This window comes from Meleagris gallopavo, chromosome 7 (genome assembly GCF_905368555.1).
Source record: "Meleagris gallopavo chromosome 7, MGAL_WU_HG_1.1, whole genome shotgun sequence".
Lineage (NCBI taxonomy): Eukaryota > Metazoa > Chordata > Aves > Galliformes > Phasianidae > Meleagris > Meleagris gallopavo.
In genome coordinates, this window is record NC_139410.1 from 25221874 (window position 1) to 25504266 (window position 282393).

The window sequence follows — 282393 nt, forward strand, 5'->3', positions numbered from 1 at the left end:
CTAGGTGCTTTATCAGTACTTATCTACCATGCCTTGAGCTATACAAGACCACATTCAGCCTCATCACTGTGCAATTATTGTTGCTGATTATTGCACATAGCATTGTAAGCAACTTCTGAGATGCCGCTCAAATACAGAGGCTGACACGGTCTTTACATCAAAGGGCTGTAAGAGAAAATTAGCCCAAATTCATTTATCTCGATGTCAAAATCCCTGCTAGCTGGGGAGGAAGCGAAGTTGGACCAACGTGGAAGGCTTTTAGGAATACTGGCCTTAACACTGCGGGATGCATTACAAACCCGGATTTGTGGGAACTCTGCCGGCAAATAATCCAAAGTCGAACCGCTCTGCGCGTATCTCTGATGTGTGTAAAAGAGGGATGGTGCCAGGAGCAGAGCAGCGAACCTGGAGATGGGGAAGTTTGCAGCCGGGGTTTCCTCGCGCGGGGAGGCGAGGACGGCTTGCTCCTGCCCCCTCCTGGTGCGGCCCTAAAAGGCAAGGGATTGCGAACATGGCACCTTCCCTCCTCAGGGCTTTGCACCTGGGCCGAATGGCAAACACTGTCCGTTTCCATGGCGCAAAGAGGTGCTGCCATTGCTTCTTTGCTTCTTGTCACTCTAAGTCCAGCTGAGCTCTGTGCAAATAAATCGAGGCTGGTCTTCTTCTATTTCTTCAAGGGAGTATGTTGTTTTAGGAAATATGCTTCTTAGTTCCTTGTAAGTTGGCCTGATGCTTTGCCAGCTGTGAAACAGGCAATGCAAATCATTTAAAGAGGTAGAGAAAGACATGCAGCCCTCTAGGAAATGTAGGGACTCCACTCTAGCAGGTAGCTGGGAAACTGAAGTTTAATTTTAAGAATAAATCTTGGCAGTTTATAATACGTCACCATCATGCCTTTGAAGAAAGGACAGCCAGTAGGGACTGCATCAGAAGGAGACCTGCAGTCCCTGGCAGGTATTTCAGACAGCTGGGTGGGCAGGAAGCTGCATTGCACACTGTGTGGTGTTTGCCCACAGAAACGATCCGAGTCGGGGCAGCTACTGTGCACGGATCTATGGTTCCAGACTTGAATCCTCCCACCTTTCGGATTTGGCACAGGTTGAATACCACTGAGCAGAAACTAAACTTCAGGTAACACCCTAAATCTGGACTATCTGTCTCTCTCAACTCTTCATTAAGCTATTCCACTTTTTAAAATGATCATCATTCAACAGAGCAGAAGAGGACCATACAGTAACTCTCTGGCCTTTTGGCTATAGTATTGGCTTAGAATAAGGCTGAAAATTCATGCCACTGGCACGACTGTAAAATCGATTCCGGTTGTGATGCAAGTTCCCTTGACACTAACATATTTCTTTAAAAAAAAGTCCCCAAAAACGTGCTGTCTCAAATTTTGTGTTTCCAAACACAGTAAAAAAGAGCTGATGAGGTATTGTTAAATATCCATTGCTATTGTTAAATATCCATTCCCATAAAATACAGTTAATGCCAAGATTCAGTCTCCCTTTTTGAACCGTTTTGTGATAATCTATCTTCTTCCAGATTTTGTACTAAGTTTCAGCCAGCATTTTCAGAGGCTGTTTGTATTTCAGGATATGGTGTTGAACTTAGCCCGAACTGGTGGGAGCACTCTTTCTGCACAGCTTTATCTCAGCCTGAGCCGAAGCGGTAGGTACTTGCTAAGGCCTTACTTTTCTTCAACATGTTTGAAAGACACACCGTGTAGCACTATATGGGCAAGCTTGATGATGTAGATTCCTCTCTGCGTAAAATAGCTTCTTTTTCCTTCATGTGTTTTGGCAGATGATAAATTTCTGTACAAAGGTTTGCAACACAGCTATGTTTGAGTACCGGGTTTTCTGACCAGTAGCTGGAAACAAAGGTGGATAGCAAACTTCATGGTCCTGGTGGATGTATAGCTGTTGGAGAAGGAGATTGAATACCAAGAAATTCCTGCTAAATGGACAATATCAAAGAGAGGAAGAAGAAAGGACTTTGCTTTCTTCTAGTTGTGTCCTGCAGTTTCAGGGAAATCTGGCTGCCCTGCCTTTTCCCCACCTGAGTAACATGTTTTTTTTTTTTCCCCAGGGAAATTTCCAGATATTAATTCTTATCATTGAACTCCTCTGGGCTTTTCCTTTGCAGGGTGGGGCTGGATGATTTGATGGTCTGTGACTCTCTGATGCATTTCGAGAATATTTGCACCCAACAGCACGGGTGAAATGCTGAAATGCACAGAAATCTCTGAACAGAGCCACAAAAATTTGAGAGGGTGAATCATTTGTTCACCACTCAAAAAATCAGTTCTGGGTTTGACATTTCAAGAAAACTTTGTGTAAACTTGTGTTTATATGCAACAGACCACAAAGACAAAACAATTTCAAATCAAAGAAACAGTTTAGTTAGCCTGATCTAAATATATTGTTCTGTTTTGTTTTGTTTTGTTTTCCCATCGTTCTTTCCATCGAGAAACACACATGCACTTCACTTCAGGGCAGTGTTTTTCTTCCTTCAAGTTCACATGGCAAGCTGAAAAATTAGTTATTTGTACAGGCCTGGTTGTGAATCATCCTGACTCTGCTGTCTCTGCTGAGGAGGACATGTTAGCCCCTACTACCTTTGCGTGGTGCTTTTGATTTTTCTGCTTTCAAGTTCACTATGATCCAGTTTGGCCTCAGATAGTCTGAAAAACACCATTTCTCAAAGAGCACTTGAACTGCTCCAGGGCAGGTAAGTACTGAGATAGGTATTAGATAACCGGAACCTCAATTTCTGATCTTTCCCAGACTTTAGCAGATCCAAACAAACAAAACAATACAAAAGAATAATAATTAAAAACAAGAAAAATAGAAAAATAGGCAGATCTACCTCACTTTCTGAATACAGGAACTGAGGTACTGAAGTTTTCTATCATTTCTATCATATATTGTTATGTTCAAATTATCATTCATTCATGACATCGTGGAGGACCTCTCCCTCCCTCCCAGGGGTTCTAGCATCATACCCCTGACTTTTACACGAAGTGTAAACCAGCAATGATAGCAGTAGATGGGGCCTTGAGGAGGACAGCCAGCCCTATCGTTGCCCTAACAGAATCTATTAGAGAAAACTAGCCTGGATGTTAAGTAAACAGAGTTTTAGCACCTTCAGTATTTAATTAGAATCACTGAAATGCTTTTAGCTCATTTCTAGGTAGATTATTTTCAAGCTTTGTTGTATTGCCTTTTTTTCCTAATGAGCTGCATTGCTGTATCACACTGTAGGTCTCTCTCTCATGGACATCCAGAACTTCTGTCCTCAGAGGGGACCATGCACTGTCACGTTTTTTTTTCCCTCTAAGTCACAGACTTTATATTTCATGCTGTTACTCAGTACTTTACATTTGAATTAAACATAGCTTGTTCTCCTTAGTTCCTTTTTTCTTTTTGGAATAAAATATATATTCTGGAAAAGTATCTAATTTTGATATGAATACATCAGGAAATGGATAATCAATCATTTCCTTTAGAAGTTTGTTCCAGTGGTTAATCGCCGTCACTGCTTGAAAAATTGTGACCGTTTTGAATTTCTGATTTCAACTTCCAGTCACCGGTTCTCATTATGCCTTTCTCTGCCAGATGTAAGAACCCTTTAGTATCCAGTATGTTCTCGTCTGGAAATAACTACGCAGTGTAATTAAGACATCACTCATTTTTTTTCTTCCAATAAACTCAGTAGATGGGTCTCTAAATCTCCCACAGTCGGGTGTCCATTTGTCAGTTCAGTCTAATGCTTTCTGTTGCCTTTTGGATTGTAATGGTGATTGGTAAAAACTGAGCTCCAAGCTTCTGTGGGGTGTTCTGCTGTGTGGAAGTAAAATCCCATTGCTGCTCACCATTCCCTAATTTGTTTGTGCGTGGATCGTGCGAACAACTTCTTCGTTTGTAGTTTGTTTGGTTTTAAGTCTTTCTGAATATGGAATTTCATTCTGTTTTATGTGCCCACCATGTTCCCTAAATCTTTCTCTAGAATCACAGCTTTCCAGGGTCCCATTGGGTTCTGTTTTCTTCTTGGCCTTACATATCACCTTTGCACTGACTGCATTAATGTCTTCTTCAGTTCAAATGGGATCCTTTTAACAAGTGACCCGAGATACTCCCTGTATGAGTATTTTCATTTCATCATTATTTACCAGGCTGCTAATATTTGTGTCAGCCATCTGTCTGTCAGTGCTGACTTTATATTCCCTTGCAGAACATCAGTGAAAATGCTGAGCAGCATGGAGTACACTTCAAAGCCCTGCAGAAAGCCACTATAGCATCCTCATTTGACGATGGTGATTGACGCAGCTGGGTTTTGAGTTATGTTAAATAGCCATGTCTTAGCCATTTAACATAAGTTTTCTTGATGTTATATGGTGTTTATCTAGTAAGTATGTCAAGCACTAAGTCTAAAGCCTTGAGAAAGTCTGCTACATCTGTGCAGTTAGCTTTTGTGCAGGCAGAACATGAAACCAGTTTTATTTGAGGAGAGCTATTTTCCATAAACCCATGTTGACTGGCAGTAATTAAAATCTTGTTCTTTCATGTTTCAGCAGTTCAGTCCTGTCTCAGCTTTTCAACTGTTTTACCTGGAATTGATGTGAGGTTAACTGCTCAATAGTTTCTCCGTAATTGCATTTGATTTTCTCTTCCTCCCTCCCTCCTTCTTTATCTCTCTCCCTCCTGCTTTCCAGGCTACTACACTGCTTCCAGTCAGCTGGGATCCCTCTGATATTAGAATTTATTAAAAATTAACATTAGCAAGCCAGAGTTCTCCTCTGTCAAATATTTTAGGACCCCTGAGTGTGATTTATCCAGTCCTGCTGATTTAAAAATGTTTATCTCTATGAGATGATGTTTAACATCCTGCTTATTTCCTAATGGGTTGGAAAGGACGTGTTCGACTTTAGTCTCACGTAAATAACATCTCGCTATTACTTCCCAAATACCAAACAAATAGTTATTGAATGACTCTGACTTTTTTGTATTATTATTATTTGAAATTTTACATTGGCAATATGTCTATGTAACGCTATTCAAGAAATCCTGCTCAGAATTGCCACGGATCAATGTTTCATAGAACCATATAATTATTTTAGTTGGAAGGACCTTTGAAAGTCATCTAGTCCAACCCTCCTGCAATGAACAAGACAGGTCTCGCCTGACCTTGAATGCCTTCAGGGATGGGGCATAGAGCACCTCTCTGGGCAGCCTGCACCAGTGCCTCACAACCCTTACCATAAAAAATTTCTTCCTTACATACCTTCCTGTGTGAGTTTCTTCTTCATTCTGTACTTCAGAGCATTGCTATATTTTTGCCATTCGTTAAGTCTTCAAAATACTTCTGATTTACCAATGAAGTAGTTGGGCCTTAGCCAGTCTGTCCTTGATGATGCTGATGGACTGACTCTGTTCTGAAAGAACTTCTGATTTTCATTCATTTTTTCCTCTCTGAATTTTTCCTCCCACTCGCTCTTCTTGTAATTTTCCTCAGCTGGAGGATATTAGCCTTTGGAAAGCACCGGCTACAATTGTCTTCATTTTGTCCACTTTTAATTACAAGCTCTTAGGATGATGTCGCTTTCCAGCTGTATGACTGATATGTTCTTTGTTAATCAGGATGAGTTACAAAATGAGTTAATTCAAGTTGGATGCAGTACTTTTTCCTTATGTGAATGAGTAAGCACGTCTTGTCATCAGATCGCTCTCTCACTCTCATCTGGGTGAACTTCATTGTACCCAGCAATAATGAGATTAAGCTTTCTTCAGAAACACAGGTGAGACTTGGGAATCTCTGTGCTTCATCCAGGCCTGAAATTCAGCTTCTCCAGGGGATAACAGGCATCAGACTTTGCTGTTCATATTTAGCCTCATCTCACATTTGGTTTATTACTCTGCCTAAGTTGCTCCATATTCTAATGACTTCCTCAGAACTCACTGCTGCAGATGGTGTATTTATATTAACTTAAAGATTGCATTCCATCTTTCAAATGAGATTAATAAATTTTCAGGCCATTGTGGTTACCCGAGCTGACCTCCTATAAACACAGCCTATAATTCTTCACCTAAATTCCAGCATCTGGCCTCATAACTCATACTTGAAACACAGTGTATCTTTTTTAGAAATATCTTTTTTAAACAAATACATCTCATGAACGTGTAAGGCCTCTGTCACTTGGAAATATTTCCATGTTTAGAAAGAAATCTTAATGTCTTGGTGATTGCACGGGTGTCACAGTACCTATCTCTGTTTCTAACTATGTGTGACAGTGGCATAGCCCTACCTGGCACTGAAGTACCTGTCTTCTCTCTACCTAAAATGCTTTTCTTAGTCTCTTTCAAGTCGATATTGTTCTAGAAATGAACATGCTGTGAAAACCACACTTAAAGATGGTTAATGAAAGATGCATGCTAAAAGCCAAAATAATCAGGTTACCTACAGCGACATCCCACAATGACACATATGCATGCATATGGTAACTTTCCATACCTTTCATTGCTATGATTTACTTTTCTGTAATTTTTCTCAAATGAGGATGGAGCATTGCTGCTGGAATAGGGATGACGTTGTTATCTGCTCTATGAAACTTTTAGTATCTGAGGTTAGCAACAGAAAGCAAGAACTAGAACTAAGCATTCAGCCTCTTACTAGTACTCCTGGGTTTTACGCTTATTTTTTTATTTAATTTCATTTCTTTTTCTATGGTGAGCTTTTACACTGAAGCCTAATATACTCTTGCAGAATGGCATTCTCCTGGGCCTATTTGAAATTCTTGATCTTTTCTGCATCTGTTTAAATCCTGCGTTCATGCACGTACAGTACAAGGTCAACCTTTTTGTTTGTTACTTTTATGGAGTTTAAATAAAGTCCAAATACCTGACCGAGATACCTGTCTGGTGCAGCCTTGTGACGGTTGCAAAATCTTCAGACTCAGAGTGCCACATGATTAACTGTTTCATGAGGAATACGAGAAACTGTAAAATCATGGATTTTACCATAGGAAGGGTATGCTTTGGAACTGAGAACTATCTAAAGGCTTGTTTACCACTAATCGGAATATGCAACGTGGTGAACCATGCTCAAAGGAAAAAAAAAACAAGCAGAATGTTGCCGACTTGTCCTCCAAACAGAGCCCTGTGGACAAGGAAGGCTGATAGCTCACAAAGAAACCACAAAGCTCAGCCTTTTCTTAGACTTGCTATCTTAAAATTTGGTCTTACCCCACAGCATGGCTAATGAACTTCAGAGATCTATGAGTATACAGGTAGAGATGATCTGCTGCCAGGGATGTCTTTGTTTATTTCTATGCAAGTTAACATATTTGAGTCCACTACTGGCACTTTCCAAACCAAGGAACCAGTTTGGCATTTAGAGGCATTACACTCTAAGGGGTTCTTGTTCATCTCAAATATAGATCTTGACTGCTTCTTGTGAAACTTACTGTCCTGCTAAAATCTCAAGAAATTGCTCATGAAAGATGTTGTTTTGGAATGTCTACACTTAGCCCTGAAATTATAATTACTTTCATTTTCTATCTTCTTCTTTTTTTTTTTTCCCGCCCAAAAGATAAACTCCCTCTAGACTTTTGAAAGGATTATTTTATATTTCTGCTACATTTTATTGGTGTGAATCTTTAGGGAGAGGCTGACGTGTAAAGGAAATTTATTATTAAGAACTAGTTATACTGTTTCCCATCAGTGAGCTTGTTACTGCCACATCTTTGTCAAAACTCCATAATTCGTAATTATGTTTGTCTGACCTACATTCTTTTGCGTAATTGTAGCAAGATATGGTATTTTTCAATTCCAAAGTAAAAATGTCCACAACAACTGTGGAGTGTTGCCGGGCAGAAGCTTTCACTCACAAAAGGTGATAGCATTTTTGTGGTGGAGGATGCATTTTTTAAAAATTTTTATAGCACTAGGATCCTGTGGGGGTAAAATGCAATGTAGAAATAAGTTAGATATAATGACATGATTTTTCAGAACCTAGGAAACTAATGGTCAATTAAATCCCATTGGAGGGTGCATATTAGCTTCCTGGTTTGTTTTGGACCCATGACTGGAATATGTATGCACATGCTATTCAGTCTGGAGCATTCATGTGAAAGATCCTTTGGGTAACTTAACAGCTACAAATAGCACTTCCATCTCAAATAGTTGTTATGCTGTTTTTCTACACCAGTTGTGTCTTCAGTAATAGATCTGATGATTAGGTTTGAAAATTCTCTTTCTCTCATTTTTAGAAAAGAAAGAAGAATCAGATTCCTTCTGAGATTCTTCAGAGGTTGGAATGTTTTCCTTTCCGTTTAACAAATCCTATTTTTATTTCCCATAAATAACCTGAGAAATATCTTCCCTATTGCTTCACCTCAGAAGTTTTCAAAGTTTTGCACCCCATGAAGCTTGGAAGATCGTTAGCATTTCCGAGTACATGGACTAGATAACACAACCACAAACCTCGGTTTCTGAGCCTTTCACTCTCTGGCTTATTGACCCAAAAGTTTTTCATCTGTTCCTTTGAGGCTACTGAGAATTCTGATATTTTCTCCATCTGTTTCTTGAAATTTCCCCTGTGAGCACTCGGCATGTTTCCCCATTCCTTCCAGATGACCCTCTCTTGCTGTTCCCACTGGGTGTCATAAACTCCATGACTACTTCCAAGAAACGTTAAGGTGAGTCGCATTTTATTTATTGTGCTGAGTAATGCCATTAACACATTCCAAATTGATCCATCAAAGAAGTCAGTGTGGAGAGGCTGCTTAGTGGCAGCTTCAGGTCAAATATTCAGGTGGGGCACTGCCGTTCACCTGAGCGTTATGTGAAGCTGTTATAGGAGAATATTGCCTAAAATACCCCTCTGGGCCCTGCTGGAGTTGCTGGCCTATTCCACGAAGTCAACCAGCTGCTCCTTTTAGAGCCCCCCTCTGAAATGTGAACACAGGACAGTGAAATTGCTGTCCTGCCAGATCATTCGTCTGGAAGAGACATTATTAATAAGGAGTGATAGGCTTCCCGTTGAATTGGGATGAAGGTATGTTTATTTTATCAGCGTTTTATTTTCTGAGTGCAGTGCTGAGCCTCTGAGCGCAGCTTGGCTGAGAGTGAATCTTGCTTTAGGGGAAGCTCACAATATTGACACTTTCAACGGCTGCAGTGAATGTTGGCAAAAGTAACCCCTTCATCTGAGGGGGAGACCGAAGTAGGCAAAAATAACAAAATCTCAGATATCTCTAATGCAGAACAGGAAATTAGAGGGATGCTGTCAGGAATTTGTCCTCCTGAAGTTGTCTGTGGGAGATAAGGGGCAGCTGTTTGTTTCCTAAGAAAAATCCAATATATATATATATATTTTTTTTTTTTAAATTAGCTTGTACTGAAACTATATTTATGTTTGCGTATTTTGCCTCATGCTTCTCTGTAACTGCGCTGTGAGTTCCTCTAGATCCTGTTGTCTCCCAGCTGTGCTTCCTCTTTGGGCTGCACGTACTGTGATGTTTCATGGCCCACAATCTGGGAGAAGGGAAAACAGCCCCTAATGGGAGTCCCAGCTACATCGGGGCTGGGCATGCTGGAAGCCTGAATCGTGGGGGAGAATGGAAGAACAGGACCACAGAATGACAGTGTCCCTGGTTACCAGGGCAACACTCTTAAATGGGAGTATTTTTTTTTTTTTCCAATCAGAATATTTGTTTTCATTTGACATATTTTGATATTTTTGATAGGTTTTGTTGTTTTCTGGGTCTTTCTCATAAGAAAATAGATTTTTAAGGAGGGGAAATCAAGTGCTTTTTCTTTTAGTGAATCTTTTTTTTTTTTCTAATCAATCTTCATAACACACCCATTTGATATGGAAAAAAAATTACATGTACTATCATCATCTTTTTATTAACCTCTAACCTTGTGCATAACTTTGTAGAAATACAATCACTGATAGAGGCCAGAAGGACTTAGAGAGGTCCTCTTGTACAGAACAGGGTCAGCTACATCTGAGTTTTACCCAATAGGTATTTATGTAATATGCTTGTAGAGAAGTTCCAATTGTGGGGATTCCTCAGTCATTTTAAGTGACCTTATAGTTTCCTTTCCTATCCCTACAGTTAGTAAGCATTCTTTTATATCAATCTAATCTTTGCCACAATTTTAAAGTGATTAAATAGAAATTTTGACTTTACTCTGTACAGTAACCTCCTGTGTATTTGCAGACAGTTGCATCTCCCCAGCTTCTTCCGAATCCTGTAATGCCAGCTTTACTTCCTTGGTCAGAGGTCTATAAACCATGACCTTCATGCTCATTCTCTTTGGATTGTCTTTTTCTTACGTGCCATGTCCATAGTTCCCATGAGTAGTCTTATCCCAGCATGCACGTGTATAACTGCAGAAAGGATCCTACTTTTTAAGCAAAGCTGCATCTTTTACTTTGAGCTGAACAGATATCTCACTGTATCCCAAACTGTGTGTTTAAACATATTTTACCCTTCATGCCTATATACCAACAATATTTTGACAATGTAATTCGTCAGTAGCGTCCTCCTGTTAAAAGCTATCATCTTTAATCTGAACAAGTGATACAAATCTTAAGTACTCATAACCTTCTTGACTTCTTCATCGAAGATGATCTTACGTAGCCTTCACACCTGCCATTTCTCTGGCATTTTCCTCCACAGTATCCATTTGATGCTCATTAGGTTTTCAAGTTATTTTCCCAGCTTTTTAACTGTGTGTGCAATCTTGTATTCTAAATAAGGTTGTTTATCCCCCATGTGTTTCAGTGAGTATTTTGGTAACAGTACACATGCAGGCGATATATTTGTCCTACACATCTTTGTCCCAGCATTCTGCAGTTCCTTCCCACTCGTGCCTGAAAATTGGAGTACACAGTTTTTTTTTCCCTTCATCTCATCATTGTTGTTGTACTTTTTTTTTACCCTCTAGCATTTTTAGAACATAACATATTTTCAAGTAAGTAGTGTTAATTATGTAACAGCAATTTATCTCAGATAAGATCTTTTATTTTTGTTGCAATTTTGCAATTAGAATCCAGAAAATTTCAGGCTTTGAACCCTACCTTTTATGTCAAGTTGTCTGCCCACAGCTGATGAGTCTAAGTATCTTATTTGCCTCAGAAAAGGAAGTGAAAAAAGTGCCATCTGCAAATTTATTGGGAATTCAAATATCTTGGAAGTATGACTGAAAGAATAGATCATGGAGAAGTTGAAATATTAGAGTCCAAGAGTTGCTCTGTAATGGTAACTGCAGAGTATTTCAACTCAACATCCTGAGAAACATTAACAAAGGACATTAAAACTGAAAGCATGTCTTTTTTTAGATACATCAAAATAAAGCAACTGCCCAGTGTCAGATGGGCAGAGAGCCGTATGGGCGTGTATATATAGGAAACTATATAAACTTTTTTTTTACTCAAGCATCAAAATCTGTTGAGGTTTTTTGAAGGGTCAGCAAGCACGCGGATAAGGGAAAGCCATTTCATATATAGTACTTGGAGATCTAAAAAGCCCTTACAATGTTTTTATGAGAACTGAGCAACAGTGGGAGAAAAGAGAAGATTTCTGCATGAATTAAAATAGTATAGGAGGCATAAAACATAAGAGTAAATGGCAGCTCTTGCAATGAACCATTACAGGAGCCTGTTCTGGGATTTGTGCTGCTCAAAATGCTGTTGATGTACCTGGAAGAAGAGAATTTTTAGGTGACAAAGATTGCTGATAAAATAGAAGTGGAATAGATTTCAAAAAGGACAGTGAGAATCATCAAATAAATTCTTCATATAGTGTGTAATTAATTCACAGAAATCCTTGCTGCAGGATGTTGTGGATGAGTTCAAGGACAGGCTAGGCAAGTTCAAGGAACTGAAATTAATTGAAGCTTATTAACAGAAACAACCTCTGGTTGAGCTTCTGTAAACTAGAAATGACTGGAGTTTACTCTTTCCTCGATGTCTTCATTTTTGTCTGTGCAGGGCACAAGGGACTTGATTAAATGCAACCTTGATCTGAAAGCCATTTTAATGCTCTAATTTAGTTAAAGGACTTGATCCAGGTCTCTGAGTGAATAGTAGGACTTCACATCTCCTAATTGCATTGCATGCACCCCAATTCCTTCTTTAAAGGGACTTTTCCTAGATTACTTTTTTTAGTGACATGAAAATAATGAGGATTAGGTACTCAATTGTTTCAAAAGAAGGGCTCAATTTCTAACCTCTGTTTCAATTACACTTCAGCATTGAACACACAGGAAAATTTAATTCTGCATTTCCTATGTCTTCCTACCAACATGGATGTTGTATATCGTTTGATGGTACTATGGCAGAGGCATAGAGCAAGAATGCTAGGCTTCTCAGTACTGCTACTATTTCCATAAGAAGAGCTGCAGGCCTCTGCTTTATACTTTCAGTCTTATGGAAATTACCTCTTTACATGTTCCTCTGTGTCTCACTCTAACCTAGGATACCTTAGTGAAACAGTTATCACAACTGCAGATCCTGATTTAGGGTTTTGTTCACCTTGGTAGAACACCATAACTGTGATTTGCTTTATGAGCTGCCACTGATGGACTATAGAGGATATTCTTTACTCCTCTGGATCTATCACTGTCAGAGTAGGCCAGTTTTCTAGGTAGGTCTAACTACTGAGCATATGCAGGAGCCAGAATAGAAGTTGCCTGCCTTTATTTAATCCTCCTCCACTGACAAAGCTAAACTGGTTGATTGTTCCCTGCCCAACAGGATCTTTCAGGCCTTTTAGCATCCTCTGTTCAAACAGCTTTTAACTCTGAAAAGGAATTGTAGTCCCTAGAAGCCTGCTGGGGTGATAGTAGAGAGGACATACCCCAGGTGGGTAGATACTTGCCACATCCACTCAAAGGACACCACATATTAATAAGATGTATATCTTCTAGACATGTTCAGATATGCACTCTCCTAACACCAGGCATTCATAGATTAGTGTTTTAGTGGCACTGTATGTCTAAAAACAAGTGTAACTTCATCAACATGAACTAATTTGGATTCTATTCTCTGCTGATCTGCGGCAGAGCTTCCAAGAGAAGAGAAAGCCCAAATGACAATAGGTCCTGCTGGTCCTTACTTGCAGACTGGCAGTAGCAGATCCATGCTCAGCATGACAAGAAGGGATAGGTTTTGTTTGGGGATCTGCACTACTCAGGGAGAGGGAGATTTCTCAGGGATGCACAGTGCCAAAGGATGTGAATGCACATTCAGCAGATACTGTAGAGCTATGGAGAAAACAGGTGCCTACCTGGGATGTGTTCCTTGTGCCATCAGCTTTAAACCTGTCACAAGATCTGGGCTGAGGGGAGAAAATTTTGACAGAAGGTAGCAGGGTTTCTCTCTGCTTCCTATGGTTTTTCCATCTTCTGCTGCATGGCACACAGTCCATTGCCCAAGGACTGCATGTCTCAAAGTTAGTGTACTGTATCCACCTATTTTAACTGGCCTAATAACACTTATCAGCATTACTTATCTCGGATCACCCACACAGTTTCACCCACAAATCTTCATGAGTCACAACTCCCCACCACCACTGGTGATAGTAATTAATGACCTGTTGCGTGGTCAGGTTGCTGAGGCTTGTGATCTTTGATGTTGAAAGTTTCAAATGGGTGGTGAGAGCTGTTTTGTGATGAGAGAGGTCTAGGCCTGGTGGGAGGAGGAGGGAAAGCAAGAGGAGAATATGTATTTCTTTCCCAGTTAAATGGTCAGATGTGGTGGTAGGGACTGCAGAGACCTGCTCCTGATGACCCAGCTAGACTGCTCCAATTCTGTTTTTCCTTCCTCTTGAAGGCCTATGGTTCTTCAACAAAAGGTAAATAACCCTGTTTTCTCTGACCCAGAAATACTTACATGAGTCATAATGTTCTAAATGTGCCTGTTGGTGTAAAACTACATGCTGATGTGAAATCCTTCCTCAGGTTTCAAGGTTGTTTCAGAACAAAGTGGATTTTAATTCTTTGCAAATGTTTTACTTTATTGTTCTTAGAAAAGGGGTGAAGGAATCTATGTGTGATTTTATTAACACAAAGCAAATATATGACTGTTTACTTATGATCTCATAATTGTTCCTTAGCAAAAAAAGAACAGAAAAAGGGAGTGCAGAGATTTAAGCAATTCTGACAGGGGCAGAAAAGAAATCTACTTCTAGTGAGTCTCTGTCTCCTAAATCTCTCTGGTAGTGTCTACTGGACCATTCACAGTCCCCACGGAGCTGGATTTTCAGAATCATTGGAGAGATCACAGAGACTCAAGACCTTTTATAATTTGTTTTCCTGGCCAAAGAGATTCCCCTCTATTACTGTAAGGTTATTCAGCATAAGGTTATTCTGACTCAGTTAAGCAAACGGAGCTCACCTTTAATGAACACAAGTGGACATGAATAAAACCATAACTAAAGCTTGCTCTTAAAATTTAAAGTTCCTTGAAACAAACTCCTTTAGGAGTGGAAGAAGTGTAGGAGAGAAGGGGGCAGAACAAACTGAAAAACTGCTGGGAAAATGAGAATTATGCAGGGCCAATAATGAGTTTATCAAAAAGAAGAGCTGGCTAAAAGCTGTAGGAGGACAGTGACAGCTTTGCCAGCTTTTCTTGTTTTTTTAATCACTACTTTGATGTTTCAAAAAGTGATCTGTTCTATAGAAATAATGCTTTGAAGTATATGGTAACCAGAAAAGACTCTTGTAACTCTAGAGGAGGAGTTCTTTCTGCCTCTAGAGAAACTGTCTCCAGTGAAATGCCTTGTAAGTTTATTTGATTGGCAGTACAAATTGTTGGTCTAACATGGACATTACTTAGATAGTTATGGCAGTCTGTATACGAACCTTGGGCAACTGTGGAAGAGAAGGGGAGTAAGGGCAGTGAATGGAACTGTCGTAGCCAGAAAGTATTTAAAATAATTTATTGGAATTCACTTTTGTAAACAAAACCTTGAAGACCTCATCCTACTACAGATATGAAGTGAAATTTTGAGTATGGGGCTGAAAAGGACAAGGCAGTTTCTGGTGCACTAAAAAATCAGGACTGAATGACCAATAGGATCATGATAGACTACAGAAATCTTGGGCAACATTGTAAGATATGTCAGGCTTAGACATCCACATAATGAGCCAAAAAACACTGTAGAAAACATAAGGTTGGGAGTAAATGGTGAGGAACTGAAACTGTAAGATATAGCAGGATAAGAAGTAAGGGAGACAGCTCTGCTTATGTCCAAAGTCCCTGCGATAGTGATTCTAGGCTTCTAGGAAGGGATTGTAATCCACGGTACAGAGAAGGAGAAAAAACAACCCACTCAACTCCAAGGTTCCCTCTAAATCCAAATCTAGTTGTCAGCTTGAAATTTGGTGTACACATGGATATCCTGACCGAGCACCAGACTGAGCAGGTGAGAAAATGGACATTCAGGCACGAGGCAGAGTGGTGAGGAGAGCACAATTCCTATCCTTTGTGCTATTTTTTTACAATGGTAAACACAAGAAAGAAACAGCAGCAAAAAGGCATTGTTCACAGAGGGCTGTGATTGTGATTACATCTGAAGGTGTCGGGGTCTGGGATTTACTATGAGGAAGCAATCATTAGCAAAGATGTTTTTTGAGCTCAGATAAGGTCAAACAGAAGGGCCGGAAGAGGTGACAGCAATGTGAAGTAATTTTTGCATTGTGGTGCTCATTTTAATTGCTGTACATTGGTGCCATCTACTGCCTGGCTTGTGGCTCTCCCTGAGTGGGTCTCTAATGCTGACACTGAGCAAAACTGCAACACGAGTTGGAAAAACTACAGTTTTCTGTTGATGCCTTGACATAAAAATAACACTCATAACACTGTGTCATAGTGATAGCAGCACTGATCTAAAGAGAAAAGGCCAGTTGATCAGCAGTGCAACTTAATGGCTTTGGAGGTAGAACAGAAACGAAGAGTGAGCACATCTTTGGTTTGGAGGACCAAGAAGGAATCAGTTGGACTCCTTAACTATGTCCTAGTGCCATGGCACAATAAGTCCCCTCTTCTGGCTGCACTAGAAAACTTTGTATGCAGGGAAGGACAAGGGTGTTGAAGATGTAAAAGAACTCCTGTCTGTATATAGAGTTATGTTATCAGGGGTCTGAATAGTGAATAGGCAACTCATAGAAGTGTCAGACGCTGGCCCCTTGAATAACAATAGAAATTGTGAAAGCTCTTTTTAATCTAGTACAGTTATTTAGATTAAACTGCACGGATGGTGAGATAACCCACAGGATCCCTTATTAAGATCTTGTATGCTACCACAAATTCATCAGTAGTGGTGATCTGAAATAGTGGAATCTGACAGAAGTCCAAAAAAAAAGATATGATGAGGATAGAGGGAAGTAAAAGAAAAGTTAAAACTCCTGAGGAGAAGCAGCATCTGACCTAAGCAAGTAAAAATTCACTGGGATATAATTTGTGTTTTGGATCTTCAGAAAAACATGAGGGACAAAATTAAAGGACAGTGCATTTAAAAAGTGAAGAGAGATGTTTGCATTATGTATTTTTGGTGTAATTCCCGTTCAAAGAAACAGCTGAGAGGGAGAGGATATGACTGAAGGCCAAATGACTGTTGCTTGGGATTGCACTGTAGCATCCAGCTCCTAAGGATTTTCTTTGGACTGCCAATGATGCTCCCTTGAGTGCGACAGATGCAGGGATCACAGAGCAACCTGGTGTTCATCCACTCTGGTACAGGTTTCCCTCAAAGTGTTCCTCTCAGTCTGTGGCATTTGTTGTTCTTCAGAGCTGTCAAAATAGACATTTTAAAGTCTTTATTACCACTGCAGTCAAGGATTTCATCACATTCAATAACTGTACTCTATTTATAAGTGTACTATCCTTATTTTACAGGTAATAGAAGCCAATATCCTCAATCCCAGGCTTCTGACCAGCCACTAAACCAGTATCCAAAGGACAGGAGTGCTCCAAGCAGCAGTAGCAAATGTCATCTCGCAGTAAACCTGCCCAGAGGAAAATGGAGAAGTACACTCAAAGATAGCATTTGCCTAACTCACAGTGTCTCAGTGACACAACTCCACATTTTTATTTTGCATTTGAGATTGCCTCAAATATTTCCAGTTGATGGTAAATGCTGCGTTTTGTAAGAAGTTCTCCTGAAGCCTTACTTGATCATCATGATTACAAGGTAAATCTCATAATCAGAGACTCTTCAAAATGCTGAAGGATTGCTGGGGTTCAGAAGGGTCTATCTCACCTTATATGTGACTCAATTTCAAATGAAGATCAATGTTCTTCATAAATATCCTAAAACTTATTCCCGTCAGTGGATAAAACTTTTCTGAAGAAGAAGGTATATTTTTGTTGTTACATAATTTAAAGAAGAACATGAGCTTAGAAGGGTTTCGGTCTCCTTTTGAGAGGGAAGTTCTTTAGAAATTATGGAAAAATAGACTTTCTTGAAAATACATTTCTATACAAAAGGAATTTCAAGTATTTCTGAATATGTGAGAATAAGGAAAGAGAACATTTTCCCAGAGCTGCAAATCACTGGGGGCTGCCTTCCAGGAGAAGAAACTTGATGTTCCCACTGGGAGCTGACCCCACATGTGACTCTCGGCAGGACCAAGCATGGCCACCAACAGATACGCAGTCAGAGCCAAACACAAGCCTGCAGGGGAATGTGATGCGACGAGCAGCTGCCACTGCTGAAATCTTTCTTTGTAGACTCTGACACCTGGCTTCCTTCACTGCAAAGCCTGACCTCCTCCTCCAGTGCGCCACAGGAGACGCATCAGTGTGGCAGGTAGGAAACCAGGAGGACAGAGATCATCATCTGACATGACTGGGAGGAAGGGGATGGGCTGGCTGGATGTAAGGCACTGATTTGTAAGTTCTTTGTGAATCCTTTTGTTTTTTACTGCTTTGCTCTTGGCTTTGCGTCTCTAGATGCATAAATTACAGTAGTGGAAGAAAGGAAAAGTGAAGGAAAGCATTGAGAAGTTTTGCACTAAAACTTTTAATCTGGGTTTGTTTATTCAGAAGCCTGGGATAATTTGATGTGGTTTCAAAGCTCCAAACCCAAGTGCCTCACTACATCTGAAAAGAATGGCACATCAATATTGAGAGCAACAGCAGGAAGAAGTGAGATGGAGCAAGTAATTGTGCATGAATGAGCACTGGACAGCGGGGATGGAAATGAAGGCTGACAGAGTGGTGGGCTGTTGAACAACCCTTGTATTGTGGATCTCGTAACTGGAGACTCACCTGGGAGGAGGGCAGGGTGAAGGGAAGTTCACGCTGTTATGCACGGTGTGTCTGCATCATCACAGTGAAATCAAGGTGTTTGTTTTCTGTGCCTTGCCAACTACTAGCTCTACAAGGAGGGAGGGAAAGACTGAGGCAACCCTTTGAAAGCAGAGTTTCTTACTTCTTCCTCTGAAATATCTGGTCCCAGAGTGGGCGGCAGGCTAGGTCACTCATTTCAGTGAGGACAGCAGTTTGTGTTGCCTCTTGGCACACTGCAAATATCTGTTGTCCAAAAAGTTTAAATGGTTCTTTGCTTTGTAATAATTTTTGCATATAATTGACTGAACCGCTTTGTTTAAAACTTGGCTCTTGCATAGACCTCAGTGAGGAGGAAAAGAAATTGCTTGAGTTTAAATGCTCCCCTGTTTATAATCCAGGCACTGCAGCGTGGAGCCATTGCGTGAGAACCGGGAAGAGAACCTGACTGCAAGCCAGCTCCGCGCAAATGTGAAACAAATGTCAGCCTTTCAATAGCCGAGGTAAAAATATAAAGCAAATAGCTACCGAGAAAATCCCCCCTTTATTCTATCTAATTGAAAGATGGAAATATTCCTATAAATGCAGAAGGATGTCTTTCTTGTAGATATTTTACCTTATGGAACTTCAGCAGAAATCTTCCTATCCTGCATATACAGTTAACTCCACTTATTACGTTAAATAGAACCTTTTAAAAGTCACCAGGAGATGGCAGAGTTGGACTTGCAACAATTACCCGTGTATGTAAACTTAGGACTGAAACTTTGTATTGTAGGTATCTCTTGGCGTCCCATAGCAAACAAACAAGATCCAGTCGTTGAACACATCTTTGCATGGCATGAAATTGCCCATCTGTTTAAAACCAACAGCAGCAAACAGGCCAACCAGCTCTGTCTAGACCAAAATCCGCATACTGAATACTATCTGGATCCTACTTATGCTTCCTTTTGATTGCCCCAGGCCATGGTGGAGGGAATTACTTGGATCAAGACATGTAGGACAATTCAGAAGTGATTTCGTAGTACTTCTGTTTTTTCAGGGTCAGACAAAGCAAGGAGCCAGGCAGCAGAAGCAAGCTGGATTCAAATCATGATGGCCCTCTGATAATAGGTACTCTACTCATTAAACTTCTGTGAATGTATTTACTGTAAAAAGAAAGCAGCATACTTCTTGGGAAGTGCTGACCCTTAGTGATAGTCTATGCTAAGCAGGTCTCTGCAAAAATAACATCTTCCCACAGCTGCTGGTTTCTCTTCCATAGTGAAGCTGCTGTCTTGAGGACTTTCCTAGCAATCAGTATTACTGAACTTCAAGATGGTCATGAAATGCTAATGACCAACACGATGTACACCAGGCCTCTGTAGCTCCAGGGACTTCTGGTTTGTTACACTTTAAACATTCATGAACACACGCACATGTAATGTTATGAGCATATGTACATGTTTGTAAATTGCTGTGCAGATACACTGCCCTCAGTGGTTAAAATGCCAGCCTGAGTTTGTTTACCAATGGAGAGCCTTGTACGTGCAAGGTATGTAGCTTTTTTCACTCCTTGCAGATTTGAGAGTAGTTTTTTTTGCACCTTTAGTGACTGGCTGAGATGTGATCTCCACTTTTCCACTAGATGGCAGCTTGCCATAGTTTTAATACTCTTTCTGGTCCCTTAATGAGCATCATCTCGCCAGATTTGCAGTTGAACCTTCATGTACAAACAAAACATTAAAAGCAGAATGAATATGGTGATGCACTGTTCACCAATTTGTTTACAATTCATTGAGCTAATTTTCTTATTTATAGCACTTACTTTGCATCAGTCTGGCATTTCACCACGTATGCAGTATGACACGTGGTTCCTAAAAGCATGAGGGATAGAGCAGTTTGCATCTTCACAGCACCTACACAAGTACTTTCTGTCTCTTCAAGGAGTGCATTGGCTAAGTCTAGGACATCCATGTGGCTCTCTGGGATTTCTGGACATGTGGCATCTCAAAAAGACCAACACTACTGCACAAAACATTTTCTTTTTTCCTCTCTGGATTCTGAAGGAACTGAACCTACTTTCTAAGAGTTAAGAGTTCTCCTGGTTGTGTGTTGCAATGTTTTCTAGTACTGCCTCCTTTCCAAATGGGATGTTCCTTCCCTAGAGCAGGCCCAGGTCTTCTGAAAGTCTCAGCAATGAACTCAGCAGTCAGGATGCTCCTGCGACTGCATTGGGTTCTGTCGGTATGCTGGATTCAAAATGCAAAGCAAACTCCAACACAGCTGCCAGAATTATCACGTTTCCTTTCAGCCCATAAATTGTTAAGGGCCCCTTGAAAGATGGCTGTGACTCACAGGGCTGTTCAGGTGGGCCCAGATTTTCTCTTCTGGAATTCGTTATTGTAACGTTAAGAAATTCTTCCAGGGACAGGCTTGTGTTTGTGTCATTCATGGAGTGTAATGAGATTTTTCCTGCTGCACTTTGGTGTAAAGAGAGATCAGAGACAGCAGTGTGGACTTCTCCCCTCTCAATCACTAAGTTTCCTACAGTACTCTCCTGCCCAGGCGGTCTGTGCTAAGAAAGTAAATCAGCTGTTTAAAAGTCAAGGTCTCTCCACCTAACACCACAGTGCAGCTGATTTCAAATGCCCAGATCAAAGTGATGGGAATTTGAGCTCTGTCAGGCGCACGGCAGCCCCTGGCACCTGAAATTCCATTTCTAGAGGGTGAGCTCCACATAGAAAGACAAATCAGCAATTACTCTTCTGGAAGTGTCAGCTTTGCCATGTGCTGTTCCCTCAGCAGTGGGGGCCTTTTAACAGCCACAGTGAGGTGTGATGTACTCACACCTCTCCCTATCTGTTTTCCTAAGTCTGATGCAAGTCTTTCCAACTTTCACTTAGGAGGATCAATGCTTCCTAATAGGCTTTCAAGGGCACAGAATGATCTCCCACTTTTCTGTGACCTTGGCGAGGATCTGGGTATCTTGCAGTGCTAATTGGAGTCGGTCACAGCTAGGCTGACCCCTCAGACAGCAGCAGGCAGGCACACAAAGGTTACCCAGCCACTGGTGTTGTGAATGATGCCCAGAGCCAGCTGCATCCTGGATTTTGCTTCTCCACACATCTGATGTCAGTGACTCCTGTCGTTATGAATTAGCACTGGCTGGACACACTAATCAGGAAAATCCCACTGCCCCATGCTGCCAGGAGCTCCCTCACCCCAGTGACAGGGGGATCTTTGCTGCAGACTGTGGAAGATGTCAGGCTTGCAAAGCAGTTCTCCTGGTTTCTTTATTTGTTCTTTCTTACCAGGATCCTTCTGGTTTGCTAATGTAAAATACGCATTTGCAGATTCATCTCTCAGGGAGGGCTTCACTCTTCAGGGATTCGTACAAGTCCAGCCAATGCAGCCGGGTGGAAATACCTCATTTTCCCCAGACATAGCCTTTCCTCCAGGCTCACAGCCTGCTTCGAGGCCATTCCCATTTGTGTCCATCTGTAATTTGCTGCACCAATCTTTTGTTGCCAAATATTGTTTTGACTACACACAAACAGAAGGTCCCTAGAAACTATCTGAATTAATCTAATGGAAATCTGAAGACCTGTGACAATGAAAAGGCCAGTCATAAGGCAGTGACAGGTTTTCTGAGCATAAAAACCTTATGACTTAAAGTCCGATCCTTTATAGACTGCTGAAGTGGGAGCTTTATATCATTTCCAGCTCACTAATAGTGTTGCCAACTCTCATGATTTTATCATGAGTCTCATGATATTCTTCTTAAAAGCTCGGTTTCTGGAGTCAAGCAATTACATGAGAATCATTTTCTCTCTCTCTCTCTCTTCTTTTTTTTTTCTTTTTTCTTTTCTTAGCAGCAAGTTCCTAGGCCTGCTCCTGCCAAAGAGGAAAAAAGTAAATCACACAAAAACCTTTAAAACATCACCAGAGTAGTCCTGAATACTCAAAACCCCCCCCAAAAACCTAACAAATGCAAACCAAAAAAGCTCCATTGACATTATTGCTCACTTTTTTTTTTTTTTTTTTTTTTTTGTCTTAAACCTTGTGGGTTTTTTAAAGCCAATCTCAAATGCACAACTCATGATTTTTGAATTCTTGGGATCGGCAACACTATTTCAACAGACCTTATACGTATGTGTAGCACTGGAAGTCTTGTTGTGGCATTTATTTTTAGAAAAGCTATTTTAGCTCATTTGGTGTATTCTTTATAGCTCCATCTACCTTATGTAGTTAGACTCATGGGGCCGGATCCTTTGCTGGTGCAAATTAGAGCAAGGCTGATGATTTAAACCATCTGGAGATCTAGCCCATGGTGCAGTCATCTGGCTTTACTGGCAAAGGGATACAAAATATAGTCCCAATAACATTTTTTAAAACTCCATAAAATGTGCCTAAAATAGACCTTCGTCTTTCAGAAGCAGATGTGGTATGTGCAGAGAACACAGCACGGAAAGCTTCAGAGGGATCCCCATAGCTCACTCCATCAGACCTGCCTCTTCTGGGTTTTGCTCTCTTTCCATGCGCTGCACCACAACTGTGTCTGTGCTGCATGCTGTAAAACAGTCTTCATGTATGTGATTTCCAACCCAGCGAGTTACCTACTGCTTCCTTTCTTCATAACCTTTATGCAGTGAAACCATGCCGCTTAGCACACATAGAAGAGCCCTGCAGATAGCAGCCTACGCTTAGCTCCTGTTGTAATGGACTCTCAAAAGTCTCCCAAGTAATAGTGACAGTATGAGAGGTGATGGCCTCAAGTTGCACCAGGGGAGGTTCAGGTTGGATATTAGGAAAGAATTCTTCTCCAAAAGAGTGTTCAGGCACTGGAATGGATTATCCAAGAAGGTGGTTGAGTCTCTGTGCCTGGAGGTGTTCAAGAACTGTGGAACTCTGTGCTGGGAAAGATCATGGAGCAGATCCTCCTGGAAGTTATGCTAATGCACATGGAAGACAGGGAGGTGATACAGAAGAACCAACAAAGCTTCACCAAGGGCAAATCCTGTTTGACCAACCTGATGGCCTTTTATGATGGTATCACTGCATCAATGGACAAGGGAAGAGCCACTGGTATCATCTATCAGGACTTCATTCAGGCCTTTGACACAGTACCCAACAACATCCTTCTCTTCAAATTGGAAAGATATGGATTTGATGGGTGAACTATTCAATGGACAAAGAACTGGCTGCAGGACTGAGTCCAGAGAGTAGTGGTCAAAAGCTCAATGTCTGTATGGAGATCAGTGACAAGTGGCGTCCTACCGAAGTCAGTTCTGGGACAGATACTCTTGAAAATCTTAATCAGTGACACTGACAGTGGGATTGAGTGCACCCTCAGCAATTTGCTTATGACACCAAACTGTGGGGTGCTGTCGACACACTAGAGGGACCATGAGATGCTATCCAGAAGGACCCAGACAGGCTTGAGCAGTGGGTCCAGGTGAACCTCATGAGATTCAACAAATCCAAATGCAAGATCTTGCACCTGGGTTGAGGCAACCCTTACTATACAAGCTGGGGGATGAAAGGACTGAGTGCAGCCCTGCCAAAAAAGACCTGGGGTACTAGTGAATGGGATGCTGGACGTAAGCCAGCAATGTGCCCTTGCAGCCCAGAAGGAAAACTTTTATCTTGGGCTGCATCAAAAGAAGTGTGGCCAGCAGGTTGAGGGAAGTGATCCTGCCCCTCTGCTCTGCGCTGGTGAGGCCTCACCTGCAGTATTGCATCCAGATGTGGAGTCCTCAGTATAGGAGAGACATAGACCTGCTGAAGTGCATCCAGAGAAGGGCCACAAAAGTGATCAAAGGGATGGAACACCTCTCCCGAGATAACAGGCTGAGAGAGATGGGGCTGTTCAGCCTGGAGAAAAGAAGGCTGTAAGGTTACCTGATAGAAGCCTTTCAATATCTAAAGGTGGGCTACAGGAAAGTGGACAGACTCTTTAGCACGGTTTGTGGTGATAGAACAAGATGAAATGGCTTCAAGCTTGAAGAGGGTAGAATTAGGTTGGATATAAGGAAAAAGTCTTTTACAGTGAGGGTGGTGAGGCACTGGTACAGGCTGCCCAGAAATGTGGTTGATGCCTTGTCCCTGGAAACTTTTAAAGCAAGACTGGATTAAGATGTGGTCCCTGTTCAGTGCAGAGGAGTTGAACTCGATGACCTCTAGGGAGGTCCCTTACAACTCTAAGGATTCTGTGATTTGATGAGATGTAGTACTTAGGGACATGGGTTAGTGGACAATATTGGTGATAGGTGGAAAGTTGGACTAGATGATCTTAGAGGTCTTTTCCTTTACGTTTCTTTGATTCTGAGGCCAGGTCTTGTCAGTGCCCCTCAGGGACCACACTGGTGGTGCTGTAGGATCAAAACTGGGAGCATCCCTTCTGGAGTCTGATGTGGTCAAAGAAACATTATTACTAATTAAAATCTAGAGCACTGTGTTTTTAAAAAAATTCTTCCCAGCTTTTCCTCCACACTTTCTGCAGTAAAAGTCCTCACCGCATCATGTGGAGGTCCTGAGCATCACCAAACCATTCCCCTTTGCTGGCTGCACTTTAGGAGGTACAGTTACACTCACTGTCCTGCTAGCAGAGCTAGTTAGATCTGTTCAGAATTGCAGCAATTGAGTTCTTCTCCTGCTATGTGGTTTATCCTTTCTACCTTCTGACTATAATGCATATGGTGTCTCACGTTGCATCATCTCTACCCTTTTTCTATATTTGTTTTGGGTTTTCTCTGAACATATCAGCAACCTGGATTTTAATCTTTGTCTTCAGCAGTTAGCTCTTCAAATAAGACAAAGTGGATGCTCACCAGAGAAATTTGGAAAGAAACACAGAGATTGGGCGGTCTGTATCACCCAGGAGGGGAAAAGCATTATTGCAGCGTACGAAAACATTTGCTAGGTTAAATATATTGATATCAGAATACTGCACATTTTTCAGCTATGTTGTAGGAGGCCTGCTGGGAGAAGCCCCAGGATGGAATAAGCTGCTGGGTTGCACCAGATGCCATGAGCTACCAGCTCTGCTCTGTGGAGGCCCTGCTGCTGCTTGGGGCACAGGGACAGAACGATGGAAGGACTTTAATGGCTTTAATTTTATTCTTTCTGATATTTAAGATTTATTAGTAAGTAAGGAGTACTTGGCCATACTTAGTGTTTGTCAGTACCTTGAGATGATCTTTGTGGAGAAGAATGTTGCTCTTTATATTGATAGCAATCTGCACAGTCAGTAAGGGGGTGTTCATGCTTACTTGCCCCAATAATCTACTTGGGTTGGGGCTGGGGGAAAACACAGTTTTCTCCAGGAGGGATTCACAGTAACAGCTGAATTTACGTGACACAGCCTATGTACAGCTCTCTCTGTATGCTGGAAACTGAGAGCAACAGTTCCCAAATGAGATGCTCAATGTGGTGCCCAAGTTCTCTGTCATTCTCACCATGCTGCAGTTAGTATGTAGGTTATGTTGTACTGGCTCTGCCAGCTGGAATTGAGGATTGTTCGGTGATACTAGAAGATTAATTAGAATATTAATAGGTCATATTACTACAGAGGCAGCTCTATCCTACAGTTTATATCAACATTTTATCACTTTTTTTGTAATTGCTGATGCTGAGGAAATCAAGGATTAACAAACTGCATATTGGTAACGTGATCATTATTCTCCTTCATGAAAGGTTATTGCTACTGTATGTTTTCTAGAGTTTGTCCAATCTGAATTTGGAAGTCCTGGGTTGAAATTTCTTCGGTCTTTGTTTATTGGTAGAAATATGATTTTTATGCTGCTAAAAATGCATTACAGTCTTTCAGTGAAAGTTTATGTGGTTCTTGCTGGTCACCTTCTACTGATGTCCTTGTTCTATAAGCACATTAACAGATTCTCTTGGGTTATTAAATAGGTACTGCACTTATGCTGAAGACACACTGTGGTTGTGCTCAGCGAGATTCTAATTTATAGAAGTTGCACGTTTATCTTGTGTAAAGGTACATAATCTAGCTGAGAACGATATCTCATCTGCTTAGCCCACGAGACATACACAGATCATCTCCCGTGTGCAAAGGGAACAATATTTAGGCCCTGCTTTGTAAATGTTTGGGATTTCTCAGGAGGAATCTCTACTTACTATCCTAAAAAGCAATACTGAATAGAAGAGAGAGAGAAATGGTTAAGTTCTGTGGAAAGGTTTGATGCTGTGGATTTTAATGGAAATAACTTCTGTCTCTGTGGAGGTGTAACTTTATATCATCCATTCCCCAAGTATACGTAAAACGTATTCTGCCAGTGCATTGTTGCTCGGGTAGTCAATATGCATATTTATTTGTAAAACACATACAAATTGTCATCTGTCAGATGTTTTACATGTCACCAAGTTTCAAATGAGTGCAATAAACTAATTCTGCACTGGGTTGCAGTATGTTGGTAAAAGTATCTGTTCTCTTATCGTAAGAAGTTCTGAACCTAAATAGTGATGGTGGTTCATAACACCAAACCCTAGCAAACAGAGTATGAAATCTTGCTGTGGTGGCAGTTTTGGTTGTGCTCCCTTCACAAGGAGCACTGAGCAGCACCTTGAGTTCAGTAGAGCATGTATAGGAAGGGATATCCAATCATTAATCATTCATTGCAATGCTTCATAAGAGAAAATCTTACTGAAAACAGGAGAAGGAAACCCAACTATTCCAAGAAGTACTTTAAAGTAGGACTAGTTTCAACTACCAGATATTTGCACTATCAATCAAATTATATTTATTTATCTGTTGCATCATATATTAAAGCTCTGGGCTATGCAGAATAAGAGACAGAAGAGAAATATTGGAGGTATACATATGAAAATACTAAAGCCTACACTTCCTGGAAATAATACATAAATGTCATTTGCTGACAGAAAAACAGATTGTTGTAAAAGGAACTCCAGAAATGACCTGACATCAGAATCACAATTTCCTGTGTCACAGGTTAGTGAGAAATTGCTTCTTTACAGCCTAACAATTCAAGGAATAATGACCTAACATTGTTCCACTGTGAATTGGGGCCAAGAGATATATTTTTGCAGGTAGCAACAAATAAGAACAAACCTTGCAAAGAAGTAGAGTGCATAAATCCTAAAGCACACTGGAGAATTCACTGGTTTTGACATAAGCAATCTATAAACAATATAACTGATTTGAAATATATTAGGCATGATTGCAAACATTACTTGTATCTTCAGCAAAAATAGTCTGGACCTCTGTGGGCAGTAGCATATGAGGGCTATTATTTAGGGATTCAAGGCCCTTCTGATTTCAAGTGTTGATATCACTCGCTTTCTCACCAAATGTAATGGAAATTCACATCAGTTTGATAGAATTTCCAGACATCTTATGCTGTTCATCAGTTTCATAGAACTGTGTCTGCATTTTTTTTGCTCATCATCATCAACATTAGTTAAGATTTACAGAGAAGGATGGGTATGTTGGTTGCCTGAGTTGAGATAACTTACAGACATCTGATTTTCGAAGACTGCAGACTATCTCTGTCTGAAGAATTGAATACAGAATAATAGGAGCCCTGTAAAAAATCTTAGCATGTACACAACTTTACCTTTTGCTCTGCAACCCTTAGAGGAGTCTGGAGAGAGGAGCCCTCAGCACACAAGAACTCTGAGATATGGATAACATGGTCACATTCTTGTGTCTAAACTTTTTATTCCTTTACAGCCTCCATTTTTTTGCTGAAACGTCTTCTAGAAGATTTGTAATTCCTCTGAAAGACTTAGAAAAAGTAAAAAAGTGACTTAGGAAAGCAGATAAGGTGAGCTATTTTCAAACACTTTATATCCTCTGAAAGTGAAGGTGAAGAGAGAACTCTGAGCTCTAACAAAACAGTTCTTCTTAAAACAGCACTATCTAGTTGCCTGAATTCTAGTCTAAGAATTAGGATTTGTTTTCCAGCTTTATCAGGGATTCTTTATCTGGCCTTGCCTGAGATAAGTGTGAGGCACTCTAATTAAATTTATGGAACTGTAAAGGTTAAATGGATAAAGATTTTTGGTGATGGGAAAGCCCAAACTAAGTTTTTTCCTTTTTCTATAATCACTGGCCACCATAGATAATGTTTTAATGGCCCTAAAATCACAGCAGGTTAATGAAAATTATCAGTGTATTTATGCTGATAGAGTGTGTACTACAATATAGGATTTTAATGTATAAATCCCAGAATCACAGAATATCCCAGGTTGGAAGGGACCCATGAGGATCACTGAGTACAACTCCTTTCTCCACACAGGACCAGACTCCCCATTTTCTGCCGATAGAGATTTCTGTTTTTCTGCAAAATTCAACAGATTTTCTCTTCCAATCTCTGAAGTGAATGAAAAAGTCATTTTCATTTCCCCAGTGAATGCAAGTACAGATTTCAAGAAGCTTAGTACTTATGAACTTCTTATAAAGTTTTGCTTTCTGTACCTTGCCTAACTCCAGCTGTTTACAGCTCTTCATGCAATGCCACATACAGGGACCAGCTACCATTTTGTACGTCCCGCTCATCTCCTGCTATGGACAGAACACACCGACTAGCCTTGGGGAAGAAACTCGTCAATCACAGCATGCCGCTGCTTGTCTACAGCTGGAAGCTCTGTGAGAGGCATAGACCCAGACCTGAACTTTTCATCTTGAACTTTCTATAGTTTGGTAGCTGGATCTTTGAGTTCCTTCTCTTAGGGAAAATCTGATTTTCTCTTTCAGATCTCAACCAGAGAAAGGACTCCTCACCCTCTGTGAGCAAGCCGGATCTGACTTTTCTTGAAAGCTGCAGGGAACACACAGGCTTTCTGCATTCTGAAGAAGCTTTTGTCCTTCAGCCAATACAGGTAGGGGATGGCATCTATGTTTCTCGTTTGTGGAGAATGCACATTCAGATGGCTTACTTCTACCATTTTACAAGCAGTACTTTCCGGGTCTGTAGTCACGTGAATCAAGTCCTGTTTTAGTAAGGCATAGCAGTTTGTTTAAGATTTAATAAGCTCTTGCACGCTCTCTGTAATGAAAGGCAGGCTTCCAGGCTGGTTTGTAGCAAATAAAAGTACTGCCTCATTTGCTGATGTAGCATGGAAGTAACCTTTCATAACCACAAAAAAACTTGACAAAAGTTTACGGCATCAGCTCTGCATTCTGATGCAGCAGAGATTAAACCCGGCAAGAATTGACCCTTCCAGTGGAAGGAAAAAGAGAGAAAAAGCTATCAGAAAATTAGCAGTGATTACTCTCTTGGATACATTTTGGAGAGAGAGAGAAAAAAATTCAGTATAGGGCTTAATCAAAAAGTACAATGCAGGAAAATGGCATCTGCCTCACGGAACTTGCCACTGAAGCTTTAAACAAGAGACAACACATACACTGAGGCAGATAGGAATCAAAGCTGCATATCATCCCGATGAGTATTGTCTCACTGCACAAAGTTACGATTTCCCCCAGGTAAGAGGGCTACTTTGAAAAAAAAAATGAAGGCAATGTGTTGTGCCAAAAAATATTCCCCATTCTCCTAGCAAATTCTGAGCCAGCATTGTACACAAAGTTCTTAATTTATTGAATATCATTCAAATTAGTTATATTCTAAAGTCATGAAGATGCATTCAGACTCTGTGCTATGTCACTGACCCCAGAGCTGATACAGCTGTTTAAATCAGGGCAGAACTGATCAAGTGCTACTTTCCACTTGGACTTAAACCAGATGCCATAAAGATATGAATTGCATGAACTGTAATTTTAGGCCTCTAGCTCCTAGTGATCATCCTATACGTAATTATTGTCTTCTTTCTAAAAAAGATATATATTTAAAGCCGTTTTTTTCTTCTTCTTCTTCTTCTTTTTTTTCTGGTAGCTTCTGTCTATGTATATCCTTTGGAATACTCATTTGGGCTTTTTAATTTATTATGAGGATCTATGAAGTTATATAGAAATAAATCTTATAGATATGAGCAGAACAGAGCAGAGCATCCCCCATTGTTTTTTTGGCTGTTTTCTTTAAATATCTTCTTTAATTAAAAAATAAAAATAAAAATTACAATCTTCCTTCATAACCAAACCAAACATTTTAAAAGCCCCATTTTTTCCCCATTTTGAGCTGGTCTCGCTTCCCCCATGGTAAATAATATTCATGCCACTGACCTAATGGAAGTGGGACAAACCCCAGATTAGCAATCGTGGAGCGGGTGGTACGTCAATCTTTTATTATTGAGAGAGCTTTTTCTTTTTCTTTCTTATTTTTAAATTATAGTTAAAAACCCATCTCCTTAGTCCAGAACTTTTCTGAATGTATCCTCTATACCCACGCACTCATGCTACAGCAAGGCATAGTAACTGTGCATTGTCACATATCTTCAAATCCCTACTTGGCTTCACCCCCATCAAGCTGTACAAGAGCAGAGAGAAGACCAGAGGGAAGAGCTGCACTTTGACCCCTTGTTCATATTTTGATTCTTTTATGTATACCAAATGTCAGTCATTCTGTCATCTATTTAATCTCAGACACCTATGGAAGATTAAGAGAGGGCAGTTCAATGAGCAGAGCAGGAGAGGGAAGGACGGATGAGCTACAGCGATCAGATAATGTAAAAGCCAACTGGAGGTTCTCAAAGAGCCCCAGCCGTCACCCGCCATCATCCTGCTACAAAAAGGAGGAGCTTCCCCCAGGCTTAAGAATCATCTTTTTCTAAAGGATTTGCACATGTGAATTCTAGAAAGAATAACAGTCTTTCTCAACTATAGAACTGCTCTGAATTAATCCATTATTTCCTTCTTTTGATTTTAAAAAAGTTATTGGCCAACAGTCTAGATGTGTATATATTCTAATAACTGCAGCAAGAATTTAAGACATATCTTATATCTCACATAGCTTTATTCTCCAGCAGTTTCTGATCGATCCAGAAACCTCTTATTCTATCCCATCCCCCTTGGCTGGTAGGTCATCCTCCCCCATGAAGTACCTGGGTGCACAAGTGTGCTTTGTTTGCTGAGATCAAAGGCTTGGTTTGTTCCTACTCCTGGTAACCAAAACCCCTCTCTCTCTGTAATGGAGTGCTCTTCAGCAATGAAACTCCTTGCAGCACAAAATCCTCCATCCACATGGGGAAAGGTTGCATTTCTGGCCCGGCACGGGCTGCATGTGTGCCATGGTGGGAAGAAGTAACTTCCGATGAGATAGTGGGTGCATGCTGGTGCTAGACTTGGATCAAAAAAGACTTGTAATGCTGGTGACTGGTGAAATAACCTGTTGCCTTGTCTCCCTGGGATATCTGCATGGTATAAATGGGTTACATGGGAAGCCAGTTGTCACTCTCAAATGTTAGCCTTCTAATGCCATACAACAAAATGATGTTCGGACTAGATGATGTGGTCTTTTCCAACCTTAATGATTCTATGAGAAAACAGGTGTGCAAGCATTCAAACCAAAGGCACTATAATTACTAGCAGGTTTTTAGAATTTAAATTGAGGTATCGAGCGCAGGGTCCAGTCAGATTATATTTTGTACAGAAAGGTTTCCAAGAGGCATAAAGCTCATTCTCTTCTTGCCCAGACCTGGGCTGTGTGCTGGGCAAATCCACTGGCAAATGTTAACAGTGCCCAAGGGACTGAAAGCGAAGCTGGGGGCTGATGTGGCATGCGGTTGCCATGGAACTGGACATAACCCTGCTGGAGTCGGATACCTCGATGGTCCAGTGAGTTTCAGCTTGCTGTAGGGTACAGCATGGCGACCCTTCCTAGCAGCATCTGGTTGTATTTTAAACTTTTGATAAATTCCATAGTCAAAGAAATCAAAACAAATCAAGTAACGAGCCCCGTCTGGCCAAGGTCCAAGTTAAAACTGCTGCATTCCTTGTTGGTATTAATGTTAATGCATTAGATCAGTGCAAAAGTGAAGATATTTGGGGTGAGAGAGGAGTAGATTTGGGTGATATTTTCCTCTCCTTATAGCCCTGCTCCCAAAAGACAAGGATTAAACGAGTAATGTGCTCTGGCCAGGTTAGTCACTGTGCTTAGGGAGCAATCTTTAACGAATGCTTCTCCCAGGGAGGATGTTCCAAGGGCCAGGCCCAGGTTACAGCCGCGGAGATGTTCGGAACACAAAGTGGAGGAGGAAAAAAGAGCTGGAGAAACGCACTCCGAGCTCCATCCTGCCCCTGCGCGGGTGCGTCCGCATGAGGCCAAAGTTTTGTTTTTTGGGGTTCTGCGTGTGTTTTTTCGGTCAGCTTTACCAGAAGAAGAGGGATTTGGGGGTTTTGCTATAGATGTCCTCCAGCTGAGCGGGGGTGGGATAATCCCGCACCGAACCGCTGCGGTTTGCCCGGGGGAGGGGGCATGAGAGGGAGGGGGGAAGCGGGAGAAAGACAGAGAGAGGATCTGGAGAGGTCCACTGCTCCCACACCGAAAGGGTGCGAAGCTTTTCATTCTCCTTTATTATTTTTAAAGGGAGGAGGGTAAAAACACCAACCCTGCAGCCGGTCCTTCCTCCCTTGAAAGCTCTCCAGCCTCTTCCCCGCAAGCCGCCGAACTTCAGCCTGCGTGTGTGTATATATATTTATTTATATACGTGCCAGTGTGCGCGCCGCGTCCCGCGATGGGCTGACGGGCAGCGGGAGCTCCGCGGGCCGCCCCCGGCCTCCCCGCACGGCTCCGCGGGGCCGCTCCGCATCAGCGCCGCGCTGCGCTCCGCCGCAGCTTTTGGCGAGGAGCAAAGAGAGGGGAGAGGCACAAAAGGGAAGGACGGAGGGAAAGTCCCTCCCACGCCCCCCTCCCCCAAGTTTATGATGGGGGTCCGGAGGAGTAGCTCTGCTCCGCAGCAACCGCTCGCCTGCTGAAAACTTGCTGCTCCGCTTTTTGGGTAAAGTTGATGCTTATTGTGTCTTTTCATTGTGCTTTTTTAGGTTTTGTTGTTGGGTTGGTGTGGGTTTTTGTTTTTTTTTTAATCTTTCTTTTTCTTTTTCTTTTCTTTCTTTTTTTTTTTTCTTCTTCTCCTTTTCCGCCTCTCCTCCCGCTTTTAGCGGAGATGCTCCGCGCCGGAGCGGACTGGGGGGGGGGGGGTGAGAATTTGGTGGAGGGCTCCTCTTTGTGTGGGGGTCGCACCCGTGCCTATTCCTCCCCCCCTCGTCCCCCCCCCCCCCCTCCCGGTGAGTGGAGCGCTGCGGCGCAGTGCGTGTCCGTCTGTCCGCTGTTCCCCCCCGAAGGATCCGCTGTCTCCGGCATCATTGTTTTTCCCGGGGGCAGCGGGGACCGTCCCCACAGCGGGGACCTCCTGGCCCGGCCCCGGAGCTCCCTGTGGCCACCTCTGAGTTCGCCTTTTCGTTATTTTAATTTTATTAACTTACCCCCCCCTTCTCCCCCTTCCCCCTCCTTGTCAACCCCCCTTCCCCCCCTCCCCCCCCCCGGGAGGAGCAATCTTTCGACAAGTATATTTGCCGAGGAATTTAAAAAATTCCCTGCTGCAACTTGATCCCTGTGTGATGAGGAGCGGCTCGGAGTAGACCCGGACTCCAATCCTATTAAGGACTTAGGGAGTTGAGAGTTTTTCCCCGGGACTCGGTGGCTTTAAAACAATCGGGGAGGAAGGGAGGGAGATGGGCTCATTTAGATGCCTTTTCTGCCTGAAGTGATTGCCATCATTTCCTGGGAAACCTGACTTGTGGAGGGTAGAGGCTCGGGATGGTTTAGCAGCGGTCCTGCCGCTCCTCTTGCGATGGGTACGGGATTTTATTTTATTTTTTTGCTCACTGCAGCCGGGCCTTAGAAACTTAATGGGAGGTTCTGCGCTGCGCTCTGCCCGCCCCGGGAGCTGCGGGCAGCCCAACACGACCCGGCTCGGCCTTTGGTACCCGGGTGTGAGTGAGCCAATGTCCCGGAGTGGCAGAACTATGGAGCTGCCCCCGAACTCGCTCCTTCCTGTAAATACCCACGTGGTCCATGCGGTTCCATCACTTGTATGCCCACCTCTGTGCTCACTGGCGCGTCGTGTTGGTTGCTTTTACAAATAAAGGGAGGTTGTTGTAAAACTTTGTCTGCCCTCCTGCCATACCCGTTATTGTTATTAATTATTTATTGCAGCTGAGTTTCTCGGGATGCACAGGGCTGTGGAAGTGGATGTGTGACCAGCATGCTCCATAAAAGAGCATTTCAACAGATATCGCATTGGCATGCACTGCCGAGTTGGTGCCAAAAAAGTAGAGTAAATAACCCGTGAAATTCGAAATACACAGAAGTGGGGTAGAGCGATTGGTTGTAAGATTGATTTGATCTTTTTGTTGTAGCTACCTGCCTTTCAAATGGAAAAAAAAAAAAAAAAAAACCCACAAAGTTTTAAGGTCTAAACCTAACTCACTTCACTAAGAAAGGAGCCTTAAGCACAATCTGTGCTGCACATTGACCTGGAAAAGAGGATCTGCTGAATAACTGCTGCTGCTGCCGGGATGTTTGCGTTGCGCTGCTTACGGTGCACAGCAGCTGCCGCTGGTGAACTGGTTTGGGTCGGCGTTCCTGAGGGGTGGATACGGTGATTTGTGTTTTGGCTGGGACTGCAGGAAATGTTGTCACCTGTCAACCTTTGAATTGCAGTAAAAACTCCATATTGAAGGTTATGGCAAAACTGACAACTTTTAAGAAGTGAGTGAAATTCATTATGGTTTTTTCATTCTGAACCACTCTTGGAAATGGGTTGTTTGACTGAAAACATGACCCATCCCGTAGTACTAAACGTGCCTGTTCCACTAAAGATGAACTGATCTCTGTGTCTGTGTACATCCTGGCCTCTGTGTATGTTTGTGGAAGAGCTAATCTGTAAAGCAAGGTGAGGTAGGATTCACTTGAGCTTAAATGTTGTTATTGCTTCAAGTATGTGGCTTTGAAGTGCCCAGAAATGCAACTGCTGTTCTTCAGAGAAAAACAGATCTCGAGGACTGTTTCCAACTTCCTTTCAATGTCTTTTTTTCAGTGTGTCAAAGGGGATGTATACAGATGGACAAATACTGTTTGTGTTAGGTCATTCATTTAGAGAAAAATTAGAGCCGTAGAGGAATTTGAGCTGGAGGCATATGCCAGTATAAATCTGGCATAATTTCAATGAAGCTACTCCAGTTTATACTTGTGTAAAAGAAAACAGAACTTGACCTCAGATATCCAATACACAGCAGCCTGCATTCCCCAGCATCACACGGAATGCTGCAATCACATTGGGATAAGAACTGTTCTTGGCGGCACGGAGGTATATAGCGATCAGGATTTGGTGTTGTTTTAAAAGCAGTTGGAACTTTTGTGGCAAAAGATCATTTTTTTCCTCTGGTTTCTGTGGTTTTAATGCCATTAAAGGCTCACACCGTGATGTACCCTACAGTCATGTATTTTCAGAGAGCTGTAGATGCTCTGGGGCAATAGGACCAGCTGTGCAGGGAAAGGGTTATGTGGTCACTTTGTTATATAAGTTCAAAATGTTTGGGTTTTTTTGACGTGTGTGTGATCCTGGTAAACTCCTGTTTAGATCAAATTTGACTTTTTAAGGGAATTTTCCAGTCTTCTGTCCCCATCTTTCTTTGTTTAAGGACACAGTAGAGCATCTGCCCAGATCTCATGAGCATTACCCTCGTTCCATGCCTGTAAGGAGGACACCCGGTCAGCTGCCTCGCTTGGGGCTGGTGGCCTACTGTACGGCAGTTGTTTGCCCTGTAGTCTGAAAGGTACACAAATACTTCATGCTTTTGTACTCTGAGAAGTGCTCTGTTCAGAGGGAAGTTTCCAGTGCAGATTAGCGGAGGCCGTGGATTCAGTGAGCAATCACCAAAATCTGTATGTATTTGTGCAGCAAACACCTATCTATTGCTTCGCCACAAAGCCTCCACTTAATAATCTGGCCAAGGATTTCAAGGCAGCCAGATTTTTTCAAAGCAGCTACTTAGAGACATTAGATGTGACTATAGCATCAAACTAATTAGTTGCCACTCCATTCCTATGAAGCTTGCAGGGCTTTATAGAAATGCAATATTTGCACTTCTCACTTGCTGCTGAGACATTGAGGTTAAGCAGCCTCTGCTTTTTGTCTGCTCTCATACTGATGGGAAAGATTCCAGCGCATTGTTCGAGTGCTGCACCAACCCCCTTGTATACCTGGGTAAATATTTTAAACAGTTGCGCATTTGGACAACTTGCCACAAAGCATGAAGTGGTATTTAGGGTTTGCTGCTGTTTGCTCCAGCGCTGTTCCCAAGGCCTTTTCAAAGAAAAGGGAAACAACAGGAGGTATTCAGGAATTAATGAAAACAACGCTAAATGAAATGATAGCAATGAACAATAAATCCTGGTATGAGGAACTGGGAGAAGGCATTGTGTTAGAGGCAAGCACTGCACGTGTGCATGTGTGTGTATATGTACACGTCTGTCAGTGCATGCAGAGTGCACAGTGCTTGACCCACGTGTACAGCTGATCCTATACAAGAACTCTTAGAGAAATTCACTGATGTTCGGTGCCTGAGTGGTGAGGATCGGATCTTGCATGGCAGCCTTGAGAGGTGGAGAGGCCACAGCTTTGCAGCTTTTCCTACTGGGATGACTGCAAACAAGTGACCACCACTAGGTCCAATTTTCTGCAAGCCAAGCTCCAGTTGGAAGCAGATACTTATGAGATAATGCACAGTGTGGGAGAGGCCACTGAACTTTTCTTCATTCATGCTCTGCTACTACTAAACCACACTCCATTCTCTTTTAAGTTTTAAAAAACCCAAATTCTCAAATGCTAAAATGTGCTACAGGAAAGTTGTTATCCTGTCATTCAAAACTTTGGAGTATTAAAAGTTACATTGGATTTCTGAATCTTCAGTAGCGCTTAAAAGAGGTCTCTGTGCCTGGAAGTGGACGACCAAATTAGAAAACATACTTGAAAATGGATTCCTCAGGGTCCCCGTTGTGCTCAGGGGAAGCATCTGCAGCACTGTCACTGGGCACGGCTGCCCAAACACACCAGCGCATCCTTTTCCATCCTTTTGCAGTTATTTGAGCTTGGCTGTCACCTCACTGTAATTATAAATATTCTAAGAGAAAACAATACAAATTAGAACTGTAGGTGCCAGGATCTTTGTACTGGATGTATTTCTTTTTACTTTCTAAGTGTTCTTTTTCATATGAAAAGAGTTTAGCAGCTTTATCCTTATTCAAGGCTTTTCTTTTTGTATCTGCTGGGGAGAAAACCATTAATTTTGTGGAATGGTGAGAGTAAGCCTTAAGCTGTCTTTGACATTTTAGTTTAACTTGAATAGGTTAATTTTTTTTTTTTTTTTTTAAAGAAAACAAGTTGGTGGGAAGTGTGTTTTAGCTGTGAGCGCCCGATTTCGACCATTAGCATGAGAAAAAAAGTTTTAGTGCATTTACTATTGTATTGAATGAAGAGTTCCAACAGTCAGGAAAAAGAAAGTAAAAGGCTGTAAAGAAATGATGGTCTATTCAGATTATTCAGCAGCCCAGAGCTCTGGTCATCTGCCTCTGAAATCTGGGATCGGGATATCACTTTTATCTTCCTGTGCCTTTCTCTCGCCTTTTTCACATGTTCACTTTTGTCAAGGTTTATTGATCACGTTTTCTTCTCCGCAAATCTGTGGAAAATTTAATGAACCAAAAACAACAGAGAAATAAAAGGAACTTTTTATTCACTTGCACTAGATTGAATGTACTTCTATAGTTGGCACCTCTCACCTCCCATGCGCATCATTGTGCCGCTCCTGCAGCGCTTACAGTACGTTACAGTGGGGATGGCCATGCTATTAATTCTGTTCGGGGAAGTTTGTTTAATGTGTGTGAGATGTTGCAGCAAATCCATCCCCTCTGTTTGTCTCTTCTCTGCCCTCCTGGTTTTCGGATTCTTGACTGCGTTGCTCCTACCGCAAAATACCTCACAGTGTCTATTCCGCAGAGCGTTTCCCTCTGCAAGAATGAAATGTATTTGCTGCCTAGCAATTAAACCCAAATTTAAATGATTGCAGATTAGTAGCAGTTATTTACAGTCCCGATTGTTTTGGTGCTATGATCCTTGTTCATTACACATCTGCTTTGCCATGGTGCTGCCCCAGAGCGCTTTGTGATGCAAATGCTTTTGTTAACTTACAAATAGTTTCAGTATCTAGATCATCTCAGGTGACATACTTCAGTCTCTTCTGTTTCTCCCAGATGGACTTAAAAAGCTGTAATTAAATGTGGCTTCCAGTATGATTAAGCATTGCTAACATTTTCCCTGGCATGATTTACTTGAACTCTGCCACTTTCTGATCCTGTCACTGGAAGAGTTTTAAATAAAGACCTTCTTAACATGAGTAAGTGTAGGGAAATGAGTTAAAACTGAGCATCTATCTGCCTGAGAGATTTTTTGGGTGTTTGGACTACTCCGAAGAACTTCACTACTACTCTAAATTAAAGTCTCAGAGGAAGATAAACCCCGGAGTTCTGCACAATAGTCCCAAACACTCTAATAGTAAGTAGTGTCATCAATGCTGATGCTTCTAAGGGATGAGCTGAAAGGTACAGAAGGCCATCTGTGTCAGAGCTTGCAATTTCAGATGTGGGGATGGCACACCTGTGACTGCATCTGCTTTTTCTATGCACAAAGTGTAAATCCCTCCTGTAGGAATGCGCACCTGCAATCTCAGACTGCCTCTAAATCCACCAAAAGGACTTTGTGCCCAGCAGGATGCGTCCTACTGGGAAAATCTGGGCTCCTGTTTGTAAAAAAGAGCAATAAAAAAGACTTTTACGCACTGTGAAATGTGGGATTTTGCTGTAGATAATTCATTCAGATGGAGCTAATGAAATCCCCTTGGAGGAACAGACCTTCTTTGGGATGTAGTGCTGCAAAGTGGAACATGGTGTGGGTTCAGTCACCCGGTAATGGGCTCTACGTGGTCACTGTCCCTCACACAGCCACATAGTGACAAACATCCGTGGTGTTGGGCTGTCTGCTGCTCCCCGTGCTCCGGAAGGGATGCTCAGCTGCACAGCTGAATGCCTGCAAGAGCAGTGGCAAAACATCCAGTGTTACAAATGCCATTCAGATGCATAGGAGATGCCATAATATCACAGCTTGGTGGCTTGTATTCATTACTGGGAACTTTAAATATTGTGTCTCTGGAAATTAAATCCTTTTTCCTTTAAACATCCAAAATATTTAATGATCGTGTTCTTTTGTAGGAGATCACCTAGAATTTGTCAAGCTCTATGTGAAGCACATTGATTCAGTTACTGAAATTAATTGAAAAAGCCTTAAAAACATCTCACCAAATTTCTTTTCAGTTTGGGAAGCAGCATCCCTATCTGAACTCAGTCTGTTGCTTCGTACTGACCTATGGAGTCCTCGTATTAGAGCCCCTTGTATCAAGCTTCCCTAAAAGCAAGGTCTGTTGATTGCTCCAGTGTTAAAAGAGCATCAGCTCCCAACGCTACGATAGCGCCTTTCAGAGCAGTCCTTAGCAGTGCTTTATTGTGCAGCGGACAATGCCATAAGTCAGACAGGACTTTCTGAGCCACCTCTGTAAGGAACTGTAAGGGCTACTGAAGTACACTTGTGTTAAGTTGAATTGATTGAAATTTAATGGCTGTTAGTAGCTATGAATGGTAATGATTTCCTAGAGTATCTTCACCATGCTTGACATTAATAACAGGAGAGTGTGTTCGTGTGATGCCAGCGTGTTACTCATTTTTAAAGATGCTTTCTCCCAGCCTTCTTTCACATAATTTAGTTGTTTTGATGCTTTAAAAAAAAAAAAAAGAGGAAAAAAAAAAAAAAGAACCACCTTGGGCTTCGAGGAGCACAGAGGAGCACGTACATCTTGTCACCGTAATTTTGTGCCCAAGATTTTTATTTTTTCCAATTCCGACATAAATCAGACCACAATACAGTGAGAGTGATGAATTTGTTTTACACACCATCATGAATTAATGCTATGCAAATTGAAGCTTTGCAGGTGCCATGATTTACTTAATAATTTCAAGTTGTAATGTTTAAGCTCATTCATTATGTTTGAGTAAAAAAATGGCGCGTTCATATTTTTGAACATGAAATGTGAGATTTGTGTGCATTTGCTCTGTGTAGTTGCTGTGTAAGCAGATTTGATGGCTAAGAAAGAATCAATCAGTGTTTGCATTCAGCATCTTATTCGTATAGATGTTACCGAGACATTTCAAAGAGAATAATCAAATATTTGTGTGTAATGGAGAGGAAGATGCTGGTAAAACATCTTTCAAGGCTTACAGAAAAGCAGAAAACTGCCAGAGCAAAGTTTTTTGGTTTTTTTTTTCTGCCTAAAAAAATATACATATGTATATAAAAGCAGATTGATATGGTTTTCCTATGCAAAGTGGCCTCTATTTGATCCCGTGGGGCTTGCTGTGAGCTGCTCCCCGATCTGCATTCTGTGCCGTGCGGTGGGGATGAGCCGGGGAGCTGGTGGGAGCTACGGGCGTCCCAGGTCAGAGGTGAACACAAATGGGATCGCAGGATTTTCAGGCTTTGATATCATTCTTAGTGCGCTTCCCAAAGGCTAAGGACAAGGGGGAGAAAGTTTGACACATAAATACATCTTGAATCTCTGAAGATAAGAATAGATTTTGACTTTATTTCTTAAAAAATTGAGGTCACTGTGGTCTGATGACAGGCTGAAAAGCCCATCACTCAATTTTTTTCCCATTTTTTTTCCTTTTTTTTTTTTTTCCAGATGAACAGAGGGAGCTGATTTTTGATACATTATATGTTTTAAGTTAGTGACAGCATATTCAGGTTTGGAAATCTGTGGCCCTGAGGTCAAGGCTCAGCATCAACTTCAGGGCCTCCCTGCCCAGGTAGTAAGAATATTATCAATTCTGCCATAAAAGAATGAAATCTCTTAAATTTCCTAATACACGTGAACCAAAAGTGCATTTTGAAAAGTGTTTGCTCTACGCAACTGGACTGTGAGTTTCCATGTCTTGTACAGCCATTAGTGATGCAAGTTGATTCACAGCAAGATTGTCCCCAGCACCACGGGCCGGGAGCAGAGGGCTACTTTTGGCTACCGGTAATTCTGAAAACTTTTCCTTTTTCCTAAGTTCTTGAAGAACTTAGAGGAGAAATAAATCCTGATGTGCCATTCCAGAGGTTGCCATTAGTTGGGTGTTAAAGGGCCTTTTAAGAAGCGGTGCGCGGTGTATGTACCGTGATCAAGTTAATTATGTTGCTTTGGCAACCATAGCTTTGGTATTTCCTGACTAGAGCTTGCTGATGGAGTCATATTCCAGTACCTGGCATCATCAGTGCTAAAATCTCTTGTAAAATCAGGTCATGTTTGTAAAAAATGGGCAGAAAAAAAGAGAGATGGATCTTTTTCTGACGGTGTTAAAGGTCACTATTTTGCACTTAAATGCAGATTTTCTGTTGAAATAAGTTTTTAGTCAGAATTTAGAAATATATATTGATTGCAAGGAATGCTGTTGCAGTACAGTTGTTTTTTCAGTAGACTCCAAGTGATTGTTTTAGAATTCCTTTTGTAGAGAATTTTAGTATTTAGAGGTTTTGCTCCAATTCACAACAAGTCAGATTGGGAAATTCAGAATTCCTTTGTAGACTGTAGTAACTATGCTCCAAGCTTTGCTATTTCTTTCTCAAAGTTGTGATGGAATATAGGGCTGAGTGCATTATGTGTGTTCCTAAACCATGAATAATTGTTTGGTCTTTGTTTTATTGTGTTTGTTATTGGGATCTTTTTCCCAGTTAAAGAAAGGAGAATTAAGGGGAAACCATTGCACAAATTGTGATTGCATTGTCTCAGTAAACCTAAGAAACTTCCTTGCTGTAGCACTCTTAGTCTCTGTTCTCTGTTCAAGAAAAAGTCCTTTCTTCTGCATTTTACTCCCAGGCCTCTGGCAGGGTTTGCTAAAATTTAAACTATGCATTGGGCTTACTCTGAGAACTTTGCTGGTGCTGGAGCTGAGTTCACCTGTCTGAGACAAAGAACATTGGGTGGTGGGCGGTGAATGGCAGGTCTGGATCTGCACCGAAGGGACGGATGGGGATGGAGCGTGCGAGGTGAGAGATCCTCCTCCTTTACTTTCCAGAGGGCATTTCCAGTGGTGCAGGTGGCAGAGGAATCTCTGCCAAGGCCCTCACTTCCTTTAATCTCTTCCCAGGGTAGAGATACTCAAAAGCAAGATGCCATCCAAGCCGTTGGGGAGGGGAGATCATAGAATCACAGAACGGCTTAGGTTGGAGAGGACCTTAAAGATCATCCAGTTCCAACCTCCTTGCTGTTGGCAGAGTTGCCAGCTACTAGATCAGGTTGCCCAGGGCCCCATCCAACATGACCCTGAGCACCTCCAGGGATGGGCAGGGCCTTTTTGGTGGAGGGACCTGCTGACAGTGAGCCAGAGCCATGCTGGGCTGCCCATTCTGGGCTGGTTCTTCTCAGGTCCCCACAGGTAAATCCACACCACAGGATGACATGCTGGGGAGGCACAACCTCAGATGTGGCTGGAAATATTTAATGCATCGGGCATGGTCAGAAGCTGACATGCTCCAGTTGTCAGGCTGAAGGACCAAGATGCAGTAATGTGGAACCGATAGCCTTGCCCATCTTGGTGTCCTTGTCTGCTGCTGAAGATTCAACTTTGCAGCCTAGGGGAGACATGCTGGCCTCAATCCCCTTCATATTGCTACATATGGAATTACAGGCAGGTTCATGGGGTTTACCAGGAGTTCCATGGAGATGAAGTGAAAAAGTGGACTGTTCAAGGTGTCCTCTTCTAGGTGACTTTTCCATCCTTTGGCTGCTGTCTCTTGGCACGGTGTGCCTGGATTTTGTGCCTCCTGTAAGGAAGGCAGGGCAGCTGGGTTTTTTTGTGTGTTATTTTTCCCCTCTTGTTATATGTCATTGCTGGGTGGGATGAGGTCTGTGCTTCCCACAAACCAGGCAGCATGTCTTCCGGGAGCACTACATCACGTGGCCCTGCAGCTTCCCCCGCAGACTGGGTCATGAATGTCAGTGCAGTGGTTCAAGCCAAGTGCTCAGGTGGTCCTTCTCTGTCTGAGTGCTGTGGATGTCACACCTCAACTCAGCATCTACTCTGTTTCAACACTTCCTGTGAGCTAATGGACTTTAGTCATCATCCATTTCTCCCTCACTCTCTGTGGGCTGCAGATTTCTGTACATCCTTAAAGTGGAGTTTTAAGGTCATTTATGGTGCTTTTAAGTCACAGAACTGCAGTGTCCCGCCTTCTCACCAGCTAATCAAATGATTAATTAGCTCTTATATTGCTGTGGTTATCTTTTGCTCTAGCTTTGGTTCAGCTCTGTGGGGTGAAGCCTGCTAAGAGAAAACACGAGAGAATTATTTGACTGGAAACTTGGAGGTGGATGTGGTCAGGAGCCTCCACCATATGGGCAATCGCTTGTGTCCATCCTCATCTGTGTACCTAATTCATCCGTGTATATTAAGGCATTCATTGTAGGAAAAAGACAGCTTTTATCATGCCCCCTCTAGCATGTTCGGAAGTGGAAACTTGGACAGCACAAATCTCTGTGTGCATCACAGCAACATTAACCCCCTTTATTTCCCACTTTTCTCAGGTGTTGGTGGCATCTGGTTGCGACAGATGCTCTATGATAAAGCCTTCAGATCAACATGCCTTTGGAGATATCAGTGCTCTGTGTTGGTACTTGCAGACTCCGTATCCAAATACTCTTCTTTAATTGTCTTATTAAGGAGGGAATTAAGCTCTGTGCTTTGACTGTTTTGGTGCCAGTGATCCTTATTGCAGGCTTTGGCACGGCACTGCATTGTGTTTTAAAGAGACAGCATCACTTAATGATGTGGGAATTGAGTTGGAGGATAAAATCCGCTGAGAACAATGGCTGACTGAGTACGGTACGTAAAATCTGATTTTATGTTCTTCCCTCCAGACTGTTAGGTGGGGGGTTCAACTCACATGCCTCTGATGATTTCAGAAATAAAAAGCAGAAATTCTCACTGCTGCCAGACCACAGGCTCCTCAGTGCCAGACTTGCAGACGATTGTCACATGTTGCTGTATGTTTTGAAAGCATACCATGTGTTATTCTTTAGCTGTCTCAGTCCTCCTCCCAGCTATATAATCTTCTCCCCAGTCAACCTCGCAGAATAACTTCTAATGAAATGAGCGTTCCTCTCTCCCTCTCCCATGCAGACTCGGACTCTGTTCTCCCTATCACCTCACATGAAGGTCTTTCCCTGCAAACTTGCAGCAGTGATTTTAACTGGACTCAGTGTAAGTGCCCCTCATGCTTTAAATCAGGCACTTTAGACACTGATATTTCAGCTTATGTTGTGTATTACGATCAGGAGCTCACCAAAGATTCAACATATGCTTAAAAATGTTATATGTGGAGTATAATGTGTTTCAGTTTTACTCAGCTGTGGGTCTAGATAACAAACACTTGCCATTAGAATTGCTGTTTCCAGAAACAATTTTTTATACTCCTGCTTTTCTACAGTCTTGGATTAATGTTTCCTCCAGCTAATGACAGGACTGGACATGCAAACTAGATTAGAGCATAGTGAATAGTACAAGCTGAAAACGCTGGCGTCTCTCATTGTGGTCTGCAAGGACGCAAGAAGCAAACTGAAAGCCGCCAGAAAAATTAACCCCAGACCCTTGGGTCCCTCTTGTTGTGAGGGTGGCTCCCACAGTTTGCCTCTGAAAGATCCTTACTGCCTGGTAAAACCAGGAGATATCGTGGCCGTGCCACCTATGAAAGTGGGACGTCTCTCTTTCTGCTGCCTTTAGCGCTGGGGTCGTGGTGGCAAAAGAGGTGAGACTGCAGCCTGGCACTGTGCTGCTGTGGGTGGCAAATGTGAGGGTGCTTGGTGCTTGCTGTGGGAGCAGCTTCTGGAGCTGCTGGCTGCAGGAGGGCTGCTCTGTCTCCGGCAGAGACAGGAGGCAGACAGTGCTTTCGCTCAACAACTCTATTAAGTTTGGCTTACACTGCCAGGAGCGGGTATTCCACAGCTCCCACATCCAGTAGTTCTCTGAGCCTCACTGCTGTAGGCGGTGTTCCTGCAGCCACCTTTGGTGCAAGCTGTGCCAACTGATGTCCCAGCCCACAGGCATGCCAGCCATGCTGTGCACTGGATAAGTTCCCATTCTTATTCTTTTAAAACCCTAGATTTCAGTCCTTGTTGAAAGGCTGGATCCCGGCCGGTGTCTTGGGTGTCAGGCTTGGAATTCTCTCCTTGGAGAAAGAAGTGATTTATTAGCTTCCTCTGAAAACTGGACGAGAATAGAAAGTTCATGTTTCATGTTTAGGTGTAATTGCGAATGCAATGGTTGAATGATGAGGTGCACAGTGTTCAGAAGGAAAGCTGACACCATTCCATCCAAGTGCGGGGTTTCCACCTGGCTGTGGCTCTGATCAATCTGGTGAGTCCCACTGTAACTGGGACCTCATTTCTCACTGCTTCTTTGGGTTTGCTGGGAGCTCAAACTGGGCACAGCAGCTAGGTGTGTTGTAGTGGCAGAAATAGTGGTGCGATGTAGCAAGGGCTAGCACTGGACGCATCAGCATAAGGGACAGCAAGCACAGTGTTCTGCCCAGCTGAGATGTTTAGCTTGTGTCTGTGGTGAAGAAGATCCTGATATCCCTTTGGGGATATTGCAGGAGAGACCACTAGAGAACAGGGAAGAGATTGGTCTGTGGTGGTGAGGGAGAGAGGGCCGTGTAGTATAGAGTTAAAGAGGCAAAAGAAAACCTTGAGAAAAGAGCCATAATCAGTGCCTCTACTTGCAAAACAAGTTGTTAATTTATAAATGACATTTTTCTGTTCAGGACTGAGCATTGTTGATTGGAGCAAGACTCTAACACTGATCGATCTTAGGCTAGTGCTGCTCACTGATACAAGATAGGTAGGGATTCATGCCATACCTGTAAATTAAAGGAATCTCAAGGTAAGTTTCTTCTCTGCTACTAACTGAATGCAGCTTTCCTCCCTTGAGAGAGTCTGTGGATCAGTGTTGTGGGTACAATTCCCAGGCGTTCAAAAAACTCAGCTGTGGTTTTAAGATGAGAAGTTGGAGCAGAAAACTGTTGTTTGTCTGGTCATCTACATCTGGTAGGGAAGTTTGGTGATGGGTCAGTGCAGCCGCGTTAGCACTAACCTGCCCTTAGCATCTCACAGAATGGGTCTGAGCTCTCTGTAGCTCTGTCTCATCTTCTGGAGAAACCCCAGAGATATAGTTTTCCAAATGCTTTAAGGTGCAGTGCTGCAGCTTGCCCTCTCCTCCCTGCTCCCCTGGGCAGCTGTGGGTACAGGTGTTGTGTGGGGTGTTTGGAGCATGTTTGCAGGCATGAAGTCCTGAATCAGCATTTAACACCTTTTTCTAGGGGCAGGAACTAGGTGACCAAGTGTTTTCACTCAATTTGTATATGCAAGAGGGTAGCTTGTCTTAGACCCTCGGAAATACAGGTAAATGTTGCAGCTTTGACACCCTCATTAAGAAGAATTGCTCTTATTAACACAGGTTCATAACAAAAGGTTCATGAGCAAGGGCTGCTTTGGGAGGTCAAGTGTGGCTGAGAGGGCTTTCTTTCAGCCCCAAGTATGTTACTGTTTCCCACCCATATGGACCACTGTGAGCTGTTTATGCTAATATGCTCAACAAAGAGTTATGCTTTAAAACCATCTAGAGCTTTTGCTAGAGAAAAGAGGCAGCTTACTCTGCAGCTATGTAAAGGCAAGTGATATGTTTGATGCAGCGTGCTTTGTTTGCATACCAGTATGTAGGGGCTGTTGAAGGCAATTGCTATAAACCAGAAATCTTTAATGGGTTTGGGACTTGCATTGCTGTGATGAACCTTACTTTTGTGATGTTGTCATAGGAGGACATGAGAAGCTACTTGAAGCACATCTCCTTGATTTATGAAAGAAGTGGTTGTGAGTTTGGTTATTTCCCAGGGGGCTTTTCAGAAAGCAGTGCTTTTCCTGCCCTTTCCTTATCTGAGAGAGCCTTTCCTGGGGTCTGCACAGCTCATCTTATCTTCTAGGGCACTTGGGGGACATAGATGTGTTACAGCTCTGGTTATTAGCAATGCCAGTGCGGATAATTGTAGAAAGCAAAACCATTGCATTGTCATATAGGGAGATCATAGATGGTTCACAATCTGTTTTGTGCCTTAAAGTCATTGATCTTCAGTGGGCCAGCCAGTGCCCTAGAGAAGAGAAGGCTGGAATGTAAAATCAGCAGCTCTCTGCTCTGCCAGACCTGCAGCGAGTGCAAAAGCGCATCGAGCTCCCAGCTATGTACTCCCTCTTGGCTCCCATAGGCTTAAGGGACATGAAGAAGACTCAGAGGAACAGCCTCACAGACAGCCCATTGGGGGCTGGGATAAATTCTGCTGGGGGAAAGAAGGGGCATCAGATACCAAACCTGTAGGAAACCAGTCTTCATTAGTTCTGCAACCTATTGGACAACTTGTGTTGTTTTATTAACTTTTTATTACAGCAAAAGTGACTAGAATAAAAATAGTCTAGGTGCCAAGGGGATAAACAGTGAATTAAAAGGATTAAGGTCTGAAAGTTTTATTGCTTTTAGAATGATGTTATTAGATTTACTAGCTTAAGTTAAATTTACATGGCTGAATTACTTCTTAACCTAGTAAGGAGTTTTGTGGAGAAAAACACATCTGATTAGGTGTTTTAGAAGGACTTCATCCAGAGTATGTCACAACTCTTTAGGCTGTTATGGAGGTGTAGAGCAGCTGTCCTTTCTGTCATAAGCTAAATGGTTGCTGACTTGCCATTTGATGCTTCTTCTGGAAGTCAGAGGGATCTGCTCATGGTAGAGGAATTGCAAGCAGCTCTGGTCGTTAAGATAGCAAGATCATAATTCACAGTGCTATTTTGGTTATATCACCAACTGCAATATTTTAGAAAATTTTAGTGTTCTTAAACTCTTGAGAAGTTTTAAGATATATATATATATATTTAACATATAAAAGCCCTCTGTATTCTGAAGACATCTCATGGCAAACTGATGACTGAAAATGACAGAGGCAATTCCGATTTGAGCTCACCCACAATAAACTTCTCTCCTGACACCTGGTGACATAGTCAAGTCAGTAAATAACCATCATGCTGCTGCCCACTGGAAGGTCTGGGGTTTGCTGGAGTATGTGTGTTGGCTTCTTCTGAACCCACAGTGCTTGTGTGTGGCTCTTTCCCCCACAGTTCCTCGCACAGTGCATTTGAATGTTGGACAGAGTCCAGATTTCCTCCCTCCTGGGGATTCCTTTGCTGCTAATTTAAGTGATGGCAAATGCAAACTTCTTGCCAGAGCTTGCTGTGTGTTTTTGGATGCTTTCTTTAGCTATTCCCTGAGGGGTCAGCTTTTGTCCTTCCTCTCTGTTCTGTTCTGCTTTAGGGAGAGAGCTGATAGGTCCCACCTGGCTTTGATAGTGCCTCTGACATGGCTTCAGAACACAAGCGCCTGTCACAGTTTTTGGAGACTTTTACTTTCTTGTTGTCTGTACAAAGCTGGGTTTATAGGCATGTGTGTATGCAATCCTTATCTTAACAGCAGACCAAATCATTCTTGCCTGTAATACTGTCTAGTTCATATTAGATGGTCTGCAGCGGAGTAACTTTGTAATTTTAAAAAAGCTATTTTGTGTAGCTATTAAAGTTACTCTTTTAAAGTCCTGTGTAGAAGATGTGGGACAGAGTGAGCATGTTGAGAAGAATCAAGTGCCCATTTGCCCAAAGGTTTACAGGTTGTCGCTTCAAAATGGAGCTAGCTTAGACCGTGGTGTCACACGCTGGCCAGCACTTAGTGGCCACAGTTCCCTTGCAGACCGACCAGCAGTAGCCATGAGCATACACAGGCTGGGAAGGTCAGGGGACCGCTCCTTTGATTGAAGCTGCCACCTCCCTCTGAGGGTCCTGCCCTCATCACTGGAGCAAGATTTGACGCCTGCCCCAGCGCCAAGCTCTGCTCCCCATGGTTATTCTCCGGAGCCTCCAGCCTGCTGCGAGGCCTGTGCTTGCACAGCCGGGAGTCGGTTCAGTTGTGGTTTTACCCCTGTCAGCTATTTTCGGCAGCGCTCCTCTTATTTGTCCAGATGACTTTTCTGGAGGAAATGTGCAGTCGGATGTGTTCACAGGATGGGGAAGAACAGCGGCGGCTTTATGAAGACGCAGGTGTTGGAGGAATGTCATCCATTTGTGCTTCGTTTGCATTGGGTTTCTGCAGGGCCCTGTGTTTTCTGTAACCATCCAAGGTGTTTTTAAAAGCAAAGAATTTGGCTTAGCACAGGAATATGCAAGCCCAGCCAGTGCGTAGGTGTGAAGGCCCTGGTGTGGTCTTCCATTTCCTGGTGGGTTGAAAGTCTCTGAGAAGGGCACCTTGTAGGCAACTGGAACAGATGGTGAGGGAGGACTCCAGTGTGGCCTCCCAGATGGAGAGAGAGACTTGTCTGAGAGTGGGAGCAGAGTGGCAGGTAGACTTGGCATTTGGTGAAGTTAGTAGATGACTTGTGGAGAGCACTCAAACAGCAGCACAGCATTTCAAAATAGGATTCAAGTAAGCAAAACACCCTAGACTGCCTGGGGGAATAAACAAGAGAAGGAGAGATCTAGGAAGAGCCTTTACCCAGGATCCCGAGGTCTTCAGAATCAATAGGTGACTGTAAGAATGCTGCAAATCTGTTGCTTTCAGTAACCTAAAAAAAGTGTGTTTGGGTGTTTCTTCTAAAGAGAATAAGCAGCGGGGACTCAAAACATATCGCTGGTAACCACAGTAAGTGTAATGCATTCAGGTCTGCTTCACCCCATTACAACAGAGATTGACAAATTGGAGAGTGTTCAAGGGAAAAAAAAAAAAAAAGTAACAAGAGAGCTTGAGGGATTGACTTATGAGAGAAGACCAAAAGAGCTGAATATGGATAACTTGGCTAAAGGATGACAAATGGGGTGGTTGAGATATAAATCTACAAATATCTGAAGGGTGTAAACACCAAGGCTATGAAGAATTATTTAGAGTGGTACAATGGGGTGTAACTAGAAGTAATGGGATGAAATTTAAGAGAAGGCAAATTTCAGTTGAATAATGGGAGAAGCTTTTTGACAGTGTGATGTATTAGGCCATGGGTTGCTCTTCCAGCAGTAGTCCTATTGCTCACTACTTAGGGCATAGCCCTGTTCATTAAGAAGCCAGAGATTTTCAGTCTTTATTAAGGACAGTTTCAAATTGTGCCTTGTGGGTTTTATCTGTTTGACACAGTTGTGCAAGCTGTACACAGAAATCCTTGTGCCATTCCTTATATGTGCATCTTGATATTGCATCCTGGTATCTTGATGTCAAGTGGCTCTTGACATTGCAGCAGTGGACATGAGCCTGAACAGCTTCTCAAGCCACAGCTCAGCCCAGACAGCCCTGTTGGTATGAAAAGTTGGGTCATGTCTGCTCTTTGATAAGGGCCTCCTCTTACCTCTCGCACTTCTCCCCAGCTGAGGGTTGTACTATTACCATTTGGGGGTGAGTTCAGTTATGGTCTCTGGAATCATCATCAAAGCTATACTGCACCTGTGTGTAGAAACCAAAAACTCTTCCACTTTTCTTCAAAGAAATCAAACAAGATCCCATCGATGCACATGGTCTACAGTCTTTTAAAAATCTACAATACTGCACCTTAACTTTTTCTTCAGAAACTCCCATTTCTTCTCCTGCTTTTCACTTCACTTGAAATGCAAACTAAGGTCAAAGGATCACTTTCCTACTGGCAGAACACACTGCATTGTCTGTCATTTAAAATGTCCTCCACAGTAACTGAGGAAGGGTTCATTTATCTGCTCGTTATGCCTAAGCATGACTCTCTTGAATGCATCTTGCCTTTCCTTATCTTGAAGGGCTAAATTGGAAAATTAGGTAAACTAGCTGTGTAAATCAAGTTAGAACATCTCAACTAAAATGATAGTTTATCTTCAGCATAGGGAAGATGGCAGAGATTCGTGTAATTAGAGAACCAAATGCAGCTGTAGCACTTAACGTACACTGGAAACTCAGCTATTCTTTTGGAGAAAGGACAGAAAACTTTAAAGTATTGGTGTGCTCGGAGCATAAATGAAACGAGCTGGAAGTCTTTTATAATTGTTCTTAAATGTGTTTTGTATTGCTTGTGCTGGCCCTGAAGAGGTCTGTGTCTGTATACTTCAGGGAAATTTTTGAATTATATCCTTTCTCAGCCTGTGGGAAGAAAGAACCACTAAAGGGTTTCATTCTCCTCTGCATGAGGATATTTTCTTTGCTGAAAAATGCAGTTTTGTTCAACTCAGAACTGGATTAATTTGGCGAATGCTTTTAATAGGGAATTTTGCTGCAGGGGGGAGGGAAATGTCTAAATAATTGTGTCTTCACTGCAGCCCTTCCTGTCACTGAGGGCTGTGGTGAGAGTGCACTTCTGGATAGGAGAGCTTTGCTTTGAGCCACTTTTCATACCCAGATCAAGGGTGGATGTGTGCTAAAGGCCACTTGTCTCAGGAGAGCGGCATAACCACTAAGCTGCCTCAAATTTGCCACCTTAAAGTAAGTGGTTTCCATTCAGCAGAAATAAATCATTCATGTCAGAATAACTCCAGAATTATTTTTAAAAAATTGTTTGGTTTCCCTGCTGTATGGGAGTATCAATAATTCTCGCTACCTTATTGCTGAGGCCACTTTAAAAAGGAATTTAAATTATACAGCTGGTGGTCATTAATAGCATTTACAGCAGACACTGGTTTTACTTTCTGGAGTTTGATTCATGATACTTTAGCACCTCCATTTGTAATTGGGGCCCTACCGGTTTACAACACAGCCTGTCCAGCAACACTCCCCTCATGGAAAGGACGGGGCAGTGTGGTCAGGTTTCTTTCCAGTTGTGTTGCTAATTCCTCCAAATCTAATTAGTGCGATATGTCATTGCTAAACAGTGGCATGGAGCAGGGAGAGAGAATCATAGAATCACTGACGTTGGAAAAGACCTCTAAGACCATCCAGTCCAACTGTCCACCTACCATCAATATTGCCTGCTAAGCCATGTCCCTAAGTACCACATCTCCACGTTTCTCGAAGACTTCCAGGGACAAAGTGTTTGGAGTCATGAAGAAAGGACTTTGGGAAAGGGCACCTCAGACTAATGTGAGTTTTGGGGTCACTGCAGCACTCCAGGCCACTTTCTTTGATGACAGAGGTCTTGGGATACCTTGGCACAATGCAAATGTGTTCCTGCAGCTTTCTGCTCACCATGCCAGGTGTGTCTGTGCCACTCAGTTCCCTGGCTGCTGTCTTAGAGCAAATCTCTGCAGCAGACCAGAGTTGCTCAGGCCATTTGGATGTTTTTCCACTTCTAAGTCAATAATCTGCCTCTGAAGGGCTGGGGAGATGGTGGGAGGTCAGGGCCAGGCCATCGCAGCAGGAGTGCAGAAGTTGAGCTCCCAGAGACCCAGTGTGCAGGAACTGAGCTGAGCAGTGTGCAGACCTGAAATAAGTGTGCATTTATCAGGGAAAGAAAGAAGACTGCACTCTCTTTTAATCTGCCGTCAGGAATGCAAAGTCTAGAGTCAGCTTGCGCAGCAAAAAGATTAATTTGCTAATGATGTTGGACCTGCATGAATGTTTGAACTACTACTATATTGAATAGTAGTAGTTTGTCTTCTTACATTTCCCCGTAGCAACTGCAAAAGAGTTTCAGATGTCTGTGGCCCTTCCTGCTCTCCTTCTACCATGAACCAGATGTTTTGCTGCCTGACTCCAAGGGATGGAGCAGCCCGGAACCCACCTTCTGGCAGGAAATGAGGAGAAGGCCAAGCGGAGGGATCAGCCCAAGTGCAGGGAACACACCTTGCTTTTTCTTCCACCATATGGGAAAACACACAAATGTGTGCATGGAAGCCACACAGTGGAACCAGATTATTTTGTCTTGAAATACTCTATTCACTTTCTTTAGTGGCATTTTAGGGCTGGACAGCTAATTTCACTCTAGGGTTACATAGTTCCTCTGCTGTCTTGGGTCTTTTCTTATGCTTTTACCCTCTCTCTTTCCTTTACTAATTCCTTTCTTTTATCTCCCGCAATTCCTCCTTCTCTGCCCAACACTGAGCGCCTGTGAGAGTAAATGTTTATAATGCTTCTTCAGCTTTGGGTGAAATCTCTTCCAGCTTTCAAAGAAAGCTCTTTCTTTTGGTCTGCACTGATGTAAACTTTTAACAGGAGGAATTCCTTGGATTCAAGAATGGCTTCAGGAGTCCAAGCTCTGTGATGCTCTGTAGTGCTGTGTCCTTGTGAGTCGGTGTAAAAACTGCCGTCATGTGTTGCCTTCTACCTCTGCTTTTGAGTTTAAGAGTGGATTTAGACCTTCTATACTTGCAGCATATAGTAACAGTGCTTCTTTCTGTTTATGTCTAAATAAGCTGTCTTTCCACAAGATCTGTCAGAGGCCAAGCTTGGGTTTTATGAAGGAGTAAATAAGCTATGAAAGAGTTATTCTGTGCATTGTGTCAACAGAAGTTTATTTACCTGTTGGAGGAGGAAGTGCCCCGACTTGTGGCAATTTGTTATTGTTTTTTATTTTGTTGGGTGCTAACATGGTTCTCAGTCAATTTTATATTCTGTTTTCCCACAGAAAAAAAATAAATGATATCGGCTTTTTTGTTGTTGTTATTTTCCTTGGCAAAACTTAATACGTTATTTATTGTTAGCTGCCATAGGCTATATTTGAAGTAGCTGATCCTTGGAGATATATAATTCACACATTTACTTTGCACATCCATTTAAAAATACTGAGGAGGTTAACCAGCCTTAGATGATGGAAACTTTCTCCTTGTTACATACTCATTTTACAGCAAATGCAGATCAGCAGTGACTGAAGGTTGTGATAACTAATGGCTACTTGCCCTGCTCATCTATACTCACACAGTTAGTTTCCATTCATGCCTCTCAGTATGCTTTAAAAAAAATTATGCCCGATGCAAGTAGAAAGAAGCTGATTCACAAATGACAATCAGGAGGTATCTTGACATCTGGTGACTGTCTGGAAACAAGGAGCCTTGGCGCCCTGTCCCAGGAACAGGACCACAGCTGCACAGTGCATCGAGGCTCCTCTGAGGCTGGTTTCTCAGTGAGTGATGGTCCCCCCTGTGTCGCACTGTGTCCTGCAGAACTTGGAGGTGCATGTTTCTTAAGGTCTCGGCCAACTGCTAGCTTAGCAGGATGCTGTCTTGTAATGCAGAACAAATTATACAGGATTTATTGGGATGTCCAGAGAAATCAGCTGCCTTTGCAGTATGTCCACCTTGGACGAATAATTTCTTGTCATTTTTCTCTGACAAGACAGGAAACTGGCCATGACTCTGAGCAGTGTCCTCAACATCTCTTGTGAGGGCTGAGTGCAGGGGCAGCACAGGAACTGTGCTCTGTTGGGCTTCAACATGATGTGTGGCCTCAGCACCTCTAAGCTACCTCCAGATAAGTGAGCCATAAAGCCATGTATAAAGCAGGGACCAAGTGGTCTCACCAAAGAGGTCATGTGCCAGTTGTGCTGGTTCATACAGTCCCAGCCTGGAGGTGTCTAACAGACTTCATTCACTGCGTGGTCACATCTACAAATGACTTCCTGAGCTGCCAGGCTGGAGTCTTTTATCAGTGTAAAATTCTCTTGGAGATGTAGAAATGAAACTGGAATAATTAGTAACCAACTAGTCTTTATGTCCTGAATTGCTCTTCTCAGAATCTTTTTCTTTCTTATGGTCTGTGCTTATAGATCCTGATAACTATTGTAAGGGAGTGTGTGTGTATGTGAATGGGGAAAGGAGAAGGGGCAGACTGCTAGTATTGATCAAAACTGGGTCTTAAGCTCTGGTTTGTGTTAAGCTGGGATTTCATCATATATATTTAACGTGCACTGGAAAACAGAGTGGGACTCAGGGAAACCAAGCGTGTGACTGGGATGACTGAGAGCTGCCAACCAGTCTTGGGATTCAGATGCTGAATTGTGCTGATGTCCCTAAACTTTCCTGGTTTTGAATAACGTTTTTCTAGCTGAGGTTTTGCAAGTATGGAGCCTGAAGCCAGTTTAAGGAAACTTTATGATGTGAAAATTAAGTTTTCTCTAGTAAGCTGCAGTTTGTCAGAACAACAGCACGCATTCCAGTTGGACTGCAATTTGGCAGGATGCAAAGATTTCATCTCTCCCTTTGAATATCTGAAGAAAATGGAAACCTGGCATCTTAGCACTGCGTGGATTTCTACACAGTCCTTTCAACAGCTGGGATAAGCTACTCTGCTTTATCACACATTTCCCCCGTGTTATGAATCACCACCTTTTCTCTAGTTCACAGGCAAGCTTCTTCAGTTTTTGGAAGCTTGTATGTTTGGCTAAAGGGACAAAGAAAGGGTTTTAAAGGGACTTGCTTAAGGATAAGATTGATCTTAAACTGATTTCTGATGGGAAGGAATTGTTATATAATTAGAGCTGGTGCTAACTCACATTTTTGCTTTTGGGGAAAATACTTTGTGAAAATTCATTCCATTTCCCAACAAAGCTCTTAAAAGTGTCTCACGGAAAGGAAATTCCATACGTTTTTCTGCTCTGAAAGGAAAAAAAAAAACTGGTTTTAGCTGATGATTCCAAAATGAGGGAGAGCAGCTGTCTGCACAGATTCCCAGAGCAGGGGGCTTAAACTCCCCCCCGTGCTTCATCTCAGGCTTGGACTCATGGAGTTCCCAGCTCTCTGCTTCTGCCAGCATCCTGGGATGAGCATCCAGATTCCCAGCTATAAAAGGCAGCCCATGAGGTGGGGCTGCCTGAGAACGATAGAAGCTGAAGGCTTCGACTGTCTGCCCAGACAGCTGGCGAGAAATTAGGCAGATTTCTGACCCACCCCACCTGTGGTTAGCTCAAACTGGTGCACAGCCACAGACGTTTCCAGTTTGGACAACCTGACAAGTCTCATTGGAAGCCTCTCATGACAGGAGGCTCTTGACCACCATGGTGGCATGTCAGTGTGTATGTGATGTCATATTATTATTTATTTCTAATAAGGTTTTGTAAAGGTGTTGAGATTTGGAGCCTTGCTGAAGCAGAGCAACCAAAACCTTGTGAACACGGGCTTCTCTGTAGGTCACCATTTGGATAGGACCTAAATGAAGGTGCCCAAACAATTGTCAGGAGGCAGTCAATAAACCAAAAATGTCTGAGCTGTTCTCTTTCTGCTTTGTGATCTCAGTAGCTTAGAGGTTTTCCTTTTATAAAATTCACCCTTACATGAATTTACTAGCAGCTGTGAGAACGATTTAGTTCCACTCATTAGTGATGAAGCAAAGGTATATAATAAAAAAGAAAGAGTAATACATCACCTGATGTATTTTGTTTCTGGGCTGGATGCAAACAGGGCACTTTAAAGTATTGGTTGTTTCCAGGTGTAGTGGACCTGCAATTGTGTGTTTTGGAAAACATAGCCGTCTAAGTAATAGGAGATCTCAGCCATCTACGCTAACATTAAATCTTTGCTGAAAAGTATGGAGAAATGGTTTGCTTGTGAGTATTTGTGTGAATTATGGCTTGTGTAGATCAGCACAGTGCAAATTTTGCAGTCTTCTATGCTGCCATATCGGTACTCACAAGAGCCAAGTTCAGAAGTTCATTGCTTGGAAGGGGGAAAAAAAAGTTAGGAAAGTTTGCTCTGTCTTATTTGTGCTTTTATGAAGGCTGTCTGGAGCTGAATAACCCCTCGTGAACTTGCATCGTCCATCCCAGCTGCAGCCTTTCAGCTCCAACAAAGACCACTCACTAAATCCAGGAAATAGAGCGGTGTGTGGGTGAGTTACTGACTCCACATTCACACCCTGCCTGTTGTCCGGGGGGAAAGTCGCTCCTCCCTGACCGCTGCACCGCGAGCCTGCAAGCACAGCCCTGCACATGTGTGCATGGAAAAACAGTCCTTGCCATCCACTGAAAGCTGCATTTTCCATTGGATTTTTCCAGTGGTGCAGCTCGTTAGAAACCACAATAAAAACTCCAGGCTGCAGGATTTGTATTCCTTGCATACCTCACTGCACAAAAAGGGGAGCCAAATGGTTTTCTGGAAGCAGGATTTCAGCCACGAGCAGTGATTTAAGAGAATGAGAATATGAGTTTCCAAGAATGTTTCATTTGGAAAACTTTGAGATTTGCTTGAGACACCACTAGTCTATTTCCTTTGCTTTGATTGCTCTGCCTCTATATATGTAGCCACTGGCTGTTGTTCTTTTAGCCTCCAAAAATCTGTTTTGATGCCCTAAACATCATTTTCTTTGTTATGCTAACGCAGGAGATGGAGGGCATGCAGAGAAAGAGATAAAAGCAGTGCTGTTTTATGGATCCTACGCAGTGTACTTCACAGAAACTTTTAAATACTGTGCACGGTGCTCCATAGTGGGATAAATGCTCTTTAACACCATTTACAAAACATGAACAAAAGAATATTAACAAAGATGAGTAAGCATGGATTTCCTTATTTCACAGGTGCAGAAACAAAGCTCTGTAAAGCTTTATTGTCAGTATAGGATCTGCCAGGCATAAATGGTGAGGCTCAGCCTTCAGAGCCATCACGTCTGTATGTTGGGGTGACCTTGGTTGGAAGGGGACAGAAATTTAAAGTGACTAAGGAGCATATTGGATATTTAATAGCTTAGTCATCAGCTTTGGCCACTTGTGGGTGTGACATGTTTAGGAGATGTAGGTGACATGAATTTATATTGCTGGGGGAATAAACAGCTCAGAACTTCAGCTGCCTCTCCAAGAAGCTGTTACATTTTGGATAAGAGAACTTTAATTTTAAACTAAAATTCAGATGTTATGATACTCAAAGCCCAGAACTTTCCTTCCCATTATACTGACAGTTCCCTCCTACTCTTCTAGAGAAGAGGAGGCTCAGGGGAGACCTTATCACTCTCTACAACTCCCTGAAGGTTGTAATGAACTGAGAGTTGGTCTCTTCTCCCAGGTAGAAGCAATAGGACAAGAGGTGATGGCCTTAAGTTGCAGCGAGGAGCTTCAGGTTGGATATTAGGAAACATTTATTCTCCAAAAGAATGGTGAGATATTGGCACAGGCTGCCCAGGGAGGCAGTGGAGTTGCTGTTCCTAGAGATGTTCGAGAACCATGGAGATGTGGCACTAAGGGACATGGTTAGTGGGCATGGTGGGGATGGGCTGACAATTATGCTAGATGATCTTAGAGATATTTCCAACCTTAGTGATTCTGTGATTCTATGAAATGAAGCAGATGGGCGGTTGGACTTAGAGTAAGAGGATACCCAAATACCCAAAAGAGCAGTTAGTGAGGAGGAGTGCCTTACAGGGCTCCTGCATTCCTGGAGCGCAGCTCTATCTGAAATCTCACTACCTGGTTTGCTTTTTTTTTAAATCAGTAATTAGCGGTGTAAAAATAGTTTAAAACAACAAAAAAAAGCCCACCAAAAACAACAACCCTTGAGCAGATGTTAATGGATTAATGCAGAGTGGTTTGAGCTTTGCGCTTCTGCTGGCTGAAGTGTTCTCTGGCTGCTCTACCCACTGTGTTTGGGGATGCTCTTCGTCAGCACATGCTCAGGAACTTTTTCAGAATGAGATTTTTGGCTGGATCCCTGAATATATTGATACTGTGGTTGCATTAATGCGAATGCAAGTGAAAGAAGGGAAGATGGGAACAGGAGGCAAGATGGGATTGTAGCATCCCAGGCTTAGCTTGGTGTAAGCTGCTTCCTTGGTTGCTGAGACAGGCTGCATTTGGGATGGACAGTGGGGCATGAAGATGAACATAATCTGTGTGAGAGTACAGAAGAAACATTTGCTGATTGACCCGCAGGCCTCCGGAGGTAATCCTGGATGTCAGCTACTACACAGCCTAAGTATCATAATCTCTGGGGCTTTATTTATTTAAATCAGTTGGCCTTGCAGTGGTTTTATCCGCCCTTAGTCTTGTTTCTGTAGTATGATTCTGCTGCTTATCAGTCACTGGGATTACGCTGCAGCTGGAACCACAGCGCGCAGGAGAGCTGGTCCTCTGGGGCTGCTCTGAGCAGATGTGCACCAAGAGCTCTGCCATCTGCAAATGTCAGCCTGTTTTCTCTCTTCAGACTGGAAGTTTCTATGCCTTCACAACTGTACTTACAGCTGCTTTTTTTTTTTTTTTTTTTTTCCCTAAAGTTTCTCTCAGCATCAGGACACAAACTGCTTTTGGTCTGCACTGCCTGCAGCTGGTTGTTTCCTCACTGCCATTTGTGCTGGTGCCCAGGGACACGAGCTGACCAGCCCGGTCTAAGCTGCTTGTGAGCTGCTCCCTGCATGCCTTTAACTGTGGTTCAGTCATCTCCCAACAGGCTTGCCAGTAAACTGGAATAATCTGTCTTGCAAATGGCCTTGTCTTTAATTAGAAAATCTTTAATGTCTGCTAAGTCACACGTGGGTGCCAGAGTTTGCAGCTCTGTGATGAAAGTTTGCAGTTCTGTTGCCTTGCTGGTTCTGGGGTGTAATGTTTTAAACAGTAATTTCTCAAGACTCTGGAGAACTGTATCTGTTAGTAGGTGTTCCACAGGTTAATACCAGCAAAAAAATAAAGAAAATGAATAAATGGGAATCTCCTGTTTATTTATTTTTGCCAGAAAAAGATTTTCAATTCATTTTCTCATCTTTATCCCCCCATGACCAGCTGTATGAGCAAATTATTTTTGTTTGCCTGGTCTGTGTGCAAGTGCTAATGTTTTTTTTTCTGTTTTTGTTTTGTCCTGCAGTCCAGTCCTCAGAGCCCTGTTTGCTCTGCATCAAGCGTTAGATTGTTTCTCTGTTAATCACATGTTCTTCCTGGCAGTAACTTCCACTGCCTGGCTGCTGCCACCAAGTTTTGTGTATATTGTGTACACAATTTTATTTTTTTTTTTTAATTGCATACGCTTCCACACTGCAAGCTCTTTCTGATAAAAGTGCTCTGCAGGAATGCTGTGATTGCAGCCAGCTCAGAAACCATGTAGGCTTCTTGGTACATCTTCCCCATCTCATTTTTCCACGTCAGTGTTGCATTACAGGAACTTACTTTGCTCCAGAGCTGGAAGGAGCTCTACGCAAAGGAGGGACCTTGAGCAAGTTCGCTACAAAAACCCTTGATGTAGTAACCAGCAGAGCATGACCATAGTTCAACTCATGAAGCTGTGGAGAAGGCAGAGTCTTTCCACTGAGATTAGAAGGAGCTGTTGTGGGAGAGAGATGTAGCCTGAGGCCAGATGGAGCACGGGTCCCACGTTCCCCATGTCATTCTCGTAAGTTGTAGGATCAGGAATGGATGCTGCTTCTTTCCAGAGACTAAAACCCCAACTCTGAGGAAAAAGTTGTGGACAAAGCTCATTGAGTTGCGTAGGGAAGACTATTAATGGAATAAAATGGCTTCTCGAGAAGCAGCACGTTGTGCTTTGTCTGCAAAGGAATCGCTCTTTCATGAAAGACTTCATGTTCCTTGGATTTATTTATTTATCTTTGTCCATTGAATGAGCAAGGTTGTTTAAAAAGTGGGGAAAGGGCGCTGGGGAAAAGCCCCCTCCTATACTCACTCATCAATTCTTATAGCATTAAAAAAAATTAATTTAAATTGCCACTTTCTTCAGAAGGAAGTGTAAAGCTTTCATAGTTCTGTTATTTAATTTCCCAACTGGATATGAAATTAAGGAAATTGTAATTGTTTGACCTCTCGCATCAGGGAGTCTAGGTATTTTTCTTCTTTTTCACAGGAGTACATCTGTATGAGGATAATGGCTTCCCCAGAGGCTCTGCTTCTTGTAAAATACAATCTAATGGATTAAAATATATCTCCTCGTGCTGGTGCTTTTGCACGCTGTGACCTGCCTTGGGTTTGAGTTTGGGGTGGCTCCTATTGAGCTGTCTGAAGGCTCTCAGCACACTTCCTCCTGGTGAATTGTTCTCCCTGAATTTGTCCATTGACTAAATCCTCTGGATTTGGTCGGTTGTCTTCCTTACACAGTTCAGTAATTTTTCCTCACTAAGCATTGCTAATGTGTCTTCCATGAACTTGCAGCTTTTTGAGCTTTGATCCAGGAGCCTTTCCAAATTCAGCAAAAACAACCAAAGAAGTGAGACTTCTTTTTCCCTCTTTTCTTTGTGTCCTTTGTTACTGAAAAGGGCTGAAAATATTTAATACTATTTAAAGCCAGACAAATCCCTCTTTTGGTGATTTCTCCAAAACACCAGTTGATTGTTGTTGGCAGGGACATCACACGGGAAAGGACTAGTTGTTCTGCGTGGTTTTGAGGCCAGAATACTGCTGAGATCACCCCTGGTGGCCGGGTGGAGCTCACTGGGTACCTGCCCAGGAGCCATAGGGTCCTCACACAGCCGATTGATCTCTCTTGAGGAGAGGAAATAGGTTGATCCCAAAGAACAAAGCTCATCTTCACCAAGGGCCAAAGAAACCCATGCTGAATGACACTGAGGAAGCAGAAAATGTCGATCTTGAGATGTCTGTGCCCCGTGTGCCCACAGCAGGGATAAGAACTAAGTAATCTTAGGGTCTTAAGGTCCTGTCCAACCCAAGCTATTCCATGATTCTGTGTGTCTGACCAGCTGCATGTGTGGTTTTTCAGGGGACCTGATGTACTGCCCCAGTGAACAGATAGGTCACAGTGTGGGGGTGAGGATGCATTTATTTTGAGGGCTCTTGAGGATAACTTTATGTCCTACAGTCAGCACATGGAGAGACTTCCCACATCACTGGAATGGGAGCTGCAGAAATGCCACCAGAGTGAGAATATTGTGCTCTCAGAAACAAAAACTGAGTGAACACCAGCCTCACCAATACATTTAGCACAAGTGATAGCAATGATGAGTTCAGCTCCGTCATCCAGCCCCCGCTGCCCACATGGGCCACACAAGTGGCCTTATGTACACCCATAGCAGCTGGTGAGCCAGCTCAGCTTGCGCAATGGGAAAGAATTGGCAGGAGAGGACTGCTGGAATGGCTTTGGGAGTTCATGGTAGGGAGAGGTGACTTTGGCAAGGCCAGAGAAGAAATTGCGTCTAGATCTGCTCAGGAGTTGAGAACTGCTCTGTTGCATCTTTAGATATTAGAATCTGTGGCTTATGTAGCATACATTCTTCAGTTTTTAAAATGTAAAAATCTTCCTATTTCTTTCCCTTTCTCCAATCCCAGCTGCTCTAAGAATGAGGAAGTTCCCCACCTTGCTGCAAACAAGAAAGCAGAGTGCTCACCACGCTGCGGGTCCCCCCAGCCCTGTGCAGCCAGAGAAGCACACCCATGGGAGCACTGTGGGGCTGCCCCGTGCTGCCCGGCTGTGTCAGAATGCTGCTGTAGCTCTGCTTGCACCGGGCAGGCAGCTGCACAGCAGCAGCAGCAGCAGCCAGCTCGCTGACAGCGCAGCTCCGGCACCGCGAAGAATCGAGCCCTTTGTATTTAACTATCCAGACCTAACGCACTGACATGGTCGTCATCAGATACAGTTGACACATGTTTAAATGGTGTATCTGGCTGCTTTGAACAAGTGGGAATGTGTTCTTGGACCGGTCTGCTCTCTGCATTTCTACAGAGTTTCCCACTGTCCATTTTCCATAGTTACTTACAGCAATTACGTGGAATCCAGGGCTGTGGCGGCTGCATGCACAGACTCTAAAACCACACCTGTGGCTTTTTTGTGTCGCGTATAATTCATTACTGAGTGATGCTTCCTGCTCTGTCTTCTTTGCTCCTCGATGAATGAGCTGTGCAGCCAAATCAGCTTAGCGCTAACTAAAGCGGCGGCTTGCGTTCAGCTGTGGCTCCGCCGTGAGTCGTGCAGGGACGTATTTGTGTTGGTACGGCTGGGTGCTCACGGGAGGCTCCAGCTCTTTTGATATCGGATCCTCTCACAGCTTGCATGTCCTGCCTCAGCTTTCTTTTCCCTTCCAGAGGCATGAATCACTGTGTCTTTGCAGAGCTTCCAATGCGCAAAGGTATTTGTGCTGAAACCTCACCAGGCTGTAATTAATCTGTAGACGAAAGGAAATGTTTTTGTGACAGCTAAATGAAGACCAAATAATGTGATGTGCTGAAAGGTATGCTCAGCAGTCTGATTAGGGGTCTGAAGTTTATATGCATTTAGCTTTATGGTGTGCTGGAAAACGTTTGAAACTAGAATTGCCTCAAGTTCCACTTTGTCTCAGATAGAATTATACGGAGAAAAACCGGCACATCACCATATCCCACTATGCAGAAAGTAGAACAGAGGTTTTTAAAAATGGCACTCTATTATTCAGAGAATTTGAAAATATCAGGCAGTATAAACATCTAAGTAAGTTGCAGAGGAGTGCTTTACACAGAGAGACACGTGCTTTGTGCATTGGGTCTGTACAATCAGAGCACATTCCAGTGATGGAGGCTGTCTCTTTTGGTTTTAGTTATGCTGAGATAGAAAACATCTGATAACTTAAAAAATTGCAGTCTTTTTGTAAAATGAGCTTTTTTTTTTTTTTTAAACCCAGATTTAGATTGTCTTGCAGAAGGAGAGGCGTTGCTTATCATCTTGTTTGAAAGTTAACTGTTTCTCCAGTGCAAGAGTTTTGTTTTTTCATTTTTTTTTAAAGAAGGCAGTAATACTCCGAGTTCATGTTTCAGCTTGTTCATTATTAGTTTTACATTCTGATGCAAGCTCTTTCAAATTATTTAATATGTAGTTGAGACTATTGTGGCAAAAAGACACACTGATTTTAGGCCATGACACTGGGTCTTTAGGTAATAGTATGATCTTACAGAGCACTGAGACCTCGGCTCCATTTGAATAGAATCACAGAATCCTGGAAAGTCTGCGTGCAACTGATTTTTGAGGCTCCCCAATCCAGCCTCCAATGGTGATTGTCATCAGCGCCGCATTGAATTGGTCATGGCTTGTCTGGCAGGGTCTGGAGAACCTCCAGTGCCACAGTCTCTTGCAGTGGCCTGTTCTGACAATGCAGGACCCACCTAGAGAAAAAGCTTTCCGAATGTCCTGTCTGAACTTCTCAAGCTGTGACCTGAAGCCCATGCGCTGTGTCTTGCCATCGCTGCTACCAGGAATGATTTGGCTCAGTTCTAAGTGCTTTTAGGCAGCAATGGACAGGTACTAGAGCACATTAGCCAAACCTTCACCAGCCCATTAACTACAAGGAAGTCTGCATCTGAACATTTCATCATGGCTATATCATACCTGTAACTTAGTATCATTACAAGACTGTGACAATACTGCTATTATTGCTACTATTATTATCGTCATCAGTTTATATGTAACATGAATCTACCATTTCAGCTTGTTATCCTTATTTTTGTCAGCAGAAAGGTATATTTTCACAGAGGGGGCAAAGTCGCATACTGGTATGAGAGTGAGTTGGATTCTGTTATGACTTTAGCATCATCAACAAAATGATCAAGTACTGTAAATTTACATTATAATTATGATGTCAGTCAGAAACAATATAACTTGATTTTTAGGTTGACAGAGAATACGTCCTGGGAATTTGAAAGGAATATATTTGCCTCATTTGGAAGCTGGATAAGTCCTAAAAGAAATGTTTCGAGAATATGTATGCAGTTCAGTGATGTTACATTCAGCATGTATTTTCCAATTAGCCCAAGTTTTAAGACCAGAACATTTTTTGCATCTGTTTTATATACTTACCACAAATGAACCCAGAATTCTGAACCATCTTTTTGGCAATATAATGTACACCTTGCACACCAACGGCAATGCTTTTTTGCTTTGTTTTCTTTTTGTCTGAGATGTGAATTATTCATTAAGTAAACAGTTGTAGATAGTTTAAGTCCTGAGAAATGAATGATGCAGGAAATGTACTTTGGTAAAAGCAGAGGTCGGTATCTTTAAGATTGTGGTGAATTGGCCGTTGAACTCAAGAAGCCCTTTATACTATGGGCATGAGAGATGGCTCTCTCATGAGATGAGAGTACCCAGTTCTTTTTGGCTGTGTAATTTTCTTTAAAGCATCTTGAAATGATGTATAAATCTTCCACATTTGAATGATGGTGTTACTTAAGTCATACTTCTCCTCTGTTGTGGAAGTTTTCCAATGTCATTTGGAAGAACAGCTGCTTCTCACTGTCACCTGCAGGGGTTTATTTCTCTTCAAAACACACCTTTGTGCCTCTAGTGTCTTACAGCTCCAGAAGGACTTTGGTTCCACTTTAAGGAGAGCCCCCACTCAGTGCTTTGGGGGTTCCCCAGGGTGACTTCAGGGAGGCACTGAAATCAAAGGGCATGTAACATAGCACAGCACTGTCTGTGATACACAGTGGGTGTGTGCTCATGTGCTCACATCTGCGATGTGAAGGAACACCTCTTCCAACAGCAGCTGGCTTTATTTCCCTTTGTGCTCGTGTCTGGTACCAGCCAGCCACTTTATGAATGAGCAGCACCCGGTGCCTCTGAGTGCCCTGGCTATGCAGCAGCTTTCAGAATTTGCTTTCTTCCCTTCCTGCCTCTCTTCCCCTCCCCCTCGGTTTCTACTACACTTTCTCTTTCGATGGCAATATAGGATTGGACTGCTTTTCATTTCCATCACTTTTCCCTGCTGTGACTGAATCTGTGGCAATTAAATTTTAATTGAGATGCACACTGCTTAAATAGACACAAGACAGCTACAGCTATTGCTAATTAATTTTCTTCCAAAATGACAACATTTAATAATTATATTCCATGTCACTTACATTATTTATACAAGCCTAACTCTGGGAATTTTTTTAAAGGCACGTCAGCTGTGAAAGTGCTTTATGGTGTTAATCTCCTGTAAGGCAATTGTGATTAACTTGAAAAGGGAAAGGATGTTTATGGTGCATTTAGTAAATTAGCATGTAGCTCTACTAGTTTCAGTAGAAAAACACTGAAACATTTGTATGAATGCATAAAAGTATTTCTGGTTGTAGCATTCAAATCCAGAAAAGCCCTAATGATAAGAATTTGTGCTCTTGTGTCATCTTTCGTCTGAGGATCCCAGTGTACTTTTAACCTATGAATGAACAAGCTCTCGCTTTGGGACAGTTCCTTCAGTTTCTCACTTCACCTTTTGTAGCACAAAGAAATCGCCCGCTGTCCCAGCCTGCAAAATTCCACGCCCTCTGCTCCCTTGCTGTAATAGCAGGCAATGAAAATGCCCTTTTTGTATTTTAGTATGAAGAATCCATCAGTGGTTGCTGTCAGACAAGGTGTTGAATGAGTGGGACCATTTGTCTGTTGCAGCATGACAGTCCTTTTGCAGCACTGTGACAGTGTGGGGAGTCTGCCTGCATATCATGGCATGACTGGGTGCTTGTAGAGCAGCAGAACCATCAGCTCTGAGCTTCCAGTCTTCACCGAACGTGTGTCAGCTTCTCAGGACAGCTGCGAGGTGAATTCTCCCAGCCTTTCCCAGAGGGTGCATTACAGAAGCTCCCTGCACAGAATAAAGGAGCTGGATGTTGAGGTAAGATGCATCAGCCTCAGGGATTTACCAGCAGATCACAGAGCTTCAGGAAGGTGTGGACAATCGAAGGGTATTTTTTTTCCCACTGTCAGGGTCCTGCTCAAGGTGAAACTTATACCTGGGAGCTACAGTTGAGGGATTTTGTGGGTTAGGGAAATAAACTTGGGAGGGTGGAGCAGATTAAGACTGTGATCCCTTGGAGGACCAAAGACCTACAAAAGTCAAAACTAGATGAAAAAAGTGACTGCAAGCATCTGGTTGTGTATATTTCCTCTGCTAGCATAAGGTAACTGTTTAAAAATCTCTGTGCCTTTATTGATCGCTATTCTGGAGTAGTGCATGTTTGTGTTTACATAGGGATGCTGGGGATTAGTATTGGTAATGCACTGGATTAGTGTTGGTAATGTGTTGGATGGACTAATTCCCTTCCAAGAAGGCTCAACAGTTTGTGTTGAGGAGTGTTCCAGAGATGGCAAGAAATGCAACTGTGCTGCGTGCTGACAAGATCAGAGGAGATCAGGGTGTTGTGGACAGGGCCACTGGGCAATCGAGTGTCTTCGAAAAAGGAAATTTGACCAAACATGTTAAATAGGGGTATAGTGAAACTCTCTTGTTGGGTATATGGGGCTATCATATACTCTTTGCCACGTAAGTTTAGGTGTTCTCTTGAAGTGTTTTAGTTCATTTCGTAGTGAATGTGTACCAGAAGTATTTCCAGTACTGTTTTACTCAGTGTTAAGATGGATTTGAATGAATGACTGTCTGACTTGTTGTCCATTTATCTTTGTGTCCAACCTCACGTTCGATCGTGAAAGCAGAAATGAATTAAAAAACCCCTTCTTCCTCCTTTATTTTTCCCTCAACTTTGACAATAGCAATATAGATTCAGACATATTTCCTTCTATTTTAGCATCTGTTTCTTTCTTGTGCACTACTGCAGGATGCATGGTTTGGTACTTCAAAAAAAGGAACCCAACAAAGGTACAGTTTTGTAAGTAATGGAAAGCTTTTGGGGCCTTTATTTTAATGCTATTCTCAGTTGATTGTAACTTATTCTACTTCTCTGCTGTGCAGGTACTAGAGTTAATTATATGCAGATTGCTGTGCTTATCCGTCATACAGTCACAATTCTTGGCAAAGATGGTTGGTAGCACAGAGGGTTGAGATGCTGGTGTGTGCAGTCCCCTGTCTCCACTGTCCTGGGAACTGAGAGCTGCTCCATTCCACCTGACCAGACAGGAATCATTTACTTTTGTAGCAGACAGACCTCTTCCTCCGTGTGTTTTCCCTGGAGTAATTTACACATGATGCTGTTTGCTTTGAGGCCTCGCAAACACTGTGATTTGCATCTGGTGCTGGAGTGACTGACGGTTTGTTCCTTTGATTGCTGATTCTCACAGTTCTGAAATATGCCTTTAACTGCCAAGTCTGTTGTGTAGCTGTAGGGGCTGTGACCAGGAAGGCCACGGGTCTGGTGAAAGCTGGTAGGGACACATGGTATGAGTGGTCCTGTCCAGGTCCCAAACAGAAGACAGGGCAGTGGCCGTGTGCCTTTGGGGCTGTTCTTACCATTGAACGGACCACTTCCCCCAGAGGGAAAGCTTAAACATTAATGAATGTTTGCTGCTACCAGTCCTCTTCTTTAAAAATTCCAATGGGGTGCACAGATGAAAAGCCAATCCTGTGCGTGCCGCAGGTCCAGTTTTCTGAAGGCATTTGCCTGGATGTATTCACACAAATACTCATCTTCCGTTACAGGAGCACTCAAGAAAGGCATCTAATGTTTTCTCAGTACACTGCTAGTGATCTGGGGACAGCCAACAGTTTTTGTTCTCAAAAGATACATTTTCTCAGTTACTTTGGTGAACATTTTATAAGCTAGTAATAAATCTGTGCGAATCTGAGTTTGCAGTGGAAATACTGGCTCCAAAATAGAAAACGTATTGAGCTGTCTCACTTGTAATGAAAGGCTGGGAAAAGCCCAAGGGGGAAAAGTGGTACAAATGTTGGGTAGCCATGGACAGAGTTTAAAGACAAGAAGTTGTGTGGGCATCTAAAACTGATGACATCTCTCCACTTCTATAAAAATTCAGGCTCAGATGAATGACTGTAGAAACAGGAGATTGCTGGTGTTTCATTTCTTCAGTAGATAAAAACCTAACTTGCTTTTCAGTCAAGTGCTAGGTTATGACAGCAATTAGGATGAATACTTGGAGAGATGTTTCAGTATTTCTGGTGTATAATTTTGAATGTCAAGGTGCTCTGACACTGTGTTTGATACAGGACAAGTTAGTTATGAAAAAAGAGTTATAAAAAGGATTGTTCCCTTCCCTGGGGAAAGATACAGTGCAAAGAGAGTTAACTGAAGCACTCTAGTATTTCTGCTAAAATCAGAACGATGTATCCTGAGGGGGTACATTTACTGGTTCATGATTTTCTAGGTAGATCTGATTCTAATCTTGGACACAAGCATAAGATGGTCAAAGTCAATAGTTTCATTGGTGAAAATAAGAATGAATGAGATTAGAAGTAGATTGATATCCCTGGTCCATATGACTAAAGTGACTCAAATGGCACATACAGCAGCCCTGATTGAAGGAAGTGCATATGCATTTGCTGCAGTCTCTCTGAAGCCAATGAAAGCACAGTGTGGTAAGCTTTGGAGGGCTTTGAAAGAGGAGACAATGGCTGAGGCAAAACAAAAGAGCAAGCCATCAAAGGATGTAAAGCAAAATGACAGGAACAAAGTGACAAGCTAGAAAAATGCTCTTTGCTCCCACATTCTGAATGGCTGTAAAATCAGCTTTGTACTCATTAGAGCCAATGTAAAGGAACTTTCTGTAAATGAAAATGAATGGCTTAGAGGCTGGTGTTTTGAGTTCAGGCATGTAGGTGAGTGCAAGAGGCACAAGGAAATGCCAAACTCTTGAAGCCATTCTGCAGAAGGAAGGAGCAGGAGTCAGAGGTGGCCTAGAGGCAAAAAATTTGCAGTGAGGTTGGAAGAAAGTGAGGACTGTCTCAGGTTTCAGATTTGAGTAACAAACAAGATGCTCTCCACCTCTACAGTATTTAGCACCCTTTGCCACCTTTCATCCATGGTTAGAGTGCTGTGCAGAGCTACCGGAGAGCAGGCTGATGTTTGCATGTTGATGAGTGAAGTCTTTGCAAGTCTGTGAGTGAAATGTAGGAAAGGTCTAGGGGAGAGAAATCCCATAAGTAGCTGTGAAGGAAAGAGGAAGATGGAATGAGAGTTACAGACACAAATGGGATTTTGCTTTGAGTGAGGCAGACTGTGTTTCTGAGGAAAAAGAGAAGGAAGCAGACAGATGTGGTATGAAGAGCAAGAAAAGTGGCTATGAGGGTTTAAAAGATAGTTGTGGAGGAGTGAAGTGATTAGAGGAGAAGGGCAGATTAGATGTTAGGAGTTGTAGATATGAGGTGAAAGACCTGGTTGTTTCTCTAGGAAGAACTTGACAATGCAGAAAAATGCAGAAAAAAAAGATACATTCATAGAAGATAATTATAGTATGCACTAATATACAATAAATAATGTAGGATAACTACAAGACAAATAAGTAATTACTACTACTGCTAGAACTAAAAAGCCTAGATATCTAATTTTGGTTTTATATTTGTTTAAGGGCTCTGCCTTGAAGAATTTAGGCTTATCCTTTATATTGTGTCTTAAATAGTATCAAGTGAAAAAAGTAAACAGGATAGAAGTAACTACAGGATATTCTCAGGACAGTCTTTATGATTTCAGTCTCTTGTTTAAGGAAAGGATGAAAAACATCGTTTTTATGTGTTGTCAAGTGGCCACAGCAGTCATTGTGCCTCAGAATCTGGCACAGCATCTGAAACAGCAATGGGACATCCAAGAAGAACAAATGCTCTCTCCGCTGCTGAGTCTCTGGCCAGATCACCACAAAACACACTTTTGCTTGACTTGCTTTGACTGTTGGGTTGTGTGCACACAACGTGGTTCCTGAACCATTCCTTTGAGCCATAGCAACCTGCTGACATTTGCTAAAAGTTTACTATTAGCCTGGTTTTTGTTTCAGTGAGCTTTGTGGATGTGAGATGTACTGACATGTCAGCTCTGCTCATTGTATGTGTGAAAGAGATACTACAGAGCAGCACAGGATGAGACTTCCCCACTCTTCCATTCTTCTCGAGGTTGTGGAGATGCTGCTGCTTAGGGAGAGAAAGGTAGACTTTCCCTTTTATAAGAAGAGAATGAATTGAATTATAATGTTTTTTTTCTTTCTTTCTTTCTTTTTCTTTTCTTTTTCTTCCTTTTGATGCTGACAGGAACTCACCAGACCAAGAAACCAAGTCAGTTCTTGTAGGCTACCAAGTAAAGATTGCATGATACTCTGTTGGTGAACAGTTGTGTATCTGTCTCAGTCATCAGAATACTTGTAGCACAATAGACATAACTGCATAGTAAAGGAATGTGAGCTTGGCAACATTGCCACTGGCAGGATATAAACACCTTAAAGTTTATCAGGACTTTGGGAGATGTTTATTACTTTAGTCTTACTAAACCCTTAATCACAAAAGGAAAAACACAGAAATTGGAAGGTGGGCATTTTGCTTATCAGCAGAGATAGGCATGGTAAGATTGTTAAGGCAGATGTTTTGATCTGTGAAAGTATGACAAATCAGGCATTTATAACACGGATTCATACATATGTAAGATCAAAGAGGATCAGGGTGCTCATGTAGTCTTTCTGTAACACCATCAGAGGACTTTCCTGTACTTAAGCCCATGTATGTCGAGTAATGAGTCGTTGACTACAGCAGACCTTCTGGCAAAGTTCTCTGGACAGAGTGTCAGCTCTGCAGTGTTAGAGAGTCCATCAACATCCTGAATCCAGTGCTCTTCTCTGCTGAAGCCAGGAGCCTTGTTTCGTTCTGAATTTCTCATTTTACTTTTAGCTTTCAGTTCCTATAGTTGGTATTAAGCAACCGTGATTGGTTTAGCAATAGGTTCTTGTAATGTCCCCTATCTCTGGGTCAAAGAGCATCTATTACAAATTTCTTTTGGCTAAATGTGTATATTAATAAGACTGATAAGTCATCCCACAAACACCTGCTTTTTAAGCTCACTCTCATTATTGTTGTGGATCGCACTGAAGTCTGCAATTTTCATCTTTCTGCTTGAAGCCTGAGGGTTGTGTTCAATTAGCAACCAATTCAGGGTTAAACAGAGAGACATTACAAATTTTGCTTGGACAAACACATACTGCTTTCGCTGCTCTGATACCAGCAGGCTCCATAGAACTTGTCACTCACTATTTGCTCACCATAAACTTCAAATCATCTTCAGTCAGTGTTCCTCAAAACTCAATGTTCATTTTAATTATTTTCCCTGTGTATGGCTTTATATGTGTGGCCTTTTATGTGTTTGCTTTAAAACAGATAATCTTTGTATCCAGCCCATCTGGTAGAGATAGAGAAGCCAGGCATTAGTACAAAGCAGTCAACTTTATTTGCTGCAGTCATTTGTCGTTGACAAACTTCTTCACTCTTATTTGTTTCCAATTGCTGGTATTCAATTCTGACTCTCTGATCACGTTACCACCAGACTCAGCAATACTGGTCATAACTAATTGGTGTATTAAATGGACTGTTCCACTTCTTGTTTATTACTTGAGTTCGCAATGTTAGAGTCTACACAATTAGAGAATCTCTTCTCTTTGAGTCCCTTGGTACTTTGATTAATTTTAATCTTGACATCTTGATTTCTGGCTAAATGAGTGCTCATTTTCACCCTTGTCTTTTGTCATTAGCTTAATACCCTCCTGAATACTGCAGCTTGTCTCCTGAAAGACTTATTCCCTTCCACTGAAATGATAACCGGCCCTGCTGTGCACTCATTTTTCTGTGTAGAAGATGGACTTACGCTGCTGAAAATTGAGACGCTGCCTTTCCTACTTAGCTGATAATTTCTGGAATTGCAAAGAACACTTTAACCTGTATTGCAGCCTGCAGAAATGAACGCTGTTTTTATTCAGAGTATTTGATTCATTTTCCCGCATATAAAATTCCTTTCAGTGACTCTTGGTGGTTTCAGAATCTTTCTTCATTGATGCACTCGGTCTCCTTGTGAACTATGCTGCATTGCAGTTCATGGGTACCTCCCACATAGCTCTTTTCTGACCTATTAGTTGGATGGTCAATATTTTGACAGTATGGGAGTCAGCAAATGCCAGTGATTGGCTCCTTGTTACTTGTGAAGGTGGTCCAGATCACCTCCAGAAGTCCCATCCGACCCCAGATAGTCTATGGTTCTGTCAGAAATTCTTCTCCCAGCCCCATCTGGAGCAGTTTTCTCCGATCTCCAGTTAATTAACTGCCAACCATTTTATGTGGTCTGCGTCCTGCCTTCAGCAGGCAACTGTAGTCTTATAAAGACAATATGTGTTTCTACCCAGCGTGGAATAACAGCTTTTGTGGTGTGTGTTCAGTAGAGGAAAACGAGCCAATTGAAGTGTTGCTTTTTTTGTTTTTAATTACATTCTTGTTTCCTTCCCAGGCTTCTATCTTCTACATACTTACACATGTGCCTCTGGAGGAAAGATTCAATAGACGATGAAGTTAACTGGAATGTATAAAAATAAACCAAAATTTTGTAATGTTGCATGTTCTGCAAGAACCCAGTTGCTATAGGGACTTTTGCAGTGATGCAATCCTTCATCTTTCATTTCTCAAAGCAGAGGTTTTACATTCCTTGAGCCAAACGATAGTTTCCTTGCCCAAGCTTTGGAGACTGTTCAGTGTCATGTAGATGGACTAGTTACTACAGGATAGCATTACTCATCCCATCTGTACATAAAGGAACCCATTATACTTCACTGCATGTGGTTTGTATTCAGGGTTTCATTCTTGATAGTTGAAAGTGTCCAAACTGCTGGAGTACGGAAGTGAAACCCTGAGAAGATTCTCCTTCAATCATTACCAGCCAATGATGAAGAAAGTTCACTTCCACCTTCTCAGATACTTGCCCTAATCTCTCTGATTTCAAGGCAGCTCTTTTTCTCCTGGCCAAACCTGCATCAGCCCTCACCTGCTATGTGGAACCTGTGTGAACATCTCTGTTTGGAATCAGACTTGCAGTTCTACTTTAACATGCACAATTTATTTCCTTTATATCTCTTACTCATAGACCTGCTGAAAAGTCAATAGGTTAATTATGACCAATTTGGAATTATAGACTAATTTTGTTATAAAGAGCTTAACTGCTGGTTTTAATGTAATCCGTGTTCAGCTGCTACCCACCCAGGTAAACCTGCCAGGCACCATAGATGGTTTATCTGACATGTTAGCTATTAACAGTTTCTGCTCTTGTTACAGCATGAAGTCTTGATCAAGTTCTTCCTGTTTGTTTTGCTTTTTTTTTCCCCCCCTCATACTTTTTTTGTGTAAAGGTTTCCTAAAATTAGAACAACACTTTTTCATTAAATACATGCATACACACACATACAGAATATTTCTCCTTTTTTCCCCCCTTTTCTGAGGTGGGGAAAAAAATCTACAAAAAACAACAGAAAATTCCCTTCCAAAATTCTCCCTCCATTGCAACAACAACAACAATGCAAACAAAAGTGAAATCAAGTGAAGATTCATGGACTAATTCTAATAGTGACACATCACTTTTGAACAACTTTTGTTTACCTGGTGGCATCCTCCCATATTTTTGCAGCAAGTTAACACAGAGTCTGAATGCAGGAGTGTCTTGCTTATCTTCTTCGACAGTTTTTCACAGGTTGGAATTTGTGTAATAAAAAATTTCTCATGATAAGACAAGTAGGATTGGCTTAGAAAAAGTACGACTTTGTTTTCCTGTTCCACCACAAAAGATTCTTCCCTCCAGCCCCCACTCCTCTATCTTCTTGGTTCTTCCAAAGAAAGAAACAAAGATAACTTCTGAGAGAAGGAAAGTCGTGTACCCCCAGTCTGCATGTCTCAGCATGGACCAGTGCCGAATCCGCGTCTGGTTTTCAGCTTTTATGTCTGCTCCTATGTTTTGATGATGTATTATAGTTGTTTTTAACCCAGCATCTAAAAGATAATTTCTGTTCAAGGCTCCAAGGTTGGCAGCTTGAAAATCTACTTGAAGTGGGGAAATGATTCAAGTTTATCTGATACTTTATAAATCGGCCTTATTTGTAAGGAAGCAGCAACATTAAAGCGACAGTGTTCATGAAAAACACCAAATCAGCAGATTAAACCCAAAGAAGTGTGAGTTCCTTTATTCCATGCTGTATCCAATCCAGTAACCACAGCCTGTAAAGTAGATGGCTTTAGTAAGGGAAAAAAACATTTATATTTCAATTCTGTGGCCTCACTGTTGGCATCTAGTACCCACGAGTGTCCTAGGATAACCTGGCCTCTGGCTGTCATTCCTGAAAAGCACAGTAGGTCCTATGCCACCTCTGCCAGCCCCGTGCAGGATCTGTGTTGCAGGGCATTGAGTGGCAAAGTGCAGACACTTGCTTCGCACCCTTGCAGCCCAGTGACTGCTTGGTGTCTGGATGCTGCTGCAAAGCCTCCAAAGAGCACCTAGCTGGGGAGGTAGCTGATTACCTCAATTCCTTGCAGATGGTGATCTTTTCTGACCATTGCCACAAGCTGTGCTGACCGTATACGATAGAGATGGAAGGCCACTGCGGTCAGTGCAAGTAGTTACAGCATCTGGGGCTTGTTCTCAGGTGTATTTCAGATTGCCTCCCATCACACACCTGGCACCACATGAAGTAGCACATCTTTGCATCTTGTTGGAGATGGAGCATACCAGCAAAGCTTTATTCCTTGGAGCTCTATGCAGGGTACAGATCTTTCACCAGATATTTTTATTTCTCCATTTTGCCTCCTTGCAGGTTCTCTGGATATTTTCTGCTTCTTTTCCTTCTGTGCTGTGCCTCCCTTCTAAGCTAGATACCATCTCATGGCATGTCTTCATCTCCTCAGAAAGGGGCAGCACCTGTTTTTGCAGTCTCTCTCTTTCTTTCACATGCCTCTGTTTTCTGTCTTTGTCATCTGATCCAACATCCAATGCAGTGAATACGGACACCTACAGCTCAATCAGGTGCTCAGAGTCTGGTCCAGCCTCACTATGAATGTCTCCAGGGACGAGGCATCCACCACCTCCCTGGGCAACCTGTTCCTTTAGGAACCTTTTACTCATTCTATATCTACAGTCATCTGTGCCAACATCTCTCCTCCTCTTATGTCTCCTTCCCATTGTGCATTTCCCATACCTCACCTACTTTCTTTACCTCAGTAGGCAGAGTTGTGCTCAGTAGGGCTGGAACATCCCCTGATGTTCTGGAATTGGTTGGAAGTGATATTCAGAGGTGATCACATTACAGAGGAATGCTGCCAAGATCCAGGCAGTCCCGGCTGCACCCTGACCCCTCACAGCAAGGCAGGAGTGCTCCTTCCCCATGCTTTTGCTTTGCCGTTGCCATATGGAAAAGACAGATGGTGTTGATCAGGAAGTTCATCTAGAAGCATATCTGTTTCATGCCGTACGTGTAAGATTTGTTCATTAAACTTAGAACTCTCATTTAAAGCCAATTAACAGAGTGATTTGAAGAGACTTGTTGTTTTTGAAGTTCAAAAGAGATGCTAAGTCTCTGATTTCAGTCTTTGTACATTCCAGAGCCTGTATAACTATTGCAGTGTTGCCAGCTCTCCTGGTTGGGGTTTTGGGTGGTTGTTTTTTTTTGTCACCCCCCAATACCCCTTTCCCCACACATGCTTTTTGGAGTAATGTGATTTTTGCCACGGGCTGGAACCACTTGGTGAAGCCTTATGAGCCACCAGCTGTCTGGCCAGTTTTAGCCCTCCATTTGAAGGAGGGCTGGCAGAACTTGTTTTTCTTTCTATTCCCTTTGCTGAAAGCTCCTTCCTTTCTTCCTTCTTGTATTGTTGTCCGCTAAGTAGTAGCTGGGGAAGGAGATAGAAAAAGAGAAGCTCTGAGCTGTACTGTCCCCTCTTAACGCCACTTCTGTGGCATTTGCTTCCTTTGTGCCCTCCCCACAGCCTCTCCCAGAGAAGCCTTCTGAAGATTGGAAGAATCATAGAATCACAGAATGGCTGGGGGTGGAAGAGACCTCAAAAATCATCCAGTTCCAACCCCCTGCTGCGGGCAGTGCTACCAACCACTAAATCAGGCATCAGCTCAGGCTGCCCAGGGTCTCATTCAACCTGGCCCTGAACACTTCCAGGGATGGTGCATCCACGATGGGGACAGCAGGGACTTCCAAGCAGATTGCCATCACTTTGCATGTTTCTCCTCCCCCCAAGCACACAACACTGATTTCCAGGTGTTACCAACCCGGAGGAGCCCAAAACTTATTAGTTCTGAATTAACATTTGTTCTACTTCTACCTGAGATTGCTGTTCTGTGAGCACTTTGTAGATCCTTCAGCACCAGGCAGCATGTTTGGATAGTCCCAGCACTGAGTAGAGGCATGTGGGCAGAGTAAATGTTCTTTAGTAATTTGAAGCTGTTGCTGATATAAAAGAAAATAGAGGGGTCAGGTTTTCCTCTGGTATAGAGGCTATGACTTCACTGGGTTAACTGCTGCTACTTCCGTGTAACTGAGAACATAATTTGGCTCAAACCCTGGGAGACTGAAAAGGATCACAGCAGCCACTGTATTAAGGCAGCATTTAAAACGGTTGGCTCGTGCTGAATTTCATAAGCAGATCGTGTATTCAGATGGCTTTAGCTCTAGAATAGAGTCCCCTGCAAAGGAAGAGCTGGTGAGACCATCTCTTTGTTTATCCTAACTAAAAAGCTACCAGGAGAAGCTGCCAAATGCTGCATTGTGTCAGTGTAGCGGTGGTGGGCAGACCCACAGGTGCTCAAGGCTTGGTGGAGTTGTCCCAGCTGCCATGGGTCACACTAGGAGCCATCAGTGGTGGTGCTTTGTCCCAGCTGTGCAGTGTGGACACGGTGCTGGGAGTTAGCAGTGGGCATGCCCCAACCCTGTTCTTTTGTGGGTGGTGATGAGGGTCACCCTTGCGCTGGTGCCTTTTGGATCTTTGAGGAGACGTGGCTAAAATCGGTGATTGGTATTTGACAGAAAAGCCCGCTGGGGGAGATGTCTGCTTTCTGCTCTGTCCAGGGGAGGAAAAGGGGAGTTCCTGCTGAAAGAGGAATCTCAAAGAAGGAAATGTCTTTTCAAGAAAAGGATGTGCGGGGTGGGGGTATGTCTGATGAGGATCTGTTTATTCCCAAAGTTGCTAGCAGCCTTTTTCAGGCTGATGCTCTGCAAGAGGCAGGCATTTTAGGACAGCGCTTTCGACTATTGCCCAAGTGCTTAGCGGGAGGGATTGTTTTATTAGGAAAGTTTATGGCTCCTGGTTTTCCCTCAAAGGCAAATGTGACTTTGTTGTTTTTAATTCTGCTGGGATTTCTCCCTTTTAATATACAACGCAGCTGTTAAAATAGCTGGGGTTGTCCAGGGCAAATCATATAGCACTTTCCTTGTTCAGATCTCAGATGGCTGCCTTTTTAGTGCTGCTGCAGAATTATATTACAGGGCATATGAATAGTGCCGGTATTAGTGTCAAAATCAATTACCCAACCCTCCTCCTGCAGAGAAAGCTACAAACCTTAGGAACAATCTGAGTAATCCATTTTGGGTTTCTAATTCTGAGTAATGACGGAGGGCAGGGACTTGTGCTTGAATAAGTGCATGGGGTCTTTCTCCGTACAGTCACTCCTAAATGCATGCTCTTTACAGGAAAATGCAGGCTCCCTGTGAAACCTTTTTTCATGCCAAATGTCTCGCTGCTAAGATTAATCTGTCATTGAATTTATAAGTTCTGTGCGGCACAGAGCAATGAGAAAAGTTTAGCATTGAAAAGAAAGCAAACTGTACATTGCTTAAAAATGAATGCTGCGCTCCTGGATGGTGTGGATTGAGAGCCTCCATCCTTATATCTTCTCGTTCCAGTAATAAAAATACTTCCATAGGATTGTGCCTCGGTTATCTCAAAGCACCTTGCGGACGGGGCAGATATGGTACTGGTGCCCCTTTGCTCTCTGGTCCCTGCCCTGGTCTGTGGGTGTTGCTTTGAGCAGGATGGCTGGGGATGTGTGTGTCCCCTGGGCTGGGACAGTCTTCTGGTATGGATGGCTGTTGAAGGAGAGCAGCTTCTGGGAGCCTCCAGCCAGCCCTGCCCCAAGTGCCTTCACAAAACAAAAATGATTACAGGCTTATTATCCTAAATCCTGGAAGATTAGAGTTGGTGCTTTTTTTTTTTTTTTTTTTTTTTTCTAATCTAGTATTAGAGAAGGATTTACCTGTTTAATACAACCATTTATTTGAATCACTGGATTTTACTTTTTTTTTAAATTCCAAATTCATTTGACAGGAAAGCATACAGCTACAGATGCCAGATTTTAGACATGGGCCTGATCTCTTGTCAAATTCCGGATGAATGAATGACACATCTGGAAAGCTGGATCCCTACTGAAGTGTCTATGGCAGGGGTTTAGAGATGCCACTCGAGGCACCTCTCTGGAAAAGAAAACATGGCTCTGATCTGCACGCTTTGCCGGAGAGCAATTTCTGTTTCCAGTTTCCCCCTCTCCTCCCACTGCCCCCCAAGGAAGCCTCCCATGGGGTCAGGGCAGCCCGGGGGTGTGAGGGCGAGCGGCTGGTTTCAAACGGGAGCGCAAAGCCCTGAAAGAGGGACTAAGAAGAAACAGGTGGGGGCTTGTAAGGCAGCCTCTGAGGTTTGTTTGCTTAACGAACAGAAGCCAAGGCTGTCAGGCTAGGTCAAATGCTCTTCCAGTTTGAGTGTATTTATTTCATGCATGATCTGTAACCCAACCTGGTTTCTGGATTAAACGGCTGTAATGTCCTGGCCCCCAGGAACCCATCCCATGTTTGCCACCAAACCCAGCACATGTCGGGACAGGAGCTCAGGGCCACCTCAGTGCTTGCTGGAGCATCAATAAAGCCTGTAATTGCATGGGTGTCATCATTTCCAATGTGAGCTTTGCTGTTTACAGTTGCAAATTGCAACCACAGAGCTGTCGCTTAGTGGTGCTGTCAACAGGGGCTGTGCCTGCAAGGTACCTGGGCTCACCATCGTGCTGGTGATGCTGGGGTGGTGCCATCAGGAATGGCAGTGCATTCATGGAATGGCCAGCGTGATAAGGCAGTAGAGGCAGTAGATAAGCAGGAGTTTAGGACAGCTGGTCTTAAGGAGCGGAGAATGCGGAGGGTGTTGAACACCAGGGGAATCTGGAAGAACAGGGCTGTGTCGCCTCTGCTAAGCTGGGGAGGGCTGGAGCTTAGAGCTTGGCAATAAGGAACAATGATAGCAATGCGGTGTTTGTTTGGCATTTTGTTCCCCTGCTGGAAAAGTTTGAGTTGATACGATAGCAGTAAGACTACCTGTACACAAGAAGAATTCTCTGGATTCCCAGCATCTTTTGGCTGGTCCATGTAAGTCCAAAACAACTAGGATTCTCCAGAGCATCTCAGGAGCTGAAAAATTTGCATTTCAGAGTCTGTATCTGAAAAACTGTAGGTCTGCATTAAAAATAGAAAGGAAAGGAGGAGTCAGCGTGGATTTTCCCAGGCCCAGCCTGAGGCCAGGAGTGCCAGGTGGCTGTGGGTTCTGTGAAAACAGGAGTCAACTGGAGGCCCTGGAAATAAAACAAGTTAAAATGAGGGAAGTGAAAGTGTTTGCATGCCTGCTCATTTAATAAAAATGCCAATTATGTGGAATTTGGGGTGCACGTATTATATTTTCTTTGGAAGACAAAATAAGTTTGAGACGTGAACAAATGGTCAAGCCAGCAAGAGGATGAGAGCTGTTGTTTTTTAAAATGTTGCTTGTGCTTGGATACCTTCTGTTTTGTGGAGCTTTCACCTGTGCTTAATTTGCCATTTGTAACGGGGGTAAAGCTGCAGCTGGTTTTCCCCTGGTCAGGAGAGAAAAATCTGCTTGGGAGTGAGAGGAATCAATGGATGTGGTTCTGACCACCCCTGGCCTTCTCCAGACCTGCTGTGGTTTGTCCCTAATTACCACTGAAAAGGTGAGGGTATGGGTTCAGCACCAAGAAACAGAATAAACACCAATTGAGAAAACAAACAAACCCAACTTTATATGTGTTTTTATCTGTGTTACCACTACTGGAAACATTTTAACTGGTTCTTTTTTGTTGTTATGATAGTCTTGGTCTTGTAAAGGATGAACAAAACAGTTTTTCACATGCTAAGGTCTAGCAGCTCACCTGTCCCCCAGTCCTGGAAAGCTTTTTAGACCCATGTGCTTTATGATACACCTGAGTCTAAAAGAGGCTAAAATGTGTGTTGGTCCTGATCTCTTTAGGTCTTCAGCTGCTTGAAGCCACTCACACCCTTATGGGGCTGAGCCCTTGTTGGCTGTGACTGACTGCGGCATTGGCCAAATCTCTGCAGTTAGACACCCAGGGAATCTTTGCTGCTTGCAGGTTACTTTTGAGCTCTACTACTTCCTTTCTGTCTGTTTTGTGAGTGACCAGAATCTGGCTTTGTTCTATGTCCCCCAGGGTTGCTGAGCTGGAAGATGAACGTCTAAGATGGAAACTTCTGCTTCAACTGCTGCTGGGAAAAAAGAAGGAAAAGGTGCGGTTCTGGAGGGGGATGGCTTTACGGAGACGGGGAAGAAACCCACTCCTTTAGCAGCTGCAGGAGCAGCAGTGGCACAAGGAGGTACTTTATGTTTTCCACACTTTGAAAACAGCAGGGGTGTTTTTCATTAGACTGTAAGAATTTAATAAGCACAGTGGCATCTGTCCTCCTGTGAACACGCTGAGTTTATTGGGGTTCTCGGCCGTTGGAGGTCATGGGAGGGAGAAGCTGTGTCACCACGTGGTATCGGAACGTCACTGCCCATGACTGCCACTCCTCGCGCACTGTCCTGCGGCTGGGTAGTGGGATGTACCCACCAGAGAGCCCATTGCCATGGCTGCTGGGTAACTGGTGCTGCATGGTGGAGGGCTGCGATGTCAGTTGCTCCTCTGTGGAGGGGTTAAAGCAGGGCTGACCCTGTTATCGGGGTTGGGGAGGGTGCTGTGGAGCGGCTGTGATCCCTCTAATGAGTTAAACAGACTGCGTTGTCTTCATCTGTCACTGCTGAGATTCACAGTTAGGGAGGAATTTGGGTCCTACTTCTGTGCAAGAGCTTTAGAGATAAAGACCCTTCCATCTGTGCTGTTCTGGTTACATCAGAAAGAGATCAGGTTTTGGCTCTTTTTTTTTTTTTTTTTTACATAGTATTTCTGGTGAGGTTATGGTCTTGCTGGTGTTGGAGTCCATTAGGGAGCTCTTGCATATGATTTCAGGTACAGTTTTGGTGGATGTGATGCTAATGTTCGGGGATATGCAGGCTTGGAGCAGGCAAGATTCTGCCCCATGAAGCCACATCCCTTGCTGACATACATGTGCATGGAGCCAGTTGTTCTGCAGGGTGGTGCCAGGGCCCTTCCTGGTGGCTCCTGCTGTGGGATGGCTGTGCCTGGTGGGGACCAGGACAGGGCGTCTTTTTTGTGCAGGGCATAAGGAGACAAACTTAGAAGGGGCTACACCAATTTCTATGTGTCAAGGAACATCCCAGCTGTGTAAACTTTGCAGGCAGCTTTTTGGTTGTTGTTTAAAATATAGTTTATTGCTAGTCAGATTCTACCCCAAAATGAAGCCTTCCCCACCCCTTCCTTCACCACTCAGTGGTTTCTCAGGAGAGCAGGACAGTTCCTCTGCTGCCTCCTCTGTCTCTTACAAAGCTCATCTGAGAGTTTGTGTTTTCTGTTGGCAGACCCTGGCCCAGATTGCTTAAATCATTGTCTCTCCTTTCTATTCAACACCTTTGTTATCCAGTTTTCATTTACACTTTGACTTGGGAAGACATGGTAGTACAGAATGAAGTAGCTGTTCTATATTCTATCAAATCAGTTCACAACTTTGATAAACTTTGATAGCTAAAGAAAAGTGTTTCTTTATCATGTGCTAAAACTCAAAGCCCGCGTACATGCTATTGCAAATAAATACCATCTTCCCATCTGGCACGTGCACTGGGAGTGCCTCTGCCGAGGATGCAGGCTGTGCCATGTTCACAGAGATGTAATGGAAACCAGAGTCCCCCTAGGTTGGGGTGTCTGTCAGCCTGCTCGGTACCCCAAAGACTGGGTTAGTTTTTAAGCATCCAGTTTTATGTGTCACATTAGCAGCGTGCTCCTTGGAAAGAATGATTTACGGGCTCAATATTTCGCCTTTTATTAAGAGGAAGTAAAGAAGTGAGTGGAGGATTGTTTGAAGATGTCAGGAGAAGCATGATGAAAGCATTGTGTTATGAGATGTAAAGAGCGAAATCTATATCACGCTGGGAAGAGAAGTGCTAATAAATGACCTGAAGTGGCCAGCAGTGAAGTAGCTGGTGATGGGCTCCAGGCGCCGGGCTCTGCAGGTAATACACATGTGGTGGGGCTCTGGGGCTTCTGTCTGAACTCTGCCCCGTGGTAACACTTGCTCCTGAAAGGGCACAGTGCTACGCTTCTAAGTAGAGAAATTAATCCAAAGTCATCTTCTAACATCAGTTAACTGCAAGATGTGATATAGCAGATAGTAACAAAAATGTTGTGTAGCGGTATTTACATAGTATTCATACTAATATAACATATTTGCTTCACTAAACTAGTGTAATTACTTACAACAGGCCAGGGATATACGTATTTATGCTCATATCCTTACAGAAGAAAGCAAATGAGGCATGGAGATTAATTATGTTGTTTGGCTCAAGGAGGGAACAGCAGCAGACAGGCTTTAAAGGGAGGGCCACCAAGCTCCCCACCCTGCTTCGTGGACATACCAGCATGTCTTTATTCTCCTCCAACACCAACTCTTTTGTTGTTTTTTTTTTATTGTAGAGGCTTTACTCTTTGTACTAGCATGTGAGAAAGTGGCAGCAAAGCTCAGCTCGTGCTGCAGATCGCCAAGCTGTGCTCTGGAGGCAAAAAGACGTAATTTGCAACACATTTCTCCCTTCTTCCACTGAGTCACACAGATGGAGTGCCAACATGGCATGTTTCTCTGATCACAGGGCTTTCTTTTTTCCCTTGTAGAAATGAATAGATTTATAAGGGTTTGTTTACAATTAAGGTAATTGAAGCAATAAACTGAGCATTAGTTAGATAATTGAAAAATAGCTTTTTAATTATATTATTATTTAGACTATATTTCTGCACTGCAATAATATGTCCAGTCCCCATTAGCAGTTCTCTTGCTTAAGATATTTGTCCCAACTGTTTGCAGCCTTGAACAGGTTAAGTTCTATCCGTAGGAAAAGAGATCAGCACTGTTGATGCTGTCAGTGGAGAAGAGTCCTTTCAAGCTTACAACCTGTGTTGTATTTTTAGTGTCTTAAAGCTACCATTTTAGAGTTATTCTTTACAGTTTTATGTAGCTCTAATTGATCAGATGATGAGAAACTGTCCTCTCATAGAGGGCATAAGGAATTCTCTCCAAATTTTCTATTTTCCCATAAATCACGCCAGCCAAGGAGTCAACACTTTTCTGTTTCAGTATGTGTACGTGTTTGTGTGACTGAGCTGGAAGCTTGTGTAATGACAACGTGTAGGGGTGATAGTCCAATCTGCAAAAGTGCCTCTCACTTTTGGTGCCTCCAGTTCTGGAAGGGCAACTCAAGACACATCGTGTTTAGAAAACACTTCTGCTGAGTGCAGAAATGCATTGTGCTCCAAAGGGGAAAGAGGTTTTGGGGCAGAGCAGCAGATGAGAGAGAACAGGTTGGGTCCTTCGGGCCAGTGCTGCAGTAAAAGTGGCACGCGTGAGGAAGCCCAGGTGTGTGGTTCTGGGAGAAACTGAACTGAGACACTCTTTCAAAGGCAGAGATATTTAGGAAGATGAGTTTCTCACTTTGTAATAAAAATTAAATACAAACTCTCCTAAATGCTAAGTGTCTGACTTTAACAAGACCCAGAATGCACCTTTTCCTCTCTTCCCCACCCTGAACGTGACACAAACAGCGAGTTCCCAAATTGATGGTGTTTATGTTTGAAACATTTTTCTGATGTCTGGCTCTGTCAAGACTAATTTTAGCATTTCTAAAGCTGGGTAAAAATACAGCCTCATTACTTTGATGTCAGAGCATAGTTTACTATTAGTATATTCTGGGGTTTATCATTTTAGTCATGTTTAACACGGCTGCAGCAGGCATGCACTATTAAATCTGGTTTATTTTACATTCCTGTCCGAGATTATTTATTTGGAACAATTTCCTCTCTATCAAAAGACACAGCTAATGCTGAGTTTTAATGTGTTATTTACACACAAAATAACCTATTTACAACTCAGTATCTGCCGCAGGGAGAATGAATGGGGCAGTGCTCCCTTCATCCTGTTGTATCTGAGTTTAACAATCTGGATTGCTAATAGAACCATTTATCATGGGGCGGTAATTTATTTTACGTTAGCTGCACAGGTCTCCCTGCCTCTGATCTATGGAAATACTTTGTATATAATGAAGTTCAACAAGTCATTTGGTGTAAACATGGGGAAACCAAGCTCCAGAACCAGTATGACTCTGGCTGCACTTTTTTTTCCAGGAGGTAACGCCTCTCTTCTGATATTATGGCTTCAGTTGAAATATATTTTATCACCCCACGTGTGCTGTTAGGGCAGAGCATTGGGCTTTTCTGCACTGGATCAGAGGTTGGGACAGGGTCTGGTCACTTGATTTATGGGCTGGTGGGAATGCTTAGCGCTGCAAAAGCAACACACTCAGCCCTTTCATAGGCAGAGAAGGGCAGGGGGCACCTCCCATCGCTCTCCAGAGGTCTTCTGTAAGCAAGCCTGAGTGGAGCTGGCAGGGAGACCTTGTGCAGTTCAGCTCGTCTCAGTGCTGGATTATGGGAAGACCATGTAAATGAGGAGGAGGAAATGCCAGCGTCCCAGCAGACCTCACTGCACTGAAAAAATATATAGTTTGTGTGGCCCGAGACTCAGACAAATTAGAAGGAGAACAGCCCCTATGAAGTCATCTCCTCCATCCACCAGGAGGGGCAGGGATCTCCAAAGTATGTTTTTTGTTCTGTTGCTTACATTTTCCAGGAAAAGGGATACAACCAGCATAAGCACATTCTTAGCTTCCCTGCCCTGTATTGCTTTGCTTTGTGCAACTTAAAAATGCCTGGGTTGGCTGTAGGAGGAAAAGGGCAAATGGTCAAACAGGATGATGGGAAAAGACAATCATTTAGACTACAAAACGTGCCTGTTGGCCTCTGCCTCCACTGTGTATCTGCTGCACGTAGCCACTGGCTCCCAGCTCAGGTGGGGCTTCAGTGCAAAACTGCCATAGGAGTGATGGCAACCAAGAATTGTATTTTTTCCTGAACCCTTCTGTCAGTATTAAAAGGTGTAATTTCACTGGGTCTGAAAGTGGGCTTCTTTGTCACCGTAATTCCCTTGGCTGCCCAGATCTCATGTGACCAGGTCTCTCTTGTGGACCTAATTGTTTCCCTCTGGGAAGCCCAGATACTCACGCTCTTGTGTTGCTAATACATTGATACCATTCCTCAGTTACAGGCTGTAGAGGGCTGTAACTAGCTGCAGGCTTTGTGGCACACTGGTCATGTGAAATCTGCTCTTAGGGTAGATTAGACGAATCCATGTAGAGATGGTTGAAATGGAACGCATGCCGTGCCATTTTTGTGCATTTAGACATGTTGGAGAGCACTCTGGGAGGAGAAGGTTGATTTATTCAGTTACATGTGACAGTATTTTAGTAGTTAAAAATTGCCATAAATCGTGCCACAGAGCCACATATTTTCTTCTCCCTTTTCCAGACTTTTAGCGTTGACTCACAGTCACTAGTGCATCTTTATTGGATAACCCTTCATTTAGTCAAGTGATTGGAGTCCTACTACTTGTTCACTTGCTTTTTTACCTCATGGGGGAAATCCCTTTCCCAAAACCCTGCACTGGGTTTCTCCGTGTGGCAGCCAGCTTTGTGGGCAAAGGCACAGCCTCACAGTGAGAAGCCACCCATATTACAGACTTTGTAGTTCACACTGCATAGCCGTCATGGAAGATGCTTGAATCTGTATCACCCAAGTATTTGATGATTCAGCGTTTTCACATCAACCATATTTTACTGATTGCATGCAGCTCCCCCAAATTGTCATACCAAGAATTCCTACCACTTCAGCCCATTACAGATGCTGAGGTACTCTGAAGATAGAACAATTTAATCTCACCCCTACCCACACTGCAGGATTGCACACCAGTTTGAAAACCTTTTGTGGGTTAAAAATGGAAAAACATATTCATCATAGGCTGGTTCTGGCACTGGTGATCCCAGCCACTAAGCACCACCTGAAAGACGTGTATGTTATGTTTACTTTTAATAATAGTCATAATAATAATAATGCCTTCTACTTTTCTATCACTTTGTAAGATTCAAAAGCTTATGACAAGTGCTGATGTATCTTCTTTTTCAGTTTAGACTTTAGTGAAAGGCCACTCAGAGAGTACTTAAATATAACCCTTTTAAGCAACACTAAACTTATCTATTTTGGGATTGACTTGTAGTCAATTAAGAAAATGAGTGGTGATAATGGATTATATTTATGGTGATGCTTTCCTAGACTCTCTTCTGTGCTGACAGTGTTCTGTCACAGTCTGTATTTCTAGTCCCCACATCAGCTTTTTACCTCTGTATCTTAGAATTTGCTCTGGTTTGGTCAGTTAACTCTCCCAACAGGCATTTGAACCTGCCACTACCATCAGGGACCAGACACGGGAATTATTTTGTTGGAGGTTGGCTGCCTAAGTTTTATCCTGCTTGGGCTCCCTTTACATTAGGGTGGAGTAAGTAACATTGAGGAAATGCATGCTTTTTTCTCTTGAGGCATTCATGCCTGATCTAGAGTGGCTAATATCAGATGGGAAGATTCAAGTCTTCATGGCTTGGCCAAATTTGTGCAGAGTAAAGTTAAAGCAAGGAACCAAGGTGGGAAATTAAGGATTTGAAGGGCAACATTCACATTCAGCAGCCCATAGCCAAGAGAGTGGGCTGAGAGCCCAGCCTGCCAGCTCTGAACTGAAAGCTCTACCCCATGGCTTCTCAGTTTGAAGTCAAAATCAGTCCCAGGTATCAACATAGCTGGGGGAGCACTTCCCAGAGCTGCTCCAGCTTCACACCAGCATCGACTAGAGAAGTGTTTGAACAGTAAGATAGGCAATATAAAATCCCTACTAAACAGACAAGGAAAAAACAGTAAATTCTAAAAGCTACAAAAGGCTCCTAAAAATAACCCAAGTGGAGGAAAGTTATTAATGCAAAAGTAAATAATTATGTTAAGGGAAGCGACCAGAGAGGCTGGTTGTGTAAATCACTTTAAGGAGAACAAGCCTTAGATAAAATCCGTTCTTTTATCGCACAGATTAAGTCTTCCTTTTGACGCTAAATAATTGATAGGGTTTGGCAGAGCGTTCCACAGCTGCCTGTGCAGAGCAGTGGGACTGCTCCCGAGGTCAGATGAGTGGCAGAGAAAAATGTTCCTAGAATTGCTGTGCATCCAATAGCAGCAGTAAGCAGTGGGGCTCGTTTTCCCCACACTTCCTAAAGAATTCTACATGGCCTTGAGAAGACAGCTGCACAGCTCAAAGTGAAAGAAGGACTTGGCATTTCTTGTCTCCTCCTTAAACTGTGTGATTTCATGTGCTGGTGAGCATGCATTGTGTTTTGCTTTTCTTAATAAGGGATCAGGAACTGTGCTGTCTGGGAGCCCAGATCCAGTGGGTTCTTTTCTTACTTTGTTCAGCCTCGGTAGTGCCTAAATATCTCGGCCTCTTAAGTATGAACATCCTGGTACGATAGGGAGATAACATTGCTCCCATGCTGCAGACAGGGAACCAGAGAGGCAGGGAAGGATTTTCCAAGGCCAAGGTGACTGTAGAGTGCTCAGATTTTTCAGAGACACACTGAGAATCAGTCATCTCTCTGACTTTGAAAGTTCATAGGTGGTGCTTCTGTACCATCCATAGGGATAGAGAGAGCTGAGCCCTTGCTCCTTTGGTCACCATATCCACAATCAAGTTCTCTGTATCTCATTGATGTGCCACCTGCTTGGTGCTGGATGACTCAAATTCTCACATCCATCTGCTGAACTGAGGAGCTGTTTCTTTTCCCTTAGGGAAGTTGGACTTAAGTTTTCTACAGATCGTATACTGCCTTTGAGAACATCTGCTTTCAGAAGCCAATACTATTCCTTTAGATTGCATAAGGCTATAAAAGTGCTTAGTAGCATTTACAGTGTTTTACTGATTTTAAACTCATTTATGTCAGAAGGCTTATAATTGGAGAACAGCAACAAATAATATTTTTCCAGAACCAACTGGCTAAGAAACCGCAAAAACCTTGAATTCTGAAATAAATCAAGATGCGTACAGGCTGTTTTGGCAGAATGAGTTCTTTGACCCTAACAGCAACAGCAGAGAATAAATCATAGAATCATAGAATGGCTTAAGTAGGAAGGGACCTTAAAGGTCATTGAGCTGAAACCCCCTGCCATGGGCTGGTTGCTTCCCCACCAGTTCAGGCTGCCAAACACCCCATTCCACCTGGACTTGAGTACCTCCAGGGATGGGACATCTACAGCTCTCTGAGCAGCCTGTGCCACTGCCCTTTGAGTAAAGAATTTCTTTCTAACATCTAACCTAAATCTCTTCTCTTTCAGTTTAAACCCATCCCTATTAGACTGTGTAAAAGTTGTTCCCCTTCCTTCTTGTAAGCTCCCCTCAAATACTGTAAGGCTGTTGCGAGGTCTCCCCATAGCCTTCTTTTCTCCAAGCTAAATAAGCACAAGTGAGAATCATAAGTTGAGTTCTGTCATGGAAGAACTGGATTGGTACAGTCTTTTCACACAAACTGATCTAGATTTATGTTAAAATTGAGAGTTTATGTGTATTTCAAACCAACCTACACTGGGTGTTCTGTGACTCCTGTAGTGGTACTGAGTTGAAATCAGACAAGTTTTGACTGAAAGAAATGAGTGACGTTTTTTCTCCTTTTTTTTTTTACATTTCTTTTCTTCTGGAATCTCAACTACTTTTAGGAATCTATTCCACTGAAAATGCTTCCAATTTTAAGTAAAATGTAAATAGGAGTAAAGCAAGAAAAATATTTATGTTTTCTGTCGCTAATATCTGATCTTTAAAACAGAACATTTGTAGGGATTGAACGGTACTGTTTGGGCCAGAAAGCTGTTCTTGCATGGATCAGCTCCTGACTGTGACAGATTTTCAAAAAGAAATAATCACAGCTTGCAACAGATGCATCCCTAAGTAAACAGTTAATGTCGATGTTTTAATAACTTCGGTTGTATTGATATAAAAGTTCAGTGCCTGAGCATTCCTGAAAACCATCCAACAGAGGAGATATCTGCCCGTAAGCCTTGGCTCTGTGTGTGCTACTTTAGTGTAGTTGTTTAAACCAGCACAGAGATACTTCTGGATCTAATGAGATGCTCCAACCCTGGAGACAGAGGTAAGGGCTGGCTCCGAAGTCTTGGGAAGCATTTCAGTTTTCCCCAAGTGACTTTTTTTTGGTGCTATTTCTCTGATCTGCTGTTGTGACTGAGCCTTCCCTTGGTTTCTGGCTGCTCTTAGTGAAAATGGCCAGCTGCGATGGGGGGAACCAGGCAGCTGCTGTTCCTGCATGCTTACTGGGGTGACACTGGTTTTCTGCATGAATGAATGAAGTGCTTTGCCTCACTGAGTTAAGCTGAATCTTGTTTGTAGCAGTTTGCAGCTAGAGCTGATGATGTTCTTTCTGAGGCATTTATAGCCACACTTCAAAGGAAAAACAGAAACACGAAGGTGAGGACTTCAGGCATTGGCTTGCACGTCTCATTTTAATGAGAGAAATTATTATGTGTTGTGGGAAGCTGACCCGACTCCCAGAGGCTGCTTGTGTGAAGGTACCCAATCTTTTGGTGGCTCCCTATGGTGAAGGCACAGAGCTCAGCCTGGGGAAAATTAGTTTCAGTTCCTGATCCAGCCCCAAACTTCCTTCATGATTTTGGGAAGGCTGCTTGACTTCCTTCACTCCCCTGTTTACATAATGAACTTGCGTTGTTCTTTGGGCCTCAAGGCCCATCAATCAGCATCTGGTTAGCATGTTTATGGCATCAGTCATGCTGAAGCACTTAACAGGTCAGAATGCATGGAAGCTGCCATTCCCCTCCCCACTGCATGCAGGAGGGTGCTGCTGCCCCGGAGCGTGGCCTTACGGGGTGACCTCGTTCATATTTCTGAAGCGTCAACCTGCTGTTGTCAAAGGGGCTCAATAAAACAGATTTGCAGGGTTAGGGAAGGTGAGGTTAAGTTCTGAAGGCATTTTCAGTGCGTGTAGTGGAGAGACTGAGCGTATTCCAAGGAGTTAAGTTACACTGTGATCTGAAGCAAGAGAACTTTCCAAGCAATCTAGCCTGGGAAGCTCAGTTGGAGAACACAGTGTTATTTATGGTTGTGTAAATCTCTTGTAATGAAACAAAAGCAAGTATTTAATTTTAATTTTTTTTTCCTCCGGTTTAGTGGTGTTTTCTATATATGTAATCTCTGGGTGGGGTTTATCAATTCTTTTTGTTGAGGTTCAAATACTTGAACAAAGTCTTGGATGGACTGGAATGAGTTTACAAAACTTGCAGTACTTTAGGATTTCACCCTGACCCGACCTGCAGATCACTGGTTTTTTTTGGTTTTTGTTTTGTTGGTTTTTTTTTTTTTTTATCAAAGTCCTCTGTAATTTGACTCTTAGGAAAGGTGTTGTTCTGGAGACCAGCTGATGGCAGAAGGGGAAAATCACTGACTTGGGATGACAGCTTCAGAGAAAAGCTGAGTTTCAGCTTTGTTTCCCGTTAGCCTGCTGTGCACGTGCACATGAATACTGTAGTCAGCTGTAGAGAAGCCATCAGTGCTATTGTTTGTGCAAATTTTCCCCCTTGGAAAACTCCCGAGGAACCTTTGTGTGCTGTTACAAAGATGGCCTGAAAACATCCAAGGTCCTGTATTTCAGATGGTGGAGCAGAGACTCTTAAGTAGATATGAGCCTGCTGAACGTGTAAAAAACACTTGCACCTCTTTTCCTGAGCGCTGTGCGTGCTGCACTTCTGTGAGCGTGCTTAAGGGGTTGGGAGAGAAAAAGGAGTTTTGCACCCCTCTGTGCTCCTTTCAGTTTTCATTCCACTCAAAACAATGTCTTAGCAGCTGAAATAAGATCCAAGGCTGTCTTTTGGCCATATAGAGTCACCGACACTTGAAACAGGCTGGATTTATATGTGGTTACTAAAAAATATATAGCAAAATGAAAGTCTCAGACACTGAGTTCATGTGCATTGCCCATTGTAAAGATAAGTAACGGCTGTTATAAGATCGCTTAAATGGTTACCTTTGGGACATAAAAGGGATCTTTGAAGACAGTAAGTCTTAATACAGAAATGTTTACTCATAAAAAATACATTTGGAAGGGGGGAGGGGAACACATTTCCTATTAATGTAGTTTTTGCCTTTTATGGCAGGTTGTAGCAGGTCTTTAACCTCTGCAGCACTTGAGCAGGGACAGAAATGAGCTTTCTCTAAGTATCAGCCCAAAGGGCCCTTCCTTACTGCCAGTATCTGCAGTGTCTCTTGTAAAGATGGTTTTAGTTTATTCTTCCTTGCTGTGACCTAAGTGAAAAACTATTCCTTTCGAACTTCAGAACCCTCTGGTAGTTAAGAGACAGACTAGAAATGTACACCTGAATTTGATTTGCTTAACCTTGTGTTTTGTGGGATATGGGTCTGGTGGCCCAATGTGTGCACAGACACATGGGAATTTGAAGGCTACAGCAGCCAGCAGTGGCACAAGAATGGAAAATGAGAGTTTTGGCTCTTGAAGAGTGTGCGTGTGGATACCAGGAAGGAAGGACAATATTTCATCAGATATGGAGGGTTCAGACGTGCAAGCCCAGTGTTGCCCATCAGCGTCTGAGTGCACGTGAAATGGTGGTGGCTTACAATGAACCATGTAGTCCATGATATGCAGAGCTGGCCATGCCACTTGTGAGTTTTCTGGTAAATATTCTGCAGGTAGTTTTGAATCAGTTCTTCTAGACAATTACCTTGCTCCTAAATAAAACAAAAGGCAGTGCTAGCAGCATTTGATCAGTGCTCTGTGAACTTACAGCTGGAGAGGACATGGATTCTGCTTCAAAACTTTGCAAAACTACTACCAGATGGGGTAAGCCACAAGGTCACAGCAGTCTCAGAAGAGCAGAGAGAGGTTTAAAATTCCTTATGAAAACTGTGATGGATTATGGTCAAAACTCTTTACTTAGATAAGATGATTTATGTAGCAGCAGACGTAGTCTGGACCAGGGGTGCAGGAGGATGGCTGAGTTGTGCAGAGGGGTGGGAAGGCCTTTGACCAGCCATTGGCCAGAGGTATAAGGAGCAAGGCTGTAACAGCAGGGTTACTGCCAGAAGACAGTTTTGTGGGATCTTCAAGTGGAGAGCTTGGCTGCAAAGGGAAAAGTCGTGAAAATATTTGTGTGTAAAAGTTACATGCTCATAGAAGCTTAACAGAAATTGGCTCGGTGCAGAAAAACACAAAAGGTAAAGACAGAAGAATCCAAGTTGCTTGTGAAGATGAGGTTACCACACAGAGATGACTGGACTTCTGATGAAACTGTCCTCTAAGCCCATGACCCAGTGCAAAAGTACTTCTCCATGTGCCAGTGATGGGGCAGGACTGACAGTGGTCATTGCCGCTGTTATTCCACGACCCAGTGCTGTTTCAAACAGTAATCCCTTAGGTAAGTTACAGAAATTAATTTTTGAGTCTCTTATCGGCCTGTTTTTGTAATTGGTACAGCATGTTCTTGTCACATAACAAGACAGAAAACAGATAAAACAAAAGAGGCAGGATTTCATTCAGGAAATTTGTATGATAATGACAGCAACAAGAAGCATCATCTGGCCTCTTCAGGTAACAGATACGACTATGGCTCTCCCTTATATTCACCCAGTCAAGCATGAGGAGGTAACAGGTTCTCCAGAGAGGGAGGCTGGTATTTAATATCTGCTGGATGCCTTGCAGAGAATACTAACACAGTTCCCAGGCTTAAGCTGTCCTGGGAATGCTGATGGTTGGTAGCAACGTGCCTGGCCCTGTGTCCTCATCTTCCTTAACTGCATGACAGAGCTGTCCAGATTTTCATCTCTTTCCACGCAGATCACAAAGTGATGGCTTGTTCAGATAGCAGTTTGCATTAGCAAACTCCTTGGGAATATGGAGAGTTTCTGAAAGGTTGGTGGATAAAAGGAGAGAGGCTGGGGTTGTGATTGGGGAAGTGGTGACACTGGTTGCCCTGGGCTTCCCTTGACCATCTTCTCAGGCAGAACTGGAGATCCTACAACTTGTCCTCTTGCTGGAATGACAAAAGGGCTTCTGTGTATTGTGCATTCTTATGGAAAAAAAGGAAAAATAAAAAGGACCCCTGCAAGATTCTGTCTAAATCAGAGTAATAAAACTGCCTATGGCCATGATCAAATTATATGATCCAAATCAATACAAAAGAAGTGGAGTGGATTCAATCCAGTGCTAGCATCTTCCTCGCTGTATGCAGCGAGCAGAACCAAGCAGAGGGAGCAGGGCAGCACAGGGCTTGTGGCACCAATGGGGAAACAATTTGCTGAGGTGGTTGAAGTATATGTTTCCAAAATCTGTTTGTGTCCGTAAGGGTTTTAGAGGAGGATGTCGTCTGCTTACTCGGTAACTTCTGTGTGGCCCTGTGAGTGGTTTCAGATGCTCAGCCAAAACCAAATAATCTCTCCTTTTAGGAAATTCAAAAAGCATGTCTGCATCCCAAAAAAGAAGAGAGATGTGAAGTGAGGTCCTGTGCTTCTGCCATAGCCCTGACTGCAATCACCGCTCGCCGGCGGGGGGACAGCGGCCCGCACTGGTATAAATGAGACCAGATATTGTGATTTGGATGAGACTTCTGTTAGCAGTTTGCTTTTAACAGGAGAGAAGACTACTGGGTTATGTCATATATCTCCATAATTCAGCTGAATGTTGCAAAAATGCCCAAATTAGGGCATGGTACTTACGAGAAGCAAAATAACAGAACTAGTGAACTTTCATAATGAGAAGAACTTGCAGATAAAGTTGAAATTTATGGAGGTGTAGGAGATTTTAAACTGAAGATTTTGGCTTCTTTTCTGGGTAGCCTGGCCACGCTGACAAGTTTATAAATCTCTGCGGTATTTGGCTGATATCCTGGGGCTCTGCACTGCCCTTCTCAAGAATGGTAGCTGCCTTCAGTATCAGTTAAGGGCTGTGTTAGGGAAGAGTGGTGGGAGCAAAGGAAATGAGGGAGAGGCTGCACATGCTCAGCCCAGAGCCAGTGGGACCCGTGTCTGCGTAGCAGCTGTGCGGGACCAGCCAGAAGGTGCACAGGGCTCATTGGCTAGGGCAACAACTAATTCCCCTGGGAAGCTAAAAGCAGTAGCAGATTTGGGCACAAACTACCGCAGATGAAGGAAAAGGCACCAAGAAATTTAATAACCTGTTATATTTGTGTAGCACATTTCATCCTCAAAGCGTTTTACGAACTTAATGATGTGCAAACTACACGCGCACGTCTCCTTTCATCTGCCACCAACTGCAGCAGCCTTCGGCGCAAAGGCTGGTAATGGCTGTTTTGCAGCATCACAGTGGTGTCAGGCAGTAAGTGGGAAACACCATGACTGACTGAATTGGGAGCAGGAGACTTTACACAGGCAAGACTTCACCTTTGGGTCAGACACAAGGATTGGGAATGGCCATGTTGGCGAAAGACATGTGAAGCAATATGCAGGCTGACCTTGAATGTCTCCAGGGATGGGGTATCCACTACCTCTCACAAAACCATGGAACTTCTGTATGTCCAGGAGTGATAGTTCTCAATGTTGTCATCCTCCCTGTAAGAGTTTTGGTGTGCTGTCTAATCCCCCAGCTTAATGAGTTCTGCAGGGATGCACCACGATAGCTAAAGATCATTTACCTGAATTGCTTTTTAATTTCTGGAATGGAAAGCTGCTTCTGCAGCAGGATAATTACATTATAATTTACAGCAATCCAAAATCAATAAATTTAGTCATATTGGGATAGAGAAGGAGGGCGAACACCCCCCTCCCCTACCATTAAATTACTTCACATTCTGTACTTGATGTTCCAAGAGCTCAACAATAAACCCCGGGGGGATGGGAGGGCCAGGAGCAGAGCCGCTGCCTTCCCAAGTCTGGTCAGTAAATCAGCATTGCCCTGTGAAGCAAGGTGTGTGCTTGCAGAAGAGGAGGGCAAGTACACTGGATAATGTTCTCTATTTTTTTATTTCAGTTTTGGAGAATTAGAGGAGAGAAAATGCTTTGTACTTTCCAGGCTCTCACCCCATGAGGGAAAAGCCAATGACCCACAAGCAGCTGGGAGCTAAACTGGCATGCCCACCTGAGCTTTGTTCCTGTCTGCACCTGGCAGTAGAGTTGAAGATGTAGTGGGATAAGCTGCTGTGGGAGCTGGGAGGGTTTTCAGGCTCTGTATGTATTCAGATGACTCTGGATGCTTTTTTTTCAAGTTACAGTTTTTGCCCTGCATAAGCTGTTGAACTCACTGCAAGGAGAAATTAATGACACCCCTGAAAAGCATTGCAAGGCTACTTGCTCTCAGTGTTTCCTCAGCTTTAAAGCCTCTTTCCTCCCTGCACTGTTGGTGTTGTGTTTTGTTCTCTAGTTGTATAGAATCTCACCCATGTCTTCACTGAGGTGCAGCCTACTAAACTCATCTTACAGGAAGAGATGTTGGGCATTTGTTGGCTTACTCTTCTTAGACTGACTTGATTTCATTTCTCCTTTAAAACCACAGAAAAGCTGTCGGTGCTGCACCCAAAAAAATGGATGTTGTATGAAAGGAAATCACTTTGTCTCTTGTATTTGAGGAGGATTATGATCTGGCATGACCTCATTATTGGTTAGGCGAGGATATTTCTGGAAATACTAATTAAATACTTTTTCCATCCCTTGTGCCCTTGTAGCATGTGTAGACTTTATAACAAGAAAAAGAGAGGAAAAAAAACCTGTCTGCAAGGAATTTTTAAGCTCTTTCTGCAGTGAAATGAAGGAAGTACAGCTACAGAAAGGTAGCAATATTAGAAACATATTAAACAAAATTTTCTGAGTTGTGATGAACTAGAGGAAAATAATTATCTGAAAGAAGAGAGTAAAACAGTTTCTCCAGGCACTTGTGTATACGCTTGATTTCAAGAATGTGAGGATTTCTTGCAATTTCACTTTGGATTACTGAAAACATCCTCCCCCTCTTCATTTTTTCCTTTTAATTCTTAATCTACGCTCAGGCTGGCATGCCCAAGCGTTAGTGCACAGCCCCGCAAACCGGGTCTTTGGCAGAAGCTGGAGGTGAGCCATGGCACAAGGGTGCAAATCTGCTACACTGGTGCAGCCACAGAAGAAATTACATGGCCATGTATACTTATTAATGGATAACACTGTCATTTCCTATGGCGGTGATGATCTTCTGGGCTTACTGAAACCTCTTTCAATCCAAGAATTGTTTCTTCAATTTGTGCAGTTTAGAAACCCTGACCGACTGAGCTGTTTCCTATTGAGGTCAGTGGGAATCTTCCAGTTCACTTCAATGGGAGCTGGACTTGGCCACTGACAAAATGTCTTTAAAAATTGCCTTCAGCAAATAAACTTGTAAACGTTAGCACTAAAATAGCAGTGTGCAGGCCCAAATATGTCTGTATTGAAAACACATGCTGTCAGATAGATAAAAAAATGTGTTCTCACAAAGTTTCAAATATCATTCTGTGGATCTGTAAGGATGGCAATGATGTATTTAGCATTTAGGGTTGCTCTTGCGTGGTACCTCACATGTGGTTGGGTCTAACGAAGCGAACCCCTGGCTTGTTTGGAAGAACAGTCAGTGGTTTTCATTTTCTGTTATTGTTCTAAATCTAGGGATATGGTTATTTTTTTTTCTGTGAATGTAAGATTTTCTCCAAATTGCGATATCCCACTGCTTCTTAACAATATCCAGTCCTGCATCTTATTTAAGGTCTCACTGACATAAAAGGAGACTGCAACCAAGGGAGGGAAATGGCCATTCCTTCATGTGATGACTTCAGAAATTGCATTTTGATCTGCAAGTGGCCAACCTTACATTGCAATGGCACAAATGGAAAGGCCTGGGGGAATTGCCCAGATATTTAAGGTTTTTTTTCTCTCTCTTTCCTTCCCATTGGCTAGAGTAAATGGAAGTTCTGTGTAGGGTGGCTCTGGGCAGCCATGGGCAGGCCATGGCCGGTGGCTCACTGTGCAGTGCTGGAGCAGTTTGTCTGTCATCGGCGTCCTCAAGTGCTGCACTTGAGAGAGACGTTTAAAGCAAATGAAGCTGGGCAATGGGCTTAAATGCCTATTGTAAATCATCAAGCCCCATGAGTGGGTTGATAGCAGATAGCTGAATTCGAGGTGGAAGCAGTCACTCTGGGAGCGGCCCCAAGCTGCACTGCATGTGCCCGTCTATGAGCCCATGGCTCCTGACTTTTGGCAGAGGGGTTGAAAGGATTTTACTGGGACTCATCCGAGATGACTTGTGCAACTGTCTCAGTCCTCCAGGCTCAAGGTGATAGTATTTGAATACTCTTTCCAGCCACATGGGTGCTGCAAAAGCTGTTGCCTTTGTTTCTGTTTCTCTCATCACAAGTACTTCTTTGCTGGGGTCAGAATCAAAGCTTTTCCTATGAAGTCCATTAAAATAAACTGAGCCTGACTGACTGGAACAGGGAACAGGAAGATCTTTGGCAGGGCAAACCCTCTTGGGGAGCTATTGGAAGCTGGAGCTCAGTGGATAAAACACTGAGACGGGCTGGAGGCTGCCAAGACAAACACTGGGTCTTTTCCAGGACATGTCCTTGCCTCCTGTGGGACACACCAGGGGTACTGCTGTCCCCGAGGGCAGTGGCAGAAGGACAGATTTGGTGCTGTTAGTTTGGTTGGTGTAACCCCCTTTCCTCCTGCAGGCAGTCTGCTGGAAGAAAATCTCCTATCAGTTGGAGCTTGGCATTCACATTATCTCAGAGAGGCCTCTCCAGCCTCCTCTGCATCAACAAACTCCTCCAGTACAGCTTAGACCAGCAGAAGTGTTCCTTCTGGAACCGAAACTCATTCCCCAGACCAACAAAGCCAACAGGAAACTGATGTTTTCTCACTCTCTTTTTAAACTTTTTTCTTTGGCCAGTACATCTGTCTCTGCTCAGAACTTTAGGAGCTAGGAGGATGAAGGGGCTGCGAGGGTGAAGGGATCAGGATCAGTCTCCTTTTGAAGGATCTTCCTTTGGTCAAGGAGTGTACTGAGAAGCTCAGACCTTCCTCCTCTCTGGCTCTGAAGCTAGAAGAGGTGCATACCTTCAGTGGTTGTAGGATAGAGGTGCACATGAGTCACTGGTCTCTGCAGTTGTAAAATGCAGTGGGAAGCACAGCTCAGCACAGACCCTGAGTCCAGACTGATTATGTGAAAAAGCGACGTGAGCAAATTCAGGGTGAGGTAGGTGAGGTCTGGGGTTTAGAAATCTCAGTGCTACTATTAATTTCTCCAGAAAAAGTGAACTGATAATTCTGCTTTTAATTCATGAGTATTCAAGCTAAAAATATGTTGGCTCAGAAGGAAAATGATAAGAGTTAAGGGAAGATGTAATAAAATCTCCATCCTCTTCTTTAAAAAAAAATGTGTTTTGCACAAAGCAAAGACAATTTACTGATTAGAAATGAAAGTTGTACTCCTATGGGACTGGGGTGGAATTACTGCATACCACTTGCCTTTGAAATCAAGGCCTCCAACCTTCTTAATGTCCAGGTGGGGAATTCCGGTGGCTTTACTCTAATCCAGGCAAATCTGAAATCCAACCCTGTTGGGAGGAAACAATGTGGGAAACAGATTCATCTTGATCTCGGCTTTGTGCCTTGGAAAACGATTAAGACCAACTGTTAAGCAGCTCCTGATAGAGTTCACAAACCTGCTGGCCTCTGTGTGACACAAATTTCTCAGTTCAGGCTTCACCCCTTAAAATAACAGATGGAACTGATCCGGTTAAGTGCAAGCTAGCCTTCCCTTATTCCCCAGTTATTAAAATATTATTTCTCTAGTTGCAAATGATTTTTAAACTGATTGCTTTGCTGCAAAAATATATATATTTTTTTCACTTTCTGTTGTTCATTTAAAAACCTGAAACAAATCAACGTAGTGCTGCTGGGAGCGCTTCTGGGAGCCTGATGTTCCTGTGCAGTACTATGGTGGTTGCACACGTGGTCCTATCGAACTCACCTGGCAGAGTTCCTTCTCTACTCTTTTTCCTGTCCCAATCTCCATCAAGGTAACTGGTTTGATAGTAGTTTTTGAGGAGTTTAGAGTGGTTTAGAAAATCAAGAGGTAAGGAAGTGTTCATGTTCTGCAAATAAATAAGGGGGGGGCAGAAAAGTTGTTCTTTGTAAAAGTTGATTTGGGCCAATCAATGAGGAAAACTAAGGACTCGCAAGTCCATCTACCAATACGGTAGATGTTTCCTCAGTAGGTAGATATATATGGTAGATATTTCCTCAGCTGTTCCATAAGATCTCAGACCTGGTGAGTGCTGGAAGGATGTCCCTCACTGCCTTGCAGGAACTTCCTGAAAATGAGCAGTAGAAAATGTTGAGGTCTTTATGTTCCTACAACACCAGTTAAGGGAAGGGAGTAAGACAGGAATGATTAAACATTTACGCAGTTTTTGTTATTCTGATTTTTATTACTTATGTTAATTGTACATGTTTACAATCAACAGCCACAGGTAGCAAAACTTGTTGCTGGTTTGATTATCAGGTAATTTTGCAAGTGCTTACTAGGAGGTGTTTGAAGTTTGGCACCTACTATAGTATACAAGGGCTGGATTGCAAAAGCTTCCAGAGGAATTCGGAACACATATACCTCCATTTCTCCCTTACAAACTGCCCTTTTATTCTTTGCATTTATCCTTAATGCAGGTTTGGCAAATTTTACTCAACAACATTCTTCAGCATCCTGTTACTTAAGAGGCATGGGTAGCTTTCTCTTTCAAAAAATTTCCCTGTTCTTGTTAGTCAGCATGTCCAAAACGTGGTTTTCAAAAGTGAATTAAATACACAGCATTATCGACATCTTCAGTACTACGTCAGGGACAAGAACAAGTTCTGCATGTTTTTTCCTGCAGCTCTATGCATCTTTGTCTGAAGCTCTATATGCTCAGTGGCCTGCTTTGTTCTGCGTCTTCAATATGGGATGTGGGGATGTTTCTGCCATTAGTGGGGTGGGTTTGCTTCCCAGAGCTGACATTCTCCACAAGCACAATGCCAGCAGTGCCCAGGCAGGGCAGAGGCTGAAGCCTGATTCCTCTTGCTCTTGTCTGCAGGGCTCCACAGAGCTGTGTTCCTAACCCTGTAAGCATCAGTGCTCTGCTCCTGTGTGTGCTTTGCTGGGTTCCCCGCTGAGTTCAGTGATACTTAGACATGGACTCAAAGCTGAATTTGAGAGCAAGAGTTGGGCTGAATGAGTAAGCAAATGGAAAAAAGAAACGCAGTGAGGTTGTAATTGATTTTGCACGTCACCTTTGCAGTTTCCTAGAGTTGCTGGCAGTTAAGTGTGGGCGTTTCCTCCTCTTTACACGTGGGGAATGCAGTAAATAAATGGAGAGTGTGAAAGCAGGCTCTGTTAGCAGCATGCCAGACGTCCAGAGAGTTGAGAAGCTGGAAAGCGCTTGGGAGAAATTCATGTCTGTAGATGACTGGGTTTTTATGTAGCAATATGCATATTAAATTTATGCTTGCAGCGACAGCAGTTGCATATGCAAAAGCAGGCATGCAGCTACATGTGTCTTCTGGTTGGGGATTCCAGGCCTTAAGAAAGAAGCGATTATCATCGTAGATGAGTTATACTGTAACGGCTCTTCATATTGTATAAGGAGCATCTGTGTGCCATATTATGCACATGTGAAACTATTTTTATTATATTCATTTGATTTCCACGGGAGATTGCATAGTAATCACTTGCATTTAATGGCTGCGTAGAAACATGTCTTGCAAAGAGTTCACAGTGTGTCTGCGTGGCTCTGGTGGGGCAGAATGTACCTAGCTGGTGGACACTGAAGTACGTACAGTAAGTATTGTTACAGTGAAAATCCATTTTGTTTTCCCCAGAGGAGGTGATTTGTGAGATTTTCGTTGTAACTACAATTGTTCGTGAGTCACCAATTGTTCTACTCTGTATATTTCTTAACAAATTTGTTTTGATAAGAGTTAGTCCTCTGTTTCTTAATGATGAGAGAATGATTGGAAGCGCGTGGCTGTGAAGAAGCTCTTGCAGTTGCCAGTATGAGTTCTCTGCTTTTGCTTATTTATTTATTTGACTGTTTTGAACTGTGATTTCCTCTTAGGCTTCTTTCTGCCTGTGATGGCACTCCTCACTTTTGACAGGATGTGATTTCCTCATTTTCCTATTTCTTCTGTGGCTTAGGAATTCATGGCTCAGCAGTTCAGCCTGCTCCTTAAGAAAAGAGATGAACGGGACCTTGCCTCAGAGCAAGCAAAGTAAGCTTTTCCCTTTCCCAAGCTCATCCTTCTATGAAGACATTCAAGACCTCTCTGGACACCTACCTGTGCAACCTATTGTAGGGAGCCTGATTTAGCAGGGGTTTTGTGCTCAGTGATGTCTTGAAGCCTCTTCCAACCCTTGTGACTCTATGATCGTTTAACTTGGTTATTTACTGTTTGATAAAGTAGACATATATGTATACATACATGCTGAGATCTTTTATGTCTTCTGCTAATTTCTTGTCTGCAGTAATTTCTCATGGCTAAGGGTCCCACAGTTTTCAGTTTTCAGGTTGCTTCTGTCACAACCCATAATTTATTTTAACTTCAATAAAAAACAAACTAAGGAGGAGGAGAGGGTGCACGGCTGATCAGTTCTTCATGGTTTTCATTCTTTGCAACACAATAGCAGGATAAAGAAATTACATGCGGAGAGATGGATTCTAAATAATTATGTTGATTCAGTACACACATGCCAAGCCTTGCCGCAAAGATACTGCTGCTGTGTTTTATGTGGCTTTTACGTAACACAGAGCCCTCAGAGCAGCACATCAGACTTTCAAAGTATTTCAAGGGGTGTTCCAATATGCTACTGGTCCTCTTACACTCAGGGCACTCAATGGGAGGGAAGGAGGACAGGAGGGAGGATGCCAAGTTCTGCAAAGAAAATCCATATGCATTAACAGGGAGAGAATTTTTGGTACTGAGCTTCAAGTTATTTTTGGCACTGATAAAGTAAATGTTCGTCTATGAGTTTTGTTAACTGAGTATTTAAACCATAGGGGTAGTCTAGTGATGATATGTATGCTTTAGTGGGGCTTTTCTAATTCCTCTTCATGCTCTGGGTTCAATAAAAGTAATGTTCTCATCATTTATTTTAGATTATGGTTATCATATTGCCTGTCTCTGTAGAGACACTATGAAAATTAATTAGCTAGTGTTTATAAAGGAGAACATTCATATCCCCTTACTCTGGCTAATTACCTGTATTGATTTAGCAAGAGTGGTTCCAGTATGGGAAGATGGTTTGCTGGGTGAAGAGTGCCCAAGCCTGGCTTGAGGTGCCTTGGGGAAACAAGTACCTGGTACTTCAGTGTGTCACCTTCCCTCTCCAGGCTCTGCAGAATGCATTTATTGAAGCTGATGATCACGTTTTGCAGTTTGTTAGACCAAATAAATCATGACTTGAGGAGGAAATCCTCAACTTTCAGGGTCTGAATGCAGGGGAAAGCAGGATATGTGTTGCAAGCTAATGTATGTATGCATGCGTGTGTTTGGGTGCATAGATAATGTCTGTACTTGTCAGATCAGGAGAAATGTATTCCAATATGTATGTTTTTTCCTGATCTAACAGGTACAAACTTCATCTGGTGGTAGAAGCACCAGTTTATAATTGTATTTAATAAGGCGATGGCCTGCAGCCAAACACCCAGAGATCCCAGCACCACTGGATGTGGGGATGAATCAGATCTTGGTTGGGGCTCTGTGGGGCAGATGCATCCCTTTCAAGTGCTGTGTCCTGGGAAGGGACTGATGCTCTGTGAGATTACATATCCAGCAGCTTGGACTCGATGTACCGACCAGCCAGACTGGGACTTCAGGCTAAAACCAGACCAGAAGATCACAAGCTGAAAGGAAAAATCCAATGACTAAGCAACTACCAGGTAACACAGAAATCCCTGAGCTTAGCTTTAAACTCATTGTTCAGATAAGGGCAGCAGCAGAACTGCAGCAGCCCAGGGCCGTGCACGGGTTGCAAAACCCACTGCAGCTGCGTGGAGAATTCCCTGTCCCATGCCTGAGCTAGCAGCTCAGCCTTGCTGCTTGCACCAAAGGCAGCTCACCTCCATCATCCCATGGGTGTCGGGTATGGCTGTACTGAGCAAATCATGGGAGCAACGGGAACAATTAATGGTGTAAAGAATGGGCTGGGAGGTCGCCAGCTCCTCCACCCGGCTTCAGAAGTCTCCTATCTCATCCCTTCCCCTATCAGGAGCCTCTGAACTGCAGGAAAGTTTATCCCAGGGCAGGTACAGAGTGGAGAATATGCACTTCTGCCTGCTATGACTCATAGGCAAAGCAGCAGCTTTGGTCTGGCAGAGGTGGAGCTGGGTATATGTTGCATCCCAAGCATAATAAAGGTCTGGAGGCTATAAGTGGGGAAAACCATTCACAGTCCTGACTTGGCAAAGCTCGTTAAAATGAGCTCTTTGCCCCAAGCCACAGAGCCTCCCAAATCTCAGTTGGTTCCCAGAATTGAGACACCAGTGTTCCTACGAGAAATGAACACACACAGTTCGTTTTAATAAGGATCAAACTGGCAGCTGCGTCGGGTATTAGTTATTATAACAGACGTGGTAGAGGGAATCTTTAAGCTGTTAAAAGTGACTACACAGATCTCCTGTCATCCTGCAGTTTTTTTCCTTTGGCTTCTTCTGAACAGTTGTGCGGCCAAAACGTACCATTCGGGCGGGTAACCACGTGGATGTCGTTTTGGTGGGACAGTGCTGCTCTTGAAGGTTTCCCAGCTTCCTAGATTGCATTAGGGATTGGGCTCTGCTGCAGCTTTCCAGGATATTCTGCATTTGTGGTCCTTTCTCTTTACTGCTCAAGTCCTAATGTGTCCTGAGCATTGTGACGTGATGGCACAGTCTTGTCTGACTCTTCATAAATCAGCACAGAATGGCTTAGGTTGGTAAAGGCCTTAAAAACCATTGGGCACCAACCTCCTGCCATGGGCAGGATTGCCAGCCACTAGATCAGGCAGCCCAAAGCCCCATGAAGCTCTAGCATTTTTGCCTCATTTATCAGTGATGTGGCAGCATCTCAGCGTACCAGGCTGAAGGGTTAGATGCTGTGATGGCTGAGTCGTGCTGCTCACTGCCGTAAAGGCTTCTCCCCATGGAAAGTGCGCATACTTACGTATGCATACACATGCATACATGTGTTTTCATGGTTTACCTTTCTTTAAGTAGCCTGAAACTTCTGTGGATCCCTGACTTGTTGCAGGGAGCGTACACGTGACTTGACTCTCATTTTCATTAGGACTTAATGCCTTTGCCTGTTGGAGCAAGATGTATATTGTAGTAGAAAAACCTTAGATGAGATAGTATTTCTATGCAGCTTAGCATGAGAGCTTTCCAGAAACCACATAAGGCCAGTTTGGGTCATGTTGCTGGTGGTGTACAAATGGGAAACCTGAAGCTCAGAGAGGCTGAGGTCATGGCATCAGAGGAAGAACCTGGAAACTCCTTCACTGGCATGGAAGAGAAGAATCTGAGGTTGTTGGTTGTCCCTAGTTGGCAGCTGAACACTGTTGCTCCTTCTGTGTTGCTGCAGCAAAATGTCTTCATCGGAGGTGGTCCCCTACATAGCCGGGATAAACCACTGAGGATTAAACCACAACAAAATATTCTCGTCACTAAGTCTGCAGATCTGGAGGGGAAAGAAATGAGGGTTAGAAACAATGGATGTTTTTTGCTGGTTGCCAAGATTTATAATGATGATTATGATGATGATGAGTAACTGAAGGAATGTAGCTCACATTGTAAACCACTGATCTCCTGACGCTCATCAGCAGAATTTCAGCTTTCAGATGTTTTTAGCACTGGAGTGTTGTCTCCCCTTACCCAAGTGCTTTATTTGATACAGCTGCAGCCCGAGCCCTGTGTGGCAGCTTCCAGCTGCAGAGCCTGTGAGCCCCCTCTCAGACCCCCCTGGAGGAGGAGAGACAGCTGATGTCACTTGTATCTTGTTTGCCTGGTATTTAAGGCAGGTACTGGTGCAGGTCAGGGCTCTGCACTCCTGGCTTGCAGCTTTACACCAGCAGCACCATGCTTGCCAGGCAGAGGCAGGAAGGGAAGGGCATGAATAATGCAGTACAACGTATTTATCAGTGTTGTCAAGTGGAGCCTCAGATCAAGTTTAGTGGGTGAAGAAGGGGCTTTGAATTCCCTCTGTACAGCACATTAAGATTCGCATACTTGATTTCGTAAAATAAACGAGTCCAAGAGGCTGAAACCCTGCGTAGAAAATGCAACTCTTTTTTTTCTTTCTTTTCCTTTTTTTTCCCTTCTCCTTTTGTCACCAGTGTGGGATTTGAAATAGGTTGGGGAATGGTCTGAAATAAAAGAGCAGGTCAAGAACACATTTCTCTCCTTCCTTTACCATATGTCTCTCCCACACTCTAAGACTGCTGCCCTGTGCAATGAAGGATTCTTCCCATACTTCTCCAAACTCCACGCAACTGTTGGCGTTTCTTTGATGAGGACCTTCATTTATAATGGTCGTAGCAACAGGTCTGGACAGCCAGGCAGAACAGCATTTGAACCTCTCAGTGGCTTTGCTGACTTCCAGGAGTACCAGCCTGATGCAGTGGGGCAGTGAGCTGAGGCCATTTTGATGCTCCATAAGAACCTCGAGGCTGCGTTTGATGGTGCTGGACACTGCTGAGGAATGTGGTGGCCCTTATGGCACCCAGACATCACTCCTGTCTCCACCTGCATGGAGGGGCAGACACGAGCCTGGTAGACACGAGCGACCTCAGAGTAAGTCCTCTCTGTTTTCTCCCCTGGGTTTTGTGTGGTCCTTTCTCTATTGCTTGTGGTGTGACCTGCATGTCAGTACCATATCAACTTCCTCATTGCCATGTGCAGAGTATGGAGTGGCTCACTGGGAGGGCCATCATATCTGGTGACATGCAAGCATGGTCTTCCCAAGCTGCCCTGGTGAGCTGCAGGAACCAAGTGATCTGCTTTGGCTTTGGGAAAAAGTGTGATTTTTTTATTTTTTTTATTTTTTAAGCATTTGTCTAGGATTCAGGAGTTATGGTCTGTCACAAGCTAACCGTGTTTTGAGCAAGTCATCACAACTGGGATTTTCTAATGCACGTGGCAATGGTTCAACTCTTACTGGTGAGAAAAAATGACAGTGAAAGTCCCAGATAACAGCACAAGGAGGGAAGAAGTGAAGTGTGAGTTGAATTAGCACTGGGTGCTTCAGATGCACCCACTCTTCGTGTTCCTGTTTGCTGTTTTGTGCAATGGGAGTGATGTGTAGTGAGCCTCCAAACTTAGACCACCTACAGCTGCAGTGACATTGTAACTCTATGGACTTGAAAAACTTCTGCAAAAAGTCAGTAAGTTTTAGTGTACAAGAAGTTTGAGTTCGTCATTGCCTGAACAGTCTGTGTGATTTGCACTGTGGATGCCAAAGTCCCCATATATCATTTCCAGATGCTAAGCCTTGGTTTGTGTGAGACAGGGGCTGCTCCTGGGTTCTGGGGCTGGGAGTTCACCCATAGCTGCATGCCCAGGGAGAGCTCCTCATTTAAGATAGGATTCAGGTGGTGTTTATTTGCTTGTATCACTTTCAGCAGATATATAAAGCTAGAAAAACTAGGTAGAAGTCAGGCTGCCTGGTACAGTACAGTAGTGGTCTGTAGCCACTGGTTTGCAAATGTGAAAGACACCCTGAACACGCATGAAATTAAAACAGAATTGTTATTTGGTCTGCATTTGAAGGGCCTGACCCTTCCCATTTTGAAGACATCTCGTGCTTTGTGGGAAAGCTCATGCTCCGTAAATTGGGGGTGGGAGTGTGTGTGTGGAGGGGGTCTACGGGGAGTTTGGCAGGCAGATCACACTGCCAATTCAGCATTTCTGCACACTCAAAAAACATAAGTCTTCACAGTCAAAAAAAAAAAAAAAAAAAAAAAAAAAGCCCCTTGAGAGATGATCTTAATTCTTAGAGATTTTTTTTTTTATTTAAATGTGAAGGGTCGAGGCTGCTTCTTTTTCTTTTTTCTTCTTTTTCTTTTTTCTTTCTTTTTTTTTTTGCCTCAAATGAATAAATATTTTCCAGAAAGCAAATACAATTTCCCTCTGTGTACAGCACACAAGGGAGAGAGAGAAAAGAATACTTGACCCCGGGACAACGCGCTGCTCTTTTTTCCGTTGTCTGGTCGTGGTGCAGGAATGTGCAATCTGCAGTCTCAACTGGCAGATGCACAACTTTTGTTTGCAGAGCTGACTTCATTATTCCTGCTGTAGGGGTGGGCTGGCTGGAGATGTTTGGGATACAGGCGGTTCCTGGTCTTCCTGTTGAATCATCCATGTTTTTGGCCTGGTCCGAACTAGCAGTAGCATCGCTAAGCTCAGATCCAGCTTTGGGGAATGACAGAACAGCTGGCACATTTTAACCGTAGCTTTTTAGCACCAGCCCTCATTATCTCAGCCTTATCGTGATTTTACTCCACCCCGATCCCTGGTTGTGTTTTGTCATGTGCTGTGACTACAGCCTCTTTGGACCTGGGTCATCTCCTCACAAACAGTGGGGCAGAGATGGTTTTTACTGGAGCTTTAGATAGCGCTATCGCATTACAAATAGCTATGAGCTAATGTTATATATCACCCTAGAGCTAAAAATCCCAGCTGCCCACCAGTACTTAGCCATATTTTACTTTTGAAGGCTGGTGTAGTGCTGCACCCCCTCCTTGTATCACCCTAACAACTGTCTTCCCTTATTTACCTCCTAGAGCATCTGCCCTGGTCAGCTGATTCCCTTGAGGTTAAGGCAAAGGCTCTGGGGATGAAAATGATGTGTCACTATGTAATTAATTCTGTGTTTATGTACCAAAGATAGTCTGGGCAGCCCAAACATTTGCATTTTCTTTGGAACTCTTGAATTGATCGCCTCATTTGTCTAGTACAAGAAAGTTTTTTTTTTTCTTCCTGATTTTCCAAAGTGAAATTTCTTTGTTTTCTTAATAGAAAACCCCAGCTCCACTATACCCAAATACGATATTTCTATTTCGCTTGCAACCACCCGTGGGGTTTGAACCACAGACCTACAGCACTGTAACAGACTCCATCATGTGCAAATTAAAGGGATTAAAACCAAAACTCGGCAGAAAGGGAAGGCAGCAACTCAGGACCGACTTTAGAAGTGAGGTTGATGCAGGGACACATTGCACTCTGTCCACAGGTGGGTTGCCTCTCGCGTCGTTCATTGCTGATCAGACTGCTGACCTTCCCATCCATCTCCTGTCGCCTTCCACAGCTCAGAGGGAAACTTTCCCTTCCTAACATTATCAGTCTGTTTCTCTTCTCATCCCCTTTCTGTGTTATTTATCTTGCTAATTCTGTAAAATATTCATGAGAAACAGTTTCCATGAAGGATGCTAGGCAGAATGAAGTTGGTGCTGTATATATGAAATTGTGATCTGTAATCTGTATGTTCTCCACTGTGTAGCTCAAGATTATTAAGTAAGGATGTTGCTGGATGTAGTTACCAATATCAAATAGACAATGCAATTTGTTTTTATCATTTCTTTCTGTTGATCCCTCATCTCACTTGGAAATGAGGAAACATGGTGGCAGTGAGTTGGAGATGCAGGAGATGAAGGAGAGGTGAAGAGGAAAGACTGAAGTGTCTGTGACCAGAAAATCCCCAGAGGGAGTTTGGTGTCTTCAGATCTCATTAGGTTGCTTATCTTATCTTACTTTCCTAGTATTTGAGTTTTGTTAATGCTTAGAAATCTTGCAGTTCTGAATTAACGTTGGCTCATCTTGGATCTGAAGCAAGGATCGGCTCATTACTATGGCAGAGCTCAACTTCTTTGTCTCATGACACTCCTACAACTCACTGACCTGGGTGGTGGCTCTACCAAGGCCTCTGATCCTGCCTTCTAGTTAGTATAGATTAAAAAAAAAAAAAAAAAGGCATTAAAATTTAAGTCATATGACTGTAATGAGAAGGTTATTTCCCCTTCCCTCGTGAGTTAAGTTCTGTTGCAATTGCAGCTCACTTTGTCCTGTCCATCTTTTAGTCTCATTAGCTGCTGGGCCACAGAGGAATTGAGGAGAGAGAGTTGGGGGTTTTATCTGCATGCTGTTCCAGCGTGGAGGATTCAGTGAGACGATGACTTGTCATTTTTTATTAATGAGCTGGAGCCTGATTCATTATAGATGTGTGGAATGAGCTCCGGGTGGCTGCAGGGGGAGGGCTGCCATTGAAGATGCACCTTCCAATGTGAGTTTTCTTCTGCTTGGTCTTAGCAAATTGGCTGAGCGCATTGCCAGCATGCTACCAGACAGCTGAGGTAGCACGTAGCTCCTGTTTCCCACTGCCCAAGCCTGTGTGTTTCAGCTCCTGATGAGCAGCCTCAGTGGAAGAATGAATATTCAGTGATGTTCAGCAATTAGCCAATTAGCCATCCTGAGGAGGCTTCTAAGGGACTATCCCATAGGGCCTGGCTGGCTGACACACTAGTGGCTGAGAAAAAGGTTTCCATATTTCTTGAGCTATTTCTGTGGGCCGGAGGAACACAAATAAATAGCCAAGCTTTAGGAGGTGTCAGTGACAGTAATCTAAGCTTTTTGGAAAGTCACAAATTGCAGCTAGAGGCAGAATGGGCATCACTGAACTTGGCTGTTGTACCATGTATATTATGTGTTTAAATTTGTACGCTCTTTGCTCCTTACAGAGACAGGTAACTGTTTAGCATTAATCTCAGCACAGACTGTCAGAGAAAGACATGCAATTGGAGTAGTCCTTCGTGTTCTTCTTAATCTAAAGGGAAGGTCATTCAGATTGAAGTTATCTGGCTGCTCTTTCTGTACAGAAGAGTATAAATTCTGTGTGTTTGGCAGTGGTCTCCCAGCAGGAATGTGTGGTGTGTACCTCTGTGCCATGCTGTTGCGCTGATCGGTGCACAAGCTTCTTCTTAACATCAAACCACCAACTGGGAGTGATTAAGGAGGTATTCTGGAGAGATTTAGGGAATCATTAATTTAATATCTATTATTGAATAAGGGGAAACTTTCCTACCTTGTATGTATGCTTGCCCTGAGATAAATTCTGGCCGAAGTTATGTTCTGTTGATGTGCAGAGGACAGGACATGCTGTTTTCCACTGTTGTTATTTATAATCTTTCAGTGTAGCTCAAGTGTCTTCAAGGTAGCTGTACAATTGTATATAGACAGAAATAAAGATGTGCTGCTCCTGCCTTTGCTGAAAACTTTCTTTTCCAACATTTTCTAGGTCCTCAAGTCTTTTCGCATGGTTGGGTACCATATAGAAACTTAAATAGGAACTGTGAGTGCCGCTTGGTATTCTCTGCTTGCAGGGAAACAAAAGATCAAACTGTCCTTGCAGGAATAGTGCATGCTTGAAAGGGTTAATGCAACAAACAAACCTAAAGGAATCTTTTCCCCTTGTAAAATATGCAGCCAGCGTGACAGCAGTATTCCCAGAGTCAAGTTATCTTTTACATTAGTGAATGTTGTTCCTAAAGCTTTAGCTGGAGTAATAAATGATTCATGGTAACCACACCTTTGTGCACAGCCGTCCACTTGATGTTCAGTCCGTATGCTACATCAAGAAACCTTGTGCAGGAGCGCTATGGCTCCAGTTCAGCAGCTTTCCCCCAGTAACTGACAGGGTGAAAGGCATTCGAGTAACAAATGGTAAGTCGAAGAGAAAGGTTTCTCTTCTGCCTCTTAAAGTGTAAATTAGCGGTGTGTGTTTGTGCTTTCTGTGCAACCCAAGTTTGATGCACGCTCCTGGGAGTCTGGATGGGGAGAGGAGGCTAAAGAAGAGACGACTGAGTTTATTCTCTTTGGGAAAGAAGAAAATAGGAAGAGAAGTTTAAAAGTTGTGCGTGTCAGTCCTTCAAGCTCTTCCCCATGGTGCAGCTAATGAGACCTCACAAAATGCGTACGCTGCCAGGGAGCGAGGCAGACCCCCTAACAGAAGGGCTCCAAATCAGATGGTATTCAAGGTAGGGCTGCAGGGCAGGTCTGCCCCAACCCCAGCTGTCTGCTAATGCTGCTAAGTGCCCACCTGGGGACTGAGATTAGCCCACATCTTTCCCAACCCAGTGTGACTGTGGACCCAGATCCATTCTTCTGGAAGAAGGCGACTGGCCCAGGTGGGAGCTCTGCTCCAGATTTGGGAAGGCCAAGGTTCAGTCCCTGCTGCTTCTGTCTGGGTGGGACCTGTGGCTCTGCTGGTACTTCTACGCTGGAGGTGACTGAGAGGATAACTGCTAGAGATCAAGACCCTGTAATTGCTGAAGATAGATTTGTCTGAGTACACAAATTCATGGAAGATTAAAAAATTTAGAAGGGAATTGTCAGACTGGGACAACCAAGGTAGATACAAGGTTTGACCAAATTAGAGAGTGAATATTTCATTTGTAGCAGGGTATTAGACCAGGACACTGAATGATGATTTAAAACCTTCAGAGTATTTTGAGATCCAGTGAGGAATGGGAAGGGGAGACTTGGACTAGCCTGAGAAGTTTCTTGGCAATTTGGAGAGGAATCCAGAACAAATCAAGACAGCATACAACCAGTTTAAGACAAACACTGTCAAAAGGAATTTGACTCAATTCGCTCACTTCTCCACAGAGAGTCAAGCAGGGCACACTTTTTGGTTTTGATCTAGAGTCAACTTCCAAATAGCCCCATATCACTCCCTTTATTATATTCCCCATGCAAGTGTGAAGCATTATGGCAGGTGTTCAGCTGACTTTCCCAAAGTCTGGTTTCAGAATGTCACAGCTCTGCAGAGCAGCAGGCATAATGTATTGGTACCCTGCTTTTACGTATCTCTCTCCAGCGGTTCATGAATAGTAAGCACAGTGGGTTTTACAAGGACAGATATGGAATAGTCTCCATTGCATTTGAGTAGAAAGTGCAGTGTACAATTGACATAGCGCAGTCTTGGGTGTTTGCTGGTTTAAAAGAAAAAATTATTTCCAACAATTGAGGCTTTTTTCTTACCAGACCAATCACAAACTTTTGAAGCATGAAATGAATTTCAGTGGTCCTTGCCAATAAACTTCTTTCTCTGATATTGGTTTTTATGAAATGGCTATAATCTTTGCAGGTAATGAATGAAAGCTACACTATGAAGACCCACCTAACATTCTTCTTTTTGATTTATGGTGTATTGGTTAAAATAGTAAACTGATAATGATCACAAAATAGCGATAAATCACTACAGGCTGATGTATCTGAAACAATAGAAAATGGTCTGGAGGAAGAAACTTGGAGCCAGTCGGGAACAGCTGGGTGTTCTGCAGATATGAAAGATACCAGGGAGTCCACAAAAATACAAATTAAAAGACTCTTTCTCTTTGTTTCTGTCAGGGTTGTGCTGTTCCTTTGCTTCTGATTGAAATAAACTTTAGACAGTTATGATAAATTAAGGTTCCCACGCCCTACTGTATCAAATCTAATTAGAAAGTGTTGGTGGAAATCCATTGAAGCCAAAATCAGGCCTGAACGTGATCATTTCATTTTGCACAGTTCTTTGGAAAACTAGTATTTAGATCTCATTCCAGCCCCCCAAAATCACCCCCATGGATAAATTTATGCATGTGCGCAGTCTGCTAAAGGTGAAACAAAATCATGTTGTTATCCTGTGTTGCCTCAGTTCATAGGTAGCACAACTTCTCTCTGTCCATCAGGTGTGTTTTCAAACCGTCTGTATTTTTAGCTGTAGTCAGGTAATGGTAATACATTCTGACTCAGATATGCTGTAGTCTGAGATGCCAATAGATAACAGAAAAAAGATGGAGCAAAAGGCGCTCCAACCTAAAAGTAGTTTGAAGAGACCATGATGTCTCCTAAAGTCTCCTGAGAACCGAAAAGTTCTCTGATCTTTAGTGGAGTTAACCTATCCCAAAATGATCTTCCTAGAAAGGTTTTGGGTTAAATTCTCCCTCTTCTCTTGTCTTATAATGGTAACTTTCTTTGGACTTGGTGCTAATCATACCAATGAGCCAGTTCTGATTGGTACTAGCTTGCAAAAGGCCTCTTTTGTTCTTGTTAGAGTATCTAACCTCTAAATCTATTTAATACCCTTTCCCTGGTTGTCCATCATTATGACACATGATTTTCCAAAGGATTTACTATTAGTTAGCAGCACAGGGCTTTCTCCCTGGGGTAGCAGCTACTTGCAGTGAAGAAAATGCATGTTCAATGTAGCAATTTGTCTTTTTTTATATATTTATTATAAGAGTAAATGAGTTATTGTGGGGGACTTCAATATTATTGCAAATTAGGTGCTACAAGCCAAGCCGTGCACATTTGTTATGTTTCTAGGCATACACAACATGCATAGCAGTTCAAAAATCAGCAGTCATATTATATCTAGGCCTTTTCCTGGGCAGCTGCTACTTTGCAGGTATTTTTGTAGCGTGGCTGTTCCATAACTCTGCTTACCTCAAATGAAGGAAGGGGGGAATCTGTCAGAAAAGTGATTGCTATAAAAAAGGTTTTGATGAGCAGAAGGGCATGAATTATAAAATCTCTCAAGATTTAGTTTCCAAAGTAGGCATGGGCTAATGAATATACAGAGAGCATTGCTTGTCGTATATTCCTTCTATAATAGTAATTTATGAGCTGTTGTGTATTTTTTCACTTGCACCTTTCTGGATATACTTGCAGGCTGAAAACTTATCGAAATTATAAATTGCTTTTTTATTCAGAAAAGTGTGCAGAATCAGGCAAAGCACACAGAACTGAAACCTGCACGACCTCCACTTCAACAAGGGACTTAAATTAACTGCTGAAATTTCAGTCAGCAGAATTAGTCAAATGTTTTGGTTTAAGGGAGCACTTAAGCAGCTCATTGGAGCCAGCATCTCTCAGTGCTGAGATTTCTGTCCCAGGTCAATCTTCTGAGTTTCTGGTTCTGATCAAACCTGGCTCTTGACAGAACAAGCTCTTATCATGTAATTTCATCTCACAAGGATGGAGGAATGGACAGCAGGGCAGGAGTACCCTGCTCAGGTCCCCTGCTTCACCAATTGAGTTCTTTTCTGTAGTTTAGCCATCAACCTAATCCTGGGTTTAGAGACTAATCTGGATTAAAGCTCTGTTTCTTTTGATGTTCCTGCAGGACAGGTGGTGTCTGGTGGGAGGGAGAGAGCATCCTGAGTACGAAACATTAAGGAAAAAAAATTCTGAAAAGTCTCCTTGGCTGTGTCAGCTTTTAGAAGAGAAGAACAGATAAAAAAGTGGAGCCCTTCTGCATCTCTGCTCTCCTACTTCTCCTTTTCTTTTTTTCTTCCAAGAAGAGAGAGCCCATGTGTCATGTTTCATGTAATACTGCTTATATTCATCATAGGTGACCTGGATCATTTGTACTTGTTTTTTTTATAGTCTCTCGACATACATTGTTTTCTCTGGCTTGAAATATAGCACATTAATGAGGAATGTATCTGTTCAGATGTATGCAGTCAGCTCATGAGAGATGCTCTGGTAGCACTTCGGCTAGTTTGTCAACAGCTAACATTTTGGCAGATGCGGAAAAAAAAACATCCCCAATTCATATGAAAGACCAAGAAAACCTGATGTTAAGCTATAGGGAGCCATGTTTATGTATTCTGGAGCTCACGATGCAATTAGATGCATAGTAATCTCCCCAATCCAAACTCCAGTGAAGCAGCTATTGCTTCACAATTAATGTACATCTGCTTCTGATAGTGTTACTTTGATGCTTCTCTTCCCTCTTTGCTGGTAATGGGTTGGAGCCACTGTGGCCAGCAGCCTGACATTTCACCTGAGCTTTCCTGTTGCATGTGAGTAGCTGGTGCTCAGCAGGTGCCCATTTGGGTGCTTTGCTGCAGGAGGCTCCTAGTTGCTGGTCGCTCACTTGTCCTGATATTCCTCATCTGCTGCGGTGATGCATTACTATGAAAAGGGGTTATTTTGAACTATTTCCCTATATAAGATCTGGAGTTGCTAATTTTTAGAACAGCATGACCAAGAAGTGCTGGACGTCCTAAGTTTCACTGCTTGTTTGACCACCAGTTACAGTTTTGTGCTTGCGTGCTCTGGGAGTGCCCTGAAAAGTTCTTAGAATGTAAGTTTATAGCTACTGACTTATAGCTGCTTCAATAAGCACTGTACTAGGATCTTTTTGCAATACTATATTAGATGTAGAGGAGTACTGGGAACAATTTGGGTTGCGTTCCCAGTTAGGCAAGCTGGAAAGACCTTTTGGACAAATTTGGGGAAGAAAAAAAACATTTCTATTTCTCCATCAGAAATAAGAGAAGAGAGAATATGCACTTACTGAGAATTTGTGAGACTTAAGCAGTTGTGGAGTACAGTCATATCGCCGCATGAATGCAACTTCTTAATATACAGTCATCCAGAAAGCTGTCTCAGTGTTGCAAAAATAACTTTATTTACATGTTAGTAAATGTTCCCTATCAGTGGATTATGGGTACCAATCTGGAGTGGCATACTAAGGACAAAGAATATGAAAAACTGCATCTTGAAATCCATCTAAACTTGAATAGTTTCAGTCTCAAGGGGCAAAAATGTGTTACAAGTACTCTTGTTGAGTAGTAACGAGTAATCCCATTAAATAACAGCTAGAAATCAGCATGCCTCCAAGACAGCTCAGCAGCTGCTTGTGGGCGAGATGAGCAGTGGTGTCATTGTACCTTCAACCAAAATATTTATCCCCCAACATCCCTGTGAGCTGCTGTGTTTCCAGAATCCGGGAATGCCTCTTGATCCTTATTTGTATTCACGTTTTGGAGATGAGATTGTTTTCCAATTGCTGTGCTTTTTAAATGACCAGTGGTACCTTCTCATCCAGAGACTGAGCCAGTTGTTCGGTTTAACTGAATTGGTTGTGTATATGTAGGGGCTTTCCGCTCACAGAATTTTGTTTGTATATGTTTTTAGGAGAATCTTTGCTGTTAGGGATGCTTTTCCCTTGTATACAAACTCTTTATCAGAGCTCACATGATATGCTCTGTAAGAGCTGAGAAACATAAGAAGTCCTCTCAGCTGTATGAAGTCTTCATTGCCTTTAATCGTTTACTATTGCAAAGAAGTAGTTTTGTCATCTTCTTTCCATGCATCACTCCAATATAAATGCATCTTTTATGTTAGCAGATTTGACCAAGCCAGTATGTTATTTCAGCTACTTCATTAACAACTTGGGGTATTTTAGCTGTGCAGTAGCTTTTCTTTTGTGTTTCTATGCGACTTTGCTATTGAATGAAATTTAATACATTGCTTATAATTAGCACTGGGGAATGCTACCCTATCATCAGTTCGCTGCTACGAGACTCGCTCGAAGATTTCAACAAAGAAAATACTCTTTGCTCTTGAAATGCTTTGCAGTTCCGCCTAGACTGCTCAAAATAAACATTGTTTTTGAACCAAAGTTCCCCCCCAGCTCCCCTCCCAGCAACCTTCCAAAACAAACAAAATATTTTCGGTGGCCATCAGATAGAAATTTGACCCTAATTACGTACTTTGTCTATTCATGGTGTGTAGTAGGGGTATAGAGAATGATGATTTGCAACTGAATGCATTTTAACTTAGCATCAGGTGTGGGCAGAAATACACCGCATGCAGCATGTCTGTTGAATAGTATAATGGGAATTATATTCTCTTGTAAGCTACAATTTGCATATGTGAAATTAGGTGGGATTTTTTTTTCCATGGTGATTAGCAGTTCTGGGACAAACCCAGAAGCCCTTACTCAGCTGTAAGTCCTGATGCTCAGTCATTGTTCATATATTCATCATATAAATGCACTGACAGACTATTTTAGTAAATATAGTAATAAACAGCAGTAAATATATTAACTTAGCTATGGTTTTCCTTATATCTGTGCACACCTGACTGGAGTCGCTTGATGGCTCTGAAGGTTGAGATCTGTTGGTGGCACCTGGAAGGTGCTCCAGTGCTGGTGAAGAAGAGTACTTTTGGAGAGATGACTCATTCAGCAGAAGAACTTTGTACTCTTTGACTCTTCTCTGATTGTTGTGGCCATGTTGCACTGGCTTGGTTCTCATACCACAACTTCTTTTCCTAAGCTCAATGTGACACATTAAGGTGGCATCCTTTCCAGGTCAATGCTTCTTCTGAAACCCAAATTAGGAATAGTAATAGCAGTGTTGTTCTATTTCCCTTCAGTGGTTCCTTTCTGTTTATTTCCTTGTTTTGAATTCAGTTTACTACTTTGGTTTCTCGAAAGTGTAGGAAAACTTTGTGGTACTTCTGCACAGACACTGGTTCTAGGCAGCAACTTAAAATAAGGTAGAGAGAGAGAAGGAGGAGATGGTTTCTTAGTTACAGGGCTGCTAGTTTGTTTGTATTGAAAAACAGACTAACTCTAAAAGAATGTGCTGTAATTTGGATCACAGATCTAATTTGCCTGAGTCTTAAGTGCAGCCATGCGTTAGAATGTTTGCAAAAATTAAAGCTTTGAGATGTGGGAAGAGATTGACTTTTATTGGTATTTTGTGCAAACATTTTCATCTCCCTCACAGAAGACTTGTGAAGTCTCTTGAAGCCCAGGACATTTAGAAGTTCAGACTGAGTTTTCCTGGGGTCCCATGGTAAGCAGGGACAAACTTCCAAATGCAAATTACATCCGCGGCCTCTGTTCCTGTTCTGATTAAAACCCGTGCTTCCCAATTCTGCCACATGAGCTACAAGAAATGTACTGTGGTGGGTCCTGCGACCTCACCTCAAGCACTGTGTGCAGTTTTGGGCACTACAATATGAGAAGGATATAAAACTATGAGAGAGCGTTCAAAGGAGAGCTACGAAAATGGTGCAGGGCGAGATGTATGAGGAGCAGCTGAGCTCCCTAGGTTTGCTCAGAGCGGAGGAGCTGAGTGGAGGCCTCATGGTAGCTGCAGCTCTCACAGGAAGCGGAGAGGCAGCTGGGGGTTAGGGTAAGGGTCTGCACAGAAGGCAGTGGGCATGGAACAGGCTGCCCAGGGCTGCTGGGATGGCCCCGAGTGGCAGAGTTCAAGGAGTGTCTGGACAGTGCTCTCAGACTTAGGATTTGGTTTTTGGGTAGTCCTGTGTGCAGCCTGCAGTCGGACTTGATGATCCTTGTGGCTCCTTTACAACTTTGGATATTCTATGAACCTGTGATTTTTTTTAGCCAAAAAGTGAAATGTAAATGAAGCACCAATTTGTTGAATACTTCCTGGTCTGAAATGACTATGCCTGGGTGAGAATGCTGGTGATGACAGTGGCATCTCAGCAATAGAAGCTTTTATGTCAGAGACATTAAAGAAAAATGAACCAAACTAAACAGAAAAGTTGCTATTTTAATGCATTTATATTACTGTAGATTATCTGGCTTGAAGCAGGTATGCTGAACATTTCAATAGCATGAGAATTTTGTGCAAGCTATCTGGAAACAGCACAGATAGAGTCTCAACTTGGACTTTCAAGATGTCTTAAAATGCTCTTGATAGATTTTCCTGAGTGTGGTGAGGCTTACACCCTCTTCAACCTGTTCTATATAGGGTACAGGTTTGGAGTGTGGCTTCCCTTTGAGGCAGAGGGATGTTCTCCCAGACATTTGAATGCTGTGCTCCTCATACTAATGAATGGCATACTATAAACAGGCTATTTATGTTTTGCACACACCCATTCATCAATGGCTTCCTGCTTGGGAACTGTGGTATTCAGACACATTAGTGGAAGCAAAGACATGTAAAAACATTTACACCCATTAAGTCAAGGCCAGGAAAACGTTGGCCCATTCCCACTAGAACTTGCTCCTTGCTCACTAACACAAGGTCCAGCTCGTGCTGGGCTGGTTTCTGCGTCCCAAGGAAACTGAGTGACATTCCGGTTGACTGAAGTTTGAGCCAAGAGCAAAGCTGCGGTTGGTTCACTTCTTGCTTTTGCTCTGTTGAGTGTTTGAGGGATGATGCTCGTGTTGGTCATATTTTATTTCTGGCAGAGTGTTTCCCAAAGTCACCAACAGGTTGCCAGTTTTACTATTTGTGATGTAAATGATGTTGAAACCCACCCTCAGGATCTGTTTTGGCAAAGCCCTGCTATTTCATAATGAGCTCTGATGCTTTTGGCCCAGTTGCTTAGGAATCAGCTCAAATTGTTCTGTGATGCCAAATTTTTTTATTTTCTTTTTTTTTTTTTTTTTTTTTTTTCCTTTTTCTTGGCTTGGGCAGTACCCCTGCAGCAACATTATGATGTCTTGTTCCAGTGATGCTTACAGTGACTGTGTATGACTGAGTGGTCAGGATGACCCATCATCGACTACATTTAAACAAAAGCTTCGGTGAGATACGTTGTTTTTTTGTCTGACAGGACATGGTGACAGCTCTCTGGCTGCATTATGTCCACCTTGCACTTTATCAGAGTGGATATTTTTGTGCTATCACATCTGTGGGTGTCAACAGGTGCCACTTCACAGCTGACTGACTACTATAGCATGAGTGCTCGCCACTAAAGATTTCCAAAGTGCTTAAGAATGAGCTCCAAATGGCTGAGAAGATGGAGGAATTAAAGCAGATTTGGATGTACCTGCTGATTTGCTTATTCATTTTTCTACTAATGGATTTTTAATCTGTTTGGGTTTTTTTTTTGCCTTAGACTCCTACACATGTTTTGGAATGAATCTTTGAAGGCAGTGATTCAAACATGGGTTTGGTCTGACTCCACAGAAAAAGTGATTTTGATGCTCTCCAATGAGGGATATTACTGCCAATGCATATCAGCCAGCACACATTCTGTTTTTCATATATTGATATTGCTCATGAGCCCACAACAAATCTCAGCATGTGTGTGGCAATGTTTTTCCTTTCTAAACTAAAAAATCCAGTAGCGACGGTACAAGTCAGGTGAAATCTAAGCACTTAGATACTTTGATAATGATCCCATTATAACAAGTAGGAAAACCATTGTACAGAAGAGATTTTGCGAATCCAAGTGAAAAGCCATGAATGGAAAGCTCATTAGAATATAATCATTAATTCTTGAGTTAAATTAACAAGGTTAAATATAATTTAGTGAGTTTTTCAACGTAGGTCTGCTCGATCCATTAAGAGGATTTTAAAACAAACACTCTGTAATAACCACATTTATTAAGAGCCACACTGAAAGCGCTTTTGCAGAAGGTCAGCCCTGGCTCTGTGATATTTTGGGCTACCCCCACACTCCTGGGACCACTTTCAGTGTTTAATACGCAACATATAAATAAGCACTACAGAGCCCTTTTTCTTTCTTTCCTCCTCTTTTGTAATGGCTTTGAGAAAGAGACCAACATTTTAGGCAGCAGGAATACCTTGTGCAGATGGGAAGAAAACTCTGACTCGAGCTGACTCCCACTAATTACATGGCTGGAGGTGGACCTTTAAGGAAGCTGCCCCATGGCTTTGTCCTGAGTGATCCCCACCAAATTAGGCTCAGTCAGGCCGAATGTGGAGAGAGTAGTGATTACGGAGATTATTTTCTTTTCAAACATGCTCCTTAGCTCTTCTTTGCTGGGTGTTGGTTTTCAAAAGGGCCATATAATAAATGTGGACTATCTATATATAGCCCAACTTTTGTTCGTTTGCACAGTTCAGAAAGCCTACTGTTTGAGGTTAGCCTTGAGTAAACTTGTACCATTTACTTTGGAGCATTTCAAAGGGAACAAAAACACAAATCATGATGAGGCTAATAAGAAGTTTGGGTGTTTAGTTTAAATGTGTACACAGCAATCATTGTAGAGGAAGTCCTTCTCTTTGGGAGTACATTATTATTAAGCAGCATTGCTGTTTGCCTGGTTTTGTCTGGTCCACAATTTGCATTCACTTGATGGATTGCCAGGGTCGGAGGTGCACTACTTGGGAAACACTGAAGTGCCGTCTCAGCAAACTCTTAAGAGGAGGGGAACACTAATACAAGCATTTGCCCAAACTCCTTGAGTCTTCTTAGGCTTCCTTAGGCTGTGCTAGATCAATATGACAGTTTGCTAAGAAGCTTTGGACAAGCATTCACAAACTCTCTCTATTGGCTTTCTTGGCATGTTATTCAGGAGGTAGTTGCTAGTGAAACATGTCTTCTACCAGCACAGAAGATTTATACATGCATTTTCTTCTCCTGCTAAGTGATTTATTTACTAGCAATAATGCCTTGCAGAGCTGCTTGGTCCAGTTTGCAGAACTCATTATGTCGACCCTCAACAATCTATAGATGAATGGGATCACCCGCTCTCGCTCTTTTTTTTTTCCTTGCTCCCTCTCTATCCCCTTTTTTTAAATGTGGTCACATGGCTCCAATCCTCCTGTTTGTTCAGTGGAGTGAGATGATCCCAAGCTGATGAACGTTTTCCATGTTATACGCAGAGGTAAGTCCTCTCGTGTCACCCATCTCAGAACAATGACGGGACTTGCTTACTTTAATTGTAATCATTTGCTTTGTGATTGCTGACTTTGAGTTGTTTGCAGATTGGTGGGCTTGTACAGGGAACAATTTACACAGCTTACTTCCCACGAGCTACACATTCTGCAACAAAGAACTAAAAATGCAATAGTAAGAAAGTTTATAATAGTAGGAAGTTTTTGCTGTTTTTTTCCAGGAGAACTGGGGACCCCACTTCGGGTCTTCCCATTTCTCCAAGCCTTTTTTTAGGGAGCTCCCTGGCACATTTGGCATTGTCCCTTTCTGCAAATGCCTGCACAGATATATGACTCCTTGGACGCATGATTTAAAAATGTTCCAGGGAATCTTAAACCGTTTCACGTTTTATTGGCCAAGTTCTAAGCACACCTTGAATAAATTCATAGTTGGTGGTTGTGGCGTATGTACCTTGGCTATCGTGGGTGGATAAAAAATGTTTCATACCCCGAGGAGCAGCAAAGGAGCTAGCAACCACTGTGCAGCAAGAGGAATGAAAAAGTTGGATTAAATCATGTCTGTCTGCCTGTGGTTGAGCTAGCAACGAGGCATTTTCAACCAGAGGTCAGGGCTGTGGTCACATTTCTGCTTCGCTTTTTGCTCGCCATAATTTTCCCTCATACCAGATTCTCTGTGAAACTCCAGAAGGACCGAGACACTCTCTGTGTCTGACCTTTCGGGGCAGGATTTTTCAGACAGCCCTGTTTCAATTGAACTCGCTGCCAGAGCATGCAGGAAGGAAGCGACATGTGTTAGTCATACACCCCGGTGTGTGTTTAGCATCCAGCTTGTGTATAGTCCAGGAATAATCCGGCAGAACTCTGCAACGCTGGACTCACACTCAGATGTTTTGATGTTTGGGCTAGGAGGGGATTTCTCCATACATGAAACAGGCTTTCAGTGCTTGCTGAGGATCAATGCATCTCCCCAGGGAGCTCAGGCAATGAAAATATTTTTGCAATAGATGCTCAACCTGTGCACGGGGGTCGGGGCTGAGCAAGCACGCTTCCAAGCCAGGCTTTTTCCCACACAAGCAGATCCATGAATGCACATAGGCAGCATTGCCCAGCCCTGGGGCTGACCCCATATGGGGCATGTAGGGCTGGAACAAGATGATGCTGCGAGCCCGCCCTCGGAGACAGTGCTGAGGGCAGCAGCGCCGGGCTTGACATCTTGAAACAACATTAATTAAAAGTAACTTTTTAATCCTTGAGGGAAGAGAAACCAGAAGTGACAGTCTCCTGGCTACAGCTGCTTGGTTTCAATCCCAGTTTTGACTTTTTGCCTGGGATCGACAAGCCGCAGAGAACAAAAACACATTTTAAAAAGTTTCTTTTAAAGCAGATGAATGTTAATCATGGGGGTGGGGTTTTTTGTCGGTGGTTTGGTGGTTGTTTTTTTTTTTTTCCCCCTTTTTTTTTTTTGACTGCTGCTGGTCTGAAGGAACTGTAATAGCAGACAGCTTTGCTTTAAGCGAATGTCAGTCTGCTTTAAAAGGGCATCTTTCTGTGCGGCTGGCCCAATACAGAGGATGGTATTTATGCTCTTACAGCCCAGCTGTACCTTGTGCCTGGTGCTTTAGGGAGGTCAGGCTGCTGTGCACACCCACATGTCCTGTGCATTGTGTGAGTGCGGCTCTGGGATGCACTCTGCGAAGGTCCTGGATGTGGTGCTTGATGGCAGGAGGGACTGGGATAAATGAGATGAGCCATTTGGATCCGTGCATTGGATATCCTCGGAAATTAGCTTTTTGAAACTGGACTGGAAGGCAACTGGGCTATCCAGAGAAGTTGTGGATGGCTCATCCACCTTGAAGTGCTCAAGGCCAGGTTAGATGGGACTCTGGGCAGCCTGATCTGGTGGAGGGCAATCAGCCCATGGGAGGGGGTTGGAGCTTGATGATCTTTAAGTCCCTTCCAGCCTAAGCCATTCTCTCATTCTGTGAAAATGATGCAAGGGTGATGGGGAGTGCTGTTTCTGATCTTGTTGCAAAATTCCACTGTCTTCTCTCTGGCACCATGTACTCATAATCATATCCTCTCCCTCGCAAAGACTTGGCCTATTCTCTGCTACCTGTCAGAACAGCAAGCCCAGGCTTTCCAAACAGCCCGCTGATCCAAAAATCTGTGTGTGCCACTCTGCAATTAACATTCCTTCTGAGCGCCTTGTGTTAAGCATCTCTATATGTGTCTTGAAGGAAGCCTCTGAGACATTGTCTTTTATGGAGGAGTTATAAGAGATTTCTTATGGCTGAGTTCACCTATAGAAAATACAGAATTGTAAGTCTATGTAGTTCAAGAAAGAAACTGAATTAGCCAGTCCCAGACAAGAATAAGTTAACAGTACTCACTAAGGAGCCTTGAGTGGAATTAGAAAAGAAAAAACACAGCCTGCTGATAAAAACAAAAGCCTAAAAACTGGACGAAACCCTTCCCCCATCCCCATCAGAGCGCGGATGGTGAGGATGCCTGATCTACTTGATGCCAGCGGTGCATCTCCTCCTTCCCTTCTTTATTTGACCCCCTTTTAGAGGAATGTTTAGCAAAGTTGTTTATTTTGCATAAGCCCAAGTAATAATGCGGCCTCGGGTGACGGGTCCTGAATGAAGATGACAGCAGTTTGATTTAACGATTAGCCACCTGACCTGATAGCACCTCTGGAATCTTAACTGCAGAATAAATTCCCATTCTTCCCGCATGGGCTGCATGTTAATTGCGGGAAGAAAAGCAAAGGGTGGCTGCAATAGGGCCATTGTTCATGGGGGTGAAGGCTTGAAAAGAAACTGCCCGTCCCTGCCTGCTTTGTGCTGGCTTCACGCTGAGTCTTGGACACTCAAGTTTCTTTTACTGCTTCTGTATAACCCCCAATGAAATACAGCTTTCCAATGGGACACATTCGGCTGGGTTCATTCATTGAGGGGCTTGCCTTCACCCTGAATTATCACCACGTAGCTTCTAATATTTGTTTCCACTGGAAGTCGGCACTTGCAGCAAAGGACTGTATTTGCAGAGTGAGCGGAGCAAGTTGCCGAGGGAGCTCTGCTTCTTCCAAATGCTCCCTAAAGCGGCTTAGCAGAGTGGTAGGGCTTTGTTTTGAGGGAAAGCAATTTGGGGAAAATCTTGCTGTGCTTTGTGTTTCCTCCCTCCACTCCTCCCCACCTCCCACAGTCTTTCAAAGTGCCTGCATTATCGGTGCAAGCATCGCCTTCGCGGGCTAATATTCACTTACAGTTCAGCCTTCTAGCTTAGGAGCACAGGGAGCGATGTGGCAAAGGGGAATTAAAAAATGATTGCAAAGTCAATGGTTTAAAGAGTAATTACAGAGTCATTAAAGGTTATTACGGGGAAATGTTCAGCCGAGCAGCGATTAGCATTCCTGGTACCACAAGTTCACGGTGGTTGGAGGGCACGAATGGGATGAGTGTAGAGGTCTCTGCCCCTGGAGCTGGCAGTGGCCCCAGCATGGTTCCGTAGGGATGGGATGGAGACCACATCCAGTGGCATGTGGTAGGGAGTACTGGTGCTGCCAGTGGTTCAGGGAGCCTTCAGTGCAGCCCTGCCCTCTCCTTCTATGAAAGTCTTTGGGTGCAGCCAGGATTTAGCTCTCTCAACACAGGTGGTAGAGAGCTGCACGTTGCCATTTGCACCTGCAGGTAGTTTCAGAGCTTAAAACTCTCCCTGGGCAAATTCCACTGGCCTTAAAGCTAGCACATCAGCACTGTCCTTGGACAGTCTCTCCAGTGCACTTGCACAGCCATGTCACCTCCATGCTAGAGCTCTGCAGCACTGCCCTGTGCCACAGCTCGAACTTGCTCAGCTCCAGCTGGGAGCTGTGAAAGCCTGGTGTGCCTCTCTGCTGCAGTTACCAGAGTCCTGAAGACCAGCAGGAGCACAGAGACTCTTGTGTTTTCATTTGTCCATGTGCAGTGAGAAAAAAGCCAGCAGTATCAGTGCAAGAGGAGTAAAATGTTGGCTGGATGTTCTAACGATGAAGGCCAAGTAAGTACTTAAACAGATAAAACACATAGGTAAAATAAAACCGAATATTAATGACAGTATTAGCAAGTTATAAATATTTAGGTACAAAGTAGGTACCGCTCTCATTGCTAAGGCAGTTGGCTGCTGATTGTGTGCTGCTGGTTGGATTTTCTATTCAGCATTGAAAAGGGCATTAATACGCTGCCAGGAAATATTATTTCCAAGGTAAATTGAGGAAAGAAAAAAAAAAAACAAACAACCTTTGCCAGCAGAGGTTGAATGCAGCAGAACGGGAATGCTTTGCTTGAGCCACAGCCACAGGTGGGCACATCCCGGGCAAGTCCTGGGGTTGGTGACTGTCCTCAAGAGGCATCCTTCCTGAGTGCCACAAGGGTGATAATACAGGTGAACAGAGGTTTTATTTAGAAAAATCAGGCAGGATAAAAGGCTACCTTTTTTTTTTTTTTTCTTCTGAGGACCGGACACCCTTAGCGTGCTTACAAGCTGACACCTCATTGTGAAAACACTGCTGTCTTTTCACTGAGCAGCTCCTGAGTGTCTCTACCAGACAGACAGGCAGACACTTGGCCCCGCCAGGCAGGCTGCCCTTCAGCTCACAGCCCGGCCCAGGAGGGAGACAGTGCTGGGAATAGGTCCGGCAGCTGCTACTCGTTTACGTTTTACAAGAAAGCAAATAGCTTTTGCAGAGCTCTAAGATGTCAGAGTAACGCAGGAAGGGAGGCCACTTTTTGGGCTGCACGGGTTTGCTGAGCTTTGATGCTAACCTCCATTTTCCCCTCATACAGCCTGCAGCAGGACCTGCACACCAGCATGGCTGAGGCATATCCAAATGCAGCTGGCTCCATTGACTTAATTACTCTTGCAGGCTGCCTCCAGCCCATCTTCATATATCTTGTGATACCCAACAGGGGGAGAGGTGAAGGCAAGATCTTGTAGCCTGGGCTTTTGGGGCTAGTCAACAGTAGAGGGGTAGATTGCAGGTCTTGTATGGGAAGAGATTGAACTATTAGCCTGTATCGTCTCCATCGCAGACACAACAGGCTGAACCTTCATCATTTGTTTCTTTGTAGGCCAGTCAGCTCAGGTCTGCTCACTCTGCATGGGGCCTTATCACAGGAGCTAAGCTCTGCTTTTGGTACCTAAGACTCCTTGCTTTTAAGTATCTCGAGTAAGGAATGGCCCTCTCCAGGCCTCCTGAGTAGTCAGAGGAAAGAAATGACCTCTCAGGCAAGAGAGCCAGGCCACCCAGCCTGATCCCCTCCTCTCATTTTTTTGGCTTCATCTTTATGCAAAGAGGCTGTGCAGGCAGAAGAGGTGTGATCTCTTCATGGCTTTCTTGAAGAGGAGCTCCTCTTCAGAAGATCTGAATGATTGGGATTTGCTCAGGTTCCCGTGCATTTCTGCCCCCTAGGATAGGATGATGCTGTTCGCTTGTTTTATTTTGCTTCATTTATTGTGTTGCTTTTATTTTTTGTTTTTATTTTTCCTTAATGAATGAGTGCAGGATGCATCTTTGAAAATGGTCCCTCAGATTCTTTTTTTTTTCCCTCACTTATCTCCCCTGAAGATTTGGATTATGCTGTCTTTTCTGTGCGCTGTGAGTGCTACACAGTCCTATAATCACAGCCAGCCGAATATATTGCTTCGTGGTGGGAATCCCTTTTGCATCACTTGCCCTTTCTGTTTGTGTTTTGCTTGCAGGGGACTTGCAGTGCCTCCCCTGGCCGTATCCCCCAAGGAGCAGTATGTTTTCCTTTAGAAATGAGATGTAAACACGGAGGCATGCTCCTTGTGTAGTCAGCCCTGATGACGCTCGGCACGCTGCCTTGGACTGTACAGAAGGGCTTTGTGCAGCCCTGCGCCCCGATGGCTGCCTGCTTTTCCTGTGTGATACAGCGTTGTGTGTGTGTGATGGCTCTTGGGAAGACAGAGGGCACAAGAGAAGCGCTGGGGCCTGGTAAATTCAGGCAGGTACGTAGGCTTCCACCTCTGCCTGCTCAATCCCATTACCTGGCAGCAGTAGGGCTGTGGGGCAGGGGGCAGGCAGGCATGGTGGGAACCTGCAGCCCATCTTTGAGCGGGACCCGAGTGGGTGCTGAGTGTGGGTCTCCATGGGTGAGTGATCATCGTGCCTGACAATCACCTCGTGCTCTCCCGGCATCTAATTACCAGGACAAAGCCTTCCATAATAATGGATATTGCAGAATAGCTTATTCTCCTCTAGGATTTGATCCCAAACCCAATGAAGTCGGTGGAAAGACTCCCATTGATTTCAATAGAGTTTACATCAGTTTGCTAGTGTGTTGGTGGTGGCTTTGCCTTTAACCACAGTATGCTTTTTCAAAACTTTTTCTGTAAAATAAGAACTCAAAATCTCAAATGATTTTTACTCAGAGTAAAGATGCTGCCTCCTTTTCAGAATATCCCTTCCTGTATCACTTACTGTGATGTTGATTGGAAGGAAAATAGTGTCATTGCTGAATATTGCCTAGTTTAACTTTAATAATGACAATTGATAATTGCTTACATTTTTATATTTTCCAAGATGTCCATCTGGGCTGGGGTTTGTTCTACCATCATACCGTCTCAGGAGCCTGGCAAAATATTTTATTTGCTTCCTCTGTTGAAAGCACACACCAGGGCTGACATATACACTGCAGCACTGTTCTCCTTTGCCTCCACTGCTTGTGGCTACAGTCTCATTAGCATCGCTGCATGTAAAAGATTCCTAAGACTTGTTTTTTTTACAAACTGAAGGTTTTCTCATCTGATATTTGTGTGAGGCTCGGGGAGACATTTTGATATAAACTGCTGGAGGATGATTGAAAACTTTTAGAATTTATATTATACATTTACTGTAAAAAAAAAAAAAAAAAAAAAACATAATGCTTTAAGCTTTTATGGTCTCGGAGGATTCTCTGTCACGGGGGGAAAAAAAGAAGAAAAAAAAAGCTTTTGTCCAGCTAACACAGCCCTTTGGGCAGCAAAAATTTAAGAAGCTGATGACATTTCTGTGCTGCTTCTTGTTTTGATCCTGTTAGCAAGAGGACATGAGATGATACCTTGTTGAGGGTGTTGGCTGAAGGTCACAAACCCAAGGACTGAGCTGTAAAAGTGCTGGGGAAATGCAGCCTTGATATACAGGGAAAGGTGCTCAAAGGGATGGCGTATGGCCAGAAGAGCACCTCAGCGTGCCCGAGAGCAACGGTGCTGTCTGAGAGGTGGAGGAAGAGGCTCAGTGGGTGCACTAGTGGTTGCTACCACTCTGCAAGCTAGGAATCCTCTAAGGAAGAAATTGAGGAGGAACCTGGAGGTGAAAAAGGAGAGCATCCCCCATCATTATGATCAGTGAGGTGCACACGTCTGTGTGTGAGAGCAGGCAGTGCTGGAGGGATGAGCAGCACCCAGCGCTGTGCTCAGCTTGGCATGCCAAGTCCAAGAAAAACAGTGTGCTTTGCCACCAAGGAAGCGACAACTAAATTTGTCTCCTGCAAAAACCTGGAGCAGGATCCCTGCAAGGGGAAGCTGATTCGTCACGGTTCAGAAGATCATTCAAAATGCATGAAATTTGCGTGGAATTTCCTTAATCTGCCTTTACAGGAAAATTCCTTCCCCACTTCCTGAGGGCAAGCCTATATTGTTGAAGGGAGCATTCCTGAACTGAGGGATATCATTTATTATAAAAGATCACGGGTCAAAGTATCTTAACCCAGATCAAGGGCAAGGTCCGTGGAGAACGCCTGGAGCCTTTTGCAGTGGCTCACAATAAAGGAGCAATTACAGAGCAAGCGGGCCCATGTAGGGGCTGCAGGCAGCAAGCACATCTCCGTGGGTTGTGCATCACATAAGGGGAGACGTTTCTGTAGGTTCAAGCTCTTCAAGTGGGTGACTGGTGCTAGCAGGCTAATGATGCCTTTCCAAAGTGAAATCCAAGTTGCTTAACACTCCCTGTGTTTTTCTTAGCAGTTTAACCTCGATATCTTTCCTGGGATTAGAGAGTGATGAAAGGTTGAATTATTTGTCTCTGAACTCCCACCACGAGCGGTCTGACTGCATCTGTTGAAGTTCCCAGTTTCTCAATATTGGTGTGGCATGTGATGCTTCAAGGGTGTTAGGCTCTAAGATTGTATCGCTGTAAACTACTGTTACTCATGTGGGATGCAATTTGCTGGGATGTAAGAGACGGCACTTCCAGAATAGGCAAGTAGGGAATCCCATGTGATTATGAACAGTTAAAGATTAAGAATTTTACATACGCATGCATTTCTGTGGAAGCTTTGTTTTAAGCAGTTTGCAAACATTCTTATAGTTGCTGCAAGATTTTTGTAAAACTGACAGCAGTTTTTCTCTCCATTTTGCTGCTGGGCAAACTGAGGCATTGCAAAGGAAATCTGTCTGAGCTTAATTAAATACACATCTCTGTCTCCAGAGCTGGGCTGTAACTGCAGCCCTGGAGCATGAGGAGCAGAGCAGGGGAGTGGAGGCTGAGGGAGAAGGCAAGTGTGGGGGCTGCTCCCACTGCCAGGCTCTGCTGGGAGGCATTCGAAACTCTCCGCGTCATTACGGCTTATCATTGCCACAGACAGTGATTGGAAAAGGCTTTTTGCAAGGCTGAACTGTGAGCAATAAAACTTGCATTCTGATACATGCGTAGTGCACTTAGCTAATAAAAATAGCCTTGGTGTCAAAAGGTTTCACTAAATGTGGCTAAAGATATTAGCAGCACAGCACTTGCCTTTCACTTTGTAGACCAAAGATTAGGTGAGGTGCTAAAAATGAACTTCTTGTTTCCACTTCTGTTTCCATTGGGAGCTGAAATTGCAAAACTTTACTTAGGAGTCATCCAAACTTTCCCAGAGCAGGTCAGCACTGTGCTCCTCTCCCTGCCCAGCAGCCCAGGGATGATCCCGGATACGTGGGACAGGGCTTAGATCTTGGTGCAGACAGCAGAGCAACCCATATAGTCATGGGAGGACAGCTGGAGTGTGGGTGATGTACCCAGTGTGGATGGATGTGGATGGATGGAGACCTTGCCCTGCAGGACCAGGGCCGGGACATTTGCATGGCATCACTGAGAAGTTTAGACTGCAAAAAGAGTGGGATAATTGCATGGGATGGAAGCAAGGGTGCACAGCATTGCTTTTGTGAATTGAAGGCTGTTGTTCATAAGCCCAAATCTGCCATCCAGCACCATCTAGAGTGCCATTAATCCCATGGAAATGTTTGCAAAGTATAGTATTACCAGACATAAGTGTAGGAAAACTGGACTTACAATTAATGAATTGAGTTACCTGGGATCGGATGCTGATTAAAAATAAAAAAAAGAAATTCTGTGTACTTGAAGGTGAATGTTGATTTGACAGCAGAGCAGTTAATGTCCTTTATTTGCTCAAGTATTAACAGATTTCTGTTATATGATCACATAGGTATTTGAGTTGAGGAAACTGTGCTAACCAAGCTGCCTGCATTTCCCAGCCATATGTCAGCCTATGGTGTCTGCCAGCAGAGAGCCTGCTCAGGGTGCCTGTGGATTTGGGTTGTATTGCAGAGGTCCCTGCTTGGTGTATGGTGGCTAGGAGCTGTGGTCCCAGCACTTTAATAATGATGATAATAAGCCCTTCCATGCACTGATAAAGCTGTGTTTGACAGTTCTTGGGGACTATGGACGTGGCATGCGTTGATAGTAGATGAGAGAATGACAAAGGGAAATAAGACAAGAACATGCCTTGAAAAACAGTGAAAACCCAATAATTTAGAAAATTGTGGCCACAAACTTGTTTGCTGACCAACTGAAAATCTCACAGGAATGTGTGTGAATAATTAAGCATAGCAACAGCAATTTGTAGCCATTATAGTTCCATAAATAATTTAGAAAGTTTTCTACAAAACTCTTATCTCCCCTTCCTTGACATCATGGCTTCCCCAGTCCAATTTCTTCCTCTTCTTCTCCGCCGTCTTTTTCTAAACGCATACTGCAGGATATGTTCTGCTGGCTGATTTCTGGAGAAATGTGGCAGGATGCTGGAAACCGACCAGTGTGATTCCACACACTGTCATCTTCATCAGCACTATGCTGACATGGATTCTATCTGGTGCTTCTCTTCCCTTCTTCCTCAGAAGCCCCGGTGAGGTTTCATGTTGGTGTATGCAGTTCCGAAGGAACAACGTCACTCCTTGCAAAATGGGATTTCTTTGTGTTCCTCATCCATTATGCAGATCTCTTCTCCTCTTAAGACATATTTACCCATAGATGAATAGCTGTGAAAGGTTTGGTAATTTGAAAATGCTCACTTTTGCGTTCAGAGGCACGTGTCACTGGCCCTTTGTGAAGATGTGGGTGCCCATGCCCCAGGGACATGTCCAGTGCTCTACTGACACCTATCTTGTCAGGATGGGCAAATGAACCTGGACCTCCCCAAGAAAGTAAGGACTGTCACTTCCTCACCTGTCAGTGCAGCCTCAGTCACAAGTAGTAAAAAATTCACCTCTAATTTCCAGAAGGATATGAGGAAAATGTAATGAGAGTGCTACAGGCTCAGAAGACAAGCACTCACGTAGCCTGGATTTGAGCTATCAAGCAGCTGGAGGCAAATGCCAGTTGATCAGAACTGCTCCGTAAACAGGAATCATTCTATAATCTCTTGTCTCACGGATCACATCCAGATGACAGCCCAGGAAGCCTGCTAGCAGCTGCCAACCGCTCCACATCAGGCAGGTTGCACACACAAGGGGAGCCCTCAGCAGGGCAACAGCAATGAGTCACTGGAAAGCAGAAGACCTGCATGGGATTTTCTCGTGGGAAAAACCTAGATCTGCCATCACCAAGGATGAAAATCTGGATTCCTTTGTGAAAATATCACACATGATAAAAGCAAGGCGCACAAAGAGGGTGCATATACCCACAGCACTCTGGATTGGCATGTTGCAGTCTGAGCTGTGCAGAGTAGGACATAGGGAAGGTAATTTACAGAAATAACCAGAGTCAAACAAATACCAGAGTCAGGAGAGAAACTGCAAGAATTACAGCTGATACTTCAAAGTGAAGTGCTTGTACTAAGAGCCTGATAACAGTCTCTGTTTCAGAGTTAGAAGCACGTTGTCAGTGAAGCAGTGTGTTTTGATCTGCCTGTACTGTATTTATGAAGAACTCAATCTGCGCAGTCATGCCTTTGCCCTACTGCAGGGGCCCAGCAAAATGGATCTGCATCTCCACCTGCCCCCATTTTGAATTTGTCAAACAAGTACACAAGTGGTTGTGCTCTTCCCATCCTGAAATGGACCCAAAGCAGTGGATGAAAGCAAATCCCAGGATCTCTCTCACGCCTCTCGTACCAGGCTGGAAACTTTGCTTGTGGCCTCTATGGCTATTGCTTCGTTGCTGTTGGTATTTTATGCCAGAATAAGACTAAAAATCAGAGAAAAATCCAACACAGTGCCATATCCATTATATGTCATAGAATCGTAGAATCACCAAGGTTGGAAAAGACCAAAAGATCATCTCGTCCAACCAAGCAGTGGCTCTACAACTCAAAACTAGTGCTAATATTGCTTCAGCAATGTAGCAGTGACAGTGAATCACTAAATAAAATCAGAAATGGTATCTGCAGCCTTTTGCCATTGGAGGCTTCCCCTACTGCAGCTCTCCCAGGTGAGCTTGAAGTCAGGCTCTGATCTGAGGGGGAAACATCTCCTGTTCAGTGAAGGCAAGTGCTGCACAATCTGCAAACCTGGGTTGTTGAACGTGGTCTTTTAAAATGGGGAACCTGTTGTCAGTACTAGATTAGCCGCAAATTAATAAAACCATCCTGATTTACACAAAAAATGAGGTTGCGGGGACCTGTTTCAGAGTCCCTTATGTCATTAAAAATAATCCTGCTGCCACAAAGCTCTTTTGATTGGAGCCACGTTTTGAAGTCATTTGTTTTTGTGCATCCTTTAAAATCAGACAGGTTTGAATAAGAAAGCGTCTCCAAAGTTGCTACCAATCTACCCAGGAAAATGGTAATCATTTGCTTCTGAATTTTAGAGGGAACTGTGGTAATCATAGACTCATTAAGGTTGGAAAAGACTGCTAAGATCATCTACTCCATCCATCAGCCCATCCCCATCTTGCCCCTGACTGTGTTCCTCACTACCACATCTCCACCGTTCTTGAACCCCTCCACTGATGGTGACCCCACCACCTCCCTGGGCAGCCTATGCCAATAATCATTATGTTGTCTCCCAGAAGATGTCTTTTGAGTTATTGTAGCTTAAGCCTGTGGTAAACTTCAGTCCCCCAGAATGTCACTTTTAACCTAAAAGAAAGGGCTTTGCACGGGCTGTATGTCATATGATGCAGAGCGCGTAAATGAAATGGTCTGTGTTCTGTGTTTTGGTCTGGCCAAAGTAATCTGCTTCCCTTCCCAAAGTTATGGGATGGATTGACTGACTGAATTAATATGGGGAGTGATACAGGATATTTGAACTCTTGTCAGTTTTTTGATTCTGCTTTTTCCCAGCAGTAAAATGGATTTGTTCTGAAACCTGGAAAAGAAAGAAATAAATTTGGCAGATGTAGCCAGTTTATGATTTATTCTGAATTTGCAGCCTGATCCAAATGCCACTGAAGTCTGCAGAAATCATTTGGGGGATTTCAAAAGGAATCTCATCAGGCTCTTGATTAATATGCCGGGGAGCAGGGGTGTGCATGGTGGGGGCCAAGGGAGACTTGCAGAGCTCATCCTCTTTTTCTTTAGGGTTTGCATTCTCTCACTGCACATCCTTTCATGCAAGCCTCTTGCTACTCCCTGAACCATCTGTATGTGGATTAATAGGTAATAGCAGAGGCACTGGGGAAAGCTGGAGCCAAGTTCAATTTTATTGCCTCAAAGTGATGCGACGAGGGACTGTGCTGCTGGCACGGGGCTGTGGGAACACACGAGGTCGGGACCAGGGCTGCTGCCCATGCCAGCACCTCATGCCTCAGCCCTTCAAACACGTGCTGTGCTCTGGTGTCTCCCTCCAGATTAAGGGCACTTGAGATCTCAGCATCACGAGGCAGTGTAAGTGTGTGATCAAGCTGATTAACCTTGAAACAGCAATAAGTGCAGAATTTTAGCATGTGGCATCTTTTAACTTCACACATATATGCGTTGTTTTCTAGACTGGAAGATTTCCAGATTTTTCTAGGATGGGAAAGGCCACTGAGTTATGTATAAAACCAAAACAGGCCTTGCATCTTGATTTATTCCTAATCTTATTGCTGTGTGACAGGATCGGTTATCTCTCACAGGGTGGTATTAATTAAGGTTTACAAAACATTTTGCAATTCTTGGGAAAAAATGCATCACAGAGCTCTGCTATTACTTGAGCTATTTATTACGTGGCAGCCGATACTGCCTGTAAATGTCTGTGATCGTGTTTCATTGTAAATCGTGAACTTCCAAACTCCTTTGGAAAAACTGGTCTTCAAAAATCTTATTTTTCTTTCCCCCTCCCCCTTTAAGTGGGAGGGAATCGCAGATGATCTTTCACATGGTTCTTCCAACACCCAGTCATTCATCAGCAGAGACTTAAAGATAATAAACTTTTTGTTTCAGGCAATTACTTAATCTCGACAAACTCCTGTGTTAAGCAGGGCTATTAACTGAGCAGGCCATAAATCAGCATGCTGCCAGGTGGGTGAGTCTCCTGAACTGCAATCACTCTTCAGGACCTTCCAGAGACCCCTTCCGTCTTAAGCACCCTCATTACACAACCAGCATGCTAACAACCCGCACTTTGCATGAGCTGCCCAGAGAATCCACTGCAAGCTGCACTGGGACCATTTTTAACTCCAGTTGGAACATCTTCAGACCGAGGCAGGATGATACATGGCGGTTATTAGCCTGCACCCAAACCACAGCTGGGTGAAACAGATAACTTTCTCACCCCCTGCTCTTCAGCCCTTGTGCTTGGCTGCGAGCAGAGTGCTGCTGCAAAAGCCTCTTCGTGTGCTGTCTTCTCTGTCTTTATGCGCTAGGACTGCTTTGGGGACTGATGTCAGTGAGCGTGGAACCTCCCCAAATTCCTTTTTGTAGGCCACCAAGATGCTGAACACCTGGGTGTAAGTGCAAGCAAAATACCCAGCTCGGTTTTGTCATGTCTCTAGCAGAAAGCAGACTTACTTCTTTGCTTTCATTTCCAGAAAGTACTTTGGTTACAGTGCACAGCAGTCTTTATATTGGGTTTTTCCAGACTTGATTTGTTCGATTTTACAAATGGTATTAACAGACCTTTCGTATGGAGGGGAAATTTTTCAAGCTATTGCCTATAGGAACAGTTTGATTTCGGTTTGTCTTAGTGCCTAGAGGAGCATATGCATAAAGAAAGCAAACTTACTTCTGTGGTTTGGCTTGGAGAGGCTAGAAATGCCAGCTCTGAGTTTGAAGCACAGCTTGCTCCTGAAAGACCAAGGAGGGCTTTGTTGTAGGATGGTGCTGGGTGTCCCTGCAATGGCAGTGGGCAGCCCTGCAGTGGCAGGGACCGTGCTGGTAGGTCTGTGCCCAGGGCAGGCTGGCGTGCCCGCTCTTGTTGGCACAGCACCTGTGCTTGCACAGCATTTAAGCATGTGCCTGGGAGTTCTTCTCTAAGGCTGCTTTCCAGATCCTGCAAGTTGTGCCGGCTGCTTGTGCCAACAGCTCCTGGTGCACTGTCGCACCTGGGCAAATCCATCCGTTCTGATGGATGTGGAGATGTACAGCGTGCACATACTGCAGTGGGCACAGACTGCAGCACAGGGGGTTCTATCTGAACATTAGGATAAACTTCTGTGCTGTGTGAGTGGTTAAGCAATAGCACAAGTTGCCCACAGAGGCTGTGGAGTCTCCTTGGAGAGTTTCAGAATGTGGGCCTGGGCAACCTGCTTGTGGTAGCCCTGTTTGAGTAGTGGCTGGACCTGACAGCTTCCGAAAGTCCCTTCCAACCTCAACCTTTCTGTGATTCTATGATTTAGTTTCAGCTCAGCTTTACCGTACACATCTTTTGGCCAACCCTGGAAGCACTTGAGGTCTGTGCCGTGAGCATGGAGCTCACTCAGCTGACCACCAGCCTTCAGGAAGGGCACACTGTGTTTCAGCTGCATGGCTACACAAAAGCAGCCTGTCCAACGTAGCAGTGGCTTGATGTAGGCATGGGTGGCCAAGGGAAGTCAAGACAGCTGCTTTCAGCAGTAGTGGGGCTGGAAGTGGTGGCTGGACTGCAACCTATGTGCCTTCTTTGCTCATTTTTGCACCAGCATCTCCAGGTAAACTGGTTCAGGGAGTCGATCCAGCCAAAAACCCATGCAATACAATTTCAGGTGGTTAGTTTTCACCTGGATGATCTCCCTGAGCTGGCTGGGTGTGGGATTGCCATTGCCACCTCCAGGCAGGGGTGTGAGTACGTGGCTGGGGGTGAGACAAACTCCATCTCTGTACTAAAGGCATCCCCCTCAGTTATCCTGCTAATAGGGATTCAATTGGGATGACACTCTTGAGTAAGCTTCAATTTGCATGAGGGGAAGGTCCAGACAGGGCTCCACTAGACTTACTGTCAGATATGAAGTGTAATTCAGAGAACGTTCTCCTTCCTTTTCCATTTACCATTTTTGCTCTCTGGTTCTCATGGAATTGTGCTTGACAACAGTCTGAGGCTGTTGAACCACTCCATCCTTATTCATGTTGCCTGTGGAGATTCTGGACTTGGATGCAACCAAGGTGTGCAATGGTGTGTCTTCTGGAGCTACTGCTCCTTCTGGTTACTAATGCTAGATAGTGCTTGCTCCGTAACACCTCCATCTAAATGGCAAATCACAACCTATCTTCATATATGGATGATCAGAAGCAGTGCACTTTTGAGAGCTGAGGAAAAAAGAAGGTTTTGCTTGGATGCAAAGTCAAGCCCAGAGCAGTTGAGCTGTACAAAGCAGCACAGCTGCCTCCACAAAACACATTAAGGGATGTGATTCCTGCTGTGATGTGAGCCTTAATGTAAAGATACAGTGAAAGAGTTTGCCACTCATTGGCCCGATCCCAGGGCACTCAGTGGCAAACTCCATTGGTCCATCTTTTTTGGAAATAGCCACATCAAATGGAGGCCCAGGTAGTCATTAGGATGCTTCTGGCTTCTACGGGGGCAGGATGACAACAACATGGAGAAAACTTCTCCCTAAACTCATAGGCACGCTTTCTCCCCTAGACATATGTTTTTGAGGGATCTAAGTGTTTGTATAGATGCTCCTGAGGTGCTGATTTTTCCCCTGCAGTGGGCACACAGGCCATCCCCATGCAGGCTGGCACAGTTGAGCTACCAGCTGCTCAGCCCCTGCGCCCCGGGTGCCTTCCTGCCTGCTGGAGTCGGGTTTTGTTCTTCTCCCATTCTCTCACAGCAGCTGCTGGAGAACAAGCCCCAAGGACCCATCTGGCCCTCTGAGCTTCCCGGGCCACGTGCTTTCTCGACAAAGCAGTGGTGGTTGTGCTGTAATACAAGAGTTACATTATAAAACTGCGACTTGCTAGCAAAGCAAACTGCTTTTATTCGCTGGTACTGCCTTTCTCCCTTTAGAATTGCAGCCACGGCAGCTCCACAATGTAGCCTCAGATCAAGTCAGTCTAGAGGGCTGCTTTTTTCTTTCTCTTTTTTCTTTCTTTCTTTCTTTTTTTTTTTTTCTTTTCTCCTCCTCTGCTTTCTGGAGGAGTTGGCACAGCCTGGTGTTATTAGGACATAAGCCAGCTTGTTCTAGTGGAATTTCCTGTTTGATTTTAATTTCCCCCTCATTTTTTTTCTCCCCTCAAAGTGAGGCAGAAAAACTTTTTAATTGCACTGCCGTAGGTTGGCCTTTCGGGATATTATTATTCTTATTAAGTACTTCCTGTTGGGATGCGGCACATGAGAAGTACCCAGGATCTCAGTGCAGTCAGGGCTTGCGGCCGCCTTGTTTGTTAATAACCGTCAGATTGGCAGCATCCTCAGGATACATCTTGGCATGACAGCTGGGCAATTAAGTGATTTTCAAGACTCTCAACATTTGCAGCTCAAGACCTGTGGAATTAATAAGCCGCATTAAGCCTTCTCGGTTTTGTTTTCTGCTGTTCAGTAGCTGCAGCTCCTCATTCATCTAACAGAAAGCCAGCCTCAGTGGGAAACACTCTGGAAATCAGCGTGGAGGTAGAAACGTGCTGTCACACTGCCGACTGCATTTTGTCCCAGAGAAGAATCCAAATTCTTTTTAGCAGAAAAAGTCTTATAAAATGTTTTGAAAGTGAAAATTCTCAGCAGTCAATTACAGAAGCTTCAATAGGATGAGAAGGAGTGGCCTCAGGTTGCACCAGAGGAGGTTCAGGTTGGATATTAGGAAACATTTCTCACAAAGAGTGGTGAGGTATTGGCACAGGCTGTCCAGGGAGGAGGTGGAGTCACCGTCCCTGGAGGTGTAAAAGAGCCATGGAGATGTGGAACTGAGGGATGTGGTTAGCGGGCAATATCAGCGCTGGGTGGACAGCTGGATTAGGTGAACTTAGAGGTCTTTTCCAACCTTTATGATTCTATGTTGGCAGATACCTTTGTATTAATGTCACTTTGCTAGTTTGTTACTTCCACACTCCTTTTGTTTTCTAGAATACAATAGATCATTGCCCATTCTGGGCTCTTCTGGGGCATTTCCAACAGCAGCTACAGTTTGCTGAAAGATATTTTCTGACCAAAAACCATTCTGCTCCCAACCTTCTATCAACTCAGGCTGTTTACGTCTTAGGATGATGGCTGGTGGCAGCAATGCTGCTCTGGAGATATCTCTGATTACAGCACTTTGGAAGACCAGAGGAGCCTCAGTGCCAGGCAGATCTGGGCACCCTGCTGCAGGATTCCCCCGCTTTCACTTTACTCATCCTTTCCAGATGGATAAAGAAAGTAAGTTTGTCCCTACAGGACTGCTACATAGCAGTAACCTAAAAACACCAGGAATCCTTGTAGAACAGTAAATAATCACTTTCATTCACAGATGCCCTCCTGAATGTCTTAAAATACTTTCATATAGCTGTCTGCAGGCTTCAGAAAATCTTTATTTTCTCACCAAGAGGCCAAGTGTCCCAAAACTGACTGGTTTGGGTCACACCTGAGGCTGGCTGCTAAGCCAGCTCCCTGCTGGTCGCACCTCACTGAGGTCCTGCTGTCGTCGCATCCCTGCCTGCCCTGGCCAGGAGATGCCCCGAGGGAGTGATGGTGACCCAGGCAGGAGACAGCAGCTGAGGGATTTCAGGGTTTGATTTCTTAATGATAAGAGTCATCTTTGCTGTAGAAAATGTCAGTGAACTCTTACATTTTTAATCTACATTTTACATGGAGAGAGAAAGACCATTTTTAGCCTCGCTGTAATTGTTCCGACTCTTTTGCCCAGTAAAGGACTGACAGGTTTAATGTCCCTAATGACAGCCTTGCAATACAGAGAAGGAAGCTGAGGAGCCCTGCTGGGAACTTCAGGAAAGGGCAGACGTGGACCTGAACAAGACTATCTTACTTCCACTTGTGCCTCTTTAGTTCTTGAGCTGGGTAAGAAATAAATGTACGTGGGATTGAGCCATGGGCTGGCCACCTGGGAACTCCCGAGGGCTCCTGGGAGCGGTTTGCTGTCTTACAGCTTTTATGACAGCGTTTATTATGCAGGCAAACCTAGAAATGTGCTTTCTTCTATGTAAAGTAAACATGGCATCCCCATGGGTACCCAAAGCCCACATCCTTGGCTTTGTACTCTCCTCTTCTCCATGCCCACACCTCAGTTCCTCTGAGTGGAAAGTCAGAAGTCACATGGACTCTGTCCTGTAGGTCCTTTGAGGTATTGGTGATGCCATTCTTGATTTGAGGCTTTTTTCTGTGATTTTATAGATGAAGACAAGCAAGACATTTTTTTTATCAGACACATGGTCTGATTGTTGGGTAGTTCCGTTTGGAGCCAGGAGTTGGACGTGATGGTCCTTAAAGATCCCCTCCAACTGAGGATATTCTGTGGTTCTATTATTTGTTGTTTTCTTTGCACATATCTGCATCCCAGTCTCCTCCCAGCACCCCTACGAGGCAGTTCATTACTTGAGTCACTGGTTTTCTTAGCAGCATAGGCTGTTTTTCTCTTTATTGCTCACCTGAATGGGAAACTTGGCTTTTGCTGTGCCCACGTTACTCTAAGCACGTTACCTCTTCCGGCATGCTAAGATGTTGTCTAAAATATGATTTTTGTAAATCAGGCTACTACCACCTTTCTTCATTACATGTGTTAGAAGGAGAAAACTGATTCTAGGTTCTGCTGGATGGGAACAGCAGGTTGGATGTGCTTCAGAATGGTGTGTAATGAATGGGACAGGAGAGGGCTCTCCCTTGGGTGCACTGGTTGGAACCTTCCTCCCGTTTGTCCTTCCCTTAATGTTTACAGCACACCAGAATTAATCTTCTCTATTATTTTACCTGTGAAGTTCCTCTTTTATTGTTTCCAAAGCCACTGAGCAGGTAAAAATAAATAAAACAGTGTAATAATTAACCAATATTAATTGAAGTATGCTGTATGGAAACCAAACCAAATACTAACAAGCCAAACAAAAGAAAAGTATGCACCGTGCAGCCTTGTTTACAGTGCTGTCTGCTGGAGTCATTATACACGTTGATATAATAATACTGAGCACTTAATTACCACATCATTTTTAAAGCGCTGTATAAACATTAACCAAACCTCTGAGGTAGGGAGGTATTATTATCTCCATTTTAAAGAGGGGAAATTCTGACACGGCAAGGTTAGTTGGTAATTGGGCAGGCTGGAGTGAAGTGCTGCCTCCTGGACGGTCCAGACCACGCTGTGATTTTGGAGGCTGCAGAAGCACCAGGGATGGCTCTACCTGGAACACGGCGCTGCCACCTGAGGAGGGCAGCTGTCCCTGAACACAGCTCTGCACTTTGCAGACGTGCAGACTGGAGTAGCCAGCAACCACGTGGTTATCTCTTCTTGGAGGTAAGCGCACGCTCAGCTCCTTTTGCGAAGCAGCAGAACGTGGAGGCTCAGCTCTACGGCAGCACTTGGTGGGGCTGGGAGGCAGCAGCTGCTGCGTGGTGGCAGTGGGAATGTCTGTCCCTGCAGAGTAGTCACCGTTCAGCAGCAGCACATGACTTCATCAGAGGAGAATCCCACAGGCTCACCAGTGTGATCTGCTCCGTCATGTTTCTGTGACCCAATTTTCCCCATTCTTTGTCTTGGACCTTCCCTGACCCCAACCCTATTATCTCTTCCAATAATTCACCCGGGCCATTATTAATGGTGCATTAACTTCGGCTGTGCTTTCAGCAAAGATGTTTTTCTTGCGCTTATTCATTCGCTCAACTCACTTAAACAGCGAGATCATTATTCCGGGGATGTCACATAAACACAAAACCATCTCCCTTGCTGACACCTATGGCCTGAGGCACTTTGCTGGATCCAAGCACAACACCGGACGACCCAAGGGGCTTTGGGAGCCACCCACATACTCAGGGATGGAAGGTTCCCCTCCCCATCCAGAGTCCACCAAGCCCAGTGCAGCTCCAGTGGGAGAAAGATCACAGAATGAAGGCTGTGGAACAGAGCACATTTTGCTTTTTCAGAATGAAAAACGTGACGTTTGCCACCACAGAGTTGTTGGATGCCAAAATGCATCTTTTAAGTTAGGGACTTTAAAAAAACATCTTCTAGGATATTCCCTTCTCCTTTTTTCTGGGTCAGCTGCTTGTGCAAAGCTGCTAATGACGCTATAGCGACAGGATCACATGAGCTGTTGTCTGGAGTTTTTCTCCCATTAATCCAAATCAATCTAATGCCGCAGGGCTCTGAAGCCTTTTTCAGATCGAGTTGCGTTTTCTACCTGCTGTGGTTGAGGTTTGCTCTGGAACCTGCTGTTTGTTTGACTGTGGGCAAGTTGTGTTACTTTATCCTGTACCAGGCCTCAACGAGTGAAAAAGGGCTGGAACTCAGTGTGTGTGAGCATTTGATTCTCTTCCTAAGGAGCTTTGTGAGTCTTGGCAAGGCAGCTTGTCATCCCTGTATGAAACTTGTGTTCCATGCATCATAAATATCACAAGAAATTAAGCCAAGAGGGTTCTCAAGAGGTCAGCATTGGTTTTTCCCACTTTCTAAGATAGGTGGCTTTGCAAAATTGTTGGAAAAAGTATTATAAGTACTGAATTATTCTATCAGCAGTCTTTTATGTTTTTCTTCAACTAATGACTTTCCCTTTAGGTAAACTTCCAGGAGCTCTGCGTGTATTGAATGGCACAGGAGATGTGGGGTGGGCTTTTGGGTGTCTCCAAACCCTGGTTGTGCCACAGCACTCAGTTGCAGGTGGGAGTTGAAGATGTCCTTTAAATGCATGCATGTTTAGGATTACCTCATCTGAGACTGTCCCTGCCACTAGGGACTGCACTTAGTTTTCAGGAGGAAGGGCTTTGCAGATTATTTTTTACAAAGTTGGACTCAATGATCCTTTTGGTTCTCTTCCAACTCAGGATATTCTATGATTCTATGAAAGTGAACCACAAATGTAACCCAATTTGGTGGTATGGGGTCTGATTTCTTTTCTTCTGCTGCCTTTTTTTAAGTGGTTACATGTGGAGGTTGAAGAATATAAAAAGTTTGTTTGACCCTTCCCAACTCTTCTTTTTGGGTTTAAAAAGAGGAGCTTCTGTGGGTGCTGTAAGAACATCTCGTTTGCTCGCTGCACAAACCCCTGCATGCCGTGTGTGTTTTTCTTGAAGCACAGGTTTATCTGCAGAGATAATCAAAAGCCTGCATCATCCTCAAAAAATGCCTGTTTCTGCTGCCTCCCTCCCTGATTCCTGGGATTTTCGGCAAAGGGACATCCCCTTTAAACGTATATTTCTGCTTCATATCTCTCCCCTTTGAAGCCAGAGGGCTGGCTGGCTGGCTAGCCTTTGAATAGGCAAGGATGAGAATAGAACAGTGGGAGGTCCGTGTCTTGCTCATAAACCTTGGCCAGAAAATCAGCCCTGACAAGTGGGGACAGGTAGCAACGTCTCCCCCTAATCGAGCGATGCGGCAGAGCAGACGCGTTCCTGCAGGAGCTGGGGGCAGGTGGGGCCTCCCAGCCTCATCAGCGTGCGTTCACCCCAGAGCTGCATGCCACAGCTTAATGAGGAGCCATGTTATTTCAGTGTGAAACACCCTGTTTTTCCATTGGCCCTGCCCTTTGTGTGCCGCTTTGATTTCTTCACGGAATCATTGAATGGCTTAGATTGGAAGGGACCTTAAAAATCACCCAGTTCCAGCCTCCCTGCTGCGAGCAGGGCTGCTGAGCACTAGGTCAGGCTGCACAGGGCCTTATCCAAACCTGACATTGAATACCTCCAGTGTTCCAAAGAACACTTTTTTGGTTTTCTCTTCCTTTCTCAAGTTTTTTTCTGTTGTCTCAGAGCTATGGGACATGGAGGGGGGATGTCACTTTGTGCCTTCCCTCAGTGGTGCACACTACCAAGGGGCTTGGCATGGCCCTGCTTCTTCCTGTGGGAAAGCTTTCTCCTGCTAAAAGCTTCCTCGCACTGTGTAAAACAATCATCATTAGTACTAATTGGGCAGCTTTGGGGTTAAATCTGCAAAGATTGCTTGGGTTTAGTAAATCCTCTGCCACCACAAAGCAGATAATACTAAACAAAAGATCGCCTTGATTAGATTAAAATTGGCAAATTCATTGCCCTAATCATCGTATTGCCCTTCTCATGGCTATTCAGGAATACATCAACATGACTTACTTGAAGTAATTGAATATAATTGTCTCTTTAACTCCTACATGTAAAGCATCCATCTTTGTTAGCAGCATGCGCTGCTGTCCTGCTGCCAGCTCGCCCTCCTCATCAGAAGGGGTGGGAATGAAAAGCAAGGCAGGGATGATGTTCATGAATTAGAAGCTGATTGCCTCTAAAACCATTCATTATTCCTGACCAAGCACCTGGAAGAGGAGAAAAAGGAGCAGCACTGGTGGTGGTTGGTTTTGTCGCTGGAACTCCCAGGGTGGGTAGCAGAGGAGGGACCCAAAGTGGGATAGCCCAAAGGGAGGTCACCCAAAGCAACCCATCCCTGGAAGGAAGTGGAATGCTGACTGCCACCGTTCAAATAAGTTGAAATGCCAAAAACAAACCAACCATGCCCGTGGGAGGCAGGAAATTTGTGGAAATTTTTCTTCCATTAATAGTCAGATGTGCAAGGAGGGAAGAATTCTTTTCAGATGTTGTTGTACCAGCAGATAGCTAGGAACAGAGGCCAAGCAACAGACACCCTGTGTTTTCTTACTCCCAGCTCTCCTGAGTGACTGGGAGATCTTTTTGTATTAATTTTTTGATATTACTACAGCAATCAGTCATTTGGTAGTCGGTAGTTACAAAACTAATTACTAAAAGTATCTAAAGGCAGGCTATGAAAAAGAAGAGGGCAGGCCGTTTATCAGGGTCTGTTGTGATAGGACACAGGGAAATGGTTTCAAACTAAAAGAGGGGAGATTTACACTGGATATAAGGAAGAAGTGTTTTACAATGAGAGTGGTGAGGCACCGGCACAGGTTGCCAAAAGAGGTGGTGGGTGCCATGTTCTTGGAGACATTCAACGTCAGTCTGAATGGGGCTTTGAGCACCTGATGGAGCTGCAGGTGTCTCTTCATTGTGGAGAGGTTGAACTAGGTGACCTTTAAGGGCTGCCTCCAGCTTAAACAATTGTGCGGTTCTATGATTATATGAAAACAAGACATAACTTGCCTTGTTTAAGATTCAGCATTTGACCCGTTGCTGTTAATGGCTTTGCTGTTACTGGTGAGTTAAATTGGTCGAGATAAGGGCTGTGCCACTAAAACACCACCCCGATGCCCAGCAGTGTCAGCCCATCACCTTGCACCTCCCTGCATTTTGTGGCTACTCAGCCCTGGACCTGCCCCATCCAGGCAGTGTCACCACCTTATTTTGAGAAGATGCCAAACCTGACCCATAGGCACTCTAGCAGAGCTATGCAGGTAGGCATCAGGAATGCAGGAGAGTCCTTGCTCCTTTGGGTTTATTTTCGTGAGCTCTCTGTGGAATGAGTGTTGCAGGAAGCCCAGCTCTGGCTGTTGAAGGTGTTTGTGGTGTCTGGTGAGTGGCTGTGCTGGGACAGTTTGTGGCCATGCTAGGAGTAAAACCCCTGTCCTGGGAGCAGAGCAGGGATGCCCTGGCACTACAGAGGGTGCCCTGGGTATCAAGATCTCCTTGCCTCTCTTCTCTGATCCAATGCACCGTGTCCAGAGGACAGCGGTGCCTCTGAGGAGGAGGGAAGCAGCTTCTGGTCCCTGCCAGCCTGGACAGTGGTTTGGGCTGAGTGCGGTTTGGTGAGAGCAGGCACTGCTGTGCTTCTGACCTGGAAAAACACTGTCTGCTCTTTAAAGTGAAGTGTCCTCACGTAAGGGATCATCCTTGCCTGGGACGAAGAAAGAGTGAATCTCCCTCCTGCCAAAGCAAATCCTAAAGGATGCGAGTTTATTCTCTGCCTGAGCTGCTTCTAGGGGAGGAGGGGAGGGGAGCAGAAAGGGGGAAGCAGCTAACAGTTACCCTACTGTGTCCTGACATCAGGCGAGCTGCAAAAATGCTCCCAGTGTATCGGGGTGTGCACGGTGCCAGCCCTGCGCCGGAGCACGGAGCGTGAGGCTGCTGCGGAGCCTTAAATACTTTCCAGCCTGACTGCCTTAGTCTAACGCCTTTCAGCGCTGTTGGCAGGAGGCTTGTTTGTGTGCCTGCTCTCACCTCTCCCACTGCCGCGCCTGTGCCGTGTGTGCTTGGGGACTGAGTGCTGCGATGGGGGCAGGAGCTGCAGAGCTGGGGGCTGACACACAGGGAAGGACGTGCGTGGGGATCTCTCCCAGGGGAATTGCAAGAGGAGCGCAGCCTCGCTGGATGGGGTCAGCGTAGCTCCACTGCAGCTGGACTCACGGGGTTGAAAGGCTGAATTTGAAGGCTGATAGAAAACGAGTTGGGCGCTGCTGGAGTTTGCTCAGCATCAGCGAGAGATTCAGCCCAAGCTTTGGCTTACGGATGGTGCTCTGCAGAGAGATGCTACCTGTCACAGAGGCAAGTCATGGTTCAATACCAGCAGGGGCTGAGCCTCTGTTAATGGTGTTTCTTTGGCTTCAGTAATTTTTACAGGAAAGGCCCGGTGTAGTTGGGGGCGGTGGGAGAAAGAACCCGATGAATTTTCAATCGGTTCAACTCACTCAAGTATTCTCGCCGTTAACTTTTGGGGTCAATAATAAATATTAAAACCTGTAGATTTAATAAGTCAATGTAGGTGTTCTCTGCCTTTTGAGACCACTTTATCTTTCCATCAAAGATGAAACAAGCTTCTCAAATGAATAAAAAATAGGGCCTCAAGTGATTACAAGCGCAAGCAATTTGGGCTCCTCTCTTAGAAGCTGGCAGTAGGCATTTCTGAGCCACTTCTGAATGCCTTCATGGTTTGCATTAGCACTGCTCTCGCTGTTGGTTTTTAGGTAAATGTTTCCAGACCTTCAGCAGAGGTGCTCACTGCCACTGCAGGCACAGGGGACGGCATGGGTCCGGGTCCCGCCAGGCTCCGTTGAGTCTGATTCGCGCTGCAAGTCTAGTTTTCCTTGGTGCTTCCTATAATCTCCTCGAGTTCAAAGAGCGCTTAGCTGCTTGTCTTTGTCAAAAACCCTGTTGGAGATCTTTTATGTCGAAGATGTAGGATTTCTCCGCCTGACTTTGATTATTTATTCATTCCACTTCTCTGGTGTATGATAGCGCTGATATCATGAAGACCCCTTGTCTTGCACTGCTCTTGCTCTGAAATTCATGGAGATTTAGTGCCTTTGAAATTGTTTTAAAAGGAAAGGAAAAGTTTTTGAAGTCCCTTTTTTTCTTCTTCTTCTTCTATTCCCCTCCACAGTGCCGCAGCACATTTTTCCGGCCTTCCACGCTCCTTTGCCCATTGACATGCGCCACCAAGAAGGACGATACCATTACGAACCTCACTCTATCCACGCTATCCATGGGTAAGTCTCGCACCTCCGCTTCTGAGCCTTGCTATGGCCCCGTCCGCCCACCCTGTATCAAATTCCATTCCTGAAGCATGGGGCACTCACTGCCCTTCAGGTCATACAGCTCTGTTAGACCTATAAAAGGGCTGTGTAGCTCCGGGATACGAGTCCTGGAGATGAGCCTGGCTTGTGGTTTTGCACCCATGGTGTTTCTCGTGTCATAGTGTGCCTTTCTGACACCATCTTGGTGAAACACAAGCACTGCTCCCTCCGTACTGCTTCAGGGAAGGATAAAAAGCTGCCAGGCATTCCATAAATCAGTTTTATTTCATGGGACTTTAGCATGGACAGGCTGAGTGACTCTGGTGTCTACATGAGGTCTAGAAGGGCAGGATCATGGGTTTCAATGGGATCCTCTTCATGAGATCCCACAAATGCTGGCCAGGGGCTGTGCCCAGGCTGGGGGAATCACATTGGTCTCCTAGTTCATGTCTCCTAGTCTCCTAGACATGGCAACCCAGTGGTCCTTGGAGAGTGGTGAAGACACGTTTATAGAGAGATTTGGGTTCACCTCCTATGAATTTTGAGCAGGCAGGAAAGGAGCCAGCAGGGAAGTGAGTGGGAGGATGTGGTGGCCATGCGGCCAGTGGGTTTTCTCCTCATCCCTGAAACACAGCATCCCCATGGGAGGTGAGGGACAGCCTAATGGGTTGGCGGTCTCACGGCTCCCAGAAATCCTTTACCCTGTGATGGCAACCTGAGGGCAGGTCCCAGGGCATTCAGCATAGGAGAACCCACAAGGGCTAAAAACAACTTGTGCAAAGGGAAAGCAAAGCAGATCTCATCACTTAAAAACTCTCATTTGTTCCTTCTGTTATCCCCAAAGATTAGATGACCTTCCATCCCCTATGATTTTATGATTCTCTGCTCTGCGGCTTTGCAGGGCTGTTTGCAGATCCATGCTTTTTCTGGATGGGTGTGAGTGGGGGAACAGCCTCTGGGAGGCAAGAGAGGAGACAGCAGCAGCCACGAGATCTGTGGAGTCCCACGGCTGCAAGGGCTTTATTCCACTTCCAAAACGCTGCAGGAAAAAGTGATAGGGCATTCCCCTGGATGCTAGCAGGAGACAAGTTGTCTTTTTGGCTGGCAGTCAGCTTTACTAGATGTTTAAAGAGGCAGAGAAGCTTCTTCCTTGCTGTGTGCAAAGGGGAAAAAAACAGAATGGGTCGCTAATGTGAGTAGGCAAAACTGGGGGGGTCTGCGGAGATTAATGAAGCAGTTCTGAGCTTGCCTGCACGTACATGCAGAAATTGCAAAAAAAAAGAACACAGATTAATTAAAAAATGTACTAGGAGACAGATAATAAGCTAGAGCTGTACCTAAGACAGCACACGCTGACTTCTGAAAGGGACATCTTCCAAACTGTGTTTAGGAAAGAGGATAGCAGACGCTCAGATGTTTGGCAAAGGCTACTCATGCACCCCAAAAAGCTGGATAAAGTCAGTGCTGCTGCAGCATGGCTAGGTCTGTCTTCCCCCCAGGCTGGCACTTTGGGAACCATGCAGAGACTGTTCTCCCCTTCAGTCCTGGTGCTGCATCTTTCCTGGAGCACCACAGCGGTGATTTTGGTGGAGACATGGAGCAGGATTTTCTCCAAAATGCAATGCAGAACTTAACAGCTGCCCTGTGAATTGTATCCTCTGGCAGGTCAGGTGTTCAGCAAACTAATGTTAATACTCTGCTGTCCTAGCAGTGGCTGAGTTTGTCTGTAAGGGAACCAAGAGTATCCTGCGTAGGATTTGGGAAGAATTGTTGGTATATTCCGACCGTCCTAATTTGCAATCCTTCACCTTCCCAGGAGAAGCTTTCATGAAAAAGAATTCTGAGTTACTGAAGGTAAAACTTGGTTGTTGGTCTTAGAAGAGGAAACATAGCTTTCTTGGAAACTTTGTGTAAGATGAACCTTATTGCTTGGACATTGTGTTGAAGGGTGCCCATGTGAGTGATGAATCATCAAAGCAGTATTTTTGTGCAGTCTTCCGTGACATTTCTGGAGCTACAAAAGGTAGCAGGCTTGTTGAAAACAACTTAGACTGAAATATCAATTGCAGCTTTTGTGAGCATGCAAGTGCATACATGTGTCAGTCCTGTTCTGGGCCTTATTCTGCTGTCAGTTAGAGAGGGCTTTCCTGCAGTAAAGCAAAGCCTGTGCTTTAGAATCAGGGGAATGCAACTTCACTCTGGCTTTCTTTCCCAAGTGCATAACCACACTGGGAAAATCCTCACCAGCTGTGGAGTTAGTCTCTTGTCCATTTCTTCTCTTTCAGTCTTATCGGCAAACATTTCTACCTGATCTCCTGCCCTTTCCTTTTTTAGATTTTGTTCTACTTCTCTTTTGTCTTCCCCTTCTCTCTCTTTCAGTTTCTGTTCCAGATACCATAAAATAGTACTCACCCTCTTCACTGAGGATATCCAGTGTGAAATTACTCAGAATGTGGTAATGGAGCTGGGCTAGGGCACACTTAGCAGTTCTGTGCCCCTGCCTGGGTAGGCTAGGCAGGCTCTGTGGATACAGATGCACTTCTGTAAATTTGTACCCCTTCCCAGTGGTGCAGAAACCCATTCTTCTCTTTAAATTAAATAACACTGAGGAATAATGTATATTTTTACTCTAGAAAATTGTGGTAAATGTTTGGAAGACAATTTGTGTCACTGAGTTTTGGCTTTGTGATTAATTTGATCAGTGCTTGACAGAGCCCCCAATTCATCAAGCCTGTATTCTAGCTGTCTGCTGTCTTGCTGGTACCAAATTTATCTAATTATATGAACATTGCACAGCAAATTAAGTGTAGTCTCATTTGTTGCTAACTATGGGGTCTTGTTACTTGCCTGCTGCGTTATGTCAAAGGTTTGTTTCCTGACTGCTTAATGTGACGTGGCTGCATTCCCCCACATCACTGTTTGCTTTTGGCCTAATGAGAACATAAGTTGTTTTATCCTAACTGGAGGGAACTCATCTGCAAGGCTCTCCTGAGCAGGACAAACTTTGGTACCCTTTTCTTAAGAGTATGGATGGAAATATGGAAAATTCAAGCAATAAAAGATCCACATGCAAAGATGTGTCTGAAAAATGTTCTGCATTTCTGCTCACTGTTGTTGTTCTGCCTCAGTCAGTTCCTTGTTGAGCGCCATGACAAATAGTTTTCAGCATTCCCCACTGAGCATTTAGTATATCTATGCAGTTGCTGATCATGTTGATAGTACTCTGAAATATATTTCCTAGAGAACTTTATCTGGATAAAATAGTGTTTCTTCAGTCAATAGGACACTTCACTTTTCTACACAACCTGTTATTTTTGCTTATTTGGTCATACACCTCTTTTTCATTTTATCAAGTGATCTCTTCTTTAGCATTAAGAAAAAATTGTTGGAACCATGATGATTTCTTGGCTAGTTTGGAAAAATGAAATATTTCATTCAGTTGATCATTGAGCTCTGCAGTGCAAACCAATAGAAATATTGTGGAGTTAAGACATCAATTGGATTTTGGTGTTGTGGACTCAATGGTCCTACAGAGGATGGAAGGAGAGACAGGAGTGGAGCCCAACAGACACTGCAAAAACATGTATTGAGGAATGGATTAAAACCGACTGCGGGAGGGAATCTCTTCCAGAGAGTCTCTTGCAGAGTTAGAGCAGAATGAGTGAAGGAAAGCATATTGGTTCATGTAAATTGCATGAGACGCCATTTCTCCAAAACAGCATTTGTTTGATGTAAAGGTCACCAAATACAGCACTAAAAGCTAAGAAATGACAGAAATAATGTTTGCAGGTTCTGACCTCTTTTGTATATCATCGCCATAGTGCTTTAACTTGCACAGCCATACTCCTTAAATGGGTGATGGTGGATGCTGGATGCATCTCCTGCATGCAGCTTTTATTGATTTGTCAGAATTTCACTCTGTACTATTAGCTGTAGGCAGAACATAGATCAGTGTCACCTGGGTGGAAGTCCTCAGAGGTTAACAGCTGAACCAAATTCACTTCATATGTTAAAACAGGTTCTTTTTTAGTGAAAGAGATAGTTTGTGTTTTAGTGAGCTTCCTTGTGAAAACTTACACTGCTGGAGCCCTGTCTCTGCAAAATCTCTCTCATCTGCAAACCAAGGGGACTCTTGGAGCCAGCTTTGCAAGATCAAGCTCTCAACTGCAGAGTGAAGCGGCAGGTGAGGATGGCAGGTGAGCACTGATAGCTCCCCCCTGTAGGTGTGCTTAGCTACTCTCAACTATTTTTTTTTCCGAACTATAGCAAAAATAACAGAAAACCTCTTAGCTCAGCTTAAAAGTACCTGCCAATGCAAGAGCCTTCAGGGCTAACCCTTGTAAACAGCATGCCTAGGCTTGACTCAGCAAGAAGCTTTTTAACAGTAGTTCCTAAACTGTGGTTAAAACCCGTCAGGCATTATGCAGTGCAACAAACAAAAGCAGCCTTGTTTTTTTACTGACATCCCGATGATGTTTCAGGTTGCAGTTCTGACATTATTTATTAACAAAATATTGTTGTTGTTCTTTTGTCCACATTTAGAAATAATTTTAGAAAGTAAAAAAAAAACAAACTGAGCTCATAATTCTGTGGCTTTTGAGAAGAGTGAATCCTCCCAAAGACCTACTGACAGAGAATGTTCCATCACTGTGATAATGTGGAGTTGCCCTTAATTTCCCTTTGCTAGGGCTTTTATCTGTATTAATCACGGATCTTCTTCCATTTCCCTGAGATCTTAATATATTACAGATTTTCTCTGATATTCAGCCTACACAGTTTTTCTTTATCTGATCCTATTGCCCCTTCCTGTTGAAGTTTGTTTTCCTTTTGCTGTGTTAAAAATTGGAGAACACCTTTTCAGGATTGGTTCCCAGTGTGCCTGAGCAGCTTAGGTGGGTAATTCACAGATGGCCAAGGTGACTTTTCATCAAAAGGCTATGGCTCAAGTGTTTACAGATTCTCCAAATTTAACCTTTATCCATGGTTTTCCATTTTGGGTATGTTTCAGGCTGATTTTCTCTTTCCTTTGTTTTTGTGAGATTCGGCCAACAGAGGCCAAGTGGGGTTAAGGGAAAGTATGTTGTTTAGCCATACAAAAAATAATCATCATCATCTTGTCACGGTGTTCTGAGAAATACCGGTATTTTTTGCTTTAGAGTTGGAATTTGCTACTGTCACAGATGTGTCTTTTGCAGTTCCTATTAAAAAAAAAAAAAAAGCAACAAAACACAAACCTTCCTCAGTTTTGCAGGATAGAAATCTTTTGAAAAATCTCCCTTCACACACTGTCAGTGGAGAGGTGTTAGAGGTTGGTGGCAGTGAAATTTTCCATGTGGCACTGACCACGCTCCAGCCCAGCCGATGGGGCTTTCCCACCAGCGCTCCCTGTTTGCTGCCAGGGCTCTCGTTTGTTCCCCCACCATTGGCAGAGGGGCGCCGGCCCCATGCGTTACCGGGTGTGCGGTTATCTTTGTAGAATGATCTCTCATGAGGCTCCAGCTTTGATCCCACCAGGTTGCTTGGGATGGGACCAGGTAACATTCATTCCTGCAGCAAAGACGCCGCCGGGCTGCACCGCAGAACGTACGCACCAATAAAACATGTGTGTTTTCATATTTACTTTGCTACCAGCGGAGAAAATCTTTGGCAGGTCTTGATTGATGGTACTGTGCTGCCTTGGAGATACAGTGAGTTCCCTCCGGAGTCAAAGCAAACAGCTGCTTAGAGAGACCTTCTTATGTGTTTTGCAAATTTTTACGACTTTCACCAAATAGACACATCGCTCATTTGAGAAACAGGTTTGGGGGCTCCCACATCCAATTTACTCTGTCCCCTTCTTTCCCACATGCTTCTTTTATTTACTTAGGAAAATAAGAATGTGTGAGTGCACGCTAGTTTGCAGTGGCTGGTCCCCTCCGCAAGGCTGGTTCAGACCTCTCCCCGCTCTGTAATTAGCAGGAGTGTGTTGTTTGTAAGTGGCTCTTTGGTAACCTGCAGGAGGCGCTTTGGGGAACGATCAGTACTGCTCTCACTGTAAAACTACCAGGTCTAATATTTGCTGGTCACTTCATCCACCTCCAGTAGACCACAGATGAAGTTCTGGACTACTGCTCTTTCTGGGGACTGGAGAAAAAAAGAACTTTAATTCCACGTGTGCTTTCTCCTTAATTTTTGAGAACTGAGAAGTGAAGGCTAACTAACTGTGACTCAATTCAGAAGGGGCTCGTGGCATGTTTTCAGGCATCAGAAAAGAAGTACACAGTTCTACCTATCTCTGCAGAAGCTGAGAAGGTGCATGCTTCATGTTTTCTGACTTCAGTAGAATGACAGGCTGAGATGTGGTCTTCCAAAAAAGGAGCATAATGTGAAATGGTCATACAGGCCTGAATGCTTCTGTAGGTTTTTCAATCTGCATACCATTCTAGGGGAAAAAATGGGTAAAGATTTCCAAGTGTTCTTTGTTCTAAGAGATATTTGCACATCTGTGCTGTCATAAAATTGAGAACGTAGATTGATCCTGTGTATTTGATTGAAATTGTCAGAATACTCTGAAAAAATCAGACCTGAAGTCCAGAGGGACCTCAAAGTGTGCAGTTTCAGAGTCACTGAACCATGCAGTCAGATACAAGGTCCTGCAGATCAGGCTTATAAACGTTTGGATTGGATCTTCAGCTGCTGTATGTTGGCATCATCACAGTGAAGTGAGGGGCTCAGTGAGCTCAGATGAAGTCATGCCCATGAGTACTTAGAGAAGATTTGGGCCACCAAACTGCTGGGGCTGTGACACTGCAATGTACAGAATGACAAACTGCAGCTCTAATTTAGCCTGATCACTGCCAAAAGTGTAAAAATGGCTAGGAGGTTTTACTGTTGAGAATAAGAGCCTGATTTCTGAGGTCTTTTATGTAAACCTTTGGCATGTGTTCGTTTAATATGATGTCACTCTGTAATCCACCATTGCTTTTAAATGTCATTCTCAGAGCTTCATGTCAGCGAGTCTTAAGTGATAATCCCTTTGCTTACCTCACTTTATAGTAGATTAAAAGTGACTTCATGCTTCCACCTTATCCTCTGCTAAGCTTGTGCTTTAGGAAAAATTTATTTGAACTCTCTTCTCCCACTGCTTTTTAAAGAGTTTCTAAGCAGAAGGTCTTTCAGAAGCTATCTCAATGGTATAGCCCACTTTTCCTTTGCTTTCAGCATCCTGTGAAAATGGATCAATGTTCAGTGCCAGTCTCCTACCCTATCAAACTCCAATGTCACAAATTTGTTTCCCAGGTTTTCTCTCAGCTAAATGTGGAGCACTGCCTCTCCCGGCTTTTCCTTTTTGTCAATCCTAAATAAGTCCCCTCTCTAGATGGTGTTTCTCCTCTCACCAGCTTCTTACAATCATGAGGACAGAAGGCAGCGAAGACTCTTGCCCCGGGGCTGCTCCTGTCCAGCACTGGGCTCACCATTTCTGCTCTTGTAGCTCCTGTAGCAAATCCTTTCTCAGTCTACAGAGCTCTCCATGCAGTTCATCTCCCCAGTTTGCCCTCCTTCTTTTCTGACTGAATGTCACCCTCCTACACCTAACACACCTTCCATGTAACACCCCCTTCCAGATACTTGCTGCATGTTGTCATATCCTTCCTCCTGCGGTAATGAACTGACCAGGCTGCAGTCTGTAACATAGACTCAGATATCAGCCTGTTCAGCCTCCTCGTTTTCATTGTTCTCTGAAATCCTTCCAGTGCATGGAGAAAAAATGGACAAAATCCATCCATCCCATTGGCTTGCAAAATGAAGGTTGCAGCACATTGTATTTCTGGTGCTGTTAATCTGGGTTTTCAGATACAAGTGGCCAGGGGAAGCAAATAACATAAGGTGCTGAGAGAGAAAAAACAAATAGCAGGAATGCTGGCTTGTGATATTGGAAGAAAAAATGCAGGGTTTGTAATGTACATGCAGAGCGGAAATTTTAAAATCTCATCCAAAAGTTCCCCCCACGCAATAAAGTGCAGCGAAGTCAATTTACCCTGGAAGGATGAAGAACTGAGTCAACTCTGCTGGGATTAGAACATGTGGTTCGAGGGATCCTAGGTATTTCAGGGCTGGTTCTCGGACCACCCAGATGGCTGGGGGGAAAGGAAGAAAAAAAAATAATAACAAAAAAAAAAAAAAAAAAAAAAAAGGACCCTCCCTATTTGGCAAAACGGCAGTTCTGGATACCCTGCTTGCAGCTAACGCCGTGTGCTCACATCTGCACAAATCAAAGGGCAGAGGTAGGTGCTTTACTGTGACAAATCTCAGATCTGCAGAGTGCTCTTGTGGGAATATGTGCATTTAAGTGGGCTTCCTAGATCCTTGAATTTGACAATACCACATACGTATGCTCTTCTTTCATGTGCCAGACCACTTTGAGAATTTGTGATATTGCCCAATTTTCCAACTTAGGATTTTCATGTCTGTTCTTTAATGTTTCACCATTGGCATTACATAGACAACTAACAGGGCTTAAGTGTAGGTCATTGCTTGGGTCAGTTTTTAACAGTGACAGTATGATTTAAGATTGTAAGTCCCACTTTACTAAATCTGGCTAACAGTGTTATTTTCAAAGTCGGTATTGTGGGTTTCAACATAATGGAGGGCTAGCTTGTCAACTGCTAGAAATGAAAGACATCATGGGTTTTTCAAACGTGCTGTGCTCCAGTTAATGCCAAACTTCCCCAGCTTCCACTGAAACTCTGGACTCCCAGGCCAGCCCTGATGGAAGTGTAAAACTTGTAGAAATTAAGAAAATGACCAGAATGAATATATATTAACGTGTATGTTTGGGGTCCAAGGTCCAAGTTATATGGCTCTTGTGTTTCTGTAGTGTTGATAGGGATGTTTTCTGACCTGCCTCCTCTCTATGGTAGGCCAATGCACGAAGCCAAGCTTATGGAGAGTCAAGGTTTACATGATATCAGTAGACCAGATTCCACTTTAGGAGCAAATTTCCTGCATGCTCTATACTCACTTTATTGGCTTGTATGGAATTGAGTTGCGATATGATTGCTGGCAGTAGTTAGTAGTCAAAGAAGATGTGACCCATTTATGACTTTTTCAAGCTGGTGTTGGGGAGAGCACCTTGCAACATGGTGGGAAGCAGAGAAGTAGCCTTCTCCCCTCACAGTAGAGGGATTTCTTTCTGCCTCAGCCTATTTTCTCTCTCCCAAACCCTTGCTATCCAAGGCACTCATAACAGCACCTGGTTGCACTTGGGCATGACTGAAAAAATATGCTGGGTTTGCGTGTGTAACTGAAGTGCGGTTGTATTGAGCTTTCTATCGGTTTCAGTCTCTCTGAAAAATAAACCTGTTCCTAAATCCTGTAAGGGCCTTTGAAGTATTTTCCTTTTGATCCTGTAAAAGCATCCTGAAGAAGAATTTGTCTCATTCCTCCTTTTGTTTCTTCGTGAGAGGCTTTCCTAGTTTGGTTCTGGAGCTACTTAGATGGCTTTTCATTTGCAGACCAGCTACAGGACGTGTTACCTGCTGGCTGAGCATTTCATCTGAAAGCCTCTTAAGATCCCACAGGGTAAGCACACATCCCAAATTACCACTGGTAGTAGAAAGACTACCAGATTGTGGTTTAGTACATGACCAATAGGAAGGCTTCAGGCTTACAGTTGCATTAAAGCGATGCTCCTGCATGTGTATTTTTGTTTGTGACTATTTCTGTGAGTTCTGAGATACAACATTTGATTTCATACACTATCTTTTATGCTAGATCAAGTGCAGCACAATATCGTACAAGAGAAAACTGCATTGTGGGTGACAAAATAGCAGAATAGCAGAAAGATAAGGGAGTGAAGGAATTAAAGCATTCAGTCATCGAATCAGTAAATGAAAGGAAGATGAATCTACTGGGGAATAGGAAAGAAAGAGATACTTGCAGGAGAGATTTGATAAGAAATGATGGGCTGATGAGGCAGAGGAACATACCAGAAGCAATACAGGCTACAGAACTGGTTTTAAGGCTGTCTCAGTTCAGGAAAAACCTGGCAATATGCTTAATTAGAAATGCATGCTTAAATGTTGACTTTAGAGGAGCTTAGATGCATGCTCACATACTGGCCTGGATAGAGGTGTTCTTCTGAAGGCACCATAAAAAGGAATCTTTACCAAACACTCCTGTGTAGTCATGCTGGAAAAACAGTTAATGTTGAAGATTTTTCATGTGACAGTATAGACTTGGCTTCAGACCTGTTACAGTAACGGATTATTTGTTGGTATTCTCCTGAAGGGTTTCACTTCTGTAATGTTTCTTTTAATAATTTTGACAAAGTACTAGTTAAGCTTTAATGAAAAGAGACTTCAGCTCCATGGTATACATCAGGGCCCAGATTGCGGTGGATTCTAATATCTGCAGACCAGAATTAGTTCCCAGAGGATAAATTAGGCAAAAGTTTCTAGCTTTTCCCCTTTTTTCTTAGTTCTCCAGCCCAACTGTTGCTGTGTAAGAAGTAATGCCATGAGCACATGAAAAGCAAGATGTCTACTGGACTTTTGTCCAGTACAGTTGAATTTTTAAGTACAATTATTACCTGTTTATCTCTTATTCCCTGTAAAAGTCTTGAACAGAGAGCTGATCACGGTTTCACCTTTCATGGTGAAACCAGTGTCAATAGCTCCCAGATCAGTTTAGTCACTTGTTAAAAAGCAAACTTCTAAATTCCGACTGAGTTTCCAGCCATCATTGTGAAAGGAATCATGTATACACATGTAACCAAGGTCAGGAAAGTTCAATCCATCCCTCTGGGCCATCAGTGAGGAGATGACCAGAATGTAAGAGTCTAACATGGAACTGAGTCAGCTTAGATATTTTGCAAGCCCTGTCTTTCTAAGAGAGTCCCATGGGACCTCTATTGAGGATGAATACACTGAATTCTGGGACTGTAGTGAATGAGAATGACAGCCGCTTCATGTTCCTCACCAGAGCATCATCATGTGGCATTGCCTGGTGAGTCAGAGGGAAAGGCCTGCTCTCACCAACACCACTTCCTCCATGTCCTGGGATTTGCTCTGCAAGTCATCTATTCAGGGTTTGGCTAGGTCTTGACCTCTCTCGGCATTTGAGAGCTAAACCTGGTATGACTCCAGATTTCCCACAACTGCGTCTGGTTTGAATCCTGTACCGCAAGAATAAGAAATCTTCAAATAGATGTTTGTTTGTTTGTTTAAGAGACAGCTTCTGCCAAATGAGAGGAAGGTGAGAGGTGAGAGCACTGGGGTCTGTAGCTTCTTTCCCTTCAGGTCCAGGATCCTATCAGCTTGCTTTCTCCACACTTGATATCTGCCATGCAGGGTTTGTGTTTTTGTTGAAGCATGCGATGGGTTTTGATAAGAATGATGTTGAGCAGAGCAGAGACTTGGGCTTTGTTTCCATACAGAGATTGCATTGCTTCGGGTATATCAAACTGGTGCAGCGTGTTGGTTGTGTGACCTGCCCCAAGGTAATTCAGTGAGTAAATGGAACAGACGAGGACAGAAAATTCCTCGAGATGCCCTGCTCTGAAGAGCAGATCATGCTTCCTCCCATTAAAACTGCACCGAGTTCAGTGGTTTCCTGTTCCTTCATTTGGTTTCTGACTGCATTGCCAAACTGGCCTTTATCCAGATTCTGGTTGCTGTGATTGATTTCATTGCTTTGCCTTTCCTAAACCCAACCCCAGCCCTACCATCTCTATGTTCAGTGGTGGCTTTTGTCCCAGGAAGGGCAATTTTGTGGTTCACACATTCACCAGCAAAATTACTGCAATCTGTGAACTTCCAGTGCAGTGAAGATTTGTGTGTTCGTGTGTTTGTGTCTGTGCAGTTTCAGTGTGCCCTTCTCCATCCGTTACCATCCTCAGTGGGTGAAAACCACACTGATAACCTCTCTGCATATGATGCACTGTGGTCTGTGCTCCTCTGAATGCTTTTAAATTTCAAATGAAAGAGCCTCCAGAATCTGGGAGCAAATCTCAGCACAGTGGAGCTAGAGATTAAAGTGAAACTGGAGACTTTTAGGTGGCCTTATTTTCCTTTGTGCCTTTATTTTTTTTTGGGGGGGAGGAAGGAGGGGCTGGAAGCTTTTACAGCAGGTGTCAATGGTTGTACTAATCTTCACAGTGTTTGTGAGTATCAAATGTGTACTGAGCACTGAGCAAGAGTAAGTATTTTGCCATTACATTGTGAACGACTTTAAAACTTGCACCGTTATGTGATCCACATAAAGTGAATTGTTAATAGTAGAAGTTAGCTTCTGGACAGTTGAACTTCCTTGATTTTTAATAATGCTGTAGATTATTTAAACCATAAAACATTTTTAAAACCTGATTTACTTTCACATGTATGCCCTTTGCTTACTTTAGCAAATTAAGTGGAAGATGCAATAAAAGCAAAACCCCAAACATACGAAGTGCGAGTCCAGTGTAAACTCATAGACATCCAGTCCAGTGGACATTTACGTAGACATCCAGCTCCCATCAGCAGCTGGCTTCTGCTTGAATGCTCACAAGAGCTCACACCCCACTGCAAGCAGCATGGGCTGCACAAGATACTTGAAGGTGCTAAGAGAAGACTAAAAATGGGATTTTCAAAGGCTGCTACCACATGGAAAGCCTGGCCTTCAGGATTTTGGCATGGCTTTGATTTTCAGGGTTGGTTTGTTTGTCACTGATGTCTAAGTAGGTTAAATAATCCACTGCACCTGAGCAAGTCTGTTTTCTCATTCCCAGACTGCAGTGCAATGGCCCTATGTTTGCCTTTTCCAAAACTGGAGATGAATGTTTAAATTAAATTTTGTGCTGAATTATTAAAGCCATTGCAAAATGTTTTCATTAAAATATGATTATGTTTAATAGCCCTTCTTTTGAATTTTAAATAGAACCAATACTTTGTGACTTAATTACTCAGCAATAGCTCTTTTTTAAAAATCATTTTTACCTTACGGTAATAAAATTATTGTATTTACATAGTTCCAACCTAAGCACATCTCATTTTACCAACTAAGACCATCATTTAAAGGGCACACAATGTTAACATCTTTTTGGCTCACGTGAGACTTTACATCATGCTTTTCCCAAAGAGAGCACTTTGGGAATCTGATATCTGAGGCTGGGATGGGCTCATTCAAGGCTCTCAGCTGAGTACTGGAGGCATTGAATTTCCTGTCTTTTCACAGCTGAGCTTAATGCCCTGCTTTTGACTGACCTGAAGGGGAAGGTATGGGGCATCATAAGTTGGTGTGGGGCACCACACACATGGAAGTCATGTGAGAGCAGTGGCTGGGAGAAGTGAGGCCATGACATGTGAATGGAGGTTTCTGGCTCATGGTGGCATGGCGATGAGCTGTGCTGTGCTCACATGTCCCCTCCTCATTGGCTGGTACGTGTCATGTCTACTGGACCCTGACATAGCCATGACGGATGCACGAGGGCGGGCTATTCCTTCCTCCTCAAAAAGCCATGTGTGTGCGTGTATAGCTCTCCAGCTACAACAGCGATCAGTGATGACTCTTTGAATGTTTTTCTGCATTTGCATTTACAAAAACTGGATAAGCCTTTAAAAAAAAAATCTGATAAGTAGCAGGCAATTGAATTAACCACTGTTGACTGTATTGCTGTCTCTTAACAAACTCCATCTGTATGGTCTCCCTTTGTAGACACAATTTTATAACTTAATTTCCCTACCAAAACATCAGTGTTTACTTAGTGAGAAATCTGTTCTTTGTCAGCTTAAAACAGTGATTTCTTTATTACCACTCTGCGCAGGGAATGACAGCACAGAGTTGGCACTGGAGCAAGTCTGGTTGAGTCTACAGCGTTGTAATGGAAACAGGGTGAACTGAGGGTCAAGTATAATGGGATTTGTATACAGAAATGTGTCTGCATAAGGAATAGCTGCATAAGATAAGAGAATGAAAGATGAGGCCCTCAGGTCTCCGTTTGCGTGGCAGTGAGCTGCTGGCAGCAGGAGGGAGGTGTAGGTACTTAGAGCTGTTGACTTGGGGAGATGTGGTTACCTGGTGCTGGCAGAGTAGAGATGACTCCATTTCATGCCTGTTCGGGTACTAGCTGGTAGAGGGGGTTGGTGGATGGATGGGGTGGCAGTTGGTGATTACTCTGTGAATGTCTTCTATGTAATTTTTATTGATATCAGGAAGCACAGGGTCAATGAGGGGTTTTCAAGCTATTACAGTCTGTGGCCTCCCTGAAAATTTTCAGTGGGGCTGTCAAGCATGGTATAGTGAATTTAGCCTGAATGATAGGAGGCTTGCAGGGTTTTTTTGCTGTCTTTCACATCACCTATAGAAGTTCTTCGTGATTCCCAAAGGTTTTGCAAACCACAGGTTGAAAAGCACTGGTGTAACTTTTCAGCAGTAAATAGATGAAGAACATCAGCTCCCTGCTCCTTAACTGAGAAAAATGTAAGAATTTCCATTGTCATTGTTAACTGAAAGAACAGGAGAGCAGCTGTTGAGAATGACACAAATGGATTTTGAGGCGGTACGTGGTTGATGATACAAAACACCGCATCCCTTCTTATCATGGGTTGAAGATCTCAGGGGCAGCCTGGCTCCTTTGAAGTCTGTATGAGTTGTACAACTATGCTGCCAGTGCTGAGGTTTTACCATAGGACTGGGCTTTGGCTTATCACGTTTAATTTCCCTTGCAGTAGAGCCTTCGTCAGTGTTACACTGCAAGCTGGAGATGATAGAGAAAAGCCAGGTGTTTAATGCAGTCAATTGGAATGAGGTCCTGCTTTCTCTGAATTGTGTTAATCTTTTCCCTATGGAAAATTAACTGCTGAGTATTGACCATTTTTTTAAAAACATGCATGTTTCATTCCGCTTCACCTTTTTTTTTTCTAATGATTAAAAAAAAAAAGTTTCAAAAAAAGAGATTAGAAGGAAGAAATTAGTATGGAAGAGTATTGTTAATTCTCTTACTTTGACAGAAAACACAGGGCATTTCAGAGAGAAAAATCTCGCTGGAAATAAAAAGGCTTTTCTCCTTGTAGTTGTTTTATCAGTAAAAAACTTTTGCCTAGTTCTGCTTTTCAGCATGTAATTACTAGCTGTTCCACATCCTCATAGCAAAGGAAAGGATGGTTAGATCAGCCAGCCCGCTGGATCAGATCTTACATTACATCTTGAGCTCTTTGAGTGCCATTAGCATTTCCTTTTAGAAGCGAAGAAATATTGACAGTTTGGTAGGTTATCTTGCATTTTACTGCACGTTAGGGCACTTCAAAGTCTTTATGTAGTGATGGGAACTGTCATGAAGTAGATGTGAAAGGGGCCTTTGGTCCAACTAAACCTGTCAGCAAGAAGATTTAGGGCAGATGGTTATTATTAGAAATCAATGTATTTATTATATATTGTTCGTGAATATTTCCCTTTAGAGGTTTCTGTGAGTGCTGTTGCTGTTTAAAATGTGTCAAATGGCAATAAAATTAATTCCTACTGAAAACCCGTCAGGCTCCAACCCAAAGCTTTGCTATTATAGGAATGTGTGTCTTTTACTTCTTTGTGCTGTGATGCACCAGAGACAGGTACACGTGGCACAGCAGCAGCATATCTGGGGTGTGCGTGCATGAGATATTTCTGTGTGGGTATCACAAGCACCTGTTCCTACAGAACTCCTCTGACTGCTGTGTCTAAAAAGGCTTTGTAGAGATCTGTGGTGTACCTGTCCCTGTTCCTTTTTCTTCCCCTTTGTTAACCATCTTTCTGGTACTTCCAGTTGGTTACAACAGCTTACTGCTGTCTAGAGCAAGCATGGCATCTTTCTAAAGCATGAAGTCCAGTGGTTTTCCCATGTACTTTGGAAGAGAGAAATAAGAAATTTTAGGCATTTTATAATTAATTGGGTGTAAGTTTTCCTTCCTCAGTGTCTTACTTAGTTACAGGATTTCAGGAGGTTGGGTTATGGGAAGAGAACATTCCCAATGGAAAAGGAAGGTATTAGCAGCAATATTAATGCTGGAAGACACTACCTTGGAACAAAGATTCATTTTCCATTCACCCCATGATTTACAGCGCATTCCAACCAAGTGATTTGGCTATGGTCTTCTGGCATAACATTGTTTGCCCTTTCCCTGACATTTTGCATATAAAGAAAAGTTATGAGCTTCTTGGGCATTCAAGGTACCAGGAAATGCAGGAGTCTACCTAATTTGTTAACATGAAATTATAGATGTCTGACATAGACTCCGTTAGTTAACATTGGTTGGAGTAATGCTGCAGCCGGTTGATTGTATTACAGTCATGATGAAGAGGAATGGTCCCTTTTTGCCTTTCTGGGATATGACGGGTACAGAGCCAAGGCAGATTTAAAGTGTAATGAATGAATAAGCGTTTTCCTCAGTTTGCTTGACTCTTCCATGAGCTCTGCTGCTGCGCTGTTGTTGCTACTGATGTACCGTCTCCAGGACAGGTCAATGCCAGCACAACATGGAAAAGGACTTTTCAGAAATACTGTAGGTACAGTCTTTAAAATGTTAAGCTGCTCCATAGCATGTGAATGTCATTTTCTTTTAAGGCAGAAAAACAACACCCAGAAGTAGCATGGCAAGAAGACACTAGACAGGGATGAAAAATTCAGATTTCCTCCCCACATACACGCACTTCCCATTTGTTTTCCCAAGCTTATTGTCTTCACAGCTATGAGCAAAATACTCACTCAAAAGTGCTTATATCGTTACCATGTGTCCCAAGGGAAATCAATCAGATGCAGATAAACAGCTGTGTCACATCCAACACATCTTTCTAGCATCCATTTCCCACACTCCCCTTGGTTGAACATCTCTTCAGATCCCCCTCATCCTCTTGCTCAGCTCTGCCTTTGAGATTTGGTCTGTGCCTCCACCTGGCACCATCTTACTCCTCACTGCTTCCCACTTTGCTAGCCTCCTACAATCTGCAGTTGCTTCCCAGCCCTTATCCCCTCCCTGCCATGAACTCGCAGCATCTTTACCCCACAGCTTTCTTGTGGCTTTCAGAACCAGATTCTCATGTCTGGTGGCTTGAACCAGAAATTCACACACCTCCAGGTTTGCATCACTCCTTCGGTCTGTCACTGGATTGCTTTCATTGGCTCTTCCATGCCATTGACTTCCATGACTTCTATCTGTGCTTCCTTTCATGCCTTTTCTCCCACCCTCCTTCTCTCTCTTCTCCTCAGCCACCTTTCTTGAAGTTCCCCTTCTTAAAATATTCTTCTTCTTAAATATTCTGAAGGCTTTCATCATTAATCTCTCAAGAAACTATCTTTGAGACTCATCTACCGTGCTTTGATTTATTCATTGTGTTGTGTTTTTTTTGGCGGATATCTCACAAGAACTGAGGTGGTCATCCTTCTACCTCCACTGCTAAAGGAAAGCTTGTGTGAAAAGGTGGGCTTTCAGAACGTAAATTAAAAGATCGTGTAAGTAAGGTAATTGGATAAAAAAGTATATTAAGATCTGAAACAGAATGTTTACTCTCTTTGATGTGTTTTGGGAACATACGTCTGCAAAGTGGGCTGTGAGGCTGATTAAGTATAAAACAACCCAGGAAAAAATCACCACTGTTAAGCTTAAATCAAAGATCTCTCCTCAAGACACTAATTTGATTTGGGTTTGAAGGTCCCATATCAACTCTGATTTCTATCTTTGATGTCTGACTTCTTTGTCTGTTGCATAATGGAGGGCAATCTTAGTTATTTAAAATACATGTTTTTCTTCCATTTTAATAGCAAATATTGTTATTGTTGTATTGTATTGCGGTTGTGCCTTTAATGTCAGCCAAGGCTAGACCCTCGTTGTGCTAAATGTTGTGTAAATAGAATAAAAATCTGTATGTAGATAGGACAGTTTCTATTCTGAGGACCACTTCCAATGCAGGGTTACTTCTGCTGCCAGCTTTGCTCCTTCCAAGCAATGCTGTGGTCCCCAGATGCTGTGAGCAACCCGTGAGCTCAAGAACATTGCTAACTTCTGGTGGACCTTAGGTTAAAAAAAATGTTGAAGTTCTAAATGAAAACACTTTTTATTTCATTGATTAAAAATATTAACACAGCCACATTGAGTGGATTTAAAACCTTTGTTACATTTGTTCTTGGTTCTAGGTATTTTAACCTAGTCAGGAGTGTCTGAAAACAGAATGGTCTTTCATAAGGCAAAATAAAGGATGTTTGGCTTTATCTTTAGCTTTAGAGCTAAAAAAAACACAAACATCTTTCTTACTTGGAACAAATATATAAAATTGACCTCATGGTATAGAAGTTGCATAAAGTCCTGAATACGTTTTTCTAAGAAATGGAAAAAAATTTACTAAGGAACTGTACCCACCATAGTTTACTATGCTGTTTCCATGGTGTGGCTGGAAAACAGAGTAATCAAACAGTTGGAGGCCCATTCTTGTTCCCCAAGCCAGAGTCAGTGGCAGAGTTTCCTTTGACTTCAGTGGTACAAGATTAGACTTCAAGGCATAATCTTTAAAGGCATTTAGACAACTACCATTGCCAATGGGTGTGCAATGGGATTTTTCATAACGCCTAAATAAATCCTTCTAAAAGCAGGGCCCTAACCACAAATCCACAAATAAGGGTTTTTATATTCAGAGATTTTTGTGTGTGAAGACCCACAGCAGCTACCACAGTTATCTGATCTAACATCTGTGACACCAACCATAGAACTCCTTCCCCTTTCATTTCTACACTGGGATAAATTACTCTTTCCGACTATTAAACTCCAAACCTCCAAACACTTAGAACGCATCTTTTAGAAAAACATCTAGTTTTGCCATAAAGTATTGCAGCAGCGCTGTATTTACCACTTTCCTTCATAAACTGTTCTAATGAGAATTTGCCCTCACTGTTTAAATATATATATATATATATGTATATATATTAATTATTTTTCTAGCTTTCAATGCCTCAAGGCCATATTTGAGGGAAAAGAAGAAAATGGGAACTGCTCAAAGCATGCCCCTTACATTTCTGCAGAGAAGCTGTAGAAATTTTTATCCAGCTTCACAGCGAGAGCATTAGTTGCTGAATTGGTAAAGGTAACTTCAATTTTCTGTAATATCCATTTTTGTGAGTATAAAGAAATAATGTATTGATCTCATTTTAAAGCTGAGAAAATACAGGAAAAACAAAGAAACATCCCAGCAGGGGAGGGCTGGGAGTTAGCGGTGATTTGTCTCGGGTCTCCTTCTTCCCAGTGGGCCATGAAGCTGCCATCTTCAGACTTCCAACTCCATCATGCAGCATTGGGTTGCTTTTTTGGACTGTTAGAACTTTGCTGTGGTGCTGGGAGCGCTCTTTCACATCATTGTCAGGCTCTCAGGCAGGCATATAAGGTCAGGACAACTTCCTCCTGGCACACCACGATCTGCGCATCCTTTGCTTTCTAAGTGGAAAAAAATGGGAGGGGGGCAATCTTTGTGAATGATGAAACACCATATGAATTATATCATTGTGGCCCATGTTTGACCTCTGAAAGGTACCTTGTTTTGAGGGTTTCATCCTGAGGGTACCGCTCAAGTCGCGACCTTTCGCCCTTCCTGCTGTAACAGACCTTAAATCAGAAATAAACAGAGGTGAAGTCAAGGGGCTAGCAAGGGCTGTTTAGACTGAACCATTTAACTGGGGTATTGTAGGTTTCCTACTGTGCAAAGCAGTGGCATCCCATACATAGAGTGTCTGCCATGAGAATGGTCCCTTTCTGGGTTTCCCTATGGTTCTTCTACATCTCCCGCGGACCTGGAGAGGTGTTCTGGGTACTAAGGGCTTGTGAAAATGAGACCAGGATGTTTGATTTGTCTTAAGGAACAAAACCAAGGATTTTTATGTGGAGTTTGGATGTGATAATTGGTTTTAAAAGCATTTTTCTTTTTTCTTTTCTCATAGCAAAACTCTACAGGCAGTGTTACCCCCACAAGAGCAGTTCTGTTCCTAGCTTCCATTCCTGGGTAGCCACTATGCACTTTTTTTATTGCACACCAAAACAATTGCCTGTAACTGTCCATATTCCATTAAGCATATGGAAAAGTATTCAGCCCTTTGTTTTCTGCTGAATGAATGCATTTGGCATGTAAACATTAATTTAGACTAGTCATGGGATGTCAGTGTTAGTTAATTGTCCCCATTTTTCTGGGTTTTATTTAAATGATGGAGATTATTTCAGAAATGTGCAACTTCTTCATTGCTGGACGTCCTTTGTGGGAACTCCAGACCCACAGTGAGATGGTTCAGGGTTTGGGGATGGCTGGTACATGGCAAGTAAATAGTGCAAAGTTGTGTGCTCTCTGGGGGGTGCTACCCGTTGCCCTGGCAAAGCTCTGTAAAGCATCAAGCATAGCACACTTCCAACAGCATTACCCCGCAGCCCTTAGATGGGGTCAGTTAATATCTCCCCAGCATCAGTATAAGCAGGGAAGGGAGAGCGTCTTCTGGTGGATGGAGAAATTAATCGGGGCTTGTGCACTTCATCAGAGATACAACTTTCTGTATGAGTCCTGAGCATTGATGATCAAACATGGGCATCTTGCCACTGCTGTGGGGAAAACAGGTCCCCGGCTCCCATTAAATTTAATGGCATTTGGACACGTGATTCCCTTAGCCTGTTTGAAAACCAAAATCCCAGTTCAGAAATCCATTGGAAGAGTGGTAATGGGATGGCATGATCTCGGACTGGGAGTTGGACAAGAAATAATGCCAGAGAGACAACCAGAAAGAGAGGAAAAGACAAGTTCTTAGGGAACTAGGTGCAGAGGAGCCATGGTCCTGGCCTATTCCTGTAGGACACTACTAGAAGACACATTGTTTTGGGATATTCTCTGGTGGAGTTGTACGTGTATCACAGCAAGACGTGATCACTGCCTGATCTCACTCAGAGCCAGGCCTGAATGAGAGCGTGATTATCGTGACACACAGGTGGGGAGATGTGGCAAGCAGAGGCTTTACGCAGAGCCGTCAGGAGGAGCTTGCTCTCCAACCTGGTCTGTAGATGCAGGGCCAGCCTCCTGTTGAAATACCGCCCGGGTCTCCAGCTGCATGTGTTTTGGGTGAATTCTTGATCTTTTTCCCAGTGTTACCTTTTTGGCCAGGGTGGAGTTTTCCTGTTCTGAGGGACTCCAGAGTTTCTGCCCAATTTAGCGCAGAGAAAATGAACAGCAAACCCTTCATATTGTTATATACATTTTAGATGTGGGCCTCACAGTTTGATCCACAGAGGCTCGAAAGGCTCATAAACCTGGTAATACATAGTTCCAAGCCTGCATCAAAGAAGTTCACAGCCCTTTTGGGAGAAGCTGTGAGTACTGATGAAAGAGGGAACTTATTGTATATGTAAGAAAACTTCTTTCATGGCTTATGTATTAAGGCAGTCTCTGTGGCCCAGGGAAGATTGGGGCTGCTTTTAATTTACATCCCCCCTCACTTATATTAAGACTTCGTCAGAATAAAAATTAGTCAGATGTTTTCTTAATGACATCATTTTTTTTTTTTAATCCTGTTTCATTTTTTCCAGATGAGGCAGTGGAGATTATTAGAAATGAATTGAAACTAAATCTGGAACAGAGACTTTGATTCACTTCTCCCTCCTCCCCGGTAGAAATAAATTGGTCGGCTCTGTGCTCGGCCGCCGTTATTAGCGGCCTTGGCAGAAAACAGCCCACAGACTGCAGCCAGGCTCTCCTGACGTCATGGTGAGAGGTGCTGAGCAACAGCTCACCTCGGCACTTTCAGAGGCCGGCGTCAGTCGCCCTGTAAATTGGGTAACAAAATACCGTAACAGCGCAGGTGGGGAAGTTATGAGATCTGAAATAGCAATGCCATCATAAATTTGTCTTCTGGTGCTGTGAAAGAAACCAGGCTAGATCCCGCTGGGGATCCAACAACCTGAAAGAAGGTTATAGCGAGGTGAAGGTCAGCCTCTTTTCTCAGGTAACAGAGACAGGACAAGAATAATGGCCTTAAGTTGAGTCAGGGGACGGTCAGGTTAAATATTAGGAAAAATTTATTCCTTGAAAGAGTGGTGAGGTATTGGCACAGGCTGCCCAGGGTGGTAGAGGAGTCACCGTCCCTGGCGCTGTATAAGAACTGTGGAGATGTGGCACTGGGTGATGTGGTCTGGGGCAGTCACAGATATGGGTTGATGGTTGGAGTGGGTCATATTATTGGTCTTTCCAGCCTTACTGATTCTATCGTTCTGTTATTCCTCTGGTGGAACCCAGGCCTTGGTGTGAGGAGCGCTCAAGTTGGCTGCACATCACTGCAACACCATTGCTGAGCTTTGCTTCACTGCCTTCTATTTCACACCAGCAAGCTATGGTGTGGAGTGCTACAGAAGAGTACTTTGAACTATAAATATTTTAAAAGACATTTAATTTACTACACATCAGCAGAAAGTGTTCAAAAAGCCACAAGGTTTACTAATTTATCAGAAAGACAGAGAAACGCACAGAAGATCAAACAAAGACAAACATGCTCGTAAACTGCTGAATAGGTCTGCAAAGCTCATATTACATTTCTGTGTGGTTTTGTTGATATGCAAGCATTATAAATAAATTACAGTGCACCTGAGCTGTTGATAAGGAGGGTGGGACCTGAGGTGCAGGTGGTGTACCTGAACTTCTCAGGCCCCAGCACCAGCCCCGTGTCTGAGTGGCTCCACTCCCAGCAGCCTGCTACTACAGCAAAGTCTAACGCAAAGCAGATGTAGCTCTTTCATTTAGCCTGCCTGCTTTGGTGTCTAGCTCAAATTCTCCATTTCTCAGGTCAAGACGTTTTTCTCCTCTCCTTGTACCCTCTGTGGTTTGTGTAAGAGGATGGAGGATGTGGCAGGAAGATATCTGTGTGCTTACTATTCCATCCTTGCCCACCCTGTGAAAACCACTCAAGTGCTAAAATGTGCTTCTGACTATCTGTTACCTGCGGATTCCCCAGCCTTTACTGACTGCTTTCTCGGGTAACACTTCGCCTAGGGAAGATCAGCATTTAGCAGTGGTGGCCCCCAGAAAGCATGCAATAAAACCTCTCCTGAACTTTTGCCCTCTGAACCGTAAGGCTGACCTGTCAAGGAGGTTTGTGCAAGCTCTGATTGACGTGAGTGGGAGGGCTATGTGCCCAGGGCTGCCGAGACAGAGCCATTCATGTGGCCAAGTAGCAGGCTGGAGGCCTTGGATGTCCCTGCGTCTTCATCCTCCCCACACAGGTGCTGGGTTGGCTCCGTGCACATAGAAGCTGCTCTAGCCCCAGATAGCCCCAGCACAAGGCACACCATGCAATGTTTAACCCCCCCCCCTCAACCTCCTTCCCCGTGAGTCCAACCAGTAGGGTTGGAGGAAGGACAGACAGCCACAGGTGATTGTATTTCTTTGTTTCCTCTCCAGGCCTCCTCCCCTGAGCGGCAGCCCCGTCATCTCCGACATCTCCCTCATCCGTCTGTCTCCTCACCCTGCTGGGCCTGGCGAATCGCCCTTCAGCCCACCGCACCCCTACGTGACGCCCCACATGGAGCACTACCTCCGCTCTGTACATGGCAGCCCAACGCTCTCCGTCATCTCTGCTGCCAGAGGGCTCAGCCCCGCTGATGGTAAGAGACCTGCCCCACCACATCCTGCCCATCTCACCATGACTGGGATGCACACATCATGCTGTTCATACTGCAGCAATTTTGTAGGTCACCAGCACTGATGTGCAGCTCAGAGATTTACAGCTGTGAAGGCTCCACAGCTGCTCTCTGAAGTGGGAAAGCTGTCTCCTTTTCTTCTGCATTTTTTTTCTTCTCTTCCTCTCCTTTAACTACACATTTGTTTTGTATCATTGCACTGAGAAAGCAGAGCGTGAGAATAGCTATTACCACTGGATCGTATTATAAATATTTTGCTTAAAGTATGTTCCTTTCTGCAGAGCTCTCTGCTCTCTTATGAGCTGCCTCACTCTGATGTCTCTACCAGGAACCTTGCTCCTCTCCAACAGGGTCACGATTGCCTAGGTGCTGCCTGGGATATCTTCCCTTGGTTTCATCTCCTGGGATGTGCAGAGCTCCAGGGCAGAGGAGAGGGCTATGCTTTTTTCCACACTCCTGAGCTGCTTTGCTGAAGCTCTCAGGAAAAGGCGAGGGTGTGTGGAGGTAGTGGTACCCACCCACTCTGGACAGACCACACCATGGTCAGTGTGGATACCAGGTTCCCTGTGTCTGGGGCCAGGGGACAAGAACGGCCGAGCAGGGAAAGGGGAAAACACAAAGCTTTTCTGGGAGAGTTCCAGGACCCCTTTTAAGAGGTTTGTTTTTTAAGGACTGAGATAGGTCTTCAAATCCTAGCATCCATCAGCTCCTGAGCCACCACGGGGACAAACAAGGCACACCGGAGTGCAGCAAGGCCCTGCTTTACTGTCTGAAACTAGTAAGCCATTTTCTGTGGGTAAAAAACATTGCTACAGTAATGGGGAGATAGATGAGAAGCCTCCCTCCCTCTCCTAAAATGAGGTCATGATGTAGGGTGCTTCCTCTCCATGGCCTCACCATGATGAGTACCTGAGTTCCTTGCTGCACTGAGCTGTGAGTGCGTGTGCTCTGCACCATCCTCCCCCATCAAAGCTGGTTTTGTTATTTGCTATGAAAAAGAGGCATTGTGTTTTGGGTTTCTTTTCTTTTCCATTTTTTTTTTTTAAGGCTGCTGTAAATAAGTTAATGGGGCAAGCGGGTGGGAAGGCAGGTTTGAAAAATTACAGCTGGAAGAAAGAGAGCGTAATTGGCTTTGGCAGCCAAAATGGTTTTATGCTGCCAAACACTAAACCTAGCTCTATGCATTAGACCTTGGCTTTAATTTCCTCACACCGCTATCGGGAACTGGGTTGCATTTGTCTTTCCTCCCTAATAAGCAGGGATGTGGATGCTGACAGGGTTACTGCTGCCGACGGCCAGGCCCTCTCCCCCCTTCCCAGGGCGACGGCTGCGTCCGAACGGGAGGATTATTAAAAGAGGGAACGAGAGATTGTTTATAAATTTGCGGAAATAGAGGAATGCAGAGGCCCCAGCTTAGTTTCTTTTGTCCACAAAAAACACGCCCAAGCACACGTCACAACCACGCTGAGTGGGGCTGTGCAGAGAGGGCTGGTGAGGGTGCGGGGGGAAGGCGGCCGCCCACCTCGGTGCCGAGGTCTAACATCCTCTGGGAACCTTCTCTCCATGTTCTCCTCTTCACTCTCGGCTTCGGCAGTGGCTCATGAGCATCTGAAGGAGCGAGGCCTCTTCGGGCTGCCCCCACCGCCACCAGGAGCCAACCCAACCGACTACTACCACCAAATGACGCTGATGGCCGGCCACCCCAACCCCTACGGGGACATCCTGATGCAGAGCGGTGGAGCAGCCAGCACGGCCCACCTCCACGAGTACCTCAGCCCTGTTGATGGTGAGTAGCAAACCACGCCACCAGAATCTGGGGCATTCAGGTGGGACTGTCCTCCAGGTGGAGGTTGCTGAATGAGGTTACCCTACCCTGCTGAAACCCATAGGCGTTACACTGATTGTTGGCTTGAAACATTATCTTTTTCCATACATCTATATATAAAATATACCTAATTTAAAACAGATACGCTGCAGTGCTTTTGGAAGGGCTGCTGCACAGGCAGGAGGTAGCTGATCCAGCAGAAGGGCAACGTTGCCGTCCCCTGCCTTGGCCATGGGCAACCACTGTGTGCCCCAGGCTGTGCTCCAGCTCCCACTTCCTATCCCACCGTTTGGTCTGGCCAGTGTCTGGGCTATGGGCTGGTGATGTCCCCTTATTGCCATGTTCACCAACCTCCTCTGAGTTTGAGGCCTGTCGGGGTGGCTGTAAAACAAACCCCCCAAGGAGGAAAAGTATGTTAACAGGGAGCCATGGTGGGGAGGATTGTGTTCGTATTTCGTGGGAGAAAAAAACTGCTGGAATGCTGTATTTATACTACTATAAGTCATTAGAAACCCAGAAAGTTCTGGCTCTGCTAAATGAAGAAGTAAAATGATGTTAGGGACGGCATGCTGAGTCACCCCCAGCCTGGCCACTGCCCTGACATGATGGGTAATGTTTATGTGAAAGACTGTCTGAAGGCTTTTTTCATCTGAGATTTTTAGAGCTGCTAGAAATTTCTTTCCCTTTATGCTGTGTCTTGTAAGAACTGGGGTTGCACAGATATGGAGATTGGGGATTACTTCTGCTGCAGGAAAGAGAAGGCTCAGCTTTCAGCTCCCAGCTTCTGTCTGCTGGATTTGCGTTGTGGACCATTATAATTTTTGGAGTGGAGTTCTGCATCATTTCATTACCGCTTCAAAGTTTCTGTTGTTGAGCTTTTAAGATGAAAGACTGTGGTCTTGCTGCTTCCTAAAGTGACTGGTTTAGAATGATAAAAGCTGCTCTTGGCTGTTCAGTGATAGTGACTTTATGGATATTTCTAACTAAAAAAATCTAGTTCTCGTCACAGCTGCTGCCAAAGTTTTACCTGAATAGTCCTTTTCTGTTCCTAGACTGATTGGGAAATTGTGTCCTGGGTCGAATGGGAGAACATGTGTTCCTTGATGCCATCCTGCTTCTAACACCCAAAATATGTTCAGAGTTTCTCTTCCATGAAGCAGCTTGTCGGTAAAGCTGCTCGCTGTCTTCCATCTGAGGGGTTAATCTCTGTGGTTATAGCAGATGGGTGCAAATCGGCTCTGCCAAGTTCTCTTTGGGCCCTTGAACAAGACTCCTTCCTCCTTGCCTCCTTATTAGTCCATCTCTGACCAGCAGTGCCTTGCTGAAATGCCAGATAAACAGCCAGTAAGAGAAGCAAACACAATTGTTTTCATGCTAGCGCAGGCTCAGTACATCAAAATGCCCATCCTCTGAGTTTGCTGAAAATCCATCTTTATCCAAAGTCATCTGAGCTGCTCCCCTGAGCAGAAGACTCTCTTCCTTCCTGGCTTCTGAAAATGGCTCTAGAGTAAATCACATAACAGAGGTCTTGATTTCATGCAGCCATGCTAATAACCATGACTCTTAAGAAAGCCAGAGCTTGCCAGACATTATTTTGATCTCTCAGTAAAGCTTTGTTAATCAGTAACTGGTAAGGTTTTTCTGGACCTTCATGTGCTCTGAACGAGATGAAATCTTTCATACATCATAAGGATGCAACATGAGATATGGGAAGGCTACTTTTTAAGAATGTGAGTAGGAGCAGCAGCCCAACGTCACATTCTATACATTCAGCTTCACCCATCAGCCCAGAGAGGCTACTGCTTTGGTTTATCCTCCTTCACTGTCCCTACACGTGGTGCTGTTGCAGGTACTGGAATCACCTGTGGCCCATTGAGGCATATAAAAGCATGTTGGAAGTCAGAGGAACTTAAAATCATAAAATCATTAAGGTTGGGAAAGACCTCTAAGATCATCTAGTCCAACTATTCATCTACCACCACTAAACCACGTCCCTAAGTACCACAACTTAAATATTCTGTTTTCCATTTTAGCATTTCTTATCATCAAATCTGCATCCTGAGACATCGAGGTGCCTTACATAGGTTGGCATTTTGTTGGTGGGCTTAATGTGTTATCCCCAGTGAACTGTTCTGTCTGATTATGGAGGCTCAGTGCCAGCATGAAGAGAGAATCGTGCATTACTAAGAGAGTTAAATGAATTACTATGAAGTTCTGTCCGAAGAGCTGGAATATCCCTCTTTGTTTAGAAAGCTATTTCAAAAATTCAAATCAGTAGGGACTAAAAAGATAGTTGAACAGATAATTTAATAAGGCATCCTCTTATGGTGTTTTTCTGAGATGAGAATACGGGTAGCAAGCATAAAACCCCAGTGAGTCACTGTCTTGCAGCATCTTTCACTGAGAGAGCTGTTTTCTTCCCAGAGTCCTAGAATGTAAGAACTTCACAAAAATTATTTTACTAGTTGCTGAAATGCAGGTGGTTCCTGTTAGACCACATGCAGCACATCTGTGACAAATCTGGCACCTGCAGCAGCAAAAGAGCAGATAAGTGTATTAGAATAATAATTAAAAGAAAAGGCCTGTTCATTGTCACATCACCTGTGGAAGTCCACGATAGTGAGCATGATCCTTCCATAGACCTGAGCCCTTCATATTACTCATATCACACTTCTTGGAAAATCTCTCTTCTCACACCTGTTTTCACTGCATTAGGTGTGTAAAAAGATCAGAAAAGTAATTGGGCATCAGTGTCAGTTGCAGCCTGTTGCAACTGACCAACTGTCTGTTGATTGTTTATGTGGTGACTGAGCGAGGATACCCCAGAGTTGCATCTCTTAGCAGGTCTTTACTGTGCCACTGCATCAGTAGTTAAACCACTAAAGTAAACCAAATCTAAGCGCTATGCACCAGACTGCTTCAGTCTGCAGGCCAGTGCCAGTGAAAATTAATAACCCTCCAGTTAGCTGTCCTGTTGCATTCTGTCCATCCAAGCAGGGACTCTAAATCCAAGAACAGAACTTGAATCCAGTCTTAAATCTAGTTGTCAGAAAGCCTGCATTTTCAAATCAAATGTTAACTCCTCTCCAGTGTCACAGCATTCCTGGTGGAACACTTTTGAAACTAACTGGCAGTATCTGCTCACCAGAGCAGATCTCTTTTCTAGACATGGGTGCCATGCGGTGGATTATTCCATGTAATGGGATGGGGAAGGCACCCATGGGGCAAGAAAGTCTGAATGAAGAGCTCTCATTGTTACCTGCAAACCTTCAGGAAATGCCATTTCCTCTAACCTGACTTGATGCTTGTACTCATATAGCTCTGTACATCAGAAGATCTGTGAATATTGTACAAAGCAAAGCTGTTTCACCATTGGAGACCCCGCAGAGAAAGGAGACAATATGATCATTGCTTATTGCATTAGCTACTCCAGGAGCAAGATCTAGGTCTTTGGAATAAGGATTCTCATGGCCAGAGAGGAAAGAAGAGTTTATCTTTAAAGCCATCACTTCTGTTAGCCACAGTGTTGGAAGCGTGTTTGGGTTGTCCTTACTGATTATAGGAATGGTAAAAAAGTGTCCTGAATCCACCTTATGTCCAGGTGGCATGGCAGTCACAAATGTTTTGACTTGATAAAATCGGTTTAATTGGGAAAAGGCTTTGTTGAGCACAGGACAGCCAATGGGCCGGCAGCTGGAACAGTCATCACCTGGGATATGGGCAGACATTCAAGCAGGACTTCATTCCCCCAAGTCAAACAGTGATTCAGCCTACACTGTCTTCCGTCAGTCACTGTTGTTGGAACCTTTCTACTACAAGCAAATGATTTAATAGTCATCAGGGTAAGGAGCTGGGCTGGCAGTACAGCCAGGCCGTCACTGCAGTTAGCAGTGTGAGAGGTGGGTTTAGGACTCCCCTCCAACAGATTCACACAATGTGACTGCTCCATTCGGAGGTTTGGAGCCTCACAGTGACCTGGGAAAAGTGCCTTGTGTGGGCCAGGGGCCCAGCACACGGGATGTGCAGGCTGAGCCTTCTGCATCACAGATGCCATCCCAACCCAGCCAGCTGCCAGCTACTCGGGCAGACGGCCCGCCCTGCGGTTGCTTCCTTAACCACTCTGAGAGATCTTTTTTTTGTTGTTTTCTTTGTCCCAGCACAGAATGGAAACTTGCTGAAGTCTCAGAAAAGGTTCAGAGAATGTGAAACGATTTCCCACCCAGTTCTAGCCAGCAATCCTGTTTTCCTCCCTAGAAAAATATGTGCAGAAGAGAGAAAAAGTCCCAGAGCATCCCATAAGCAGTCTGTCTGGAGTTCTGCTGCGCTCTGGTTTCTAAAGAATTCAATTTACATATGCAAGTTGGGTCATCTAAACAGTTACCTTGTGGATTGGGAGTAGAAGAATGCAGCCTTGTCTTTCAGCGAGGATTTGAGGGAAGCATTAGTATTCCTTGAACTGTGAAGCTGATCAGGCCCTGGGGAGGGCAGAAAGGAGGGTCCCAGGACAGCATCTGGTGCCAGAACAAATGTCCAGCATCTGCTGCAGTCTGAGTGAGACGTGTGCTGCTGCTGCCCAAGGGGAGAGGGGAATAAGGAACTGGCTGTGCACCGAGCATTAGTCTCTTCTTGCTGTTACCTGTTGATGAAAGGACCGTCCGTGGATTTACTCTCATTATGGGAGGAGGGGGTATTCCTGAATTCTTTGGGCTTGGTGCAGGGAAGCGGTGGCCATGATTGTGTTTTAGCAAGGAATTGGTGAACATTTGCAGCCCATGTGCTTTGTGGGCTCAGCTTCTTGGAAGGAAGTTTCCCCAGTGTCCTTCTCTGATCAAGACCACGTGCTGCTGTAGTGTCCTTTGGATGGCCCACAGCCATGATGAATGTTCCCACCACAGGCTGCCCCTCGTGAAAATGTGAGGTGTGCCCTATGTCACTGGCCCCCTGTGGGTAAATCAAAATTTGGGAAGAAAATCAGTTTCTGACTAATTTGTGGATGTGATAATTCACAGACCCAGTACCAAGTATGGGCTGTGGCCCATAACTTCTTTCTGAGCCTTGGTGAAGAAAATTGGCATTCAGGGGAAAGCGACTGAAGGTTAAAAGGTCTCTGAGATAGAGAGGCACGGAGAAGTTTGTTTTAAAAGTGGAAATTCAGGCAGATTAATGAACTTTTAAATCATTCCTTATTTTTGTTTCAACTTCTGAAACAAAGCTTCTGAACAAACCTTCTTTCAGAACAGCAGCAGCCAAATTCACATTTTTGTTTGTTTGCTTCAAGAGTGGTGAAGGGGTGCTCTGACCACCCTGGTGCTGAATACTCTGAGGCACTCTGTCTCCATCTCTCTGAAAAATGGATCCCTCTTCATCTCCTTCTCAGGGCATTCACTGCTGGAAAAGTTTTGTGCAGTTTTTCCTTTGAAACATCACTGGATCTCAGGCAATATAGGATTTTGCTCATGTATTCAAATGACTGTCAGTCAGCTCGCTTTGAGCACCTTGTCTATGTTGCAGCTCCCCTAATGTTTGTCTTTGCTGCTGCCTGTTTCCACTTGATGTTCATGTTTCATGTCCTCAGATCAGGGGATTAGGCCACTTTTATTAAGAATGATCTTAGTGCTGTTAATCTGCTTTTGAGTAATAATTGTGGAAAGATTCCCCCTTCTTAACACGGTCATGAGTGCTTCCTTGTGTGGTTCAGTTCCTTTTACATTTCAAGATGCTTCCCTTCTTGAGTGCTGCTATTGAGAGGAGACGATTGTTCATCTGTAGCACAATTTTAGGTCACAGCTTTCTCTGAAAACTTGCAAGATCTCAGAGGTTTTTGTGTAAAGCATGAACCCAACCTACTGGATCTACTGTCAAACATTCTGTATAGCCCAACAGTACTTGCAGGAGCTAAATGAGAGCAGACACTAATGCAGTGGATATTACTGGTTTGGGGCAGGAGAAGTCCCAGGCCAGCTTGCCAATCTGACAGCTTTCAGCAGAGCTTTACACAGGGAAAGAAGGACTTGCCTGTGCGCAGCCAGGAGGGTGCCCAAGCTGGTTGCACCAGTGAAAGCAGGGCTTCTGTTGGATGTCAGGACTTCTTCCCTCTGCAAATTAATGGTGACCAATGGCTGAACCGGCACTGTGGACATAAATCATTGGAAAGAGCAGCGAGAAATGAGTACAAGGCTTTTCTTTCTATTTAGTAATTTATCAAGGGAAGTGGCACATTAATAAACAGATCTCCCTTGAGGTGTGGGAGTAACAGAGATAAATATGACTGTCAAATCTGGCCTGCTTCCTTCTGTTAGAGAAGGAGAAGACTGTGGGAATGCAAATGCAGAAAGCAATAACTATATCTGGAAAGATGCATATTATTTGTAGGACAGAAACATTGACAACTCAGCCAAGATGGAGCCCCATTGTATTTGGTAGATGCAACACATAGGAAATAAAACACAAACCCTATCTAAAGGAGTTCATCTGAATGTATGGCATTGGGAAATAGGGATGCAGAAAGAAGAAGCAACTTGCTTAAGGCGATGTAGTTGGGAAGGGCTGGGAACAGCACGCAGGTCGTCCAGGGTATGTAATGAATGAGGATGCCTTATTGCCAGGAAAATAAATTAATGAGTTATCATCAGTGATAGTAAATGCATTATTATGTTGTGGACAGAATACTGTTTTCACCTTTACAACTTGGACCCTTGTGGTTGTTGTTCTGGGTCCCTGCCAGAGCCCACATTTCATGAACTAAGTGTGAAATTTGGGTATTTTCCAATCCCAATTCCAAAGTCTTTACAAAGGAACTTTGTTTACTCACTTTGGTCTTGCTTCCATAGCACCTTGGCACAGCGGCGTCTGCTTTTCCAGCTCCTGAGGGAAGCACCACTTACTGTGTAAGAATGGGGCACGACAGGGCTGGCCACAAGCATTCAGAAAGTTTGAGTCTGTTCCCACCAGATCGTGGGACAGCCTTAACAGTCAGGAGGTGATGTTATAGATTACCGTGTGCTCTTTGTGTTTGCTACCTGGTCCTTGAATTGAGTTTCCAAGCTTCTTCCCCACCCCATGGGGCTGCAAAGCTGCAGTGAAGAAATCGCAGCCGGCAACTCTTGAAGCTTCCCAGGTGTAGGACAGAAGTCACAAGAGTACTTGGTTCAGCTTAACCTTATATTTCCAGAGTAACCTCATGCAAATCACTTACTGTGTGCAGAGAGGGACATTATGAGTAGCAGGGGAGTAGTGGCACTAAACCCTATGAACATCAAAGTATCTGGGCACAGCAAGGATGGAGCCACTTGGGTAAATGAGTGACACACTCATTCCAGGTTCCAGGAGATTGAAGCCCATCCACTGGTCTCAGGAAAATGTTGACAAAAACTTTTGAAGCCAATACAAATCAAGGAACACCTTGTTCTTACTGCCAGGTTGTATTTTACCACCTTGTACGTCCCATTCATCCCTCTCATACCAGCACTTGTCTGCAAGGCAGAAAATTTGTGCTCCTGCAAAGTGCCAGCTTTGTATTTGGTGAGATGCAACTGAAATCTATCCCTCCAACTGTCTAAAGAAAGATAGCTTGCATTGCCTGTCTGGGCAAGTTACTGCTTCCTTCACAGCCTTTTATAGGATGTAGCCACAGCAAGCCTGAATGGCAGCTTCCCAGGAGACTACTGCTGGAAAAAACAGGTAGTAATACAGCACTGTGCTCACTTGGGTGGATGATGGGGATTACCACTGGACCCTGTAGCGTATTTCACCCTTAAAAATCATTTTTAAATAATAGCAACTCTTGGAAGCTGCTCTCCTTGCTTTGGAGGGACAAGCCCATCCAGGCAGGGCTGAGGCTTGGCCAGGCATTGAAACCCATACCTAGTTATCAGGATCTGCTGTGATGTTGCCCAGCCCCGGCTCATATCTACACCACCCTGTGACTTGCAGGTCGTTTAGTCTTGGGCAGAGCTTCCTCAGAATAAAGTCAATTGTTCCAGTTAGCAATACCGAAACGTTGGGGGAGGCCAAATTAATACAGTAGTAACTCACTGTGTGTTGCAGATCCACAAACAGGACTGGCAGGGTTGGAAGTGACTTCATGCCTGAATGATTGACAATTGCTAATAGGGTCCAGGCCCTGGCAGATCCCCTTGGAAGAGGAGAGCTTGAACTTTTGTGCCTGAGCTGCCAAATTGGTTTTCTTAAAACTCCTAATTTACTTTTCAGGCTCCCAGAGTCTCTCACCCTGCTTTAATTGGTTGGTCAGCATTGTGCTCACTTTCATTCCTGCTCCCTCTGCGCACCGTTGCACGCACCATGTCCAAGGGCTGCCTTGGTTCTGATGTGGTTCTGCTGGCCTCTACTCTTCACTGAGTCAGTGGGGTGGCTGTGCTCATAGAAATCCTACGGGGCCTTTTCCCTTTTAATTTCAAGTTAATTTAGTGCCAGTGAAAAACGATGACTGACAGGCTTCTGTTTACCCTCTGAGGAGGGCACAGCATACCGTGCTGCCTGCCCTGGGTCACTCATCACTGAGCAGAGGGGAAGCTTCAGCTGCTGCCTGCTCTGCTTCTTATACATCCCACAGCAGTCCCAAGCCAGCAGGTCTCAGCTCCTGCTCGTTGCCCTTCCTAAGCACCCCTCCGTCCCCAGCACACTGATGACCACACCACCTGGCTGAGCTGGCCATTTGCATCTCCAAGTGATGGTGAGAGTGCACTGGGAGGTCCCCCCACACCTCCTGAAGCCCATCCTCAGCCACCAGGCACCTTCCCCTCACCTGGCCGCAGGAAGGAGCAGCCTTCTGGTTTTGGCTGACAAAGTCTATGCTTCATTCGCCCCTCCTCTCTCTTTCCTGCAGTGTCCCGGTTTTCAAGCCCACGGGTGACTCCGAGATTAAGCCGAAAACGAGCCCTGTCTATTTCCCCACTGTCTGATGCCAGCATTGATCTGCAGACGATGATCAGGACCTCCCCAAACTCTCTTGTGGCATATATTAACAACTCCAGAAGCAGCTCAGCGGCAAGTGGCTCCTACGGCCATTTATCTGCCGGGACAATAAGGTAATGCTTTGGGGGCAGAGCTGTCTAACTGTGTAACCACCCTAAAAGAACGAGGGGTGTCCTCTAACAAGGGAGATTCATTGTGCCCTTCCAGTACTTGAAGAGAGCTTATAAACAGGAGGGGGACTGACTTTTTCACAGTGTAAAAGTGATAGAGTGGAAGGAATGGCTTTAAACTAGAGGGGAGATTTAGGTTAGATGTCAGGAAGAAATTCTTTGCTCAGAAGGCATTGAGGTACTGGAGGAGTCTGCCCCATCTCTGGAGGTGCTCAAGACCAGATGGGATGGGCCCTGGGCAGCCTGAGCTGGTGTGGGGCAACCAGCCCACAGCAGGGGGTTGGCACTGGGCAGATGTTAAGATCCCTTCCAACCCAAACCATTCCATGATTCTGCGAAATCCTCCGTTTGAAGAAACTGCCCCCAAAGTATTCTTGAAATTATTGGCCCACATTGTTAAACAAATATTGTCTGGGTGGATTTAAGAGCCTGATTCCAAAACATATCTGAAAAAAAATCTAAGCCCTTGAGTAAAGTTTTGCTCAAATCTTAATTAAAAAGCACTTACGCTAGGCAGCTTACCGTTGTCAATTCCTGCTGTGATTGCTTAACCCAAGTTTCACAATGTTGTTATTCTTTTTATTACTTAACTGTTAAATATGTTAGTTCTAATTAACATTGTTGTTGCAAAGCAAGGTTTTATAAAGATCCTGTGCTTTTAAACTTGTAGGGGAACACTGCCATTAGTAACTGTTACATTAATTTTATCAGTTACTTTATCTGACTATCAGTTAGAAATTGTAGAATGTAACATACTGCTAGCTTAAAAAAACAGTGGTAGTCATTTTTGGACTTTGCTATAACACAACAGTGCTGTGCAGCAACCTGCCATCACACCTCATTTACTGCAGCACGCTTTTGACTCCTAGAGCTCTATAACACTGCAGTGATTTTTACCCATTATTCTTCTGGTCAAGTTGTCATTAACTAGTTTGGAAGAGAAATACTAATTATGTGATCACCAGCAATGCATATTTTCTCTAAAAACAAAACTGGAAATGAAGTCTGTTGCTAAGTCTGTTGCTAATTATGACTCTATTCCCTGAGGACTTGCACCATGGACAGTTTTAGTAACATGAGAAAAAGTACCATGAGGGGTAAGGACTCAGGGCAGCTATGTTTTAAAGGTGCCAAATAATTGATTTGGGGCTGAGAGTCTACGGTTTGTGCATCCCTCACCTGGAGTAAAAGGAGCAGAGGATACTCACTGCACCTCCTGTGTTCCTCCATCTCTATCAACAGAATCGTAGAATCATAGAACTGTTTGAGTTGGAGGGACCTTTAAAGGTCATCTGATCCAACTCCCTGCAATGAACAAGAACACCTACAGTTCAATCAGGGAATGTCTCCAAGGACAGGGCATCCACCGCAGATGCATCCCTGGGGTATGAAACCCTTGTTTCCAGAAGCAGAGCTTCATTTTTAATGCCTCTGCCTGCTGCACCTTGGCTCCAGCCTGTTGCCTTCAGCTAGCCCCAGGGAGTTGGTGGGGTTTCTGATCACTGCTGACCTAGATTGGGACTGAACCAGTGACCTACATATGAAGGGTGACATACTTCAGCAATCCCCTGAGCCAGCATGTCCCTCACCTGAGTGCAAAGTAAACTACATGTTTTGGACTATGCTAAATGGCTTGCGATTCACCCTGGCTGTGATCTCTGCCAGGTGAACCAGGTGATGCTGGGGTTTCACAGCCCAGGCAGCTTAACCCTGAGCTTGCAAGCCTGCAGAATAGAGTTGGGAAAAGCTGGGGGATGTGGGGCTGTGAAGCCAGATGTGTTCTGAGCTTCCTGCCAAAGGCTTTGGCTGTTTTTAAACATAAGAAGCAAAGGAATTACGGTCAGTCTGATGCATGGGTCAGAAAGTTTGCTGAGGTTCACACGAGACAAAGCTTGTTTTTGCAACAAAGCACAATAGCAAGCTTATTGTTGCACTGAAGCACCTACCTGTGACACTGCATCCTCTAAGAAGTCCTGGCCAAACTCAGTCAGTCACTAGCCAAAGTGCTACATGCTGTTTGAAATAATCCCTCATCGTTTCTTCTCCTCCCACCACTGCAGCCCTGCATTCAGCTTTCCCCACCCCATCAACCCCGTGACGTACCAGCAGATCCTGACCCAGCAGCGAGGTCTGAGCTCTGCTTTCGGGCATACTCCTCCCCTCATCCAGCCGTCTCCCACCTTTCCCCCTCGGCAGCACATGGCCGTCATCTCCGTCAACCCACCTCCGGCACAGATCAGCAGCAACAGCAACTGCATCTCCGACTCCAGTCAGGTAGGGGTGGCTCTCACCTTACAGCACTCTTTATTCCTCCTGACAAAGCATTTCGGGACTTGTCACAGTCAGATTCTGCACCCACTTCCCTCCTTGAACACCCACACACTCACATTCCAATGCAGGAGCCATTGGCCTTGATCCAGCAAAGCACTGAACATGACACACAGGGCCATCTCAGGCAGCAAATCTCCTTGAGCACCTGTCACATGCTGCTGAAGTCACTGGGATTTGGCACATGCTGAAGTGTTTTGCCACATAAGCACATGAATGCTGTGAATCAAGCTTTGTTGGTCTTTCACCTGTCCCTTTTTCCTACTGATGTGGATCATGCAGATAGTTTTAAAGCATGTGGCTCCTTCCCTCACAAGCAGGTAAGTGCATCCTGTGTAGGACCTCTCACCATTTTAGATATTGTTCCCTTTTTTCAGTTGTCACTTTCTCTCTCATGTCTCTGCTGTTGATTTTAAGTTTTACAGAATCAAAGGCCACATTTTGAGTATTAGGAATGCTGCAATGTATATGAAGTCATACACCTCACCTGGTCCATTCCGATACCTGTGCACTCACACACACACCTCTGTGTGCACATACACTCCCTACACACATATGCAGTGAATATGTGTAGCACATTTTTAATCATTTTTCCTTCTCCTTTTCATTCCTTTGAAGTTTAAATTGCAATTGCTTTTCTCCCCAGAGACTTACTTCACCTCATTTCACACCCGTTTCAAATTGTTGTTTTAGTTGCACTATACTGAACTTTTTAGACTGGTTTATTGTTTTAGGATTTCTCATGGCTGCTGAACTGCAAACTCTGTTTGTTATTGAAGGTTATTTGATTGATTGGTTTTGTTTTCTTCTCACAAACTGGCTACCAAAATAATGTGGCTGGTAGGAGTTATGCCTCTGTTTAATAACTTGCATGACCAATCTTGAGCAATTAGCAAGAGTAGTGTATTTAAAATGTTAATGTTCCAATTTTATGAGCATACAATGGGATTTTTTTTCTCATGAAGTTGTTTTCATTTCTTAAGAGCTTAGCAAAATATACACACTGCCTTTCATGCACCCAGCATGAAGGAGCCCTCACATGTAACAGAGGCCCCCACTCTTCTTGGGAATTCATTTTCTCAACAAGTCATTTCATCACATTGAGAAATAAAATCGTGGCTTGGGTGGGTCTTACATAACATTTTCATGGATCTGACAGGGACTGCATCATTCTGAAAGAGCCAGGCTTGCTGATGAACTTGCAGAAGCTGATGGTGCCCTTTATTTTCCCCTCTTTCTGCCTTGCACAAACCCACAGAGGCTAGTTTTCACATGGAGCCCATGGCAGCAGGCCAGTATGCCATTATCGCCATCCACTCTTGACGTTCAACTTTGACTGATTATTTAGTTAACTTTGAACAACGCTGTGGGCTGCATTGAGTCTCTCATCCCAAACCCTGTACCACATCTTGCCTGGTTTTCCTTCCTAGAGCAAGCAGAGCAGCGAGTCAGCCGTGAGCAGCACCGTCAATCCTGTAATTAACAAGCGCACCAAAGTCAAGACCGAAGTCGAGGGCTTGCCCCCAGTATCCCCAACCACGCAGGTAACCTCCTTGGTGCGAGACGTGTTGGGGCCCGAGGCAGCAAAGCTGCTGGGTCTTCTTGCCTCTGGGAACGATGCTCTTGGCATGTTTTGATGCAGTGACTGAGGGAAGCATTCAGAGGGTGCTTAGGACTCGGCATGCAGCTGCTGTGGTTGGATACAGACAGAGGAGGGAGGGAATATTTGAAGCGTGATAACTTTAAAAAATGGCATTGGAGTTTTCTGTGCTGCAAAGCAAGCAATATTGGTGTTTCAGAGCAAACATAGATTACAGGGGATTCTTGCATGTAGGTAGAAAGTTTGCGAAAAAAAGGACTCCTTGATTCAACAAGGAATTGCTCCTAGCAACATCCTTTACACCAGTGTCACATTTGACACCAAGAAGGGTCCAAAGCCACTTGCTTTCTTCCCAGAGCTCTGTGATTGCAAACTGTTTAATGGCTGACAGTATCCATCTGACCATCCTTTATCACAACTGTAAACTATCAGGAGTGCTCTGGGCACTTCATTTTCATGAAATATTAGGCCATGTTATTGTCAAGCGAATGGAAGAGTTGATGACAAATTTCTCCTCCTGCCCTGGTTCAGGAGCAGGTCTCAGCATGATGCATGGGGACAGCAATGTGTGCAGTCATCAGGGGGCTGGTAAAATTGATGAAGATAGCATATCAGGGAAAGATAAACATGCTGTAGTCAGCACGATTAGGGCAAAGAGGCATCTCTCTGGAGCTTTGAGTTTAGGAGCGCATCCACACACTGCTGGAAAAGCACATGCCCCAAAAAACCAATCTGGCCAACACCTAGGCTAATAGACAACATGTTTATTTCCTGCAGCAAATGAAAAAAGATTTGAAAGCCATCACCAGCTTTCTAAAGCATCTGTAGCAGAGGAGCTGTGGGACAGACAGCTACTTCCTTGATGGCTGTCGTTGACAGCAAAGAGTGCCTGTAAAGCACCAGCCTGCTCTCCTTGCAGCTCTGCCCCAGTGCTTCATCCATTGAGTCCCACATGAAATAAGCACTGCAAGAAGGGAGGGAATTGTTTAAAGTGGTGCATAGAGGCTTGATTAGAAGAACAAGATGAAATTAAGAGAAAGAAAATGTGTTCTGGTTATCTAATGGTTCCTAATGAGGAAATGTGTGGAGTAATACCCCAATGGAAGTGTAGGTTTCACATCTTGCAGCATTTCAGTATTGACTGAGAGATTATTGGAAAGTGCCTTGTGAAAGACAGTCCATTCCAGGCAGGGAGAGCAAGTTAGAAGATTGAATGTCACGGGTGTCTCCTTTTAAGCTGGTCTAAGCAACAACCAGCTTTTGAAATGTGGGGATTTCCATTCTGCAGGAGACTCTGCTGAAAACCTGATTACTGAGGAACAGCCATCCCAAAAAAAGCATCCATATGTGTGTTTTGTTTTGGAAATGCTGCATTAGAAAAACCTCATGTGAGTTGTGGTTTGGGTGTCTAAAATCCTTGTCCAGACGGTATCTCCCATGCTGTTGTGTACTTTAAAAAATGTGATCTAAACAAGATCCATGGATCCAAGTGAAGCATCAGGCAAGACAGACCTGAGTTACTGCGCTCTTATGCTACCACAGTAGCTCCAATGCAGGCTCAGATTAATGTTGAATTGGCCAGAAATGAAATGTGTCAATCCTCTTCAACAAATTAAAAAGGTTTCTGTTCAGTTTTTTCAGCAGAAAGTAGAAACATTTTGGCAAAATGATATTTTTAGGAGAAAATTTCACTTTTCCAGAGATGGAAATAAACATCTCAATAGAAGTATTGTTCACAGCTCAATCAAATAGAGCTGCTGGAAAAAGAAAGTGCTGTTTGAACTTTCTGAGGCAATTGTTCAGATATACTTTAAATCTCCAGAAATCTTTCTGTGAATTTCTACAGTTTCCTTTTCCAGGAGCCACCTTGCAATACATATATATATATATATATGTATGTATGTATGTATATGTATATATATATGTATTTAGACAAAGAGCTAATTAAAACAAATCTCTTCCTTTCCATATCTAAACCATTGAACTGAAAAGTCACAGCTGGCATGTATGTCATGAGCTAGTTAATGAAAATTGTTGAACTCTCATACAGCAGATCGTACTTTCCAAGCCATAGAATGCCGTTAAGTCATTAATCATTGCAGCCTCTCGGTAGGCATTGCAAAGATGATGATGGGGATGGAGATGGCGGCCAAATAAGTCCATCTGGGCAGGTCAGAGACAGTTTGAGATGAATCTAGCTGTGGCCAAATACTTATGGGGCCAAGCGGAGCATCAGATCACAACAAAAATGTCTGATGGAGTCAGTCACCCAGGTGCTCCTGTGCCCTAGAGGTGGGATGATCTGTGCTGGGCAGAGGTAGTAATTGGGAGGAAAGGGAATGAAGTGGGTCAAAACCAACAGGGTTTGTTTTGCATTGCTAAATTCCAGAGTCAGCACTGGCTGCTGGCTGCCTTGTCTGTAGTGCAAGTAGCTGTGGCTCACACTGTGACCGTTGTCCCTCTGACTTGTAGTAATTTGCATTCATGTTCTGTTACACTGTTATGTAGGTGTCAATGTTTTAATCCTTGCAGCAGCCATATAAAATATCTTCTGTGATTCATTTAGCTCTGAGGAGTTTGGTAGACAGAGAAGTTCAGGGGAGAGCTCACAGTGTGCCTAGCATTAGATTAACTCATTTATGAAGACTCCATACTGGAGCCAGAGCCCCTGGATCTCTGCTCTGCAATCCACTCATCATGGAGTCTTGCTTAAGATTCTTACATTTGCCAGTCCCAGAAAGTTCTGAAGGCTCAACACTTTTTCCATGTGGAGTGTCCCGCTGCCATAAATTTTTGGGTAACAGTTAAGCATCATTTTCTGATCTACTGAAAGATAAAATATATGCCTCTCTGCAGCCCATATCAGGTGAGACTGATAACTATAAACTTTGGCTGCTTTCTTCATGCTCGTATTTCCCTCACCTCCACAGATCATAAGTGTTGCTCCAGCAAAGGACAAAAACAAACATCAAAAGCTTTTTCCTTTCTCCAGCCTTTCCTGCAGCTGCTCCTGACCTGACTGGAGCCAGCACCACTGCAACCATGGCTTTGGGGTGTTTCGTGAATTGTCATTAACTCTGATCCATTTCTGCCAAAACTCCTAACTCATTATTTCTCTGTAATCAAGGATGCTGTGTTGCTACAATGAGCTCACCTTAGTGATCAGTTGGTACCTGCCCTGTAATCTATGAGTGACAGAGGAATTCAGATGAAAGAAGTTCACCTTATACAATGCACTGTTGTGTCTTGCAGGAGCATCTGACAGACCTGAAAGAAGATCTAGATAAGGATGAATGTAAACAGGAGCCTGAGGTTATTTATGAGACGAACTGTCACTGGGAAGGGTGCACAAAGGAATATGACACTCAAGAGCAGCTCGTCCATGTGAGTAATGACTGGGAGGAAACTCCAGTGATAAATTTGGGTTTCTGTGCACTTGTCCTCATTTTTTATCACTAGCTGCTGTACAGCCAGAGCTCACTCTGGGAGCTACTAAAGGTGCAAATCAGAGATACGATGTGTAAACACTGCCAAAGCAGGTTGCTGCTCCCTGAGGAGTTTAGCTGCAAGAAGCGTCTCATAGATTATTTGATGTTGCTCTCTCCCCAGCTGCTGAGGCTGCAGTTTTGGTCTCCCTCATGCACAATCTAGTAAAAGAAGACCCATGCATAGGACCTGATCAGAAAATGGGGAGAAGAACTGAGTCCTTCTCTCAGGCTGTATTCATTGAGCCTCCTCATACAGCTACACTAGTGTGCCAGGATGATCTATACTATTCACAGATCTTGGCCAGTGGCACAAGCTGTGGGGCTGTGTCACTTAGGGGCTGTTGACATGCCCAGCTCATTCCTCTCACCTCCCTGCCCATAAGCAGAAATAGAGCACTTCCAGAGTGTGGAAACATGCTACAGTGTCTCCCTCAGGGTCTGAAATAAAGGAAGTGGGCTGATTTTTTAAAAATTGGGAAATAAAGCTTCAATAATCACAGTGATGTCCCCAAACTAATGTCAAAGCTGCTCTCTGAAGGATCTCCAAACCAAGTCATTTGAACCAAATTTTCAGTTCAAATTAATTCCAAGAACCTTTTATGTGCTTTGCTTTGTGGAATCCACTGTTTGGTTTTTCTTTGGCTTCTGGGGTTGACAAATCCCTCAAACTCCAAGCAAGTCCCTGAGAAATCTGTCTGAGCCCATCCTGCCCCCAGCCCAGCAACCTCCCAGTCCTCATTTGGGCCTGTGGTGTGAGTCCTGCTTGTTGGACACCAGCCTGGGCCTGCTGGGAATTCATCAGCCTCAGCAACCATGCTGCAACCCTTTGCTGTAGGTCTTCATTTTACTGTAGTCATGTTTAGATGCCAGCAAGTAAGCATTAGTCTCTACCCCTCAAGTTCTACACACAAATGTAACCTTAGCTCAGAGAGACTGTGCTCCAAATGATCATTTGGGGCATTTACTCTTCTTCAACCTAAGGCTAAACACCTGCCCAACCAACCAGATGTCACCCATTCAGAACAACAAGTCCTTGAGGACAGACAGATCTGGAAATTGTTTTCAAGGACCAAATGAGCAATATGCGTTTCTGTTTAATGGATTGCACATTGTATCTCAGGGTGGTGCCTTATTGTAGTTAAACCACAACAGCCATGTCGGATGGGCTGGTCTCACTTCTGTCCAACAGTATTTGTGCACTTCCCTCTCAAACGTAAGAAAAACCCTTTAACTCTGCCCAGTGCAGGGCAGATCCAGGCAGCTCAGCACAATTTATTTCCAGAGAAAAGCCAAAGAAAAATATTTGACAGAATGTCCAAGATTTTCCTAAATTTGGATGGTTATAAAAACGGATATGTCTGTACTATGATTACTAGCAATGTGAGGTTGTGGATTTGGGATGCCCAAAATACACGTGTAAATGAAATACAGATGTCATGAGCCAACTTCTGAGAAGGTGGCATCCCACCATGCATGGAAAAAATGCTGTTTGTGTGCAGAGCAAAGTACTTGAACATGCAGGGCCTGTTTTGCACACGCAGTGGGCAATGTGCTTGTGGGAGCAGTGCGTGTCAAAAAGGAGCAGCAGGAATGAGAGTGTATTTTTTCAAGCACTGCTACTGCTTCCAGCCTGGAAGACTGCACACATCTCAGAGCAGCCCAAGGAAAGCCATAAGCTTGTTAGGGGTTTAGTGGGGGCTGCAGCGCAGTGTAGTTAAGTGTGGTAAGTCGTGTGACTGTTCCTGCACGGTGTGATGGGAAGCAGATGTTGCCCAGACAGTGAGTTCATAAGCCTTAAGGGGGGCTGCAGTCCTCCACCAATAAAAGTGTCTTCCTCTGGCCCAAGGGGAACCCAACAGGAGAGCCCACACGCTTCCTGCTAGCACTGCTTTGCATAGTCTTGGTTGCAAGTCAGATTCCCACGCAAACAGAGCCAGGAGACATCTTTGCAGTCCGGTTTGGATATGGTTTAATGTGTCCATAGGTTTCCCAGGGGGCTAACCAGATCTCTGCCAAAATATCACATCAGTGACGTGTTATAAAATCAGAACCATAGGCAGCTGTGCTCCAGTCTCACCCAAAACCTAATCCAAACCTGTCTGCCACAGCCTCCTTCCATCATCCAGGCATGTGGCAGGTCTTTGTCCCCAGGCCTGGGTCATGCATACAGAATGCCAGGCTTGAGTCAGCCGGGCCAATGAAGGCACACTGCTCTGTTTTCCTGAGTTTCTGTGTCCTCACACTGCCCTGCCACCCCCAACAAATCTAATCCCAAGCCACAACATGTGTGCCTGGCCTTGGCCAGGGGGTGGAGACGTGGACTGGAAAAAAATCTCAGCACAAAAAAACAAAACCCAAACCCAAAGTGGTTTATTTTAGGATTTCCTGTCAGTGAATGTCTGCTGAAAACACGGGAGCAAGGACAGGCATTATTTTTGGCAGCAAGACCCCATTCAGAGAGACAAGGCTGCTGCTGCAGCCAGGCTGCCAATGGGCCAGTTTCCGACTGTTTATTTTCATCAGGGCTTCATCTGCCTCTGAATGGTGAAAAGCAACCCTCATCTTCCTCTCAGGGAAGATGAAGGCATTGTTCTGGGGCTGACTTTTCAGCACCCAGAAGGGGGATTTTAGTGACCCAAGAAATCAGCAGTCACTGGGACCACCAAGCTCTACGTAGCACATAGCTCTCAGCTGCTGTCATTTCCTGCCTACCCCACTCTGAGGCAAGTGGAGGTTTCAGGGCCAGCACCATCTGGCTCATCTCCTCTGCCCCCTCTTTTGGCATCTCTCCAAAAAGGGGTCCTGTCTGCGTGGTGTGGTGTGGGAGGTTTCAGCACACAGAAATGACACTGTCATGAATCATAGAATATTCTGAGTTGGGAGAGACCCATAAGGATCATTGAGTCCAACTCCTGTCAACTAGGGTCCACTGGCATCATCCTCCCTTCACCAATTAGCACTGAGCACCCCCAGGAGACACCAAGAGGGCTCCTTGCTCCCTGGCACTGCATGTCTCCATTGCTTTTGCAGCACTTATGGCAAACCTCTGATTTATAGCTGCTTTGGACCCAGCACCCAGCTGGACATGCCAGACCACAGCACTGATCCCTCTGTCCCTGTGGACAGAGGGGTTATTGGGGTTATCTGTGCACCTGGCACCCAGGTGCAATGCCCAATGACAAGCACTGGGGAGGGCACGGCTGGTTTTGGGAACACCATCTGTGCTTTGCTGGCATCAGCTCTTCCAGAAGTGACCTGTTTCTCCCTTCTCTCCCACTAGCACATCAACAATGATCATATCCATGGGGAGAAGAAGGAGTTTGTCTGCCGCTGGCAGGACTGCACGCGGGAGCAGAAGCCCTTCAAAGCTCAATACATGCTGGTGGTGCACATGCGAAGGCACACTGGAGAGAAGCCCCACAAGTGCACGGTGAGCTGCCGGGGGCGTGCAGAACTTTTCAGCTTGTCAAGTGGGACACTGAATTTTGGGTCACACAAACCTGTGCAGGCAGGGTCATCACTGCTTGCAGGTCGCGCCCTGGGGACAGTGCAGGTGCACCTGGAGGAGGGCAATTGAGAGGTTGGTGGGCAAAACTGTATTTTGTAGAGAGAGTGGGTTCAGCTCTACCACTGAAATACAGAGTGACTCTGGACAGGTCACTTACTGTGCAAAAAAGGCAACTTAGTGCTTGTGTCCAAGAAGAAAACTCAAGAACCTCACACTATAGGGAAGCAGCCAGCCTTGGTTGTGTGTAATTCAGCGTCACATTCAGCATTGCCCAGCACTACTGCTGGGGGCTGCAAGTTTCCTGCACACATGTACCCGGGCGTGCACACATGCCAGCTCCTCCTGCCTCCCCTGTCTTAATTCAGAGGTGATGTAAACCCTGGGGTGCTTAAACCTTGGGAGGAGCTCTGTTCCCAGACCTTTTGCATGCATACAGCATAGCACCTAGCATTAATCACTCACTGAGGAGCAGTGTAGGGTGTCGTTTTGTATCTCAGTCCTGTGGGTAGAGGTTCACCTCTTCCTCAGCCTTGAGGGATTGAAACCCATGTCTCCCATCCCGTGTGGAGTCTCTCCTCAAGCCACTGGCTGATGTGGGGCAGCCAAGGACGCATGAGAGGGAACACTGGAAAGAAGGGAGCCACGGAGTTCAGTGGCTGTGGCCAGCTGGTAGGAGAGGAGCTCATCATCTCTTCCCACGTATACTTCAGCCTTAGGGTCCAGCAATATCTTTTGCTATCTTCTGCTCCCACCCTTTTCCTCTTGCCTGTATCTCTTCCACTGCCAGTATTGTGCTGTTCCTCTCCCCAGGGTCTCCAGGATGAGCCTCTCTTTCTGCTTGGCAGATGTCTGAGCCCTCCTCCAGTATCTTCCTCCTTTTCTGCTGCATTAGTCACTTCCAGCCCTGCTCACCCCAGCTCTGTCCCAGCTCCTGCTTACAAATACTAGGATATGTATTATTTGCTTGCTGCACAGCTCTTTTATCAGTCTTCCAGCTCTGTGTTCATTTAATTTAGAGCCTAAGCTCCCCAGGGCATGGGGCCTGTCTTTTGTTTTAATCTTCTAAAGCACCTTGCTCAGTTCTCGTGCTTTACCAATCTTACGTTCGAAAGTATCAAGGTGTATTGATCCATGGTGTGCTGCAAAGTAAGCAGGAAGGGAAGATTAGCCCTGCCCTCGCAGGTGGAAGGACTGAGAAGGTGAACAGTAGCAGGGACTTTTTCAGTACTGAGATGGAGCAGGAAAATCCTGTGCTGCTCAATCCCACCTCACTCCAGTCTTGATTTTCTCTCACTGGAGCAATAACAGGACTGTGGGAGTTTGCAGTCTTGAGCCATCCTCTGCCTGCAGGAGAACTTTGGTCTTTCTGTGTGTGATGTGTCAGAGCAGCTTTCTCTGAAGAGGAGTGCTGACCATTTCCAACTGCCTGCGATACATGGAAGCTCTGCAGATAGTGCCCTTCTTTGGCACAGCATTTCTTGCCCAAGTCTGGCAGTGATTTTTCCAAGTACCATTCATTTCAGACAAGAAGTCTGTGGTGTACATAAAGCTACAGATGAACCCCATTGCAGCTTGGGATCCGGTAAAGAACTGTTTCAACAGATGACAGCCAGAACTCCCACCGACATAATCAAATCCACGCCTGAGAGTGGGAACAACCTCTTTGAACGAACATGGGATGCTTTGCTGAGAAAATCTTATTTGAAAACGGGACCTCAGAATTTTTCTTCTTTAAATGCATGTTTTGTGTCAGTATCCAGCAAAACCAGAATGGACGCTTGAGTTGAACTCATGCTGAGTTCCTTTTGTTTTTCAGCAAGTGGAATGATGTGTTTCAGTAACCATAAATGACTCCAGTTGTAAAGGACTGTCTGCCTATGCTGAGGGAAGGAAATGCTATACTGTGCTACTTCATAGTAACAGCATGTTCCATGGGTCTAATGGGCTGAGGAAGGTTGTCTGAGGAAGGCGCACCAGATTCATCCCACCCAAACATACCTACAGAAAGGATAATCTCTTGAAGGATGTTCCTTGAGGAGATCTGGGTATCAGAAGATCACAGATCCCTTATTTCCACCATCCCCATGCCAGACCATAAAGGGATACCCGAATAACTCTGTGTCTTTTTCAGCACAGTGAAGCTGTATGGGATCATCCTGTGCCCATGTGCTGGGATCCTAGATAATAAGGAGAGAACCTAGTTAGAGGAGCCTTATCTGGGCAGAGCCAGGACAGCAGCACTACTTAGGTGCAGGAACTGCTGCACCTAAGTTCACACCATGGTTGGTGTGAGGGCTGCATTCAGCCAGAATTTGGAAGGAAAGCCCTGCATTTCTTAAAATTCAGCATTTGTAAGTTCCCACATGCTTCATCAAAGAGCATTTAAGACAACCTCTTGGATTTGAGTGACTGGTGAGATCCTTCATGCTGCAGATGGGGCAGGTGCAGGGAGAAACTTCCAAGCAGAGCAGAGGGTGGCGGGACTACATCTCCTGAAGTCTGACTGTATCTCCCAAGCTGCTCCTTCTCGTTGTGTGGGCAGCTGGTTTCCTTCCAGGAGCAAGGCTTCTGCCCTGTACTCTCGTCCAAGAATCCATCTGTCTTCAAGATTGAGAGCCTTGTTTTTTAAACTGGTAATGTCAGACAGCCTGACCACAGCATCTTCCGAGAGTAGACCCAAGCTGTAATTTGGGAAACTTCAAAGCTTGCTAGATTTTTACTTGTGTGTTAGAGAATGGTCTGATCTTTCCAGCTCTGGAGCTAGGGAAGCTGCAAGGCTGGTCAAGCTGTCGAGAAGCCATCAATTCTCTGGATGAGAGGAAAGGATCTCCATCTCTGAGTATGTTAGTTGCAAAGGGATGGCTAAGAGTATAGAGAGCTGTTCATCCCCACTGGAAAAAGCAGTTTCTTGTTGAAATGTCAGGTGTGTACCCGACAAGGAGCAGCACCTTAAGTGTGAGTCACCACTGAAACTCTCAGCCTGCCTAGGGAGGGGAATTCTCCCAACAAAGTGGATGTTGTTCCCTAAAACACAAGCCCTTTAAAGGGAAGGGAAAAAAAAAAAAAAAGAAAGAATGAGAAACAGATGAGAAGGGTTTAGGCAGGAGGGAAATCAATTTTTTCTGGTTAATTAATCATCCCTCTCGTGTTGTTTTGGTTTTTTTTTTTTTATTTTAGTTTGAGGGTTGCTCCAAGGCTTACTCCCGCCTGGAGAACTTAAAGACACACCTGAGGTCCCACACTGGAGAAAAACCTTACGTCTGTGAACACGAAGGCTGCAATAAAGCCTTTTCCAATGCCTCGGATAGAGCCAAGCACCAGAACAGGACACATTCCAATGAGGTAAGCCTGGGCTCACCGCAGCTCAACGGAGGGCTTTTTTTTAATTTTGCTGACAATAAACATGCACTTTACATGCTGGATTCATGTAAAAAGAAACCTGCTGTAATGAGAGGTTTTTCTTATTTTTTAATGGGATTTATTTTGCTGAAGAGCCAGACCATATTAGCTTTATATTTATGAAAGCCATGTTTGAAATCATAAACAGATGTTAAAGTATGCAAACTTCTTAATCGGCTTTGGAAATTAAAGTGAGCATTTTCCAAATTCATAATTTTTAATAGTGTGAATAGGACTGTACGTTTGTGCATGTGGTGTTTCATATTAGTGTGGCACAGACTCTCAGTAGTATAACAGCTACCCGGGATTCTGACACACTGGAAATAATACTTCCTCCATCGTTTGATGTACAATGATAGAGCACAATGCAATGCTTTGTTAACCTTGGCTAATTAAGACTCACTATTAGTACTAGGGGAGCAGAGGAAATTGCCTTTATTGTAACGCATGTGATGGTCTGTTGCAATCAACCATAGCTGACGATTGAAATTTATATTACCACTAATTAGCTGACGGGGGGAGAAAAAACAACACTCTGAAGTTCTAATAATGTTTGCAGCCATGAAGAATTCAGTCTGCAGCCTAATTTGCAACTGTTAAATATAGACTATTGGAGAATGGAATGTCATGGATGAGAGCTTTTTAAAACGATGCTGTGTCTACAAAGGACTTTTGGGGAGTATTTCTATCTCTGGTATCATAATATCTGCCAGTAATAACCGCAGCTCGGTTGAAGCTCTTCTGTTGAAGTCAGAATAAGGATTCAGACTCTAGGGTACCCGTTTGTTCTGTGTGATGCTGAGACCTGGATCCCAGTACTATTTCAATTTGTTTGGGTATGATCCCAAATGCCAGGTTTGTCCATTGCCTTCCTTAGCAAGATGAAGGTTAAAATTAACCTGTGTCTGCACTGGGGTTGATTCAAAGCTGTGCAGACACTGAGGTCAGGAGTGACCAACAGGACGTGCAACTTCCCACTTGCTGAGCACACTAGTCTGCGTTCTCAGTAGCTGGTGTTTGGTTAAAACAAAATTTGTTTTCTGTTAAAGTTTCTTTACTGAGTGGTAGATAGTGTGATTTATTCTCACTGATAAAACTTCATGTGTTAGAAATAGCTTGTTTTCCAGCCCTGGAAGCTTCCTATGCCTTCCTCCAGAGTTGGATGCAATGTCTCTTTCACTTTTGCTATTTCCCTTCCACAGCACTATACTGCTAAGCCACTCTTCTTTCTCTCAAGTTAAGTACGTCAGTCAAGACACTGAAGTCTCCTGCTAGTACAGCACTGTTTCCTATCTTAAATCAAATTTGTGTGCCTCTTCCATCCCTAAGGATCCTTACTTGAATGAACCAAGACTTCTAGTACAACATTCAGTACTGGATACAGACTCTCTGACCAGTTTGCGTGCATTGAAGCACACGTGAACTAATCTTATTATGTGAACTATTTTTTGCCCATAGATCACTTGAACTCTGATCCCTAGAGCTTTTCCAGGATCCCTCCTAGACATGCCAGAGTCTTCCCTTCTCTTTGTCTGAGAGATGTCCCATATTCCTACATATGGAATTTTGCCTTTGGCTGTATTATTACATTACATTTCTTCAAATAGGTTCAGCTTCCCAAGTGATCCAGATCAGGAGCTGCACAGAGTCTGTGATGACACGACTCTTCATTTGAGCAAAGCTTGAATGCAAGGTGCCTGCTCCTCTGCTTTCCCATTTTGCACAGATGTGAAACTATAGGGCAGTAACATCCAGCTCCTTGTGCTCCTGACTTAATGTGCTGATACCCTACACAGACTGCATCCAACAACACAAAGTAAAGATTCAGATAACAGATAGGATTCTTTCCTCTTCTATTGCATTCTGTAGCATTGAACTGTTTAATGTTGCTTTTTTAGCACAGGGTGGTATCTGCTCTTCAGAATCAGTTTTAGTAGCAGTAATAATATTTCTATAATGCCTCATAGGAGGAGTTGCATGAGATTCATAAACAATTTTACTTTTTGTGCTTTGGCTTACCCAGTGTTAAAATATGTTAAATGTTTACCTCAGTGTGGTGTTACAAGCATTTAGTTTATTCAAATGACCTGCCAAGATCAGCCAGGAAGCATGCTTTTGAATAAGAAACAGATTTTGGGTGATTTTCATGTGATTATAGTTGTGATTATAGTACACACTCCTTTGTATTTTTTTACGCAAGCTTCTGGATAACATTGGAAAACAGATTAAAAAATGAGTAAGAATGGCCATTTTGGGAAGCCTTCAAACAGCCTCTATAGGAGTGTTTTTTTTTGTGGATCTATTCCAGTGCATTGGCAGAAAAATACTTAGAGTAGCTGTGAGGCTGAAAGTGGAAATTGTGATGAATTCAGAGCTTCCAGTACAGCAGCATCAGCTCAAAGAACTGTGGTGCTAATGCTCTTCGAATTGGAAGCTCAATAAAAAAAAAAAAAAAAAAAAAAGTTAAAAGAAGAAAAAGAAGAAAAGTATCCATTTGCTGACTTCTGTTTTCAGAAGCATGGCTTCATCCTTGTTTTCCTGTGGCAATCAATGATTCATGAATTCAGGACTAGAGCACTATCGTCTGTAAAAACATTGCATGTCTGTGGTTTGTTTTGCACAATAACAGATTGCAAGGTGACAGGTGCTGGAGTGGTATGATAGATTGTCTAGGGTTACTCTGGTCCGGCTTGGTTTTGCTGGAATTCCATCAGCCAGGTCTCAGGCATTTTCACGATGCAGACCCCACCTTGGCAGAGACAACGTGCTATGGCCAGTCCTCTACATCACCTCTCGCCCATTTGTAATCAGGAAACATTCCTGTGGTCACCCGAGCAAATACATACATGGGAAAGTAATATTAGGAAAGTATTTCATGAATTCTTAGCTGTCTTTTAATCCAACAACTGAAAACAAGGAGTTTAGCCAACATCAAATGACTGGCCAGGTCTGTGTGGATCAGCAGCAGCCCATATATCACATCGGGAGTATCTTGGTCTTGGACAACCCTGTGGAGCAGATGCCCCATATTTTGTTGTTGCCAGCAGCCATATTCACTATATTCTCTTAGCCCATATAATGCACCTGGAATATTTGGGCTTGCTCTAAGTATAACACAATATCTGCTTTTATTTACAGAAACCCTATGTCTGTAAAATCCCTGGCTGCACAAAGAGGTACACAGACCCTAGTTCGCTCAGGAAACATGTCAAGACTGTACACGGACCTGATGCCCACGTCACAAAGAAACAGCGCAACGACGTGCACCCAAGGCCACCTCCTCTCAAGGAAAATGGGGACAATGAGGCGAGTGCCAAGCAGAGCAGTAAGGTGTCAGAGGAGAGCCCCGAGGCCAACAGTACCACAAGGAGCATGGAGGATTGCTTACAAGTCAAGACGATAAAAACAGAGAATTCTGTGGTAAGAGCAGTTGCTCTTAGCAGAACTCACACGGTTCCTAATTTCTCCAGTACAGTGGGGGCGTGAAGCATTGCATGCCATTTACAGTTGCTCTTCAGCTGCCCACACCCTAGAGTTCAGGTTCAAAGATGAGATTGCAGGTCAGGGCACAGTCCAGAACATTTTGTACTTTCCTACCCAGCAGCACAAATTTCCATCCATGGAGTCACGGGGGCTATGTGATATCATGCTTGGCCCGCCTATGTTGTACACTTGGGTAAAATGTGGCAACACCACAGATTTGCAGTACCCTCCTCACCAATTTAAATTGCACAAGAGATGTAGGACACAGATTGATTAATGTATCTTTAGGCAGAAGTCCATCCCTTTTCTCCCTCCTCCTTCCCCACCTCCCTCACTGTTCTTCTTTCACTGGAGTTAACTGGAGGGGCCTCTTGAGATCATCTTGTCCAACCCTCTGTCCCAGCTAGAGCTAATTGCTCAGGGGTACATCAGTTCACTGCAGGACCCCCATATGTCAGGAAGGATTGCTGTGGGATGATAGGGTGGGGAAGTGATGCCTGCAATAATCAGGTGAGCTGGAATGAACAGTCCTTCTTATTTGACTCACAGAATATGAGCTTGCAGTCAACCGTGATCATACTTTACAGCCCTGTGAGTTGCCACAAGCTGAAACAAAGACTATTTAACAACATTCCAGCCATTACAGCAACTCCACAGTAGGCAGTAGCATGGTCAGTGATGCTAACAAAGTACATACAGTGATGGGCCCAAGTGCATTCAAAACTCATCCAGCACATGCAGGGAGCCCACCTGCTCCTCTGCATACTGCTGCTGGTGAAGGAGATGGGGCACTGAATGCATAGGAGCATTTTTGCCTTTTGATAGTTCTCTTCACCTTCATTCCTGAAGTCCTGGTCTCTTGCACCAGCTCAGAGTGTGGCAGAATATGGGCCGGATGTGGCAGAAAGAAAGGCCTTCGCCTTTGAAGGAGGATGTAAATACAGTCCCCAGACTTCTTGGTAGAGCTGGAAGGACTTTGAACTCCAAAATATATATTTTCTTGACTTGAATCCGGCTAAAAGATCACTGTTCCAACCAAACAACATACCCTGAAAGGACAAAGATTTTCTGAAAAAGGCTAAGGGATGTAATTTTTAACAAATTAGTAATGAGTTTCATGTTTTGTTTATGAAGGATTTGAGCATTTTCACATCCAAAATGTCTCTGACTAAAAGAACAGTTTTACCTTAATAACACTCTGCACTGGGTTATAAAAATGGTCCGTGAGAATTGGTGAACAGAATGACCTCTCTCCAGTACTTTTCCTCTGTGTGCTTTTTTTAATAATGAAAAAAAAAAACAAAACCGCCACAATCACAGCTCCCCACCCAATTTCTTCAGAAAGTGTGGGCTTGTTTTCCTAGCTCTCTGTGCTCCCAGGGCTGCATCCAAGATATCTTACTGACAGCAGGACCCATGTGTCCGCTGCTCCTCTACACTCTCCCTGTCCAGCACCTCACTCATGCATGAATAATGAGCAGCATCTATCCTGGAGGATCATCTGATGTTTCCTGGTTAAAATCAGTGGTGAGAGGGGTGAGATGTTTCACTACTTCCCTTAATTCTGAGGCCCTGTGTGTCGATCCAGCTTTGGTCTAATCCTAAACCCACAGAAACTGGTGGGAGGGCTTTCCAAGGGGCTTTTGTCTTGGCCCAAAAACTGAAAAAGGGCATTTAAGAATGGTGGAGAGAGAAGTTTTACCAGGGTCTGCAGTGATAGGACTAGGGGTAATGGCTTTACACTAAAAGAGGGGAGATTTAGATTAGGTATATCCAAGAAAATCTTTCCTCAGAGGGTGGTGAGGTGCAGGAACAGGCTGTCCACAGATGCCCCATCCCTGGAAGCAGTCAGTATCAGGTTGTGTGGCACTTTGAGCAGTCTGATCTTGTGGGAGGTATCCTCATGGAGGGGTGTTGGACTAGATGACTTTAGAGTTTCTTTCCAACCCAAGCCATTCTGTGATACTATGGCAGGGAAGGCAGGGTATGGAATGAGGAAATATTAGCAATTTGTGTTGTATTCTGCACTCCCCTCTTCCTCCATATACTAACATGGTCTTTTCTGTCGTTACTGTCTTTGTCCTAACAACCTGTTCTTTATTCCTGCTTACCCTTCCTTACTCTACCTTCCTAAGGACAGTCGGTACTAAGGTGAGCAAAGAAATCCTTTGTATTAAAATTGCTGAATAAAGTACGGTCTCTAGCAGACCTCCTGTCTCCAGCTAACCCTGCAGAGAGGAGGTGGAGGCATGCAGACTGAAGTGATGGTGGGGAACAGAGGATATTTATTCAAACACAGAAAAAAGAGAACGTAACAGTGTCTCAGGACCCTCACTATCCCGTTGTTCTGAATATCACAGCTCACCATTAAGTCCCAGGATTGCAGTCTCTGTCATCCTGATTGAAGGGCTATGAGGCAATCAGAGCCAGTCAGACCTGCCAGTGAGAGCTGCTGTAAAACAGTAAAACATCACCGTGCACTCCCACCTTGGCCTCAGGCAAAGTTTGTTGCCTTTTCAGTGCTCCCACTTTCTGACAGTTGCTGGAGCATGGGCTTCAAGCAGAGAAGCTATGTGTGCTGTCAGGTAGCACCAATGCTACCTCAGAGAAAGTTCAGACCTTTTAATGTCTATAGCAAATAAACTACCCAATTCTAATGCAATTTCCAATGTAAATAAATTAAGTATTTATGCTGCTTATCTGTCTTATCTGTAAGTGGGAGCTTGCAAACAGTGAATGAGGTTTTTACCTAGGTGGGAAATTTGTCAGCTAATCCAATTATATGATAGAATGGACAGAAATACGTTGTCTTTGAAATATGTAGGCTTTGATCCTATGTTAGATAAGCCAGTGCTTGCTGCCATATGCCTTGCACCAGGTAACATGTGCTGCTTTCCTTCAAAAAGCTTCTGCCCCTTAATATTTTACTGGAACATTGTTTTGTTCCTCTCCATCCTCCACTGGAACACACCATAGTTTCTCCAGCTGGAGGTGATGCCTTGCTCTCCTCTCCAGGGAAGCTGTCCATGTTCTCTGGTAGAGCTGAGATCCTATGGTAGAGAAGGGTAACATGAGGGGAAACCCATTGAGGGGTACTGAGCTCCTAGTTTCTTTTCACTTGTCCAACTCCTCCTCTGTTCCTTCCCAAGATGTGTCAGTCCAGTCCTGGTGGCCAGTCATCATGCAGCAGTGAGCCGTCACCCCTGGGCAGCACCAACAACAATGACAGTGGAGTAGAAATGAACATGCACAGCGGGGGAAGTCTGGGAGATCTGACGGCGTTGGATGACAACGCTCCTGTTGTGGACTCAACGGTCTCATCTGGTAATTTGACAGTCAGCCTGCAACTGAGGAAACACATGACAACAATGCAACGACTTGAACAGCTCAAGAAAGAGAAACTCAAGACAGTTAAGGATTCTTGCTCATGGGTGAACCCAGCTCCACAAGGCAGAAACACCAAGCTGCCTCCCATCTCAGGAAATGGTAAGCCATGGGCCTAGGCCTTGTCCTGAAGGAATGCTCCAGAACTTGTCTCAGGTCTCATAACCAAAAGTCTGCCCTGTAGGATTGTTTCTTATGATGTCTGAGTCAGTCCTTGCTGGATAGAGATGTTAGGTAAAATGGAGAACTTGAGTGGAAGCACAGCTGTCTGGTTATGTGCAAAAGAGACCTGGACTGCAGAGCTGTGAAGGGAAGCAGAGGAATCTTATTTCTGGCATGTCCAGAACCCAATTGCAGAAGTCTTTAGCATCCTAGTGGCAGCCACAAGACTACCTGGATTTGTTCCAACAGTAACAGTTCTCCAAGGGCTGGTGTGTTTCCAAAGAGACTGCTGGAGCAGAGCAGCAAACCAGCCAATTCCTCCATACATTTTCTTGCCCCAGCAGGCTTTTTGTTACTTCAAGAGTAATAGCCATTAGCAATAATGGCTACTGCCTACAGGTTCATGTACTAGATTTCCACTGGCTGGAGATTCTTGATAACGGTGTCTTTATGATCCCTTTTGTGCTCCTCTAGTTTCTTTGCCAAGAAGTCTCAAGGTCCTTGTTTGCACTAAACCTCAGGCTTAGTATATTGAAGTTTCTTGGTTTAGTGTGGGAAGAACCCTTGACTGTCAGTTTTTGATCTGGCAGCCTCCTGTGCCTGACTGTTGTGTTTCTGTTCCAGTAAGCAGCTGCAATTGTAGCTACTCATTTGCCCTATGGTATGGTTCAAACCAGTCCTATTTTTTCCCCGCTAAGAGAAGCTCATGTGAGGGCACTTCCTCAGCAGCTGGGCTTAGGGGTGCCTTAATGTGTCTCTGTTTTGGAACTAAGAACATTATCAACTGGAATTTCTCAACTGACTAAATCTTCTCCTTCCCCACAATCTTTCTCTTAGGCTCTATTCTAGAAAACAGTGGTGGTTCTTCTGCTACGCTGCCTAATCCAAGAATAATGGAGCTGTCTGTCAATGAGGTTACGATGCTGAATCAAATCAATGAGCGCCGTGATAGTACGACAAGCACCATCAGCTCTGCCTACACCGTGAGCCGCAGATCATCAGGGATTTCCCCATACTTCTCCAGCCGCCGCTCCAGCGAGGCTTCACAGCTCGGGCACCGTCCCAATAACACGAGCTCTGCTGACTCTTATGACCCGATTTCAACGGATGCTTCTCGCCGGTCAAGTGAGGCGAGCCAATGCAGCGGGATGCCGGGCCTACTCAACCTCACACCAGCTCAGCACTACAGGCTGAAAGCCAAGTACGCTGCTGCCACAGGGGGCCCTCCTCCAACACCTCTTCCAAACATGGAGAGGATGACCTTGAAGAACAGAATCTCACTAATGGATGGGCCAGAGCCCACCTTGCCCTCCATTCGCCTCCCACCAGGCCCCAGGCGTTGCAGTGATGGCAACACCTATGGCTATACATCCGCTGCAGCATTTCCCCATGAGGTTCCAGGCAACTGCACGAGACGGGCAAGCGACCCAGTGAGGAGACCTGCTGGAGAGCCCCAGGCCCTCCCAAGGGTTCACCGCTTCAACAGCACCAACAGCATGAACCCCTTCCATCCTCCACATCCTGCAGACAGGAGGAATTTCAGCATGCAGAGCTATGGGCGCTCTGATGGGAGTCTTGCCCGGCACAACTACTCGCCCCGGCCACTGAGCATCAGTGAAAACATCGCCATGGAAGCCATGTCTGGGGAGGCAGAGGTGCCCGTTGGAGATGATGACATTATGCTGCCAGATGATGTGGTACAGTACATCAAATCTCAGAATAACGGGACAGCAGCTGAGAGCACTTCCATGGGGTACAGCAATGAGATGCAGAGCTTCCAGGGAGGTGGGAAGCTGCAGCCACCAGCCTTTCCCAACCAGCGCAGGATGGCGGTGGCCGAGGCGAGCGTGAGCCATTTGGGGCCCATGATGGCAGAATGTCCCATGAGCTTTGACACGGCCTCAGACATGAATAAAAATAACATGCCTGTCCAGTGGAACGAAGTAAGCTCGGGTACAGTTGATCTTATGTCCAATCAATCAAAGCAGCAGTTTTCACAAGGGAACTTAGCAGTGGTCCAGCAGAAGCAGAACTTTGGTCAGTACCAGAGCTACAACCAGCAGCAGATGCAGCTACCAGAGAACAGCATGAATGTAACACAGCAGAGCTTTATGCAAAGAAATGTGGGCATGGATGGGCAGAGGCTAAACTGTATGCAGCTGCGGCAGCAGCCGATGAGCCTAGGCCCAGGGATGAACCCTGATCTGGGCTCGCAGGCAGGGTATAACCAAGCTCATCAGATGCTGAGCCCCAGTGCAATCAACGGAAACCCAAATCAGCTCTCTCCATCTTGTAGCAACATGGCGACAAAGCCTGGGCCCCACCTCCACCCTCAGCAAATAGACATGGCGACCGACCCATCCTTAATGGTCAGCAGCAACAGCGAGCGCACAATGCTGAACCAGGTCATGCACGAACCGAGCCAGCAGAACTACTCATCTCAGCCAACCCACATGAACTTCCCCATGGCTCAGGAGGCTTTCCATCAGCCCATCATGCCCTCCAACCAGCAGAGCTTTGAGCCCCAGCAGAGCATGATGGGCTCAGCGCAGACGTATCCAACTGGCATGGTCCAACCTCGTCCCCCCGCTGAGCCCAGCCCGGCCAACAGGCCTCGAGGCCTCCGCACCGTACAGCAGCTGGGCTACATGAGAACTCCTCACCCTACAAACACCATGAGCCCAGGCCAGGAGGCGATGGAGGCTGTGCATAAAAGAACCGGCGACATGTTGCCAGCATCAACCCAACAGTGTGCAGATGGCACGAGGGAAAATAATTTGATGTACTATTATGGTCAAATCCACATGTACGAACAAAACAGCGGCTTTGATAATCACTCGGACTGCAGGGTCAGGCAGCAGCAGTGCGCACTGAGCAGCAAGCCGGCCGCTCTGCCATCCCCGGGCACCAACCAGGTGTCCAGCACGGTGGACTCGCAAGGTCTTGAGCCGCCCCAGATAGATTTTGATGCCATCATGGACGATGGGGACCACTCGAGCCTGATGTCAGGAACCCTGAGCCCCAGCATCCTGCAGAACCTCTCCCAGAACTCCTCTCGCCTGACGACTCCACGAAACTCTCTGACTCTGCCCACCATACCCACGGGAATAAGCAATATGGCAATAGGAGATATGAGCTCCATGCTGACCACCCTGGCAGAAGAGAGTAAATTTCTCAACATGATGTCCTAACAGTAAAGCACAAGGCCTGAGCGCTATCCAAGGGGTCTGTGTAAAGCAGGTTTATCAATGTGCTTTTGAAAAATAATCTGTTCCAATAGAGTAGACTTGTTTGTTTTTTTTTGTTGTTTTTTTGTTTGTTTGTTTGTTTGTTTTTTTGTAAGTATTAAATACCTTAAAGGGATTTAAAGTAAAAAAAAAAAAAAAAAAAAAGTAAGTCTCTGTACAGAGCTATGTAAGCTACATCCAGGCAGATCAGCACCGCAGAGGTGCATCTCTAGTATTACTTTTGGCTTTGTTCCCCAGAGCACTGAACAGTATCGCCACCAGGCTAGGAGACTGCATGGTTAAAGACGAAACCTCCTTTCCTCCATCCCTGTAGACAGCACTCCCCATCATTTCCCATTAGTTATGTTTGCAAAAATTCCAGTTTCAGCCCACCCCAGAAAAAAAAAAGGGAGGACGTGATTTTGATCAGAATTAAAGCCATACTATGTATACCACTCTGATGAGAGCAGTGGTTAGTTATGTCTCCAAACAAGCCCTCTGCCAGCAGTATTGTTTTGTACCATAAATACCTTTGTACCTTGCAAAGAACATGGATTCCAAATGGCTTCTCAGCAAAGTGCCTTACCGTGCTTTCGTGTTTAATAGCTAAGGCCTCTCTTCCTTTAAAAATCAAATATAGTGTATTGCCAGAAGCGTATATGAAATGTACATTTATAAAAACATAGCAGTGTTTCTGAGAAAACATTGGAAAGACGCATTGATGAGACACTTGAAAGGTGAATGCACTCTTTGATCAGATGTGTTTACAACATGGTTTATATCAACTGCCGAGTGGAGCAGAGGCCTGGGAACAGCAATCACTGGGAAATAATCCCCTGTGGCAGGAAGGCTGCAGTGTGCAGGCTGACACACGCACAGCTGTGCCCTCTGAGCGGTGCTGGGACTTCTGTAGGGTCCTGAATACCTTTTTAAGCTTGTGTTTCTGAAGCGTGCATTACCATATCCCCATGCAGCTTTGCCACAGCTTTGCTTTCCTTTGGGTTTTTTAAGATAAAGTGCTCACACATTAAAAAGTGGTAGAAATGGAGGGTGTTTGGTTGTTTCAGCCGAGTCTGCACTGTAAGAGCAAGTTGGTCTGGCCAGGGTTTGGCTGGGTGATGTACTCCACGCAGGGCTCTTCCGAGGCTCCATGTATGTATCAGGCACGTGACAGTACTAATGGGAGGCCAACCATGAGCTAATGCACACTGCCCTGCAAGGAGGCTTGTTGGCACCCACCCAGTGCTGCGTTAACCTGTCTCCCAGCTTTAGTCAGCATGAAAAGAGCTGCTGTATTCAAAAAGAACACCCTGGCCAACCCACAAACTGCTCTTTGTACCCAGACTGGTTCAGTTCAGCACTGCACCTGCAGTCTGCAATGTAGGCAAACATCTGGATAGTCTCAAAACAGGTATTTGAATCAAAATACTGGCTCTGTCTGGGAGAATGTCTTGCAAACATTCTTGGGGAAGAGGTGGGAGGAGCAGGGCTTCCCAAAACCAAATCCTCCACCAAAATATAACTGCTTCTAGCTGTTTCCAGGCCAGACTCACCTGGCACTGAAGCCAATCCTGGTAGTATTATTTATTTTTGTTGTTGCCAGACAAAAGGGTAGAAGTGGTGGGTGTGTGTAGGCAGGAGGCCCTGCTTAAATCCTGATTGTGTAGGACAAGGATGATTCTCCGCATCCTGCTCTCATAGCCCCATATGTTAAGGGAACAAGCATGGCATCCTCCCTAGGTTCTCACAGTTTGACCAAATGCATCTTCAGGGCCTCACTCTCCCCTTCTCATCTCCCCTCCATGCCTCTGTCTCCATCCCCTGCATCAGACGACAGCAGGTCTGTAAAGTGCTTTCTGGTTTCCCAGCATCCCTGCTTTCCTTTTGCAGAAGCTGATGTGTCAGGCTCACTGCTCCCAGCTGCTGTGAAAACATCACATGCTATCTCCAGGAAAACTTTGTGCTGTTTCGTACCCCAGCAGTTGGGGTTGGCAGTGGTGGCTGGGACAGCCCTGCTGCCCGATAGCCCTGAGCACAGCCAGTGCAGGGAGGTGCTGCTCAGCATCTTGCAATCCCATCCAAGCTCATCTCAAATGCAAAGAGTGTGCACAGGATGCTCTCACCTTGAGGTCCCACATCTTAGGTGCATGAGGACAGGAAAGCAAAGCAAGGTGTCTGGCTGTTGGTTTGTGTCTCTCGTGAAAGGTATGTGTAAAGGGATTGTTTTATAGTCTGCTGTATATATTCTGCAATTGCTGACCTTGCCCTTGCCTTTGCATTTATGAAAAGAGGGCAGTACGTATTTTAGGATGTTGTATGTTGTCCTGGACACTTGGAGTGCAACTGCGCATCCCATGTGATGAGTCACTTCAGGCCTTCGTGTGTCCTTTGACTGCTAATCTGATTTTTTTCAACAGCCGCATGGGGCAGCAGTGTCTGCTGAGTCCCTCTTCACAGATGTCTCATTAACAAAATATCAAACTCAAAAGCAAAACCAAATCTCCAATGACTTGAGATTTCTCAGACTTTCCAGACATGGTCTTCCTTCATTTACTGAAATAGTATTATAATAACCATTCCAGCACTGTATATATTATGTATAGAAGACATCATTACTAAAAGTACTGTAGGTGAATTGTTCTGTCAAATTTATATCTTAAGAACATTTTTAGCTGTTTTCTACATCGTAAGAACGGAGGTAACATGCTGAAACTGTATATAAAACTTTTGTACATTAAAAAGTAATTTTTTTCGTAATTCCTTGTGCCTGTTATCGCCTCTTATTGATAACAGTGGCTGGCATCCATCTGTCATCGCCACAGTTGGACTCTGGTGGTGCCTAGGAATGGATGGTAAGGAGCTGGATGGGCCTGGTGTGTACCACTGCATGGATGTGCAACGGTTCTGCCTTGAAGAGCTTCCAGTCAACAATGCAATGGAGATGGCAGATAGAGATGGTGAGGCTGGGGTCCTGCAGAGAGTACAGCCACATTGCCCAGGTCTCAGAAGAGGTGGCTTGATGGAGGTTGAGGTAATGCAGCTCAGAGTGAGCTCTGGAAAAATTTAGCAACTGGAAGGTTCATGGCAAAACAGCTCATTAGCTATCTTGATTTGTGTCCAAAAGGAGGCAGATCAGTAAAGATGTGATGGACACTGACACTGACTAGTTGAAATTTGGCTTTGGAGAGACAAGAAGTTAATTTGTCCTCTATATACATGATGGGAAGTGATACAGTGAGGAACAGATACATCAGTCATGAATCACTTAGAGCCTGGTCTGGCCCATTGATGAGAAAGTTCCATTTAACTGCAGCAGGAATTAGCTCAGCCACTCAAGACACTGATTTTTCAATTTAATTGTATAGAGGTGGGTGGACGTGGACAGGGCTAAAACTTTGGAGGGGGGCAGGAGGCAGTTAGCTGGTCATAGACTTTGAATTAAGTTGGCTCTTTAGTAAAGCAATTGGCCCATGAATCAGTTACGGGACTGTGCACAAAGGAACCAGAAGTTTCATGCAGAAGCATGAAATGTCCTCATTTTCCTTCAGGCAGGATCCCTGGTAAGTTTGGGGCAAATCCTCACCCCTTCATCTGGGTTGCGTCATAGTGACAGGAGATTGACATATCCTAAAATGCAATTAATTTTGCCTGTTCTAGATACTTAGTGTAATGTTAATCATCCTCTAGAAGACACCTCTCATTCTCTTCATTGATTTGAGACCCTTCACTGATTACACAGGTACTTCCACAATTGGATGAGATGAATCTTCTGATTCCTCCTGTGGTTCCAATCTGGGCATCTGCAGCACATTCTGAGGTTGAGCCAAGGAACAAGATGTTGATTAATGCGTTAATGATCCTGCTAGTCTGCTAATCCAGTGGATAAATATCACACCCTTTTGTACTGTCCAAGAACTACAGAAATCACGTTTAAAAATGCAGTAATATTATTAAAGGGAAATTGTTCAGAGCTTTTTTATCGACAAAAGGCTTTGGAGACTTAAATCAGCTCCTACTGCTTTTCTACTTCAAACATTTAAAGTGGGTTTCTAATCTAGATCAAATGCTGCTTCTAGCTGATATTTCACTTTAGAGTTTGATCAGGGCACACCTCTGCCTACGTAAGAACATCTTTATTACTTAAACTGGGCCAATATTTCCTAGGAGCCCACCCGAGGTCAGGTACCAGCACACACATTTTTACTGCCTAGCCATCCTGGAATAAACAGAGATGGAAAGGCTCATTGCTTCAACTATAAGAAGGCAATAAACCTTCTGCAACAACTGTTGTTTATAAGTCAGACCTCTGGTGTTTATACTACTGTGAAAGCATCACAGTATTCAATTAACTCTATTTTTAATCAAGCTATCATCTTCTTTATGAAAATGAACCATCCTAAGAGGGCTGATTTTGACCCTCTGATGAGCGTTACTTCACTGCATTCCCTAAACCTTGGGGGCACAGGAGGACTAAGACCCCACTCTGGATAAGACCATCACAGCTCTTTGAAATTGCACTTATACTGAAGGTTTTCCTGGAGGGGAGAAAAAAGCCATAAAAGCTACTGTTGCTGGATCTGATTGCACTTACTGAGTACAGAGTCATTCCAATGGCTCTTTATTGCAGTGGTCTCGGTAGGGATGACATAGGAGCTCTCGTGCTTTACGAGCTGTTGGATCTACTTGGAAGAGCATACATGTTGTAAATAAATGGTGTGTTTTATATTATTGGAAGGACAATTTATGACCAATCGAGGCCTCTTGCAGACAGCTATTTAACTTGTAAGTAAAATGACCTAACACTTAAGAAATTTAGAAGCTACAAAACAACCTGTGTTGTGGCTAATATACTTATTTCTCCCCCTTGATTTATGCTTCATGTAAAACTTGAAATGGCTGTATTAAATATGTTTGCTGTAAAAAGAAAATTAAAAAAAAAAAGCAAACTGATGCTTTCACACATGGTGAAGGAACTGTAGCTTCTTCCAATTGCACTAGCACCCATGATTAATTGCACAGAACCCTTGACCTCCCTATTTCCATTTTCCCCTCACTGACATGTCAGGCAAATAGCTATGAAGGGGGCACACTGGCCCACTAGTTGTCAACTTTGAAAGAGCTGCTGCACTCAAATACAGTGCGCTTGCTGGAAATGTCTATGTATGGATGCTTATAGAAAAGTAAACAGTGGCCACCACTTCCATGGGCCTTGTGGACACTTCTGTGTCAGAGAGGCCGTTCTGCAACCATAACCATGCTCACTTGAAGCAAGCAGCAGCAGACATGGCAACCTACACCAAAGGGAGTTCCTGCATCAGGAAACAGGGCATAAAGCTACCTAAATCTTTGATCTAGTCTTGACTCAGTAAGTACAGCCCAGTTCAATCTTCACAGAGAAAGAACTCGATGACCCCTATGGGTTCCTTCCAACTAGGGCAGTTCTGTGATTTCTAAGGAAGGACCTAAAGCAGAAACTTGGTCTGATGTTCTTAACACCTAAAATAATCTTTCTTATTCACTTCGCCTTGTCTTACCCTCTTCCCTTTCTTCCTTTCTCTCTCTCCTTTTTTCTTTCCGTTAGCTATACAGAAAGACTCCAGACTTTAAAGACACCCTCCACAAATACCCATTTCTCTGTCAGTGTGCGTCTTCTGTTCCTCTCCAGGAAGGACCCCTCAGGCTCTGCCCATACAACCATCCTCTCTGCCAATGTTTGACAGACAGACGTGAAGAACAGCCTGCAGAGGGAATCATGCAGAAGAAGAGCATATATTGCACAGCTGGATGTTGGCTGAAGCACCAGATTTGTGCTACAGTGGTTAAAATAGATTGAACTAAATGAGGGCAGCAGGGAAGGAAGACAAACTCATGTCAAAGCAGGGATAGTTTTCTACTTCAGCTGTAACGTGACTGCAGAGCACAGCTGGGACTGACTCATGGCAGCTTGGAATGGCGACGCTGCCCCAGGCCTGCAGTCTGTAGGTGGCCTGCTCCACCCTTGGCAAAGCCATCATCCTGCCCTTGGCTGCAGCCTTCAGAGCAGCGGCACTCCCAGCCCCAGCATCTCAGCCAAGCTGTAGGAAACAAACGTGCTGCTCGTTTCTGACACAGTTATTGTAAAACAAGAACCTGATAATCTCCAGGTGAGTTAATTGGCCCCATTTCCCAGCTGGCAACACAGCTCTCCAAGAGGGTACCTGGCATCTGAGTGAAGTGTCTCAGCTGACTGATAAGTTATGTGTTACTGGTAAGAGATGTATTAATTTTTCTTTTTTTTTCCCATCTTTTATGAGGAAAATGTCCTGATGTAAATCATTTAGCCTCTGTGTCACTCATCAGTAATGACAATAAGTGAAAGTCAATCATGTTCCATAAAATGCACAGAGGATTAAACTTCACTTCAGGCATGCTGAAAATGGGCAACATTACTGTATCTGGAAGATTTAAGGGGGAATGAAAACATGGGTTTCCATAGAATCATAAAATCATAGAATCATTAAGATTGGAAAAGACCTGCAAGATCATCCAATCCAACTGTCAACCTGTCACCATCATGCCCACTACCCATGTCCCCCGTGTCATATCTACCCTTTTCTTGAACACCTGGGCTGGTGATTCCACACCTCCCTGGGCAGTCTGTTCTGGTTTTCCACTCTGTACAAAGAGGCTGCACCTGTGTTATATCAATACTGATGAGGTAGGTGCACCAGGCTGTGATCTTCATGGCTGTCTGCAGGCCATTGACTTTCCCAGGTGAACAGCCATCCAGGAACCCAACAAGTCTCACCTTGCTGGAGGAAATGATTACTTGTCATAGCAATGTCTGGAGACGTGTCAGTGAAAATGAAAAATGTTTTCAGGGAACAGGAGTTGGGTCTGAGCCAGGTGAGCATTTCTATTTAATTGGAAGAAAAAAAAAATAGATTCTAGCATTTCCATCACTAACTGGAAGCAAGTGGGAGTGTTCTGAACAGTGGTCCAGCAGTCGTCTTACATATTGAAAGCACTTAAGTATCTAAGAGGGCTTTTCTTAGAAGAGAGCTAGCTTTGTGGCCACTGAACTTCAAAAAATGGTTTGTAAATGCCCAAATTAAAGATAACTTTAAATGCTGATCCTACTCAAAAACTCTTCCCAAAACTCAACACATATCAACAGAGCATTAACAAGTTTAGCCTAAAAACCTTCCAGACGTAAACCTTGGATTTAGAACATGGAGCTGAGACATGACTTCAAAGTAGTCTTGAAAGGATTTTCAGCTAAAATATTATCATTACTGTATGGGAACTGTTGAGTCCCAGCCTGAACCACTGATTGAACACCTGGGAAAAGGATGGGGTCAGCCCTGGAAGCACAGGTGAAGGCAATTCAGCTGTGTGACTGGAAGGGGTGGAGCCTGGTTGCACCTCTCTTGACCCCATTTAAGGGCTGACTGTGGGGGGGAGGGGAATGATCTTCTTCTGGAGATCCCTTGGTGGAGCTTTTCTCTACAAATTTGGAATCTTCTGATGTGAGTAAGCAGTTTTCCCCCTTCTTTTATAGCACATTTCTATTGTGCTGATTCTTCTGCCATCACATCTTTGTTGTAACACCTTTCCAACCGTATTGATCTGCTGTATTGATACAGTTACATTTTTTTCAATAATGTTTGTGTCTGCTGTTTATCTAAAAAAAAAACATAATAGTAGTTGTATGCAGAGAGCTGGGCTGGGTTAATCATGGGTGACTCAGTACTAGAGAGTCACATCTCAAGGGACCACAAGGAGCTGTTTCCTACCCCTGCTCTTCCTTTGAAGTTCTTTCATGTGAGATGTTGGGACCAAGCAGAACTCACAGAATGTAAAGGTGCAGACTAAAGTCATAGATTGAGGGCCTTTTAGGTTACTGTGTTTCTTCCTTATAACAGGAAAAAACCCATTGTTAATGCTGAGTAAGATTATTCTGGCTGACACACAAAATATTGTATTGTGGTACAATTATATGAGCTAAGGTAAAACATCTTTCCCAGCCTTCATTTCAGTACTGACGTGAGACCTCAGGCGAAGTGCTAGTCCACAGATATTTGAGTAGATTCAGCAGGACTTAATAATGGCTTGTCTGGTAATGCAACTTGTGAACAAAGAGAGTCTTATCTCTCCTTGGACTAAGATCCATAGACAGTTCAGAGGAGGTTTTTTAAGATGTTTCAAATGCTTGTACTACTACTAAAAAAAAGGGGGGAGGCATCTGATATTTCTTAAATAAAAATAACTGCAGAACAATCAGGAGGATTTAACTGTAAACTTGGTCTTGTGGACGTGACTCAGTGCTCTCTATTAGGCTGAATTAAAACTGCTCAAATTAGAAAAATCAATCCTCAAATGAACCCAACTATCTATCATACCAAAGAAGATTGTGAAGATTGTCTTCTAGCATAAATAGCACAAGCAGGGTCCAACATAATTCATCTTGCTTGGTATGTAACCACAGGAACACCCTGTGACATGTGAGGGCCCAGGGGGAGTGTTTTGATTGGGTAAGATGGCAAAATATGTGAAATCTGGAAAGAACGTATTTTGACAGCATTACTAAGGAGGAATGTGAGTATAAGGATGGAGGGAGAGCTCCAACTACTGAGACAGAACTGATGCACTGAGGTTCCCTTTCCCTGTGTAAGCACACTTCTTCCCATCTTCCCCAGAGTGGGCAGTGGCTCATGGCAGGTTGACTGTGTGCTCCTTGTAGTGGTGGTGGTTTGGTTTAAGACATTTTTCACAGCCTCAGGGATATGGCACTCACAGACAAAATTAACTGGAAGGTGGAAACTATGGCCAAGAAATAGCTCACTGACCTCAAGAAAGGATTTGAGCTGCTTCTGTCCTCAGCGGACTTCTTGCTGGATGCAGATGAGCATAGCATTTGAGCAGAGCTGCAAGATGAGGTTGTACGGTGCTTTACCTGAGTGTGGCAGCTATATAAGAGCCAAAATGCTTCTGTAGACAAGTAGTAGAGATGTTGATATGGCATTGTAGGAGGAGGATAAGCCACAGGGCTGTGGTTTGTCTTCACTGGTCACGATTGCCCCATATTTCTGGGGCTTTGAATGTGTTCCTTCTGGACAGAACATGCCACTTCTTAGGCAAAACTTGTCCTGGTTGATATTTGCAATTCCTAGCTCCAAGTAAGGCATGAGACTGCTCACTGTAGGTCTATGCTGAAAGGTGTGGGGCTGAGCTGGTCAAAGTTATATGAATGGGCTACTTCTTAAAATGATTTCCCCAATGTCTAGGCCCAAACACCTGCTGTTTCTTACAGGCCACTTGCTTTTTTCTAGCTGCCTTACCTAGAAATGTCTCGTAGAGCACCATGCTGCTTCTGTGAAGAGTGTGTTAGAAGTTTGAGTTTTCTTGCTGTATTCTGGAGATGTTTTGGGGTGTTTGGTGGACAAATATCCAACAATGTTGCTTTCCTTCCAGCTACCGAGGGAAAAGCCTTTGTCTGAGCTGGCCAGCCAGCAATGGAAGATGCCTAAACCAATGTTGTGTGAGTTCATGGCCCAAACATCACCCGGCTGAGATTCCTTAAGTGGAGAAGCCAGAGCTTTACATCTTTGCAAACAAAATTCAGCTCTACAGTGTTGAACATGAAATTTCTGTGAGGGACAATGTGAATGTTACTGAGAAAATTATTACTGGCTGAAAGTCATAGTGCAAGAGCCCATAGCGTTAAGCGGGTAACAAACAGGAATATATGTGAGCTGAGAGAGAAAGCAAAAAGCTACGTTGCACAGGTGGGAACACTAGTATGTACAGCACTGCAGATGATAGTGGTGTGCTTGAGGTCACATGCAGTGAAGCACAGCTTGGTCTGTGCTCCATGTGTCAGGAAGCAGTGATGGAGCAGGTCACGGTGTGTTCCAGTTATGTGAGACATCTGAAAGACCATATGGAAACACTGGGTGCAGACTGACTCCTTGCATAGTGTTCTCTGGCAGCCACGCAAGCTCTGTTCTATTCTGTTTTGCAGTGTATAGGATGAGACAATGTTGGTACCATCAATGCTTCAATCAAGAGGCAAATATCTCATTTAAAAGTTTATTTTAATGAAGGCCTCCAGCTGGAAAGGTTATTTATTAACCTCTTATTTACAAATTGAGCCCTGATTTGAAAATTAAGGCATTGTAATTTAATATTAACCCACATGTCAGAAAATAATGAGATAAACTACAGGGAAAATTGCATTCCATATTGCAAAAGACCCATTTTATTTATAATGACCAGGATTACAAGTCATGCCAACATTGATGGATCGTACTTTAAAAATCTTGATAGCTCATTCATTTCTATAATTATATATATTACAAATTAAATAAGTTGCGGACACCCTTGATATACAAAGAGACAAAATTAATTTGTGAATCAGTATTAATCTGTCATCAAACTAAATGAACTCTCTTTCTGGCAGCCTACTGAAAGTAATGTACTGTACCAGGTTTTCCATGATCCTTAGGACATGAAAGTTGTGGAAGGGCAAATATGAGCTGTTGAAGAAACATGTCTTCACTTAGATATGTCATTTCTCAATATGGCTTTTAAAATCAAGAGCTGAGATGGCAATAGAAACCATTCTTGGCCATAGAAATCAAAACTGTAGTGGCAGCAGTGTGATGCTGTGTGCAAGGGGAGGCACACTCATGCCTCTCAGTAAAGGGAGAAGCAAAGGCAACTGCTGGGATGCTCCTGGATCAGATGACAGACCCTAATACTCAGCAACTGCTGCTGTACTTAGCCAAAATCTGTGCCCATCTGCTCTGGGGTTTTGTGCACGTTGACAACGAGTCCTGCCAGCTTCAGGAGGACTCAGGCTTTCCTCCAAATTAGTACATTTGGAGACAGGGAAAAATAATCTTCGTGCTGCAGGTTAGAGTGCATGTTCTCTACAGATTAAAGCAAAGCTTTACATAGGAAGGGTGGGTGGCTCTGTGGTTATCTGTTCCCTTGCCAGCAGCATCTCCAGCACCAGGCCAAGTCATGGAATCATGGAATGGCTTAGGTTGGAGGGGACCTTAAAGGCCACCTGGTCCTAATCCCCTGCCGTGGGCTGGTTGCCACCCACCAGCTCAGGCTGCCCAGGGCCCCATCCAACCTAACTTTAAGCACCTCCAGGGATGGGGCACCACAGCTCTCTGGGCAGCTGTGCCATTGCCTCACCACCCTTCGAGTAAGTCAGTGATGCTGAGCTGGTTTTTCCTCTCCTGAGCAGTACATAGCTCAGTGCACACAGAGCTCTCCGGGGAGCAGGAAAATAGCCCAGTGTTTACACTTTTGTTTTTAATTCTTCACCAGTCCTTTTTGCTTTCTGACTTCACTGCCCTCCCCAAGGGAGGTGCACAAGCTCATCATCTCAGAGGCAAATTTCCAACTCCAGAAGGTTGGACCCCATCCAAAATTAGCCAAAACACACTCAACTCCCCCGCCATACTCTGCTGCGCTCTCTGTGTAATTTAACAGCTAGGATCAACTAATAAAGTGCAAGATGTAGAAATGTCATTTAGAGTTACCTACCCGTAACTAAATAACTTTGTAATGAAAGAAAGGCCATTTTGAGCTGATGCCTTAAAGACTAACTTCATCTCCATAAAGAAAGAAATATGACTCAAACTGAGGCAGCCTGCATGTGGCAACAACAAACCCTCTTTGTGTTTCCACAAGGAAGGCTGACACCAAGTGAGCTGTGTCCTTGCATCTTCTTATTTTTGCTCTAATTCTTGTGACTCCACTTCAGAATATTCCTTCAGCTTCAGGTCAGCTCTCAGGGAGCTCTTGGGTCTCTTCTCCAGGAAACCAAGCTGGAAGGGTGTTTCTGTGGTGAAAACTTTGTCTTGGGTTAACTGCAGATAAAGAGGAAGAATGGTACCTGTTTTAGTAATAAAACAGTAATTAATTCCAGCCATTCATAAAGGAAACCTCAGTAAGCCGGAAGAAATTATTTACACATCTTTGTATTACAGTGTTTTTCCATTCACCTTTTTTTTGGAGTGTTTCCTTCAAAAGACGTTCAGTCCATACATTACTATTTAAAGAGTCTAATTTGACCCAGGCAATAATGACCTATAAATATTCATGATTTTGTTTAAACATTAAAATAACATCTGTTTCAGAACATCTGCAATCTGTTTTCAATGCTTCAGTAACATTTAAATTAACTGTAACTAATACAATAAACCACTATTAGGGATAATGATAATGAAGGATCCCCTATTAAGAGACACGGACAACATGGAATTGGATGAAAAACCAAATGGGGTTGTGGGGGAAGGAGAAAAACCCAATAGCCAGATCTCAAAGTTCCTTGGAACTCAGATTCACCATTATGGGAGAGTTTCCTGTGTGTAGGACTATTGTATAAGGGTCTCAGCTGTTTCCTCTTAGCTTCACTTGGGTCTTGTTCCAATTTTCACTGTGAGAGCAGTGATTTATGGCCCCTACAGTGGGGCTTTAAAGGCAGGGGGAGGCTCTTGCTTTCCAGCTGAAGGGCCCCACAAAGTATTTCTGAGCTGGAGAGGCTGGTGCAGCCCATGCAGTTGTGGTTAATGAGCCCAATAACCTCGCTGCCCACCAGGCAGCCCTGCTGGGCCACGGTACTCAGTGGCTGAGCTCGTGGTGCCCACCACAGCTAACTTACTCCCAAAGAAGGTCTTTTGTTTCCTGCTATGAAGTCCTCTCTCTTTTTCTCTCAGTTGCCAGGAGGAATGACATCATGTACATCTGCATATTGCTGTGAGAGGAAGGTGAAGGTCGGGGAGGAAGGCTCACACCTCCCCACTGGTGGGCTGACACCAGACACCCACCTCCACCAGACACAGGGCTGGAAAACTGTGCCTGCATGGAAACTCCTGGTGGGTCGGGCCATAAATCATAAATCAATTTGCTCAAAAATCAGACCTAGTGTTCTGTGGTTTGCTTTGGTTTTTGAGCTAGCACTCCCTTTTCCCTTCTCCCACTCTGACAAAAATCCAGGAGATGGTTCTGAGTCGCCCAGACCAAATGCAAACAGCCAGAACAACAAGAAGTGAGGATTACAGCAGCTGGGTTTACTCTTTTCTGTTTGTTTGGTGTTTTTTTTTTTTTGTTTGTTTGTTTTTTTAAAGAAAAGTCTATATTCAAATATGTTTTCCAGTTGAAACAAAGTCGGGAGCCAGTTCTCAACACTGTAGGAGCAGCACCTCACCAGTGGCACCAAGCTGGAGGATGGGATCCTGGCAGGCTACCACCTTCCCTTCCCAGCAGCCTGTGGAAAGCAGAGCATAAATTCAAACCATTTAAAGAGTGATTAAGACTTCTCCTGATTATTGCTCTGCATGGTATTGAATGCTTTGGATGGTGGTGATTTATTGAAGTAATATATAATATGCTGCGTTCGGTTAACGGTCCCCATCAAGCACAATCCCGATGAATAAAAAATAAAAGGAGGTAGAGAGTGTGCTCTAAGAGGAAATCTCCCTGGATTTAAGAGAAATTGAAATATGCACATGGTAATCTGTGTCCAAAGCTTTTAGCACTTCAGAAAGTGCCAGTTGCTAATACCCCTGGCTAAGGGCAGCGCTGCATGGATGGCTGACAAACCGAGGACCTTCCTCTCTCCTTTCCTCCACCACTGACACCTGGCTCCTCCACCTGGCCTACTTTGAGGCAGATGCTTGGTTTTTTTGTTAAAATCTGTTTTATTCCATGATGCAGGACCAGGTTCTTCAAGGAAGGGCATGGCCACCTGTAGTGGAAATGCTGAGTCGGGGCTTGAAGCAGTGATAGAGCACCTGATGGGAAGGCAGGGGCACACCAGGGGAGCTCAGGTACATGTAGACCTCATTTAACAGTTGGCAGTGGAGGTAAGGGTATCTTGCTAGAGATCCCTGCCTACAAGAGGCCTTTTAAAGGTAAGCAGTCTTTTTTTTCTTTGTTTCTATGTCCACAGCTGCTGCCTAGGATTGTCTACCCCATTACTATTGCTGCACTTTCCATCACATAGTATTACAGCATTACACCAGCTCCCAATCAACCCCATAGCAGCTGAACAGAAGGAAACACTGGGAACTGCAACCTGAAGAGGAAAAAGCTGGAGTTAGCAAGTATAGGAAGGAAAACAATGGCAATGTAAGTGCTCAACCTAGCTCCAACACTTATAACACTTCAGCTTTAATAGTAGAAGTAGCTCATACTTACGTTAGGCAGAGGTTTATTTATTTTCATATATGGCATTTGATATATTATCACGCCTTTAGGATCTGAGTCAATGAGATATCTCCACAGTGGGCTAATTTTAAGGCATCATCTTCAATTAACACTGATCTCAATCACAAGCTTTCCAATATAAGGTAGCTGTGTTAGAAATGATAAGATTATTAATCAAATATTTCACCTCAAGCTTGCTTTTAAGGATCCATGCCTCCAAGTTGGTTTTGTATTCCCCTGAAGGCATGAGAATTGGAAATAACTTTTACAAGCCAGCAACAAGGAGAACAGAAACTCTACCAGAATACCTCTGCTCCACAACTCTGGGCTTTTGTGAAACCTGGAGAAGATATCCAGAAATTACAAAAGCTTTTGAACTTCTCTAGTCACCGAAAGAGCACAGATTGGGATTGGTTTCACTGTCTCAGTTTCTAAAATTGGTGAAATTAGATTTAATTCCCAATCTGCTAATAACAACTTTTCTTCAGATCTGATGTTTTTCATGAATGTTGCAGAGTTGCTCTTTGTCAAGAAGGCAAATTGAATTGTGGTTGGTATGCATACATGTGCCTGTGCATTTCTCTTGTTTGCTCTAAGCAAATGTTAGCAAGCAAGGAAATACTCTTGGCAACATCTTGGCTCAATCAAAGAGCTCATGTCTCCAGTCATTCTTCATCCTTTTTATGCCATGCAGATGTCCTCCACATTGGCTAAAGGGACACACTTTTACAACTTTACACAACTTTTAGTCTATGCTCCAAGCACTACACACAGTGTGTGGAGATGCAGAGTTGGGCTTTTGGGTTCTAATATATCTAAAGTAGAACCATAGCATCATTAAAGTTGAAAAAGACCTCTAAGATCAACTAAGTTCAACCATCTACCTATCACCCATGCTGCCCACTAAACCCCATCCCTCAGTGCTGCATCTCTAAGGTTCTTAAACACCTCCAGGGACAGTGACTTCACCACCTCCCTGTTTCAATGCATCACTCATCTTCTGGAAAAGTTTTTCCTAGTATCCAACCTGAAAAATACACACCAACAAAGATATGTATGTATATATACACACATATTATACACACATGTGTATACACACACACACACACACACACATCCCCTGTAATTGATAGTTTGGCTCCATGTGAGTATATTTTGATAGGAGCAGTCAAATGCTTGTCCCTTGGCTCAGGGCAGGCACATGCCAGCTGTAGAGGTCTTGCTCCAAGGCCCACAGGCACTAGTGCTTCTCTGGAAAATGTCTGTCAGAATATTTTAGCCTGGGCTTCACATTTTCCCTTATTCTCACTCTCAGAAATGACGGCACCATTTTAGCTGTAACTTTCCAAGTCAAATTCAGCCTGATGTATGGAAAAACCTGTACTGACAGTCACAAGCCTGGCAGAGCTGTAGGCTGCAGGGTCACCCAAGGGGACAAATGAGACACTCATATAGAATGATAGAATGGTTGGGTTAGAAATGACCTTGAAGCACATTCAGAGCACATCCAACCCCCTACCATGGGCTGGTTGCCACCCACCAGTTCAGGCTGCCCAGGTCCCCATCCAACCCAGCCCAGGCTTGAACATCTCCAGGGGTGGGGAATCCACAGCTTCTCTGGGCAGCTGTGCCATCACCCCCTTAGTGAAAATTTTTCACTGATATCTATGGTGACAGCCCCACCACTGCAGAAGAGCTACACGCACCTCCTGAAAGCCAGAGCAGCTTCACCAGCCCAGAGTCCTCACACCACAAACCTCAGTGCTGCAGGTGCAAAATTACCACTACTTTTCAGCACAATAACACAAAAGAATGCATATGCAAGAAACTGCCTTTTTTGTTGTTGTTTTTTTTTTTTTTTTTTCCTACAGTTTGATTATCCGTCATGATAAGACATTACTTAAAGCAGCGGTGACACTGTCTAATCATTCTTGTGAAATATAGAGTTCTCCCTCCACTTCAGACAGAGCAGACATTAATACACATTTATGCAAAGCAGAGCTGGAGCTGTCAGGGGCTAATCTTTACAAGTATGATAAATGATGTTTATTTTCAGTGATGGAACGAAACACCCGGGCTGACAATAATTGTAATAAAAAGGACAGATCAACTTCTATAAAGTGATTGAATTACCAGTCTATTGCATTAATGCCTGGTCTTGGCTCTGTCATAAACCCGCTTTAGGTTACCAACAACCGTGTATTAGGAAACATCCACCTTCAGCCAGATATCCTGCCCTTGACCTGCGGGGGCATGCTGGATGCAGGTTTTGGCCAGGCTTACCTTCACTCACTCACAGGAAAGCAGCATTTCCTCTTATCAAGCCACCAGTGAAGCATCCCACGTCTCTTGAGCCTTGTGGAGGAGTTAGAGAGCTACAGCTCAGTGGCCACTTGTGCCTCCTTGGTAGAGATGCAATGCCTGAGCTCCATACCCAGGGATATCACTGCTGAATCTGTTGCTCGTGGCTGCAACCCATGTCAGCTAGGTCACTCTGTAAGTCTGTAACAGAAAGAAAAATACTTTTTCAGTCTTCGGAATGGAATAGCTATTGTGGGAAGAGGGAAGGGCAGGCAAATAGCTATACAGCACAGTTATATTTATGTGCATCTATAAACACGTTCATACATCTATTGTCCTGTGGCAAGTTGGTCAGCATGAGTGCTGCCCTTCAGCTGGGAATTCTGACATAAAAATAAAAACTGAATGCAAAAGGGAAAATGGAATTTGCAACCAATCCCTCACACTTTGGAAAACACTTTGGTTCAGGTCAATTGAAACAATTGTTTTTACATTCATTTTTATTATTACTTGTATAGGTTATCCATTCCATTATGTTTATATTTAGTATGTATTTCTTGTTTAGAGCATCCCATGTTTCTTTTTCAGTCCATACTTGCATAGTAGCATTCTGTCCCATAATTCATTTTGTATGTTTCATACAATGACTTACACTGCAGTACACATTAGTGCACAGCGGTGCCAAAGAGAAGCCATTCCAGACTGAGAACTTGCACTGCCCATCCTGACAGCCGGCTGCTGACTGCTGTGAGTTCCCTGAAATGAGTTATTCCCATTTTTGTCGCCCTAAAACTTCACTCTGTCCGAATTGACACGCTCCCAAGAGAAAGCTCAATTTTGGCAGAGCAGCATTTTCTGACAGCAGAGGTTCAGCAGGAAATCTTTCAGCCTTTCTAAGAAATGTGCGTACATCTGTACATGAGCGTGTGTGGTAACAGTGCAGGGACCAGGGGCTGATGAGCATGGCATAGATTGGGCAGCAGGAGGCCTGCTCACAGCCAATCCATGCTGTCACTATTATTGCCAGAAATAATCCCACCCCTCAACACTGGGGGCTCCTGTGCCATTTTGGGTGGGCAGCTTCCTGTCTGATTCCCTCTCACCTGGACCAAATGTGCCTTCTGGCTGTGCTGGAACGACCAGACCTGCTTGTTCAGCAGGGACTGCAGTGCAGTGAGTTCAAGGCTGTGGTCATTTCCAATCTTAATTATACTATGAAAGACCTTATTTGCCTGTGTTCTGCTAGTGAAGATGCAAAAATTGCCCAGCAGTGAACATGCAGCCAAGGCAGCAGTTAAGCCTTGCAATGAGGCTCTCTGAAAATACTCCTTGGGATTAGTACTGGAAAATAACTATAGGAGAGCTGCGTATGAAGGTTGAATCTTTGAACCACCAGGGTATCACTCCTGCCCAAAGGATCATGAAAAAGAGATATGAGTGCATCTCCTTCTCACTCCTGCAAAGGGCAAGGAGAGCTCCTACCCCCTGTGTTTCTCTCCTCCTCATTCCCTACTTTGAGCCCTGAGATTTTTAAAATTATAGAATCATTAAGATTGGAAAAACCAGTAAAATCATGCAGTCCAACCACCAACCATTTAAGACACGTAACTCAGAGTCACATCCACCCTCTTCTCAGACATCAAGTCTCCACCACCTCCCTGTGCAGCCCGTTCCAATGCCTCACCATTCTTTCTGAAAATAATTTTTTCTTAATATCCAACTAGAAAATCTTTAGCAACCTGAGGTTGCTACATCTCTATATCCTTCTGCCTGTTAAAAGGGGCTGTGTCTATAGGATGTGCATCACCAAAGAGGGCAAAAACTTCTAAATTACATTACATCCATATTTAGCAGCTCCCTTAATGCTCTACACTCTCCAGGCTGACCTATTCCTGGAGTGAACATTAACCTCACTGACAACTAAAGACTATTTTCCCATTCAGCAGTGAAGAAAGATGCAGCACAAACTGATCACCCAGTAGTCCCTGGGCCCACATCTTGATGGCAGAGGTGAGAAGAAAGCAAAGATCCAGTGAAACCCTTCAGCACTGGGGGAGATCCCTAAAATGGCGGCAGGGTGGGCTGCGCCATAGCAAGCAGGGATTGTGCTGGGACTGCCAGACAGGGAAGGGGCTTCCGATGCTGGAGAATATAAAGAAGGCAGCACCATGATAAAAACTGTGCAAATAATTTTTGCACAGGAGGAACGTTCCTTTAATAAGTCTCCAGCCAGATAAATCACAGTTTAAGGAAGGATTGTGGTGCCATTTATTAGTCATTTGTGCATGATTTGCTCCCACCATGGGTAGTGGAATTTCTTTCAGGTATTTAATTTTGTCAGAAATGATTTGCACACTGCACAGCCATTCATACCAACGCCACCGCCCTGCAGTGCTTGGGCACCTGTTGCTGTACAAGAACAGCACTGACAGTGACCTCCTAGAAGAGATACCCTGGTGGTTCAAGGATTCAACCTTTGTACGCAGCTCTCCTACAGTTATTTTCCAGTACTAATCCCAAGAAGTATTTTCAGAGAGCAAGGCTTAACAGCTGCCTTGGCTGCATGTTCACTGCTGGGCAATTTTTGCGTCTTTACTAGCAGAGCATGGGCAAACAAAGTCTTTCATAGTATAATTAAGATTGGAAATGACCACTAAGATCATCTAGTCCACCAACCCATCAATGCCATGGTAGCCTGAAGCTTTCAAGCTCTCTAAGACCAGCAACAGCAAAGGCTGATTGCTTGGAATATTTTAACTTACAAGTTAAAAATGATTCCCATCTCTTGCTCTTGTGTTAGTCCAAGAAGCATTCTCTTTTTTTCTCAGAGCCCCACTTGCCAGAAGTAGCCACAAACCAAAGGGTTTAGGCTTTGAAAGCAGTTATCGGAGAAGCACTATGAATCCCTGATGGAGATTCTGCCACTGTGTACAATCCATTTTTTACCTTATTCAGACACACTGAGAAATTCAGTCCCCAGATGACTGCCTGCCCAAGTCCTTGAACTTGCAAGAAACACTGGCAGATGTTCGTTAGTGCACTGGTAACTAGAGAATTGGAGGCACTTGTCGAATCCGTCTGCAATGAATAAATGTTGGAGAGCTTCTGTTGGGGAATAAGACTTTTGGGTTGGGGCCAAGTAGCCATGTTCAAAGAATCTTTCTGAGGAGCAGGGGTGTTACGGCCAGCAGTTCAGGTTGGTTGTTTCTTTTATTATTAAATAGAAATGTAACCTGAGTGTATCTACTCCCTACCTAATTATAACAAATAGCAAATATTTGGATGGGATTAATGATTTTGGAGGTTTCAATACAGATTTGACAATTGAAAATGGTAGATGGTGTCCTATAGCTGCCCTATTTCCTGGAGCACCACACACACACAAGCAGGCCCCTGCAGCCCTGTGCTCAGAGCATCCCTGACCCTCAGCTCGTCACCATGCCCCGATGAATCCAAGTAACGCTTGATGATAGAGGCTGTTGACACCATCACTCACCACTTTGCTTTGGCAAGGCCTCACCCAATATCTCCTGTACTCATTGGGAAATCTGCTGACAGGTTCCGGGTCAGGAGTTTGCTGTGGCTCTCCTTGGAGAACTGACACCAAAATCCTTGCCAATATTGCATAAGCCATGGGAAGCAGCTTGGGCACTCATGAGCAGCCATGTGATCTCCTCCTGCTAGCTACCTGGTGGTTTATGACCATGGGCTTCACAGTCACCTAATGAGAAGAGCAGAGCTGCAGAAGGAGCATCAGCATCATTTGGTGCAACAAAACATCTCCTAACCCCATCCTCTGCCTCGCACTTACCTGACAAACTCAGGATGCCTTCCTTCCTTGCAAATGCCCCTCCAGAGCCTGAATTTGCCACCTCTAAAATTCAGCAAACATCTCCTATGCTCCCTACAGCTGTTGCTCACACCATCCAGACCCTCTTAGCAGAAAGCTTCTAATCTGGTTCATGTGCTTCCCAGGCTGACCTGGGACAGTGAGCAAGGTAATCACACTGCAAGGAAAACTGTGCAAGAAAGTAAAGGCAAGAACCAGCTTGTTTGTGAAGCAATTGCTTCAATTTGCAAAACTCAAGCACTTAAGCACTTCTTGTTAAAGTCATTCAGAAATGTAACACTTGCCCACCAGGAGAAAAGCCAATGCTTCTCCCAAGGCAACTGTCTGGGCCAGAGCTCTCACTGAATGTGGGAGTGAGTTCAGTTCCTCATCTGTGAGCAGAAAAATAACCAAAAGTGATCTGCTGGCAACTTTCTTCATACATGCAGACACACACACAGCTTTGATATGTGGGTCTGACTTAATTATAGCTGGCAAACGTGAAGGCAAGATATGCTTGAGAAAGATGCCTGACAAATCTGTACTCCACAAAGAAGAACTTGGTTTCCCAGAATCCAGTAAAGCAGATAGGGGCCGCGTCTGGATTTTTCTTGCTCTCTCATCACTCTGTATTTCCTGGTCAGAGCAGGGATCTCCCCAAGAGAGGCTTTTCTTGTGGTATTTCTGGCTGGGAATGGACACACCACAAATCTCATGAGAAGGTCTTTCCTTCCAAGATTCACGAGCCTCCAGCACAGATAATTTAGGGAAGGAACTGACCGTGCAGACGCTTTCCAAACTCTCAGCCTTTTGGGGGGTCCAGTAGCACTCACAATGATGATGTAGAGCCTCATCCTCCTCCCTTTCCACCAACACAGACACTTGATGTCACAACCGTCTGGGAAACTCCTTGCTTTTTAAGAAAGAAAAAACTGAAGGAGTTTTTTTTTTTTGGCCCCAAACCCTCAGGCCAACACAGAGCACTCACCCTGGTTGTGTAATCCAACTCTGTAACGCTCCTTTGGAGCTCCGCTTCACCGTTGCTCACATCCATCCATGGTCTGCCTCTGGATCCTTTGAAAAGGTACAAAGAAAAGCACTTTGGAGGCCGTGGGACACCTAGGACCTTTGTCCTGCCTTGCCATGGGTAGTCAGCTTAGCTGATCTGTGCCTCAGTTCCATACCCATACAAACAGGAGGGGGAAGAGAACAGCACTTCCTGGCTTTGCTGGCCTGTTGTCAAGATTAATACATTAAAGAGCAAAGTACTTTGAGATGGTCCAAAAGAAAAGCAAGCTGGAAGGTGAACACAGTGCTGAGAAGAGCATTTTGACACAAGTTTTGTTTATTCCTTATTGCTCCTGTCCAAGGGAGATTCAGAGCCTAAAATTAGAGCAGAATAAATGCATCCCTCACTGTACTGAAGAGACTGCTCCATGTGTGGCACACAGGAAAGCTCTCAGGAGTAGGAGGTTTGGAAACTATTGTGAAAATAGAGATCACGAAGGATTGAAACCAACTGAATCTCCCAAAGTGCCTTAACTCACATAGGGCTCCCAACAGCCACCACTTCGCACAAACCCACTGCAGGGCCAGGGTTAGAAACATCTTTGCAACGTAATCCTCTTCCTCAAGCACACAACCCTTCTTCCTTTCACTTTATCATCCTTCAAATCTGAAGGTTTGCATATCTGCTTCTCCTGAAGGAAATCTGACCGTAACACTGCACACGGGGACTGTGGGATCATGTTTTAGCACAAGGTGATGGGACTTCCAGTGCCTTCCCTTTTCACACAAGACAGTCACTGTGTAGGAATTATGGAGCCAACTGAGACCTGAGTACCCTTCAGCTCAGCCTGTGGCCACAAGGCTCATTTGCCTCCAGGACCCATGAGAGTCATATTCCTGAGAGGGGACCTTTCTCTCCAGAGAAGCTAACACCATGTATTCAGGCCTTCTTGAACAAACAAACAAACAAACAAAAAAAAATTCAGGCCTGCTGTCTCCTAGACCCTATTATGAGATGACTGCCATTACCACAAGCCTCTCTGAAAAAAACAATAAGAGAACCATAGAATGATTTGGGTTGGAGGAAACCTGAAAGATCACCTAGCTCCAATATTCATTATCTAGTTCCAGAACCCAAAATGATAATGTTCCTACTCAAGCATCCAACTTTGATGTCTAAGAGCAGGACACAATGCTTCTGAATCCTCATGCAATGGAGATCACCACCTCAGGGCTTCAGGGACATTCTGAAGTAACTGCAAAGACCTTCTGTTCTAAACACACTGGAACATCCTTGCAGCTAGGTTAGATCATCATTACACTTTTCTCCAATCCAGCTATTGTATCTAGGATGCCCACATCCTGCATCCCAGCCTTGTGCTGGGACCATGAGCTCTCCAGCCCTACCTGCACAGCTCCTGCTCATCCAGTTTGCCCAGGGGAATTTGAGAGAGCCCCAGGTTTTGTGTCATCATGTGCAGCTGCTCCACTTTGGGCTTTGAATTATCTTAAGGTCTGGCTCTGAACCCACAGAGGAGTGCAATGAACATAAATTAAGGTGAGCACAGGGGGAAAGCTCCAGGTAATCTTTGGTCTGGTAGGAGCCAAGGGCCCTCAGTGCTGACCTATGGTGGCATCTCCTACTTGGCACATCCCTACCAAGCCTGCACTTCAGGGAACCTTGCGGTGATGGCAGAGGGCATATGGAAGATAAGTGTGAAGGATCAGAACACAGGATTGATCAGGGAATAGAAATTTCCAGAGTGGAGGTGAGGTAGTAGGCTTCAGATAGGCAATAAACTCCAGGAAGAAGGAAAAACAGTTTTTGGTGCCCTTCTTTGCACAAGAAGTCAAAGGCTTCAAGTGCAGCCATAAAGACATAGGTTAGACAGCAAGAATATCTTGCCAACAATAAGGATAACGTGACAAAGCTGCAGAATTCCTCCCATTACAGATATCCTCGAACCTGTTAGACCGATACACATATGTCAGGCAGGAGATGGGTTGATTTGATCCTGCCTTTGGGCCAAGCGATGGTTTAGGTGGGACCTCACCAGATCTGTGCCACTTTTCTCCTCTCCCTGGGAGCACTGGAGGTCTCAATGGGAAACATCACCTCCCTGAGGTGGCAAATCTCTTGCTGTCAGCCTCCTCCTCTCTCCATTCATGCTGTCCATGTCCTACCTTGGATTAAGGGAGTTGCCAGTGCATCTGAGTTTGACCTGTAGGAGGGGAGAAAGTGAAGATACAGAGCATTAATGTCAATGGAAAATACTAAAGGTGCTGAAGCATGGTGAGCAGGCAGCAGAGATGCGTGACAAAGCTCTACAGCTCCACGATGGGATATAGAGAGACATTAAGCTCCCTCGTGATCAGTGTGAACACTTTCCACCCCCACTTCCTATTCTTTTTAATAGCTGCAGACCATTCCATACCGTAGTTCCAAACACCAACTGTTAAAGTGTCATAAAACACCCACAGGTGACAAAAATGTTGTGCCTTCACAGAGGAGCCCGTAGTAAGCAGGACCTCCCCACTGCCTTCCCTCCGGCTCCTACACCAGTACCCGTGGTGGATTGGGCTCTACTGGAATTTGAGATGAAACAGCCGGGTTTAATTTTATGCAAGCCCCCCTTCCTTTGTTGCTCAGCTGTGGGAAGCAGGAGGGTTTTCAGTCAAGCTCTCCTCCACCACCTAGTGGGAAACCAGATTTTTCCCAACTTGGAGAGTGTTGAGATGAGCAGGATCGCTTGTGGGGTGCTGGGACAAGCCCTGTGCAGTCATTCAGGGGACATCCTACATGTCCCAAAGAGCAAAGCAACACCAGGTCAGCAAGCTGGGCGAAGATGCCTTTTCCAGTATTTAGTACTTCTAGTGCACACAGAGACAGCCAAGTCCATTTTCTGATCCATCACAGACTAAAAGAGCACTTAAGTATAAACAAAACCAAAACAAAACAGTGAACAGTATTTCCCATTTGTGCTCAAGCTTTTCCTGCTGCCTACCACCCCAGCCACATATGAGACACAGCCTCACAGCACCTGCACCCTGGCCATCAGCGTCCGGCCCCACGGCAGCTCTTGGAGGAACAGAGCTCTGGCCAAGCTCCTGCGCAGGTAATTGCTGTCTGCTGGCCTCACTCCCCCTGCAGATACAGCCGCCTTCATTTCCTGTCCTAAACTGCAGGGCAGCGTCACTGTGTGCTGTTAAACAGCTGCCAGGCGCTACCCAGAGGCGCTCACATTTTGGAGGTGGACAGGACAAGAAAGAAAGCAAGAGGAGCACTGAGCCAGGCTTGCCTGTCTCCATGGCACAATTTGGGCACCACCACCTTGCCACACTCTTTCTCATGTGCCCAAAATCTGGATATGCACACCGCATCCCCTTCCTCACAGCTTTTTTCTCCATTCCCATTGAGGGGGGAGGGAGCAAAGGGTTAATGGGGTTTTCTTTCTCCTCGCAAACTGGGACCCCTGTGAGTTTTATGGGGAGGGCCGATGGAGGCGGAGGGACGGGGGAGGAGAATTTGCTTTATGGCTTTGACAGGAACTCCCATCATGGTATAATTATGGAAGTGAGAAGTCTGCGTGTAATGAAGACCATATGCCGCATTAAAACACACACGCACAAATATTAGGCCCCTGTGAGGCAGGCGGGGGGAGCAGGAAGGGGTGGGGGACACAGGCCCAGCCCTCCCTGAAATGCATGGGCTCAGATTTTCCAGCCTGGAGTGTGCAGCAGGGCCTGGGCACTGGGACAGCACAGCCTGAGCCTGCTTTGGGGTGAAAAACATCCTGTTTGAATAACACATTGAGTGGAAGGGCGGGCCACTGGTGCCAGAAAAAGGGCTTTCGCCCCTTTGGAGGCCAGAGGACCCAAGGAAGGGGAGCAGGTTGTCTCCCCTGCAGTGCTTTTCCTTTGGTTCCAGCAGGAACTGGGCTGGAAATGACAACTTCAGTGACTGCCAGGGCCACCCAGTTGATGCTTGAAGCCCCTGTGCCATCCTCCCCATCATCCAGCTTGCTCTTATAATGAGCAGCTTTCCTGGCTACAGCACAGTCATCTCCTCCCAGCGTCTGCTGCTCCACAGCTCCAACTCATCACAGCGCCTCGGAGCTGCTTTGGGGCCCCACACAGCTCACAAACTCTCACTCAGGGTTATCATTATCCCATCTCACTTTTGGGGTCACAGTTCCATTTCCATCCATCCCCTCCCTCGCTGACCAGCAGCAGACCCCACTTATTGCCCTCTGGATCACTTTCTCTCACCTGGTGATAACTCTCCATATAAATTCTTCTTTTTCCTGCATTTATATATGTACCACTATGATTCTTCCAAAACAAATAGCTGCTTTCCACCACCCTGTCTTGCTACCATGGACTTACTGCGGATGCAACAGTTGGGAGGTTGTAGCGAGGTGGGGGGTCAGCCTCTTCTCCTGGGCAGCTGTGAGAAGATGAGAGGGAATAGCCTCAAGTCATACCAGGGGAGGTTCAGGATGGATGTTAGGAAACATTTATTCTCCAAAAGAGCAGTGATGTGCTGGAACAGGCTGCCCAAGGAAGCTTTGCAGCCCCTTTTGGAGGACAGTGCTGTCGCACGGAGGGGAAGTGCAGGTGTGGTGCAAGCAGGGTGCATGCAGTGAGGAGCAACCTCGTCCTCTCCAGCTCCTCGGCTGTGATCCACAATTCCCGTCATGCACAGTGTGTCATTTCCCATGAGTACCTGCCTGTTTCTGCCATCTGCCACGATTTATAGAAAATGGGCAGTGATTAATAGCCCAGTCAATACCGAGTGAAGCCATTTTCTTTCATTTACCTGCTCCCTGACCTCCCCGCACAGTCCCAGACAGGGGCTGGGGAAGTGTATTAATCATGCACTTAAAAAATATTTAAAGGAGGAGATTGGCCGGGAGCTCAGTTGTTTTTATGGAGTCGTTTTCTACGGAGGGTGCAAGCTAATTGCCAGATAAAACAAATGGGCTCTTTGAAATGGAAATGAGCCACTTGGAGGTACTCGGGGCTTGAGCAATGCCCTAACCCCACGCTCCCCATCAACTACCTGAGATCAAGCACAGCAGTGGCAACAACCCTCAGGCACCAGTCAAAGTCCTGGGGATGCTGAGAAGGCCATCACAGTGAGGTCTGTGCTCCTGAGGTGGTGATACCAGGATAGAACAGAGGGCAATGCAATGGAACCCAAAGTAACACAATGCAACCCTAACCCTAGCCCAAACCCAATGCAAACGGAATGAAACACAACCTTAAACCTGACCCTAACCTTCATCCTCACCCTAGCCTTACTGTAACCCTAAGCATGCATTGCATCCATGCCCAGGTGGTGAAAATGAGATCCTACAACTGAATAAGGATATTGATGAAAAAGATCTTGATTTCCTGTAACATAGGAGGAAGAAAGCATTCCAGAGGACATAGCTGTGGGGCTTCTGAGCGTAAATCTGACATTTCCTTTCCCTGCAATACAGCCCCGGCGGCACCATGGACACCATGTACAGCTACATAAGCACCTGGAAAATACCTTTCTGACATGTACCCCTACCAACAGCCAGGGCTGACAGCAGTAAAACGAAAATCCCCCATCAAGCCAAACAAAATTATTAAGTTATTCTCACCCACTGGAGACCAAAGCTTTGTTGACAACTTAATTAACTGTGTTTGTAATGAATTTTTTTGGCCACATGCAACAGACTAATTATCAAAGCAAACCTTAATCTCTTTCCAGGCACATCAAAGTAGCAAGAGCAAAAAATATTTACATCAGTCTCAGATAAAATTCTTTGCACTAATTCTAACATAATTAAAATTATGTTAGGGCTAAGGTAATTATGCAAGGTGCTTATACAGCATAACAATGTAATAGGAGCTTGAGCTTTTTTTTTTTTTCCCCACCTGTATTCAATCAGCAAAGTCCTCAAATGTGCTTAATGTCTATCGAGTGCTGTCCGGAAGAGGGCCACGAAGATGATCAAAGGGCTGGAGCACTTCTCCTATGAAGACAGGTTGAGGGAGGTTGGAGAAGAGAAGGCTCCAGGGAGATCTCACTGTGGCTTTCCAGTATCTGAGGGGAGCTTACAAGCAGGAGAGGAACTGACTTTTTATACAGTTTGGTAGAGATAGGACAAGGGAGAATAGCTTTAAACTAAAACATGGGAGATTTAGCTTAGATGTTAGGAAGAAATCCTGTATTCAGAGAGTGGTGAGGCACTGAAACAGAGAAGCTGTGAATGCCCCATCCCTGGAGGAGTTCAAGGCCAGGTTGGATGGGGCTCTGGGCAGCCTGATCTAGTGGTTGGCAACCCTGCCCATGGCAGGGGGTCAAGAACCAGATGGCCTTTCAGGACCCTCCCAACCTGAGCCATTCTATGACTAAAATTTTTAAGCCTTCCTGATAAGGAAGTAATGTAAAACCTTAAATTTTCATGCAAATTTGACAATCAAAAGATGGAAAGGACTGTGCCCATTCCAAGGAATGTCCACCCAAGAAAAGGATGTATGATAGTGAGAGAGAAGACAGCAGGAGAGCACCAAATGACTGGGCTGAATTAACCTGAACCCAGCCCAAATGTCCTCCTTCCTGTGGCTCACAAAGGCTGGGACACAGACAGGAGTTCTTGTAACAATTTTGGCTATTGTATCAACTACAAACCGCTCTGGACTCAGACAAAGTTTCATTTTTGGAGCAGGCAATACCTGTAATCTCACATTATCTTGTCTTAGCTAAGCACAGGTATCAAACTGAATGCAAACACAGACTAAGATATGGGTGAATGAGCTCTCAAGAGCCAATAGTTCTGCCTCTTCTTAGATTCAGCAAGAGGGTTTATGAGAAGACACCCCATTAAGCACAGATGAGGAGTTCCTCACAGGTAGGACAGAACATCTTTCCCATTGCCAACAAGAGTTGTCTGGTGTTACTATCACACGATGACTGGCTTTACCCCAAGGAGAAAGGACACTGTCACATCCCAGTGTCCTCATACAGTGAGTGAGCTACGCAGGACAACTCCCACATTCCTCGGGTTGCTGAACAGCTTGATACTTCTTTTTTAAACCTTCAAAGTTGCCTGTGGGATTAGGGCTGTTTGACCTCTGACAGAGCTGACTGATGCTTTAGGAGCCGGAAAGATCGTTAGAGCTCTTTGTCCTTGGCCTTTCAGCAAAGGCCAGGACATTTACACTGCTGCCAGCACAGAGGAGGAGAGGTGCTGGTGGTGCTCCCTAGTGGCAGCCTGCACAGGGAGGCAGCGTGCAGATGTTACCTGAACCATCTTGAGCAGCAGTGGGACGACAGAGACAGAACACAGCTGGGAGGCAGCTGAACTGCAGGAGTGTAGGGAAAAAACAGCCAGGATCAAGCAAGGGAAGGAACAGGCTGCTGGCTTGTGTGAGCATCCTCCACCCAGGTTAGCCTCGATTAAAAGATATAGCACTTACCATTAGCTGTTAGGAGGTTTTGAGGTTTCTGTTCAATGCACTGATGCTTTGCTGTTTACAAATGGAACACTGCAGTACTGAGTCACTCCAGCTCTTTGTTGATTTCATCCTGAACAAACCATTTTGAGATCAGGAGATATTATCCTCAATCTGGGAAATGTAGGCAGAAGAGCTAGCTTAAAAAAAAGAATTCAGTAAATCCATTGACATTTTCTACTTCCCAACTGATTCAGGGCAAAGATTACATACACCCACCCAGCAAGATTAGGATATCCACAGCCTTATTTCTTAGAATAAAATAACAATCTTGCACTATTCACAAGTTATCTCTCCTCTCATCCTAAACATCTTTTCTATTTGGTTAAAAAGTGTCCAACGGTTGTTTGGGGTGCCAGGACCTTCACCTTCCTCAGAGTCCCGAAACTGATGCCAGCATCACCCCCAAGGGAAATATCTTTGGCTTCTCCTTCAATTTTTCCTGGTATAAAACAAAAATACGGGTCTTTCTTCACAAGCATATTGCAAGTAAATCTACCCCAGCCCTTGTTCCAAGGAAGGAAAACACCCACTGAGGGCACACGGTACCCTTTTTGGGATGCGCACAGCACCAGCAGATGGAGCTGCGAGATCAGGAGTGGGGTGACAGGTCCTGGAGCAGCTCTCGGAAAGAAACGTTGAGTTGAAGTGAGAGCTGGAAAATCGCTGCTCTGCGTGGCCTTTTGGAGCTTCCTTTCCTTAATCTGTAGCAGCGAGGGAAGTATGTGCATCCAGCATTGGAGGAAAACCTGGGAGGGCAGAGCACGAGAGATGCTCTGAGGTGGGGATTTTGAATAGCACTCAGCTCCCAGCCCCTTACTTGTATTGCTCGAGGACACATCTGAATCAGTGTTTATGGAACTCAGGCAGTTTCCAAACAAATAGACTCAGCAGCATCCTTCAGTCCTCGTTCCTTCTCTTTCCCAGGCAGCTCCCTGAAATACCCTCTGTTCTGAAGTCTCCTGCTAAAGCCCTCAGGGATAGCTAATATTCTGCTGTTTGTAGCCAAAAGCAGAGACAAACCTAAGGATTTTTGAAATTCCTCAGGTCACTTCCCAGGATAAAACCAAGGTTTTTCAGGCCACTCTGCACAGGGAACCAGCAGTGACCCCAGAGGTAGTGCTTTACACTGCAGTATGAAGCTCCCATACAAAGTCAGTGGTTGTGGTTAATGTCAGTTTTACAGACATGCAACACTCTTCAGTGATGTTTGAGCATGTGGTGGGAGCCGGAGGAGCTCCCATCAGTCACAAGGTCAGCCCAGTGCCTCTTTCCTACACAAGATTTTATAGAAGAAATAAAGCAATAACTTCAGCATAACAGGCCTTCAACACAATCCTCCTCAGCTTAATTTTTAACTGTGCAGGTGACAACGGATAATGCCATTCTGCAGGCCAGATCCACACTATCCAAACTGTCACCTCATTGATGGGCTCTGGATAGCTTAAACAGGAGGAATATTTGGCTTTCAGGGAGCCAACATGACTAATAGCTCCCATTTGCTTCCACATCTCTGAAGTGCTTCTGTCATATTTTAAGAGAGGGCACGAGGTATTTGCTTCACAGGCATCACCACTCACCTCATAACCACCATTCATCTCATGGCAATTTCTGAGGGAGCTGAAGTCTTTGTGGTTTCTTGAATTTCAGGGGGAAAAAAGAAAAATAAGGTCAAAGCACAACTGCCTCTGAGATCTGACCTGAGCAATGTTGTCCCCAGATCACTCAGTGGCTTGTGACATTCTAGCCTGCCCAACAAACTAGTGGAGTCCCCATCCCTGGAGATGCTTAAGAGAGATGCAGACATGGCAGTAAAGGACATGGGTTAGTGATGGGAAGCAGTAGGTGAGGCTGATGGTTGGATGGTGATCTTGAAGGTCTTTTCTAACACAAAAGTTTTTGCTACAATAAAAAGCTCTTAAAGTCTTTTAAGTTCACAAGGATGGAGCCCAAATAGCAAACACGTCCCCTGGCAGCCTCAGATGTAATGCAGAACTTTAAGCCTAGGAACTTTGGTCTTTTTGGTAAATAAATAGGCAGGAACTGGGAGACAGCAGAAAGAGTCCTTCAATATCCTGGTTGCCCATAAAAAAGAAAGAATAGGTTGTACTTTTAATAACTTTACATGTTTTATGACATTATTGTCTGTAAACCTACTTAGTTGCCTTAGTAATCAGAAAACTGACTCCTTTAATAGAAAACACGGTGTACTCACCACAAGAGCCGAGAAAGAAAATTGGTCTCTTATGCAAATAGTTCAATTATAATCAAACACAAACATAGAAAAAGGTCAGGTTCCCAAAAGGATGTCTATTTACATTATAAATAAGGAACTGGGAAACAGGAACAGTATGACAGTTTTACTGCTTTTGAGCCATGACTTGCTAAATGGCAGTTTCACAAGGAGCTGAGCACTCCTGGGAGAGGAGGCTGGAGGCAGCATGGACATCTGACCATCTGTCTGATCACCCTCCTGTGGCACCTTCCTGCCAGGTCCATGCCACTGGATCCCCACAGCAGAGCAGGATCTGCTCCCTGATGCAAATCCAGATCCTCATGGACAATAAAATAATAAAAAGGAACTGATTTTGGTTCCCAGTCATAGACTGTTAGTACAGTTTGACTTTAAGACATGGGAGCTTTTTTGAAAGAAGAAAACTAAAACCACGAAGTATTTTGCTATTTATAAGTAATCTGTTACTGGCAAGTAATGGAGTCCTACTATAGCTTTGAATTAATGTATAACTTAAATAATGGCTAGTCTAGTGCTGTTATGATGGTTTACATCCGGGAAGGCTTCAGGCAAAAGTAAGACCTGGTGGGGGTGATAGAATAATAGAATATAAATAGAGTCTAATGCTAGGAAGAGAGCAAGCCCAGTACAGGGAAATACAAATAAAAGACAGGAAATATGGATGTAAGAACGCTTCCTTATAGGAAGGGAAAAGTTTCCCTCTGTCACTTCCTAAGAGGTGCTCTGAGATTTTGGGGCTGCAGTCTAAGCCCACAATGCATATCCTGACCCCAACCTGCAGGAAGAGGTCAAGGCAGGAGATGATCAACAACAAATACTGTCCAGCTATGAAACTTGCCACCAAGAAACATTAAAAGGAATCTAAGATCTCTCACCAACCAGCCAAGACTGCTACAGCACTGCAAATGTGCAAACGCCACTCTGCCATAGCCTGCATCTCACCCACGGGGAAAGGATGGCCCAGACAGAAAGTGCCTATAATTTTGTGCCTTAAGACTCAATGCTGACAGCCTCAGCCTTCAGCTACACATCAACAGGATTCACAGTCACATCCATACATGGAAAAACTGTCATACAAATGCATATAATCAGTGGCAAAAGGAACCCACATCAGTCTGTGCCTGTAGCTCTTGAATCAACTGCCTTATCCCCAATTAATCAGGATAAGCTGCAGGTCTCTGGCTCATTAGAATCACATCAACTATTGCAAATTTTTCTGAGCTCTGCCAAAGATTAACATAATTTCCACTTCCAAATAAGCACAAGTAGAAATGCTGTACTCTTGCCTACAAACAAGCTTCTGTTAGTGCTGTTCTTTTTCATCTGCCCTGAATAACTGGGTTTATTAGGCTGGAGGGGAAGCTCATCCCAGATCTGTCCCTGTTGCTAAATGCATGTTCAGCTTGTAGCCTGAAGTGACTGCAGGAGCAGCCACACAGGAGCCAGATTCCTCTGCCACAGTTACACACCAGTGAGGCTCCTGGTACATCGGACCACGCTGGATCTTGGCCCAGATGCAGACTTCATGAAGAGGGAAAGCACACGCAGCCCAAGTGTGATCTATTGGGATTGTGAGGTGATGGGAAGGACCAACAAATACAGAATACCCAAGCCCTGAAAGGCTCTGGAATAAAGCCTCAAGAGCTGAGTAGAAGCGTCTTGAGTCTAAAGGAAATCAAACAATCGGAGGTGAAGAACCATTCTTCAAACCAAAGCAGGATTGTCCCCGGGGTGAATGGCCCACCAATGAACTCAAAGCAAAGATTAAGCAAGAACTATGGAGGCAGGTCTAAGTGACAGCAGTTACCTACCATACGTTCATAAAGACTTCAGCAGAACTGTTTTCCTCCTCTTCTGCGTGTTACCTACTGTTGCCGTGCAGCATTTAGCAGCTACAATTGCAGATCCCTAGGGGTGACTGCACACCAGCAGGTGAACATACACATACAGCACATTAAATGCATACATCCTCCAGGCTGGGCTATGTGCATTAGCCATTGATCTAGGCTGGCTGCAGAACAGCATCTGTGAGACACTTGGTGTCAGTGCTGCACAACCATTTTAGAAGCCAGAGCAAAGAAAAGCACAGATGCTTCCCAAAATCTTGCAGGATATTTTCATCACTGCCAACAGCTGGACAGGCTTTTGCATGGTAACATCCCAGTAGATTGCAAAGCAGAAGAAAAGGAAGAACTGGAGCCTGAGGTGAGCAGACAGCATTCCAGCACAATAAGTTATTCCAATAAGAGGCAGATGCTATTTCTGAGCAGAGCAGAATCCCTTCTTACCCATCCCCTGTGGTTCCTTAGTCACTTCCACTTGGTAGTGGAAAGTCCACAGCCCATGGTCTGCTATCCATCCTGGTAGAGCTGTTGAAGTCAGGATCTACAGGGAAACCCATAAAGAGGAGCCCATTGCACGTGCATTACAATTACAGGTACTTCCAAACAGCAAAGCTACTGTGCAAGTGCTACTGTTTTCACATACATTCTACCTCTCTTCAGCACAATGGTAAAAGCTTGCCAGGATCAATGTAATTGCTGAAATGAACCAAGGATAGAAAACTTCCCTCCAGGTACACAATGCTAGCGGAACTGAAGTCACTCCTCTCAATTTGGTCTTCAATATTCAGAGAAACCCGCAACATTTTGCCACACCATTTGAACAAATTTGTTTCAGAAGGTGCGCAGGGGAGGGAGAGACAGTTATTAATGGGCTTAACTCACTCCACAGAGATATAATTAAAGAATGAAGGCCAAAGCATAACTTATAATATCACATATTAACACAGGGTTTACCTTGGTGCAAATATTCATGTTTTTCATCTCCATACAACAATAGGACCTACAGGCAGTGGCCTCCCTGCAATAGGTGCTACACAAATATGGAAGCAAAGACTAAACCCTGACCAGTTCTGAGGTAAAATCTATTCAATACGAAAGGTTCTGGAGGGCCAATCACGTCCTATACAGCGCAGTCCTTAATAAACTGTATTCCTTATCTCTAATTCCTATTGGGCCATCCATAGTCAGAGCATAAAGGTCCACCCACAGAGCTGCTTCTCCAGCCACACTGCATCTCCTGGAAATTTGGCCCACTGTCCAAAGTGCTTCTACTCTCTGCTCTAAGTGAGGAAAAGGCAGAGAGTGCCTCAGGCTCCACTTGTTCCAACCTGAAAAGTGATTTAGTTATAGTTTAACTCCTGCTTGAAAATGAGGTCAAGAGGTGAGGCATGCAAGCTAAGGAGAAGTCCTCTGGCAGGCATGTAGTTATTGGCACTGCATAAAGCCAGCTACTCTATCTCTGTGTATAACTATATGAGTCATCATGTACAGAAGGCCTTTGGAGACCATTGAGGACAACTGCTGTCTCTAGAAATACCAGATAAACTGGGTAAAGATGTGAAGACTTTTCTACTCATTGGGTGCTTTCCCCACAAGTTGTGGCACTGAGCAGCCCAATTCTTTCCCCAAAAGAGGCTGAATTGGCAACTCAAAGCTTGCAAGAATCTGTATGCTGTCAGCTCCAAGATATTACATGTTCTCTACCATGGCTTCTAGGAATCTAAATAATCTTTTTAGGTATTTAAGATACAATTTTACAGACTGTGACAGCCGTCTCAACGTTCATGCAGGAAAAACGCTGCCATATAGGTCCAAGTGTGTTTTTGGAACCTTAAAATGCACATAAGAAATTGGAAAAATGGAAGCTTAAGCAATGAGCTTCCTGCTCATGAGATCCTCATCTCATTAAAAGGAAAAGAAACAACAAGCCATGTTTCCCAAAGCGGAGGACTTTTCAAAGAAACATGCAGCACCTAATACATGCCAAGCAACCTGGGGAAAAGCAGGGCAAACAGATTCAGTGGTCCTGTCAGAGGACACCTTCCACCAAAGGACACGTGCTGCCCACGCTCAGCCAGAGCTAAGGATGGGACATCAGAATTCCTGAAGCTGTGAGCTTCGAGGCTTCGTTCTTTATCTGACCTCCCACTCCCATCACCGTGGTATCTCAGCTCAATCTCAAGCTTTTCTAAGTAAACATTTCCACAGAGCAGCAATGGTATGTGTTAATGCTTTCCATTTGGCCTTAGTATTTCCCAGTGCTGCATGCAATTTCCCATTCAGCAAGGCTGAAGAGGCTTTGGTGCCGAGGCAAGGGTAAGCTCCTCAGAGGACGTGACCACATACAGTATGTTTTTCTCTCTCCTTTTTCCTGCAGCAGTGATTATATCCTTCCTTTCCCTCAGCCCACTTCAAAAGTCAGCCTCAATAGTTAGAGAAATAAGGGGTGCAGAATTAGATCTATGTTACTTGCTAACATCACGGCATGAGAGAAATGCATGTCCCCAGAAAAAACTCTCTGCCTGACCCAACCTGCCCAGGGATCCTTCTCAGATTCTCTTTTCAGAAATGGTTTCTTATAAATCATACAATCATTGAGGTTTGAAAGAACAATAAGATCATCTAGACCGACCAAATGTAGGTATCTCGGAAGGCTTAGAAGCGCTCGTGTGGCATTCATCCACATCATTGCAGAATTATCTTACAATTCTTTCTGCTTCCTGGGATCAGTGGAAAATAAAGGGGATTTGACATTTATATATGGATAGCTTACAAGATCCTTCTGCATCTCTGAAGAGCTATTGAGCTCAGGAAGCAATTGTCAATGTAAATTACGTCTATCTGGAAGATTTCTCCATCCACCCTTCTCTGAACATCTGGGCAGATCTTCAGCTGGTGTAAATCAGCATAGCTGCACTCAGTTACTCCAGCTGAGTATCTGGCACATACGTCTTACAGCTCTCCAATATTAAAAACACGTTCTCTTCTTATGTGAGCTCAAGTATTTATATAATAACCTGCAGACAATTTTACTTTTTGGTGCAGATTTGTTTCCTACATAGAGATGGGTGTAAATTAAATGGTTGCAGCATAGAATCTATGAAACTTATTTATCCTTTACTCAGATTTTGGTTTCTGTCTCCCTTCTGATTATAGTTTGCATTGCTGTTTTTATGATGTGATGCATCCATGAAAAAAATCCACAAGACAGAACTGATGGAGGACCTGAAGCTATTCACAGATAAAGTTCAAACTACATAGTGGGGTTAATACACTGCTAACTCAAATGGGACTATTTGAGATACAGAGGTGCCATTCTAGAGTTGAAGATCAGAATCTCTGCACTCCCTTTTCATTATTATCAATAATGGATCTACGCTCATTTACAGGAGAGGCTACATATCTACATATGCAAGTGTATTACTCTGAAATGATCCCCAGAATCCATCTTTAGTCTTAGGTTGCATGAAAATCAGCATAATGAGCTTCTTAAAGGCGAAAATCCAAGTTCTGATGGTCTCGTGCCCCCATAGGAAAGCAGGGAAATCTGGTGAAGACTTCTTCCCTAGCTGTGAACTTCTGTATCAGATATTTCTCCTGACTTCCACTGCTTTCTACAATATTTGATGATCATCCCTTGAGTACTAGGGCAGACTTGCTTGTTGGCTTCTGTATCTTGACTGCAGTTCATCACTGTTTTTCACAGTGATTGCTGAAACAGCTCCATGTTAACTGCTACATAAATCTTCCATTTCCCCCAAACACAGACAGTTTGGAATCCTCTGCTGTGTGAGTATAGAATTCTTCCTTCCCATCAGTCACACTAGAAAAGTTATTAAAAATGGAGTTTTTAATGAACCCCAGAAAGTCATACATTTCCTGTACACGTCTGGCTAGCAGAAGAGACTTCTTTTCAAAAGTGTCATATGCAAAGCTTGTATCATCTGCCAAGGGAGCAATACCTGATCTCAGAGCAGCAGAAGTCAACAAAAAGAAGAACCTGTGAATATTTCCTTTACTAACCAACCTCCAGCTGTTTCAGACAAGTGAGTAGGAATAAGATTTCTGCACATCTTTAAAGCCCGTGGGATTCCTCTGTCAGCACTAGAAAGAATCCTATTGCAAAAACCCTCTCCATCTTGAATTGGCTGCCTACAGAATGAACTGGCGAAGAAACATGGCTTTCTTGGTCCGTCACAACATCTGGAAGTCATATCGGCACATCTAAGCAGATGAGAGCCAGAGACCAGCGACTCATGCAGAGAATGAACGCATCTTCCCAACCCTCTCCCAGACATCGCATTATCATAGAGAGATAAATGCAGCCCAATGGGGAAATGCAGGTGCAATAAAAGGATAATATAAAAATACGTGCACCAGTGCTTCCTCGTGATAAACACCCTTTCCTTAATTTGTGTTCAGAAGGACAGCTGAAATTTCATACTTCTCAATGTGTCAGTTCCCCTGCAGCAAGCCAGGGGAGATACAGAAAAATGCTATTATGAACAAATAGTGGGGCAATACCTTCTAAACTTTATTTTTAGCTCAGCAGCTGAAATAAAGGATGTTCTACTCTATGGAGAAACTTCACCACTCTGATAGCAATGGTCACACTGAATTTGCTGGTGATAGCATTGTGCCTTACAGTAAAGCATTGTCTGGACATAGTATTTCTTCCATACTGTCTACTGACTATCAGAGTTTCTGTGTTTTCCATACTGCTGATATTTACCATGGTATAAAGAGATGCTCCAACATGAACTGCTGGGTACCATCATGAACCATTTTTTTTATGAGCAGCTCTCACTTGGTGCCATTAGTATCTCATCCTTTACGTCATCGAAGAAGCATTCCTGGGCTTGTCCTGTTGCGTGTGTTTTAAGGCTTCTAATCTGGTCACAGCTGCCAAGCTTGGGACTCTGACATGCTCTGAAATATCCTATAAATTCTAGCCCACCATCTGACATGCAGTTTGATGAACAGATGGCTTTGATGAAACATATCTTTAAGGCATCAAGTATTCATCAATAGAAATCCCATGCCTCAGAGCCATCCAACGAACTGAATTACACTATTGCTTTGTTGACTTTTAATTGGCATGAAGATGAATGCCACATAATTCCAAACACTGTGTGATAACCACTAAAAAGACATGATGTGTTTGCTACTGTCACTTTGCAGCTTTTCACTAAATACTCCATCTGACACTGCCTTGTCACCTAGTAATGTCTGAGTGACACCTCTGGAAGTGGATGGCTGCTAGGGGCAAGCACAGTTGACTGGTGAAGGCAGGAAATGCCACTCCGGTCACATCTCCACTGGCGTGACGGAGGTGGTGAAGATCTCAAAGGCACACACCCCGCAGAATCAGCCACAAAGAAGAGAACAAGACTGGGCACTTCTGCCCTGGCACTGCAGTTCTGAGTACACATGAGAACACTGAAACAAATAAATCCACGGCTTTGTCCTTGATAATTAAAAAATAAAAAAACCAAAACCCTACATTATAGTTGTATTATTCAAAACACTGTTTTATGGCTACGCATAACTCATGGTTCAAGTTAGAGGATTGGAGGGAAATAACATGCAAGTTTAGGATTAGAGAACACATTCTACCCCAAAATGTTACTTAATAAATGGGAGCAGCATTTGGACTATGTTGCAGCTGTCCCTTCTGTGGTCTATTCTCAGAAAAAAACACATTTATTTAATTGATTTACAGTGCTAAGTTATTTCTCCATACAGCTGCAGTCACAGAATAGGAAAGTACCTAATTCCTGAAGGTCTCACAGACAGCTAATTGTGCAGGACTCATGCAGTTCTTTCTGCCCATTAGTATTTGGGGGTGATCCCAAATTTGGCCAGACTGTAATGATCTAGTAGGGAGTAATATAAACCTTCCTATTTGGAAGAAGCAAGGAGTTACTGTAAGGGCAAATCCAGGCCCCAGCACATGTTCCAAAAGTGCGAAGTGAAGAACTTTTCAAGGCATCACTCAGTGGCAACTGCCCACATGTAATTAGTGCACAGGACTCAGCTCAGGAGCCCACCTCAAAGGAATGAGGGCCAGAACTTCAACCCATACCTTAAAGATCAGAGATCAAAGAGCAACCGCTGCATAAAACACAGTAAATTCCTTCAGACAGATGAGGGACAGGCTGGTCTTTACTTGACACAAACAGTCGTGGAGCTTTGTTGCAAACTACAACCACACAGGTATTTCATTTGCTTTTACCCTTGGCTGTTATCTTCTCCCTAGAGCTGGCTCAGGCAGAACCAGGTCAGTTGGTTCCAGTCAAACCTCTGGGGAGGGGAGGAAGGAGGGATCACTTATTTGCACTGCTAAGCAAAGCCAATCTTTCTATCACCATCTGCCCCGCTCCTTTGCTAGATGGGTTAAAGAAAAAAAAGAGCATAGCTAAGAAGAACAAAAATACATTCCCCACCTAGTCTCCCTGCACCATATAGCCACCGTAACCAAAGGTTAAAAATGAACTCGAGCCAATGAGATGGAAATAAAGAATAAACATGCAGAAGCATCTGAGATTTACTACTCAGATATGAGTATTTTCCATGGGATTTGACTAAGAATTCCTGGTGGAGGAACGGAAGGCAAATCTCACTCTGTCCTTTGAATGGAATGGAGATTTTCAGGTCTTTCTCTGGCTGAGTAAATGCAGGCATGTGCAGCTTTCTGTGGATGTTAGCAGATGTAAGTATCATGTTCAGCAGTAAAAGATCTGGAGTAAGCTTGCTGCTTTCAGAGATTCTGATTCTTAAGAAATATAAAAACAGAAGTCTGCAAAGAACGTCGGGGTGAAAGTCACAAGCTTCCCCTCTTCCCCTTCGTTCCAGCTACACAGCTCCAAGCCCCAGTGAATTTCAGCTCTGCAGCCCAAACACACAGCTCTCAGTGGTCGTAAATGTGTATAGCTTTCAGAATACGCCAAATCTACTTTTATGCAGGAACTGTTGGTTAGAACAATAAGCCTTTTCCAGTCTGGAAGCATCACCATATCCTAACTGACATGTCACAGACAGGACATCCTTAATTAAACTTTATGATGAACTGTGCTTCACATTGCATTCCTGGCACCGAACTGGGTATCTCTGCAAGATGCTACACTAAGACACGTGAGTGTCTCCAGAAGCCCTGCCCAGCACAGCCAACCCCAATCCCACACACCTTCAGAGAAAAAAGGTATCCCATTGACTCCACCAGCCACAGCCACCACAAGCTCTCGTGGTTTCTAAGCACCCATGGAGCCGTCTTATGCAGAGAGATAAAGTCCATCTTAGTGTAGGGCAAAAAAAGTGCCTTTTTTCCACCCCCTTTATGACTCCACAAGGAATAACATAACATTTTCTGCAAGGATCTGTGGGCACTGTACTGATGATGTACTTAACTAATTTGGTTTTGGAGGCGTAGCTCCCAATGCGTGCGCTAACACTGCCTGTATAAGTGAACTCCCATCTAGGAAGCTCTGATCCCTTACTCCTATCTGCTAAACAAGGACTTCAAAATAACCCCATACTGAGTCCGGCAACAGGCACAACACAAATACCAAATTCGAAACCTCCTGTCAAAAAAATAAAATGAGAGAATAGGGTCCATCCTTTGCCAGTCATTCCTCTGTCTTCAGCTGGGGAATCATTCACTTCTAGCCTTCAGTAAATTGTGTTCAGACACTGATATCTCTTGTGGAGCATTGGCTCGGGGACACTGCTCAACATCTCCTCTTCCCAACAGTGCTGCTTTCAGTGCAATCCTTCTGCTTTCCCCTAAGCCCTTCTGCACCCTCATAGCAGCAGAAGAGGACTTCTGCAGAGGATGATGACACAGGTGTAGGACAGCATCTCCATTCTTGGGTCAAGGCTGGGTGCTGAGATCACCTCAATTCCTATCTCTCCTTGTTTTGCATCTCTGCAAATAATCCAGGTTGTTTTGTTACATTAAGAAGAATAAAGGAACTCTCCCAGCAGTGAAACCTGGGGTAGGAAAGCCATGCTGTAGTATTTCCAAGAGAAAGTGCTGCATCTTAAGCTTGCTACATTCTCCCTGACGCACAAAGACCCAACTCCTCAGCTGGTGTGAACCAGTGAGGTCCAGTTACATCATCCATCTATCTAACCAAATTCAGTATATTCCCTGGGACTGCATCGTGCTTGGCAATAACCTCCTGTTCTATATGTGCTCTCAGCTAGCACAACCCACGTCTGAAGGAGGAGATTTCCAGCCAGAGCATTGTTTGAAGGTTGGGGTTTGGAGGTGGCTCAGCAAATGAAGCATCCCATATGACTTCAGATCACAGCAGTGGTCAGAAGCAGAGCCGCACATGCTGGCTGTGCCTGAGGAAATCCAGAGCAAGCAAGCCAGACCTTGCTGAGATCAGCAAAGTGGGGCTGCAGCTCGGTCTCTAACAGTACACTTACTACGTGGCCATCTGGGTACTTCAGTAAAGAGAGGAAGGGAGGGGAGAGGTAGTCTGCTTCTGCTCGAGTCATGAGAAATCCACTCTTATACACTCCTCAAATTTTAATCCTTAATATGGCCGTTCCCAGCTGTTTTCAGGACAGCTGTATTGAAGATTCACAATGTGATCCTGAGACTGTTCAAGACACTAGTTTTTATCCTATTTCAGAACCTAAAAAGCATTGTGAAATTTATTTTAATTTAATCATTTTCAGATCTGTTCAGCCAAACCCACAGGCTGAGGTCAAGTAGGGTGTGGCCTGGGAGCAACTGAGATTCAACACTTTTAGAAGTCATCCGGACACTGGACGCAAATGCATTCTAAGTTATACTCGGGTCTGTGCCCCCAGGGACACCCATGTTGCTTTGTAGCATATTTACCCTGTAGTTAGGAACTTTTGTCCTCCTTCATCTGCTGTGCCCAATAATAATCTTCCAGCACTGCTTACTTTGTGATGTTTCCAACAGAAATCCAGCATCAGTGGATATCTTGAAAACAAACATGGGTAAGAACAAAGATGCAAGAAGCACTAGGGTTACAGGTTCTATGAGAAAACAATACTTGGAGAATCTCTTTTTCAATTATAACGTTGCATAAATCTGTAAGTTTGAATGAGCATGCAAGTCCTTTTACACACAAAACAGCAATGCTTTTGAGTAGCCTAGTACAGGCGGAGTACGGACACATTTGTGGTGTACCACTCTCTGCAACTGCTGCTCCATATTCACACCATGACCTCAATCACTCCATAATATCTATCTCCTGCTAAGGCTGCAACCATTTGAATGGACAGAGCCCGTCCTTTTGGATGAAAAAAACAAATTGACTGGGATTCCTGACTTGCTTAGATTTTTCTCTATGTCAAAATCCCTAACATAGGATGTCAGTGTCATGCACACTACTTAACAGATGGAGAAACTGAGAAAGGAGACTCATGACCATCCGGGTTTGAGCAGCACAGGCTCCCACTCAGTTGCCTGTGCTACCTACAGAAGGCCCAGGTGGCTCACCAGAAGGCACATTAAGCTGCTGTGTGCCTGGGCAGAAAGGAACATGCATGCCTAGGAGGATGCCTCCGGCATGAGTAACCAGCTGGATGTGCAGCAAACAAGGATGGCCTCAAGGCACAGATTGCAAAGCAGATAGCCCATAGGCATTTGACGGGCCAGTCTTCAGAGCTGAGAGAGGGACTGCACTCTCCTGGCCCTGTTCTGTCTGTATCCTTCTGTCTTCCAGTTTACAGACAATTAAGGTATGCCCCCAGCTAATCTAGTGCTCTTGTTTTTAAGGTACTGATAATCAATCTGAGGATAGTAGTTCTTTATCAGCTTTGAGGTGGGTCAGAGTACCCTGTGCCTGTGATAGTAATGTGTTCAACTATCAGTTCAATGACAGGATGGATGCAGAGAGGATAAGTAATCCTTGCAGAAGGTCTCAATTGCTATAAAAGACCTCCCCCCCCGATTAATAACTGTGTCGTAGAACAGCAGGATTTAGAGAAAAAAAAAAAGTAGGATTTACCATTTTAAAGTCAGGAAAAGAACATTATTTTATTTCTTGTTTTCTAATGATACCTAACACTGTGGTATACACTAACATTACGTGATGGCAAAAACTGGGTTACATTACAGGATAAAGTGCTCCACATGCTTCACACTGTTTTAGTCTGCAGAATGCAAAGATTAGAAGGTATAGGGCTCTGGTTGGTGTACAGTATGTTCCATTAGTCAGATAGAAAATCCTAAGTCCTGATTCAGAAAGACTCATTGACATCAAGCTTCTTCAAGTAGCATCCAGTGCCAAGTTTCAATTAAATCCATAGGTTTTCTACACAAAGGTAGGTACAAAGATGGAGGAAATCTATGACAATTTTCATTTGCTTGCAGAGCTGTACTACACAATGGATCTACTCATAGATAATGAAGATGGTTCTCAGAGCTGTCACAAACAGGTTGGGATAAACAGAATTGTATACCTCTGCACTCACAAGGATCATCCCCTGTTGATCGTTATTACATTTACTGGTTCTGAAGCTGCTAAGGATGGTCACCACCTGAACATAAGCCACTTCAGAAAGACTGTATATTAAAGTGCCAGCTAACAGGAGCAAGGACATCTGTAAAATATAGAGACTGATGTTTAAACAACTGAATTTTTCATCTAAGTGTTCTGAAAGGAATTCCACTTGTGGAGAAGAGAGTCAAATAACATACTCATTTCAGCTCCAAGCAATGCTCTTTACGTAAGTCCCGGCTGGATATGCTACAAGGAATTGCTCATAATGACTATGGGTTTGTTCTAGAGATTTTGAAGGCACATAAGAAATTAGACTTTACCAGACTTCAGTCTTATCTGTTTTAGTTCATGGACTATAGATTGTAGTGCTGCTTAGAAACTAACACTACTGATGAACAGACATTTAACACAAGCCACCAGTACTATTTCCTCGATCTAAAGTGCTAGAAATGTGTTCATAACACAGATGTCAAGTGTGCTTGAAAGTTCATCTAGTGTCAACAACACTCATTCCTTGGATAGGATCTCTCCTTGGATGAATCATCCTGGACATAGAGTTCTAATTATCCACCCCAAGTCAGATAATGTTCTTCACCTGGCCACAACCAAGTACTAGCTCTTTCCCACACTAACTCAAATTAGAAGTGATCATCCACTACTGTATCTGGTGTAAGTCCAAGTGTAGAGGCTACTCTGAATAATTCAATATTCAAGAAAAATTAAGGAAGAAAATTACTGCTGATTTGGAATGACAGTTATCACAAAAATATTCCTTTAATTAGGACAAAAACAATTGAGTTTTACTGCAATAAGCTAGTCCTCTTGTTCCTTCACATGTTTCACCAGTATTCCCTTCAATATCTCATCCACAAAGATGTCAGTTTTTTAGTATCAGTTTTAGAAGGTTAGGTTAAAACTGCAAAATCTGGAAACCTTGAGCAAACTGCATGACCTTCTTAAGTCTGCGACATTTTGTACTAAGTACTTAGTCATTAACATTTCCAGCCAAAAGCAGAAGAGCACTGACCAAAAACCAAGGTGAAGGAGAATGCAGCACTCATGGGAATTGATTACAGCTGACAGCCACCACCATTATGTGACAATTGAAGTGAGACTTGCACTCTTACAGACACAAGAATGACTGCTACCAAAGTCAAGGAGCTTTTCCAACTGTTATTTTGCCCCAGCTTTCTTTTCCAAGTCAACTCCTCCTTTTTTGGAAAAAGCTTACAACTTTCTTCAAGGACTCCTTTGAGAGATGAAGTTTTCTAGGCTAACATTCAACCCAAAAGGTTTTAATTTTAGCCAAATTGATTTGACCATTTTTGAGTGGTGAAGGAATGGAAGAAAATACTTTTCCCATATGTTCAAGCTAGCAAAGAACGTCTGCAGAGAAGAAAGAATCCTTGAGGAAACAGAGGGGGAGAGGGGCTAAATATCTCTAAAGGATAAAAATATTCCCAGACACAACATCACCATGAGCTAAGCCCCAACCTTACGTCAAAGAGCACAGCAGAAATGGCATTTGCATTTACACCAGAGGAGTATCTGGCCCATAGGAACAGAGAAGAAAGCTTCCTATTAAAATTTTGGATGTACTCATCAGAATCCAAACAACATCTCCAGTGTTAACTCTCTTCTTGTTTTCTTTCAAGATCAATATACAGCATAGCCCAATGCATGGGAAGACAATCTTCTGCAAGCCCTATCTGGATAGAGTCACCTCAGCAAGACGCCCCTGTTCAGGCCTGCAGTGAAATTCAGAACCCCTCCAAGGATTTGGGCTAATTAACCATGAGGGCTCACAGGTGGCTGCACACACCTGCATACTTCTCCTAGAAGCTCAGCTGTTCAACCCTTATGGGTCAGACTAAGTCTTTCCACCTGTAAAGGCTGCTTTACCTCTTAGCTATACTGAAAAAAATATGAAATCCAGGAAGAAAGTTAGTTGGTAGCAAACAATATTCAAAAACTAGAGTTGCCAAAATCTGAGCAATCCCAGTAGCTGAGAAAGATAGGCCCACAGATGAAAGCTTCCTTTCCTGACCATGGAAGCTCATGGAATTATGCTGAAAGATAATCTGCTCCCAGTGCTGCTTCTGGCAGAGTTCATAAGGCTTAAGGCATCGCACAGTAAAGAAGAGATACAGGTCTCCAAGAGCTCAGCTGCACAGCAGGAAGACCAAAAACTCAAAACAATATAGTAGGATTTCTTAACTTACTCTTTGTGGAGCCTCCAAGGTTTTCCAGATGCTTGATTTCACACACCAGGCTCAAGATACTCCAGTTTCTTCAGCTTCCAGGAGATTTTCATTATTACATTACACTGGAGCTGTGGATAAAAGAGCCCTGCAGTTGTGAGCAGCGGACTCATTTTTTTATTTAATATTATTATTATTAAATACCCTTATCATAAGCGCATGCAGAAGATCTCACGAAGACTGCTAGGTAATGCAAGTATAAGTTGTCTGCTTTATACAGCCTACAATATATAGAGGTGAACATCACATAGGGGATGAACTAGACAAGGATGTAAGTGGAGTTAAATCATTCAACACCAGTTTGCAGTGCAAACAGCTATAGATATGCTTGCTATTAGTTACAAATAAATTCCTTCAATACCTCCATTTGGCTACTTCTAATCTGCTGGATCTTCATCTCATTATTTATTGCAAATACAGACCTCAGAAGGAAAATAACTCTTTTTGTATTCCACTTCCTATGCCATCCTTAGAGTATCTGTAGTTGAGTTCTGGTGGATATAGGCTCCTTATAAGTGCTTGAGCACACCTGGAGTACAGCAAGAATGATTGGTAAGCATTTGATAGGACACAGGTGAGCCGGTTGGGGAGGGGAAGTGGAAAAGCAGCAGGCAAGTTGTAAGGTACTGAAAAGCAAGCCTGAGACCCTCAGACTTGGTACAGATACACAGAGACGAGCAATGAAAGGAAAGAAATGCAAACATCCGTAATACCAACACCATAAATCAGCAGATCTTTCTAGTGGTGAACCAGCTTTCATGTTTTAGTAGGAGCAGTATGTGGAAAAGGAAAGGAAAGGAAAGATAGCAGGAGGCTGAAAAGGAAGAGGAAGGTGAGAAATCACAAAAAGAGGGGAATCTCATTGGGGAAAAAGCTGTGAAAATTTTTTGGAGATTATAGGAGATTCTGTAGAAAAATGAGATTGATGTATATTTAAAAAAGAAAGTCTTTGATGTTACTATATCTGTAATGAGAAAATAATTTTGAGAGTTTACAAAGAAATAAAAATAAATCTTGCTAGAACAGCCTAGCCTGAGTGAAATGGCCTATGCAATCAAGAGGCTTGTTTACTATCTTGCTTTTTACACAACAGCACTTACTATCTCAGCTCCACTGGTTTTGAAGATCTTACCACCTTCTGTCAAATTCTTGTTGTTGGTCTACAACATAGGTAGGTTCTTGCAAGATGGACCTGTCTCAGGTTCCAGCCCTACAACTAGATCAGCAAACGGTCATTCTAGGGGAAAGTTTTCTGCACTGCAACCCGCTGCTGTCAAATCTCAGTGATCAAAGACATGAGTCACACTCTGCAAAAACTGCATGTTTAGGTTAAACATGATGGGGTTTAAAACAATGTTAGGTAATTAACATTAGGCAGAGCTCCAGCCAGCCAGGTGTGTGCACAGGATTAGCTCTGCACAGCCCTGGAGAAGAGAGGTACTGTAATGTGCACAGATGGCAGCAACTGCAGCCTCTTAACCAGCCATCCTTCCAGATCCTGCCACTGGCCATTTGAAACTTCTAGCTACCATGAAGTTTTGTGGATTTACCCCTAAAAAGGAAGGAGAAATGGAACCCACAAATGAGTTCACTCAGCCTGCCCTCCATTCCTTATACCATCACATATCAAATATTTTGTTGACCATATTGCTTCTGAGAACAATCCTAATATAAAACAGATGTGGAAAAAATCTTTTCTGGTTTGGATTTCAAGACTTCACCAGAAGGGAGCAGGAGAGACTTGCAGAAGAGTTCCGCTTAACATATGCACTGTGGACAGTGCTGTCCTGCACAGAGCCTGATCACAGTCAGGCTCCCAAGAGATACAACTGCAAGAATAAGAAATCTCATCCACCAGATCTTGTGACCTGGGAAATTGTACCTTTGCATGTGTCACAGTATGTATTATACACGCATGATAGAACAGAAGTCCAGTTTCACATACTTCTATAAAAATGTCACTATATCTATGCTAACTGCTAGGACAGGTCAGGATCAATCTCATCTTTCCTACTGACACAGTTATATTGCTCCTCATGTCCAAGGACTAAGAAATCAAGTCTTAATCTATCACCATGAAAAGAATAGTAAGAAGGAATCTAGTTTTAATCATGCCTAGATAGGAAAAATATTTCAGGACTTGCTCAACAAAGAAAATAAAATACACGACAACTGGAAAAAAAAAAAAAAGAAAGAAAGAAAAGAATGAAAAGGGGGAAAAAAAAGAAACAATAGGTAGAGAAAATGAAGCTTTTCTCCATGCTGAACAGATTCCTAGACAGCAGTTCATGAACCCCTGGACACAAGACTCCAGCTGCTGGCTTGCACACAGTTGCAGAGGCAGCCCTGCAGCAAATTGTACAACTGGTTTCTTGGAAAACCAACATTAGCGAAGTGTTGTAAATACATCAGGATGTAAATATAGTGGTCCTTAATTGCTTGGAGTCTTGCTCTTACATACTCTTGTCTGGCAGCAGCTCCCCTCATGGGCAGGGCTCTGGAGTGTCAGTGTTGTACACACGGCCTTGACCAGAAAAGAAGGGCAGAAAGGTCTGAGATTTCACATCTGGACAAAATTGAGGGTCATAGGCTTTGGGAAGGCTGTGGCCCTTGTCCCAGAATTCTCATACTGCCTATGCTTACAACTAGTGGATGTGGTAGCTGAGAAACATTGGACACCCAACCCAATGCATCTGGTTTTACATAGTCTACCACACCTGAAGAAAGCCTGACACAATGGATGTGGAGAGTGTGTTAAGCCTATCTTCTTTGTGAGTGAAAATTCAGATTTATAAGCTATCCTGAATGATGTGACTCAAAACTTGGCTTTGCAGCACTTTTGCTCATTTGCAAGCTGATTAAAAAGTTAAGTGGGAGAAATGCATGCAGGCTCCTTCTCAAGTCCAAGAACAACTGTCCTTGCTGGGTCTAGCAGTGATGGCCTTGGACATTTACTGCCTGCCTTTCACTCCCTGGCTCAGTACTGGTGTTGCCAGAGTTCATCTGGCAGACAGTGCCTTCAGAGAGGAGCAGCTGGCACTTTCAGGCACACACTGCTGTCCATCTGCCAGAGCTTGCTATGAGCACTAACTTGGACTAAATAGTTTCAGTGTTGGCTCTGAGTCATCCTAGCTAATTTTGCTCCGTGTGAAGGAGGGAAGAATCACACCTGCTGCTAAGAAGGTGGAAGACAACGAGGACTCAACAGACAGTAATAGGCAGGTGGTACCCAGACTGATGTCCATCCTCAGCCATGTGAGCTGACTTTGCCCCACAGTGGCTGAGGAATGCTCAGAAGTTCCAGGTTCTGGGTAGCAATGGGGTTCCCCAGCAAAGCTGCAGAAGGGCACAGGTAATGCCCAAAACCTATCCAGATATCTACAGGAATGTGGAGAGGAGTTTGGTGGGCTGAGGAATTGACACTGTTTATCTCCTAAACACAAAACAGAGTCAAAACTCAAGCTTTCCTAGCAGCTGGTTTATATACACAAAACACTGGGTGTTCATGTTTACAAGACACAGAGCTCATTTCTGTTTCTTTCTATGAGGAAAGAACAAAACATGTAGGTAGTTTCTATCTAAAATAACATTGCTCTTGTCCTTTTGCCTCAGCCATCTGAGAATGAGGCTGTGTGTGACTACAGAAGGGAAATGCTTAGAAATCCTTCTTTTTCGACTGCGGCTGTTCCTTGCTGACATTTAGCCCAGACAATGTGAGCACCACCCTCAGCTACACCCAGCTGGGCTCACTGACTTCACATGATGCAGCACAGCTATAACCAACAGCACGAACAGCCCAAATATTTCTGTGCAGAGCATGACATTGTTTGCTAGACCTAATTACTCTTTGCTTGGTATAGTTTGGATGCTATGTAAGTTTTTTTAATCTTGCTGCACCGATCCTACTCCTAGAGGTAACAGGATTGGATATAAGAAAGAAGTGTTTTACAATAAGAGTGGCAAAGCACTGGCACAGGTTGCCTCAAGAGGTGGTGGATGCCTGGAGACATTCAAGGTCAGGCTGGATGGGGCTTCATGCACCTGATAGAGCTGTAGGTGTCCCTGTTCATTGCAGGGGGATTGGACCAGATGGCCTTTAGATGTCACTTCCAACTCAGGCGATTCTATGTCAGGGCAGAAGAGCCAGGGACCTGGATTTCCCTCCTGGCCTTGCCCTGAGGACAGCTGTCACCTCTGCTCCTACCTTCTCTTTGGGGAGGAGACCTTCATAGTGGTATGTAGGGTTCTCCAGGTTGGAGATCAAAGTGTGGGCTGAAAAGCTGGCAGCTGTTATAGTTGCTTTCACACGCAATTTTCAAAATACCCACTGCAAAAGGGCAATAGTGTGTCACCGAGGGGTGTTTAAGGGGACGCGTGGGGTCTGATGAAAGGAGCAAGGAGTTGGACTGCTGCTCTGCTGATGAATTCAAATCTCAACCATTGCAGTGTGGCAAATCTTGTCTCACATTAATCAAGATGGCTGAAATATTGAACCAAACATAGAATCATTAAGGTTGGAAAAGACCTCTAATATCACCAAGTTCAACCATCAACCCATCTCCCATGCCTACTACTCATGTACCTCAGTGCCACATCTCCACAGTTCTTGAATACCTCCACCACCTCCCTGGGCAGCTCTTTTTGAGAGTAAATTTTTCCTACTACCCAACTTGAACCTCCCAAGATATGCTGAATAGTGATTCCCTAAGAGGGGAATGAATATGCAAGCAGGAATCATCTCCCTGCCAGCTCCTTCTAGGCAGGCTCAGGCTTAAGGAGGACTCTGAGCCAGGGAGCACAAGCCACCAACCTGTGTGTGGCAGGAAGAAAACCCCATTGCAAAGGCTGGCTCTCCACTGAGGTCCCCCGGGGCCCACAGACTATCGCACACAATACCAAGCACGGAACAGCTCTCAGCCAGCATCTCCAGACAGCAAAGCCGGAGCTCCATCTGAGGAGCAGCTCATTTCACAAATTTGGTCACCACAGCCCTGTTTTCTGTTCTGGGCAACCCTCAGCTTTGTGGATGCAAGAAAATATGTGCTGCAAACAGAAGACAAGGATCAGCCTGAGGTGCGTGCCTGAGCACCAGATTTCTGCGTGCATCCCAGCTGCCCCATCCACACCTCCCCTCCCATAATACAGAAATAAATTAAAAAAAATATATAGCATCCAGAATGTCCCAGTTAATGATTAAGTGGTGACAGTTGCACAACTTCCCCTGGAACGTCTGTTGTGATGGCTGCGGTACATTGGCAAGCAGGAATGGTGAAAACAGGCAGATGGTGAAGAGAGAATGGGACCGGGTGTCACTGTGGAGACAGCAAGGCTTGCAGGGACAGGCCTGTCCTTGCACTGGGGAACAGTCACCACTAGTGTGGCTCAGCTCCACGCTTTGAAAGAATGCCGAAGTCCCACCGGCGTGGTGAGCTCCATGCAGCTGGGTCACTCGCAGGCATAGATCAGTGCAAAGCAAATGCAAAGCTGATGCCTCAATGTCCTTTTATGTGTGTTTAAAAACATGCAGTGAGCTCATAAAAAGGCCAAGTCTTCAGGGCTAACTTATAAGCGCCAGACAAAAATCCATCAAGATTGATGAGTCCTTTTCTTAATATGGCGTTTGGCACGTCCGACATTTCAGTGGGCTTTAAAAAGCACGGCAGGAACTAGGGCCGTTAAACATCTAGGATAAAAACAGTCACATACAAATTCAGGCGCCCAGCTGCTCGTTTGCTTGGGCATGTCCTCTACTTGCAAATATGGTAAGCTTTCAAGTTAAATTCCAGGAAAGATCAGTCTAACGCACAGCACCCAGATCCCACAGCTCGTTAGAAGAGACTCTAATGCAATACCATCTGAGCAGCCCACGCGTGCACCAGCGAGGCTGCTTCTTGCAACAGCTGTTGGAGACAAAATCTGCCTGGCTGGTAAGCAATGTCATGCAGCCACAGGCAGCACCTGCCCAGAGCTCCGGGTGACCCAACAGCATGTCAGTGTGGGAACATCCTGTCAGGATTTTGCAAACCTCCCTTGCATCTTCCTTTATATTTATTTAGTTTGCTAAGATGAGCAATGCCAGTGAAAGTCCTCCATTTCTGAACACAAACGTGCTGCCCAACATCTCCCTCCTACTGCTGTCTCCTGGTTCACAGAGTTGATCTGGTTTATCTGGGAACCTGAGCTGGGAATCCCAACAGCTTGTCATGGGGAGTCAGAAATGCAGTGTGTGTGTGCATTTACAGGGTGGGAGGGGGCCAGATGTGATACTGCTTCCAGGCACAGGCAGTGTTATGGGTGTGCACAATGCTCCCTGAGTTTCCCAGCCCTTCATACCCAGTGCTTTCCTAGCAGCATGGCTGCATTCATCTACGTTTGTGGCCTCTACTTGCAGCACTGGCAGATGTGCACACCCAGTTCTGGGTATGCCTGCCATTGTTCCAAGGGTTTTACCTATCAGTAGAAATCAATTATTTACATCTCTGCTGAAAATGCTTCTCAAGATTCTGTTCATGATGCATTTAGTTTTCTGATTTTCTGAGTATGATCCACTAACACCCTTTTAAGCCTTCACATCAATTAATCTTACAGCAAAATTTTTTCTGCTCTCCAAACATCCAGTAAAGGGCTTCAGACATCAGAGAAGCAACATTTTAGAAAACCCCATATTTGCAGATGCACCAATTTTGCATGCACTGCTTGCCTTCCTAACACCCAGGAAAACACCACTTCTAATAGCAGCACTGATTCCATGGTGCACTTGCCCCTCACTGGGGGCAGAACCACCCTGACATCACAAGGGCTTGGAGGGGTTGGTGTCCGCCACGAGATAGTAGCATGCTCCGTATATCCCAGTGATAGGTTTAAGTCTCCCATTTCCACTTCATCTCAGGAATACCTGAGAAATACCAAAACTAGGATTTTGTTTCCATTCTCATGAGTTCAGGGTTTATAGTGCATTAAAACAATGCAGTATGACTCATCCAAATGTTTAAAGAGTACTTTTCACGTCTGTGTTTCTTTCCCATGTTTTGAGTATCAAGCAAAAGGGTTTTCCCTGTCATTTTTTCCTACCAGCGCATTTGTGGATTTTCTTTTTTCTTCTATTTTTTTTCTACCTTTTTTTTCCCCCTTTTTTTTTAGCCAAAAGGAGGACTACTTATGTATGTTTGCCTAGAGGCAGTGTACAAAAGCTCCATATATCTACAACGTTAATACCCAAAGCTTTCATTTTTGGGAAATATTCAGCCTAGTATATGAAGTGGGTTGATGTCTCATAGAAAGCTCAGGGGGCAGATCTCCATCACACACCCCATTCTCACTGCAAGGCGCACATCTCTCCAAAAGAAGGGAGAAAAAAGCAGAACGCACCTATGCAGCTCTCTCCCCAGAAAGGATCCAGGGACCACCTTCTGACTGAAAAAAAGGACCATAAAGAGCACAGTGAAGTAGAGTGCAACATAACATAACACAATATAATTACTAGAATTGTAGAGATTAATATCCCCACGTTTAGAAGAAGTGCCCTTTTTAATCTTTGAGAGCCATCGCTCAGCCCTTTAACAAGCATTTAACTTTATGGCAGAGCCAGTATATCTATGCTACTGCACGTGCTTTAGTCTCTCATACAAGACATTATGTTTTGGTTACATTTTAACTGAAGTAAGAATACCAGTCATGCAGCTGTTTCATATTTGGTAGAGTCTCATTTGTGCAGTGTAATCAAAGTGCCCCCTGAGAGCTCACACTCGTCTTAAAGATGTCTTTGATGAGTTCTGTAGAACTGGACCACTGGCAACAAAGCTAATAAAACCATTGTGGAGGTCCATAATGCAGACTGCATTAGATCACAGAATGCCAAGAACAATCATTTTTAGATGATGGATAAATACATTTGTGATGACTGTTGGTGCTACCCTCAAAAATCTCTGTGAATTCCTGAAGCATCTCATCAAGTCTGTAAATCTGACTGCTCTGGAAGAGATTTCACATCTAAACTTCATATCATCCCTGAGGAGTACATAAAGACGTACTTCCAAATGGAATTATGCTCAGCCATACAGTGTACAATCCCAAATGCATTCCATTTTTTCCATAAGTATGGTATAGGAACCAAATCAAGGCAAGCAGCAGACAGTCTGATTGTCATTGAGAAGGCTTCTCTGAAAGAACCTGCAGGAACATGCATTATTCCAGAAACTCTCTGCGGAAACTCCAGCTTTTGGCCAGGTGTATCATCCCCAAGTGTAAAAATCGCTGCATGCATGCATCATGTTGAATATTAGGAAAAAATTCTTGAATAGAATGGTCAGGCACAGGCACAGGCTGCCCAGAGAGGTGGTGGGCTTATTACTTCCCTGGAGGTGTTCAAGAAACATGGAGAAGTGGCACTGAAGGAGATGGCTAGTGGTTAACATTGGTGGTAGATGGACAGTTGGACTAGATGATCTTAGAGGTCTTTTCCAACTTTGGTGATTCTATGGTCAGTAATCAGAAGTCAAGAACACCAAACTACAGATCACTGTTATTGGAGCTATCAGAAAACTGGTCAGCTCTGTAACCAGCTGCTACCCACAGCTTCTCTAAACAATCTGGAATCTCTTTACCTGCAATATGTGCAATTCTGTTCATGGGTCCTTAGAAGCTTAAAACTGGCACTGAGGAAATCTGTTTCACAGAGGAAGTCCATGCTCTGATAATGATTTTATATTTCTGAATACACTGATTTTCAAGTGTAGATACTCTGAAATCTTTCAAGGCCAACCCTTTGCACACTACATAAACTCACCAAAAAAACCCCAGGATTCTTTCTCAGTGAAAGGATCCCAGCAGTAAATCTCAGATTACCATATTAATGTCAGAGTAATTTTCAACTTTTCCCTGAAAGATCAAAAATTGATGCAACACCAATCAAACCTTCAAAATATTAAAATGCAAGATTTCTATAGATATTTTTTTTTACTCTTGTCAAAATGAATTACTGTTAATAATTATTAATAATATGCAGAGATCTGTGTAAATGAATGTAATATATATGTGCACACGTATGTGCGTGATGTTCATTATGCAGAGTCAGAATTTCCCCAGCCAAGTCGGTTTGAATGTATGCCTTTCCCATCTCACCACCTTTTCTAAAGAGCATTCTTTGGTTTCAAAACTGCAATATGTTTTATGGAGAACCAGCTCCAACCAGTTCAAACTGGTAGAAAATTATGTTCTTTCTATCAGCAATCAGTCTCTTGCAAGGAAAGCTAAAGGGAAATGATCCTTGAAACATCTCTGTGAGTGGCTATGGAAATCCTTTTAATTGCACACAACTCCCAGCAGTGACAATAAGTAGATATGACTGCCACTAACGTTGATTGCCATCAGTTCGAGCTGCTATACTTTCACACATATGAATTGCATCTCAGAAAGCCCGTATATAAAAGTATGAGTGATAATAAACTTGTCCTCAGCTAACCTCAGCCACAGACACCTCCCACAGAGCTGGAGGCGGGCACTCATCGAAGTGGGCTGGGCTGGTGGGTGCAGCCAGTGCTACTGTGAACACAAGTGTGCATGTCAACTCTCCTATTGCAAAATCATGGGTGTTCTACTACAGGTGATGTGTAGATGTATAGGCATGAAATCACTGTAACCAACCCATTGGAGAATTTTAGTTTTAACAAGTGTGTACTCCATGTTATTTCTACTAGCACATCACTACCTTGAAATACTGGTAGGAGAAGAATGAGGATGCCTGATAGCATAATTCAAGCTGGGCACCCAAAAATCCTCAAAATCCTCAGACAGCTGTTGGTTTAGACAGCTTCAGCCAAGTAACCACTCTCCAAAGATCATGGAGACACAGAAGCAGACAACAATTTGGCTTAGATGGTCACACCGGTCACCTCCTGTCACCACCATCCAGCAGGCAGGGGATACAAAAGCCACAGCAATGTGCTAAAATGTCATTCCAAAAGCAAACCCTAATCTCCACAGGACAGCCCAGAGCCCGGCAGAAATCATACAAGTATTACCAGGACCAAAGGAGAATACCCTATGCCTGATGCTTACAAGAGCACTAATTAAAGTTAGAAATGAGAGACCTGCTAGGTCAATCAGTCCTGCACCCCCTATTTCCGACAGCTGCATGAAACGAAACTGAGGGGACAGTCAGTCATATCCACTCCCATCCTTTGTTAATTCACTTGGTTTGTTTGCTATTATTGTATATTGAGCAAAGTTCTTTCACCTCTCCCATGCAAAACAGCCCTTTGTTATTTTGGTTCTCCGCTTCTCCGACTCTGTGCTGGTCTCAGTCTGTTTTCCCTAACTGGAAATCACCACAGTTGCAAACCACAACAACAGAGGATGCCTCTGGAAGTTTTTCTAAACACTGTTTATAAATGAGATTTGAAATATCTGTCCTATAACAACATCAAGCTTTTGAGAAGTGTTCCTATTCTTTCACTGCACTGAGGAACTGTCCTCTATTTCATTATTACTGCATTCATACCTACAATATTTCTAGATGTAATGTTGTATCCCCACTTACTTTGTCATGTAAGAGAAGCAAAGCACATTGAATAAGGTAGTGTCTTTTACTAAGCCAGAAAACGAAGTCCATATTCACTTCGCAAGAATTTCATTGCTCTCCTCTTGTACGGCCAAAATAGCTCCCTCTATTTATTTTGCTTTCGCTTGCAAAATCCAACTTGGCTTGACTTTTGACAGTTCCCCCATTATCCATTGGCCTTCTGACCTCTGCCATATGTCTTACCCAATCCATCCTTCCAGTCCTTGCAGGCTTTCTATTTACTGCCATGTAACTTGATTAGAATAACCAAGGTGACAAACAATAAACCCATATGTTTACTTTGACTTGTAGCTTGTATATCATGACATATTTTTTCCTAGCATGGGTGCAAGAGCCAGCTCTTCTGAAGGAAAGATCAAGAGGTCAAGGCAAAGCAAAATAAGAGGAAACAAATGACTAACAGATTCATGCTGAAAATCCAGTAAGTTCTGGTTCTCTTAGTGTCAGGTTTCACTAGATTGACAGCAAAGGTTGGATAGAGTCTAGAGGAAGTATTGCAGAGAATAACTAATTTTAACAGCTGACTACAGAAAGGGGACCCAAAGTTTTTTGTTAGTAGTGCAGTGCCTGAAAACACCCCTCTTAGGAATACCTTGATGCTCCAACTCTACGCATACAGTTCAAATCATGTAAGACTAGTCACGTTTCCACTTCCTTCTTCACCGTTATTTATTTAAACCTCTCAACACACTGATGCCAAGTGACTATCAGAAGACCTTCACTCCAGTGGAAGAACTTGATTCTATGTTTCAAATCAAAATTCCTGCAAGATATCTTTGATTTTTAGCCTGTCAGATTAATTGAAGAACAGAGAAAAATGTGATTTATTATTATTATTTTTTTTTTACCACAAAGGTAGCACGAACTGTCCTGCTCCCCTCTTTCTTCAAGCAAAGAAAGATTGCATCAAGGTATGTTCACCACAAGCCTTGGTACTGCTGTCAGCCCTAGTGCTCTGTTGAGTTAGAAACAAGAACAAAGAACTGAGTTGGAAGGGATTCTTTAAAGCCAAACTAGTCCAACCTCACCGCAGTGACCAGGGACGCCTACAACTCGATCAGGTGCTCAGAGTTCAGTCCAGCCTGTCCTTGAATATCTCCAGGGATGGGACATCTGCCACCTTCCTGCACAACGTGTCTCCCTGTAGCCTTCTCTTCTCCAGGCTGAACAGCCCCAGTTCACAGTCTCTCCTTGTAGGAGAGGAGTTCCATCCCTGGGATCGTTTTTGTGGCCCCCCTCTGGATGCATTCCAGCAGCTCCATGTCTCTCCTGTACTGAGAACTCCACATCTAGATGCAGTGCTCCAGGTGAGCTCTCACAGCACAGAGCAGAGGGGCAGGATCCCCTCCCTCACTCACCCTGCTGGCCACTCTGCTTTGGATATAGCCCAGGATACAGTTGGCCTTCTAGTCTATGAGGGCACACTGCTGGCTCACGTCCAGCTGCATCCAGCTGTATCCCCAAGTACTTACTTACAGGTTTACAGAGGATGAAGCTTCAGAACATGATAAGGATGTAAGCAGGAATTAACAAAGACCTGTCCCTATAGTGGTGGCTGGTGACAGGGCTGTCATGCTGGGACAGCTCTGCTGAGCAAGAGACACCCCAGCACAGGGGCACACTCTGTACCCATGTGTTAATCCTTGCCATAAACCGTCTTTTCTCATCAGAGGTTTTACTGGAGAATGCTTCTGTTTATGAGGCAATAACCATCTTCAGGCCCAAGTAAATTTGATAACCATAGGTGGAGGAGATTAATGGATAATGCTATTACTGAGCAAACAGAGAGAATGCCAGTCATTGTGGCTGGCAATAGATAGTAAAAATATAATTTGTTCTGGCCTCAAACCATACATACATACAGGTTAAAGAAAAAAAATCTACTCAAGAAACAAAAGAGGCAGTGTCACCTCGAAGTATTAGGATCCTCGACGTGTTTTCTCTTCCCAAGCATCGAGACATGCAGCACAAAGGCTTCTTCTGTTCGGAGGAGGCACTGCTCCAAGATCTGCCCTGACACTTCTGCAGCCATCTCAGGTGTTTGCCAGCCTTTGCTCCCCAGCTGGGGCTGAGAACGGGCACAGCCCACTGAGGTGTGCCTACACCTGCTGCAGGCTGCTGCTTGGCTCAAGCTTAGCTTTTGATGGGCTTCACCAGAAGAGGGATATTGACAGCCATGGAAGTGATAAATAATATAGGGAAATTGTGTGTCTAGAGCAGAAGACTGATGTCTGCTTTGTAAGCATCTGGCAAAATGGAGAGGCAAATCTGGAAAAGCCAGAGAGCTGACCAAACACCAGCCTTCCAGTACTAAGCAAGAGTATATAACCAAGATGTTTCCAAGACACACTGAAATGAAACAATAGTTCAGTCCTCTTGGAGCAGCAGCAAGAACAGACACAAGTGGTTTGTGTGCCCACACTAATAGAAACAGTGCCAATGCACTGAAATACAGAAAGCAGTTTTGGTTTAAGGGTAAAAATTATTACATTCTCGTGTACAATACAATTTGCTATGAGGTATCTTGCCAAATATTGCCCCTAGTTCAGACTATGTATTCTACAAAGTGGGAAAAGAGTGAGGGACTGAAGACATTTTCTTTACAGCGTTTAACAAAAACATAGAACAAAAGAGGCCATAGAGAAAGTAATGGTTATGTCAACAAAAGACTTGTCTGATCTCAGAACAAATGGTGACTGTAATTGTCAGAGCTACTGCTGAGAATTAGACAGTAATTAAAACACAGTTGGGTCAATATACCATATTCCCTGTATTTCAAGGTGGAGGTCACAATTACTTGCAAAATTTTGTTGAAAAGCATCAACAAAATGCTCAATAACACTTTACAGTAAAATAGTGATTGACTCAGCTAATTCAGTTTCCATCATTTGAAAGTCATCAGTACAAGCTGGATATCTTGGCCTCTTCAGCATATTTACAGAAGATGATTCAACAACACAAGTTGATATATTACAACCTGTAGTTGCTCCATTCTACCTGAGCATAGTGGAGTACAGTATCACTGGTTTAGATAAATCATTCAACTTCAGAGTACCTAAAGATGTATTCTAGCCACAGTTTGCCATTTTACCTGAAAAGGTCTCGATACCAGGCAGCAAGCAGTGCAGCACAGACAAAAGACCCACAGACAAAAGTGCTATGTGGTCTACTGATCTTATTTTCTCCATAGAGCTCAAGAATGAAGTAGACCTTCAAATCCAAGCAGCTGTACAGAAAACTGAGTTTTAGTAATGCAGGTTAGGATTTAAATTGTTGTTCCCAGGCAATGGAAACAGCAGTATTCTGGAAAACAGAGAACCACGGGGAGCTACATTACTGAATATGGAGGGCTTCTTTCAGTCACTTCTGCCCACAGTTACTCCTCAGATCCATTCAGCTTTGCGAAAGTTATCATCTGACTACCTCCAAAATATCTTAAATTCTCCCTTGAGAAACGATTTATTCTCAACACTGACAGTCTCTGTTTGATAAATTTATCGTAGAATATTGTAAATAGTCTTATAACAGTTTCGGACATTTAACAAGTCTGGATCTTCAGAAGAACACCAACTTAAGACAGCATGCTTAGTAACATTAAGCTGTCACATCCAAGTAAATACTGGGACCCACAAAAAGCAATGTCTGTATTTCTGAGTCAAAGGATTGGCAAAGGCTACTGAAGGCTTCTGTCTGAATGCTACTGTCTCATCCTTCCCAGCAACCACAGATGGCTTCCCTAATGTTAGAAGGCATCTTATTCCTTTTGCACATCAGGCTCTCTCTCTTACTTCCTCCTCAGCAAGGTTTAGCTCCTTCTGCCCATTTCCTTCCTTAATCTCCATTCACAACAACAGCACATAACTAGTTAATTTCATACTAATAACTCTGAACCTGTTCACTGTTTTTGCCTACAGTATTGCTACATTGGATTTCAGTACTCAGGTCCTGCAATCAGTTTTGCTGCTGATAGATTTTCCTTGACTTATTTTCTATGTGTTTGTGACCTCTTCTATTTCATGGGTCTCTGGAAGAAGCGAGGTTTCTGGCTTACAAATTTTCCATTCTTGGAACCTCTCCAACTAATATTTTGCTAGTTCTTGTTGTGTCCCTGTGACTATGTTGAGCTGCCATTTCTAAAGCAATTTTACTGTATTTATTTCTTCCTCTCCCAGGACGAGAACACATAGTTCTTGTTCACATTGTCTTGAATTCAGTCTTCACAGCACTACACATATTTTCAGCAGTTTCCTTCATTGTAGCTCACTTGAATTGTCTGAGGATACACCCCAGAACACTACACATTTTCTCTTCCTTTCTTGGTGGCTGCAGTAAACCCACGAGACCAGAACTGGCATCCTAACTGTTGCTCGCCGTACTCCATGCAAAGAGGCAATTTATTACGCTAATGGATTTAACATTCTGCGGCTGAAGATTTACATTCTCAGCCATGCCTGGCACGCAGGGTTGGCAGCTCTGATTACATACCAGATTAGCAGACCTGAATGGCACAGCACATTCTCAGATCTAAACAAAGACTTCCCTAAGCCCCCCCGAAAGGAAGCTGTAAGAGGGAGTAAATAATCGTGGCTCATGGAAGACAGTGGTACAGTTTCACCAGCAAGAGTTCAAGCTAACTTCATCAATTCCTGAGGCAACTAATCCATGCAGTCATCTCTTTCTGAAGCATTTCTATCACTTGTTTTTTAATTTCTGCCTGCACTTCTAACGTTGATCTTCAAGCTGTCAGCTGAACAGTTCTCACTTCTTTCAGTATCATTGACAAACCATCTTTGGTAACAGTAATGATTTTTGTCTGCTGGTCTAGGTACTTGGCTTGTATTCTTTCACTATAACCAAATTTAGCTTTGCTGTTACGTTGCAATTGTTGGTTCATGCCATATGTTACCATTCCTTTCCAATTAGCTTCTCTTCTAAACATGTGTGATGGAGAAACCTTTTATTTTCTAAGCACACACTGCCAGACAAAATTAACATACAGCATGGCCCTTTTCTCTCAAGTGAGAGCGGTGTGTTTATGGCCAAAACACCAATAAAGTTATGACAACACAACCCAGGAGATTACAACTCAAAACCTGTGCTGGTGCCACAGGTTGTATTTTCTTTAGCACAGAATTCCTCTTGCCCCTGACAAAACAAAAACCAAAAAGATAGAGGAAAACAAAGATAAAGGCAAAGGCAATTGAAAAATAGATGAAGGAAAGGCAAATGTTCTACAATCCAACACAGGTAGAGCCTCTGACTCTGCATGTTCTCATCCTTTGTTTAGGTAAATTGAGATTGAAGGTCAAGGATCTCCTTCCCAACAGTCAGACAATCAAATGAGCCAGCATCAGATGCCTGTGAGAATCATAGAGAGGACAGCTCATATATTTTGCTAGAGCCCAGGTTACACCCAGCTCCTTGGCCTCATCTGACCCCAACACAGAGAAAGATAAGAAAAGTCACAGCATCATAAAGAAAACTTCCTTCTCCACCCGCTTTTCAGCTCTGGAGTCCTGTAAGTTGACATTGTCCCTTTACAGTAGAAAGCCTTAAAAAAATTGAGTCTTTCCTTAGGAATGTCAGAGCTTTCATATAACTAGAAAATGTTTATTTTTGCAGAAATAATTTGTGCATCTTTGAACTGGAACCTCCTGTCCCAGAGTATAATTTATAGCTGATCATAACTCTCTTCACAGATAAAGCCTTATAAATGAGGAAACTGTTCAGAGGCCTTCAAGTAACAAGTTTCAGTGCATCCATGTACTTTGCACATGTATGTTTTCCCTGAGGAACTGCATATGTAGGAGCAGAGCACCACTATTACCATTTTTAATTAAGTGTAGTGTCAAAGTGCATTAGGCTCAGTCTCAGCATGTGCAGCAACCAGTGCACCTGTGAGGTGCATGGCCCTTTTATCTTCCCAAACAGCAGGAGGATGGAGAAAGACCCTGGAGCAAGTGACTACCTAGGTCAAGGAAGTCCTTCAAAGGGTGAACATCTCTGGTATCATGTAAAAGATTTTCACCAGAGCTTAGAGTATGAATAAACAATTACTGAAATAATACAAGGCTGTATGATTCTTTACCATGATAAACCCGACCTGCTAAATCCCACCCAATCTACAATGAAGACACTCTGTTGATTGCTTCTCTATGTCTCCTGCCCCTAGTGTAATAACACTTTACAGAGATGAGAGCTGAGCTTTCAAATTGCAGAACTGGCTTTTTAGAGGAGCCATTGCAAACTCACAGGGCAACAGGTCAGTGCCTCTCCAGCAATTTTTTAATTTGCTTAATGAAAGCACATAACTAATTCAAGTCATCCAAGCCATCATTTAGAGTAGCTGTTCATGACAATGAGAGTTTAAAATTCAACTCTGTATAAAATTAGAGGAAAGAGGTTTAGAGAATGAATAGAAGTCCTCCTGCATTGTGGCTGAAGCAGATGAAACACCTTGATGTTTTGTTTACAGTTACCAAATGTCAGACAGCACTCAGTATGCACAAGCTGTCATACACACAAGATCGTGTTTTGCTGCATGACTCTGTAGCTGTCAGCGAGGAAGCAGCTGCTGGCTTTCCCTCTGACTTTCAGAGCTCAGCTTCTCACCAGTGATGAGTTCTGTTAGCTAAGGACTCCCAGAAAGCAGGGAGGACTCAGCCTGGGTGGAGATGGACTTGAGCCGTGAAATCTGGATGCAATCCCATGCTGTCAATGTCTCTTGTGGATGTATGTCTTTTATTAAGAATCACATAAGATGGCTAGACAACAGTCTAATTCCCACCTTCGCCATGTCCCACAATAGCTTCTTTGAGGCCTCGTCACTGCTGCCTCTTGCACAACACATGCTTCTCGTGCTTCTCTCCAGTTGTGTAGGGCCAGGTCGTCCTTATGCAATGCTGTTGGCATGGCCCTGGCTTGCTCTCTGCTCCTGCCCCCTGTTCACAGGCAATGTCTTATATATTTCAGCCCAAACCTTGATGCATAGCCAAGGAAGCCATGAACACTACGCTCTGCCCACATGATGACCAATGGAGCCTCCTGGGCCCACCTGCTGGCCCCCTGCCCTAACTGCTAATAAAAAGTGAAGTGGAGGCACAAAGGTTAAATAGTTCCTTCAAGCTATGGAGCAGAGCCTAGTTAGGAATCTTAGAACTGTGCTACAGTTAGACCAGTAAATTTCAAATAATCATTCCCACAAACTTCTTCTGTGGTGATATTTCTAAACAATACCAGGGAACATTCCTTCATAAATTGTGCTGTGTTCCAGTTTCCACATTATAGCTATGATGTAACTCAGTAACACTTTGTCCCATCAAGCCCAGCAACAATAGATTTAATCAGGGCATTTGTCTCAGAGAGACAATGGGGAGTTTTGACTAATCTGGCACCTAACTCTGGCAGTTGCCTATGAGGGATTTTTTAAAAATTAATTATTTATTTAACTGGGTGCCCTTGATGGCTCTTCAGTACGCAGTGTGCCAAGGCTGAGGGCTGCCAGGAGAGCTGCAAAAATGTCCTATGCCATTTGACATGCAAAGAACATACTTCATTTCAAAAATACATTATTTCTGCAGAAGCACGAGGAAGAAGATGTTCTTCCCCACGTCTCCCATCGTCCAATCAAATAATCATCAAGGACATCACAGTCAACCACAAAGGCTGATCAATCCTCCAAGACCTCACTGGTGGAAACCCCACTGCAGTTACTGAGCACCCAAGAGAGGAGAGTAGACAAGGGTAGTACTGCATCACTGCTCTGCACTGGGCTGGTTGGTCCTTTTTGCACTTCCACAACTTTTCGAGCAACTCAGACCATGAAAATCATATAGGCTGCTGCAGAGTTTAGACACCTCTGCACATTGAGTAGGTGTGGTTGAGATTCCAGCTCAGAAGCCATAGCTTGTGCTTGGATATGGTGACTGACAAACATCGAAGACGCAGGAGCACAAGCTACAGGCTGGTGTGACTACAAACAAAGGGAACACCCAATTCTGTTTCCCCATGTATTTCTGTGAGGCTTGGTGTTGTGACAGGACAGAATAACCAACATGGTGGTGGACCTAACAACCTGCAAGGCTCTTGATATCTCTGTCAGCAAGCACTGCCTAGAATTTCCCTCAGGCCTGCAGGGTGGGATGACATATTTTTCGACTGAGACTTAGAGATAACTTGCATTGTACCCTCCCACAGTCCCCTCTGGTCAATAGCAAGCAGTCCTGGCCAGTCCTGCTCCCCAGCTCACATGCCAACAGCCTCCCCATTCACTTGCCCATCCATTTGCATTCACTGTGCTCACCACCAGTCACTTCTCACTACCCACACCCAGGCTGGATCCCTGCAGCCACCTACCTCCCTAGCAACATAGTCTCAAAAAGCTTTTCTGTGACAGGTCAGGATACATAAAAACTAAGGTTCAAGCTTATGCTTAAAGCAGATTGTTGCCAGACAGTAATACTTAAACATTAATGCTTAAGAGCATCAACATTTATGAGCTGAAAATTTAGTGGGAGTTTCTTTCTCAAATCAGCCTCTGGCATTTGCAATTTAAGAATAATTGGCATGAGGTGGGGAGATGATGATAAAACAAACAAATACAAACCCCAGTGAATAAGACAGAAGAAATATAGTAACAAAAGCGTGCAATCAGGTCCCATTGCAGCTATTAGCCTGCAACTCTCACTACATCCACAAGACCCTTCCACCTCCTGCTGTCACTGCTTTCGCTGCAGGAGCACAAAGGAAAATGACTACTTCTAGTATAGGGTTCAGAGAAAGATAGGGAGCTTCTCCAGTGGTCCCCATTAGAGAAATGGTAAGTAGCAGGAGATGCCTTATTAATGTGTGCAAATCATCCTTCTTTGGCCAACGATTAACAATATTTTATTTTATTTTTTTAATAAAAAAGCAGCTTTCCCAATATTTTCAGACCCAATAAAATTCCATGTTTTCTTTCACCACCTTCTTCTGTGCTCATCTTTTTGCCATGTTTACACTCTGCAAAGTACTTCTACTCTTGGAAAAGATTTTCTACACGCCAATGCTGGAGCTGGAGACAATTCTCTGGATCAATGTAGTCAGCCAGAGAAGGAGCTTGAGAGTTACTATCAGCATATTACTCATCTAGGCCAACCCCCGCCTCCTGTTCATTTCAATAAAATATGTTCATTTTGTCATAAATCTTGGTTTGATTTGTCAGGAAGTAAAATGCCCACCCCTGCCAAGATAATATGGTACATTGTACATGTCACTACTATATCTTCTATTTCTTAAGAGCTAGAAGTTGTGAAAGAGAAAGATCAATTTATATTAATGCCAGATTTTTATCAGATCAAGTCTTTGCAGTAGAAGGAATTTGTGTATGGAAAAATATATTAAAAATGTTACAAAAAAGTTACAAACAATTTTTTTTTTCTCTGCTCAAAACATATAAGCCATACCCTTGTTCACTACGCAATTTATCTGAAAACTCCTAGCCTTCTCAAGATACCTTCTGCTCTATTTGTTTTGTTTTTAGGGCTTTAAAATAACAAGTAGAAACCTGTCTGGTTTCTTAAAAGCCTGGTTCATTTCCTACCTTGGAGATATAGACGTGCTTCTCTAAGCAGATACTGCTCCCAGAAATTATTATATAGGTAACTGTACCCACAGTTAGTCAGCTTATCTGATCAGACACCAGCTACAGAAAACAAGGGTCGAAAGCCAGTGATTCCCAGGTGAGTTCTTCATCTGAAAAATGTTATTTATTCACCCTTCACTCTCTTTAATATAAGACATTTGACATGTATATCTGGATTTCTCTTTTGAATTTCTCATTTCTTTTAGAGTCTAGTAAGTTTAATTATTTCCAGATTTTACAGCAAAAATTAGAACACTAAGAGAAACTTAAAACGTATGATTTGAGTGTTGTTTTTTTTTTTCCTTAAAGCATGATGAATAATCCATTACAATTATTTATGTCTTTGGACTGAGTCAAAGTAAGAAAACAACTGTGACATAAATGACATCTTGATATATTTTGGTATACCACTGAATTGCGTCAATGAAATGACTTTTAGCTTGTTCAGTTTAGGTTCCTGAGAAATCTTATCATGATTACTGTTGAATACAAGCCAAAGTTGATGTTGTTTGCTTTTTTTATTCAAAGTGGCAAATTAAGGGAAAATGCAATTTGTTTAAGGTAACTCTGAAGAATAGATAACTCAAACAATGGTTGACTTTGGGAAAGCAGCAATGGCTGTGATGATCTAAAGACATGGGCAATGAGGTTACTGTAGGGAGAAGACAGTATCCCCAAAGTTGTTCTTTTGTGCATGAAACAAAATACTTTTTCCAACAGTCAGTCAAACAGAAGATGGGGCCTCAACCCACAAACCTTCCCTTCTAGGAATCCAGTTGCTTTATGTCAGGTGGGATATGAATGAAATCAGCTGATGACCTGTTTTGCCTTAAGATGCACAATCAAAGAGTAATCGATGGATATATGGGTGCCTTGAGACATTGTGACATTGAAGAGCATCATACAGCATGTACCTTTCATCCTTTCTCAGTCAGAAGCCAGTGAATTGACTTGTTTTGATTTCAGTTTTCAGTTTGCCATCCTGTTATAGCAAAATACACTTTTTTTTTTTTTCTTCTGCTGAAAAGCTTGATGATAGAGCACACTCTCCTCAATGAAAGCTGGTTCCTAATCAATTCTCATAGAATCATAGAATTGCTCAGGTTGGAAAAGACCTTAAAGATCATTGAGTCCAACTATTACCTAAGCATACTACCCTAACGCTAACAATCCTCCGCTAAATCATGTCCTGAGCACCACATCCAAACTGTTTTTAAACACATCCAGGGATGGTGATTCAACCAGCTCCCTGGGGAATCTATTCCAGTACTTAACCATCCTTTCTGTAAAGAAGTTTTTCCTGATATCCAACTTAAACCCTCCTCATGCATAACTCCTCCAGGAAAACATTTGTTACATTCAGTAAGCAATGCTTTTATGCTAGCAAGAAGATCAGGGTACACCTTTCAGCTCTGAGAGGTAATTTCCCAGGTCTAATCTGATTGACAGTTTTCTCCTCTGAAAACCTACAGGTTCTCCATCACTACCCTTATTTTGTTTACCATTTATGTGGATGAGCTTCCAATTGCAATCAGCATTTGGGCTTTCAATGGCCTGTGAGTAGACTAGAGGAAGTTGGTCCATTCATTCATCAGAATCGGTCAGCACAGAAAGGACAAAAACCACAAAGGAGAACTTGCACCACACTGAGTTCAAAGCAAGTTTGTCTTCTTACACATAACTTCTCTCTCTCTGTCTCTGTCTCTCTCTCTCTCTCGGAAAATGGGGATGCTCCATTTTGCTGAACAAAACAGGCAAATAGGAATGCAGAAATAGGGTTTAAATAAAACTGACTATCCACACTGCCTTATAGAATGACAGGTACTCTGCACTGATTTTTTGCTTTTCTCCAGTTAATGCAGCTCAAAGAAATACTACAGTGCAAGGATTTGGCACCAATTCCTTCACTTCTGCCAGGTCACCGTATCTCCCAGATCGTGTTTGTGCACTGCCAGTGCCATGTGGGAGCAGTTTTGCCACAGCAGGGCTACCTGTGATGATTAACAAGCATGTGCAACTGAATCTTCTGCGGTCATGCTGCTTTGCTAGAACTTTGTGCTGCCATAAGTCATCTTGAAAGAGCAGCTCTGATTTGAACCTTATGGAAGAAGACTCACAAAAGAAATGAAGCAAAATTAGTGGTGCTGGCATCTGTGTGTCACTGCAGGTAAACGATATTACGACCAATCTACGCACTCCATGAACTTTACAAAAATCACACATCTTGAATTCTTTAATGCAATGTTATGGTTAAAAGAAAAAGCCACATCAAGCTGTTTTCCATCTTTACTTTTAAAAACTAATGACACAATGTCTGTTGTTGCAGATAAAAATGAGAGCAGTGTGCGTGAGGTTTCCTGGTTTGAGCAATCCTAACTCTTTACATGGTATGACAATTCCAAGGCTCTCACAAAGTCATTGAAAGATACTGAGGGCTTCCCCCCCTCCCCCCCAGTTTTCTCTTGAAGGAAAACAAGAGAAAAAGAAAGCGTGGGTTTGTTTTAAAGTAAGTGCAAGAGGTGTGGAGCTATAGAAAAAATCAAAGAGTTAAGTTGAAGAAGGGAGCAGCAAGGGTAGTCATGGCTTCTTGCTCTTCAGCCATAAACACTGCAGTAGCACAATAGCACAGGAGAGGGCCAAGAGGACTACCTCCACCCAACAGCTCTTCTGCTCAGGAGGTACCTCTGTTCTGTGATCCTCTGGACAGTCACCCCTCGGCACAGCTTGCCCCTTACTCAGCACCTCTCTGCCATGCTGGGGGCAGTGTATTATGGTACTTCAGATAGCTTCTTACTGGGTCAAGCCCTTTAATTTTACTGTGTCCCACAATAGCAGGTACAAGACTTGATGAGCCAGGAGCTTCCTATTTTTCAAACATCAGTTTGAACAGATTCGCTATTTTTCAGTTAATGATCGCAACACACTTCATAAAGTAATAAGAAACAGGTTTTCTCAGCTTCTCTTATCAGCTGCATCACAACAATATGATTTTCACTCTGACTTCCAAGTCTTTAGAGCCAGACACTGGCATGCCCACCTTCACATAGCTAGGGGAAGAACTAGATGAGGAAATCCTCCCAGGTCAAAGCCAGTCATTTATTTGTAACCTAGAGCAGTCGCTGCACGTGTGCTGGCAAACAGTGCAGGCAGCACACCACAGCCCAGGCTGCAGCAGGTCACGGGGCAAAAATATGTTGTGGGTCACTGCAGCAGCTGAACATCCCCCTGATGCAAGAGCCCATGTCCTGGCAGCCCCCTGACATCTCTTCCTGAGACAAGCAAGCAGGACAAATAGTGGAGTGAAGCAAAGCACAGGTATGAAAGCTGAAAGGAATAGAGAATGGGGGAAAAAAAAGGATGTGAAAGAGAAACTGTGAAAGAGAAAACCACTTTGGCAAGCTTTCTTCCATCTTACTGAGAAGTATGTAGTGATGCGTTGCATCGTTGGTGAGTGTTCAGCAATACAAAAGCTTTGTTGTTAATATTTACATCAATCATTGGTTCTGTCTGACAAGATCACACCTTAACCAAGATAGTGTGATGACATTTGCAAGAGCAGGGAAGTGGAAGGGTTTACTCAGATCTGTTCAGAGTGCAGAGGAGGTCCGCCATAATGTCTACATGAGGATCTTGCTTCTTGGCAGGTCATAAGCTTGCAAAACCTCTGAAGAGAGGGGAAGCCCAGGCTGGAAATGTCACCAGCAAGTGCTCCAATTGTCCACAACTCCTGACATACCCATGCAGAAAGATGAAAGGCTGCCCAGGGCAAAGAGTCCCACCTCCGAGCCCTAAATCTCGGGTGACAGTGGGAACTGGTGCAGCCTCAGCTCCCATCCCTTTGTCCCAGGGCTCTCCCTGGCTCCATTTTCCCATGTGGAGGGCCCACTCTGTATGGCATGATACACGATAGCTGCTTGGTGCTCATCCAGCATTTGTACGGCTTCTCTTCCAGGGCACTAACCTCTAGGCATGACTGCCATCCAAATACACTCTCTCTCCACCAGACTTTTTATCTCTCCAGTCAGTAATTGCACCTAAGGAGGCTCTCAGATAGAGATCAGTAGTAACACTTTCTCCCTCAATGCCATTGTTCTTCCACAACTCAAACGGCTTCAAGTGACAGATTTGAAAAACAGCCAGGGCTTGTAAAGTGTGGGAATGGAAAGTTTCTGAATGCTGGCAAGCGCTTATCAACCCCTGCATTGTAATATCGGCAACCAAGTGGCACTAGAGCTGTGCCAAATTAGGTGGAAAAGGAGTGCACACAAAGAAAGATTGATAAATTTCAAGGCAGAATTGCTATGAACGCAAATGCTCCTGGATAATTTCACCCACTATTTGCTGCAGCAGGTGTTCCTCTCTGGTAGCATCCCTAACAATTGCTCTCTTATGGAAGGGGACAGAAACATCCAAGCTTTCCTGACACAGGACAATATCTGCTGTACCTAATTCTGCAGCTTTTAATCCAATACTCTCATTCATAGCTACTTGAAGGAAATATTTTACTAATTTATGACTTGTGCATCAACTTAAGAATGGTGTGCTCAGGCTGACCTTCAAAGAGAAACATTAATGGGTATCAGTTGCTTCATGATGCCACATGAAGATGTGCTTGCTCAAGAATATGCACTGAGTGTGTTGGTGCATGTGCACTCTGGCCAATTCTGCCACAGATGGTGTAATCTCTCTGATTTGCATTTGGTGCCCAGGTTACAGCACATGGGAACATCGAACACTTTGCAGTCATACAACGCACAACTTTTCCCTTTGGTGAAGAGCACCCAGGGACAATTCACAATGAAGTTACTTTGATGTGACTGAATTTCCGTAAGAAATTTTCTGCGGAAAAAAAAAACAAACACAAAAACCAAGAAACAACAACTCGTTCAATAGCATCACAGAATGGCTTAGTTTAGAAGGGACCTTAGAAATCATCTAGTTTCAACCCTCTGCCATGGGCTGGTTGTCACCCCCAGATCAGGCTGCATCCAACCTGGCCTTGAACACCTCCAGGGATGGAGCATCTACAACCTCTCAGGCAGCCTGTGCCAGTGCCTCACCACTCACTCAGAGAAAAATTTTCCCATGACAACTAATCTAAACCCCAACTCCCACACACAAAAGCAGCTTAAAGCCATTCACCCTTCTCCTATCACTATCTACCCACATAAAAAGTTGGTTTCCCACCTGTTTATACAGAATTCAACCAGTTAATAAAGTCTGCTACAGTTACTATTAGCCCTACAGAACTCACAAGAAATCTCAACTGAGATGTTCCGAAGGATGCTGGATGTCCCCACAGCCAAGGAACATTTAGACATATCCAGCATAATTATTCTTCCCTGAGAGATGGGAGTAATCACACTGTGGTTTGTCGGTAGAGCAGCTAAGGAGCTATTTCACCATGAAGGACATGTGAAGAGCCAACAGCCAAGGGACAGAAAAACCCAAAAAGACAGCCTGCCCAAGTTTTATGTAGTACAGTGAGTGATGCTTGTTGTGCAGCCTTCCTTTGCTGAAGGCACAAGAGACATAACATTCACTCACCCCATCCGAAAATACATCCTGCCTAGGCCAAGTCTGTGGCACATACTGCTGTAATGTGCCAGGAGGTGCTTCAGCCAAGTCACCAGGTTAGGTGCTTTTTAAAAGACAGCCTGCATACTCCAGGCAGTGAGAACAAAGCGTACAGGCTAAATTACTTAATAAGAGAAGATACACCTTTGGCAATTGGGATTCTACCCTCCTCTGCTGCACTTCATCTGCTGAGGTAAACAATGAATTAAATTATACTTAGCCAAAGGGGGGGAAAAAAAGTCTGGTGAGTTATGTGAGAATATCCCATTTTGGAAATGAGGCAGGAGAGTTTTGAATAGCGATGCCTAAATTTACCTTTGGTTGAGTCACAGTTTGGAAGTGCTGCTTTCACCCTAAGTTTAGATTACTCGAGGGGGTGGGAAGGATTTTACCACAGCTTAAAGAAGTTGCCAGAGCACCTGCTAGAATTTCCAGGGGTCAGGGTAATGCCACCACTGTGCTTATATACCTACGAGGTAAAACTGAGGTTCTCAGACTTCCCATGACTTCATAACAGTAAGTTCTGCCTATTGTAGCTTCTCTTTTTAAATTAACATGCACTCAAGAGAAGATTCGCATCTTCATTGATTATAAGCCTGTAGTTTAAGCATTGGTGTCTCTTATCCACCAACTGCAGTCATTTCTCTTGTGAATGAATATCCTTTCCTAAATACAAGAAAAGGTAAGTTAGCACACTTCCTCACAGCTACACAGGATATGGAATCATTAAGGTTGGAAAAGACCTCTAAGATCATGTAAGATCACCCACCACCAATCTTGCAGCAATACTATTAGTAAAACCATGGATAACTTACTTGCTATTGATATGTATTCAGCTCTACTGTGACTTCTTGGCAACCATATCTCCCCCAAGAACTTTCAGGCTTAGAAGAAAGCAATCATCAAGTTATATACATATTTTTTTATTTGCTGGGAAAAAATATTAAGTAAAAAAATACTCCCTAGCTCAATTTTTAAATTGCCTTTTTTTATGGACGAACCAAAAGATGATTACGGCTTGGTGTGCCTGTGTTATTTTACCTTCCTCCCAACCAACACTGAAAAGACAAAAGCTTTACTTAGTGGGTGTATTAATAGATAACTGAGGTAAGAACCAGACATTATGATATCTAGTAAGATCCCCTGGTAAGCATTAGGGAAGGTTTCCCCTTGCTGACCACATAGGATGCTGAGCACCCTCTGGGCTGGCCCTGCTTCCAGCAACTCTGCACATAGCACGGGGGTTGAAACAAGACGATCATTGTGGTCCTTTTCAACACAGGCCATTCTATGATTCTGTGATTCTATGAAATCTGGGCCAGGTGACTTTCAGAAATTCCTTCCACCCTAAATTATTTTACGAGTCTATAATTTTATAGCCTTCATCACAATCACAGGTTGACGTCAGTCATGCAACCTGGTAAGGGGATGAAACATGAAGCAAATTTCATCCATACTGCCTGTTTTCAGGAGCAATTAAGTACAAAATCACCAGCCTGTAATTAGCTTAATCTCATCATTATGCCTCTCCCATCACTACCAAGAGCCACACAACCAGCACTGGGCTGGTGATAGATCAGAGACCCACAGGTGAACCAGACCATAAGAGGCCAGCTCAGGACAGGGCAGCAGCAGCAGCACTCTCGGGCACCCCAAGACTTTGGCTTTATGGTTTGGGTTCTGAAACCTAATGGCCCACATGACTATTTTCCAACCCTTAAACAATCTAGAGAAGATGCATTTTGCTCTGACTTGCTCAGGAGTTGTCTCATTTATGTCACTGGATAGGCAAAACCCCTGTTCACACAGACTCTCAAGAACAAGCAGATGGCATATCACTCACTATGTAAAGACCATCAAGATTACTAGATGGTCCCATCACAAATTTTCTCCAAACTAAGCTATTAGTTTCATTTCTAAGGAGGTAACGCAAGTTACTATTGACACAAATCCTCATTGCAGAGTCAGCACAGACCAGACATGCTAATCTCCAGAGGAAGGAGGAAAGAGAGAATAGGTGAAAAAATAGAAGTGGAAAGAAAAGATTTCTATGTTGTGAGACCCTAGTATAAGTAAGAGCTTAATACAACCCAGAATGAAATGCAGCACACACCAGTGGTTAAGCACATACATATCCAGCCACTCACCTGGAACAGTCCCAGCACAGCCTCCCCTTCAGCCATTGGGGGGGAGGGCAGCTAGTTTAGTTTATAAAGCCCTGACCTGGTGCAGGGAGGGCTCCTGCTTTGTGGCAGCAAAGCTGACCCCATCACAGACCAATCTGTGAATCAAGAACTCCTGGCGATGCTTGGCAACTTGTTTGCATCTCCGAGGATTTATTCTACCAGCTGGAAAAGGGATTTCCAGTCCTGGCTTCCTTACAAGACCTCCTCAGAATTCAAATGTGTAGGGAAGGAAATGTCATTCTTAACTGAGGGCTATTATTTTTTTTTTCCAGTGCTTACTAATAAAAGGTTTCTTGCCCCCAGCCCACCTGGCACCCTGCTGATGGTGTCAGGGACAGGTGTGATTCTGAATCTTGGGGTTCCATGCAGCGCAGAGATGGGATTTAGAGTCCTTGCACTTCTGACTACCAAAATGCCCTGTTAATTTTTTACTTAATGGCCTCTCCTGGCTTCAGCTATAAATCTCCACAAAAAGAATCAAGTTAAAAATTGCCTTATGCACAGGACACGCCCTAAATAGACACTGCAGACAACACATGTACAGTTACAATGGATCTGTACATTCAGGTCAATTATTAACTCAGTGATGCACATGAAGTTTAAGGTCTTACCATTCTGTGCTTAATGAGTGCCAAATAAGATTTCATTTCTTATTTCAACGTATGCATTTTATGATCTTTTATTCCACACCTGAATTCACCCCCACGTACATATCGTTGGTTTCAGCTCCTGATCCTCATCTTTGCACCACTGGGGCTCCGAGGCATTACATTTAACTATTGCCTTTAA

The 282393-nt window shown here is 43.9% G+C and overlaps 1 protein-coding gene across 5 annotated transcripts; it reads left to right on the forward strand.

The window, feature by feature from the left end:
* The first annotated feature begins 32705 nt into the window (after positions 1–32705).
* Positions 32706–210711, forward strand: GLI2 (GLI family zinc finger 2). 5 transcript variants are annotated; one of them, XM_085227967.1, is made up of 14 exons: positions 32706–32839; positions 81385–81547; positions 148684–148789; positions 172208–172410; positions 174041–174232; positions 183117–183318; positions 185436–185649; positions 187134–187247; positions 190556–190687; positions 194072–194221; positions 197477–197641; positions 200837–201118; positions 204331–204667; positions 205565–210711. In XM_085227967.1, exons 2-14 carry the CDS (start codon positions 81415–81417, stop codon positions 207916–207918), a joined length of 4584 nt encoding a protein of 1527 aa, XP_085084093.1. In that variant the 5' UTR covers positions 32706–32839; positions 81385–81414; the 3' UTR covers positions 207919–210711. The 5 variants fall into 5 exon arrangements, with proteins under 5 accessions (XP_085084093.1, XP_085084092.1, XP_085084094.1 ...); XM_085227966.1 differs by lacking the exon at positions 32706–32839 and adding an exon at positions 32853–33156; XM_085227968.1 differs by lacking the exon at positions 32706–32839 and adding an exon at positions 32853–33156 and having other exon boundaries at positions 81385–81460.
* The last annotated feature ends 71682 nt before the right edge of the window (positions 210712–282393 follow it).

What these genes read in the sequence shown, in the direction of transcription:
- GLI2 (XM_085227967.1), top strand. Translation starts at nt 81,415, where the DNA reads ATGGAAACTTCTGCTTCAACTGCTGCTGGGAAAAAAGAAGGAAAAGGT. An exon ending in AGCAGCAGTGGCACAAGGAG is followed by an intron (nt 81,548 to 148,683) that starts GTACTTTATGTT and finishes TCCCCTCCACAG; the next exon opens with TGCCGCAGCACATTTTTCCG. An exon ending in CTCAAGAGCAGCTCGTCCAT is followed by an intron (nt 190,688 to 194,071) that starts GTGAGTAATGAC and finishes CTCTCCCACTAG; the next exon opens with CACATCAACAATGATCATAT.